The 288,358-nt window shown below is 45.2% G+C and overlaps 5 protein-coding genes, 1 non-coding gene and 1 pseudogene across 7 annotated transcripts in view; 6 read left to right on the top strand and 1 right to left on the bottom strand.

The window, feature by feature from the left end:
• The window catches only part of XPR1 (xenotropic and polytropic retrovirus receptor 1), a 249,464-nt gene extending 186,221 nt beyond the window's left edge, over positions 1–63,243 (top strand). The window contains exons 8-15 of one of the 2 annotated variants that reach the window (XM_021682766.2): positions 1,138–1,328; positions 1,538–1,717; positions 7,706–7,877; positions 9,006–9,200; positions 45,188–45,354; positions 50,104–50,243; positions 55,684–55,905; positions 59,258–63,243. In XM_021682766.2, coding sequence (XP_021538441.1) covers positions 1,138–1,328; positions 1,538–1,717; positions 7,706–7,877; positions 9,006–9,200; positions 45,188–45,354; positions 50,104–50,243; positions 55,684–55,905; positions 59,258–59,318 — 1,328 coding nt within the window. In that variant the 3' untranslated portion in view covers positions 59,319–63,243. The remainder of the gene's footprint in view (positions 1–1,137; positions 1,329–1,537; positions 1,718–7,705; positions 7,878–9,005; positions 9,201–45,187; positions 45,355–50,103; positions 50,244–55,683; positions 55,906–59,257) is intronic. The other variant, XM_021682767.1, reaches the window with a different exon arrangement.
• Positions 63,244–71,243: 8,000 nt separating this feature from the next.
• On the top strand, positions 71,244–71,350 carry LOC123325149. The gene has a single exon (XR_006540257.1). It is a non-coding gene; the product is annotated as a U6 spliceosomal RNA (small nuclear RNA).
• Positions 71,351–87,789: 16,439 nt separating this feature from the next.
• KIAA1614 (KIAA1614 ortholog) lies at positions 87,790–126,882 on the top strand. The gene is made up of 10 exons (XM_044916096.1): positions 87,790–87,919; positions 89,608–90,551; positions 91,268–91,331; positions 100,627–100,770; positions 106,434–107,992; positions 109,782–109,938; positions 111,510–111,765; positions 121,312–121,439; positions 122,139–122,503; positions 126,689–126,882. Exons 1-10 carry the CDS (start codon positions 87,867–87,869, stop codon positions 126,880–126,882), a joined length of 3,864 nt encoding a protein of 1,287 aa, XP_044772031.1. The 5' UTR covers positions 87,790–87,866.
• A 12,567-nt stretch (positions 126,883–139,449) lies between these two features.
• On the bottom strand, positions 139,450–185,830 carry STX6 (syntaxin 6). Its single transcript, XM_021682564.1, has 8 exons — positions 185,734–185,830; positions 164,589–164,758; positions 161,939–162,033; positions 154,680–154,742; positions 150,832–150,957; positions 149,494–149,600; positions 145,667–145,761; positions 139,450–141,080 (listed from the first exon to the last, which is right to left on the bottom strand). Exons 1-8 carry the CDS (start codon positions 185,766–185,768, stop codon positions 141,004–141,006), a joined length of 768 nt encoding a protein of 255 aa, XP_021538239.1. The 5' UTR covers positions 185,769–185,830; the 3' UTR covers positions 139,450–141,003.
• On the top strand, positions 178,938–179,340 carry LOC123325109 (annotated as a pseudogene).
• Positions 185,831–202,615: 16,785 nt separating the features above from the next.
• LOC110574193 (major histocompatibility complex class I-related gene protein) lies at positions 202,616–208,289 on the top strand. Its single transcript, XM_044916097.1, is given in 8 exon segments — positions 202,616–202,634; positions 203,394–203,481; positions 203,483–203,613; positions 204,244–204,508; positions 204,510–204,549; positions 206,973–206,980; positions 208,117–208,209; positions 208,211–208,289. Coding segments are annotated over 8 exon segments (723 nt in total).
• Positions 208,290–235,850: 27,561 nt separating this feature from the next.
• IER5 (immediate early response 5) lies at positions 235,851–237,998 on the top strand. The gene has a single exon (XM_021682566.1). The coding sequence runs from the start codon at positions 236,054–236,056 to the stop codon at positions 237,020–237,022; it is 969 nt and encodes a 322-aa protein (XP_021538241.1). The 5' UTR covers positions 235,851–236,053; the 3' UTR covers positions 237,023–237,998.
• Positions 237,999–288,358: the final 50,360 nt, after the last annotated feature.

A 288,358-nucleotide genomic window follows, 5' to 3' on the forward strand; every position in this document is an offset into this window, starting at 1 on the left:
AATTTTATAGTTATTTAGAAAACTGAGAAATCTTTAGCCAAATTGAAATATTTGGCACATAGTAGGCTCAAAATGAAACACTGATTCAATAAATTTATGAATAGGTAAGGATTGGCTTTTCAATATTAAGTAGAGTTTGAATTGGTGGAAAGAAAGTGCAAGGCCATTTTAGGTATAGGGGACAACATAAGCAAATGTGAGAAGCAAACTTGTGAAAAGACTAATAAAATTCATCAGGAGATAAGAATTAATGTTTAGGAGCACTGTAAGTTAAGGTTGGGAAAAGTGAATTGGAGATCAGATTGTGATGAATAATTTGAATTACAAGGCTAAGGTGTTTTAATGTTACAGTTATTAGAGAACCAGAGAGTAATAGTGGTACTGATCATTTGTATGGGCATATGGACAATAGAATGTAATGGGTAAGACTGTGGGCTTTGGAGCAAAACTGTCTGAGTTAAAACCCTGGTACTGCCCTCTACCAGCTTTGTAATCCTGAGCAAATTACTCAGCCTCTCTGTGCTCTAATTTCCCCACTAATCAAAGGGAAATAATAGTTTTTAACTCATAGAACCATTGTGAGGATTAAATGAGTTATTATATGTAAAAATAGAGAACAATCCTTAGCAAATAGTAAGCATTCTGTAAATATTAACTGTTATCATTTATATGACATTACAGTGTTCATTTGCTTTTATTTTCAATTGTCTTCATGTGTACTATGTCTTTTAATTTTCACAGCAACTCTGTGAGGTAGATATTACTATAACCAGTTTAATAACAGAGAGAGCAAAGCTAAGGAAGTTATATCATGCTAGAAATCCTTAGCTGACAAAATTGATCTTTTAGTTCTAAACAATTTCACTGTGATTCTCTGTCATCTAAGAAACTAATGGAACAATGGAATAAGTTGCCAAAGTCAAGTTTTGGGAAAATTATTCTGGTGAAATTTTGCAGAGTGAAATGAAGAAGGGAAAGAACCTGGATGCAAGTTTGTTATGCTCTTGAGATGACCTAGGCTTAGGTTTTATTTATAAAAACTTTTTATGTCAAGGAGTGTGTCATTGAGAATTAAGAAAAAAGACAATTATAGGAGACATTATGAATTTTCTAACTAAGCAATTGATATTTTTTCAGCTGTATTTAAACTTGAAACAGATAGAAGTATATGGCCCTTGATAAGAATATATCGGGGTGGCTTTCTTCTGATTGAATTCCTTTTTCTACTGGGCATCAACACATATGGTTGGAGACAGGCTGGAGTGAATCATGTGCTCATCTTCGAACTTAATCCAAGAAGCAATTTGTCTCATCAGCATCTTTTTGAGGTAATCAAAGCAAGACATAAAGTCCCATGAATTTATTTCACATTAGCTATATAGCTGGTTTCGTGGATACTGAAATCCATCTTCTACTTGAAGAAGGTTATTGACATTATATCTAAACATGTATCCTCCCTTTGTTTTATTAAAGATATTTCTGAGTAATGGAAAAATAAAAATAACAGTTTTCTCTTTGTCTTTCCATCCTTTATCAGATTGCTGGATTCCTTGGGATATTGTGGTGCCTGAGCCTTCTGGCATGCTTCTTTGCTCCAGTTAGTGTCATCCCTACATATGTGTATCCACTTGTCCTTTATGGATTTATGGTTTTCTTTCTTATCAATCCCACCAAAACTTTCTATTATAAGTCACGGTTTTGGCTGCTTAAACTGCTGGTAAGTCCAGAAATTTGTCTACCATTTTTAGAGTGGTATATTGGTCATTAGTTTCCTCCAGGAGGAAACCCAGTGTGCTGTATTGCACAACTCCAGAAAGCGTGGTTCACTTTGTAGTCTGTGTGAGTGGTGCTCTAGAGCCAGGGGTGTAGAATGTAGTGTAATTGGTCTACCTTTTATTGTACAGTGAAGTGGCCCTGGGAAAAACACTCATGCATTTTTTTTCCTCTTAAAAAAGAGTATAACGTGCCCAGCAATTGAAATGAATTTGCAAATTAATAATAATTAATTCATGATCAATTTAAGTACTTTTAAATACAAATCATTTAACCAGCTGTGATAACACGTAGAACTCTTCGAATTTCTTTTTTTTTTTTTAGAAGTGGTGAAACTGTTATTTTCCTCTAAATTGATAGTAGTAGTGAAACATTTTTATTTTACAAAAGATTAGTTCTCTAAAAGCATTTAAGAATATCTTACCAGATTGACAGCTTTAATTTGAGAAACTGATTCTTGTTGATAATAAATTCCATTTCTTCTTCCGCTTTACCTAGTTCTTTAATGATCTCAAAATCCTACAGTCACAGCAATAGGATATAGAATTTCTTGAAAAATAGCTACTGTATTTTTTGTGATAGTTTAAAGATAGCTTGGGGAAGGGACTTCTGCTTACTCCTGAGTTAAACCAGCTCTATTTTCAAAATTAATCGGGAATACTCTCCTGTAATTATTTCTTAGGTTGTGAATGACAACTAACAGTAAAGTGAAAATTAATGATTAAATTGACTGGACTCTACACATACTTTTAGAATTCTTGTAATTATTGTCTTACTTTTTTTTTCTACCTTAGAAAGTATACTACTGCCTTGACAATTGTAATTTTGACTTCTCTTTCCTTTGATATGACCCTAAGGTTAGCGGAATTTTTTTTTGTTCTTAGCAATACATTCCCTATATCTAGCATTACTTAAATTTTTTATTTTTTTATTTTTTATTTTTTTATTTTTTTATTTTTTTAAAGATTTTATTTATTTATTTGACAGAGAGAGACACAGTGAGAGAGGGAACACAAGCAGGGGGAGCAGGAGAGGGAGAAGCAGGCTCCCCGCAGAGCAGGGAGCCCGATGCGGGACTCGATCCCAGGACCCCGGGACCATGACCTGAGCCGAAGGCAGTCGCTCAACCAACTGAGCCACCCAGGCGCCCCTACTTAAATTTTTTAAATCTGAAGATATAAAATATGGCTTTCCTATTAAAAAACATAGTAAGCACACAGGTAAAAAGCCACTTATGTTCTAGAACAGGTTAAGTATGTATAGCAATCAGGAAAAGAAAATGGCCCAGATCTCCTTGATTTTTTTTCCCCCCCAAAGTTGGTTATTATTTATTTGTATTTATTTCTTTCAGTAGGATCTTTATCACAAATTGAGGAATATCCCTCTTTTTCTCCAATTTCATAAAGTATTAATAAATAAAAGAGCAAATCACTCCCATTAAATATATCACCCGTAGGCCTAACTTTGGGTCTACGTGTGGAACTTAGATCTACAGGAGTATTTTGAAAAGTTTGCAATCACCTTTCATACATTTTGTTATCATTTAGAAAACATGCTTTTTAAAGGATTATTTTATGATGAAAATTTGAACCAGTTTTTTTGAAATTTATACCAAAAATAAATCATATCCAGTTAGTACAACAATATTAGATTACCTTTTTATTTTGAGAGTCTTTGTCATTTTATTGCTAGATTTTATGGAATTGTAAAACTTATTTGCATAAAAATGTATTCTTATGGTTATAAGGAAATAACTTTAAGATTATAAATATCTGTTATCTCTCAACTATTGTGAAATCTCTATATTATTTTGAAATGAGGTTCGAAAGACTCAGAACTCAGATGTTAATATGTTTTGCATCATTGCAATAACAGAATAATATCATTGTGTACATTGTGTGTAAAGTGAGCATTTCCCCAGTGCATCCTTCTCTGCTTAAATAGTAAGCTATGATTCATGCATGACCAGTTAGTCTTATTAGCAGAATGATTCCCCATTGAGTAGACATTTATCAATATATCTGCTGTGTGCTAATAAATAGGACTTATTGATGGAATAGGTTGGCAATGATGATATAATAAGGAATAAAAGAATAGTAAAATGCACCATCAGAAGCAATAAAATGCACAAGGAAGCACTGTGGTTTGTTATATTTGTAATAATAATTGTATACAGGAAAAATGTTATTTATAGAGCATCTTAATATTAATTGACCTATTCACTTATTTTAATTCAAGTCTTACTGAGAAAACTTAACCTGAGACTTATTTCTAGTGAATTAACAAAAATATTTCCACCGTAGTTATGTTTCTCTTTTTTAAAAGCCTCATCATAAAGTAAAAGTACATTTCCTTCTTTTTTTTTTTCCTTTAATTTTTAGTGGAAAAGAATATATGTCACTTAGCTATGGTGGTAGGCACTGGATGCCATTTATATCCATATTCAAATTTGAATCTATGGAATTTATATGCTATACATCTCCCCCAAAAAGCTAAAAAAAATTTTTATTAGAAATTTATGTTGATACTTACATGTCAAATTAGTACAGTTTTTTGTATTAATTAGGTCATAAATCTCTGCATATCTGTATTTGCCCTAATTAGAAATCCAATTGGGAAATATAAGCAATGGCTCAGATTTTCTAAACAAAAATATGAATTTATTCTTCTAAAAGGCTACTTAAAGTATTTTTTTAAAGATCTGTTGATTTATTTTAGAGAGAGAGAGAAAGAGAGTTGGAGGGGAAGGGGCAGAGGGAGAGAGTCCTAAGCAGAAACTATGCTGAGCACAGAGCGCCCAACATGGGGCTCCATCCCAGGACCCTAAGATCATGACCTGACCTGAAACCAAGAGTTGGACACTTAACCAACTGAGCCACCCAGGTGCCTCAAAGCTACTTAAAGTTTTTAAATTAAAGTCCTTTCCTATATAATTTGGAAATTGATTTTTCAAATAATTTCTTTTGTTTTATAGTAAAATGTTTATGCATGTCTCTACTGTGAGAATAGAGATGTATTTTCATATAATGCACTGTTCTGGACATTTTTATGTGCTAATTTATTTTACCGTTTTAATAACCCTGAGGTTGGAGCTGCTATCAATCCACATTTTATAAATGAGGAAACCTAATTTCAGAGGAGTTTAATGCATAGCCAGTAAGTAATGGAGATGGAACATCAGCCCAGGCAGTCTGGTTTCATAATCCTTACTCTTAACCACTGCAGTTGAACAGTGAGACCTGGTAGTGACCTTACCTAAGGTGTTTAACTTTGATATAGTGGTTCAAATTAATTGATTATTCACAAGCCTCTAAAAGTAAAAATTAACACAGACCTGTACCCCTGAAACAAATAATACATTATATGTTAATAAATAAAAACGTAAATTTAAAAAAAATAAAAATAAAAGTAGAAATTAAACTTCATCTCCTTAACTGTTTATCTGCATTAACTTAGAAAATGTTGTTAGCATATATCCTTTGTAATAACTTATTAGTGGCCTTTTTGTGTATGTGGGTAAAATACCAGATATTTTGAATTGTCTCTAGCTTTCTTAACACTGTCACTCAGTGAATCATTATCATTTTAATCAAAATCACAATGTAGAAGTTGGAAGACCTTAGCCAGAATAAGAAAGGAAGAAGGAGAATTCTCACTCAAAAGGGGAATTCAGATAAATTTAAGAAGAATTTGACTATGTGTAAATGTCAGGGAGTTCAGTATGATCTGTTAATTTCCTACCCCCCTCACCCCTTAACCTGTCTCTAATTGAGCCAACTTGCTCTCCTTCTTTGTATTTCTAGGATATTTTGTATATTTATCTGTAATAGCACTTATTACACAGTGCTATCATTATATCTTTAGGTATATATTTGCCCAACCAGACTGTGGGACTTTGAGAGTAGAAACTATGTTTTATTTATCTCTCTACTTCCACAGTGACTGACATATAGTAATACTTAATTAATCTTTGTTAAATGCTGAATGACTATAATTATATTGATTCCTTCCTTAGTTGTATTATACCAACATTTACTGTTTCCTCCTTTTTTCATCTTTTCTCTTCTGTAAATTTTCCCTTCCAGTTTCTATTTTCATGCCACTCCCTTCCTTTTGTAGTCTCATTTCCCTATCTCTTTTCTTTCTTAGTCCATTCTCCTCCTCTTATGCTCTTATGGAGGTTTTCCGTATTAGCTGGCTTTTGAGCTGGATTTGGCAGATTATGAGTGTGATGGTAGTCTCTCTCATGTCAGTGAGAAATTTGCCCTAGGCTATCGTTTTCACAGAAGACCTTGACTAGAGATTGAGTTAGATTTCCTGATCCTTTTGATGTTATATCTTAAGTTATCCTCTTGTTCTGTTTCTTTGAATCTTTCAAGTCCACCCTACACCTCAGTTTCTTAAAATACTATATAAACTGGTAACCTCTTCATGCATAAATGACTAACATCCCAACCATTAAGCCCTCAGCCCTCCCCCCGCCCCTCCCCCGAAAACTTTATGGTTGCAGACGATATACCTTATCTCTCTGGCTTATTGCACAACTTATTGAAAGAGCAAGAGAATGATTTAAGGAATAAGAGAATAGTAAAATGCACCATCAGAAGCAGTGAAATGCACAAAGAAGCTATGGACTCAAAATATATTAGCTCCAGAAAATATTGCAATGCCCTGCAGATATCTGGTCTAATTTCCAAAACCCTAACCCAGTACCTTTCATAGATAGTTGATGCCCAGGATGGATTCATAATATAGCCATTTATCTCCATCAAATAATAAAGAGAAATGTTTACAGAACAAATAGAAAGAACCAGCCAAGTCTGAGGGAAAAGAGCCATTAGTCTCCCATGCTGAATATGTCTACTAAATGAATATAGCTAGATGGCAAGAGAGCTGTTCATTTAGACTTATTTTCTCAAAACTGCTGCTTTGTGAGAATTCCTTGTTTTAGGAGTTCATTTTTACCTGTTTAAGATAGAAAGGATCTGACAGGGTGAGGATAAAAGCTGCCTTCATTCCATCTTCACTTTCCTCAGGGCCTCTCAAGGCATTCTGCACAATTGGAGCCTGTTTCTGATGATTACCTTAGTATCTAAGTCTTCCTCTCTCTGCAGTGCCAGATTTCCCTTTGCAGTGCTAAACAGTCTTCCACAGAATAGGTCAGGATGAGTTTGTTCTAGGTCATCTGTAAAAGGGGGATATGAATAGTATCACGCTCATAGAATTGTTACAGTTAATGGATTATGAAAAATACATCATGAGAAAAATATATAGCATGGATTAGTACTCAGGACATTTAATCTGAATTCATTTAATATTGTTTTTATAACAGTGGGGATATGGGTTGATGATTTTTGTGGCATAATTTCAAGATAAATACCATTATTACCATGGCATTAGTGAAATGAAAGTGACTTTGGTTAGAGAATAGGCAGGCATGCTTCAGGTGATGTACCATTCTTCCCTTCCTCTCCCTATAGGCAAAGAAGAGCTTTGTATTCAGTTACCTAAGCTCTCATCCCAGCTAAGATGGGAGGATATTCCAGAAATTATCATAGCACATGGGTCCCTAGCAGAATTTACCCTAGAGCCTAACACTAGACATCCTCTCTGTGCTTCTGTCTTCTGCCACCCTCTGCTTTCAGCTTCAACTCTTCCCACCCTCTCTGCTTTCTATTTTCTAACTATAGCTATGCCTGCCTTCTCTACCTCACTTTAGTTTCCTTTCTTGGTTATCTATTCAACTTATTCCCTTCACTACTAATGCTCAACCTAGCCACTGTTGACAGGTCCCTCCTGGTGTTTGTGATTGGCTCATGGGTTTCCATTTTATCAACCAAAGTAATCGTACTGCCTGGTCAGACACGAGTTAGAGAATTTTAATATGAATTTTCTTGTCTCTGTGTTTTTTGATTTTTTTTCTTTCTCCCAGTTTCGAGTATTTACAGCCCCCTTCCATAAGGTAGGCTTTGCTGATTTCTGGCTGGCCGATCAGCTGAACAGCCTGTCAGTGATATTGATGGACCTGGAATATATGATCTGCTTCTACAGTTTTGAGCTCAAATGGGATGAAAGTGGGGGCCTGTTGCCAAATAATTCAGAAGGTAGGGTATGAATGTGCGTCCATACCTCTAAACTGCCAATGTAAACCAAGAAATATTGGGAATGAGAAATTTAAGATCATGGTGAAAACTCATCCAGTAATATTACAAACTTAATTAAATGTACTTGGCACTCTTTTAGCAGTCTCTTTATCTGATATAATTTGGCTCTTAAATTATATGTTATGATTTTAGCCATCCATTTGCCAAGAGATTTGCAACTTACGCTTAAGAGAATTCTAAAACTAAAAAAAAGAAAAAAATTCTAGTACATTGGTAGTTATATCACAAATGCTTTAGTGCCAACAGTTTCCATCACAGTATCGCTTTATAATGAGCAAAAATACTGATTATTTAGTTAGATCACATGATTTGAGAAAGTCATTTTAGATTGTTTTTTAATTCTTATTGGGGATCTTGTTTTTTCTTCTGGCTCTTTTTCCCACTCTTAGTGTATGCCAGGAGTTCAAGTTATTAAGGAATTTTGCCTTAATGACAAAGACCAAATTTAGGCAGATTATGTAACAACTGACTAATAAAGTTAATCAAGCCAGCGGCAACACATTTTCATTGATTTGCCAGCAGACCACAACTCTATTGTAGCTTGATCGCACTATAATGCATTCTCAGAATTTGAAGAAAAATTAATTTACCAACTCCATTCTTCTCATTTAAAAATATAAACTCTGCTCTTCATTAAAAAAGGGTGGAGTAGAGCATGTATAACCCATTGCCATATATTAAGGCAGTTTGGAGTTCATGAAGTTGGCTAGAGTCATCAGTGATATTTGTATGTTTCCCATATGTATTAAATTACGGAACTTTTTTTTCCTTTGATTAGTGTCCTCATCTTCTAATTTTCCTATAGTTCTATCACATTCCAAAGAAAGTGATTCAGAACAGGTAGTCTGAAATGTGAGAGGGCAGATTTTCCCTGTAGGTTCACCGTGTGTATTTACCTTCTTTCCTTGGCTTATCTATCACTAAAAAGTTTGAGAATATAATTGTTACAAAGAAGAAAGTGATTCTGAAACATACGCTTCTTGCTTTTATGGACTTTTGATATAACGAAATGATGTGAACAGGCTATTTTTTTAAATTACAATTTTTTCTTCTTTGAAATCTTCACAGAACCAGAAATTTGCCACAAATATTCATATGGTGTACGGGCCATTGTTCAGTGCATTCCTGCTTGGCTTCGCTTCATCCAGTGCCTGCGCCGATACCGAGACACAAAAAGGGCCTTTCCTCATTTAGTTAATGCTGGGAAATACTCCACAACTTTCTTCACGGTGACGTTTGCAGCCCTTTACAGCACTCACAAAGGTATTCTGTGATTGACTGTGAAGACATTTTTAAAACCCAAAGATTTTTCACTACTTAAATCTGTTTCTTACTCTGGTTACTTTTCCATTTGTCATGCTCTTTTTTTCCATTGGAGTTCCAGTCCCCTTAGTTATACTAGTTTGTTCTTGAACACAATTTTAGTCTCATTCCAGTATTTACTAACAAGTACCACTAAAAAGAGTCAAGGTCATCCAGAATTAGAGGATTTGTGATAATGTGTGAAATCCTGAATTATGTTTAATATGCTCTATCTTAGACACCTTGGGCTTTCATTTGTTTTTTTAGACTTCTTGTTCATTAATGAGGTTGGGAAATGCTAGGTGAAAAAGATTCCCTCTGGCAGTCACATATATTTTTAATCGCTTTCCTTCACCAAGTAGTAAGGATTGTTTCCAGCCCATTTAACTGCAAATTGAGTTCTCTGATCTCTCTAGTTTCTTATCTCCATAGCAACCAGTTATTACTTGAGACTGCTCTTCTGTTGGGAGGAGAAAAAAGCTTTTAGGTTCTGAGCCACATGCAGTCAGTCCTTTTGAATTTTTAACCTTTTTCCAAGAACTGTCAATCAAAGATCTTGCTTTCTTTTACTTTAAAATGCATTCTATCTTTGTCTATTTAAATCAATATCAGCCCACAACTTAGAGGCTGCACCCTCATCTGTGAGTGGTAAAGAAATGTTACTTATTGAAATTATTATAATTATTTTTTAATTGTTAAGTAAATTTTTTTTCAGTGACTTTCTTTAATTGAAACACTGTATTTTAGGAGCCTTAGCTAGTAGCTCCTAGCTACTTATCTAAAGTATGTCTGATGGTCTTGAAAGACTGGGACAGTGGATTTTTGTGAGGCTTGCAATTTGGTCCAGTAGAACACTTTGTAACATACTTCCACTTTTTACAGTAGATTCTGCAGTTACAATAATATTGATAATGCAGCCAATAATTTCATCACTATGTAGGCACTCTTATTAAATGATATAATTTAACTAAGTGCTTCAGTGAAAGAAACACATCCTGAAAGCTCCCGTAACTTTAACTTTTGCTAAGGATTGCTATTCTTTAGTCTGGGCATGCATCATGATTCACAAGGTTGTTACTAGAGAATTTATAAGTCAGGCAACTGATTTGATAATGGTACCTTATGCCTTAACAACCCTTTAGTTTTCTCCCATGGGGCGTAACATGTTTTTTTGGTGGAATATTTAGGATATAACTTATCTTTAACTATACTGATACCATTCAGGATGAAGCTGAAAATCTGAATTCCTCAAATCTGCACTGGTTTCACAGTGGCTCAGTTGTTAAGCGTCTGCTGAAGCTCACGTCATGATCCCAGGGTCCTGGGATCGAGCCCCCTATCGGGCTCCCTGCTCCACGGGAGGCCTGCTTCTCCCTCTCCCTCTGCGCCTGCTTGTGTTCCTTCTCTCGCTGTGTCTCTCTCTCTCAAATAAATAAAATCATAAAAAATAAAAAAATAAACTGAAGAAAGTAAAGAATTAAACATAAACTAAATGAAAAAAGGATTTGTTAGTCACTAGAATCATTCACCTTCTTTGTTTACAGTGAGTATACCAAAAAGCTTGAGTAGAGTAGGACTATAGGATGTTTAATTTCAGATGTTCCTTGTTTAGTTCAGCATGCTCGAGAAACAATTAGGAAAATCAAGATATTGTTAATTTCATTACACATTTGCCAGTGCAGTATTTTTTGTTAAAATGCTTTATCTTATGATATTAAGTGTTTTTCTTTTTCTTTTAAATCTTGGAACTACAGATTACACTCCTCCAGTTTATAGAGAATATCTGCCATATCCCCTAACTGGAGAACTAGTCAGCCAAATTAAAAGAAGTTTTGACTTAAATTAACATACTTATATACACCCTTTGTAAACATCTCAATTCTGAGTTAGGTAGGTAGATGAATGGGTAGGCAGGTGCATAGATAGGCAGATAGAATAAGCACGCATTCAGTAAATATTACTGTGAATATTCTGTGTATCAGTTGTGCTAGCACTAAAAGCAACAAACAGCATATCATTCTTGCTCTTAAAAATTTACGATCTAGTAAGGGAGTAGGTAAAAAGGCAGTAATTAGTTGCACAACAATTGCAATTGTGAATATGCATAAAACTTCTGAACTGTATGCTTAGAAGTGGTTAAGATGATAAATTTTATGCTATGTGTTTTTGACCACAATAAAAAAAAAAAAGACATTAAAATAGTGGGTAGAGAAATAAGCAGGGTACCGTAATAGCCTACAGATAGCACAAGTCCCTAACCCAACCCCCAGTAGAGACTTCCCAGAGGTGAGCTATCTTATTGCCTGTGTTAAGGAGAATTCCAGTTATCCATTATGTGTTTTGCCCTAGGCTGTGTAATTGTGAGTGGTGGGAGTGTTTCTGTTTCTCACTTCTGTTGATCTTCAGCCTGGGGCTTCCAACCCCCGCCCCCCAGACAGAACCGCCCCTTTAAAGTGGAGATTATAGTATATATTCTGTTTACTTCACAAATTTCTTATTAAGGATTAAATAAGGTATAGAGTACATGGAATCACCTTGTAAACTCTAACTTGCTACACAAATGGAATTTATCATTAAATAGAATTTTCTTTGCTGTCTAGAGCTGGTATATGTGTGACTTCCTTTATGGAAAATCTTTTTAAGAGAAGCCCTTATGATCCCTTGGGTGGGGGCGTTGTACTGGACAAGTATCAGTTAGGAATGTGTTTGGCTTTTTGTTCATGTAACACAGATGTTTACTCACTAAACTTGATTCATGTCCCACAGTCAAATTTTTTTTTTAAAGATTTTATTTATTTATTTGACAGAGAGAGACACAGCGAGAGAGGGAACACAAGCAGGGGGAGTGGGAGAGGGAGAAGTAGGCTTCCCGAGGAGCAGGGAGCCCAATGTGGGGCTTGATCCCAGGACCCTGGGATCATGACCTGAGTCTAAGGCAGATGCTTAACGGCTGAGCCACCCAGGTGCCCCCACAGTCAAATTTTTAAAAAGCAAGCATTTTTTAGAGGGACCATTGGTTATATATCTTAATCATATCTGTAAAATTAAAAAAAAACACACACTTTGTATTGTTGATATAGTAAATATTTATATCACAATTTTTTTTTTCTTTCCAAAAACCCTAAAACGGGAAAAAATTAAAAAGACAACTCAGGGACAGTTGAGTGATGGTCAAAAGTAGAATTTGATTTCTCTTGTTTTGTTGGACAGTGTTCCAAGAGAAAAGGTATCAGAAAACATACACTTTAGAAATAATTCTTGAGGGCACCTGGGTGGCTCAGTCATTAAGCGTCTGCCTTCAGCTCAGGTCATGATCTCAGGGTCCTGGGATCGAGCCCCGCATTGGGCTCCCTGCTCCACGGGAAGCCTGCTTCTCCCTCTCCCACTCACCCTGCTTGTGTTCCCGCTCTCGCTGTGTCTCTCTCTGTCAAATAAATAAAATCTTAAAAAAAAAAAAGTTTATAAAAAAAAATCTGCCTTCATTACCTTAAAAAAAAAAAATCCTTGATCCGAAAAAATAGGGTTTGTATGGTTAATGGGGTAGATATTTTTCTATTGGATTTGTAAGTGTTATGATAAAGGATAAATTTTATGAGAAGGGGAAAGTGTAGAAGATGGTGAGGTAACCTTGTTCAGATTCAGGAATCTGAGTCTTTTCAGAGAACTAGCCTATAAGAGTTACCATAGTAACTGCATTATTGGGGGCATTTTCGAGGTTGTTTCAAAGGTTATGTCTATGCTGCATGATTTGTAAAAATGGAAGCACAAGGGTTACCTCTGTACCTAGAATCATTTTTTTAATGGCAAGGAAGGGGTTTAGACCCATTTTAGCGAGACTAATTATAGTATTTCAGCTAGCCCTTGTTACAGTAAGGAGACACATTTTAAATATTTCAGTATATTTTACTTTCCATCATTAATTTTAGGCACAAAAGAATTTAGCAGCCAATCTCCATATTTTAAGAATTCACATTTCATTACAAGCCTAAATTTGAAGCCAACTCCTACAAGTTTTTTGTTGGAATTAGGATTGGAGGAGACAGGAAAGTGTTTTGAATGTTTTTTGTGTGTCCTTGAGGTTTCTTGGCTTTGGCAAGAAAAAGCCTGTGGGAGGTACAATAATAAAAAAAGCCATTGTGTTATTTCTGACCCGTTGATGGGGAAAGAGAGCACTTTGTTAGATTTTCTGTTTTTCATTTATAGTTTCCAACATTCTAAAATATTCATAAATTCTCAGTGGGTTTTGCTCTTTGCTGTTCTCTAAATCTATAGAAAAAAGCTTATTTTAAAAATACTTAAATGTTTTACTTTAAACTTTTTTATTAGCATTTGCTAACAAGCATTTGCTATTAGACTTTTTAAAATACTTAGAAAATAAGAGATATTCTCTGCTCATTTAAAAGCTGAGTTCATTTATGTTTGTTTGCTTTGTTGTTTTCCAGTGCCCTGAGCCCTTCTAGATCCCTTCTTGTTTAACATTCTGTAAGGGGTGTTGTGCCCCCTAATGAGGATTCCTCAGCAGTAGTGCAGTGCCTTCAGTGCAAATAGTCATTCCATTGTTTTGAGTGAGCACACATAGTCCTGAAGAGCTTCCTCTCTGGGGTATGGCCAGTATGTAACTCTGTTTCTACCCTGAATAATAGGCTGCTGTGCCAGAATTTCCAAATTTTAGCCTTGTTATATTATAATAGAAACACTAATAATTTTTAATTCTCTAGGGAAACTTTTGTTTCATTAACTTTTTTTTAAACACATACACAAAAATTTTAAAAACAACTCATTTGGATAAATGCTTTCACTTTTGGCATACTATTAAAAGTAGCTCAAATCTTTAACCCTTTTGAAATTTGATATATTCTACTGTAATTTCTCTAGCCTAACTAATGCAGACAAGAAATAGATTTAAAAAAAAAATTCATTATTTGTCAATATTGGTTTAAATTCTGCTGATGCTAAAATCAAATGTGAGATATTGTTTGCTTCTGATTATTAATTTGACTTTTACAAATATTTCTCAAGAAGCTTTTATCTACTTGGTATTATACTAATTTTAAATGGTTTAATAAATATAAACCAACAATCCCATTTATATTTCATCTTAAATTGCTTTAAAAATATTAATTATAGTTTTGAATAAATTAAATTTCCTTTGTATCTTCTTTGTCATCTTAAAAAAAAACAAAACGCATATCCTTATACCCAGATACCATTTTTGTTGTCTTTTCTGTAGTCACCTTTGTTTTTCTTAATTGCTCATACAACTGATCCATGTAGTTTGTTAGCATTTCTATATAAATTATATTGCTTTGAAGCACTCATGTACAAAGTTTAAAGTTTAAAAATAATCTGTATATTGCTCAGAAACTGGGAAGGAGGCCCTGTGATGTTTAAAATAAGAAGTTGAACATTATGAATTCAACTTACGGAACAATTTTATCTAGTTGGAAAGGAATTTAAAGACAGTTGCTTGCAAACAGAATTTTTAACTTTCATATCAATTTATTATGTGTAATTTTACATGAGAACATTGGTGGAAAGTATAAACATCAATGAAAATTGTGTCTAGGTATTCTCAGCAGAAAAAGAAAAAATGAGCAGGCAAATGTATTATTGGATATGAATTCTAGCTTTTTTCTTGATTAGTAGATTATATATGAATCTATTTCCTTCAGAGTTTTATAGTATAATACAGTAAGTTTATTAACCAGCAATTGCTACATAATAAGTCACCCCAAAACTCAGTAACTTAAAACAGCAGTAATTTATTCTCAATTATGCATCTGTGGGTCAGCTGGGAATTGGAGGAACTAGGCTGGACTCAGGCGGACAGCACTGTTTTAGGTCACTGTTCTGCTGGGCTTTTGGCTCTTCCATGCGGGTTTGGTTTGAGTCTTCTGTTCTATGTGTTTCATCTTGGGGCCCCAACCAAAGAGGGAGTAGTTACCCCCAAGGAAAACTCTTCACATGGTACTAGCAGAAACAATTCCTATTGCATATACACATTGTAAGCCTCTGCTTGCTTCGTATCTGCTAACCTCCTCTTAAACAGAAAGTCCTATGTCCAGGCCCAAAGGAAGTCTGCTCATTCTGAAGCCAAAGCAAATTATTAAGCACAACATCAATGGAGTAAGAATCATGAGAGAAGGGTATTGGTGGTGGGGAGGTGGTGAATATTTTTAAACTGTAATCTACCACAACACAAATCAATTTTAAGTGATTTTTTAATTGGAAAAGGATATAAACAAATAATTTTACAGAGTAATTAAACATGGCTAATAAACATATGGAAAATGTTCTACTTCACTGATACCAAAATAAATGCAAGGTGAAATATTTAATCAAAGAAGTGATGATGCTTATTGTTATCAAGGATGTAGAGATGAATACTCATTCTGTTCCTAGAGTATAAATTGGTAAGTAATTTGGTAATTCTACCAAGAGTCTTAAAATCATTCATACCTTTTGACCTAGTAACACCCTTTCCATAACTTTTTCCTAAGAAAGTAATAAGAGAGGTGGTTAGAAATGAACTTACATTTACAGTATTATGTAGTAAAAAACTGAAATGATATAATGTCCATGGGAAAATAACATGGTACATGGAATAGTATATAGTGGCTTGTCAAAAGTAATGCAAAGCACCTGCAAATAGTAGATGAAGAATAATCATATTATCAAAAGCTAGTATTTATTGAACATTTCTATGGGTCAAACATTCTTTTAAGCATTTAACATGTATTGACTCATTTAATCTTCACAGCAGCCCTATGAGAATTAGAATCAGAGCTGGACAGTAATTAAAGTGGCAAAAGCACATTTTATTTAGGAACTACTGAAGTAGAGGAAAAGAGATCTCAGTAGAGAACTAGGCTCAATTCTGAGTATAGGAACAAACAAATGAGGATTTATAGCCAAGGAGAAGGGTAGGGGTCGGTGGATGAAAAATTACTAAAAGGCAACATCAGGGGTGAGGGAGGATTCTGGTTAAACTGACTGGACAGGATTCTTGCTAAAGGAAGACCAAAATGATTAGATGAAGAGTGGAGGATAAAGAATTTGGTATCTAGAGTGACTTAGTAAGATTCTTGCTACAGCTGGGTGACGTAGACTTGACAAGGATAGACACCAAGTTTGAGGCCTAGAGAGCACTGGAGTTAGGTTAAGGAGAGAGTCTTTGTCAGAGGTGAGCACTTGATCATCATTTTACTGGTGAGGAAATTGAAAACAGAGAGGTTAAGTTACTTGCCAAAGTCATACGTGATGAATATGAATACAAACAGTGTAGCTCCAAAACCAAGTAGCTATTAGGTGGCAAAGCTAGGATTCATACCCAGGTCTTGTGGTTATTTTTTATTCTACCATACTGCCTTCTAAGATTACAGAATGCTCTGAGCTCTTCCCAAAGGTTAAATGTTAAAACTCGTGGTAAACAAAGGCAGAAAGATCAGATAGAGCAGTGTGCTATTCCTACATGTGCCAAATAAATTTATGTTTGAGAACGCACAAAGGTACTTTGAGGGAGAATAATGCAAACAGTTTTGTTAAGAGGGTAGGCTCATTTTTGATCCTTTGGTCCAAATGACCACACTCATGGAAAGCCAAAGATGTTGCCAGGAACTGGCTAATTCACATTAACAGCCACAGGCTTTTATTAGTAGGAGCAATGTGGAGTCAGCCCAAATATGTAAATAATTTCTCTAGAAAATTGAAAGTCATTCTTAAATTAGAGGGAAGCAAGCACTAACATATTAGTTGTTTTGAGTGAGGGAAAATGGTTTGACATGAATAATTTACTTAGAGTTGTATTCTTTGTTAGGGTCTTAAAATTCACTTCTTAAGCAATACCTGAGGTAATTAGGTATTTGTTAAAGCTCACTGACTATTTTCTTAATATATATGGTTAATAAACAAGGAATGTCGCCATCATGCTTCTTAGAATGTAGTGAACAAAATATGAAAATAAAGACTAGTGAGCTAATACTTCGTTTCATTGGTACTTTGAATGGAGTATTAAGATAGGGTTTTCTTGGAAATTTTTAAAGGAATTTTTCTTACATTAAAAGCAGTATTTTCTTCACATATTAAAAAAAATAGTGCTGCTACTTTTTAGTAGCAGGGAAAATAAAGCATCTACCTACTATTTAAATATCACATGGATGTGTTGCATTTCTTTGTTTCCTATCGTGGGATTCTCAGGGGCTGCCTGTAAATATTTTCTGGTTGCTTCTGAATAATAACCTTGGGCATAATTTCTTTTAAAGGCAGAATTGTACTGCTTGCAACTATTTTATCCCTACTCTCCTTAAAGAAAATGAGCATTCACCAAAGTGGAATACTAAAGCCTACCCAATTTCATAGCTGGTGTAGAAAAGACTGAATTCCTGAGGAAAGATGAACTGAAAGTCTAGGATCTGTTGTATTATCTTCCTCTTCCTTCTCAGTTATGAATACACGAACAGTCCATGACTTACCGTGGTTCAACTTAATGATGTGAAAAGCGATCCTCATTCATAGAAACCATACTTCACGTTCTGAATTTTGATCTTTTCCCAGGCTAGCGATCTGCAGTAAGATACTCTGATGATGCTGGGCAGTAGCAGCAGCTACAGCTCCGACTGATCACGCAATCACAAGGGTAAATTGGCCAACACACTTAGAATCGTTCTGGTTGTCACTTTCAGTGTAGTGTTCAGTTACATGAGATATCCAGCATTGTGTTATAAAATAGGCTTTGTGTTAGATGATTTTGCCCAACTGTAGGCTAATGTAAATGTTCTGAGCACAGTAGACTAGGTGTATTGAATTCATTTTCGACTCATGATGTTTTCAGCTTACCATGGGTTTATTGGGTTGTAACCCCATCATACATCGAGGAAGATCTGTATGACTAAGTATATTTCCTTCCTCAAGAATGAAAAAAAATGATTTCAACTGATATTTGAAATCAGTTTTTAAAAATCTTTCCTTAAACTTTCTGTTGCAGAAAGTGGAGAAAGTTAAACCACCTTGAGAGATACATCCAACTCTGTTCAATTTAATCAAGTCCTCTGCCAGTAAGGATTTCAAAAGTACCATCTTAGTGAAAGGCACTGTTTTGTCTGAGAGAACATGGGCTTTGGAGCTAGATACACTAAGACTAGGTTAACTTAGCCCCTTACTAATTATGTCACCCTGAGAAAGTAACTCAACTTCTTTGAGTTAGAGGTTAGTAAAATTGAGATAATAATTCCTACCTCATAAATTTATTATGAGAATTAAATTGTGTAAGTATATTATAACTGATGGTAATTGGTTATTGGTATCCTTTCCGTGATCTGTAATGAAAGTGTGAAAAACCTCTCCAGCAAAATATTAGGAAAGGGGTTTTAACTACAGACATGGAAGAATTCAAAATAATTATGAGTAGGTATCTTGATAAAATGGGCAATTTATTTTTATGAAATTGTAAATTAGCAAAATAAATGCAGGAAAACATATAAAATCTAAATTATAAATTAAGGACAGTTTTCCTTATTCTTTTGGTTCTCATTGAAGTGTCAGGGCAAAATGTTTTCACAAGTGAAACCTTCAAACCTTCAAGGAACAGATAGTTTGTGCCATTTAAAACTGTTTCAGAACTTAAAGAAAGTATCTTTTTTCTCTTTTAAAAACCAGCATAGGGGCGCATGGGTGGTTCAATCATTAAGTGTCTGCCTTCGGCTCAGGTCATGATCCCAGGGTCCTGGGATCGAGCCCCGCATCGGGATCCCTGCTCAGCAGGGAGCCTGCTTCTCCCTCTCCCTCTGTCTGCTGTTCCCCCTGCTTGTGCTCTCTCTCTCTTTCTGTCAAATAAATAAATAAATAAAATCTTTTAAAAAACAGCATAATTCAGAGAAAGATATTCCTCAGTAAAACTATGACCCAGTTTTACATATGAACATACCAGAAAAATTCCTAATAAAACATTAGGACCTAGAACCCACCAGAATGTTAAAAGTGTAATATACTATGACTAAGATATTTTAGGGATATTTTACCATATCACTGTACTGGAGGAGAAAAGCCATGTGATCATCTCACTAAATGCCAGAGACATTGACTAATTAAAAAAAATATATATATATATGTAAGGTTACATCTTAAATACAGCAAGTACTATATTTTTATACACACACACACACCTATCATGACTAAAGGTGAAATATTAGAGACATTCTCATTAAAATCTGGACTAACATAGGGTATCTGCCATCATCACTATTATTTAAGATTCTTCAGACCATTACTGTTATGTAAGAAAATGAAAAGAAAGTAAGAATATTAAAAATTTTAAAAGCATGAATAAAAGTATATCAGCATTTATAAATAATATGATTGTCCAGTGCTCTCACTTTATTTGCCTTTTTATGAAATTCTTATGGTGAATGTGCAATATTTTATGAACAGGAAAACAGTTATTTTCATTTAAAAAATTAAAAAGGTGTTGGCCTTGACTATGTTTCTAAAGCTCTTTTTTGGCCTCTTATATTCTGTTACTCTAACAGAGCTATTTGCCAGTATGTAGCTTCTTGGCACTCATGATTTCATTTAGAATCTGATATCAACCTTGTAAGAAAGTAAACTGATTGATTGATTTTTAAGTCAGGAAGGTTAAATTGCCTGCCCCAGGTCACATGGCAGTAGGTAGCAAAACAAGAATTCTCAGTCTCTGAATCCATTCCTTTTTACACTCTAAAAAGTTATATTTTCCAACAAGGTGCAAGATGTGATGCTATGATTCTCAAGCTTTGGTATGTATATGAATCACCATGGATTATTACTTAAAAACACTTAATTCTTGGGCCCACCTTCAGTCTGATTCAGTAGCAATAGGGTGATGACCCAGAAGTTTGCCTTTTTACATGTGCCTCATGATGCTCCTACTGACCACACGTAAGTAAATTGTGGAATGTAAAGAATAGAGATTTCAAATGGATGTGGTGTTGAGCAAATATGGAAACTACTGAGTTTGGGTACTGCTTCCTCCTACTGTACTATTTGTAAGATCTTGGACAGCCAAGCAATGAATGGTAGGGAAGCATAGAACATTTTGAATGAGAGCATGGGCTTTAAATTATAGCACCTTGAACATGTTACCTGATAATAACAGTCCCCACTTCATAAGAAGGTTCTAAGGAAATAGGTGTAAAGTGCCTTAGGGAGAAATGAGAATGCAGGGCAGAGACAGACTAAAAGTGTTACTCTAATGGTAGTCTGAACAACAAAAAAACACTCAAGAAAGAAGTACCAAGAGTTCTTTACTGACAAAAAGATTTTATGTTTTCCCCATCCGCTTTTATTCTGCTTCAAGTCATTAGAGACTATTTAAACTTTTTGTCTTTAATTAAATCTCAAAGTGTATTGATGACTCCGATTGATGAGATGGTTCCTAAATTAAATATTTGAATAGATGTTTCAGAAGTACTGGTAAAGTTTGAAATAATACAGATTTTACTCCTAACATCTAATTTGAAAAAGGTATCAAATGAAGGTTTCTATAAAAAGGCATTACAGTCTTGGACTGTTTCACTCTGAGACTAAGAATTGTTTCAGATGGCATTTTTAGATCTGATATGTTAAACTAGTATAGAATGTTGGCAAGTTGTGTGAAAAATGTTGGAAAAGATTTTGGCATTCCCTCTCTATGCATTGCCTCCTATTATATATATCCTTACTTCTTTTTAGATCTGTTAATTAGTCATAATGTGGAATATATATTGTTATTATTTTTTTACATTTCTAGATTACATTTTTGTGATCCATATTTATTTTTTTGTTCAGCTCTAATTATTGTACCCATCTATTATGGCTGCTGAAATCTTATCCAATCTTATTTCCATTTTTAATTGACTATAATTTTAGCTTGTGTTTATGACTTAATTTTTTTTTTCAGTTCAATTAAGAAAAAAGTTCCTACCCATATGAATGTACTACCTTAAGCTTTCTTACAACTTCAGAAAATAAGCACCTGAGATATTGTCAAAAGTTTATAGGATCCTTCTATTTCTTTGTAAAGTGATTATGGTAGATAGCATTCCATTTAGTTAAATGAAACTGTGTCTCTTTGCAGGAGAAAAGGCAGAAACACATAACTAAAAATTTTTTTAAAATTCAATTTAATTAATATTTACTGTATTATTAGTTTCAGAGGTAGAATTTAGTGATTCATCAGTTGCATACAATACCCAGTGCTCATTACTCCAAGAGCCCTCTTTAATGCCCATCACCCAGTTACCCCATCCCCCCCCACCTCCCCTGTAGCAACCTTCAGTTTGTTTCCTGTAGTTAAGAGTCTCTTATAAGGGTTTGTCTCCCTTTCTGTTTTCATCTTCTTTTATTTTTCCTTCCCTTCCCCTATGTTCATCTGTTTTGTTTCTTAAATTCCACATCTGAGTAAAATAATATGGTATTTGTCTTTCTCTGACTGACTTATTTTGCTTAGCATAATACCCTCTAGTTCTATCCATGTCATTGCAAATGGCAAGATTTTGTTCTTTTTGATGGCTGAGTAATACTCCATGAAACACATACTTTTATCCACCCCAAATTATTGTTATCTGGTGGTATTACTAAAGGAGTTGGGAAAGGCAGCAAGCAATCTTTAATAATCACTGAAGAGATAATTTTATTATTGATGAGCTTGTAAATAAGAATTTTACAGGGGCGCCTGGGTGGCTCAGTCGGGTAAGCATCTGCCTTCAGCTCAGATCATGATTGCAGGGTCCTGGGATCGAGCCCTACATCAGGCTCCCTGCTCAACGGGGACCCTGCTTCTCCCTCTCCTCTGCTGCTCCCCCTACTTGTGTTTGCTCTCTCTCAAATAAATAAATAAAATCCTTTTTAAAAAAACTTTACGAATAGTAAATTGAATATGAATACAATTTAGTAATTGAGTTGCCTTCTTGATTACTTCTGTCACATCTGTTTTATTCAATAAACATTTACAAAACACCTAGAGAGTGTTAGTGTGTGTTTGATGCTAGGAATGTATAGATGAACACAACATATCTTGCCTTTAAGACATTCTCTTGGAGCTCCCAGTTTAATAAGGGAGAACAAAATAGAACATAAAAATGTAGTAATACTGTATTATCAGTACTGAGTAACATGCTGAGGTGGTTCAGAAAAGGGATTGGTTAACTCAGGGTTTTGAGGAACAGCCAAGTTTTATTTTTTTTAATTAAACTTTTTATTTTGAGATAATTGTAGATTCTCATGTAGTTGTTAGAAATAATGGAGATCCCATATACCCTTCAAAGGTTCTCTAATGGTAACATATTACACAAGTATAGTACAATATCACAGCCAGGATATTGCCGTTGGTACAGTCTAGTACAGAAGGTTTCCATCACCATAAGGATCCCTCATGTTACCTTTTTATATCATACTGTCTTCCTTCCTGCCCACACTTTCTCCCTAGCCCCTGCCAATCATTAATATGTTCTCCATTTAATAATATTCTTATTTCAAGAATGTTATATAAATGCGATCATATAATTCTGTAACCTTTTGAGATCTACTTTTTTCATTTAGCATTAATTCTCTGGAGATTGATCCAGGTTGTTGCATGAATCAAATTTGTCCCTTTTTATTGCTAAGTAGTATTCCAAGTTCAGACTGTTACGAAGGTAGCTGCTATAAACATTCATATACAGGTTTTTGATGAACATAAATTGTCATATCTCTGCGATAAATCCCCAAGAGTGCAATTGCTGGTTAGTGTGGTAGCTGCATGTTTAGTTTTTTTAATAAAAACTGCCGAACTATTTTCACAGTGGTTGTACCATTTTACATTCTTATCAGCAATGTATGAGTGGTCTGGTTTCTCCGTATCCTTGCCAGCCTTTGATGATGTCACTTTTTAAAATTTTAGCCATTCTGATACGTATGTAGTGATATCTAACTGTGGTTTTAATTCTGTCGAACATCTTTTCATATGCTTATTTGCCTTCTGTATATCCTCTTCAGTAAGATGTCTTTCATGTCTTTTGCTCATTTGGATTGTTTGGTTCTTTATTGAATTGTTAGAGTTTTTAAAATATATTTTAGATACTAGCACTTTGTTGGATAATATTTACAAGTATTTTCTCCCAGTCTTCAGCTTGTCTTTTTTTTTATTTTTAGTGATTAATGAACTTGAGTTTTTAGTATAGTTTTAGATTTGCAGAATAATTGAGTAGATAATACCTGGAGTTCCCTATACCCGCCCCACTCCATCCCACCTCACTCTCATAGTTTCCCCTATTATTAACGTTTTGCATTAGTGTGGTATATTTGTTACAATTAATGAACGAATATTGTAAGTTATTATTGACAGTAGTCTGTAGCTTACATTAAGATTCATTTTTTGTGTGTTTTAGAGTTCTGCGGGTTTTGACAAATGCATAATACCACATACCCACTATAACATATGGGATAGTTTCAGTATCCTAAACATTTCCTGTGCTTCACCTATTCATCCCTCTCTTTCCTCTTTCCTCCCCTGGAGCAACCACTGATCTTTTTACTATCTCTGTAGATGTGCCTTTTCCAAAATGTCATGTAGTTGGAACCATACAGTGTGTAGCCTTTTTTTTAAAATTTAAATTCAATTAGCCAACATATAGTACATCATTAGTTTCAGAGTTAGAGTTCAGTAATTCATCAGTTGCATATAACACCCAGTGCTCATCACACCCCATACCCTTCTTAACGCCCATCACCCAATTACCCCATCCCCCTATCTACGTCCCTTCCAGCAACCCTCAGTTTGTTTCCTATAGTTAAGAGTCTCTCATAGTTTGCCTCCCTCTCTGATTTCTTTCCATTCTGTTTTCCCTCCCTTCCCCTATGATCCCCTGCGCTGTTTCTTTTATGTGTTTAGCCTTTTCAGACTGATTCCTCTCACTTAGCAATAGGCCTTTTAAGGGTCTTATATTTAAGATTCTATTTAAGGTTCTTTTCATGTTTTGATAGCTCATTTCTTTTTATTGCTAAGTAATGTTCCATTGTATGAATGTACCACTTTTGTTCATCCATTTACCTCCTGAAGGGATTCTTGGTTGCTTCCAGTTTTTCATAATTATGAATAAATCTGCTGTAAACCTGTGCTGGTTTTTGTGTGGTCATAACTTTTCAACTTGATGTAGGAGTACAATTATGGTAAGACTATATTTAGCTTTGTAAGAAACTGCCAAACTGTCTCCCAAACTGGCTGTACCATATCGCATTCTTACCAGCAGTGAATGAGAATTCTTGTTGCTCCACATCCTTCTCAATATTTGGGGGGTTTTAGCCACTCTAGGTGCATAGTGATATCTCATTGCTATTCTACTTTGTAATTTTCTAGTGACAGTATGATTGTTGAGCATCTTTTCAGATACTTATTTGCCATCTGTGTATCTTCTTTGGTAAGGTGTATTCAGACCTCTCAACTATTTTTTAATTGGGTTATTGTTGAATTTCAAGAGTTCTTTGTATATTTTGAGTACAAGTCACTGGATAATATTTGCAGATATTTTCTGCCAGTCTGCAGCTTGTTTTTTCATCCTCTTAACACAGTCTTACACAAATCTAAAGTTTTTTAATTTTTATGGAAATTAAGTTTATCAGTTTTTCCTTTTATGGATCATGCCTTCGGTTTTAAGTCCAAGAACTCTTTGCCCAGCCTTAGATCCTGTAGGTTTTCTGTGTTGTTGTTTTTTTTTTCCTAAGAGTTTTATGTCTTATATTCAAATTCAGGATCCATTTTGAGTAAATTTTTATATAAGGTGTGTGACAGATTGAGGTTCATATTTTTGCCTATGGATGTCTAACTGCACCAGCACCTTTTGCTCAGAAGGCTATCTTTCCTGTATTAAATTGCTTGTGTGCCTTTGTCAAAAATTAGTTGGGCATATTTCTGTGGGTCTATTCATGAGCTTTCTATTCTGTTCTTTTGATCTATGTATTTATCCCTCACCATACAGTCTTTTTTTTTTTTTAAACTTGATTGCTTTTTTATTGGATAAATTTGATGTATGACATTGTGTAAGTTTAAGGCATACACCGTGTTACTTTGATACATTTATGTATTGTAATATGATTGCTGATGTAGTATTTATCACATTACATAATTATAGCATGATATTACTGTCTGTTGTCACTTCCTTGCTTAAATTTATCAGTATTTTATTGTTTTGATGCTATCATGAATGGGTTGGTTTTCTTTGTTTCTTTTTCAGATTCTTTATCATTAGTGTAAAAGAATGCAATTGATTTCTGTATATTGATTTTGTATACTGCTTCTTTACTGAAATTGTTGATGAATTCCAACAGTTTTTTGACTGATTCTTTGGGATTTTCTGTATATCATCAGCAAATAATGACTTCTTCCTTTCTGATTTGGATGCCTTTTATTTCTTTGTCTTGCTAATTGCTCTAGCTAAGACTTGGAGTACTATATTGAATAGGAGTGGTCTGAGTGGGCATCTTTGCCTTGTTCCTGATCTTAGGGGAAACACTTTCAGTTTTTCTCCATTGATAGCTGTAGGTTTAGTGTATATGGCCCTTATTATGTTGAAGTATGTTACCTTCCATACCCAGTCTGTTAAGAGTTTTTGTCATGAGGGACGCCTGGGTGGCTCAGTCACTTAAACGTCTGCCTTCAGCTCAGGTCATAATCCCAGGGATCAAGTCCCACATCAGGCTCCTTGCTAAGCAGGGAGTCTGCTTCTCCCTCTCCCACTTCTCCCCCTGCTTGTGCGTTTCCCCCCTCCCCCCAACAAATAAATAAATAAAACATTAAAAAAATGTTTTGTCATGAAAGGATGTTGTATTTTGCTTTTTCTCCCATCTGTTGAGATGATCGTGTGATTTTTATCTTTCATTTGTTGATGTGTGTATTACATTAATGATTTGTGTATATGGAACCATCCTTTCATCCCAGGAATAAATCCCACTTAGTCATGGTGTATAATCCTGTTAATGTGTTTGTGAATTCAGTTTGCTAATATTTTGTTGAGAATTTTTATATCTATTTTTCATCAAGGACATTGGTCTATAGTTTTCTTGTGGTGTCCTTATCTGGTTTTGGTAGCACTGGCTTCATAGAATTAGTGTGGAAGTGTTTCCTCCTCCTGGATATATTGGAAGTTTGAGGAGCATTGGTGTTAACTCTTTGAATGTTTGGTAGAATTCTCCAGTGAAGCTATCTTGTCCTGGAGTTGTCTGTGTTGGGAGTTTTTTGATTACTCATTCAATCTGTTTACCTGTTATTGGTCTATTCAGATTTTCTATTTCTTCCTGATTCAGTCTTAGCAAGTTATATGTTTCTAGACATGTATCCATTTCTTCTGGGTTATGTAATTTGTTGGCATAAAAATTGTTCATAGATTCATAAGATTCCGTGTTTTTATAGTACCAGTTGTAATGTCTCCTCTTTCATTTCTGATTTACTTATCTAAGTCCTCTCTTTTTTTTCTTAGTAAAGCTAAAGGTTTGTCAATTTTGTTTTGTTTATTTTTTGAAGAACCATGTTCTAGTTTTATTGATCCTTTCTATTGTTTTTCTGGTTTTTATTTCATTTATTTCTCTTCTTAGTATTCCCTTCCTTTGAACTAACTTTGGGCTTAATTTGCTCTTCTTCTTCTAGTTCCTTGAGGTGTTAATTTCAGATTGTTTATTTGAGTTCTTTTTAATTTCTTAAAATATGCATTTATTGTTATAAATTTTCCTCCCCAAACTGCTTTTTGCTTTATCCTACAATATCTGATAGGTTGTTTTCATTTTCATTTAAGATAAGTTTTTATTTCCCTTTTGATTTGTTTTTTGACCCAATGGTTGTTTAAAGTGTGTTACTTAGTTTCCACATATTTGTAGATCTTCCCACTAACTTCTTGTTGATTTCTAGTTTCATACCATTGGGGTCAGAGAAGAAAATTGGCATGATATCAGTCTTCTTAAATTTGCTATGATTTGGAAAAAAAATTTTTTTGCTGTGATTTGTTTTGTTGCCTATCATGATTTGTCCTGGAGTCTATGTGTACTTAACGAAGAATGTGTATTTTGCTGTTGGTTGCATGTTCTGTATATGTCTGTTAAGTCCATTTGTTCTGAAGTGTGGTTTAATTTCAGTTAAACCAATCTATTTATTGCTGATAGCAGGGTATTGAAGTCCCCTACAGTTACTGTACTGTTGTCAGTTTCTCCCTTAATATGTAAAGATTTCCTTTGCCATTTTATCTTTGCCTTCTGGTTATTTTGTTTCCATGGTGATTTGCTCAGTCCACTCCTTGTTTCCTGTTTCTGCTCTAAAGTTTTGCTTTGAGGTTTGCATATAACGTCTCATAGATAAAATAGTCCTCTCTGCTGATAGCAATTTATCTTCATTTACCTTTAAAGGTTTCTTCCTTTTACTCTTCCCCTTTGATATTTTTAATATCACAAGTTAACTCTTTTTATGTTGTGATTTTGTTACCAAGTTATAGTAGTTATTATGCTATAGTTAAGAGCTTAATATACTGTTCTAAAAAAGAGTTACAGTATTATAATTTTGACTGTCACCTTAATTTTGTGTACTTTCCTTTCAGCTTCAAGAGTTCCTTTCAACATTTCTTATAAGGCAGGTCTAGTGGTGGTGAACAACCTCAGCTTTTGTTTATCTGAGTGAGCCTTTATTTCTCCTTCATATCTGAAGGATAACTTTGCCACATAGAGTAGTGTTCCTGGCTGGCAATTTTTATCTTTCAATATTTTGAATATGTCATTACATGATCTCCTGGCCCATAGTTTCTGCTGGGAAATCTGCTGATAACCAGGTGGAGATAACTTTGTAATTACTGTCTTTTTCTCCCTGGCTATCTTTAAAATTCTTTATCACTGACTTTTGACAGTTTTAATGTAATAGGCTTGGAGAAAGTCTTTTTGTGTTGAGATGATAAGTGTTGTATTAGCTTCAAGGACTTCTATATCCAGTTCCTTCTCTGGGTTTAGGAGGTCCTCAGCTATTATTTTTTGGTTTTTATTTTAATTTTTTAATCTTTCCAAGTTTTTATTTTATTGATTGGTTGCTGGAATATAAAAATAAAATTGGTTTTGGATATTGACCTATCCAGTAACCTTGATAAATTCATATATCAATTCTGATAGATAATGTATAGATTTTACATTTTGTATATATACAGTCATGTTGCCAGCAAAGACCGTTTTATGTCTTCTCATATCTTCAGATATTTTATTTTTCTTATTTATTGCACCAAGTATGACTTCCAGTAAAATGTTGCTTAAAAAATAAAAATATTACGGGGCGCCTGGGTGGCTCAGTCGTTAAGCGTCTGCCTTCGGCTCAGGTCATTATCCCAGGGTCCTGGGATCGAGCCCCATGTCGGGCTCCCTGCTCTGCGGGGAGCCTGCTTCTCCCTCTCCCTCTCCCTCTGCTTGTGTTCCCTCTCTCGCTGTGTCTCTCTCTGTCAAATAAATAAAACCTTTAAAAAAAAATAATGAAAATAAAAATATTAGGCATCCTTGTTTCATTTACAGTCTCAAGGGGAAAATCTTTAATAGGTCACCAATACTATAAAGTTTACTAGAGATTTTTTGGTACCCTCATCAGAATAATGGTGTTCCCTTCTATTTTTCCCTTTGAAAAGAGATTTTTTTTTTTTAAGATTTTATTTATTTATTTGACAGGGAGAGAGATAGCAAGAGCAGGAACACAAGCAGGGGGAGTGGGAGAGGGAGAAGCAGGTTTCCCACCGAGCAGGGAGCCCGATGTGGGACTCGATCCCAGTACCATGGAATCATGACCTGAGCCGATGGCAGATGCTTAACGACTGAGCCACCCAGGTGCCCCTGAAAAGAGGTTTTTAATCACAAACTGTCATTGAGTTTTATCAACTACTTTTTTTTGCATCCATTGATAGAGATTTTTCTCCTTTATTCTTTAAATGAGGAATATTATGTTGGTTTTTTATTATTAACAGCTATTATTTTTTAAATGTATTCTCTGCTCCCTTCTCCCTCTTTTCTCCTTCTGGGATACCCATTATTCTTATGTTAGCTTTTCTGGTGGATTCAGATAGTTGTCATACAGTTTCTTCACTTTTAAAAAATTTTTGTTTTCTTTCCTCTTCCACCTGAGTTATTTCTATATTTCTGTTGTCAGGCTTGCTAATTCTCTTTTCCCATATGATCTATTTCCAGTGAATTCTTCATTTCATTTATTGTGCTCTTCAGATCCAGAATTTGTTTAGTTCTCTTTTTAGAATTTTAGTCTTTTTGGTAAAGTACTCCTTCTGTTCATTAATTTTATTCCTGAGATCATTGTATTATCTTTCTGAGTTTTTTTTTTTTAAGAATACTTTATTCTTTTTTTTTTTTTTTTAAGGTGTTTTTTATTTATTTATTTGACGGGGAGAGAGCACAAGCAGGGGGGCAGCAGAGGGAGAGGAAGAAGCAGGCTCCCCGCTGAGCAGGGAGCCCGATGCAGTGGCTCCATCCCAGGACCCTGGGATCATGACCTGATCCGAAGGCAGAAGGCAGACGCTTAACCGACCGAGCCACCCAGGCGCCCCTCTTTCTGAGTTTTCTTAAAGCTCATTGAATTTCTTCATTACAGCTATTTTAAGTTACAGTTAGATTGCACTATTCCGTATCTTTGGGTTCAGCTGCTGCAAAATTGACGTTTTCTGTGATACCATTTTACCATGATTTTTCATGGTGTTTGATGAAAAGTGCTTCTGCTGCCACATTTGAAGTAGCAAACACCTCTCTTTATTTCTTACTTAAGGAAGGTTTTGTTTACTTTATTTACTTTGATTTTAACAGTTCAACAGGTTGGTAATTAGGACCCTAACAGAAATTTTTGTTTTTCCTAATGGAGCTGACTTGCAGCTAAGGTTGGGCTCATGCACATTAAAAACAACAAGCGTAGGGGGAGAGGTATATATAGCAGTTGAGTCTTAGGGTGTGCCCATGACCTGGTAAGAGTATCCTCAGGTGGGCGGCGGGTGTGGGGGGGGCGGGGATGGAGTGCTGTCACAGTGTTTTGTGGGTAGTCCTCTTGCCTTCTGGGGCATGGAGAAGAAACTTTCCTTCTGTTCTCTTCATCTGTCTACTTTTCTTTCTTTCTATTCCCTCTCTCCCCACACACAGCCACTGCTGTCTTTTATCAGAGAGAGCGGCTGGTTCCTCTAGCTGCAACATGAGTGACCAGGTAGACCCCTCCTCATTGCCTTTACCTTCCACCTCCTCTGCCAAAAAGGTTGTGCTAGCCCACTGCCGGAACAACCAGTGCCTTCTCTGCTGCTGTCTGCTCCACTGCCATTTCCCTATTCCACTGCCTTCTCCATGGTGTAATAAGCCCAATTTCAGATACACTGATGGATGGATCTCTCAGGTGTGCTGGTATCCTGTGCAGAGGTGCCTTTTTTCAGTTATGGATGTCCACTTAGTTTTAAGTCAAAGGGGAGAGAAAAAGGCAATCACTGCCATGATGCTGATGTACCTCCACACAGTTTTGATTAGTGTAGCTATATAATAGTCTTGAAATTGGGTAGACTGATTCCTCCTACTTTATTTTTCTTTTTCAAAATTGTTTTAGCTGTTCTAATTCTTTTGTCTTTCTCTATAAATTTTAGAATAGCATGGTCTGTATCTGCAAAAAGTCTTGCCTACAGTGTTATAAGAATTATGTTAAACCTATATATCAGTTTATGGAGAAATGATATCTTTACTCTGTTCAGTCTTCTAGTGTTTGAATATCTCTCTACGTTTATTTAAATCTTCTTTCATTTCTTTCATCATTATTTTGTATTTTTCAGTGTACAAGTCTTTGATATATGTATTTTTTGAGTGATTGTAAAGGATGAGATTCTACTGTTAAATTTTGGTGTCCATGTATTCATTGCTAGTGCATAGAAGTATAGTTGATTTTTGTATAATTATCTTATATCCTGTGATCATGTTGAACTCACTCATTCTAAAAGGGTTTTTTTGTTTGTTTGTTTCTTGTGATTATCTACATAGACAATCATGTCATCTACAAATAGGGACAGTTTTATCTCTTCCTTTCTAATTTCTATGCCTTTTACTTCCTTTTGTTTTCTTTTTTCACCTTAATGCTCTGGCTTCAGCTTCTATAGTACTATGTTGAGTAAGAATGGTGAGACCAGATATTCTTGCCTTGTTTCCCGTCTTAGGAGGAAAGCATTCAGTTTTTCACCATAATAAACAAAAGTTCCTCAGCTAATGCTATAGTGTTTTTGTTGAAGCTCTATTAAGTTGAAGAAGTTTCCCCTCTATTTCTATTTCTCTAGATCTTTTGATATGACCCTGTGATTTTTCTTCTAAGCTATAGCCCATTAATATGGTGAATTCCATTATTGACTTTTGAATACTGAATCAGCCTTGTGTCTGTGGAATAAACCCCCCTGGTGTTCATTCCTCTTCTGTATTGCAGAATTCTATTTGCTATTATATTGTTAAGGATTTTTATGTCTGTATTTATGAGGGATATTTGCCTGTACTTTTTTTTGGGGGGGGGGCTGTTTTTTGTTTTGGTATAGGTATAAAGCTAATTTCCTAAAATGAATTGGGAAGTTTTCTCTTTTTTGATTTGTGGAAGATTTTTTCTTTGAAAAGTTGGTAGGATTTTCCATCTGGGCCTAGAGACTTATTTTGGGGTAGTTGTTAAATTACAAATTCAATTTTCTTAATAGTTATAGAGTATTCAGATTATCATTTTATATTGGGTGAGTTATAATAGTCTGTGTTTCTTTTTTAGGAATTTATTCCATTTCATCTAAGTTGTCAAAATTTATGAGTGTAGAGTTATCATATTCCCTTATTATCCTTCTGATGTCTTCAGAGTTGGTGGTGATAGCCCCTGTTTCATTCCTAATATTGGTAATTTGTGTCTTCCTTTTCTTCTCAGTTGTACTAGAGTTTTGTCAATGCTGTTAATCTTTTCAAAGAACCAGCTCCTTGTTTCATTGATTTTTCTTTATTTTCCTTTTCAATTTCACTGATTTCTGTTCTTTATTATTCCTTCTGTTTGCTTTGGATTTTTTCTTTTTCTAGGTTCTTGAGGTAGGAGTTTAGATTATTGATTTGAGATTTTTTGTCTTTTCTAATGTATGCATTTGTATGTCTAATATACAGATAAGGGTACGCATTTCCCTCTCAGCACTGCTTTAGCTGTGTCTCACAAATTTCGATATGTTGTATTTTCATTTCTGTTTAGTTCAGTGTATTTTTAAATTTTCCTCGAGACTTCCTCTTTGATCCATGAATTGTCTAGTAGTGTGTCATTTAGTTTCCCTGTGTTTAGAGGTTTTTCTGTTACTGATTTTTATAGCCTATCTATGTATATGTTCAGTGGACACTTGAAAACAATGTGTATTGTTGGGTAGAGTGTTTATTAGATCCTGTTGGTCAGTGATGTTGAATTCTCTATCCTTACTTATTTTCTATCTCTTTCTCTTCTCTTTTTGTTGTATCAGTTGTTGAGAAGGAGAGTTAACATCTCTAACTATAATTTTGGATTTATCTATTTTTTCTTTCAGTTCTATCCATTTCTGCTACTCTTGTTGTTTGATGTAGATACAATTAGAATTGTTACATCTTCTTGGTGGATTGACTGTTACCATTATATAATACCCCTCTCTGTCTCCAGGAATCTTCTTTGCTCTGAAATCTATTTGATAATAATATAGCCACCATGCTTTCCTTTGATTGTTTATAATATATATATATATTTTCCACCTTTTTACTTTCAACTTACCTATATCATTATATTTGAGGTGAGTTTCTTGTAGACAGAATATAATTGGGTCATAGTTTTTAATCCACTCAGCCAGTCTCTTTTAATTGGTATATTTACACCATTGACATCCAGTTTAATTTTAGAACTTAAAATACGGCATTTTCTTTTTTGGTTTTCTGCTGTCTCTGCTTTTTATTTCTCTGTTTTTACTTGAACAGTTTTAAAGTTATATTTTGATTTATCTGTAGGATTTTTTTAGTGTATCTCTTTGTATAGTTTTTTTAATGGTTGTTCTAAGTATTACATTGTATGTACATAAGTTATTGCAGTGTCCCAGTGTTGTCGTTTAACCAGTTTGAGGGACTTATGGAATCTTTACCTCCCTTTATATCTCTTTACCCTCCCCCATTTATAATGTATGGGTCTTAAATATTTCTTCTACATACAGTTAGAACCATATCTGTCAGTATTATAATTTTTGCTTTAGCTGTCAAGCATAATTTGGAAAACTCAAGAGGAAAAGCAAAGCCTATTTTATTCATCTATATTTTTGCTTATTGATTGGGTTCTTTCTTGAAGTTCTAAGGTTTTTTTCCTGTATTATTTTCTTTCTGTTTACAGAATTCAGCAACTCTTTTAGAGTAGATCTTCTAACAAATCCTTGGCTTCCATTTATCTGAGAATGTCTTGATTTCCCCTTCATTTCTTGAGGGATATTTTCATTGAGTATAAGATTCTAGGTATATAGTTCATTTTTTAGCTCTCAATAAATTTTGTGTTTTTTCCTTTTAGCCTCTAAAAGATTTCTGATGAGAAATCTGCTATTACTCATACTGTTTTAACCCTGATAGTTAACCTGTCAGGTTTTTCTTGGCTACTTTGAAGATGGTTATCTTTGTCTTTAGTTTTCAGAAGTTTAATTATCATGTGTTTGGCGTGGTTTCTTTACGTTTATTCTAATTGAGCTTTGCTCAACTTCTTGAATCTGTAGGTTTATGTCTGTTACCAAATTTGGGGAGTTTTCCACTATTGTTTCTTCAGGTACTTTTTCCACCTCACCCCTCTTCTCTCCTTCTGGACTCTGATGACACAAATGTTAGATCATTTAGGCCTTTTATTTCTTTGCTGAGGTTTTCTATTTTTTGTTAGAAGCATTTTATAATTGCTCATTAAAGCATTTTTATCATGGCTGATTTAAAATCTTTGTCAAATAATTCCACTATCTCTGTCATCTCAGTTTTGGCATCTTTTTCATTCAGTTTGAGATCTTCCTGTTTCCTGATATGACTAGTGATTTTCAATTGAAATCTGGACATTTTGGGTATTATGTTATGAAACTTCGGAGACACACACACACACACACACACACCCCACCCTTAATTATCCTTTGGATTCAGAACAATTCCTGCTTTTACATGGTAGCACTAGCTGCCAACTAGCAGCCTTGGCAGCATCATTTTCTTAGTCACAGATACCAGTGCATTTGTGTGGTTATTTAAGTATTTTATTATATTCTGTCTATTCTTATCAAAATAAGTGGGAATTTTGGTAGTACATATCATTATCATGAAGAAATTTTAATATAATTAAAACAAAGATGGAAATCATTAGGCATACAGAAAGCAGCAATTTTTAAGCATCAGTGCCATCACTCATTCAGTTTGAAGACATTACCTGTGTTCTGTTGTAAACAGTAAAAACAAAGAATATTTGTAAGATATTAGGAATATTATCATTAAAGATTATGTCTACATGAAAAAATGTTCAACATCACTAGCCATCAGGGAAATACAAATCAAAACCACAATGAGATACCACATTACACCAGTTAGAATGGCAAAAATTAACAAGGCAGGAAACAGCAAGTGTTGGCGAGGATGTGGAGAAAGGGGAACCCTCTTACACTGTTGGTGGGAATGCAAGCTGGTGCGGCCACTCTGGAAAACAGTATGGAGGTTCCTCAAGATGTTAAAAATAGAGCTACTCTACAATTCAGCAATTGCCCTATTAGGTATTTACCCCAAAGATACAGACGTAGTGGAAAGAAGGGGCACATGCACCCCAGTGTTCATAGCAGCAATGTCCACCATAGCCAAACTGTGGAAGGAGCCAAGATGTCCTTCAACAGATGAATGGATAAAGAAGATGTGGTTCATATATTCAATGGAATATTACTCAGCCATCAGAAAGGATGAATACCCACCATTTGCATCAACATGGTGGAGCTGGAGAGGATTATGCTAAGGGAAATAAGTCAAGCAGAGAAAGACAGTTATCATATGGTTTCACTCATATGTGGAACATAAGGAATAGCACAGAGGACCACAGGGGATGAGAGGGAAATCAGAGAGGGAGACAAACTATGAGAGACTCTGGACTCCGGGAACCAAACTGAGGGTTACAGAAGAGAGGGTGGTGGGGGAATGGGGTAACCAGGTGATGGGTATTAAGGAGGGTACGTGTGGTGATGAGCACTGGGTGTTATAGGCAACTAATGAATCGTTGAACACTACATCAAAAACTAATGATGGGGGCGGCTGGGTGGCTCATTCGTTAAGCATCTGCCTTCGCCTCAGGTCATGATCCCAGGGTCCTGGGATCAAGCCCCGTGTTGGGCTCTCTGCTCGACGGGAGGCCTGCTTCTCCCTCTCACATTCCCCCTGCTTGTGTTCCCTCTCTCACTGTCTCTGTCAAATAAATAAATAAAATCTTTAGAACAAAAACAACAACAACAAAAAACTAATGGTGTATTATATGCTGGCTAATTGAACATAATAAAAAAAAAACTCATAGCAAAAAAAAAAAAATAAAGATTGTGTCTAGGGGTGTCTGGGTGGTTCAGTTAGTTGAGTGTCCAACTCTTGGTTTTGGCTCAGGTCATGATCTCAGGGTCGTGAAATTAAGCCCCGTACGGGGCTCCCTGCTCAGCGGGGAGTCTGCTTGAGATTCTCTTCCTTTCCCTTTCCCTTTACCCCACTCCTTGCTCACTCACACTCTCTCATCTCAGATAAATAAATAAATCTAAAAAAAAAAAAAAAGATTGTGTTTAAAGGACAAGGAAGACATAAGGAGTTTTATTTTCTTTATTTTTTAGCTCTTAGGAAACAAATTCCTTAGAAACATGTATGTCTGTTATTTGACTTTTTCATGTTCAGCATTTCTTTTCTTTTTTAGCGGGGCAGGAGCAGAGGGAAAAGGAGAGAGAGAATCCTAAGCGGGCTCCACACCCAGTGTGGAGCCTGTCACCAGGCTTAATCCCACAACCCCGAGATCATGACCTGAGCTGAAATTGAGTCAGATGCCTAATGGACTGAGCCACCTAGGTGCCCCATATTCATCTTTTTACAAGTTGTTTTCAGGGACTCATTGTATATGAAGTATGCCCAGAAATCATGTTACCTTCCCCAAATCTGTTGGAAGGTAAGGTGTTGTGCAGAAAATAAAAAAATGAGTAAAACACAGCCATTGCCCTCAGTTTAATTTGGCAGATATTGATTGTTCTTATCACATGGAGTGTAGTGCGTAGGCCCTGGAAAAATGCTGACATGATACATTTCCTAAAAGACATTAATTATAGTTTAATGGAAAAGACAAATAGGTGCGTGCACATACACACGATTCACTCTAGTGTAAAGTTAAATTCCTTTTTAAATGCCAGCTAGGGTACAGTCTTCCAGGAAAGAGAAAAGAGATGTGTACATAATAATAAAAATACAAGCACAAACAAAAAGTTTTATGAAAAGAATACCATAGGAAGGGGAGATTGCCTTTTCTATACTTACAAGTGTTTTGTCCTTTGCTTTTATTATTATTTATCTCAGAAATGTTAACTTTGAAAAAAAGGTTTATGATAACTCTTACTGCTTTTCTCAAGCCTTCAATTCAGTTTTACCCTTTTTACCTTTATAGACCACCATGTTTCCTACTAACTTGAGAAAATTGAGCCTATCAGGAGTCATTTCCCTTCACCCACCTTCTCCCTACATACTTATTTAATCCAAATCCATTCTCACTACATATTTTTCCCAGTCTTAGGTAACTTTTCCCTCCTAAGGGCTCTGAACTCATTTCTTTCTGTCTCTTTCAGGATCTTGCTTTAGCAGTCATTCTTTTTCTTTTCTAGGTCTTCAGTCTCTTCATTATTACTAACTCCTTTCCTTCAGCCTGTGTACATACACTCAAGAGTCTCTTACCCTAAAAAGACTTCCCTGGAATAGTCTCTTTTCTTTTCTCCTTTTTTTTTTTTTAAATTTTATTTATTTATTTGACAGAGGGAGACACAGCAAGAGAGGGAACACAAGTGAAAGAGAGGGAGAAACAGGGTTCCTGCTGAGCAAGGAGCCCAGTGTGGGGCTCGATCCCAGGACCCCGGGATCATGACCTGAGCCGAAGGCAGACTCAATGACTGAGCCACCCAGGCGCCCCTTCTTTTCTCACTCTTACATCTCAAAACAGTAGTCTGCCTGTCCTCACTGTCTCTATTCCTATAGCCACAATAACTTTGTATAATAATGTAAACCTTGTATATATTTTAAAACCTTGAAGTCTATACAAACATTAGAATTTATATTTTGAAAGCGATAAGGAGAAACGGTAACATTTGAGAGAGCTCTCATTTCTTTGGATCTTTGGTGTAAAGAAAAACAGGATAAATTCAACAAAATTTAGTCAAATGCAGTGTAAATGGAAGACTTCTATTTCTGATTGTCTCCTTACCCTTTTCATAGAAGGCACTTGTATTATTTTGGTGGTTCCAAAATGGGCTCAACCCGTCTTACATATATGTGACTCCCAAATCCGTATCTTAAGCTTCTTATTTCTATGTCTGTTTCCTGAGCATTTTCCATCTCAGTGTCTCCTAGGTACCTTAAAGTCAGCATATTCAAATTTAAACTCTTTTTTTTTTTTTTTCCCCTTAGCCTTCTTCAGGCGCATGTTGTTTTCTTTCTTACTGGTTCATGGCCCTGTGCTGCCCAGTCACCCAGGTTAAACTATGAGTTGTCCTTGACTCTACCCTTTATCTCATCTCACAATTCACCAATTCCTGCCAGTATTAGTTTCTATTTTTCTTTTTTTGCCTGACCTCCCTGTACCTTGTACTTCCACTCAATTTTAGTCCTCATCATTTCTCACTAGGCTACTACAACAGCCTCCTGATTAGTACACCACTTACAGTCTTTTTTTTTTTTAAAGATTTTATTTATTTATTTGACAGAGACAGAGACAGTGAGAGCAGGAACACAAGCAGGGGGAGTGGGAGAGGGAGAAGCAGGCTTCCCACTGAGCCGGGAGCCCAATGTGGGACTCGATCCCAGGACCCTGGGATCATGACCTGAGCCGAAGGCAGTCGCTTAACCAACTGAGCCACCCAGGCGCCCACCACTTAAGTCTTTACCCCTCCATCTCATCCCCCTTCCTAGCACTGTACTATTTAATAAGGTAGTTACTAGGAGCTACTAGATACATACAACTGTTGAGCACTTGACATGTTCCTAGGCAAAACTGAGATGTACTGTAAAATACAAAATGGATTTTGAAGACATGAAAAAAAATATAAAAGCTCCCAATAATTTTATATTATTAAAATAACATTTTAGATATATTAGATTAAATAAAATATTAAATTAATTTTAGGGGCTTCTGGTGGCTCAGTTGGTTAAGCATCCAACTTGATTTCAGCTCAGATCATGATCTTGGGGTCATGAGATTGAGCTCCACATTGGGCTCCATGCTGGGCGTGGAGCCTGCTTAGGATTCTCTCTCTCCCTCTCCCTCTGCCCCTCCCACCGGCCCTTGTGTGTGTGTGTGTGTGTGTGTGCTCTCTCTCTCTCTCTTTAAAAAAAATTTAATTTTACCTGTGTCCTTTTACCTTTTTTTTTAAGATTTTATTTATTTATTTGAGAGAGAGAGAGAGAACACGAGCAGAGGGGAGGGGCAGAGGGAGAGGGAGAAGCAGACTCCCTGCTGAGCAGGGAGCCCAATTTGGGATTTGATCCCAGGACCCTGGGATCATGACAGAAACCAAAGGCAGACACTTAACCAACTGAGCCATCCAGGCACCCCTCACTTTACCTTTAAAAATATGGTTACTAGAAACTGTAATTAATATCACATATGGAACTCTTCCTCCAGTTTTTCATCTGATTGGCTCCTTCTCATCACTCAGGTATCAACTTACAGACCTTCTCTGTCTGAACACTATCTAAAGGAATTCTGTCAGGGGCGCCTGGGTGGCTCAGTCATTAAGCGTCTGCGTTCAGCTCAGGTCATGATCCCAGGGTCCTGGGATCGAGCCCTGCATCGGGCTCCCGGCTCCGCTGGGAAGCCTGCTTCTCCCTCTCCCACTCCCCCTGCTTGTGTTCCCTCTCTCGCTGTGTCTCTCTCTGTCAAATAAATAAAATCTTTAAAAAAAAAAAAAAAGGAATTCTGTCAGTCTCAGCCCTATTACCATGTTCTTTTTTCTTCATGTCACTTTTCACTGTGCGGAATTATCTTGTTTATTTGTATATCTGATCATTGTCTACCCCCACTAAGTAGTAAACTTCACAGGGGCAGAAAGTTGCTCATTAGTGAATAAGATTTATTACTATGTGCTTAGTACCTAGAACATCTGACATATGGTAGGTGCTAATTCATTGGACGGATGGGTAGTTTCTACACTGTATGACATGGCTCAAGACTCAGCTTAAGTAGTGCCTCCTTCAGGAAGCCTTTCCTGGCTATTAAACCTCCTGAAAGCCTGGTTTATTGATTCCTCTGTTATGCACAGTTCTACAGTTGTACTTATACACTGTCTTTTTGTTTACTTCCTATCTCTTCTTTTATCCTTAGCCCTTAGTAGTTCTTCAGTATATCCATCCCCATTCTCTAAAATGTGCCTGGTTACCCAATAGGCATTCACCATGTTTATTGAATATAGAAATAAAATTTTTCTTTTTAATTAACCTTAAGTATTATAACTATATGGTAATTAACGCAGCTTATAGTAGACAGTAAACATCTGTTGCATGAATAAATGAATTCCTGTGTAGTATTTTTTTATTATAGAAACAATATAGCAGGGCTGCCTCGGTGGCTCAGTTGGTTAAGCATGTGCCTTTGGGTCCTGGGAAAATATCACTACCCTAATAGCAATTATTTTCCTTAGCCCACTTTTTCCTTTTATTTTTAATCATACAAGTAACATATGGATGTGTATATATCACTATAAAATTAAATTTCAAATAATACAGAAATACCTAAAGTTAAAAGTGAGCCCCTTTAATAATCTTCCTTCATAGGAATAGATACCTCTGTCTTTTTCTATAAACATAAATTTTATATACAGTATGAAGTAATATATGTATAGTATTTAAATTCTGTTTTTCACATACCTTAGAAATGTTTTTAATGTTACTTCATAGTTTTATGGAACTGTCTTTTCATTTTATTTTATTTATTCTATTTATTTTTTTTAAGATTTTTTTTATTTACTTATTTGACAGAGAGAGAGACAGCGAGAGAGGGAACAAAGCGGGGGCAGTGGGAGAGGGAGAAGCAGGCTCCCCACAGAGCAGGGAGCCTGATGCGGGGCTCGATCCCAGGCCCCTGGGATCATGACCTGAGCCGAAGGCAGACACTTAACAACTGAGCCACCCAGGCGCCCCTATCTTTTCATTTTAGAATTGAGATGGATGTAGAGCAACAAAGTTGTCTAGTACAAAAAAGTTCCTTGGATAAAGATTCCCATTTCTAGTTTCTTCATTTATCCTTAGGCCTAATGATTTCCATTTTTGTCTCAATCATTTTAAGATTATGAATTTTCTATAATCACTAAGTTGGAAAGAGGCAGAGTCTGGATTCAGACCCAGATCTTCTTACTTCAAATCCAGTTATCTTTCCACTTATTGACGGTCTCTCTGAACTTAAGTTTTCTTAACTATAAATGGGAATAATAATGTCTTTCTTGCCTGCTCTTAGGATAAATATGATAATCACCTGAGGAGGCTACATGTGACCTTACATTTTAACTAAAACACACTAATGGTCAGGGAAGTATCTAATCCATTTTTAGAGAACCATATTAATCTTGTAATTCAGTGTTTTGATGTTTTTTAGGTTATGGGAATAGAACTAAGATTTGCTAGATGCCACACTAATTCATAACTTAGCTTATTACCTGCATAGGTTTGGGCTTTGAAAACAGTGTGCAGTCTATTTTATTTGTTTTTTAATTTCAGATTAGAAACTAGTAAACTGTTACCAGAATAGAAAGGTTTTGGTTGAAAAGAAAACCATACACTTTCTCGTTACACAATGCCACTCTTTTCATTTTTAAAATACCTTCCTGAAACATGGTTCAAGGATGATTTTCATATATAATTTTTCTGGTTTCTCTCTTAGCACTTTTCCTGATATATTATTTTGCTTTATCCCTCCTATGATAACCATGGGTACAAAACTCTAAGAAGCTTATTTTTGTTTGTTTTACATTCAGTAGATAACATTACCATAAATATTTCCAGTATGAATTATGCATCTAATATGACAGGTGTGTAATAGAAGCTTAGGTTAGAATAGCAATGACTTGATTTTCTGTGATTCTGAACATCACTAAAGTGGGCTACCAGAAGTAGCCAAGAGAGAATTAGATGTAATTGCTTGCCTAAAGTGATAATATCTTTCCAGTACGTCCCCTGAATACCAATAAAGGCAGATGATTTCAGGGAGAAGCACTCCACATTTGGGAGATGGGAAAGATCAAATAAGGGTAATAATTAAAAAGAGACCAAAATGTAACACATGTAGACTAGGTGCACACTAATTATTGTTTGAAAAAGTAAGATAAAGCATTACTTATTCCAAAATATTCTGTTGAAATACTTGCTTTTTGAAAAGTCAGTAAGGGCTTGTATGGGTTTCATAGAAATTTTATGGAAATAATATGAGCTTAGAAAGGAGGGAGGTACTTGACCCACTGTACCATTTTAAGAATTATCCTCTAAGAATAGGACTTGTATTAAAATCTAGAACACATTAAAGAAAAGTAGCATATTGATTTTTGTTTCCTTATTAATTCCTTTCTTTTGAACTTTCCCCCCACAATCTCCTTTTATATAATAATTTGAACTTGATGATTTCTTTAGTAATTAGAAAAGAAATTCGGCTTTCAGTAATAACACTTGATGTTACTTGTACTTACTTGAGAAATATTCATTTTTTTAACTTCTTGCTCAATGTATCTATTACTTTCTTCTCATTTCATTACTTTTACTTAGCAAACAAAATGATGGTTTGTTGTTGTAAAAACTAAATGAGATAATATATATGAAGGGCCTGGCTTATAGTAAGCATTCAATTTTTTAAAAAAGCGTTGCAAATATAATTTACAATTAAGTTGCTGTCTTTGTCTCTTTGTGTTGATCTTGTTTTGAAAATATGAGAACAGTGTGAATTTTATTAAGGTGCTATATTTGCTTTGCAATTTTCTTTGCAAACCTTAGTAGGTAAGTTACAAGATTTTTAAATGCAATCATGATGCTAATTATTGAATAATACTTCTCAGTTAGACTGTGTCTATCTATAGAATGAAGTAAACGGAACACATCCAACTAAACTAGATAATAAGTATTTTTTTAGGACTTTTAAACTGATAATTTATGTCTACAGTGTTATAGTATAAATAGTCAACCCAATTTACTTTTGGTGAAGAAGAGTTTTTATGAAAATAGTTTAAACCTGAAAATGTGTTTTTTTTTTTTTTTTAAAGATTTTATTTATTGGGCGCCTGGGTGGCTCAGTTGGTTAAGCGACTGCCTTCGGCTCACGTCATGATCCCGGAGTCCTGGGATCGAGTCCCACATCGGGCTCCCAGCTCAGCGGGGAGTCTGCTTCTCCCTCTGACCTTCTCCCATCTCATGCTGTTTCTCTCTCTCTTGCTCTCTAATAAATAAATAAAATCTTAAAAAAAAAGATTTTATTTATTTATTTGAGAGAGAGAGTGAGAGAGAGAGGCCACGAGCAGGGGGAGGGGCAGAGGGAGAAGCAGGCTCCCTGTTGAGCAAGGAGCCCAATATGGGACTCTACCCCAGGACCCTGGGATCATGACCTGAGCCGAAGGCAGACGCTTACCCGACTGAGCCACCCAGGCATCCCTGAAAATGTGTTTATATCTAAGCTTGACTGTTCACTAGTATCACTTGTGGACCATTGAAAAAATACTGGTTTTTATTTCCAACTGCTGACTTTCCAGAAGAAGCTGAACAGTGATGTGCTGTTATATGTTTAACAAACCAGCTCTTAGGTATGAGTAGGGACAGGAGGTACTGATTTGCAGTGTTTGTTGATTTCCGTGGTATAAATACTTCCACCATAGCCAGTTTAAGCTACTAAGATAATATTGAATGTTGGGAAAAGATGTATAGTAGCACAGCATTATATAATGTTTCCATCATACAGATACAATAAACATATATAACCTAAAAAAAAAGGTTAATAGCAAAATGTAGTAAAATAATTAGGAAATAATGAATTCTGCTTTTTTATTACCTTTGTTTTTAATATAACTAATTGTAAGTTTATATAATTCAATTTTTAATAATTGTGTTTAACAGTTTAGTTTTGAAAATGTAACAGTTCTTTTGAGCTGGTACGAACTGATTAATACTGGAACTATAACATACCCATATTTTTTAAATTGGCTAAGTAATTCTGATGCAAGCATCCTGCCAGCTTAATTATTTTTCTAAAATAGATAAGATCCTAAGTACCAAGAGGTCATTCCATAGTCAGACCCAAAATGTCTTCTCCAGGCTCATTTCAGATCATACTCATTCTCTTACGTCCTCCATATTTCAGCCACACTAGATTTAGATTATTTGCAGCTCCTCAAACACACCTTGTACTTTCCCACCCTCCTGGCTTTTCATTATCTTCCTTCAGCTTTGAATATCCTTGCATCATTTGCCTGACTTTTGCAACACTGTTTATTTATCCTTCTACAAATAACTCAAATGCTACTTCCTCTTTTTTCCTACTGTTGGAAACATTCCCATTCCCCTTGATGTTCTCATAGTGCTTTGTTTATACTTCATTTTGAACTCAGATTTATCATTAATAACAAATGACTATTTCCACTTACTATATTATAAATTTCTAAAGGGTGCCTTTGAATTATACTGTACTTAATACTTTCAATGCCTAAAAATGATTAATGAACACTTGTTTTAATAGGAAGGACTTTATTTTAATAGGAAGGATTGTGGATAAGGCATGATACATCCTTTATTTTCTTTGCCTTTGGGAAACTAACCAAAATTTAAACTTTTTTGAATTAGATGTTTCATAACTTTTTCCCTGATAATTCCTGATTTCCTGATAATTCCTGATTCCTGTTTTTTCCTGATAATTCAGGACCATATTAATACCTATATCCTGGGAACACAAATAATATCATGATGACTGAAACTTACCAAAGAAGAATTTCATTAGAGAATATATGAAGCACTTAAGGTGAAAAATACTAAATTATATAACAACATATGCAAATTATTTTTATTATTCTGCTTGAGTGTACTTTGTAGTGTTCCCAGCATTTGTATCTATAAACAACGTCTAAAAAAGGCAAAAATATCATGCTTTGCTTTGTGATTTGAGAGAAATTTGCTTTCGTATATGTCCTCAAGGATAATCAATCTGTTGCTTTCTGGCTTTTTATCTGGAATTAAAAGTATCTGATTGTATTCACAATAAGTATAGACAAAATCTAAGTATATGAAGGAAATGTTCTAAGGTTAAAACAATCCAAGAATTTCTTGAAGCAAATGTAGCACATTTCTTATTAGTGGTGTTTCTCAATTTTTTTTTTCATCTTTGGCCCTAATCTGCCACCTGATGGTAAAAATTAAAATGACATCTTTTGTACTATTCAAAACCTCCATTGCAATTATTTGGATTTTTATATATTCAGCATAGAGCCTCCAAAACTCAAATGCACATTTGTACAAATTTTATGTATTTGGTAAATGTTTGATGATTACTCTGTACTTCAGGAGAATCAGAGTTACTATTTAACTTCTATTAGACAGCGTTCATACTAGGGAGATTTGTTTAAAATCTTACTTCCTTTATGGTGCTGTATAAAGAATCTTTTTAAAATTAGTTTTATTTAATGAGGAATTTTACTTAAATCTCCAACTGTCTCTTTTACCTTTCCCTTTTCTTTCTTCAGAACGAGGTCACTCAGACACCATGGTATTCTTTTATCTTTGGATCGTGTTTTGTATCATCAGTTCCTGTTATACCCTCATCTGGGATCTGAAGATGGACTGGGGTCTCTTTGATAAGAATGCTGGAGAAAACACCTTTCTTCGGGAAGAGATTGTATACCCCCAAAAAGTATGTACAAAGAATGCTTGTATTTGTTTTAAAAACAACAACAAGAGCTCTGGTGTATCATCAGCTAAATCCTATTATGATGCATACCTAATCCCAACCTAATATATTGAGAAAAAACAACTAATTACCAAAAAATACTAATTCATTCTGTCAGCAAAAATGTCAGTTTTTTACTATCTGCTGGGCACTATAGAAAATAAAAAAGTTCTCGTTCTCAAAGAGGCCATAAACTATATTTAACAGGTAAGTAAACAAATTGCAATACAATGTGATAAAGTCTAGAATAGAGGAATAAATCACTTACTATAATTTATGACTTAATTTTGAACATGCAGTTTACTCTGTCTCACATGCCCTCTTCTCCCCCCTTTGTCTGCCTTGCAAACTCCTGTTTCTCCTTTTTTTATTTTAATTTTTTATTTATTTTCAATTGAAGTATAGTTGACACACAAATGTTACATTAGTTTCAGGTGTACAAGATAGTGATTCAACACTCTATGTTAGGCTACGCTCACAAGTGTAGCTACCATCTGTCACCATACAGCACTGTTTCAATACCATTGACTATATATTCCATGTGCTGTACTTTTCATCCTAGTGACTTATTTCATAACTGGAAGCCTATATCCTTCCACACTCCTTCACCCATTTTGCCCATTCCTTTACCCCCCACCCCTCTGGCAACCATCAGTTTGTTCTGTGTATTTATAGGTCTGTTTCTACTTTTTGTTTATTAATTTGTTTTTTAGATTCCACATATAAGTGAAATCATATGGTATTTGTCTTTCTCTTCTGACTTATTTCACTTAGCATTGTGCCTTGTAGGTCCATCCATGCTGTTGCACATGACAACATCTCATCCTTTTTTATAGCTGAGTTATAGTCCATTGTATGTATGTGTGTGTGTGTATATATATATATGTATATACATGCATCTTCTTTATCCATTCATCTATCGATGGACACTTGGATGGCTTCCATATCTTGGCTGTTGTAAATAATTCTACAGTAAAACAAAGGAGGGCAGATATATTTTCAAATTACTGTTTTTGTTTTCTTTGGGTAAATACCCAGGTGGAATTACTGGATCATATGTTGTTCTATTTCTTTTTCTTCATACTGTTTTCCACAGTTGACTATACCAGTTACATTCCCAACAACAGTGCATGAGGGTTCCTTTTTCTCTACATCGTCTCCGGTTCCTCCTTTTAAAAAGTCAGTTCAAGGGTTACTTTCTCTAAAAAGCCTTTATTTTTCTAAGCATATTTAACTATTTGTCCTAATCCCATTTTACCTTCTACAAACTTCTCTTAAAGCAGTTATCACATTGTATTATAATTATCTGCTTAGGTATCCATATCCCTCACTGCCCAGCATAGTTCCTAGCATATAGTAGACTTAATATTTGTGGAATGCCTCAATAAATACTTGGCTGAGTAAGTAGTGCTGTGAAAGCACAAAGGAAAGGAAGTGCCTGACTCTCCTTTGGTGCATCAAGAAGGCTTCTCTTTTCATTTATTTCAACCAATATTTGTTAAAGTAAAGTACCAATTTAGTCTGAAAACACATGGATATTTCCTTAGGAATTATTTATATATGAATAAAAGGATAAGAGAGCCTAAATTAAAAAAAGACCAAGAGTATCATTACTCAGATAATGAAAGAAATTAAACAATGAACTAGGAATCCTAGTAAGTGAATTCTGATCTCAGGTGTCTCACTAACTAGCTACATAACTTTAAGCAACTGTACTATAGTATATTCTCTTCTACTAGATTATCTCTTGATCCTTTCCCAGTTCTAACGTTCTGTGATGAGGAAGGATGTATATAGATTGGGTCACTCATACTTCGTACTATGTCAGAATGTCACCAGTACCTCAAAACTGAACTTTGAAAAGTGTGTGAATATGTAATATTCAGTTGGTGAATAGGGAAAGCTGTTTTATTAAAGTGTGAGCACTAAAGATAGATGGTAGGAGAGTGGATACAAAGAATGATATGTAGGGTAACTTCAGATAAGTAAATGAAACAGAAAGGAGGATATTAATTTACAGTGATCTTTTTTTTTTATGTAAGCTATAGCAAGAATCCCAATGTGCAAATTTGGAATATATGACCAAGGCACTAGACATATCTTTATAATAATCTCATTTGAAAAGAAAATTAGGGAGCACCTCAGTTGTTAGGGCACTCTTGATCTCAGGGTTGTAGGTTCAAGCCTCACATTAGATGTAGAAATTACTTTAAAAAATGTTTTTTTAAAAGAAAGAAAGAAAATCAGTAATGTTAAGTACAAGTCAGAGAGCAGACATGAGCTCAGGTAAATGATGGTCCTTTTGTGCTTACCAAAAGGTAAGCTATTGCCTCCTCATATTGTTCTTGCCTTACTGAGCACTATAATACATTTACTTCTCAAGCTGATTCTCAGATGAATTGTTGATATTTTTATATAAATGTTAATCCATGCCTCCTTTTAAATAGTTCTAACTTATTGGCTTCTTTATAATGAAATTAGTGAATAGAGTTTTTCATTCAGTTTCATTATTGCATATTTTCATAACCCTAGGAAATACAGTATATGGTTTCCTACATTATAATTTGCAAATTTATAAGAAAAATGTTCTGCTAGATCGCCACATCCCTTTTCATCTTAAAAAGACAAATATTGGGGGCGCCTGGGTGGCTCAGTCGTTAAGCGTCTGCCTTCGGCTCAGGTCATGATCCCAGGGTCCTGGGATCGAGTCCCACATCGGGCTCCCTGCTCTGCGGGAAGCCTGCTTCTCCCTCTCCCACTCCCCCTGCTTGTGTTCCTGCTCTCGCTATGTCTCTCTCTGTCAAAAAAATAAATAAAATCTAAAAAAAAAAAAAAAGACAAATATTGGAATAAAATTCATTCTACTTGAAAAAGAAAGAAGAGCTATTGGTGGAGTCCAGTGGAGGAGCTTCATTTAAAAATTAAGAACACAGTTAAATGAATCTTAAAATCAGTTCTTAGGGATTAACAGATCATATTGCTGAGCACCACATCCGGATCCAGGAAGCATTTTTGTTATCTCCATTTTAAAAGTTAATTTTGCTCTGTCTCTTGACCTCATGTTAAGTGTATTCCTCCCAAGACTTTCACATTTTTGGTAACATCAAGCTCCCACATAGTCAACTGTGGATCATTTTAAGACTGACTCTTAAAGTAACATGAAATTGCAGTTCTTCACTGAGGCCTAATAATGAGTTCACTGGATGTGGATTTATCCAAAAACTGCATTATCGCTGTATTGAATGGATGGGGGAAGGAACAGGGAGGTATGTAAATATGTTAAAATCTTCATAGAATTGGGGCGCCTGGGTGGCTCAGTCATTAAGCGTCTGCCTTCGGCTCAGGTCATGATCCCAGGGTCCTGGGATTGAGCCCCGCATCGGGCTCCCTGCTCGGCAGGAAACCTGCTTCTCCCTTTCCCATTCCCCCTGCTTGTGTTCCCTCTCTCACTGTGTCTCTCTCTGTCAAATAAATAAATAAAATCTTTAAAAAAAAAAAAACTTCATAAATTTATTCTAATCAGCAGTGGATAACCTCTCCAGTTGATTAATCAAGATATGGCAATATACACACAGTATTTAGAAATATGAAGGATAAATACTAGGAGAGATAGCTACAAATTCTGAAATTGTTGGTCTCTAAAGAACGAGACGAGAAGGTGGCAAGGAGACTGCTCTTTTTTTGTTAATAACCTTTTAACATGACTAGTATTCCTTTGTTAAATTTTGTAAAAGAAAAAAAAACATAAATGTGATGCTGTAAATACGTGGCTATTCTAGTTCCCATAAGATGTCACAGCCTTTAAATACATGTATTTAAAGAGCTGATTATCCAGAGATTAATAACAAACAAATCCATGGATTACAGTTCTAGTCTATTGGCACTTTGTGTACTTAAAACTTTTGTGTAGCTAAAATTGGACTCCAAAATAGTGGGTACTAGTACCTGAAAGAATTTAATGCTGTCTTTCCCATGTAAAAATAGAACATTCCTTAAATTCAATCCATGTTTGTGATATCCAAGCTTCATTTTATTTAATGACCTCAAAAAACAAGGTAAAACTCCTTCAAATGCAGAGTAAGGCAATTTGAGAGTGAAAGTGCAAATAACACAGTTCATTAATCTGCTAGTCTTTTTTCTCTTGAGTCTTTATTAGCATATGATGTACACATTAATATATAATCTCAATCAGGGGCGCCTGGGTGGCTCAGTCGTTAAGCGTCTGCCTTCGGCTCAGGTCATGATCCCAGGGTCCTGGGATCGAGCCCCGCATCGGGCTCCCTGCTCCGCAGGAAGCCTGCTTCTCCCTCTCACACTCCCCTTGCTTGTGTTCTCTCTCTCTCTGTGTCTCTCTCTGTCAAATAAATAAATAAAAAATCTTAAAAAAAATATATATATATATAATCTCAATCAGATCAAGGATCTCATCTGGTTTATATTTCTGGGGTTTAGAAGAGAGCCTGGCATACAGAATAAAATATATTTGTTAAGTGATTAATGAAATTCAATAAAACTTCATTTTGATATTGCACTATTTAAGAAAAAAACTAAATTGGTGAGATCTTTCTAAAATAGAAAATAAAAATAAAACCATTTTTCCTCTTTAGCCTGTGCTTGTTGATGGGACATATGTGAGTCTCGTTGCTGTGATAAAAATGCTTATTTGTGAGAAACATAATGGTAAGTGCACTCAATTTGCTTATTATTCCTTAGGCCTATTACTACTGTGCCATCATAGAGGATGTGATTCTGCGCTTTGCTTGGACTGTCCAAATCTCAATTACCTCCATGACATTGTCGCCTCATTCTGGGGACATCGTTGCTACTGTCTTTGCTCCCCTTGAGGTTTTCCGGTAAGCAAACTACCAAAAAGGCCATCGAAGTTTTTTTCCCTTAGAAGACACCCAATACTTACAAGTTAGAATTTATTAAAACTTATACTTGAAAGGCTTAAATTTCCCAACTTTTCTCAAACTTCTCATGGCATCAGAGTTGGAAAATCCTCCTTGAAGGTCTAAGAGGTTAATTCTTACAAAGTTAAAAATACTACTAATGATGGCTTATAAGCTTTTTCTAGAATTGGGCTCCATTAGAAGGGTCATGAATGGAAATTGGGAGGTAAGAAGTCTTAATAGAAATTAAAATAAAAATCTTTTGAGAATCATTATTTGCAATTTGACATTCTGGGTTATTCAGGCAGCCTTTTCACTGGAAACAAAGGAAATGCCAGAGGAATTGTCTTTTAAATCTTCCTAAAGACATCAGTGATCTAACAAGATAGCCTAAAATCTGAGTAAAAGCAGATACCCCAAGGTAAGCGAAGCATTAAAGCTAATTTTGCTCTAAAGAAATTTGCTAAACCTAGAGACTTTTGAGATTCATTTGTGATAACAAGTTCAAATTTGTTTGACCTAATAACATAGCTTGAAAATATGTAAAACAAAAGCTGATGTTGCTAAAAAGTAGTAGGTAAATTTACAATTTTAGAGGAAGATTATAACATACTTTTCTCAGTAATAAACAAATAGTCCCATTAACCAACTTGACCTAATTGACATATACAGAGCACTGCATTCAACAACTAAATACACATTCTTTTATTTGCATGTAGAACATTTACCAAAATTAACCACGTGCTGGACCATAAAGTAAGTTTCAACAAATTTCATAGGATTAAAATCACAAAAAGATAACTGAGAATCCCCAAATGTTTAGAAATCAAGCAATACATGTCTAAATAACCCATGGATCAAAGTTGAAATTGTAATGGAAATTTTAAAATATTTTGAGCATAATGAAACTGATAATGTGACAGAACAAAATGCAAGTTAAAGCCATGCCAAGAGGGCAATATGTAGCTTTAAATGTGTACATTGGAAAAATAAACAGCTTCAAGAAAATTTTAAAACAGCAAATCAAACCCAAACGAAAGTAGAAAGAAGGAAATACAAAGAACAGAGATTAATGGAATAGAAAATATAAAGTAGAGAAAATTAGGCCAAAGTTCTTTAAAAAGATGAATAAAATTGGTAAAATGTCTAAGTGTGACTGATGGAGCAAAAAAGGAAAAAATGCACAAATTACAAATAAAAATCCTCAAGATATTTTTTTTTAATTGTTTTAAGGAGGATGTTTATTTACATTTATCCACATATTTGCCACATTCTCCTCAAGATATTTTTTTAAAAGAGTAAGATGAGGGGTGCCTGGGTGGCTCAGTCAGTTAAGTGTCTGACTCTTGATTTCAGCTCTGGTCATGATCTTAGGGTTGTGAGATCGAGCCCTGTGTCTGGCTCCATGCTGGTCATGGAGCTTGTTTAAGATTCTCTCTGTCTCCCTCACTCTCTACCCCTTCCCCGCTCCCCTTCTCTTAAAAAAAAAAAAAAAAGAGTAAGATGATTATTATGAGCAACTTTATGCCAATAAAGTACAAAATTTAGATGGAATGGACAAATTCCTTGAAAAGCACTGTTTATTAAAACCAATAAAGAGATGGATATTAAGGAGGGCACGTGATGTAATGAGCACTGGGTATTATATAAGACTGGTGAATCACTGAACTCTACCTCTGAATCTGATAATACACTATATGTTAATTAATTGAATTTAAATTAAAGAAATAAAACAGTAAAGAAATATAAAATCTGATAGGTTTAGATCTATTAAAGAAATCATATTCATATTTAAATCCTTCTCACAAGGGGGGTGCCTGGGTGGCTCAGTAAGTTAAGCATCCAACTTGATTTCGGCTCAGGGTCATAATCTCAGGATCATGTGATGGGGCCCACATCAGCTCTGTGCTCAGCAGGGACTCTGCTTGAGAGTCACTCCCTCTCCCTCTGCCCCCCCCCCATGTGCATGCACACACGATCTTTCTCTCTCTCTCAAATAAATAAATCTTTTTAAAAAAATCCTTCTCACAAGGAAAACTGTAGGTCCAGGGAATTCCTCCAAATATATGAGGAGGAATTATCAGTTGTACATAAAACTCTTCCAGAGGAAAGAGGCAATAAAAGGAACACTTCCCAGTTTATTTTGTGCAACCAGCGTGGCTTTGATATCTAAACCTACGAGGACATTCCAGGAAAGACCAACCAGTCTATCTCATGTAGAGTAATGCAAAACTTCTGAAGAAAATATTAGCTAATGAATCCAATAACATATAAAAAGCATAATACATCACAACCAAGTTAGTTTCATTCTAGGAATGTGAGATTTAATATTCAAAATCATTTAACATTTAAAAATTAATCTGTGTTAACTCACCACATTAATAGAATAAAGGGGGAACATCCTTCATGTGTGTAGAAGATACCATTGAGAAAAAGTCAGTACATGTTCATGAATAATTCAAAGATTATCTACAAAAAACATAAATAAGATCATATTTAATGGTAAAACACTGTAAGCTCTCCCTTGAGATCAGGAATGAGATTATTATGCATGTTGTCACTTTGTTTTAACATCATACTGCAAGTATAGGTAGTGTAGTGGAGGGTGGGGAGGAGACAGTGTAAGAATGAGAAAGGAGGAGCACCTGGGTGGCACAGTCTGCTAAGCGTCCAACTCTTGGTTTGAGTTCAGGTTGTGATCTCAGAGTCGTGAGATCAAGCCCTGCGCTGGACTCCACTCACAATCTGCTTGAAATTCTTTCTCCCTCTCCTTCTGCCCCTCCCCCCAGCTTCCTTGCATGCATGCTCTTTCAAATAAATAACTCTTTTTTGAAAAAAAAGAATTAGAAAGGAAAAAAATAAAACTATTCATCCATGACATGATTGCATATGCAGAAAATCCAAAAGAATTTACAAATAAGCTGTTATTTTAATTGTAGCTGTGTCCTTGAATACAAGGTCAATATAAATAAAAATTTAATGTTCTAAAAAACAATCCCAAATAACTAGAAAATGAAATTTTAAAAACCACACCATTTTGAATAGCATCAGAATATATCATATACCTAGGAATAAATTTAATGAATGATTATGTGTACAAAAATTGACAAGCCAGTTCTATAATTCATATGGAAATAGGACGAAGAATAGCTAAGACTAGGGGTGCCTGGGTGGCACAGTCAATTGAGCGTCCAACTCTTGGTTTTGGCTCAGGTCTGATCTTATGATTGTGAGATCGAGCCCCGCCTTGGGCTTTATGCTCAGTGTGGAGTCTGCTTGGGTTTTTCTCTCCCTCTGTCCCCCCCTCCCCCGCTCGCTTGCTCTCTCTCTAAAAATAAATGAATAAAATCTTAAAAAAAAAAAAAAAAAAAAGGATAGAACAGCCAAGACTATGCTGGAAAGAAAAAAGTTAAAGGACTTATACTCTCCAATATCAAGACTTACTATATAGCTACAGTAATTAAGACAGTGTCTGATATTAGTGAAAGAATAGACAAATAGTCCACTGGAACAGAATAAGGAGTCCAGAAACAGATTCACACATACATTGACACTACCTGATTTATGACAATGGGAAATGAATCTTGACTCTTATTGTATACTGTATACAGTATACAAAATCAGTTCCAGGTGGATTGGGGAACTAAATATGAAAGGTAATCAATAACCACTCTAGAACACAGGAGGGCGCCATAAAGGCAGCTTTGGGTGTGTGATAATATATTTTTTATTTCTGAGTGGTAATTACACAGTGTGATCACTTTATAATAAGTTGCCCACTTAATGATTTGCACAATTTTGTATATCTATGTAATACTTTAATTTAAATGCTTATTTTAAAGAAAGCAGCCTAAAAAAAGGATTATCATCAAAGAAGTGAGTTAGGTTGACTGCTGACTTCTCAACAGTAACAATGAAAATCAGAAGTCAATAAAATGATATTTTCAGAGTGCTGAAAGAAAATAATGGTCTACCTAGAACTCCTTCTCCATGGAAAATATCTTTCACAAATGAAAATGAAATAAAGATATTTTCAGACATGTTTATAGCATTCCTCTGAGTCAGGATGGGCACATCTATCACAAAGTCTGATAAAATAAGATAAAACCCAGAAACATTAAGATAAACCTGAAAGATAAAGGTTGAATCTGGAAACAGTGTACTTGTTGCTGTTAGTGCTCTTTCCCAATCATGTGTCACCCTCTTCGTTTTCACTTTCCCAGATGTCTAGGTCTAGGACCTGAGACTCTCCATCACTACAAGACCTACGGCCCTCCCACTTCTTTCTCTTCCACATATGATGCTGCTTTATGAATTTAAAAAAAAATTTTTTTCTAGTAAAGAAAAAAAACTCACTTTTTAAATTCTTGATTATTTCATTTCTCCTTTAAAAATTATTTGCTTAATAGTAGAAGCAGGTGTTCTGTCGCCCATGAAAAACAAAAGCAAAAAGCCTTCCTTTGAATCTACTTTCCTCCTCCAACTCTTGCCCATTTCTGTCTCCTTTACAGCAGAATTCTTCAAAAGATGTCTGTACTTGGTATCTCCACTGTCTCACTCCTCCCCATTCTTCCTTTAATTCAACTCAAATCTTTTTTCCCAATACTCAAACTCAATTGCTTTTGTTAATAATCTACAATAACAACAGTAATAATAACAGTAATAGCAGCAAACATTCATGTATTGCCCACTGTGTGCCTGGCACCGTTCTAAACACTTTACGTGTATTAACTTAGGAATCCTCATAACAGTCTTATGAGGTAGATACTGTTACTGTCCCATTTTGCTAATGACACTGAAGCATAGGTTAAGTAACTAATCCAAGGTCGTTATGCCTAGTAAATGGTGGAGTCATGATTTGAATCTAGACAGTCTTTCAGAATCTGTATTCTTGTATCATACTGCCTCTCTGTTTTGCTAAATCCAGCAGTCAGTTCTCTGTACCTACCTTACTTTACCTCTCAGCAAAGCCCTTTTTTCACTTCATTTCTCAGAAGCTATACCCTTACATCTTCCTAGCTGTTCCTTCTCAACTCCTTTACTGGTTCTTCCTCTTCCCAAATTGTAAATGTTGGACTGTTCCAGGGCTTAATCCTATGCCCACTTCTTGCCTCCACTTATATTCTTCCTAATCCCATGGCTTGTGCAGTTCTCCAGCCCTGGACTCTCCCTTGAACTGCAGACACATACCCATCTAGCCACGGGAATTTCCCCCTTTGCCTAGGCCATTCTGGTTCCCTCCCCACCCACCACCACACATCTTTTCCTGTTGTAATATTCTAACCCTTCATTCCTTGTTTTTATTTCATGAGTGGAAACTTGATATACGGGGAGGGTTACAGGTTACAATAGTAAGTTCAGATTTTATAAATAATTTGCCTACTTACCCCATTTTGCTAAGGCGATTTGTGTGGAACTTCTTCCGCCTGGAGAATGAGCATCTGAATAACTGTGGTGAATTCCGTGCCGTGCGGGACATCTCTGTGGCCCCTCTGAATGCGGATGATCAGACACTCCTAGAACAGATGATGGACCAGGATGACGGGGTACGAAACCGCCAGAAGAACCGGCCATGGAAGTACAGCCAGAGCATATCCCTGCGCCGGCCTCGCCTCGCTTCTCAGTATGTATGCCTTCTGCTTCTCAGAGACGAATTTCCTTCAGGTTTTGGCCCTGGCTAACATTTAAACTAAGATGGTATGAGGTTGACCCACGTGAAATTGCTGGCATTCAGCCATTTTTCACCTACAAGAAAGCAATAGCAGCAATTTCATATAATCCAACCTATAGAATGTCTGAACACATAGAGTAAAATGTCATTTATACATTAATTAATGCATTAAAGCTACAAATTAGACATTAAAAGTACACTGGGGAAAATTTGTTGGAGAATAATTTACTTGACACTTCAGTATGTTTTGTATACAAATAATTTTCAAGGGGCGCCTGGGTGGCTCAGTTGGTTAAGCGACTGCTTTCGGCTCAGGTCATGATCCTGGAGTCCCAGGATCGAGTCCCGCATCGGGCTCCCTGCTCAGCTGGGAGTCTGCTTCTCCCTCTGACCCTCCCCCCTCTCATGTGCTCTCTCTCTCTCTCATTCTCTCTCTCAAATAAATAAATAAAATCTTTAAAAAAAAAAAAAATAATAATTTTCAAGTTATAAACTTTAGGAATCCTGGCTCTGCCACTTGGCCTCTATGTAACCTTGACCAAATTACCTAATTTCTCTATATTGCCCTTCATCTGAAAATTGGAATTAATATGATCCCTGCTTATAGAGTGGTTATGACATGGGATTTAGACCAGTTTCCTCACAGAAAGAGTTCTTATATATAAATAGCTTATATAAATATAAGTTATTATTATTTTTATTTTTTTACTGAAATAGCCACAACAGTATTTTTATAAGTCATTAACTTTGTGTGATCCTAAAAGGAACAATAAGTGTAGAATATATTGTGGCTGCATTTGGAACTTAGAGACAGTATTCACAGTGGATTGGAATGACGGGGAAGACTTAAGTTGAGCATGGGCAGTTGTCTAAAGGATAAGAGAGTGCTTGACTAGGACAGAGGCACAGTAAAGACATAGGGGTAGAAGGAAAGCCATGTGACTAGAACTATAGTAAAAAAAAATTTAGCTGAATGGATGAAGTATGATTGTAAAAGGCTGGAAAATACAAGCTTAATCATACATACAGGCAGGAAGGATTCAAAGACTTTTTCTTTTTTTTTTCGGAGAATGTTTTTCATGGAAGAATGACATGAAAGTAGTATTTTCATAAGTTTTAATGGCACTGTGCAAGATACTTTCGGAAATGGAACACTGAAGGGCAGAAGACCAACTGGAAGGCCACCGCAGTATTCTGAAATATCAGACATCAAGGACTTGGGTTAGGATGCTTTACAATAGGACTAAAAATAATGTAAGGAGATGGTAAAGGAAGTAAAAAATAGGAGGTGGTAATAGTAACCCATAGATATAGGAGAGCAGAGTAGAAATTGCCCAAGCTTCAAATAGAATTTGGAAGTTCTCTGAAGAGGACAAGGTAGAGAAAAGAAAAGCAGGGAGCTAAGCCTGAGGAAACACAGGCAAGAGAAAAAGAATAAACAAAAGGAGCAGGAAAGGAATGGCCAGGGAGGTCATTGGCAAGAACATCAAAACAAGCATGAGACTGTTGTAGTAAGGAAGCAGAGTTTGAAGAAGCAGGAGGAGGGGGGTGCGAGGGATGGTGGGGTCAGCAAGGTAAGTGCCACAAAGGACTGGAGGACCGGAGGTCTCATTGAGCTACTAAATGTGAATGTCTTATCCTTGTTAGTCACCAGCAGAGGGCAATCTAAACATATACTATTTCAGCTTCAGAACCAGGGAAGCTCTTTGGAACTAGATTATTATGTTCAGTTTCAGGTGTTAAGTGGAAAAACACTGAGATACTAGATTGCAACCAGAGGAAGGTGTTTAGAACAATGGAACAGGTTATGTGCAATGGAGAGAGCAGGAAATCTAAAATAAGAAGTTCTGAATTTGAGTACTGACTTTGGGACTCCTGCAGCCTTTAGCACATCCTTTACCTTTTTGAATGTCGGTTTCTACCTCTGTCAAGGGGGAATAATGATACCTAATTCACGAAGTACCACTTGTACCTCATAGGGCTTATGAATTGCAGATTATTTTAACATTATCAAATCCCATTTTTCATCTAGTACAGGAATCTCTTCTACTGATTAGTTCATCTTAGGCTGACAGTTGTCAGTGATAATGAAGTTTATAACTAGATGGGGCACCTAGTTTTATTGTTGGATGGTTATTGTGGTGGATAGCTTATGTTAGGCTGAAATAGGCTTCACTGTAACTTTTACCAGTTGATCCTAGCTGGGCTCTCATAACTTAGTCTCCTCTTCTACATCATACCCTGTCAACTTTTTGAAGACCACTGTCATGCCTCTCCTTAGGTCTTATCTTCTGCTGGTTTACTCACCTAGTTCCGTGTGTACCTCAAATGGCAGTATTTCTATCAATGCTCATCATAATTCCTTTACTGATGCTTTTTGCATCCATTTTCTCACTTGATATTGACACTGTCTCCATGAAGTAGGAGTATTATTATGTGAAATGGGTATTATTATTCCTGCTTTATAGAGATGAAGATTAACACTCAAAAAGGTACATCAGGGCGCCTGGGTGGCTCAGATGGTTAAGCGTCTGCCTTCGGCTCAGGTCATGATCTCAGGGTCCTGGGATCGAGTCCCGCATCGGGCTCCCTGCTCCTTGGGAGCCTGCTTCTCCCTCTGCCTCTCTCTCTCTGTCTCTAATGAATAAATAAATAAAATCTTTAAAAAAAAAAAAAAAGGTACATCATACAAAGTCAGTACTCAAAACTCAGATCTTCTTTTTTTACTCAAGTAAATTAACATGCAGTGTTTTATTAGTTTCAGGTATACAATATGATTCAACATTTCTATGTATTACTCAGCATTCATCACAATAAGTGTACTCTTATTTCCCCCCATCCTCCCACCCACGTCCCCTCTGGCAATCAGCAGTTTGTTCTCTGCATGTAAGAGTCTGGTTTTTTTGTCTTTTTTTTTTTTTTCCCCTTGGTTTGTTCACTTGTTTTGTTTCTTAAATTCGACATGTGAGTGAAATCATATGGTATTTGTCTTTCTCTGACTTATTTCACTTAGCATTATACTCTCTAAGTCCATCCATGTTGTTGCAAATGGCAAGATTTCATTATGTTTTATGGCTGATTTTTCTTATTACCTTCCTCTGGTTGCAGTCTAGTTTCTTAATGTTTTTCTAGTAATACCCACAATTGAGTATGAAACTCTGGGAATCGTCCATCGGGTGCAGTATATAATGACCATTTACGATGTATTTTTAATGGTGATAAGATGGGAAATGTACCTAATACCGTGAACATGTTTGTATTTTAATAATGGACTCAATGCTTTTTTTCCCCCTTATTCCACTAGATCCAAGGCTCGTGACACTAAGGTATTGATAGAAGACACAGATGATGAAGCTAACACTTGAATCCTCTGAAGTCTAGATTAACATCTTTGGTTTTCCTACTCTACAATTCTTTCCTCGACCAACGCAACCTCTAGTACCTTTCCAGCCGAAAACAGGAGAAGACACATAACACATTTTCCGAGCTCTTCCAGATCGGATCCTATGGACTCCAAACAAGCTCACTGTGTTTCTTTTCTTTTCTTCTGGTTTAATTTTCATTTTCTATTTTTAAAACAAATATTTACTTCATTTTGCCAATCAGAGGACATTTTAAGGAACAAAAACATAGTATCTTATGGATTGTTTACAATCACAAGGACACAGATACCTATCAGGATGAAGAACAGGCATTGCAAGGACCCTCTGATGGGACGGTACCGAGATACCTCGGATTCCGCTGGGCCCGGTTTTGACTGGTTGAAACCGGACATTGATTTTTAAATTTTTTGTCAGTTTATGTGGAGATTTTTTCCTTTCCTTCATACCCAGCGCAAAAGCACTGGCCGCACTTGCAGGGAAAGTGCAACTTAGAGCAGTACCTTCATTCACGAAGCTACTTTTTAATTTGATGTAACTTTTCTTATTTTGGGGAGGGTTGCTGGGTGGGTGGGAAATATGATGTATTTGTTGCATATAGTTTTCTCATTATTTATGAAACTTAACCATAAAAGAATGCTATAACTCCTGTGCAGTGAAGGTGGTAACAGGAAAAGAAGACGGGAAGCTAATGTCGGACAGCATTTGAGGGTTAGTCCACAGTACCTCTTTCATGAGACAACTTGCACCAGTTTGACTTTTTCTTTTCTTTCTTTTCTTTTCTTTTTTTTTTTTAATTTTTAAGCCAAAGTTTTATTACTGATTTTTTAAGTTGCTGCTGCTTTACAATCCTGAGCATGTCTTTCATAACAAAGCATCTGTATACTTCCACATAACCGGCTGAAATTTCTTAAGGGCCAGATGCTTTTTTTTTCTTTTTCAAGGAACAAAAATGTGGAATGTATTTGCCCATACTCCCAACCATAACAACTGAAGTTATGCCTTATTGAGCTTCATTATTTAGGGTAATTGAAGTATAAGCTTTACTGACTCTGAAGGAGAAGATAAAGCTATTTCGGAAACTCCCTATACCCTATTGGATAGTTTTCCTTTTGAAGTCACTTGCTTTAGCCAGAATTTGATCAAATTAAAAGTCTGTCTTGGGCAAACCATATTTGTGAGAGCAAAGAACAAACTATCCTTCTTCTGTCACATTACATGAATAAAACAGACCTTGGCAGCCATTTCTCCCCCAGTTTTAAAGGATGAACATTGGATTTCATGCCCTCCTATGACAGAAAACCTTTTAAGATTTTTTTCGGTCTAAACTTGGTCATAAACAAAAGGTATATTTCTTATAGACATTTCAGACTTTCATGGTCTATGCACAATGCCCATTTTTACTTGGTCTAATTTCTTTCCTATGTTCCTAAGTCATCCATATAAGCCCCAAAACCCTAAAGGATTTTGCTTCCTTGAATGTAGTTGGCATTAAATTGAGCATTTCATTATCTAGCAAAATTAATATAATACCAGGAAAAAGTGAAGTATGTTTTAATCCTCCCATCCCCCCAGATCCAGATGAAGATTCTAACATCAACATCAGTGGATTCATGAAAGTAAATCACTTCTGTCATTTTCAGCTTAATCTTAGGCAAAGAGACAAATGAGTGGAAGGGCAGCTATTATTATCACTTAACTTAGTCTTGAAAATATATGGCTACTGCCCCTTATAATACCCCTTTGGTCAGCAGCTCTTCTGCCTTGTATTGCAAGTCTTCACTCATACCTGTAAAGTTACTGTTACTACCAAAATTCTATCAATTAACTGACAAATAGTTCATTTTTCAAGGCGTTTATTCCATTTTTATTCTGACAAGCTTCCAAAGTTTTTTCCCTTTCCAAATTGAGATTTTTTCTGAAAAATCATACAAATTTTTGGCTTTTGTTGTTTTTTTATGTTTTGCCAAGCATGTTCCTTGGCCCAAAACTGAAGAGGAAAAGTTTAATTACTTTTTTTTAGTTTAAATAAATTAAATAATTTATAATAATCAGTGGTAACAATTTAGTGACCCTTAATAGATTAAAGGTTGCATTATTTATACTTGGGATTTTTTTTCTAACTATTTTGTTTTTGTACTTTAAAACTATGGGGGAAATATCACTGGTCTGTCAAGAAATAACAGTAATTATTACTGAGTTGGATAAGTCCAGTGGACCAGTCATTTCTTGTACAAATAAAACTGGTGGTACTAATGTGTATCCAGAGCAATTTGAATTGTCAACTTCATTTTCTGTTAGTAACACTATATAATGACACACATAAAATCTTATAGTTGACTTCTAGTATTTGAACTCCCCACTGTTTTTCTTTCAGTGTATCCTATGGCCAATTTGATATTTCTTCAACTGTTACGATTCTAGGCCCTAATCAGTATTATTTTTTCATAGATAATACAGTGTTAGAATTTGTTCCTTTTCTTATGTGTTTGTCCTGTTGGCATAGTCTATTTAAGAATGATAAGACTTATGTAACTTTCAGCTTACCATGACAGATGCTCAAATAAGTATTTAAATACACAGCTTTATGTGCCTGGTAAAGCTGTAAAGAGAAAAGAGGATTTTTCCTCATCAAAAGCAGTTTGGGAGACAGAGTAAACATTTAAATTTTCTTCCTTGAAAAAAAGGCAATGTGCATTTTTCTCATCTAAGTTTTAAATGCTCTAGCAGTTGCCAATGCTGTGTCCTACCTAATATTTTATTGGAGATATCTGTATACTGAAACTCTCAGAACTCTTAGGAAATTAATATCAGAGTCATTTTAAAGAAGCAGCAATCTAACCAAAGGTAAAACTTTATCTGATTTTAAGTTGAGAAATTCTAGTTTTATTTGAGAATCAGTTTATATCATCACTTTAAATACCCACCAAAGGAATAAAAAGGAAGTATTAAATGAAAGAATAAAGTCATTGGTGTGTAGAGAAATCAGAAGACAAAGAAAAGTGGCTTATTTTCTACTCACAAATATGCACCTCTACTTACAGCTGCCTATGCAATTAAAATGGAATCCTTGATGAGTTCATACCATATAGAGAGACAATAGAATGATCAAATTTAAGTCATTAATTAGGTTATATTGGTAATTTTTAAGATTGGAAAGAAGTTGAAAACCCATATACAACTTTCTTTTCCAGTGTCTTTCATTTTTCTCCTTAAGAAAGCTGCTTAACTTCAGAGTCAGAAGCAATGATGTGAGAGAAGGCCAGTCAGTAACAGTAACCTATATGGACCCTTAAAGAAGGAAAATGGGGCCTGGCCCCCAGGATCTGCAACTCCCCAAAATTTTCAACATGGAGAGTTTTAAGATTTTAATAGATTTTACTAGAAGTAAGTTGTTGATCTATGGTATCCTTCCACCATGTTTTGACCAAAGTACATTCATGATAACTATAGAAAGCAGTTCATCCTTTAAGAGGTGAACTAAGGCAAGTTAAGAATAAAAAACAAGTAACCTATTACTGAGTTGTACAGGCATCAGATGAACAGACATTTAGGTAAAGAAAAATAAAATGATTGTGGAGATAGCAGAGAAGAGCGGGAAGGTGTTGGATTGTGGCAGCAAGAAGCAGGGCAGTTAAAAAGTGTGTGAAATCAGTGGCATTGGTCATGCCTCGCTGCCTCTCCTTTAGTGGTTATGTTGTTGGTAGAGACCTGCCTTTATTTTCCCATCATTTTTTTCTCCCATCATTTTGCATTATTCAGGAAGTAATGCCCAAATGCAATTTCCTAAGCAATGACTAGGAAAACTTCTTAACTTAAGGAAACTAATTTAGAAAATAACCTTATCCATGGCATTATTTTATTCAAAAACTTAAAATTCTTTGAAGTGATTGCACTGTTTGGTAAACAAATTTCAGAATACAGTTCTCCTTAATTTGCATGAAATTTGCCTGTCTCAGAAAATAAGTACTTCTTGTTATATAACATATTTAAATTTTTTAAATTAAGATTCCTTCTCAGATTTAAAAAAAAAAAATCATGTTGAATCTATGGCTTTTTCAACTACAAAATTGCCACACTTTTCTCAGATCTAATAAATAAGCCAGGATCATTACATGTAAGATCTAGTCACTAGGTTAAGACAATACAAGTTACGGTAGACTTCAGAAAAAGGTGAAGAAGAATAAGTCAGATTTATCAGCCTTGTTCATTTTATGATGCATAAATTTTATTTTTATTTCTTGCTTATGATTATTAGGAGAGTTAAAATGAGATTTTACAAATACAAACATTTCTACATTTCAAATATCAGTCTTGATAGTAAATCTTAAAAGCTAACTTTCTGCATTACATTTTCAATCTGTACAGTGTCAGAGCACATGTGGGATATAATTGATTATATTAGAGCGTAAGAAATTTGTAATGGTCAGTGCTACAGACCAGTGATTTAACCAGCATTAAACCACATTCTACTCACCACACATGAAAAAGTAAAATCATCTCATTAGATTGGAAAGAGCTTAATTTAAGCAATATGAGAAGTTTGGGAATGGAGATGAGCCTCCTGACTGGTACACTTAATAATGGCCTTTCTTGTATGAAATTGACAAAACTCTGATACTGAGTTACCCCTTAAAAACAACCTTCCAGAATGTATTTGCTTACTTACAGTGGAAGAGGAAGTGAGAGGGACAAAACTGAAGTGAAAATCATTATACTAATTTTCATCTAAAATACGTTTCCTTGTAGCAGACCTTTGGTTTATTTTATTAGTATATCAAAGCCACCTTCAGTTTTTTTATGGTGCCATCAACCTGAGGAGGACAATCAAATAACCAATTGTTTGCCTTGGATTCAGTGTGTCTGCTAATTACAGTCTCATCTTGTATACCTTCAAAACCAGTTACTTGACTCTACTTCCACCATATTACCTTAGTTCTTCTATGCCACCACAAATCAGAGAGAAGACTTACTACCAGAAAGGTGTGGATTTATAAGAAAGAGCAAGGATTCCATCTCACTAACCAAACTTCCTGATGTTCCTACCCAGACTTCCCTGATTGTCCTGTAACACCAGCATGGTGGGAATAGGGAGAAAGATTGTGGGGAATCCTGAAAGAATCCTGTAATTGATCATGACATTGTTATTCTTTTGAAGTGTAAAGTAAAATTGTGAGCCACTCACATTTGCAAAAAGAGCATAATTGAAGCTTTATCACATTAAGATTAATTTCTTGCTATATTCTGGATTAGCACAGAAGCTTGTATCAATGAAGACTATTTAGGAGGGGAATAGGGTGTAAAATGTATCTGTCTTTTCAAACCCTCTCCCTCTACTCATGTTTCCTTCACCCCCTACCACATTGTGTTGGTCAAATGATACTATTCTATGAAACCCTGAGCTATAGTTGTCAAAAGTAACTATGGAATGTGATTAGTCCTCTGTGGGTGCTTCTTTCCCTTTTTTCTCCCTTGCTTTCTTTCTTACTCTCTCCACTCTGGTAAATGGAAAAGGTGACGTCAAAGAATTGATGCTTGCTTGGACTCATGTTGTATCTGTGACTATGCTATTAGCTGTCTCCTTTTTCCTTCTTATATGGGTAGAATTCTTAAAATGTGTGGAGTTCCCTTCTTGATAAGTAGGTTAAATGCACAATGTGGTACTGTTTTATAGTTTCTAGATGGTTGTATAAAGCAAAAAGTTAATGTGGTTATGTGTTTTTAAAAGAAAATAAGTGATTGATTACAAACTCTGTCCTTTTTTCATTATTACAAGCTCTGTTTTCCAACAGTTTGCTGACTCCTTTGTCATTGGCGAATGGCTCGTGTGATTGCATGTTTTTCTCTCTGGGTTTCTTGGATTCCTGAACATGATTCTTCTTAAGACTAACGTATATAGGAGTTTAGGGCAAACATATTTCAAGGATGAAACATTTTCTAACTCACTAAATTAAAAAATAATCTTAAATGGCCTTTTGTCTTTAGGTAGTATTAGGCATCTAATGGATTGATAGAACAGCTCATTTTTTTCTACTCACACAGAATCGTAAGTATTATGTGAATAGTATGTTTAGTTGTGTTTTGGAGAGCTGGACTCCTGCTATCACTACATATCCATGTAGAGAGGGGACAGTAGCTATAGGATGATGAGATTGGATGGCTTTTCTAAGTGTCACTGATGCCTACAGAAGGATAATGAACAGCTGAGGGCAAGTATCAGGCAACTGAAAGCCAGATATGGAAACAGAGGGCCTCTTTAGTTGCATACAGTGTTCTCATTTCCGACAGTAGGAGACAATGGGAAAGAAGAGAAAATGAAGACCAATCAGGACTTTAAATAGAGTAGCAGAATTTCAAAGACAGACAACCAAGGCAGGTCTGTTATGCAAGGTCAGGGTCCTCATTGGGAAAATCGTACACATCAGATGCAACATCTAGTTGGATCCCCTCCCCGCGAAAGATTTTAACTCCACAAGCCCCTGGGCAAAGTCTGAGTCTATAGACCTATTTCCCCATAATCCTCAGTAGCACTCCCCATCCCTACTCCAAAATGGGAAATATTAAAGATGCTTCTCTTGTGCAAGACAACACATGGCACCACTCAGGATCCTCATAACTCAGCTGGGGACATGCTGGGCCAGCTAAGGGAAGATAGGGACTATACACTAAAAGAACCATAAGATAGTATACAGGTACTGATAGGAGTTGGAGGAGATCCTAAGAATGAAGAAAGGAGCCAGAATATAAGATTGAGTAGAGAAGAATTTTTGACTTGGAAGTGCTCTGCAAGATACAGAATTTAATTCTCTAGCAAAGATTCCAGGAGTTGGTGCAAACTGTTACTAGCATGGCTCCTAGAAACATGGAAAAAGTGATGGCCAATGTTGAGCAGAGTTAAAATTCCAGAATTGCCTTGGCAGACAGTGAAGGGTGGAGCTAAAAGTCTCAGGGAAGCGGGCATGGTGGATATACTGTGGCTGGAAGGCCAACAGGACACACCATGGACAAAGGTCCTGAAGCATACACTGTTCAGAGGTGCACTCCCATCACTAAAAATTCAAAGATGACCCTTCTATAAAGACATCACTACAGAACAATGTTGGCTGATAGCAACGGGGATGATAGGACTCTGAAACAACAGAGCCAGGTGGCGACATAAAACCACCCAAAGCCAGGAAGTCACAATCACTCTCCTGACTGCAAGGTCACAGTGGCAGCTGAGAGGATCAGAACCACAGAGAGTTACGAGAATAATTCCGACAACAGAGTCCCTAGAGACAAAATAGATGGGCAGTTACCCAGCTTGTACTACTGAGCTTATACTAGCAGAAGTCAATGATGGACAATTTCAAAGCTGAGGCCATTGCCCTAATAAAAAGTCACAATCCCTTGCCCAATTTCTGAAGCTGACCACGCCAGTTTTCAGACCCAGAACTGCTGACAGAAGAGATGGCTGGGTCCACAGGAGGGAAAACACTGCGATATCATGGCAAGTATACACAATAATGATTAGGAAACTACACATTAGGGTAAAGGGAATACCCAGATATTTGAGGATGGTTGAACATAGGGCATGAGTTGTCACTGATGGCCCAAGACCTGAATTATCATGGCCCCCATGTTAGAGTGGGTCCTATGGGGGCCAGATAACAAATGTAGTCCTGACCAATGTCCAGTTTACAGAGATCCTCAGCTCCCATGGACCCACTCAGTGGTCAGTTACTCAGTCTGCTAATATATAACTGGAATGACCTGTTTGGCAGTTGGCCCAACCCCACTTTGCATCCTTGGTCTGCAAAATAAGAGCTATCATACTGGAAAAGGCCAAGTGCAAGTCTCTCAAATTAACCTTCCCTCCCACCCAGGCATAAATAAATGTAAAGTCATATTGTGGGGAGAAGATAATAGAGATGTATTACCACATTCTATTCATCTCCTCTCAATTCTTATTAGTTTGACCAGTCTGGTCCCTGAAGAAACCACATGGAGTAGGAAGGGTCACTAAACTATCACAATCTCAAGTATAATAACCCCAGTTGCAAGCAGAGTGCCGGGTGTGGTATCTTCGTTAGACCGGATCAATACCACCTCAAGTGTATAGTATACAGCCATTGACTGGGTGAAGGCATTCTTTTTTCTTTCAGTCAAAACAAAAGATCAGAAACAATTCACATTTCCATGGAAATAATAGACATTAACAGTTTTGCTCCAAGGCCATATTGAGTTCAATATTTGTACCAGTTGGACATCCACAGAATAACACCTTTATTTCATCAATGATATTATATTGATAGGGTCAGATGAGCAAGAGGTGGCTAGTTTGCTGGAGACCTTTATAAGACGTGTGTTCCAGAGGGTCAGCACTAACCCCTGCAATAATTCAGGAGCCTACCACAACTCTAACCTTTTCAGAAGGCCAGGAATCAGGTCCAGTAACGAGGACATCTGCAAAACAAAAGACAAATTATTGCATCTTGTACCTCACTATGAAGAAGGAAACATGCCTGGTAAGCCTCTTCAAGTTCTTGAGTCAGCATATTCAATACCTAGAGAAACTATTCTGACTCCTGCATCTTGTGACATAGAAGGCAGCCAACTTTGAGTCCCAGAGCAGAAAAGACCTCTGCAGCCAGCCCAGGCTACCATGCAGACAATCCAGATCCATATGCTCTGACAGACCTCATGAGATTAGAGGTACGGTGGTGAGGAAGGACACCACGTGGAGTTTGTGGCAAGCTCCAGTGAGAGAAAATCACAATGCAAGCCCCCAGGGCTCTGCAGCAAGGCCATGCCGTCTGCACTGAAGAATTGTATGCCTTTGGAAAACAACTCCTAACCTGTGAGTAGGCCCTGGTAGAGAGAAAGTCACCAAGTAACTTTGTGGCTAAAACTGCCCATCAAATGCAGGGTCCTCTAAGACCCAATGAGACTAGCTCAGCCACAGTCCATCATAAAGTGGAAGTGGTACCTCCAGGATTGAGTACCAACAGGATGAGAGGGTACAAGCAGGCTGCCTGAGCAGGTAATCCAGACCCCCTCTCATCTACCATGATTGCCCAGGAGGTCCTCTTCCTGGGCACATCTCTGGCAGGACGAGGCATCCTGTAAGACCAACTGAAAGAGGAGGAAAAACCCCGGGTTGTTTCATGGATGGGTCAACTCTGTATGTGAGTGCAAGCTGAAATTGGATAGAGTTACCCTACAACCTCACACAGGGAGGGGGTGGGGGGCGGGGTGCTTAAAAGACAGTAATAAGAGAAAATCCTCCCAATATTCAGAGCTGTGAGTAGTGCACTGGGTCACCCACTTAGTGTAGAAAAAAGAAGTGTCCCAAGGTTAGAATATATAGTGGCAAATGGCCTGGCTAGCTGATGAGGAAAAACAGGAAAATTAGGGATAAGGGGTCTGGGATGGAGGTATGTGGATGAACTTAAAGAAGTGGACCTGAAGGAGGAAAATCTTTGTATCCTATGTTCAAATCCCCAGAGAGCATCCACCATTGATGAAGAACTAAATCAAGTAGACAGATGACTCAGCCCACTGGCCTTAGCCAGCCTCTATCATGGGCCACTCCAGTGTCAGCACAATGGAAACATGAACAAAATGTGGGAGCAGAGATGAAGGTTATTCATGGGCCAACAGCACAGACTCTCACTCACCAAAGATAATTTGGCTCTGCTGCCATTAAAGTTGTCCTGCCTACAGCAGCAACCAACAGAGTCCCCAATAGAGCACCATATTGATTGGTCTTCTCAAGAGACAAACCAGCCACTTGGTAGCAGTTTGACTACATTGGGCCCTTTCCATCCTGGAAAGTTCAGAAATCTATTCTTTGTTCTCAGAAGAATAGGTACATATTCAAGTCATGGGTTGGCCTTGCCTTTCCTGACCACAGTCTCAACCAGCACCACCATATGAAGGTTTATAGAATGTTCCATCCACTGACATGGGAAGATTATGTTTGGCACCCAGGTGTAGAAAAAATGTGTTTCAGTGGACACTATGCATCATTTATAACATACCTTTCCAGATTATCAGATTCTGGTCGTGTTCCTCATCTTCAAGTTATTTTTCAACATTTTGATAAATTGTAGGTAATTATATGTAAATTCTGTCTTGTCTTGTGGTGATTTTAATTGACTTATTTCCCACTGCAGAAAAAAATTTTATCTCTACTTGCAATTCATCCCAATATCCCTTAATGCCAAATATGCTTGTGCTCTTTTGACTTTCTTAAATTTTGTATATATACACATATCTCATCCATCTTTGTGTCTGAGAGTCCTAATTTTTTTTTCTGAAAAAAAAATTACCTTTTAACACAGGTGACTTGGGCACCTTTGGTGCTCTCTTGCCCAACAGTGACAGTAAATGGAGAGCTATAGAAACCTCAGCTTGCAGAGGGGCTCAGGTCCCCTAGAGATGAGGTCTGGGTCGCATCAGACTAGCCTGTGAAGCCAGGAGAAACGGTAACCGATGAGGAGAGGCTTCTAGAACGGATGAACGTCAACTGCGACCGAGAATCCAACTGCACCATTCTGGGCTGGCTCATCCTACTAACTCCCCCCTTCTGAGTTTCTTGGGAAGAAATGACCTGAGCCATTCGGGAAGAACTGCTGCCAGAACATGTAGGGAAAACAAACTGAGTGGAGCAAGGAGTGAACTATAGTGCTCACAGAAACACACCGCCCACACCCCTTTCCAAGGAAGGACTTGTTTCATAGACATGGGGTATGGCTGTGGGGGCCCCGTAAGCAGGGTCGGACAGCTCCTTCAGGGTCTGCCTCGGTGGTGGAGAGCTGCTGCACCCAAAACCATGCACATTCCGTGACTAGACAAATCCACATAGAGGCGCGGCCATCTCGTCCCCACACACAACGCTCAGAGGTACGATGTTCGCTGCAGAGTTCCATGCTGGGTCGGCCAAGGTTTTGTCAGCGTTGCGCTGCAGTTCAACTTCTCCCTGCCTCACCCTGCTTCTCTCCCTTACTTCCACAGCTCGTCCACCCCAAACTCCCTCTCACTGCCTTCTTTTGGAAAACCTACCCTGAAGTGCTCGTCCCCTTGCTTCTAATCCTTCTTCCCGCTACAGTCTGGAACGTTGTTTGGTTTTGTTTTTTTTTGAACACCCATCCGACCATGTCATTTCACCAGTGACTCAAAATCATCAACGACTTATTGGACCAGGTTATTTATTCTCCTGCGTATGTCAGGAGATCTGAGAAGTCAAAAACTGTACTCTCGGGGCACCTGGGTGGCTCAGTGGGTAAGCCTCTGCCTTCGGCTCAGGTCATGATCCCAGGGGCCTGGGATCGAGCCCCGCATCGGGCTCCCTGCTCGGCGGGGAGCCTGCTTCTCCCTCACCCTCTACTGTTCCCCCAGCTTGTGCTCTCTTGCTCTCTCTGTCAAATAAATAAATAAAATCTTTCAAAATAAATAAATAAAATTGTACTCTTTTCTGTAATTTTAAACGTTACGTACAGTCAGTTCTGTACATTGTAGGACACGAGGCCCTTTGGAATCTGACCCATCTGCTGGTCCACCCTCATCCCTCTCTGTCTTCAAAATGGAAGCTCCAGGAAGGCATGTGTCTCCGCCTCTGTGCCGGAGGCTGATTCTGCAGAGAATGCTCCCCTCTTGTTCTTCACCTGCTCAGGCAGTGCCAGGGAGCTCTACTTCACTCCTTCAAGAAGACTACCACACCCCTATATTTATCCCACTAGTACCCCCCCCATTAGAGTGCTCCTTGCCTTTTTTTAACTTTTTAAGTTGAAGCATAGTCAACACACAATGTTACATTAGTTTCAAGTGTGTAACATAGTGATCGGACAACTCTACACATTACGCTGTGCTCTCCCCAAGTGTAGCTGCGCTCTGTCACCACAAACACTATTACATTATCATTGGCCAGTGCCCGCTTCAGCAGCACATATACTAAAATTGGAACGATACAGAGAAGATTAGCATGGCCCCTGCGCAAGGATGACACACATTATCATTGGCCATATGCCTTATTTGTACCTTTCATCCCTATGACTTCTTTATGCCATAACTGGAAGCCCATACCTCCCACTGTCCTTCACCCATTTTGCCCGCCGGCTCACCCCCTCTTCTCTGGCAACCATCAGTTTGTTCTCTGTATTTAGGGGTCTCTTTCTGCTTTTTTCATTTGTTCTCTTGTTTCTTAGATTCCACACAGAAGTAAAGTCATGGTATTTTTCTTCCTCTGACTTACTGCACTTAGTATAATACCTTCTACGTCCATCTGTGTTGTTGCAAATGGCAAGATCTCATCCTTTTTTAAATTGCTGAGTAATAGAGCACTCCTTATCTTTACTAAATCTGGTCACTTGTCAGTCTACCTACCACTTCACATTCCCCATACTAGACTGTTCTCTAGGGCTAGGATGCTATCTATTTTTCTATCTTGGGTGTCCAACCATAATGCCTAGTTTACATTAGGAAATATTAGTTGAATAAATAAGTTGAATAAATTCATCAAAAGATAATTTTTTGTGTATGAATGTTAATAGCAGCTTTACTCATAACTGTCAAAAACTGAAAACAAGAAAATATCCATCAATAGATAAATGGATGAACAAATTGGGGATATAGTCTTAGTCTGGTAAGGCTACCATAAGAAAATAGTATGCACTGTGTAACTTAAACCACAGAAATTTATTTTTTCTTGTTCTGGAGGCTGGAAGATCAAGGCATCAGCAGATTTGGTTACTCCAGAGGCCTCTCTCCTTGCTTGCTGATGACTACTTTCCCGCTGTGTCCTCACATGGCCCTTTCTCAATGGATATGTCAAAAGATAATTTTTAAAGGAGGGCATAATCATACCTCTCATATAGCTATAAAATGAACACATGGCAGAGATTTTATTTAAGTCATTAATGAAGGAGAGAACCAGTAACATATTACAACCTATTCAAAAGAGAATCCAAAACACAAATATATAGACATCTGGAATCCTGAAATTTACAAATAAATGCAATGTCTTTCACGTTTTCCCCTACAGTTTAATTAACGGCTGCAACTCCTCCACCCCAAATTATGCATTTATTTATCAAGTCATTTGACATAATTTTTTAAAATCCACACAACAAAATGCTTTGTTCTCAAATACCCCAGAGAAAAATCCTTTTCAGCTTTAGTCATTTAGTTAAAGCCAGCAGTCTGATTTAGGTCCTGGGGCAGATGGAATCCCCCTGTCAGTTGTCCTCTTGTTTCCTCTAAATTTTCACAGATATGGCCCAATTCTTAGCAAGAGATATTATTAACAATATCAATATTAACAAGGGAAAGACTTTGTTATCTTAGGGGCTCTGAAGAGTTAGAAAAAGCTAACCACCTTTGGGTGATGCGTAAGGCTCTACCAACCCTGATTTTCACCGCTGCTTTCCTGGGGGAGAGAGAAGTCTTGTGGGCCCAGCTCCCAAGGCTGGTACCAAAATGGAGCTGGATGTTGGGGGAGAAATGTTGGGCAATGGGGCCCAAGGGGAGAAAGGAGAACAGGAAACTAGTGAGGCAATTCTGAGTGAACAGCATCTTGGAGGGAAGAGTAAAGAGCCCTGAACCGCACACACTACCTCTAGATGTGGCAGCTTGTGAAGAGGTGACGCGGGGCTCAAGGGGTCAGGGCTCTGCACATATAAAATCAGAACGTCCAAGTGTTTGAAAGCCCTCAGACATTGGCACTGCCAAAAGGCTAAGAAGTTGCACAGAATCCACGTTGGCTGGATCCCTGAGCCCGCTTGAATGGGCTCTGCTCGGCTCAGCTCAGTAAAAGTGGTGATCCTTCCCTGTCTCGTGCCCTGTCTCGGCCTGCGGAGATCCTTCCCCAGTGTGCTCTGAAAGGCCAAGCCGTGTGTCACAACCACGTCACACGCTCCCATACACAACCCCGGGTCTCCCCCAGGAACCCCTCGGGGACACCCTTACTTCCCCCGGGTCCCCTCCACCCCTTTGCTCTCCACCACAGCACTTTTAAACTGCTCTGGGGCCCAAGCTCTTGAGTCAGGAGCTCTTTACCTTTTCATTACCAGCTGATCTTTTTATTACTTTCACAGACACTAAGTTTGTAAAAAAAAAAAAAAAAAAATTGTCTAAGAAACCAACCATATCTATTGCATAATAATCCTTGTCCGCACGACAACCAGTATTGCCATACTGAGTTGATACGATACCAGTCAAAAGCAAAGACACTTCTCATGGTAAATGCATAATTTCCATTAGACTTCTTTAAATATTGGAAACAGCTTATGCCTTTCTCCCCATTTGGTGTATGGGGACCCCAGGTTGGGGACTTCTGAGGGCTAACATTGAGTGGGTGCCAGTGAAGCTTCCCTAGTCCCTTTTCACAGATGGGCAAACCAAGGCTGTTAGTCTTAAGGTGAACCGACGTCATCAAATTGACAAAGAATCAGAGTAAAAAAATGAGATTTTTTTTTTTTTTAAAGTCTCCCCCTCTTGGTCTCTAATTCCTAGCAGTAGATTTTCTAAAAAAAAAAATAAAATAGAGCTGGGAGGGACTGCCACTTGCCCCTGAGGGAGCCTTTTCTACGTGCAGTGTGGACCTTTCTGTGGGATCTTGGAATTTGCTGTAGAGCCGCTCGCTGCCTGCTCCCGGCCCCGGGGTGGAGAGGCCTCGCCTATCCTGGCAACGAGAAACCCAAGAGGTTATCTGGTCAGGTTGTCCCAAGGGGGTGTCCCAGGATTTTGACTGCTATTTTGAGGAAAAGGGCTTCTATGGTGAATTACTTGTGAGAAAGGCAGGGTTAAACAAAGGTAAACTGGTTTAGTTTAGTTTTGTTTTGTTTTCACTGCAGGACTTCCCTGAGCCTTTGAAATGCCTTTGGGCCTAATGACCTGCCAGGAGGATGAGATAGCATATATTATCACCCAAACTTATGGGACCCGAATTCTCTTTTTCATAGGAGACCTATTAATGCCTCATGGAACCCTGGGGTTCTGGGGAACGTTAGTTTGGGACTTGTGAGTCCGGTCCACCATTTCCAGATGAAGAAACTGAACTCCAGGGAGTGACCAGGCCAGAGCTGATTCCAGGTTGCTAGAGTCTAATCCCGGACTTTGCAAACTTGGGTCTTTCCCTCCATACCTCACCCACCATGTACCTTAATTTAACCCTGGAAAAAACTTAGCAGGGGACCACAGACCATGGAGGGAATTCTGCTCTGAGAGAAGCTGCTTCTGAGGTTCATGTGTGTCTCAGCAAAATCTCCCAGGCTGGTGGCGGCAGGAGGGACCCGGGAGGCAGGAACCCCACAGGACCACAGGGTGAGGAATGGCACAGCCGGGGTGCTAGAAAGGGCTTCGCTCTGGAGGCCCCAGGTCATCCTCGCTCTAAGGCACCCATCCGCAGCAGAGAGGCTGCAAAGACACCTTGCACTCAGGAAGAGCCGGGCAGACTGGCCCCTGCAAGCCGGCATCCCGGGCCAGAGAGACCTGGGCCAGCGACTCCCAGGGGTCTTCGGGGAAGGTGTGCCCAGGAAGAAGAGAGCACCCACTGTGCTCCAGAGCTGGAGAAGCGGCATCTGCAGCCAGGAGCGAGGGCTTGGCGGGGCTCCAGGCTGATGTGCCCGCTAGCCTGGGGCGTGTTCTAGGGGCTGCAGGCGGCAAGATAAACAGGCACTGGGCCCCCTTTTCAGAGCAGCCTCAGACACTCACTCCAGAGACCGGATGCCAAAAAGAACAATGAAGAGCTGGGCCTTTCCTGGGCAATGGTCCTGCTGCAGCTGGGATGTAGGGTCTTTCTCCTCTGCCCAAAGCAGCTTCCGAGCTTCTGGGGAGACCCCTCCCACCCAACACTGAGCCACTCTGCTTGGCCAGGTTAGACCTCCCCTGGCCAAACCAGATCCTCCCCCCTCCCTGCCTGCACCTCGGAGTGTGGGAGGCGCACGGTGAGTCGCTGTCCTCTTGCCTTAGGTGACCACACCCGACTCAAGCCTTGTTTCCCTTTGAGCATTGGTGATGTGGCTCCGAGCGGAGAGGGAAGCATTCTTGCGGGGGGGTGCCTATCTGAGAGTAGCAGTCTCAGTGGTGGGGCCGTGCATGGGACTCTCCCTGTTAGGCAGACACAGCCAGGTGTGTGGTTTCCAAGCCTGGAGTGGGGCTGGGGACTGGGTCGCTCACCAGCCTTATTAACTGTGGGCAAATTTCTAGGCCTCCTTGGGTCTTGGCATCTTCCTCTAAAATCTGACTTGGGAGGCTTGTCGGGGGCTGACTTACAGGCTACGCAGTGCCGCCCCGGTGGACTTGCTGGCATCCGCCTTCCACAAGAGGAGGATGGAGGCGGGTGACAGTGTTGAACTCACACCCCTGTGGACGTGGGAGGGGCGATGTGGGGAGCGGTGCCCCCAGTCCAGGACCCCAGCACATCAGCCCCGAGTGAAAACCTCCTCAGGGTCTCTTCAACAAGTACATGCATTTCCACCATCCTCATTACCCTCGTCTCATTCGATCAAGCTTATTCCCAGACCTGAGCTTGACCCTCTACCAAATTAGTTCCCAGACAATCTGTGATGTCTTGGGACCACCACTTACCAGCTACCAAGGGGAACCTTGGGCAAAGTAGTTAGTCTCTTTGAGCCTCAGTGTACTCCTCTATAAAATGGGAAGGATAATATCAATTCCTAGGTTTGTCTTGTGAATTAGACTGACAAATGCAAAGTGGGCTGATTCCAAAGCTCAGGACTTAACCTCTGCTTAGAGTTTAAGGACTCACAGAGGTGACAAAGAAATGAACTCACCCAAAAGGCCCCGTAATGAATGGTGTTAGGACACAAGGAAGGGGTATTACTCTGGCTGGGGGTTGATCATGAGGGTCTCCCAGGTAGAGAAGGAAGGACCTTCCAGGTGGGGCAGGAAGGACCCTCCAGGTAGGGAGTATGCAGATGTGTTCATGGAACGTGAACTCCAGGGTGATGTGAATGGAGTGTGGGGTGCGTACAGGAATTGGGAGGCTATGAGACAAAGTTGGAGAAGGTGGGTTGAGGAGCTCTCAGCACTGTGAGCCAGTTGGGGACCACATTTCACTGCTCACGAGGACTATGCTCACAAGGTTTTAGAAAGATCACCAGGTGGGTGTAGGGAGAGACAGGATTGGAGCAGGGAGACCAGGCTGGAGGTGGGTTCAGTTCTGCAGTGGAGATCCCACTACTCCAGACTGGGATAGAGGCAGGGGAGATGGGAGAGGAGATTCCTCTAAGAGAAGGGAAAGGGGCAGCATTCTTGTCTTGGAAGGTGAAGGAGAGAAAATTTCTCAAGTTGCTGGCTTGGGTGATTGATGATGCCATTCTCTGGGAGAAGATTCAGAGAAGGGGAAGATGATCCATTTGGATCCTACCAGGTCAAATGTAAAGTATCTGAACAGGTGGGGGTGTCCTCCACCCAGTTACGTAGCACATAGTAGGAACTTGATACGTATCTGCTGCGCACCTCATGAGGGTGGAGAATGGGGGTCTTCAGCATGCAGAAGGGGACAGCTTGGATGTCTTGGATTTAGATTTTGTCCCTCTGGAAGCCCACACAATGTAAGAGCGGGGGGAAGAGCTCCAGGGGACAGACCAGGGGCAGGAAGAAGAGTTAAGAAGGAGCAATTGGAAATGAGTGAGGGTAACCAGGAAAGAGAGAGGTCATGGAAGCTGAAGGAAGAGACCGCTCCAAAAGGGGCGGAGTCACAAACAGTCTCTTAAATCCTGCAACCCTGGGCCCTGGCACTTGGGGGCAGGGCACAATCACTATGCACTTGCAAAGATTATAGCTGTTTTCACATAAAGGGAAGACTCATTCGGAGCTAGAATGAGCAACGTTGCTTCCTTTGAACATTTTTCTTGAATAAACCTCCACAGAATTAACATAGTTTTTAACTGCATGACTGCACGTGCAAGGCTCTTGGAGTTGTCGGAGACTTCGTGGAGATTCAGGAACTCAGTAGAGAAGAGTGGCTAAAGGGTGCGGTCTTTGGAGGCAGACAGTGGTTCAGCTTGGTCTCCTCCACTTACTCATGTTAGGTCTGAGTCCTGACTCCACCACCTACTATCCTGCAGGTTACTTGACCCTTCTACTCCTCATTGCTCCACCTAGAAGTATGAGTTCTTACTGATGAGCGTTGTTGAGAATATTCTGTAAAATGAAGCATATGGAGCACTTAGCATAGTTTTCGCATATTGGCATTCAAGAAATGTTAGCTCTGGGGCGCCCGGGTGGCTCAGTCGGTTAAGCGTCTACCTTCCGCTCAGGTCATGATCTCAGGGTCCTGGGATCGAGTTCACATCGAGTCCCACATTGGGCTCCTTGCTTAGCAGGGAGCCTGCTTCTTCCTCTGTCTCTGCCTCTCTTACCCCCCTCCCCACTTGTGCTCTGTGCTCTCGCTCTCTCTCAAAATAGAATCTTTAAAAAAAAAAAAAGAAAAAGAAACGTTAGCTACAACAATAATATGAGACTAATTATTGTTAATCTAGTCAACAAATATTAACTGAGTGCCTACCATGTGCCAGGCAATATTCTAGGGCAGGTCTGTCCAGTAGAAGTCCAATGCAAGCCATAAACACAAGCCCTGTATGTAATTTCAAAATACATATAATAGCCATACTCTAAAAATGCATAAATTACATGTATTTACATATAGCATTAGATATAATATACTTTATTTAACTTAATACATCCAAAATACTATCACTGCAACATGTAATCTATATGAAAAGTTATTAGCGAGATTTTTACATTCTTTTCTTATGTGACCACTTTGAAACGCACTGTGTGGCCACCATATTGCACAGTGTTTTCTAGGGGCTAAAGACACAATGATAAGTTGGGACAGAGTCTGCCCTCATAAAGCTTACGTTTTCGAAGGAGAGATGGACAATAAGAAAGAAAGAGAGTTATCGAATAAAATAATGATTGACTGTAGTATCTAACCCCTACCCCGCCTAGGAATAGGATCTGACCCAGAGGGCTGAGGTATATTTCACTGACTGCTTATCTCTGCTCCACTGGGGAGTACTGTTTACCCAGTCCTATCTCCCTGATGCCCAGGAGACTTTAATCCTGTTCCCTGCAAGGGACAACACCACAAATCAGGGAGGATGCTTACTGAGCTGGTAAACTTAAAACAATTGTAAGTAAAAATAAAAATAACCATATTATTGGCATGGATTTCATTAAATGAGATCCATTTTGAAGAACCACTTCCTTTATTTGAGGGCTGCAGAAAGAAGATGGTGCTAAGTTGTCCCCTAAAGTTAAATGGCAGAGGGAATATTGATACTCTTAAAAAGAAAAGTTATTTCTCTAAATTCATTTTATGATTTATTATAATGACTTCTTTTCTGCTTATGAAAATGGAACATTGTAAAAAGCCTGAAAATATCAAAAAGTATAAAGAAAGAATTTACCCAGACCCCAAAATGCAGAGATGAATATTTTGATGTATTTTCTGTCTTATTTTATATATAGATATGTAAGTATAAATGTAGCTATTTACTGATTTCACATGCATGTTTTATATACTTAAAATCAAACTGTAATATTCTGTTTCATATTCTGCTTTTTTGCCTAACACTGTTGCATGAGCATATTCCTATTTCACATTTCAAATAGAGTTTACTTCTAAGGGCTACATAATGCTCTACCTTATAGAGATAGCATAACTTCTATTCTAGTTGGACATTTGGGTTGTTTCAATATTTTGCTACTATAAATAATGCTGAATGAGCTTCCTTTTACTCAAATCTTGGTCGTCATTTTTTATTTCCTTCTCATAGATTCTAAGAAAGACTTTGCTTTGTCCAGAGCTATGGCATACTTCAGACTTCTGTTTCACCACGATGAATTAATTGCCTTAAAAAATGTTACATCCCCCACAAGCAACGTATGCGAAAGCTCATCTACTCATATTCTCCCCCAAGTCTGGTATTACCATCGAAACATTTTTTGCTATTTTAAAGGGTTAAAACGGTGACTTTAGGATTGTTTTAATTTTCATTTCTCTGTTTCCTAATGATTTTGAACATACCCTTTTATGGTTATTAGCTGTTTGTTTCTCTTCTACTGTTCCTCTTCTACTGTAAACTGTTTATGTGCTTTGCTCATGTTTCCTCTGTTCTTTAATGTAGTGGTATCATATTGTGACTTAAATTTGTACTTGTCTAATGACAACAGTTTTGAGCACCTATTCACATGTTTGTAGATCATTTGGATATCTTTCTTGGGAAATGCCTATTCAAGTCTTTTGTCCATTTTTAAACTTAGTTTCTGTCTTTTCTTGATTTTAAGAAGTTCAGGTATATATTGGCAGTATATAGATATTGCAAACATCTTCTCCGAGCCTTTTCACTATCTTAAAGATGTTTTCTGATAAACAGAGATTCTTAATTCTAATGAAGTCCAATTTATCATGTCTGTCTTTTAAAGTTAGTATTTTTGTGCCTCTTTAGGAAAGATTTTCCTAGCTCAACATCATAAAGATATTCTCCTGTTTTCTCCTAGAAGCTTGATTGCTTTGGCTTTCATATTTTGTTCTATAATCAATCTCACATTAGTTTTTGTGAATGGTATGAGGTAAGGGTCAAGGAATCAAGATTTATTTCCTTTCCAATATGGATATACAATTGACCTAGCACTGATTATTGAAAAGATTATCCTCTCTTGCTCTGCACTGCATGGAGCTTTGGTTATAAGTCAAGAGATTGTACATGTCTAAGTCTGTTTCTGGACACTCTAGTCTATTCTATTTGTCTATACTTTTAACAATGCCACATTGTCTGAATTAGAGTCATTTTATTGTAAGTTTTGATATTCACTAGCATAAGTTCTCCAGCACTGTTCTTATTGAAAATTGTCTTAACTATATCCTTTACATGTCCATATAAACTTTAGAATCAGCTTGTCAATTGCTACCAGAAAGAAAACCTGTTGTAATATAGATCAGAATGCATTGAATACTGTTATGGGTTGAGCTAGTCCCCCCAAACTCCTTAGTCCTAACCCTCAATACCTCAGAATGTGACCTTGTTTGGAAATGGGATTTTAAGATGAGGTCATACTAGAGTAGGGTGAGTCCCTAATCCAATATGACCCATGTCCTTGTAAGAGGAGGAAATTTAAATTTAAATTTGGACACAGACACCCACACAGTGAGAACACCACGTGAAGACTGAAGTTGTATTGTCACAAGCCAACTACCAGAAGCTGGAAGAGAGGCCTGAAACACATCCTTCCTTAGAGCCTTCAGATGGAGCACAGCCCTGCTGAGACCTTGATTTTGGACTTCTGGCCTCCAGAACTGTGAAATAACACATTTTTTGTTGTGTAAGCCACCCAGTTTGTGGTACTTCATTACCACAGCCCTTTTGAACTAAAACAAATACATAGGTCAATTCTGGAGGAATTGACATCTTAACGATAGTAAGTTTTCTGATCTATGAACATGGTATATTCCTCCACTTATTCACATGTCTTCAATTTCAGTAATGTTTTGTAGTTTTCTTTCCTTTTTAAAGATTTATTTATTTATTTATTTTAGAGAAGAGAGAGTGTGTGAGCAAGGGGAGGGCCAGAGGGAGAGAGAGACCAGCAGACTCCCCACTGAGTGGGGAGCCTGACATGGGCCTCGATCTCACGACCCTGAGATCATGACCTGAGGGGAAATCAAGAGTCGGACACTTAACCAACTGTTCTGTAGTTTTCAGTGCAAAAGTCTTGCTAATGATCTTTGTCAGATTTTATTCCTAGGCACTTGATGTTTATTGATGCTTTTATTCTGGTACTTTTTATAAATCTCACTTTCGACTTGTTTGTTGCTAAGTATATAGAAATGCGATAGATTTTTATATACTGATTTTGTAACCAGAAGCCTTGCTAAATTTACTTCTTTTTAAAGAGCTTGTAGTTTGTTTTGGATTTTTCTATAATCATGTAATCAGCAAATAATTTTATTTGTTTCATTATTTATGCTTTTTTTTCTTTTTCTAGCTGTATTGCACTAGATAGGGCTTCCATTACAACACTGAATAGAAGTGGTGGTACTGGATAGCCTTTCCTTGTTCCCAAACTCAGGAAAAGTGTTCCATACACCACTACTATCATATTAGTTATATATATATATATTTTGTAAATTCCCTTTATGAGATGAAGAAAATGTAGGATCTGTTTTTATACTATGTGCATAAATATACTATGTATACTATGTACATATACTATATACATACTATATATATATACTATATTCATTATGTTACCTTGCTCTGATTATTTGTTTTGGCATCAGTTCCTCTCTATTTTAATTATTATAAAATTATAATACAACTTTGTATTTTGTAGAATAAGCCTCCTCCCCTTTTTCTTTTTTTTTCTTTCCTTTCTTTCATAAAATCTTTTTAAAATATTCTTTCCTATATATGGAATCTTGACTGAAGTCACATTTAAATCTTTAAATTCAATGAAAATTTTCATCTTCATAATATACAATAAGTGTTGTGAGCACTGAGTAAGTATTTCTCCATTCACCCAGGTCTTCTTTCACATATAAAGTGGGGTTTTTTTCATATAGTTTCCATATTTTTAAAAATTATGTAATATGTTTATGTACATTATATATATACTATATACTACACACATTCTACATATGATATGTTATGTGTATACATATAATGTACATTGTAAAGACTAATAAAGTAAACATCCATATATGTGCCGCCCGATTCAATAAAGCATTACCTCTGCCTCTGGAAACCTTCTCCCAGGTTTCATCTGCCATTCTCTTCCCACACTGAGGAGACCACAATATAATTATCTGTGCTAATAATTCTCTTGCTTTCCATTAGTTTGACCCCATACGCATGGTATGTGTCTCTAAAGAATGTACTGTTTAGTTTCATCTGTTTCTTTTTTCTTGCTCTGTTTGCTCAGCAGCCTGTAAGAATCAGCCACGTTGTTCTGTGTAGTTACCATTTGTTCATCTTTCGTTGATCTCTAGTGTTCCATTTTACAAATATACCAAAATTATCCCTTCTACTATTGATAAACATTTGGATTGTTTCCAGTTATTTTGTATTGTGAACAACGTTGCCATTAATTTTCTTGTAAATGTCTTTGGTATACAGGTTATTTCTAAATGAGCTATTACTTTTCTGGATTATACTCATATTTCTTCATAGTCTTTCCTATGTCTTACGCAAATGACTGATATATTTTGGGGCACTTTTCTGTCTTTTCTCAAGATGAAAAACTGTCACAAACATGACTTCCGGTCTCAGTCATGCTCCAGTATCGTTCTCCCTGAATCTGCTTTCATTTTGTAGATGAGAAAAGTGATTCGACCAAGATGATAGTGATTGCCGACAGGCAGGTTAAAGCCAAGTGTCCTCCCCTCATATTGATGCCGCCACCCACAGAGCAGGCCTGGTAGATTAGGAGGGAGAGTATTAAAATGTTTTCCTAATCACAGTCATTTCCCTGTGATTAGGATTATGAAATGGAAAGCTGTGGTTTGGGCTTGGACATGGGAACAGATGCCTAGCAGAGTGAGGGCAGATGTGGGGCATCAAAGGCAGTGAAGTCTGAAGTCCTTTTCTCCAGGGAAGGTCCCTGTCCCATCCTGGGGGACGCCCTGCCCAGCAGCCTGGGGAAGTGGTTCAGGCTAACCCCGGCCAGGTAAGAACCATGCTTCTGTTCTCCTTGGGACTAGGGCAATTCAGGCAGGTGGGGCATAGGAGAGCATGTATGTGTTCTTGTGTGTGTGTGTGTGTGTGTGCGCGCGCGTGTGCGCGCGCGGGTGGTGGAGTGTGCAGAGACGCGTAACAAGGTGGTTGGTCTCTGGAGGTGCCCAGTTGTCGTGTTGCCTCAGTGTATGTATTTCTGGGATCCTCTCCCACCCTGTTTGTGCTTCTCTCTCATTATCTCCTCCTCTCTCCTCCCCCATCCATTTCTTCTTCTGATAGCTCTGTTATCTCCTGATTTCCAGGCTCACTCAGAATTGAAGCCTAAAGCCCCTATCCCTGTCTGTGATCAGTGAGCACTGGGGGAAGCGGGAGGAAGGGCGAGGGCAAGCAGGCCTGGGCATCAGGTGAAAATGAGAGGCAGTGGGGAAACCTGGGTGCTGGTCCTGGCCCTGCCAGGGACCGACTTTCTCACAGACCCTGAGGCAGGACTGGCCATGTCGAGCAAATGAACCAAATCCTTTGAAAATGACCTTGATCCTTTTAGCAAGCAGTGCTGTCAGGCAGCCCTACATGGTAGGGATTTTTTTCTCTCTTTCTTTTAGCTGCCTGGCATTTAGTCACTACCTTTTATGTGGCAGGCACGTGGTGGGGGCCGGGGACACAGATCCAGATCAGGAATGCTCAGTGACGTGGCAGCGTGATAAACGGTCCGGCAGCAGCGGGCCCCCGGGGCTTTAACCCAGGGTAGGAGGCCCGTGGAAGGTACTGGGAAGACTGCCCTGAGGAGGGGCCATTTGAGCTGTGCGGAAGGTCTAGTAGGAGACAGCCAAATTGACACGTATGTGGAGGGAAGCAGGGTGTTTCAGGCTGAAGGAGAGCCTGGGCAAGGCCGGTCAGGGGAGCTGGAAGCGGGTCCGTGTGGCTGGCATGCGGGATAGGCTGTGGGGCCGTGAGCTGAAGCCGGAGGCCCCCAGGCCTTACGAAGGGTTTGAGTCTGAACACAGGACATGTGCTTCTCCAGGCTGACTGGGCCTGAAAAGCCCTTGGGAAGCCCATTAGGAGGCAGACTCCCGGGCCTTACTCAGCCTACAGAGTCAGGATCTCCACGAGCAGACCTTGGAATCAGCCTCTCACCAGTGTCCCAGGCGTGTCCACACAGGCCCAGGTCACACCAGCCCTTGGCAAGTGGCGGAAGAGTTCTAAGCCGGGGGGAGACAGGTCCCAGTGCTCTCTTGGGCCTCTGCTGGAAAGAAAAGGGAAGAGACTGAGGGGAGACCCTGGAGCCGTGAGTAGCATCCCCAAGAGCCACTGACAGGACCAGTTGGCTCTGTGTGCTCCTCAGACCATGTGCCCCACGTCCAAGACAGGGGTGACCAGCTCCTCAGGCAATACAGTGGAGCGATGGCAGAGGTGTCCCTCCCACCCCAGTCCCACTCCACCCACCTCTAATGGTGTGACCTTGAAGGACCATCTCTCACCCATCCCTTTATCCTAAGTGAAACCCGATTTCCACATCCAACATGGCTCCTTGTTCAAAGCTGCGTGTTCAGAGCCTGTTGAGGGAAGGCGGGGAGGAGGAGTGAGAGGTGGTGTTTTCATCCAGGCTAAGTGGAGGGAGGCTCCTTGGGATGCTGGGTCTCCCTCGCTGTTCAAATGGAGGAAGAAGGCTATGTGATTGCTACATCCCATGTATTTGTGTTCCTCCTAGATTTCTCTCCAAAACACAGCAATGAAGGATTCTGATACACAGGACATAAGGTAGTTCTCCAGTCCAGAAAGGTGCCATGCTCAAGGTAGCCCACCTTCCAAGGACTCCCACTTCACAGGACAGTGTCCAAGCTCCTCATCCGGACACCAGATGCTCTCCAGCGGGCCACACCACCCCTGCCTTGCAGCTTCAGCCCGGCTCTTGCTTTTCCAGTGTGACTTTTACTCATAGTAACAATGGAACCAGGCAGTTTCACACCTGGATGCCTGTGTTTATGCTAATCTGTCTGACAGAAATGGTTCTCCCACCCCTCCCCCTCTGTCTGGCTAGCTCCTGCTCTTTCTCCATGACCCGGCGCTCCGCGATACCCCTCCCACCCAACACACACCTCAGTCACACACCTCAGCTGTTCCTGTGAGCCGACCATACCACCACCCTGTGCTAGCCTGACTGGGGAGCACGTATATGGAAAGTTTCTGTTTCCCTCCCCGGCCCAACTTGACCAGAAATTCCTCAAGGACAGGGCCTGTGGTGTGACATTTTGTCTTTCCAGTGTCTGGTGCATAGTAGAAACTCAATGGATATTTGCTGAACCAAACAGAATCCAGATGAATGAAAAATGCCTTCTGATGCGTGAATGTTGTGATAAATTAATAGCTTCTGAGGATATGCTTGTTGGTATTTGTAGATGGCTTTTCAAGCCTCTGTAGAGATGTGACACCCATCCCCCTATATTAAGTGTAAAGCAACAAATTTAATGAGTAAACTGAAGGTGATTATTTGCATCTCAAAAGGTGGGGGGGGGGCAGGTTTCCTTTAAACATTAAGCTTTTGCTGGAACTTTCAGAAACTTGCCTTACAGATCATTAACTTCTGGGGGTGGGGAACAGGAGTCATGAAGTTACCTCCAAGAGTCTGGGTTCTGAGATGCCTCTGAAAGGAGAAAGCAAGGCAGAAGATCTTGGAGCCCCGCAGGACTGGATTCGGGTTCTGACTAGACTAGCCGTGTGGCCTCAGGCAAGTCCCTCAGCTCTCTATACCCCGATTTCCTTATCCCTAAAGTGGAGATACACTACACTCACTCGGTGGGATTGCTGTAAAGATCTAAAGGATCCTATATGGAGTCTCTTAGCTCGTAGAAGTTTCCCAGTAATGGTAAGAGTAATGTTGTTGGGTTTGACATTGCACGTGGACGAGAGGAAGGGGTCTTACCAGGTTTCCAGAACTTTACCTTGGATTGCCAGAGTAAGGAAGGCAGAAAGTATCCACACCGGAAGGGCCAGACCGCTGCTGCAGCGTATTTTTTGTCTCACAGCACTTGACAATGTTTTGATTTTTTAGACTAACTCTTTCCATGCCGAACATGCGCATGCAGAGTGCTGCTCCCTCCCCCCGTGCGGTGTGGTGGAGGTGAGGGTCTTGAACTCTAGAAAGCATACCACTTACGAGCTCCGTAATCTTGGGAAGATCACCTAACTCAGTTTCCTAATCTGTAGAAAGGAGACAATAAACAGTACCCATCTTTTAGGGTTGCCATATGAGATAAGGAATGTAAAGTGCTTAGCCCAATGCCAGGTGCATGGTACCTCCATAAATCCCCGTATATGGTACAGTATTGTATTATGAAGGGATCTGTACTAAGAAACGGCAGTAAGTGCCCTGTTGGAGGAACAGCTTGCTCTGGGAATATGGAAGGAGGTAGGGATTCACTTGCCAGAGCACTGACCCCAGACTTCGGAGACCGGAAAGCTGTGTGACCTTGGGCCTGTTCTGTAACACACAGGGTGTGCCCTAGATAATCTCTCAGGTTCCTAAATTAGCCCAAGGCCAGTCCAGCACAGCTCCCCAGACAGCTGCCCTCAGGCCTGGGGGGGCTTGAGCCTTGCCCAGATGCCCCCACTTACAGGGTAAGTCCTCCTCACTCAAGAGCCAGGCCTCCCACGGAAACCATCCCTCGCCTCCACCCCTGCGCAGGCACTTAGCAAGCACACTGGGTGGTCCTGTTGCTGTGCCTGTCATCTAGATGGTGACAGTAGCACGCAAGTACAAATAGGAGAGCAACCCATACTTGAGTGAGAAGCTTGTCGGGCTGAAGGAACAATGAATGAGCACTTTTCCCTTTGCAGAGATTTCTGGAATCTCCTGGGTCCTAACTCTCTTATTGCTTCCCATCCTTTGTTGACAACTGTTTGCAAAGAGGTGAGATTCCTTTATCTCCCTCTGGGTGGAAAGAGAAAGAAAGCTCCGTTGGTTTGCGCCACAGGCTGCAGGGAAAAACCTTTGCTGCTACTTCCTCCCAGGTGTGGAAAAAGTGACAAGGTCTCTTCAGGAGGCCCCAGGGCTCTGAGAACCGGTCCCTATCCCAGGGGCTGGCAATGCAGGTACCAGGCTCTCCCGCTGGCAGGGCAGGATGAGGGAACCCGCCTGCACTCCGGGTACCCTTGCGCCTCTGGAAAGCAGAAACGAATGACCTTGACCTCTGAGGCGAGGGCCCCTCGGAGAGGGCGGCCCGAGTTCTCTGGAAAAGTTGTCTAAACAAAGGTCATTTCTTAGCTTCCACCCGGAGGGCCGAGCCTCCCCGCAAGCCGCGGGTGTGGAGTTACACGCATTCCCGCGGAGCCGGGGAGGAACGCGGTGTCTTCCTAGCCTTGGCTCGCGTGGAGCCGGGTCCCACGCTGCGCGCGCCCCGAAGCCTCGCCAGGGCCCGCGCGAAGGGGTCGGTCCCGCGGCGTCCTCCGAGCGCCCCGAGCCCCCTCGGTCCCCGCGCCCGGGCCCCGGCCCCGCTCGTCCTCCCTTGCCCGGGACGTGGGAGCCCGCGGCCGGCCGCGCCGGCAGCAGGAGGCGAGCGGAGGGCGGCGGGGGCCGCGGTGGGGGCACGGGCCCGCTCCTCCAGCCCCTTCCGCCGCCCCGCCTTTCTGCCCTCCGCGCTCCCTCTCTCGGCTCCCGGCCTGGGGCGCGCCAGGCTTGGCCTCTCCCCGGGGCTGGCAGAGCCGGGAACGAGCAGCCCATGCCGCTGCCTCCCCGCCCGGGCCGCGCCCGCTTCCCCCCGCGGACCCGCAGGCAGGCGGCGGCCCGCACCCCACCGCGCGGCCGGAACGGAGGGCAGAGGGCCGGAGGAGGGCCGCGCCGCTCCGCGGGATGGAGGGGGTGCCGGAGGCGGCGGCGGCCCGGCCCGCGGGAGGCGGCCCCCAGTGAGTACGCGGGAGCGAGGCGCCGGGCCGGCGGGGGCGGCGGGGGGAGCGGAGGGGATAGGGTGGGGTGGGGGTGCCGGCCGCCCGCGGCCTCGGAGCGGACCGGGGCGCGGGGAGGCCGCCCTGCGCGTCCTTCCCGCTTCGGCCTGCGGGAGTCAGAGCCGACCCCGGGGCTCGGCCCGGCCCGGCCCGACAGGCGGGCGGCTCCCCGGAAGGCTGCCCGTACCCCGGGGATCCCCGTGCAAGGCTCGCGTGCTCGAAGGGCTCCAGGCCCGGGTGCCCCGGGAATGCGGTTCCAGAGCCTACCCGTCAGAAAGTTCTTTTCGTCTGGCTGGCCTTGCCCCAATCCCCTGCTTTCTGAGCTGAACTTTAGAAGAGAGGATTCGGTAGCTGGGCTGCAAAGAGAAAGTTGGTAAATTCCAGATCAGCTGGTGGAGGAAATGATCTCGCCCTCCTGAAGATACTCCTCATACTTCACAGGCTTAAGGCTGATGTGACATTTGCACTATGTATGTATTTTGCTTTATGAACTATGTACATTCCTGAAACATGTATAAATCGAATTGTAATAAACGACAATAGAGGGACTTGCCATTTCAGAGAATCCTGTGGTGAACTTTAGTTCATAGATGAAGTGAAAAATTAACTCCTAATTTGTAATTTACGTAAATATGCATTTTTATACATGCAGTTTACTTCTAGTGAGACATATCTAAATGTATGGTGTTCAGGGAGCTTTTTCTCAGAGAGTGGGGTAAATACTAGTGCACTGAACCACTTGGTGAATAAAATCCCATGCTCACTTTCATTCTCTGTGGAGACATTGACATCAACTCCGCCACCAAGGAGCTGTGTGATTCTGGCAAGTCACTTAACCTCTCCAGACTGGATATTCTCACCTACAGAATAAGGGGAGTGGGGGGTAAGTGATCACCTGATCACTGAGTGCTTTGAAAGAGCCACCGGCCTTGGAAGGAGATTTGCATTCCAAATCCAGCCTTCTTTCAGCCCCTGTGTGACCAGATCTCTGTGTGCCTCAGTTTCTCCATCTGTGAAAATGAGGAAGATAATCCCCTCCTGGCAGAGTGTGTGAGGATCACTAGAGAGAGTGTGTTTGAAAGCTCTTGCAGGCCCCCCTGCCACCGAGCAGACGGGGATAGGAGCCGGTGACTCGTCATGGCCACCCTTTGCGCCCAGCCCCATGCTGCTGACCTGTGGCCTGTACACAGGAAGGCACCTTCAACCCTGGTTGTGTTGAAGATACCCTGTGTGGTATCTTCCCGAAGTCCCTCATCCCCTTTGGCTCCCCTTAAAAAAGGAGGAGCTTGTTAGCTCTTAACAGATGTTGACATCCTCCCCTGAGACCTCCTATCAGCAAAGACAGAGGCCAGGGCCTGGGAAATCTGGCCCCTGTTGTCACTCTGGTCCACATTAGGCAGTTGTTTGAAGCTTCATTGTGCCCCATCTGTAAAATGGGGCTAGAAAAACTAGAACACTGCTCAGACTTGGAAGAAAAAACTCAATAACTTATTTGTGCCATCCAGTGATTTATACTTTTCAAAGTTCTGTCCCCAGGTTGTTCTCATCTGTACAGGCTTCAATACCAAGGCACTTTGGGGACCCAGGAGGTTGTTGGAGCTACTAGCCACATGCTGGGTCTCAGGAGCTCTGTCTGTTTTCTCCTCCAGAGGGACCCAAATAGGGAGCAGAACAACCCGCGCCATGGAGATGACCTTGGCTGTGGAGAGAAGTGGCTCTGAGCCACAGCTGGATAGTGGACACCTCCCAAGACCCTGTTCCTGCTCTCTGGAAGACAGAACACCCAGCCTGATGGCCCCCCAAGACCCCAGGGCATGGGGGCTACAACTCCCAGGTCCCTCTGTGTTGGAGTCCAAAGTGAGGGCCTTGAAGGAAAAAATGACGGCAGGCAAACAGGTGGTGAGCCCTGGCCTCACTTCTCACGAGCGGCCATCCAAGAAACCCAAATGCAGGCGAGTCAAGGTGGGCGGAGCTGGGCCTCTGTCGGAGGGGTCTTCCTTGCCGGATGCTGAGGGGGTGATCCCTGCTCAGAATTTGCCTGATGGGCAGCTGGACAGCGATATCAGCAAGGAGGAACCTGCCCGGAACGGGGGTCCCAGACCTCCCAGGCCGCCTTCTCCTGGGCTGGAGTGCTGGAACGGGAGGAGCCTGCGGCCTCCAGAAGCAGTACAGGCCTTGCCCGACAATGAGAGGAGTCTGCTGCCAGGGCCTGGCTCTTTGCAAGAGAACCCTGTTCACAGAGTCACTCCAGGCCGGCCTGGGGGCCCTGGTCCTTGTAACAAAATCGCCCACATGCCCAACCTGAGGAAAGGAAGGTCATACGCCCTTCAGGATGACCTAGTTACAGGGGGAGACCTGGACAGCTTGTCTCTGACCTGCGAGGAGGACTTTGTTCCCAGGCCAGCCTTGCTAGGGGGGCTCTGGCAAGCTGCAGAGCTGGGGGCTCTGGGCACTGGGGGCAGTGCCTTATCCTTGTCTGATCGGGTGGAGAGGAACCGCCTTCTGCTGCAGGAGATGCTAAATGTTGGGGGCCAAGAACCCCCCAGGGTGGGAATCCCAGCCTGGACTCCACCCTGGGACAGAGGACTACCAGGTGAGGCTCACTCTGTAGGTCTGGGTAGTGGGGGCCAAAGGAGGGAGTCCAGGAGGAGACGAGGGGCAAGAGGGTACCCGTGGCGGGGTGTGGCAGGAAAGGGAGAAGGGCACAGCTGCCGGCCATCTAATTCCTCAAGATGTCCTCTTATTCTGGGCTTTGACATAGATTCTTTACCACCTCACAGCTAGCCTGTCTGCTGAAGACCCCCATGGCCCCCCAGACCAACTGGAGGCTACCGTCAGAGCTTGGGGTGGTTTCTCCCCTGTGGCTTACAGCCCGCTCTGGAGTGGCTCTCGGCACCTTCCTCCGGTGACCTGCCCCCAGCCCCGGGGGGAGCTCAGTGCCTCCTGGCGGAAGCCCCACCTGCAGGGGGCAGGGTCCTGTCAGGCGGCAGCTCCGCTGGGACGCGTAAGTGTTCGGGCCTGAGGGAGCCTTCTTTCCGTGCTTCCCCCTGCTCCGAAAGTCCATTCCTCACCCCACACCCGAGAGGACCCATGCGGTCCCCTTGGCCCACGGTTGCGCCCCCCAGCTGTAACCATGACACGCTGTGCCTCCACTTCTTGGGCTGAGACACAGAGCGGGGTTGAGTGTGTCTCGGGAACAAGCCGCTCCTGGAGACAACTTTCTTCCTTTCTTCCCGGTGTTCGTTAAGTCGCAGCTGAGAGCCCCGTTTCTGACTCTGCCCTGAGCTCCGCTTCTGTTCTGTGTCCTAGAGCGACCAGCAGGGGACGTGGACTGGGACTCAGGCATCTCCCTGCAGGACTCGAACCAGAACAGGTGAGAGCCCACGGTGCACATGTCCTCTCCTGCCCTCCTCTTCCTGCAGCTGCTCCTGCCCCCCACCTCTCACACCCCACCCCACCCCTCGTTTGCCCGGCACCAGGAGAGTGGGAGTCCTCAAGAAAGCAAGAGGCAGGCAGGACCCCCTCCCCACCCCGTGCATCCACCCCCCAGCCCCCGCCCCGCCACCGCACCAGCAGACCAGTGGACAGCGGGCCACTGTGGGTCCTCATATCTGAGGCCCCATGGAAGGTGTCAGCCCCCCCAGTGCTCACAGGTGCCTGGCCACTGGGAGAAAACCACTGGGCACAGGACACAGGGCCAAAAGCACTGCAAACCACCTGCTCTGCGTCCCTGGGCATCCTTTCCCCAGCCCTGGGCTCAGTCTCTTGATCTCTAAGGTGGCCCAAATAGTGTCTGTCTGGTTTCCTTCCCAGGACTGTGGTGAGGCTAACAGGAGAGAATGTGTGAAAATCCTTAGGGAAAATCCACAGATTGCAAAGCGCTTCCCCCACAGTGCCTTCCCCACCCAGGGGGTCTGCTGGCTCCTGCAAAGGAGTTCACCTCCGACATCGCACGGTCACAGACCAGTATCTCTGGGTAGTTGGCGCAATGGCGTGCTCGGGGCCGTGGGGCCACTCTCTGGAGTGGGCAGGGTCCTGGCAGGATGTGCGCTCCGTGGGGCTGAGGGCCACCCCAAGTGCCTGCTCAGAGGTTGGCCTCCGTCTTTAACAAGCTCCTGGCCCCGGGGCGCACCGGGTTCTGTGTACCCAGCTGTGCAGTGACGTCACTTGGTGAGGGTCTCCTGGCGCCTGTGGGGGGCAGAGGTCAGAGTTGTTGCTTCTTCATTCCCAGGCCATTCCCTGCAGAAATTCCACTTCAGTTGACCTGCCTTCCAGAAAACGTGGATGAGGCCCCCCTGGTCCTGCTTTCACAAATTGAGGGCTGCCCCGATTCAGGCGATCCAGCTTCTGCTTGGCTACTGGCCTTTGCCGTGGCCTTGGCCAAGGGCCTGGTGGAGTGGAGGCTTTCTGGCTCCTTCATCCCTATTATTTATGACTTGGAATCATAGTGGGCTCCCCTCTGCCAGGTCCCTACATAGCCCGGCCACCATATGGAGGAGTGTGACTGCAGAAAGGACTGGTCCTCAGTGACACGCTTTTGTCCTCCCCGTCCCCTCCTCTTTGCCTGGGGAGCCCATGGAGGAGGCAGCTGGGGCAGATGTACCGCGTGTCCTGTGACATGGTGCCTCCTCTTCCTGCAGCTGCTCCTGCCCCCCACCTCTCACACCCCACCCCACCCCTGTCCCGGGCCAGAGAGAGGCTCCGCCCCAGCATGTTGCCCCTCGGGGCTTTGTCCAGAGCTCACTGTTGAAAGGAGAAACCAAAGCTCCTGACTGGCTTATTGGATAATAAGTAATAAAAATATCCAGTTTAGAGGAGGAGAACCTCAACTGTGGTGGAGGAAGGGACTCCCCCCACCCCCAAGCCCTGTGAGGAGATGGTGTTTGTGTAGAATCCTCGGGATGGGGATTTCTGGACTATTGTTTAAACTGCCAGGGCACCTGCAGCATTTTAGGGTTCAAGTGGGGTATATGTGTGCAGGTGTAGGATGTGTAGGTGTGTGCATATATGTGTGATGGGCAAGCGTGTGTCTGTGTGTGTGTGTGTGTGTGTGTGTTGAGGAAGAAGTTGTCTTAGTGAGCTTTAGGACTGTGGCCAGCAGATATCTGGGCATAGAGTTGGCATGGGGAAAACTTTGTCCTCCGGAGTGCCCCATTGACCTGCAATCTACAGTCAGGCCCCTCCCGAACAGACACCCAGGCTGAAGGGCCAGGGAACATACCCTAGTTCAAGGATGAGAGAAACATCGGCCATGTCTTGAGGCCACCTTGGGCAGAGCGCCTCATTTGGTTCTATTCTTGAGTCTCCTGGGCAGAAATTAAAGTAGTCCCTAAAACACTGCAGGCTCCATCTGTCCCCTAAGGGGGATGGATTTATTGATGCCATTTCCTTCTAGCTGAACTTCCCAAGAGACCTCTGAAATAAGGCCTGCTTCTCTCAGTTCTGTAATCCAGGAGTGCCAATGGGACCAGCATCCTGGGGATTTAGTGTCTGTACGGAGGGGCCTAGGGCCCTGGGCAGTGGCGTGTTCTGACGCGGTGGCCGTGCATCTTGGTGGCCGTCCTTCATGGGATCAGGACATGCTCTGACAGTGAGTCCTCTGATCTTCTCTGAGAGTGTGACGAAGAGAAGGTCCTGCCTCACACTCAGGTCCAGCATCAGTGCCTTTCAGGATTGCCATCAAATATCCGTTTGACCACATTAATCCTTGTCTGCAGTTGTTACAGCTTTGCATGGTGATCGGACAAGAAGCTCATGAAATCATGGTCACTGCAGAGCCCGAGACAGTCGTCACTGTGTGACGGGGGGTGGGAGGGAGGCGCAGGCCAACCTGTTGGGGGGTAGTCAGCGGGAGAGTCGGCCTTGCAGGTGGGACACCTGAGATGCTACAGGAACACCAGAGGTGCCCTGGGACCCTAGATGCTAAGGGCCGAATGCAGAGGAGACCTCCGTCCCCTGACCCTGGGGTGGTCCCCTCCACTGGGGGGCAAGGGAAGGTTGAGTCCTAGAGAGCTGGAACATGCCGGTGGCCAGTCCTTCCCTCCGGAAGACCATGCCAGCCCTGCCCTTTTCCAGCCCCTGTTGTGTGCCAGGGCCTGTGCAAAGTCTCTGCCCACCTTCTCACTTTATCCTAATAACTAACTGTAGGGCTTGTTCTGTTTCCCTGACAAAGAGACCCCTCTGGGGAGAGGTTAAGTGACCTGCCCACGGTCATACAGCTAGTAAGTGTGGGAGCCAGGATTTGCAGGCACCGGGGTCTGTGCTCTAACCCTTACACCACACTTCCACAGCTGTCCTCTCTGTGCCCCCCAGGCTGCTCCTCGAGTTAGGGATCTGGGGTCTTCTGCCTCCCCCAGTGCCGGCGAGGTGTTCTTGAGGATGGACAAAGAAGGGGAGGTGACAGTCTCCAAGGGCTAATCTTGTTTCTCTCCCAAGCCACCGTTGAGATGATTTGGGGCGTAGGCTCTGGTTTGGGGACAGGAGGGGTGGGAGGTAAGCACTTCAGAGAGGGCAGATGGGGGCCAGTGCTGTCGGCCACCTGTTCACAGGCGGACTGGGAACTGGTCCCGTCAGAGACAGGAGCGGGAAGGAGAGTGCAGCGGGCGCTCTGCTCAGGGCTGGCTCTGCCCTCTTCCATCCTTAGCAGCCCGTGGGCATCCCACCCCAACTCCATGAAATGGCCAGGACCAGCTCGGCCTCTTCCCTCTCTTGAGGCTCTGCGAGAGCAGATCAGGATTACAGGTCGCCCTAGGACCCCAAGTTAACCCAGCTTGTGCAAAACATATGTGAAGCCAGAGGTGCAGCGGCAGTCAAGGCAGTCCTCACCCCACGCCCTGCACCGAACGGGAGTCGGGAGCTGAAAGCACCCAGCTCCGGGCGGCTGCGGGTGCAAGCGCGCCCCCTTGAGGCCGGCTCGAATCAGGACGTCCGTGTGGGAGCAGTGCTCCGGATCAAGTGTGTCTGCAGGGCTTTAATGATTGCTCCGCTGTGCGCAAAGTGGAGAGAAGAGGGTCTCTGGGGTTGTGTTTTATTTGTGCTCTGCTGATGAAGGAAACTCGGAGGATTCCCTAGGTTGTTGACCGCCACCACCCCACCCCCCGCCCCGCATCCCTGTGGCAGAATCGTGCCCATTTCGGAAGCTGAGGCTGGAGGGAAGCTCAGTCCCGTACACGCACCTCTTCATGAGAAGAGAAGGCAGAGTGCCAGCCCACAGCCGCTCACACCCTGGTGGGTCGCAGTTTTCCGGCCCCTGCTGGGATTGCTACAGGTCAAAACTCCCTGCCCCAAAGCAGTTCATAGACTGTAAAGGGAGGCAGGGAGGGAGCCCCCAAGAATTTCCGAGGCCTGGCCTGTGGCTCAAGGGTTCAGGCCCACAGCTGCGAGAAAATCTCCGGCTTGTTAAAAATTAACATATTAACTCGCATTTCTGGAGAGCATCCTGTGAACCAACCACTGTGTCTGATTTCAGAGGGAATTGCCCGTTTGTGCGCTCACTGCCGTCTTTGTCTGTACCAGCTTTAGCCAAAGTTGTTGTTGCTGGGTCTCCTCCTCGCGCTCCTTGGGGACAAAAACTATGCCGGTCTTCTCTCTGGGGCCCCGTGCCTGCCAAGTAGCTGCAGGGAACAGGCCCTCAGGAAACGTTTGGCAGAGGCTCACAGGCAGGAGTGTAGGTGGGCTCGATAGAAGCGGGATGGACGCAGGAGAGGACACCCCCGGGTGGGTGGGACCCGCGGGAATGCTTTCGAGAAGGCTGAAGCGGCCTGTGTGGATACTACAGGATACAAGATGGGAAGGCTGGCTCTCCATTTGTGGAGAGCTTTGGAATTGAGATTTTAAGTAGGGCATTAAGAAGTGGAGAGACTTTCACCATCTTCAAGTAAACCGCTCGCCCGTGTTCCCATACCGTGCTCCCGGTTATAGGCTTCTAAGTCCTGGGTGGAGAAGGAAGGACGCTAACGCTGGAAGCCTTGACGCACAGCTCGTGCCCCCTGGAGCTTTCACGCCACGCCATTTCCACACTCCCGTACACGCCACACATGGAAATCCCCCGGTGGCCCCAGCCTCTGCGAATACAGAGGCTGTAGAAAGCTACTTTCCCCTCGACCACCCGTGGGGGGTCGGGCTGACATTCAAGAAGAGGAAGCCCTCCTTTCTGGCCTCTGGAGTTGAGCCGGCCACTCTCCCTCCAGTTGGGGGTGTCTCGGGCACCTGCCTGCGCACACTGAGGCCAGGCAGTGCTGCCCAGAGGGGCCGCCGCCAAGGAGTTTTTTAGCCTTCAAGAAGGCAAGAACAGAGCCAGCTGCTGTACTGTCTCCAAGAAGCTGGCGTCTTGACGCCGCTCGCCTGCACCAGGTCCTTTTCAAGTTGTTAAATGAGACAGGCGCCCCCTGCAGCAACCATTCTTGAGGACGCCCACTCTTCCTTCTCTGTAGAGAAGTTACCTGTTTATTCTCTGGGCAGCAGCTTTCGTCAGCCACCAGACAGTCTCCTCTGGCTCCCCATTCGTCGGATATTGCCTTCTCTGTGAAGCCCTGTCAAGAGCTGTCTAGAGCAAAACCCCCGAGCCTTCTGGAGCTTCAAAACGGTTTCCCTTCCAAACGTACCTTCCCCTTGCAGATGACGGCAAGGTGATCTCTTCGGCAGGGATTTCAGTTCGAGGTTAGGGATTCCATCCTTTGTTCATAAGGGGGAGAGTTACCTAAAAAAAATAGCACCCTTAATAACAGCAATCGTAACAGTGAATGCTAACACTGATCGAATCTCACCCAGTACCCAGCTCTGCGATCAGCTCCTTTAAAAGGAGCTCAATCTCACTTATCGAGTGAGCCCTTAGCTAGCAGATGAGGAAACTGAGGCTTAACCCCAAAGTAACCTACCAGGGTGACCCACTTATAAGGGGCAGCCCCGAATTAGGACCTGGTTAGGCTGCCCCAGAACCACGCTTGGAACCCGCACTCTGGCCCCAGCCTGTCCGTGTCCTGTGATAATGTCCCCAGGATAGCATCCCGCCCTCAGGCCACACGCAGTCAGGACTCAGTTTCAGGCCTGCCTTTCTCTTCCCCTCCCTCAGGGAAACTGCACACAGTGTAACAGCAGGAGAGCGCGACCCTTGCTCATCTAGAAAGATGGAACAAGTGCGGAGCAAGAAGGTTTATGTATGTTCTGTATGCCATACATTTCCCTCTACCCACTGCATCCTGGAATCTGGGAAATGTCAGATCTCTTTATATTCTAAATTATTTCCCTGATTCGTGTTCCTGGGATGAAAGGGTGAGACCCAGACTTGCTGGAGCTTATTATTTTAATCCAGGATTATGATGGCTGCAGAAAGAGGCCACTCTGTCCTGCTGACCTCCCTCCTTGGCTAGGAAATGAGTGGTGGCTCTCCTGACTCGAGATCTCGACCTGTCTGGCCATCAGGGGAGCTGAGGTCGAGCTAAGCCTGTCTCTCCACCAGGAAACTGGCTTAGAGGGACAGGCCAGATGGGGGCACATGCTACCTTTGTCCTTGAAATCAGCTTGGGACACTGGTGGTTGGAGGGGCAGAGAGAAGGGCTAGAATACCCCTGTGGTGCTCCGGTTGTTCCCAGCAATTAGTTCCTTAAAAAAAATTTATCTATTTATTTATTTATTTATTTGAGAGAGAGAGAATGAGCAGTGGGGAGGGCAGAGGGAGAGAGAAGCAGGCTCCCCGCTGAGCAGGGAGCCCATTGTGGTGCTCAATCCCAGGACCCTGAGATCATGACCTGAGCCGAAGGCAGACGCTTCACCACCTGAGCCACCCAGGTGCCCCCAACAATTAGTTCCTTGTAGGTATTGCTGCTCCTTGGTGACTAAACCTCTGTGATGTGAACTCCCCGGGGAGAGGACCTCAAAATCCCCCACCCAACCCTGTGGTCCACCAGACTACCTGGCCAAAACCTGGACTCACAGGGTAGCAGTGCGAGTCTACACGCCTATCCAACTCCCACTGTTCACAGATGGGAGACTCAGGCCCAGGGAGGAAGAGCGCTCAGCCATGTTATCTCCGTGCCCTACCCGCTGAGCTAATGAGGCCCAGACATGCAGGTTTTCGAGAGAGTAGCGACGGTGTCTGTTCTGAGATGGAATTGCCTCAGCCTCGCCATGCGCCAACGGCCCCAGCCCTTCCAGGAAATTTCCACAAATGTGGGAGCTGAGATGGTGGGGTGTAGTCCGTGATGGGAGGGAGTTGGCTCTAGGGCTGTGTGCCCTGGGCAGAGGCCAGGGCCAGGCGAGACAGGAAAGCCTCGCTTGGATGGAAGAGTCTGAACCTGTCAGGCTGGCAGGGCCGGCACCCCGCCAACAGACCAGCACGATGCAGCGATGGTTCTGGGGTGGGCAGTCACGCTGGGAGAGGCTTGACATCCCCCAGCACTGCAGCCGCTTGCCCCCCACCTCCCGGGAGGAAGAGCCCTTTCCCCTGCAAGGGGCTGGTCAGGGCCAGGACTGCCTGCCCTGCTGACCTTGACTGCCATCTGTGAAGGTGGCTGCCACGCCCCTCCCGGCTCAGCTTGCTACTGCACGGACACCTTCAGGAGCCTAAAAAGCCTTACTTTTGTAATCAGTGGAGAAAGCAGCTTTGTCTGCCAGGAACCAAAGCAGGGCAGCTGATGAAAACAAAAAAAAAAAAGGAAAAAAAAAAAAGAATTAATAGCTCCAAGTAGAAGGAGCAGAAAGGAAGCAGCAAAGCTGGAAAATGGCTTAAAAACCTGGGGGCAAGGCCAGTCCTGGCAGCATCTGGCCAGCTGCCTGGGGGCGCTCCTGCTTGCCCACCAGGTCTTGTGACAAATGCCCTCCGACAGCCGGGGAACCACACTGTCACCGGAAGTCTCCGAGTGTGGGGGCCGGCGGCCGGCGGCTGCAGGGTGTCTCTAGGGCTGGTAACCTCATTATCTGTGCTGTGGGAGCAGGAGCCCCAGGAGGCACAGCTGCTCTCAGCAGAGGGTCGGAGAAGCTGCCTGCTTGGGAAGCTGTGCAAAGTGAGGCCTCTCCTGCCAAAGGAGGCTTCACAGGGCCACAGGCCTGGAAAGTCACTTTCACGTCACTGCAGTAAACCTTCCTGGTTCCAAAACTGTGCCTGGGCCTTGCCAGGGTTCATATGCACAGATGGTGCCTTTATTCTAGCAGTTCTTTTTTTTTCCCTTGAGCTCCAAAGCAAGGTTAGGTGCAAAAGCATGAGCAACAAAGAAAGAAAGACAAAAGCAAATAAGAAGGGAAGAGAATAGGAAAGAAAAGAGAAAAAGAAAGAACCACAGACTGCCTGAGCTTGTCCAAGGATGTCCCAAGGAGGTCTCAGAATTATGCCATTTCCCACTCACATCTGTCATCTGTCATCCAGGAAACTGTTTGGTACCTTCCCCCAGTCAGGCCCCTTTCTTGGGGTCACCCATGCGGCGGGCGAGACAAGGGATTTGGGGGGCTACCGCCTGAGATCTAAGCCTGGCTGAGCCTCTACCTGCCTGGGTTCTCTTTTGGTGGATCCTCCCTGGTGAGGACAGCCCAGCGTATATGACAGTGAGGACAGGGGCAGCCGGTGGGGGATGCTGAAGTCACGTCAAAGAGTGTGACTTCAGCCACAAACACTCTCAGCCTGCCCTGGGATCCAGGGACAGGAGGAAGGAGGAGACAGAGGGTATGGGAAGGAGACAGGAGGCAGTGGGGCTGGCGATCGTCTGCTTTGCTCTCCACTGCTGTTCGACCTTGAGCAGTGCGCCAAATGTTCCTGTCTGCTGCGGAATGCCCTCATCCGTCAGGCGGAGAGCACACCTGCCCTGGGTCAGCCTGGCTGGGGAGAGGGAGCTCGGTGGAGAGAAATGACTTGTCAGTGGGGGGTTGGAGGCTGCTGTTATTCTGTACCCTGGCGCGGGCTGTATGTCACCGTCTGCCAGACAGCTTTGAAAAAGGGCCTCGGCTCTGGACTGCGGCTCTGGACCGGCCCGGGAGGCCGCACATCTGGTAGGTGGGGAGGGCTGGTAGAGGACCCTTATTTTTACAAAAATCGAGCCATTGGCTGACTTGGTGTGGGTCCAGCTTAACTTCTCTGAGCCCTGAGCCGGTGCCTGATGGGTTTGGATTGGGACTGAGGCAAGCAAGCACCAGGATTTATAGAAATGTCATTCCCCCCAAGGAGCAGAATGTGACGGGCTGAGGCCTGATTCCTCGTGTCTGCGGTGGGGGCTTGCATGGGTACGTGTGGGTGCAAAGAGAGGCAGAAGGAGAGAGGGAGGTGATGTGTGTAAAGACCATCTGGCTGGGCACAGGCCCAGTCCAACAACGCCAGGCCCTTCCCCCGTCCTCCCGGATAACTCCCATTGCCTGCCCAGGGAAGGAACAATAGAATAATCTGGAGATTCCCCTGCCCTTCTTAGATCCTCCTGGGATCTCTGCCTCCAGTCCCTGAGCGGATGTCCAAGGTGAGCCAGCTCTCTGGACGTGTCCAGAGATGCTCAGGACCATTGCTCAGACTCCAGGCCCCAGGTCCCCGGCCCCGGGCTGGAGCCCTCTGTGTGGGAGCTGGACAAGGAAGGCTGCACATGCAGGGCCTTTTCCGGCACAGCCGAGCTCAATGCTGTTAAAGCCCTTCTAATCCATGTTATTTTCTTCTAATCCCTCCCCCCGCCTGCTCTGGCCTGTGGGCCACCCTGCAGGACCTTTGGTCCCAAGCCAGAGTCTGTGCTGAGCCCCAGGCCTGAGGAAGCCAAGCATCTGCTGCAGCGTGCCCGCATGAAGGCCAGGACCCGGCCCCTCCGTGCCAGCCATGAGATCGTGCCCGCCGTCGCCCAGGGCAGCCGGTGAGTGGGGCCCTGGCCAGGCTGGCCTAGGAGGGCTGTGGCAGGGAGAAGAGGTAGGATCTAGCCAAACTGCCGCTGCTCGCTCCTCCCTCTGTCTATGTGTGTGGTTCCCACACCAGGCACTTGATTTAACTCATTTAGTTGCTCAACACACCTTGACTGAGTGTCGAGTGTCAAACATTGAGTCGTCAAAGATGAACGACACATAATCCAAGCTCCCTGGAGGGACAGATGTCATGGTCTCCAGGGAGAAAAACAGGCACACAGATCAATACAATTCTGTGGACTGTGGTGTAGGAGAGGTGAGACAGGCATGCAGGGCAGGAAACCTGAACCTCCACCTGGAAAGGACAGCAGAGGCTCTAGAGGCCGTGGCTGCTAAGTCGGGGCTTGAAAGAGGTGTAGATCTTCACTGGGCACATGCTGGAGGCCGGGGGGAGCATCCCAGGGCAGAAACCCTGAGCAGAAACACTGCACTCATGTGGGAGGGAGGGAGTGGCTCGAAGGCCAGAGAGCTCAGTGGAGGCCCGTCAGGGAGGCCTCCAGGCCTACTGAACAATTTGGATGTCTCCAGGAATAGCTAGGAGGCACTGAAGGATTTTAAGCGGGTACATAGCATGATCACACACACATCTCAGTAAAGCTGTTCTGGCCGCCGGGTAGTGTTGGATCTGGGGGCCTGGGGCAGTGAGGGGGCTGAACTGTGGTCCTGGTGAGATGTGACAGGGACAAGGCTGTGGAGACAAGGGATTGCCAAGAGCCAGAAGCAGGCAGGTTTACTGAGGCAGCAGAGCAGTTAGGCTGGTTAAGACTCCGGAACCAGACCACCGGGTTTGAATTCAGGCTCTGCCACTTACTGGCTATACGCCTTTAGGGAAGCTTCTGTGCCTCAGTCTCACACAGCAGAGCTGGCGCTCCTGGGTGGGCCTGACTCGGAGCTGTCAGCCCATGCCACAGTGGGCCCGCCCCAAAGCGGGACATCTGTGCTGTTGAGAAAGCCTCTGCTTTGGTCACCATGATGGGTACGCTGGCTCTGCTGTTTCCATAGCCATGTGACACTAGAGGGAGTGAGGATTCTCAGTGGAACTGGACCGAATGCTCTTGGATGGGAACGCTGAGCCCGCTCACTGAAGGCTGAGAACTGTCATGGCGCCACTGAGGTGACTCCAGCATTCGCAGAGGGCTGAGGCCTGCCTCTGGGTTCAGGGTCATTGCGACCCCTAGGAGAGGGGCTCAGGAAATCCTAAATCCTGGCAAGCGGTGCCCAACAGGCTATCCTTTTATTTCTACATCTGTGCCTTGTCTCCCTCCGCTTGGAGGGCGCTAGTTAGGAATGGGCATGGCTTCTTTGGAGCATCCGAACTATTATTGTCTGCATGTATATGGCCCCCAGAGCCTTAGAGTTACACAGAGCCCTCTGTTCCACTTTCGACAGATCCTTAGGCTGGGTTTTGTAGCCGCAAAATAGTCAAGAGGACGATTTGTGAAACAGACGTGACTGCGTAAAGGTCCTCCTGGACACCTCCTGTGCCCCAGATTCCACGAGCAGCTCATAACAACCCCAGTCACTGACCTTAAAGTACGTTCCCTTTTGTCAGGCTGTCCTCTGGCCATCGAAATGCTATAGAAAGGCAAGGTGACCCACTTTAGCAGCTGCTGTGTCCAGAAAGAATTACTTCGACTTGGCAGCACTGGTGAATCCTCAGAGGGTGTAGCTGAAAAATCAACACCAGATGGCTTGCTGCAGATGCTTCTAAAGGTTATGCTTGTTAGAGCACCCTGGAGAGCCATGCTGAGTTCACAGGGAGATGCCGCACGGGCCCTAGGCCTGAATTGGATGCAGGAGCGCCCCTGCACCCTCCCCTGCCCTCAGCCCAGAGGCATTCCTCCTTCCAAAGAGCAGCTCGGTAGAAGATGGATGGAAGAGTGGGGGCAGGCAGAGCAGTCTCCAGAAGGCCTTCTCTAGCCTCAGTCTGGCTGGAGGTGGCTGGGGCAGGCCCAGACAGACAGGCTTTTCTAGGAGGGGAAGAGGTAGACGGAGCTGCATTTTCTGGCAGCAAACCAATGTAGAAATCCAGCAGCTCCTGGAAACACAGGCTCTTGCCGTTTGGGGGACAGGCACACCGAGGTTGGTGTTCCTAATACCGGGAGGGCAGAACATGACAGCAAGAGGCCTGGGGTCCAAGGTTTGAGCTGGTAGTCTGTCTGCCGTGCCATGGGGGAGGGAGGGCCTTAAGCTGTCAGCCATAGCTGGTTCCCGTGGGGGTGGCAGAGAATCAGTCCTGAAGAATTTCATTCTGACCTCTCAGACCACCCCCTGATTCCAAAGACTAGCTTTATACATCATATTCCACACCCTCAGCAATCCAGACCGTTCCGATCCATCAGGACTGTGAGGCTAGTCAGTGGCTTTGCTGTCAAGGCCCAGAGGCAGGGGATGGTTAGGGATGGCCAGTGACTCCCCCAGGGCACAGGTCGTGTTCACCTGAGCCAGATAGGCAATGCCTTTTACTTATACAGAAAGTAGAGCTGGGAAGGGCAGCCTGCCCGGTCCAGTAAATGCTATGTCTCTGTATAGGCCGCTCCCCCCGCTGGCTGGCATGCTTGAATAGTAATTGTGAAGCATGTATGGTTTCTTCCCGCTGTTATCTGAACTCCTTTCCTTTCAACCGTATACCATATTTGTCCTTCAGTTGGGTAGCTTGGTGAAGGAGCGGGTGAAGGAGGAACTCGCATGAGGGCAGCCTTTTTGAAAGCATTGGCATCCTTCTTCCAGAATCACTGAAGCATCCAGTTAGAGAAAGGATTAGTAAACCCACTAATCACCAACATGCATTTCATTATAAGCTGGTGTGTCCAGGCCCCTGAGCAAACTGTGCTCTGTACAGTATGCTGTCGGAGAAGAGTTTACTTCTCCGTTTGGGGAGATGGGGGGCGGTGGGGAGGGAGAAGGTAAGGTTAGGGAAGGCTTCGAAGACACTTTGAGGACACATGAAGTATGCCAGTATAGATCCTTGCGTATATGGGCGCACTTCTGGGCAACTGGAAAGAAGCCACAGGTCTCCAAAATCCGGGCTCCTGTCTCCAGGTAGGACTAGACCACCAGCATGATCAGTGTCTAGTTCTATTTTTGTGGTTCCATCTGAGGGAGAAAAAATATCCACAGCTTGCTTGTGCAGCTGCTCAGGTGCCGGTCAGCCCGGGAGCTGGGCTTTTGTGGCCTCTCCTTTCGAGGGAGGAGGAGGGACCATGTGGTCATGGCCGTGCCTTCCAGCACTAACATCCTGTGAGTCTGTGCTGACAAATGAGAGGTACAGGTGTTCAGAGGAGGAGATATTGTCATGATGCATTAGTCAGGTTTCTTCAGAGGAAGAACCAACAGGATGTGTGTGTGTGTGTGTGTGTGTGTGCATGTGCGCGCGTGCATACATATATATGGAGAGAGAGAGAGAGATTTATTTTAGGGACTTGACTCATGTGATCATGGCATGGTAAGCCCAAAATCTGCAGGGTAGGCTGGCAGGCTTCAGACTCAGGAAAGAGGAGCAACTCAAATCTAAAGGCGGTCTATTGGCAGAATTCCTTCTTGCTCAGGGAAGAGCTGTATTTGTGCCGTTAGGGCCTTCACGGATTGGATGAGGTCGACCACATCATGGAGGGTAATCAGCCTTATTCAAAGTCCACCCATCTAAATGTTAACCTTACCCAAAAGATGTCTTCACAAAAACATCCAGAAGAATGTTTCACCAAGTAGCTGGGCATAGGCCCAGCTGTCAAGGCCCAGAGGCAGGGGATGGTTAGGGATGGCATCCTCGACTGGTACCAGTCGAGCTGACACACAAAATTAGCCATCACACATGGGATGTCTATACAACAGGTAACATTTTAACAGATAGGATTCAAATGCAGGCAGGTTGCCGGAGTCCAGCTCCAGCCGGGGTGGGTCTCTCGTAGGAAAGGACGGCGTCGGCGAATGAGGAGACACAGACACAGGATCAGGTTGCAAGCATCTCCTCCTGACAGTCTCGGAGGAACTTTATTTATATGTTAGGATATTTTTGTTTTTCCAAATCTTAGATCATTTTCTGGATTACAGCCATAGCCTTCTTTCATTTTTCCTTTGTAATGATTAACATGACCTTTATTGATTTCTGCTTATTGGCTTTCGCTAAAATTAAAAAACAATATGCAAAGAGAAAGGTGCTAGACAGAGCATGACCGTTTTGTTATTTTGTTCTATAGAAACTAATTCTTTGTGGAATTAGTTTCATTATGATTGCTTAGATAAGCGTAACTAAGGTGAGTAGTCACTTTATCATGAAACCCCAGAAATATTCCCACAATTATAAAGATTGCCATAAATAAAATGAAAGAGAATAGCAGGAGCCAGCTGTGGAGTCTCCTGTTTTCAGGATCGTCCCCCATACTTGGACTTTGTTAAACAGCATGAGTAGCTTGGCTCGCGCCAGCAGGTTAAGAAAAAAAGACTCCAGGAAATGGGGCAAGAGGGCTGCATGAGGTGGATGAGGTGTAGGAAGCCTGGGGGTCCTATAAAGTGGGTGGTGGGGGGCAGAGCTGGGAAGGAAAACAGTGAGGAAGGTGGAAGGCCTGTGTTTTTACCACAAAGACTGTGAGCTGGATCCTGTGCCCCCTTCGGGGACAGTGTGACAAGGCTGTGCTCCAGGAGGACCAGCAGACAGGAGGCAGGGAGGCTGGGTAAGAGGCGGGAGTCCAGTGTGAGTGACAGAAAAGGGATAAATGAGAAGAATGGTGTGAATGCCAAACACTGAGCAGTAGATTGATGGGGATGCTGTTGCAGGGAAAAGGAAGGGAACGTACAGTCCTTCCTTAGGTAGCCTATGATGGGAAATGCCTGGAAACTCAGGTTCCTGGCTCCAGGGGGCCCTGGTGTGAGATTTATGTAGATGTTTTCTTGAGCTGAGCAGGACTTGACCACCAGCAGCGTCTCCCAGGGCAAAGGCCGGTGACAGGATGGCTCTTCCTAGCGCAGTCCTTGTCCTCACAGCTTTTCAGAGTGCGAGTGAGGGGCTGAGGAGGGCAGGTAAGTGGGTGCTGGAACAGACAAGATGCAGAGTCCAAGGAGAAACATGGGTGGCATTCTGTCTAAATTTTGTCTGAGCAAGAGGATTAGGAACCCTGAGTGGACACTTTTGGGAGCAAGAATGCTTAGAAACCCTGACTTCAGGTCCCGCACAGTCTCTGTAGAGACTTATAATTCATTCTTCCCATTAAACCTTCATAGCAAATACATCATTGGAACAATTCATCCCTACCAGATGCCCATGAATGCCAGGCTCACTTCCTCTTAAGTGCGCGCACACTTACACATACACATACACACACGCACACACCCCACTATGAGGATTTTGCTCTTATCCATCAGTGCATCCTCTGTTCAATATAATGTTTCATCTTGAATCAGGCAACAGAAGGAAACACAAAATAGGAAGCTCCTACTGATTTCGTTTAGAGCTGGGTTTCAGGATCAAGATGGGCTTGGAAGCTACTCGGGTTTGCTGCCTGACTCCCCAGGAACCTGATGTCGGGTAACTTTGGAGTTGTAGTCATCACGGAGCTGTACCCCATGGTACCCTCCTCCCCATCTTCTGTCTGTGACCTGTCTCCCCCTGTCTCCCCCTTAGAGACGGCCGGAGAAGCCCAGCCCCGGACTCGAGGATGCCCTTTGCCAGCAGAGACACCCCGCAGAACGGGAACACGAGTGACTCGTCCAGCGGGGAGTCCAGCAGCGGGCAGTGGCCCAAGCGGGGCGCCTCCCCATCCCGCGTGCGCTTCGAGGACGAGTCGGCCCGCGACGCCGAGTCCCGCTACCTGGAGCGGCTGCAGCAGCGCCAGCGCCAGACGCGGAGCTGCGCGCTGCCGACGGCGGCTCAGGGCCCGCTGCGCTCCAAGCCCGAGCTGGCCCACTACATCAACGCGGGCTTCGCACGCACCGACGCCGGCCAAGGGCCGCTCTACCGCCTGGTGGGCCGGCCGGAGCGGAGGGGCGGCCCGGCGCCGCCGCCCGCACGGGGCGGCGCCAGGAAGTGCCAAGCCTGCGGCAGCTGCATCCACGACCGACGCCCCGCCCCGGGGAAGGCCGGCCCGGACGCCAGGGCCCTCCCGGAGCGCGAAGCTGCCTGCGGGGTGCCGGCGGAGCCCCCCAGCTCTCGGGGCCCGAGCCCCCCCTTCGGGCTCCTCCCTGCCGAGCCGGGGTGCCTCACGGAATGGATCCGGGAAACGCACATCGGAGACTCGGCGCGCCTCGAGGAGGCGGATTCCGCGCTGGACAGCACGGACACCTCGGACAGCTGCAGGACCGACAGTGAGGAGGCTGGGACCTCGCAGCCCAGTAGGGCTCGGGGCCCAGCCCGAGGCAACAGCCCCCGTCCGCGGGGCTCCAGGCCTCGAGGAGGCCCCAGGTGGTTCTGGAAGGCGGAGCTGCCCCGGAGCCCTCAGGCCCCGCACTACCTGCTGGAGGTTGACCACGTGGAGGGTGCAGCCGAGGTGAAAGAAGGCAGGGGACACCTGCCTGAGGGGACTCTGGTTCCCAGAGAAGAGGCTTTCGCTAAGCCTTCCGTCCTGGAATGTAAAAGGGCTTCCCTGGGCTCCCAGTGGCAGCCTGGCCCAGGGCTGGGAAATCACTGCGTCCACCCGGTGGATTCCCGGGCTCTGAGCAGGACAGCCTATCCCCTGGCCTCTTCCATGATGCTGGGGTCCTCGGCGCCAGGCAGACAGGCCCAGGATGGAGGAAGCCATGAGTCTCTGGAGACTGTCTCTGCTTCCTCCCTGCAACAGAGTCACGCAGAGCCCTCTGCCCTGCACCAGGCCCAGCAGCTGACCTCTTCCCTCTTCCCGGAAGGCTGGGTGCCAACCCCTCCATCTTCAAGGAAAACCACCTCACCTGTGTCTCACAGGAAGGCAGCCCTGGCTGCACCCCGCAGGCTGGGTGAGCAGGGAGAGCCTGTGGACCCACCTCCGCCTCCTTCAAGAAGTGTAGTTCCCAGGACCTGTGAGCTCTCCCCGGCCCAGACCCAGCCCTACGGCCCTGCAGGCAGGCATCCCCAGCTGGGCCTGTCCACCAATAACTGCAGCAATAGCCTGCCTCTGGGGCTGCAGGAGCCCTGGGGAGGGGCCGGCCTCGAGGCCAAGGTGGAGGATGGCCCCTGCAGCCAGGAGCTGCCCCCGGAGAACTGCGGCCACGGTAAGCAGAGACCCCAGGCCAGGCGCTCTGAGTCCTTCCTTACCTTTGATCTGAATCGATGACATAGCTGTGCGCACTCCTGGCAGCTTCTTGGGGCCCTTCAGAGCAGCGGCAGGTGTTCTGGAAGCTATGGGGTCTGTGGGTTGGGTGTAAGACTCAACGTCAGCCTGGATACAGATTAGCCACCTCCTGCGAGGGGAGGCAGAAGGCAGGGAGGCAGGGGGTGTCGCCCTCTGACTGCGGGGGACCCTGAGGTGTGTACAGAAGCACCATACTCTGGCTGCTGGAGGCCTGGACTTTAACGGGGTTTCACTACCAACAGAGCAGGAAGGAGGCCACAGCTGTAGATTTACAATTTGCTTAGAGCAGTCAGTGCCTATAATCACATGGTTGAGACCCTTTCCTTCAACATCTTCATTTCATTCATTCCCTAATTCATTCGTTCAACACTGATTGAGCACCTGTTACATGCCAGGCATGATACCAGGCACTGTGGGGAATGCATAAGTGAATGAATTCAGCGGGAGTCCTGCCCTTGAGACCTTCTGTGGCCAGGCAGACGTGCTATCTGGAGAACACGGTGACCAGCAGGCAGAGCCCTCCCAGACCCCCAGCCCTCCTGGGCAGGCTCCTAGGTTTCAGCAGGAAGGGCTGCAAACGGGTGTAAGGCATCACCTCTGCCGTTGGAAGAGATCCTTATATTGTGGGCCGATCCCGGGCATCAACGGTCATAGGCTCTGATTCCTGGTGCTGTGATCTGGGGTGAGCAACTCAGCCGTTCACTCTTAGGCAGAGATAACAGGTCTGCCCCCCATAGCCTTGCCTTAGTGTGTCCACGACTGTGACAGTGCTGGGGTTGGGGTGGCTTGGGAGAGATCCAGGGCTTGGAAACACAGTGGAGGAGGGCAGAGAGCTGGTAGACCAGGCTGACCTTCCTGAAGATGTGGATGCCAAGCACCCTCCCCTGGTGTGTTGGCCGCCCCCTCTGCTCCACACGGGGACACAGACATTTCCCCTCTCCCTCCCTTGCTGACAGGAGCCTTAAGAAAGCAGGCATTACCCTGAGCTGCCTGCTGCCTGCCCGGTTCTAAGGTGTGGTTTCTTCCGTGGGGTGGGCTCTAGGCCGGCTGCTGGCTGCCCCTAGCCACTTCCTGAGGAGCTTCTATTCTACCAGCTGCTGGCCTTTCTGGGCAGCCTGGCCTTCACCTCCTCAGACTCCTCCTCTCATTAGCCAGGAGGTCCTGGCCACACCATGTCAGCCCTCTGTGCTCCAGGTTCCTCCTCTGTAACCTGGGGAAATAGGAGAGCCTATAGCCTATCTCCTAGGAACCCACGACGTCATCTCTATAGAGGGTTTAATTCCTTGCCTAGCACCGCATACGTGCTCCCGAAATGGTGCCTGTCATTAACGCTTAGACATCACAACCAACGAGACTGTGGTTTGCATCCCAGGAATGCAAAAGTTCCCCTTTCCCAACTATGTCTCTTGTTATAGGAGGCACATGACTTATCACCAGCAGCCCCTTCATCGTACAGATATTTATTAATCACCGACTGTGTACCAGTTGTGGTGCTGGGGGTGGTGGGTCACAGCAGTAAACAAGACCCCTCATTCCCGTCCTGCTGTATGGGGACTCCCCATCATCATCTGCCTTCACTGCTCTCCTGGGGCTCCCGCCTCTCTCCAGCTTCCTCTGGTTCTCCTGCCTCTGTTGTTGGGCATGTCCCCTCCCCTGACCATGACCTGCGGGGATGGCTCAGTGACACGGGAGGGCTGTGGCTGTTGCAGGAGGAGTCCAGGGCTTTCTTAGCCCAGCAGCTGTTGGCGCAGTCAGCTCCATGAGCATCACCCTCTCCCTGGCCTTAGAGGAGTCGGAGTCCAGCCAGGAACCAGTGGGAGGCCTGCAGAGGCCAGGGTTGAGTTCCGGAGGGCAGGTGTCATCCCGGTGAGTGATGAGGGCAAGAGCCCTGACTGCCAGAGGTGGGGGGCTGGGAGGCTGGGCGGAGAAAGAGACCCCCTCCCTGGCATGACTAGCCTCACTACTCCCAAACCCTTAGAGGGTTCCTAGACCTATTCTGGGCATGGCACCTTAATACTCCTTTCCCAGCCACTTTTCGTGTGATGCGCATGCTGGCTCATTCCCCAAGCCTCAGGCTCCAGGTGCTGTTCCGGGCACAGCTGGCCAGACAGTCCCGACCCTCAGGGCGCTCCCAGGATGGGGCTGCCTGAGAGTGCTTGTTTCTGACTCAGGGCTTGGGAACAAGCAGACGCTGAGGAAACAAGCCTGGCATTCACCTTTCCATTCATTCTCTCCTTCCGCGCCGAGGGTCTGAGTCTTCGCCGAGTCCCCAAAGCCTTGGTGAGCCAGGGCTGTGGCCATGACGTTCTTTCCTGCACCACACCCCACTCCTGGTGACACTGGGAGCCAAATCTCCATCTCTGGTGCTGTGTGCTCCCCAGAACCCCAGACCCATACACCCTGTTTCCCCTGACTTCTCCACTAGGGTGGCTGAGAGGCCCCTGACCCAACGGCTTCCCCAGGTCCTCTTCCCGGCACCATCCACCATCCACACAGTGCTCACGCCCACTTTCTTCCTTCCGGCCTCTCTGACCCCCTGGCATGTCCCCTCCAGCTGCTGCACCCCCCTCTCTCGCCTTTCTCCTGGTCTGAGCTGCATGACATCTTTCTGACAACCCCAACAGCCCCGGCGACTCTCTGCCTTCACTCTCGCTCCTACACTTCCTTCTCGGCACAGCGACCGAAGGTACATTCTTGAAAATGCCATTAAATAATGTCATGTCTCCTGCTGAAAACCCCCAATGGCTTTCTTCTCCCACTTGGGATAGAATCCGAGCCCCTTACCTTGGCTTCTGTGCTCCGTGGAATCCGGCCCACCTGCCTGGCCTCTCTGCCCGCCTTGCTGGCTCCGTCCCAGGGCTGGTGGCCAGGCCCCCTCGTGCTCTGGAACACATGGAGCCTCTTCCTGCCCTGGAGCTGTGGCCCCACCGCTGCCTCCGCCTGGGGTTCTCACCTCTGACCTCGCAGGATGGCTCCTCCTCACCATTCAGCTCCCAGCCTGGGTGCCATCTTCTCGGAGGGAGCTGATCTCCCTCTCCCTCTGCTTGACATTTCTCAATACTTGCTGTTGGTTTTTCTCCTTCGTTTACTAGTCTGAGAGTAAGGACCTTGTCTGTCTTGTGTACCACAGACCCCTGTTGTTTCTAGAAGGCACAGAGGCCCGGAAGAAATCCTGAATGAATGAATGGAACGAATGGGTGGGTGAGCCCACAGTTGGGTGTGAGGCCTGGGGTCTCGTCTGAGCGCGTCTCCCGAAAAGCTGCCCAAGTAGAGCATCCTGCAGATGTCCTCTCAGCCTTTCTGTAGCCGGCCGTCACGTCCTCCACAAGGAATGGGTGCTGGCTCTCCTGGGGCCCCCAGGGCCCTGAGGAGCAGTCCGCCCAGGCCCCTGCCCTCCAGCTGTCTCCTGCCCGCTCACGTACCCCCTTGCATTTCAGGGCATTCCCGGGGGTCGGCGCAGGACCTGGCCCGCCCTCCGCTGCCCCTTCTGACAGGAGCAAGAAAAGCAGCAGCCTGGCCTCCACCCTGGGGCTGAAAAAGCTCTTGCTGGCGCTGGGCCACAGCGCCAGGCCCAAGCTGGGCAAGGCCCGCAGCTACAGCGTGGAGCAGCTTCAGTCCCCTGCGCCTGGCCCGGTGTCACATGCCAGCACCCCCAGAGTGAAGAAAGCCCCGTCTGTACAGTCCCTGCAACTGGTGAGTCTGAAGGGCCCCGGCCAAGGGGTGAGTGGCACCAGTGCCACTGGAATGGAAGGTGACAGGAGATGGGAAGCGCTGAGGATGCCACCTGAGGAGCCCAGGTGGGGAAAGGGAAGCCACTGGTCTCCCCGCAGTTGATCCACGAGACCGGGCTCCCCACAGGGGTAGGCAGCACCCCACAGTTCTCTTCTTCCACCCAGCTACCCCATCATGGGCTCTTCCTAAGCTCCTCCTCCTCCTTCTGTCTCTCCCTCAACTCTGCCACCTCTGCCAAGTCCTAGAGGCTACTGCCTGATCATTCTGGAACCTTCTGCATGGCCACAGTGACTCTGTTAGTCTAGCACAGATCACTTCACACCCAGACTAACATGGCAGCCTCCTGACTGGCATCCCTGCCGTGTCTTTCTCCACCTGGCTTCCACGGAGGTCCTTCTGATACGCAGATCTGGTTATCTACCCCCTTGCTGAACATCCGCCGTTGGCCCCTTATCACCTGCAGGGTAAAGTTCAGATCACCTGACGTGGCCAGAAGCTTCTGTGATCTGCCTTCATCTCTCATCACTCTCCTTCCAACACCCTATCCATTATCCTTGACCTTGCTGTTCTGTCATCAGGCCACACACTGACTTTGAACCTTCACCTGAAATGTTTCTCGCACCTTCTCTCCCTGCTAACATCTGCTCATCCTTCAACTTTTCAGGAATTGCCTCCTCCATGGAGCCGTTTCTGGTCCTTTCTTGGGCTGAGCTGGGGGGCCTCTGCTCTGTGTTCCCATCCTGTCCAGTGCTTCCATCCTTTGGGGAACCTGCCACATAGTATTTTAATGGATTTTTGTCTGCCTGCACTCACTGGAGTGTGAATTCTTTGAGGGAACACCCCTTGATCTTTATATTCCCAGTACAGTTTCCCCTGCTGTCCAAATTAGAGAGTTTCTACGAAAACTTCCATCAGCCAAAATGGCATAAACTGAAGAAGCAGTCACCATTAGTTAATATGGGAAATTTTTTGAACACTCCCAGACCCCCTATTTTGGGCTCTTCTCTCGGGTTTTTCTGATCCCCCAGGACACCTCTTGCCGACAGATGCACACATAAATCGAGATAGAGCACGGATGCTCACAGATGCAGTTCAAAGCTGTAGTGGCTTGATGTGAAAATGCTGAGCGTCTTCCTGGGGAAGGAGCTTGGTGGGGCCACGCTCACTGCCCGGGGTCCGCTGCTCCGTGACGGCAAAACTAATGCTGAATGCTAGTTTTGCTTTTCACCTTTTTTCCTAAAAGTGAAAATCCTCCAAATTTCTTCCGGTTAGTGAAAACAGGTCTTTCATAAAGGCAAACGTTTGAAAAGTGGGGGATACCCGTACTGAGTACAATGGCTAGTATATAATACATATTTAAGACACAGCAAATGAACAAATGAGTGAGGGAGGGAGCGAATGAAAGCAGGGCAGCTAGCGGGCCATCTCCCTCCCCGTGTGCCAGCTCATAAACCAACAGCAAACCCACGGTGCGCTCTCAACTAGGTTTCTGAAAACCCTGCTCTGTCCCAGGTGTGTCCAGGGCTCCAGTTTTTCTTTTGTTCCCTGCCCCCTGCCCCTGGGCAGAACAAAGCAGGTGATGTGGTTGGGGCCAACAGAGGCTTCCACTGGTCAGGCTGAAGTAGGGGAGAGAGGGCTGGCTGACTGAAGATGGCCAGTGGTTGTCCTGTACCAGGAGCAGTGCCTTGTATGCAGTCGGTGCTCAATACCTATTTGCTGGATGCATGAATGGAAGGCAAGGAAACAGAAGTCAAGTGATCATAAGCTGGGGAGAAAAGCCTAGGGCGATGCTGTGCTCCGGGAAGTCACCTTTCCCCGGAAGTGAGGTTTGGGCCCTGGGTGTCGGAGCCGGGCGTCCGGGTGGGTCACCATCAGAACTCCAAGCTCTGTAAGCCCCAAGGGCAAGGACGCCGCTAGCCTGGCATAGAGATTGTCGGCGACGCAAGCCGAGTAAGTGGGCAAAGAGAGAGAGCAAGCTGGCCAACCAAGGGTGGGACCACGTGCGGGGAGGACGGAGCAGCAGAGAGAACGGCTCAAGGACTGACGAAAGACTATGCAATGAGAATCCGTCTCCCCCGGAATGTGACACCTCGGATGGGGGCTCCCTCCTTTAGACCAGCTCCCCTTGCCTTAGACTCTCCCACCGCCACGTGTGGGCAGGGGCCGCCCCGGTTTCCTTTTCATTTTGCCCTCCTGCGTGGGCCCTGTTCCCACACCCGACCACACTGGGCTCCTGCGTCCCCGGGCGGCTGTGGCTTTTTGACATTTGACCCCACATCTGGAACGCTCTCCTCTCTCTCTTCTCCCTGGGGAACGCCCCCTGGTCTTTCAGGTATGAGGTAAGCATGACTTCTCCCAGGAAGCCTTCCTGAACTTGGACACGAGGTTAGGGCCCCCTCTAAACCTCTTGATAATATACCTTATTTCTTTTTCTTTTTTTTTTTTATATTTTATTTATTTATTTGAGAGAGAGAAAGAGAGAGTACAAGCAGGGGTGAGAGGGGCAGAGAGAGCGGGAGAAGCAGGCTCCCTGCTGAGCAGCGAGCCCAATATGGGGGCTCGATCCCAGGATCCTGGGATCATGACCTGAGCCGAAGGCAGACGCTTACCCGACTGAGCCCCCCAGGCGCCCAGATAATGTACCTTTCTTCTTGAGAGCATGGATTCCAAATGTGGTAAATAATGTGTGCCATGTTTGTTTAAAAGCCTGTCTCCTTCTCCACCGCCCCCACCCTCACAATAGCCCCCTCACTGGGTCAGTTTCTAGAACACAGATCTATTCTTGTCTCTCTTCTGATTAACATCATTCCAGTAGCTCCTTAGCAGGCCATATAAGGTCCTTCCAGGTCTGTCCCCTGGCTCCAGCCCATCTCCTGTCTGCAGCCTAACCACCCAAACCCTGTTCCGGAACATATGCTTTCTGTCATCTCTCCATGTCCTTGCACCTGCTGTTTCTTCTACCTGGAGCACCCTTACTGGTCTTCACCTGGAAAGTTCATGCTTCAAGCCTCGCTCAGGTGTCATTTTCTGCAGTGTCCCCAGACCTCCTAAACTGGAGTCTCTCTCTGCTTCCCTGCACGTCCATCTTTTAGCCTGGCACTTACAGCAAGTATTTAGGGCTGTTAACTCATCTGTGCTCAACCCCACCCCCAGTGGTGGGTGAACTCCTTAAGGGATTTTTGTCTTGTCTACCTTTTTATGCACAATGTTTTAAGGTGCATACTGAGATAATTCTTTTAAATTCCAGTATAGTTAACATACAGAGTTATATTAGTTTCAGGTGCACAATATAGTAATTCAACAATTCTATACATTACTCAGTGCTCATCAAGATAAGTGTGCTCTTAATCCCCTTCACCTACTTCATCCATCCCCCCACCCCCTTCCCTCTGGAAACCATCAGTTTGTTCTCTATAATGTAGAGTCTGTTTTTTGGTTTGTTTTTTTGTCCATTTGTTTGGTTTCTTAAATTCCACATGTGAATGAAATGATATGGTATTTGTCTTTCTCTGACTGATTTGACTTAGCATTATACTCTCTAGATCCATCGATGTTGTTGCAAATAACAAGATTTCATTCTTTTTTATAGCTGAGTAATATTCTATTGTGTATATGTCACATCTAATTTATCCATTTGTCTGTCAATGGACACGGGGACTGCTTCCATAATTTGGCTATTGTAAATAATGCTACAGTGAACATAGGGGTGTGTGTTTCTTTTTGAATTAGTGTTTTCATTTCCTCTGGGTAAATATCTAGCAGTGGAATTGCTGGGTAATTCTATTTTTCCTCTTCTATTTTTTGGATTAGTTTGAGAAGAATAGGCATTAATTCTTCTTTAAATGTTTGGTAGGATTCACCTGTAAAGCTGTCTGGTCCGGACTTTTATTGGGAGTCTTTTGATTACTGATTCAATTTAATTGCTGGTAATCAGTCTGTTCGAGTTTTCTATTTCTCCCTGATTCCGTTTTGGAAGGTTATATGTTTTAGGAATTTATCTATTTCTTCTAGGTTGTCCAGTTTGTTGTCATATAGTTTTCCATACTATTCTCTTATAATCCTTTGTATTTCTGTGGGGTCAGTTATTTCTCCTCTTTCATTTCTGATTTTATTTGAATCCCCCCCTTTTTTTCTTGGTGAGTCTGGCTTAAAGGTTTATTGGTTTTGTTGATCTTCTCAAAGAACCAGCTCCTGGTTTCATTGATCTGTTTTATTGGTTTTTTAGTTTCTATTTCATTTATTTCTGCTCTAATATTAATTATTTCCTTCCTTCTACTGGTTTTGGGTTTTGTTTGTTCTTTTTTCTAGCTCCTGTAGATACAAGGTTAGGTCATTTATTTGAGATTTTTCTGGCTTCTTGAGGTAGGCCTGTCTTCCTATAAATTTCTCCCTTAGAACAGCTTTTGCTGCATCCCAAAGATTTTGGACCATTGTGTTTTCATTTTCATTTGTCTCCATGTATTTTTCAATTTCCTCTTTGATTTCTTTTTTTAAAATTTTTTAAAAGGTTTTTTTTTTTTTTAAGATTTTACCTATTTATTTGTCAGAGAGAGAGAAAGAGCACAAGCAGGGGGAGCGGCAGGCAGAGGGAGAAGCAGGCTCCCTTCTGAGCAGGGAGCCCAATGCGGGACTCAATCCCAAGACTCTGGGATCATGACCTGAGCCAAAGGCAGATGCTTAACCAACTGAGCTACCCAGGTGTCCCTGATTTCTTTCCTTTTTTTTTTTTTTTAAGATTATTTGTTTATTTTAGAGAGAGAGAGGGGAGAGGGCAGAGGGAGAGGGAGAGAGAGAATCTCAAATAGACGTCTCACTGATCACAGAGCCCATGTGGGCTTCAATCCCAGGACCCTGAGATCATGACCTGAGCTGAAATCAAGAGTCGGTTGCTTAACTGACTGAGCCACCCAGGTGCCCCTCCTCTTTGATTTCTTGGTTGACCCATTCATTGTTTAGTAGCACGTTATTTAACCTCATGTATTTGTGCTATTTCCAGATTTTTTCTTGTGATTGATTTCTAGTTTCACAGCATTGTGGTCAGAAAAGATACATGGTATGACTTCAGTCTTTTTGAATTTGTTGAGACTTGGTTTGTGACCTAATATGTGATCTCTTCTGGATAATGTTCCATGTGCACTTGAAAAGAATGTATATTCTGCTGTTTTAGGGTGGGATGTTCTGAATATATCTGTTAGATCCATCTGGTCCAGTGTGTCATTCAGAGCCACTGTTTCTTTGTCGATTTCCTGTTTGGATGACCTGTCCATTGATGTTAGTGGGGTGTTAAAGACCCTTCCTATTATTGTATTACTAGTGATTACTTCCTTTATGTTTGTTATTAACTGCTTTAAGAATGTGGGTGCTCCCATGTTGGGTGCATAAATATTTACAATTGCTATATCTTCTTATTGGATTGTCCCCTTAATGATTATATATAGTGTCCTTCTTTGTCTCTTGTTACAGTTTTTGTTTTAAAGTATATTTTGTCCAGGGGTGCCTGGGTGGCTCGGTTGGTTAAGCAGCTGCCTTTGGCTCAGGTCACGATCCCAGGGTCCTGGGATCCAGCCCTGTATTGGGCTCCTTCCTCAGTGGAGAATCTGCTTCTCCTTCTCCCTCTGCCTGCCACTCCCCCTGCTTGTGCTCTCTATCTCTCTCTGTCTGTCAAATAAATAAAATCTTAAAAAAAATAATAAAGTATATTTTGTCCAATATAAGTATTGCTCCCCCGGCTTTCTTTTCACATCTTTTTGTATGATAAATGTTTCTCCATACCCTCACTTTCAACCTCATGTGTCCTCAGGTCTGAAATGAGTCTCTTGTTGGCAGCAGGTCTTGCTTTTTTCTCCATTCCACCAACCTGTGTCTTTCGTTTGGAGCATTTAGTCCACTTACATTCAGAGTAATTATTGATACACATGTACTTCTTGCCATTTTGCTACTTGTTTTATGGTTGTTTTTGTAGTTCTTTTCTGTTCCTTTCTTCTCTTGCTCTTTTCTCTCGTGGTTTGCTGGCTTTCTTTAGTGATATACTTGGATTCCTTTCTCTTTGTTTTTTGCATATCTATTACTGGCTCTTGATTTGTGGTTACTGTTAGGTTTATAAATAACATCTTCTGCATATAGCAGTCTGTATTAAGTTGATGGTCACTTCAGTTTGAACCCATTCTTTACTCCTCTCCTCCCTACTCCACATTTTAAGTATATGGTGTCCTACTTTACATCTTTTTACTTTGTGAATCCCTTGACTCATTTTTATAGATATACTTAATTTTACTGCCTCTGGGCTTCCTACTTTTCTTACTCCTACTTAAGGCCTTTCCTTTCCACTCAAAAAGTTCCCTTCAACATTTTTTGTAGGGCTGGCTTACTGATCACGAATTCCTCTAACTTTTGTCTGGGAAACTCTTTATCTCACCTTCTATTCTGAATGATATCCTTGCTGGATAGAGTACTCTTGGCTGCAGGTTTTTTCCTTTCAGCACTTTGAATGTATCATGCCCCTCTCTTCTGGCCTGCAAAGTTTCTGCTGAAAAATCAGCTGATAGCCTTAGGGGGTTTCCCTTGTATGTAACCGTTTTCTCTTGCTGCTTTTAAAATTCTCTTTATCACTACTTTTTACCTTTTTAGTTACTATGTATCTTAGTGTGGACTTCTTTGGGTTGATTTTGTTGCGGGTTCTCTGTGCCTCCTGGCTCTGAATCTCTGTTTCTTTCTTCTTTTTTTTTTTTTAAAGATTTTATTAATTTGAGACAGAGAGAAAGAGAGAGAGCACATGAGAGGGGGGAGGGTCAGAGGCAGAAGCAGGCTCCCTGCTCGGCAGGGAGCCCGATGCGGGACTCGATCCAGGGACTCCAGGATCATGACCTGAGCCGAAGGCAGTCGCTTAACCAACTGAGCCACCCAGGCGCCCTGAATCTCTGTTTCTTTCCCCAGATTCGGAAAGTTTTCTGCCTCCTTTTCTCTCTCTTCTCTGTCAGGGATCCCTATAATGAGAATTATATTATGCTTGATGGTGTCACTGAGTTCCCTAAGTCTATTTTCATTTATTATTATTATTTTTCTCTCTGCTGTTCAGCTTGATTACTGTCCATTACTCTATCCTCCAACTCACAGACCCATTCTTCTGATTCCTCTAGTCTTATTTATTCCATTTAGTGTATTTTTAATTTCAGTTATTGAATTCTTTATCTCTGAGTAGTTCTTTTTTATGTTTTCTATCTCTTTGGTAAGGGTCTCATTCAGGTCCTCCACTCTTTTCTCAAGTCCAGTGAATATCTTTATGACCATTACTTTATTTATTACTATTTTTATTATTATTATTATTGGAGAGGGAGAGAGAAAGGGGACAGGAGAGACAGAGGGAGAGGGAGAGAGAGAATTATAAGCAGGCTCCATGCCCAGTGTGAAGCCTGATGCGGGGCTCGATTTCACAACCTGGAGATCATGACCTGAGCTGAAATCAAGAGTCAGACACTTAACCATCTGAGCCACCCAGGCATCCCTGACCATTACTTTAAATTCTCTGTCAGGCATATTACTTATCTCTGTTTCATTTAGCTCTCTTGCTGTGATTTTGTTCTGTTCTTTCATTTGAGACTTATTTCTCTGTCTCCTCATTTTGACTAACTTTGTGTCTGTTTCTTTGTGTTAGGAAAGTCAGCTATGTCTCCTGCTCTTGAAAGTGGTGGCCTTATGAACAAGAGGTCCTGTAGTGCCCTGCAGTGCTGTGTCCCCTGTTCATCAGAACCTGGTGCTTCAGGGGGGTCTCCTCTGTGTGTTGCGTGTGCCCTGCTCTTGTGGCTGAGCTGCTTTTGCCTTCAGTCCAGTCGTCTGCAGTGGCTCTCTTTGCCTGTTGTGGGCGGTGTTTGGTCCCTGCAGTGTTAGTGGGCCACTGTTGGGCTGCCTTAGACTTGAGTTGAGTCAGACCAGGCATTTGCCAGAGACGCAATAGTATTGAACTACAGGGTGCTTTCTCTGTGTTGCCCCGTGAGAAGCTTTTGTTGGTGGGACTGCTGGGGCCACAGTCTCAGGCTGGTATATATGGTTATCTTCCCCTCTCCCCAGGGCAGGAGTCACTGTCGTGGCTGCTTTGCACACTGCCAGACTTACGGCACCACTTTGAATGGGCTCTGGCCAAGGGCATATCGGAGGGGGCATGTGCACAAGAGAACAAGGGGATATGCTGCGCTGTTAGCAAGTTAGGTGCAGAGTGTTGGTGCTGTGCTGGTTCTCCCAGCTGTCCATGTGTCTAGGCTGGGGGGCAGGGGAGGGAAATGGTGCCTGCCTGCTCCTTTGTTCCTAGAGAAGTCTCCCAAAGATCCCTGCCCTTCCAGCACAGACTCTGAGATTAGTAAAAAATCTCCCTCCCATATACCCCAGGTGTTTTTCAAACTGCTGCTTCTCCATGCTGTATCTCAGTGGGGCTCTTTGCTGTGCAGTCTCTTTAAGGGCAGGGACTCAGTTTCTTATCATCTTCCCAGGTCTCCCAGAGCCAAGCCCACTGATTTTTAAAGTTCCATTGTTAAGCGCCACTGATTTTAGGAACTCCTGAAATTAGGCCTCTCTGGTTTTCAAAGCCAAATGTTATGAGGATTCATCTTCCCTGTGCAGGTTCCTCATGCCTGGTATGCCTGGTGTGAGGGTCTGGTCCTCTCCTCTCCGCCTCTCTCTGCACCCAGTGTCCCTCCCTCCCTCTGATGGTCCTGCAGATTCATTTAGCTCCTGAGTGAATCTCCACCCCTCCTACCCTCTTCGAGGTGGACTCTTCTCTACATTCAGCTGTAAAGAGTCTGTTCTGCCAGTCTTTGGATTGTTTTATGGCTTATTTACACTGATATGCATGTTATCTAATTGTATCCATGGGGTGAAGTGAGCTTGGGATTGTTGTACTCAGCCATCTTTCCTGGAAGTCCTCAGATAAAAATTTTTAATATAAACAATCATAAAAGGGATACTAAAGAATCACGAAGTTTTAATATTTTAACTCTAAAATCGTATTTATTACTCTGTAATTAATTTGCTTTCACCTTTTTCTTAATGAGAACATTAGATTTTCTTAATCAATGAAATTATTAGTATTCTAGTGCTAAGTTATTTTAGCCAAAAACGAACCTTCAGATCACCTCTATAGGACTGTCTACTTGAGTAAATTATGGTGATTCCTGATGGGCACTTTGAAGTAGTGACAAAAGCTTGTATCATTACTTTCTTAAAAATCCCTCAGGCTTGGGGCACCTGGGTGGCTCAGTCGGTTGAGTGTCTGCCTTCAGCCCTGGTCATGGTCCCAAGGTCCTGGGATGGAGCCCCACGTCAGGCTTTCTGCTCTGCGGGGAGCCTGCTTCTCCCACTGTCTGCCTCTCTGCCTACTTGTGCTCTCTCTCTCTGTCAAATAAATAAATAAAATCTTAAAAAAAAAAAAAAAAGCCCTCAGGCTCATGGTTAGGGTCAGGTCTCAACCCCCAGATGCTGTGGCTTTTCTCACCTGCAATATTGAACCCTCACCACCAGGTATCACCATCTCACCAACATCGGAAAGCTGCCTCCTTTCAGAACCTCCATTCTTTGCTGAGTGGCAAGGGGGACCGGTCCAGCCTCTACATGGTAGGGGAGCCGGGACACCACAGTGCAGTTGGCCGGTAAGAGTTGGCAAGTGGTGTGGGGGGTAAACTCAGCATGGGCGGTGGAGCTGTAAGCCTAACTCCATCCTGCCTCAGGTGCCACAGGAGTCTTGGAGCCCACATCTCAGTGCCTTGCCCCGTGCACCTGAGCTCTGAGAAGGTGTGGAGTTGGTGGAATGGGTAGAGTTGGAAGGTTTGATTTTTCCATCCTTCTGCTGTCTGATGACATCCTAAAATTGGGATGTTCAGAGAGCTTCCTTAGCCCACCTGAAGATCTGATTAGAGATCCAGAGATGGGGCCCCCAAAGAGGCACTTGACCTGTGACCCTGTCTAGAGAACTCCCACCCCCTGACGAGACCCTCTAGGCTAGCTGCTCTTATCTGGGGCTCCATGGAGGCACCTCAAGTGGCCTGTTCACTCCTGGAAATGTTATATAATATCATAGCTTTGGTTAGATTCTCAGAGCGGTCTCTGCACCCACAAAGATTTAAAATTGTGTTTCTGTGTTGGGGGGTTGGGTAGCAGGGGGCTTCTGGTCCTGCACCAGGCTTTGTGGAGCCTCAGACCGCTGTGACAACCCTCCAGTCTTGTTCCTAGCATGTTGTTTTTGCTGGTTGGAGCCAGTCAAGAGGCATCCGTCATCTTTAAGGCAGGGAGTGATTGGGCCCCGGTGCCCAGCCCTCTTTGCACTCACTCTGTCTCCGGTCCCCTGGCAGACCAACCAAGGCCTCACCCCGACGTGCCCTCAGTGTGGAGGACGTGAGCACCCCCAGCCAGGTGCGCACGGTGGGCCGCGTGGTGGAGGTGTTCCCAGATGGCACAACCCAGCTGCAGCTACAACGCTCCCCGGAGGGCTCTTTCGGCTTCTGCGTGGCCTCCGGGAATGGGCGCCGGGACTCAGGTATGCCCCCTCCCCTTTTCTGGACTCCATATCCCTGGGGCCTTAGCAGACCACTTTTGGCTGTGGGCATTTCCAGTCTGTGGCTGAGACGCGGAGCTCCAGACTCAGACAGCCTCGTAGCGAAAGGACTGGAATTCTCCCTTCAAGGGCTCTTTGGGAAGTGTCAGGTGTGGGGCTGGAGTGGGTAGGGATGGCGAGCCTGACTCCACTGCCCCTCTGTTGTCTGCTGACATCCTGAAATCGGAATCGGGCCGCCTTTTTGCTGGAGCGCCCAGAGGAGGCTGTGCTTGCTGGTTCTCAGGAGCCCTTTGATGCGGCTGGTGCGTGTAATGGTTCCCTTCCTCTGGCTGCTGTCTGGCCACATGCAGTGAGCCGCCTGGCTATGCGTCCGGCTCCCTCCCGCAGCGCTGGCTCCAGGGGATGATGTTCTGGGGATCCTGCCCTGGCTGCCCTCTGCTGAGCAGGGTTCAGTCCTGGGCGGTGATCTCCTAGGTCAAAGTCATGTAACCTGGAAAAAAAAATCTGCCTGTTGCCAGGTTTGCAGACTGCAGCAAGTTCTTACCTCTGTTCCGTCTTTCATTGTTTCAGTGAGTTTGCACGGAGCACCTACTAGGTGTTTTAGATACCGGCTATAGGGCAGGAAATGGAACAGGAAAAGATCCTGTCCTCAGGAGCCCACAGTCCAGGGAGGGAGATAGGCTGTACCTATAAAAAGGTATACATTTTTATATATTATCCAAATAAGCTGCCAGATAGCAGAGGGTATGAAGACACGAATCCAAGCGAAGCAGGGTGAGGGCCTGAGAGTGGGAGGACAGGAGTGCGGGTGGGGCAGCTCTTCTGAGTGGAGGTGTCTGGAGAAAGAGCAGTCCAGGCCCAGGCTGGAGGGTGGGAATGAGCTTGGCTGTCAGAAGAGCTGCAGGGTTGATCTGCACAGAGCTGCAGTGGGGAGAGAGGGCACTGAGCTCAGGAGGGCGGTGCCTTCCCCACCCCCTGAGCTGGGAGGCGGCAGGGGCTTGGAGCAGGGACCAATGTGCTCTGATTTGCACTTGGAATGGGTGTCGCTGCCCGGCTGGCCGCCCGACTGTGAACAGACGCTAGCGGGTCGAAGGTGGACCAGGGAGACCCCTTGTAAAGCTATTTCGGTGGAAAGACTTGCCGGCGGTGGCTCGGGCTGGGGAACCAGTGGGGATGTGAGAAGTGCTTGCAGTCAGCTTGACTTGAAGGCAGTTTGACGCAGTTTGCTGATGGTTTTACTTGAGCGTGAGAGGAAGAGGCCGAGTTTCTCCCCACTCTGGACCTCAGGGGGGTACAGTGTCTGTCCTCACAGGGAGATGGCGTTTGTGAACTTATACTGATCATCATAAAGGGCTAGTGGGCTGTTAGCTACTCCACCCTTTCCTTTAGCCTCCCCGTTCCTCAGATGAGGGGCGGCAGGCCTCCCAGAGGGGCAGAGGGTTAGGTGACATGGCACGGTTTGTACTCCAGAGCCTCTGCTGGCTGTGTGACCTGAGCAGGTCACTTACCCTCTCTGAGCCTCAGTTCTCTCATCTCTAAACTGAAGATACTCAAACCTGCCTGGAAGAGTCAAAAGGAACGTCCAGTGAGGTACATGGGAAAGTGCCTGGCACTTTTCTTCCCTTCCCTCTTCACAAAGAGAATTTGTATTTGGGGAACAGAACTCCGACAGGGAGCCCATGATCTGCACCATCTGTCCACGTGAGGTCACACACAACCAGGCGTTGTGCTCTGCCCTTCATCTTCCCCCCAAGTCCCGCTAGGGCGCTTTGCAGACAGTCGTGGAGTTGATGTCTGGTGGGCAGCGGTCTCTAATGACCAAGAGCTCCTTGGGCTCTGCCCTGCCCCGCCCCCCCCATGGCACCCCGCACCTGGGTCGGTACGAGCTCTTCCCTGTCCTGCCCAGGTGGTGCCCTGCTCCTGCCGCCGTTGGCCATCGGCTATCCCGCAGAGATCCCCAGGCCCACGGAACATGGCTGGTGCTAGTTCCTCCTGGCCGCAGAGCCTCCTCCAGCAGCCACAGGTCACTCCTGCTGGGCCTCAGGGGGGCCGTGAGCTGGGGCTAGTCTGCATTCCTGGCTAAAACGTCCAGGCGCTGGGGCTAACTTGCTGGCTGTCACATCTGATGCTGTGCGAGCATATGGGAACAGCAAGCTTGGCCTCTGGCTTCTGAGCACCACACAGCGATGATCCATGCTGAACAGAGGCCATTTCCAGCAGACAGTAAATACCAACAACAGCAGTCTGGTCTGTCATATTTTTGTCACAACGTTCTGTTGTGAAGCCTACCCCAGGGTCTCCCCCAGAATGACTGGCACGACATCAGTGTCTGTCCGGCTCTGGCTCCATGCTTTTGGGGTTTCTCATGGCTCCCCACATGCATGTCCTGCTTGCAGCAGCCATTTCTGTAGGCACCACCCTCCCCTCCTTACCTGCCCTCTGTCCATGGCAGCAACATGCAGGGGGGCAGGCAAGTGGTTAGAACACCCGGACAGAAGGGGTCGGAAATAGGGCAGGGGCTGCAAGAAAGGCCTCACTCGAGCAGCCGAGATGGCCGGCATATTGCTTCAGGGGAGGCAGCCTGGCGGCAAAGGCTCGGCTTGGCCAAGAAGCCCCGCACACCGAGAGAGTTCCACAGTCAGACCCGGGAGAGGGAGTGTGTCAGGAGGATGGTTTTGCTAGACTCAGAGCTACCAACCTTCAGGTGCCTTGAAGGAGATTTCAGTGCTTTCAAGCCCCCATCAGAGGGTTGCTCTGGAAGGCGTGCCACAAGCTGGGCTGAACAAAGCTCCTATGGGTGGGGGGGGCAGCAGAGGCAGGATGTCCCACTATAGTCCAAGTGTGTTAAATGCCTTCAGGCTCGAGACCGTGATGGGGGAGGAGAGGCCCTCTCAGGCCCCTTCCAAGGAAGCTGATTCTAGGACGCAGAAGTAAAGAGGAAGGAGTGTGCGGCCTGGGCTGGGGAGCTGTGAGGGCGTTTAAGGTGGCGCTGAGGGCGCCTGGGTGGCTCAGTTGGTTAAGCGACTGCCTTCGGCTCAGGTCATCATCCTGGAGTCCCGGGATCGAGTCCCGCGTCGGGCTCCCTGCTCAGCGGGGGGTCTGCTTCTCCCTCTGACCCTCCTCCCTCTCATGCTCTCTGTCTCTCATTCTCTCTCTCAAATAAATAAATAAAATCTTTAAAAAAAAAAATAAGGTGGCGCTGAGCGGCCCCCCTAAATTCTGCAGGTGTTGTCAGCTGCACACCGTCCACACCTTGGCCTTGTGCTCTCAGATCACCTGTGTTCGCTCAGTTGGGGGTGGGGCAGGCGCGGGGTGGTGCCCAGCTTTCCTTGTAAGACCCTTTATTCTCTTAACTGAAGGGGAGTCTGGAAGGTTTTCAGAAGAAGTTGAGGTGAAGGGGTCCCTCAGCAGGACTCGCCTGCGCTGTGCAGCCGGGAGAGTCCCGGGGAACTCAGGCTAGCCAGCCCCCAGGGCCCACAGAGCCTGCTCCACTGATGTGGGTTCCCCAAGTCGGACCCAGGGAAAGGGGAAGAATCAGGCTCTGCCCAGGCTCACGCTGCACCTGAGAGACCCAGGAGATGGTCACACTGGCCAGGCAGGGCCTTCCTAGGGGCAGTGTGGGGGACAGGATGTGTGTGAATAAGGGACAAGTGAGCCACCATGGCTTTAAATAGGGGGTGGAATTTTCACATTTCCTGGGCTTTTGCCCAGATGCCTCCAAATCCCAGTGAGGAACCACCTCTGAGGAAGATTGAGACCGGAGCTGGTCCTAACAGTAATATGAAGCAAACCAGGTTTGGATTTGACCTCGGCCATGTTCATTACTCCAATGATACCTTCCCACCCCTCCAGCTTCTTGAAGGCAGTAACTGGATCATATTTGTGAATCCCACCCAGTGGCAGGCGTGAAGTAGGGGTTTTTTTCTTAATTTTTAAGCATCAGTTTCCTTCCTATTCTACAATCAAAGCTCATCTCAGAAAAAGATAAGATCACCTCATTCACACAGGGGTATACACGAATAATAACAATAAAAAACAAACATTATTTGCTTAAAACATTATTTTATTAAAGCATTATTTGCACAGCTTTTTAAAAGAGACAGAAATGAAAGGATACCATGAGGGCGGGCACACTGTATCTATATAGAAAGCCAGTTGTGGTTGTGAGGTAGGATAATGAGGGTGTGCGCGTGCGAGTGTGTGTGTGTGCATGCGTGTGCGTGCTCATGAAGCAGTGCCCTATATGAGCACCCGCTCCCCAACCCCCGCCCGAAACACCACCTGGTCAGCATTCCACAGAGCTGCATCTGGATTTCATGTGTTCACTTGTTCTGTTTTCCCTTGCAGGGTTCTACGTGCAGGAGATGGCTGATGCGAGCATGGCCAAGCTGTACTCAGGGCTGCTGGGGGTAGGGGATGAGATCCTTGAGGTGAATGGGGCCAAGGTTGCCGGGCTGGGCTTGGCTCACATTAAAGAGCTCCTGGCCCACGCAGAGAGCTTGTCAGTCCGTGTGCTGAGGCAGAGGCCTGTCCCTCAGTGACCCAGGGCTGTTTTGCCCTCACTGTCACCCCCTCGGAAGCCCTGACCTGCCCCAGGAGGGACGGCTGGAAAGGCACTGCACGAAGCTGCTTTATGGATGAAAACAGATCACAGTGGCGTGTAACCGCTTAGGCTGTGGCAGGGGCTTCTGGGATTGACGACCGTAGGGTGAGGGCAGAATGGTGTGTTTTGTTTAGGGATGTTAATTTATGCCGAACTGGGGAAAGCAAACATGGATCTCCTTCCATGCCGGAAGTGGTGTCAACATCTTTCTGTACCTTTGTCGGCAGGAGGAGGAGAGAGATTCAGAGGTACTTGGGTGAGCCCCTGATTGTCTCCTCACCCCAAGTCTCATCCCACTCTCGATCAGGGCTCCCCCAGCCTCCACACTCCAGAACCAAAGAAAGTGCTTGGCCATATTGGCCTTGAGTCTGCCTTTAAAGTCTCATGTCTTCCATGTCCCATTTGACACCTTTGCTCTTTTTCCGGAAATGGGCAAAGTGTCCTAGTGTAACAGCCAAAGCCATGGGCCATATATTCCAAACCCAAAATTGGAATATGTGGTCTGGTGTGAGAACATCTGGGAGATGTTATCTGGCAGCCAGAATATTAAGAATCTCTGGGAAATTTTTGTGATATATAAAGTTGGAGGGGGAAAAACAATGAACCCGAGACCAATGTCAGGGAAGTGCAGCTGTGGCCAGTGGGTCTGGCCGGCTCCACCCCCAGCCCCCTGCCCTCTGCCTCTGCCCAGGGTGAGGCTGGCGCTGGTGGGGAGGGCCTGCCTGCCTTCTCCGGTGGAGTGTGGGCACAGGCTGCAGCCAGTGCCAGGCTGTCCCCAGCCACAGGCTCTCTGCCCAGGCTCCCTGATGGCTGCTGGGGGTGGGCCGGCAGGGAGTGCAATGACGCGTACAGGCAGGGGGATGGGCTCTCCACCCGGCTGTCTCCCAGCTCTAGGCCCAAAGGGTTGGGACTCTGGGAGTGGATGGCCGTGTGTCAGTCTTAAATTATTAAAAAGCAAAGCTGAAGCTTCTCTCGCTTTGAGTCGCTAAATTCTGCGCTGGATGCTCACTTGACCTTGAATGGCCAAGAGTGGGGTTCTGGGGTGGGGGAAGAGGGAGGGAGGATACAGGCCCAGCAGTGAGCTGTGTTGGGCCTGCCAGAGGGAAGGCCTGGGCGGTCCCCTGGGGTTGGGGTGACAGCCAGGGTAGATGCAGAAGCCTCCAGAGACAGTCCTTCCGCTGGGAGAGGAGCCTTGGGCAAGGTGCATTTCTGAACAGAAGACAGAATGGAGCTAGGGGCTTTGGGTAGGTGATACTGGGGGGCGGGGAGTGCAGAGGGCAGCTTCAGGGCTGTTGTAGAACTTGGGAAAACACACAGCCTTCGCTAAAACGAGTGTCCTAGCAGCTTTCCGTGGGCAAGATCACTGAAAGGCACATGTGGGCTGAGGGAAAGATGATGGGGGAGGAGGCAGGCAATCCTGTGGAGTGTGCAGTGAGTGTTTCAGGCCCTACCTGCAGGAACCAATTAAAACCCCTCTTTACTGGCCCCTGGAGGCTAAGGGTTGAGGGGTGCTCCCAGAGCCCCTCCGCATTGTAGGACTGGGAGACTGAGCCACCTGGGGTGGGGGGGAATGTGGGAGGAATGGGGAGCTGCCAGCAGGGGAGCAGGGAGGCCGGTGGAAAAAGTGTTTGGGCCTGCAGGGTGTGAAGAGGGTGCTGGGACATCTCAGAGAGCATCCTGGCCCCCCAAACTTGGGAATGGCCCGATGTCAGAAAGTATAGTCATGGGGGAACACTGGCAGCTCCTGCACCCCAATTCCTGGTCTTGAGGTCATGAAGTTTCATGTTGAATGAAAGCTTCTAGGGACAAAGGCACCTCTCTTCTCTGTATGGCGATCATGGACAACATGCCCTTCTGGCTCCAACTGGGAAGAAAGGGAAGAAAGGGAAGAAGGGGGCTCCGGCTGGGACAAGGCCGGGGAAGGTCTCTAAGGAATCCTGCACATCTGCTTCTGTTACCTGCCAGGGTCAGAGCCAGGCTCTCAACACATCCTATTCAGTCCTTAAAAAATAGATCTGCCAGGTAAGCTCTGTGTAGCATCTTCCTTTACACAGATGGAGATCCTTTACACAATGACAGGTGTCTGACGCAGGGCCCACTCCTCCTGCTGCGACCCCTCCCACAGCCCCCGAAAAAGGCTTGACAGAGGGGAGCGGACACTCTGGACCGTGTGGAAAGTAGACCTGCGCTTCTTGAGTAAAGTGGTGCCAGGGGGCCCGACTTGTGTGGGTGGGAGGGGACTTGGATTCCTCCAGACACCTGACAGTCCCCATCTGCTCTGCCTGGGGAGCTGCTCACCAGGTCAGCCCTGCGTCCCCCACACAGCCATCAGAATGTTCCCACTTAGAACGTCGTGTATTAACTGGGAGCCAGGCCCTGTGACAGGCAGGAGCTCCGGCAGGTGAGAAAGACGGGCTCCAGGGGCCACAGTCTAGGGGAGACGCAGACATTAGGCCTGGTGCAGGCAGCCGAGCAGGAGAGGGGGCTGGAGATGCCGCCTGCGCCAGATCCGCCCTCGGTGGGGGACGGAGGCTTACCTCCGTCCAAGGGGCACCCACGCGGGGCTTTGTAACATGAGTAGGAGCTGACAGGAAGGATGAGGGAAAGAACACAGAAAATAAGCAGCACGTGCAAAGCTGTCTAACCCATGGGCCCACCCCCAGCGCCTGCCCATTATTGGTATTCTGGGTCCGGGGCTCGCTCCACAGAAGGCCGCAGACGTTGGGACTACACAGAACAGAAAGGGGCTCCCACTTGGGCCTCAGACATGACAATATCCTTAGGGTGACAGGTGGGGGTGGGGAGCAAGGTGAGACGCAGAGGGCGCGGGGCGCGCAGGCCTGGGAGGGAAGGGAGGGAAGGGAGGGAAGGGCGGTCATGGCCCGGCCGCGCTCCCACCGTCGCCCGTTGCAACTTCTCCTCAGGGCGCCTCTTCTCGGTGGCGGAGGGGCCGGCGAGAGGCGAGAGCACATGTCCGCGCCCGGCGCGCCGGGAGCCAGGGGCCCTGGGGTGGGGGGGGGAGCGAACTCGGGCGCGCGCGAGCGACCGGGACCGCCGGGGTTCTCTGCCCGGACGCGCGTGTCGCCGGCAAGTCCCGCGGGTCCCGGCGGTTCGCAGGCGGCTGGCTTTCCGCCCGTGCGTCCTCCCGCCGCCGTCCCCGCGCCGTCCTTCCTGGCCTCGGCGGGGGCCCGGGCCGGAGACGCGGCTTGGCGCGCACTGTCCCGCCTGGCGCGGCCTCGGTTAGAGCCGCCGGACGGCTGCCGCCGGAAGTTTGCCAGAGGCTGGAGGCGTGTGTGTATGGGGGGGGGGGTTACACACCCCCAGCCCCTAACACGCACACGCGCACACACACAGGACAGCTTACTGGGCGCCGGGGGCCGGGAAGAGGCTGGCCCCCACTTTGCCTTCGAGGGACGCACGGCTGGGGGCGGGGGCGGGGAGCGGACAGCCCGGAGGACTGCGTGGTGACCGCGGCGGGCTGGAGCCGGTGAGCGGGATGGGACGGGAAGTGAGGTGACTCAGGACCCGCAGGCGGGGGTGGGAGTGGGGAGGTGGGGTGAGGGTGGCGCAGGAATGGGGACGCGGTGCGCGCAGTGTCCCCAGTCTCAGGATGGAGAAACCGCAGGCACGGCTCGATTTTTGGAAATCAAGGTTAATTCAAGGGCGTGCAGTCGCTGTGCCTGCTCCGTCTGCTCTTCAAATACTCCAGAGCTCTGTTGGGGACATCAAGGATTCAATTCTGAATCCTTCCAGCAACTCTGCGAGGAAGGGAATACTTATCTCGGGGTTACAAACTAGGGGGCCCGAGATTCAGGTTAAATTACTTATCCAAGGTTACACTGCAAACAACTAGCGGAGGTTGGATTTGAACCGGGCCCTGTGCGATTCCCAGCCTTCATGCGTCCTCCCTCCTGGGACCCTGTGGGGCTCACCTCATCCGGAGGCCCTCGAGCACCCCTCCTGGCCCTCACGGATGGCGGGGCGCAGCGCTGGCCCGGGACACCCAGCTGGGCCCACCCGCCGCTGACCTTCACCAGGGTGGGCGTGAGCGGTTCCCTTCTGTTTTTCTTGGGGTGGGGGAAATGGCATTGGCCCTCCCACTTCCCTGCGGGGGGGTGGGGCGGGGGTGGGGGACAAATCATTTTCCAGTACAGTGTTTCCGGAATGCAGGTGTAACCCACTCACGGGTCACAAAATCGGTCGAGACCAACATTTAAAAGAATATCAGTGCTTCGCACAAGCAAGTGTAGGTTTTGTTTGAGAACCGCCTCTTCCAGGGCTGGGGGTGTCCTGAGTTGTAATTTAAAGGGTCATTAAGACCCTGCTCCAGGGGCACCTGGGTGGCTCAGTCGTTAAGCGTCTGCCTTCAGCTCAGGTCATGATCCCAGGGTCCTGGGATTAAGCCCTACATCGGGCTCCCTGCTCCATGGAAAGCCTGCTTCTCCCATTCCCACTCCCCCTACCTGTGTTCCCTCTTTTGCTGTCTCTCTCTGTCAAATAAAATCTTAAAAAAAAAAAAAAAAAAGACCCTGCTCCAGAAGGCACAAAAAAAACACCCTTGGGGCTAAGGCCCAGGGAGGGGGCCTCCGGCATCCGATACCCCACACTCCACGTGCGGACTTCTTCGGGTGGCGCCTTGCCTCAGGAGGCTGCGGAAACCTTCCTGGACTGAGTGTGCCTGGCCTGGGGCGGGGGGTGGGGTGGGGGGTGGGGGGGTGGGGGAGAGGCATCCTCCATCCTCCATCCTTGTCCCAGGGGCAGGGTATAATGATGTGACTGGACTTGCTGCTCCTTCAAACTAGCTTCAGTGCAGTGGGATTCCCCCGAGGGTATGTATAGCCAGGAGCTTGGGCTGTTGGTTCCCTGATCTGGCCACGCTGCAGATCCACGCCCTCACCCCTTTTGTGCGCTTATTCCTGTGCCCTTGCTGGAACATCCTTCCCCTTGTCCGCCATGGACTCCTTGGCGGCCTTCAGAAATGTCAGAGGTGCCTGTCCTGGGAAGCATTCCAGGACACCTGCATGCTGACTTTGGCCCCTTTTCCTTAGCTCCCATATAATCAGGTACAAGCGCTCTTTATTGTGGCTCTTTTCAAATAGCATTTCTTGCTTATCCTCCACCAAACTCACCTGGCAACAACTGGACTTCCCTTGTCCATCTGCGCAACCCATTTCCCGCCCCAAATCCCCAGGCTGGTCCTGGAGCTATTCAAAAGGTCCTGCTGTCACCGGATCCCCTTCCTTCCCTCCCTCTCTCCCTCCCCGCCATCCTCTCTGAAGTTTCCCTTCTTCCCACAGAGCCAGAGCACCTGCTTAGAAATGGCAGCAGCCTTCCTTGGCACGAAGCTCTGCGCAGCTTTCTCAGGCTGTGGGCTTGGCCAGGTCGGAGTCCTGGGCCCCGAGGAAGGGGCTGCTGGCATTGGCTCTGAATCTCTGCCCACACAGCCCAGCTTTAACAGCTGCCCTGCCAGGCCTGGAGGACATCCGGAGCTCTCCTGTGGCTGCCCGGCTGCCCCGCTGGGGCTGCCTTTGTCTCGTCCTTCTGCAATCTGGGCTCAGGCCCCGACTCGCAGTGTGGGGCTGTCCTTAGGGGTCTGGCCAGGTGCCAGGTACTGGGGAGAGGCCTGCCCTGCCCTTGGGATGCCCGTGTCCCCAGGGTGGAGACAGCTACAGCTGTGAAAAGAGACAAACCAGTGTGCCAAGGCCTACAATGGAAGCCCCAGGCAGGAGGCCCCACTCCACCTGGTGAGCAGAAAGCTTCCCAGAAGAGCCAGCCGTGGGCTCACCAGCCTCCATCCCTCAGGAGCAAGGAATGCTGGGTGCTGTGGGGGCCATTCAGATGCCACAATGTTGCTTCTCACCCTGGGCTCCGCAGGCTGAGGCTCCAGGCTTTTCTGAGTTCATACAATGAGTTGGGCTAACTTACTTTTTGCACATTTCCAGCCAAATAAAAGCTCCGAAACATTTTTATCAGCAAGGCTAACCTGCTTGAGGTTCTTTTTTTTTTTTTTTTAAAGATTTTTTATTTATTTATTTGAGAGAGAGAGAATGAGAGATAGAGAGCACGAGAGGGAAGAGGGTCAGAGGGAGAAGCAGACTCCCCGCCGAGCAGGGAGCCCGACGCGGGACTCGATCCCGGGACTCCAGGATCATGACCTGAGCTGAAGGCAGTCGCCTAACCAACTGAGCCACCCAGGCGCCCCCTGCTTGAGGTTCTTGACAAGTAGACTTCTTGAAGCCTACAGCGGGCATATAGGGTTAGAGATGTGGTCAAGTCCAAGGCACCTGGTATCCGGGTTTTATCTTCAGCACTTCCAGCTCAGCGCTTTAACCCACCGCTGACTCATACTACAGCTCTTTTCATTCCTTGTTCTCGCCTCAGCTTTTACTGCTTCTCGGGTTAGAAAGACGGCTTCCCGAAATGCTTGCCACCCCTCAAATCTGAACGGCGCCTTTTTTGTCTGAAGGGAGGCTGGCTTCATGAGGGTCCAGTCAGACCTGGGTTCTCATCCTGCCTCTACCACTTCCTCATGGAACTCTGGAGCAAATTCTTAATTGCTCCATGCCTGTTTTCAGGTATAAAGTGGGCTTCGACAGGATTTCCCTCATGGGGTTGTGGGAATTAAATGGGAGACAGAAATTTCACTCATGTCCCGGACACCTCGGTCAAAGACCTGCCAGCCCATCAGATTCTCATCAAATGTTGGCTGAAAGTTTCAGCTGCTAATTAGATATAACATTTGAGAAATTTTTTCCTATGAGTTGATGGCCGCCTCCCAAAGGCTGGCCAATCCTAGTGTGAACTTTTGTGAAAGCAGACAGGATGCATCTAATGGTGTGGTGAGGAAAGGGAATACCATTACAGAGGTCAGAAAGGTTGGATTTGGATTTCTCACATCCAAGCTTCTGGAACACATCACCCGCGGAGGGGTTTATTGGTGGGGATGTTTGTGCTCAGACTCTGCCTGCATCTGCACCAAATGGAGACTCCACTAATGTTCCAGTTATCAGTGTCACCTGGGTAGAAGGTGTTTCCAGACACGTGAGACCCCAGAGGTGCCAAGGATCAAGGTTTATAGATCTGAACTGTGTCCTCAGGTCTTGTATTTTCAGGGAGTTTTATGTAAGGTTTATAGCCAGTGGGGACCTTTTGAAAGATAGCAAATCACTCTTTTGCTGCAAAGCGGAGCCTCCAGTGGAGTCAAGTGCTGGTCAGTCCAGAACCCTCAGCCTTGTAGACGCCTGCCTTTTCCCCCGTCCACACGACACAGTCCGCGCTTCCTCGGGCTGGGGTGGGGGGCTGATTTGCTTTTATCAGCGAGCACACGTAACCACTTCTTCCTCCTAAATCCCTTCCTCCTCAGATATTAACTAGAACTCTCAAAATAAGCACTCACTCCTCCAGCAAGGCTGGTTATAGGTTGGTTTGCGTTAACCCTCCTTGCTGTTACATTTGGGGGGGAAGTCAAACTGGGGACTCACAAAGCACTGATGTCCCAATTTCTGTGCTCAGCGCCGGGGGCATAGTAAGTAGCTCTGCTTCTCATCAGCTGTGTGATCTTGAGAAATAACTTGTGTCCCAGGTTCCTCATCTGCACATTTGAGATAGTATTAGATGAGGAAACTTCACTATTTCATACAGCCATTTTAAGTATCATCTGCATTAGTACAGACGAAGTACCTAGAACAGTGCCAGGCACACAGAAGGTGTTCGGTTAATAGGAGTGAGGAGGATGATGACAAATGGAATGATGAAGGTCCGTGCCCTCAAGGAGCTTATGTAGCCTCATCACCTTGTCCCACACAGAACTGAAGGCAGGTTCTTTCAACTGCCAACCGGGATGGCCGATATTCTTGTTGGCCAACACTTCGGTGAGTGGGGAATAAGACTCAGGTCGGGTTTCTCTGCTCCCCACACACTCCTTGTCCCAACTGAAACTGTGCTGTATGGTATTTTGAATACATAGTGTGGTTATTTTGGGGTTTAATAATTCATGTGACTTGCCCAGCCAAAGAAAGCCCAATTTATAATTCAGATCTTCTAACAGCCACACACTTTCCTCACCCCAGGCGTACGCGTATGTCCGTGTTTATTAGTAGGGGCAGAAGGAGGGCGTGTGTGTAGGTATGAAAGGAAACAAAAACAAAGACAAAAACCAACAGAACTTAAACACAACAAAACAACAGCCCAAGACAAAGGTCATGGTTTCTCCATTTCTCTTTTAATACTGAACAGTATTCTTTGTACAGCTATAACATGATTTCAAGAGCAGAAGTAAGAAACATTACTAATAGACTTCAGGGTGTAAAAATACCACTTTGAAAGACGGCTAGTTGAGATTTTTCTTACACAAGTATTTTTAAAAAGTTTTCAAGTTTATAGTGTCATCAGTTTGTTTAATGTCAGGATTACACACAAAGCTGTGGAAGAGGTTTTATTATGCAGGGATGGTTTACTGTAGCCTAAATTCCACGATGCAGTAGCAGTGATTCTGAAACTAAACTGGGTGTCAGAAGGCCCTTGGAGGGCTTGGGAACACCCCAGAGTTTGTGATTCAGCAGAGCCGAGGGGAGCGCCGAGAACCTGCATTTCTAGCAAGCTCCGGGGCGATGCCGCCGAGGCTGGGCCCACACCACACTTGGAAACCCGGCCTGTAGAAAAAGAATGCATCTACCTGTGGCGAGGGGCGTAAACTGGCGTAAACTGGCACCAGGACCACCGGGCTCTTCTCATGAGGACTGGGGAGTGGGGGGGCCATCTGGAAATCACCCAGGCATTTGCAACTCTAATCTTTGATCTCACTTCTTTAGTTTGTACCTTCTAGTTATTTAAAAATGAAACGCTGTAGGTTATTTATCCTTCGAAGAAAAATACAATGGTTTAATCTTGCTGAGGGCTGCCAGGTATTACACATTTGACTTTTCCATTACACTGATTTCTGATTACAAATGAGCCAGTGAAAGCGTATTTTTCCACTTACAAAAAAATGAATCCACAATCATTTACAGCTTGCTGTCTTTGGCCCTTTCCTGGTTTCCAGGCCACCCTTACCCAGGGCGTTCTCCCAGCCTGGGTCGAGCTAGGACGGAACCACATCCAGCTTACAAACAAGTTCCAGTCACTCATTCTAGCGGGGGACACCTGGCTGGCCTCTCCCCGCCCTGCACAGATACTTTCTTTTCCTGAGGACTAGGACATCTGCCTCTCCCAGAGCACACTTTACCCACAGGGCTGCGATTCCCGTTCGGGAGCAGGGTCTCAGCTAAAGCCCACTTTGTGCAGAGCAGAAAGAACAATGGTGAACGTGGTCTTGGCCCAGGGCTGGCAGAAAGCCCGGCTCGTGCAGAGCGCCCGGCTGACACGCGGCTACACCACAAGGCCCGAGAGCTTTGCTCAGCGAACAGTGAGGCCGGGGGGGTCTTATTTCTATCACCCCCTGGATAATCGAGTGGCTTCTGGGTTCAAGAACTCGTAACCTTAAAAAAAAAAAAGGGATAAAATATACTTTCTCACAGGTCCACGCCAAGCAGCTGGGCAGGTGACTGGGACAAATCACCCTCTCAGCACAGTTCCCGTCACACAGCCTTGGGGAAGGGCATTTCTGGACAAAGGTCACATGGGAAGGAAAACAGCACCAACACATTAGCTTATGTTGCAGGGAAACCAAGTTCTTTTTCTTCCTTCCCCGCCTCGCCACACACCTGTTTTCTGCACAGACCAGAACATCATGAAGAAGTGCCACCTAAAGGTAGATGGCAGCACCATGGCAAGACCCCCCGGGAGCTTTCAGAGCTTCAGTGTTCGTCCAAAAGCAAAAAACACCAAATGGCTGGGGTGAGGGGTGCACACGACAGGTTACTACCAGCCTACCTTGTTACGTCGCCGAGGTCGCTTGTCCCTGGGGCCAAGTCCAGCATGCAGCGCCGCAAATGCCCCCCATGTCTGTTGGAGGAGCTGAGCTGGGGCCTCCAAGGCCTTCTGAGGGCACCGTTGGGGCTGCTGACCCCAGGGGCCAGCGAGCCTGGGGTTTCAGCCCTGCCATGAGTGACCGGAACTGGGCCTCAAGAGCCGGAGACTCGGAGGTTCTCTGCACTGCTCTTTTCATCTGACGGCTGTTCTACTTGGAATTCTCTTGATTTTCTGGCCCCGACAGCCGACAGCAGCTTCGCAGTGAGCGTCACAGCAAGGGGCCCACGGCGAGGCCAGTGTCCGCGCCTCCATAACGGCCTGGCACGGGCCTTGCAAGAGTAAGACCTCCTCACTGGAAGCGCAAGCATGTCTGTGAGGGCCGGGAGCCAGGTAAGGACAGCTGGACAGGCCAGCCCGGGGCCGCAGCTGCCCTCCGCTCAGCAGCAGAGGCCCCGGGAGAAGCCCGCCGCTGCGCCCACGCCGGCCGCCTGGGGCCGTTCACTGGGCGCCATCCTCCTGCAGGGACTGGACGGGACGGCGCCGTGGGCCGCAGGGGCTGGAAGTCTGCGAGCCCTCTGGTTTCCCCTCTCTGCTCTTGATGGAGAAAGAACGTGCTTTTCAAAAGCGTTCTTCTGAAAAAATAGGAAAGACATGGCAGCGAGAGGAACACAAAGGGAGGTAGTGCATGCCGTGTTTTACAACTTGCGCTTCTCGGCCGGCCCACCGCTGTTCTGCTTCCAAGTTCATCCTGCAGCATGAGGCGAAGCCAAGCAGTCCGAGCCCACTGAGCTGAAAAGCAGCTCCTCTATGTAATTCAGTTCCTAGATCTTCAAATGCTGTGAATTCTCTAGAAAGGTAACGGTCTCACTTTATAGCCAGGGAAATTACCAAAAGAAAGATCTTGGCTCTGCCACCTTCACTTACAGAAGGTAAAACACTTCACAGAGACAGATTTCTGTTGGAGTTAGACTAGATTTCTCTTCACAGCCCTGAATCTCACGAGGTGAGAAGGAGTGGGAGTTGCCAAGTGGTTGGCTACCAGACCCATCAGTCTGTTTAACTCTGGCTAAAAGCAGAGAATAATGGGCAAGCCACCAAGTTTCTCCCCCTTCGGCTCTGGCGTGAAGATCCTCGTGTAACACACGCTGCGACTTCCAATTGCCACCCAGCAGCGGGCACCCACAGAGCGCTGGGAGCGCGCAGTCCGCACAAAGGCAAGATGAAAAATTAGGACTAAAAACTAAAGGTATTTCAGTTTTCCAGCTGGATCCCCACTCTGGCAAACTCTCTCAATGGTTCATTCCCCCCAACCTATCCCCCAATCAGCTGATTAGAAAAACGTTTTTCCAATAAACCGATAAACGTAAGCTGAGCTCTCTTGTATCCATCGTATTATGCCAGTTCCTTAGAAATGATATGTGTCGAGGAGCGGAGGCTGCAGGAAAAAGCCCACACGCTACAGGATGTGCCTCTAAGCAGTGCAGAGGGTCACCAGGGTCTGCTTCTCTCCCCATTCTACGGGCAGGGGGGCCACGCAGGTGCCCCCGAAAGCCCGGCAGTGTTAGGATCGCTGATGAGGAAACACTTATCCTCAAAAATCAACCTAAGCCCCTGGCTTGTTCCCTCGGACTGCCCTGGTTTGCACTCTGAGCGGAGACGTCTACAGTGATGCCCAGTTCGGGCACAACAGGGTCAGACCAGGATCAGGCTGGCGGGGCCCAAGCTCTGCTTGGGGCAGAGCTGGCGCGGACAATTACCGGACAATTACAGTAAGAGGCTGCCCTGTTAAAGAGCAGTTCCTTTGAGGTGCAGAGACAGGGGCGCCCGCGGAGAGAATGTGGGCAGTGCTTGTATTTTAAAGTAAACTTTCTCCTCCTAAATAATTCCCTAGTCAGCCTCAGCGGGAGTCTGGTCTACAATAGCCACTATTTAGCAAACACTTGAAATTAAGTGAGGTCATCATGCCGATTCTAAATCTATCCAGACATTTAGTAATTAAGTCTCCGGGTCACAACACTTGGCCCGCCCCTCCCCCCCCCACCCCCCCCCATCCCCCCCCCCCCCCCCCCCCCCCCGACCTCAGGGAAGCAGCTTACTCATTAATGACCAGGCATGTTCCCAACAAGCCCCACGGACACACATGACAGTTAGTTGTGTGGGGCACAGTAAACCTGGTCATAGCAGGAGAAGAGCATGGCTTTTAAATGGCATGATCATATAGGTCATTAGGCTGCCTCTGCTAATGCGGATTGTGGATTACAGTACTGAGACAAGGTCCCCACTTATGGTGAACAAAGACCTATACGTTTTAATGCAAATCTAAGGACCATCCCTATTCTAAGTTTAGAGAAGACTATTTGAATGAGTCTCAAAACTTGTAAAACAAATAATCTAGTACCCTACGTCTGAAGCCCTTTGTAGTTATCTTTTTTTTTTGCTAATTTGAAAAAAATAACTTATTTATATATCAAATAGAGTTGAATGTAAACATGGATGTCAACCACCCTTTTAGTTTTATAAATCTGCTTTTAGCTTTCATTAAGAGGCAGATTTCCTTACCTACCATGATCCTAACCATGAGAAAATACCCTTCTTTAAAAAATTGTTACAAGTATTTATTAAAAAGTGCAATTCATAAGTCAGCTGGGCAAGTACATCATTGTAAATCACAAAAAAGGGGGGGAGGAAGCCCAAAGCAAATAAACAAACAAAAAACCCCAACAAATACAGACAAAACATGAAAAAAAGGAAAAAAAAAAAAGAGTGCGCTGTGGAATGGGCCCCAACAGATGAGGAAACAGGAAGTCAAAGCTAGAGCTCTATGCAGACGTTGCTGTGCTTTCCAAGTGCAGAAGGTGGAGGGGGAGAGCGTGGCCCCTGCCGCAGGGCTCCGGGTCAGCTGCTGCTTCCATATCGGTGACGGCATCGGGGAGGTTATAAAAATATCCTACAGACGCCGGGACGCTGGAGGCGTTTAAAAAATCATCGGAAGCTTGAAGTTTAGCATCTCAGCAGTTTCAGCTACTAAAACTCAATTAAAGCATCCGTTCTTTAAATTTGGATTGGCTCAGTTATTTGGCTGGATGATAAAAAAACTGAGTTGTCATCTTAGGGGAAAAAAAAAAAACCCCACCCAAGTTCACCTACCCATTCTTGCCATTACTCACAGGGTAAGAAAAGTCCGGTCCAGAACTAGCCTTTTTGGTCATTATGGTTTCTGAGTGTCGCCGTACTCCCAATGTACTAACCACCCCCCCCACCTCCAATGCAGAGTGCCACGGGAATGACCTAACCGGCCATGAGACTGGCCCCGGATCCAGACCATCCAAGTGTGCAGCTGAGCTGCGCCATATGGGTAAGGGGCGTCCTCAAAATACAGGGTGCACCAGGACAGCAACATGAATTTGGCAAGGCTCTGACCTCCGGCAACCTCACCCACCCTTCCCTCAGCTGTGCAAACCCTGGGTCCTGCTGCCCTCTCCTCCCCTCGGTTCAAGCCACCAGCTGTTAGCACCCCCAAAGTCTAGTGCTTTCCGTTATTTTCCATTAGTTATTTCTACCACAGAATAACGAGCCTGGAAAAGCAATTTTATCCCAGCACTTATCCCTGAAAAATGGATCACTGCGTTTTTTGTCACAAACTGCTTCTGGGCCTAGCGTCCCCATTAGCAGCCAGCTCTCGGGGGGCCAAGGGCCGCTGCCGCAATGGGAAATGAGACCTGCCCGGGAGCCTGCACTCCCGATGGTGCTCTCGGGGATGCGACAGCGGTGTGCTGTCCGAGCTGGGGGGGAGGCGGGGGGAGCTGCCAAAGATGGATGGAATGAGCAAAAGCAAGCGCTAGTGGAGTCTGCAAACTTTTCCGGATTCCTCAGAGGCTGTCCTGGGGGCCCAAGGCCCCGGAGGCAAAGCAGTGCCGAGCCGTCCTCGGAACAGGACAGGCGGCCCCGGGAGCGCACAGTCGTCGCTTCCTCTTCCCAGCGGCCCTGCCAGTGCCGGGTCAGAGCAGCTGTCTCAGTGGTGGGGTCACAAGGAGGGAAGTCAGTGCAGGCTGTGTTTTCCAGAGAGGAGTGTAAAGAGACGGCAACGCTGGGGTGCTGCTTCCCGCCTCCCCTGGGGTTCGTGAGCAGGAGGAGCCATGCCGGGCCGCCGTCACAGCACTAAGAAGAAGACCAGCACGACCAGCAGGACCACAAAGAGGATGGCGATGGCACACCACTGGCGCCGATCTGCAAGGCAGGACACAAGCATCAGCGCTCATGACTCCACGCTCCCCAAGGGACGACAGTCACATGCACGCCCTGAAGCAGAGAGGGGACAGGATGTGCACACGACGGGCACACACAGGCTCTGGAGCCTGCCCGGGGGTCGCGTATCCTGGCCTGCTCCGCGTGTGCATCCACAGCTCTGCCAGTCGCCTGAAAATGGGCCTCTAGTAAGTACGTGCTTTGTGTCGCAAGCCTTTAATTACAATCTGCGGTGCTCAGCTTGCTGCTGGTGGGCACCATGTCCCTGGGAAGGTGTTGGCATCGGCGTTACGGATCAAAGCCCGTTTGCTTTCATCTCCTACCGAAGTCAAATCATTTCATTCAACAACACTCAGCACTATGGGAGGATGGAAAGAGGATAAAAGCGCCTGCTGGTCACTTCAGGAACCGAGGAGCTGAAAAAGCAAGCTCTGGGGATCAAGAGCATGATCAACATTACCCCACACCTGTCAGGAAAGAAGTGAGATCACTTAACCAGTAACTTACACAGCTTACCCATAAAGGAAAGTGGAATGTTTTCTCTGAAACCTTCTGCCCTACTGACACTTGAGGACAACCACCAGAAGCAAAGTGGTTAGAGTCCATCTAAACGGCCGAGAGCAAGGGGGCTCGAGGGGCAGGAGGGCACACACAGGCCCCAGGGGAGCCCCCGCTGCACCCACAACCCTGACTGCGGGTTCATCACGCTGCACAGAGGCTGCCTGGCAGGGCTTTGTGAGCGTGAACACGAATACCCTCGCACACTCTGGGCTGGGCCAGGCTGGGCATGGGGCCTAGGATGCCTCTTTAACTTGTGCAGGTGTAGAAAGAACACGCGGTCTTTCTGTAGACGAGTCCTGCATTTTCCACATAGGGTCACACTGATAGAACAGAATTTCACTGGCCTATGAAAACGTAGTTCAATGGCTAGAAATGATCACTCCGTTTAAACAGAAATATAAAGGTTTACTGATTCATCAAAAGTTTATTGGAAAGGGGCACCTGGGTGGCTCAGTCGGTTAAGCGTCTGCCTTCGGCTCAGGTCATGATCCCAGGGTCCTGGGATCGAGCCCCACATCGGGCTCCTGGCTCAGCGAGGAGCCTGCTTCTCCCTCTCCCTCTGCCTCTGCCTCTCTCCCTGCTCATGCTTTCTCTCTCTCTCTCTCTCTGTATCTCTGTGTCTCAAATGAATAAATAAAATCTTAAAAAAAAAAAGTTTATTGGAAAGCCTGCAGATTGTGGCACACCACAGCGATCGAGACTCACACTACATAAAGGTTTGAATCTAGGAAAAGAGACTGCCAAACTGTCTACAAAGCAATGCTAAGTCCACGAACCAAGGACTTAAATTATTTAAATGCCATGGAGAGCACAATCTTAGAACCGGGCAACAGACAGCCACCAACCGACAGTACACAAAGCAAGTACCTTCTTAGTGGTGATCACCTTGTTCTACTTCTGATGTGCTAGAAACTCACTTAGTGTGATTAGGGCAAAGACCCCAAATCTGTCGGTTCCTTATCTGAACAGGAACTAGTCCAATGGGCATGGGAGGCAGAAATCAACCTATCAGATAATAGTCTGTTTATCGCTTCACTGGCCAAGAAAACTTGAGTATCCAGCATTTTTCATCTATTTAAAAATGTTTATGATAATTTAAAAACACTCTCATTAAAATGATTAATCAATATTCTTCCAGGACAAAACAGTCAAGGTAATTGCTTCCTAACCACCCCCACCCCCCAACCTCATACAGATCCCTGCCCCTCCCCCCATCCTGCCTTTCTCAAACCCGGATTCCCAATATTGAACCGGTTTTCTACTTTTTGGCTTTCCACCAGCCTCTACCCAATCCCCTCCCACCTCCAATCACTTCCTCTTCCCCAACTGCATTAAACAGGGGGTTTTCATCGAGAAGTTGGGTCACACAAGCCAGCACAACCCAGGACCGCTCTTTGAAAGCCATCTTCCTCTGCAGGGCTAAGCTGCTGCTTCGAAGCAGGACCCAGGTAAGCTCTGGGAGCTGTTACCCCAGCTGACTTCTCCCCAGAAGGGGGGAGTACTAACCACGAAGGCTTCTGTGCTCTCAAGTGAAAAGCCTAACCAGCTCGGCAAGGTCAAGACCTGTTTCAAAAAGTCAGATAGGAACAAAGAGAACTCCAGGGGCAAGTTTTTTTCCCCCTTCCAGTATGTTTTTCTTCCCTAAAGAGAAAAGAACGACGACAGAATTTTGGAAAGTGAGGGGAAGAAAACCTCTGTATCTACTCAAAAGAATATACTTTCCTTGGGTCGCTCGAAAAGGCAGGTATGGCATCCTGGCTGATCTCTGTGGAGCAGCCAGCCGCGTGGAGGGCAGGTGTCCTGTGCCTGCTCACTGACCGCCTCATCGAACTTCAGTGGGTCTTGATATACTTTAGGTAGGGACTGAAAGGTAGTGAATTTGCCCAAAAGTTAGGGAGGTGAACAGAGACAAATACGAACTGCCCTGTTGTCAAACCGAAGCCGGCACTTTGCGGGAGGCTCTGAGTGAGCTTTCTTCTGGGAGCAAGCAAAGATTAAAATGAAAACCCCAGGCAAGCTGTCCAAACTGAAGGGCCTTTCAGGCTGAATGCTCTGTTTCCTGGCTCTTTTTCTTAGACAAACATAATTGAAGTCCCCACTTTGCTCCCCAAACTTTTCTTTCAGGATAAAGTAGAATAAAGCATAAGCAAGGCTCAGTGCTATTTATACACACTGAACGGCTTATCACAATGCAAGTACTTTTCTAAATTATTCATACCCGGAATGCTGAGAAACAAAGACACAGTGCATCTTTGTTCTTTGCTCTTCCCCAAACAAAACTGGTGCTGAAGTAGCTACTTGACTTTGTGACTAATACATACACTAGTGAGAGGCCTGGTGTTTCAACTTGTTATATAATACTTCATTAATTTTTTTTTTTTTTAAAGTAGAGGGGTGAAGGTGGGAGAGGAGAGAACACAGAGGAATAAGGAAGGCGGCTTTGCAAACCTTTCTCTGAAGTGTGTGAAAGATGAACTAAGCTGGTGCGTGCTTTCGGCAATGACTTGCTAAAAGCATAAAGGTATTTGTCCCTGGAGAGAAAGAAGGAAGGAAGTCTGGCTATGAGCTTCCCTCTGTCTTGGATCTAACAAAGACAAATACGAACTGCCCTGTTGTCAAACTGAAGCCGGCACTTTGCGGGAGGCCCTGAGCGAGCTTTCTTCTGGGAGCGAGCAAAGATTAAAATGAAAACCCCAGGCAAGCTGTCCAAACTGAAGGGCCATATTCTGCCTGTCCTACTATTTTTTTAAAACACAAACAGTTTTACAAACTTACAAACAGTAAGTACTAATATATGGGAGACACTGTTAAACACTTGTACATTAATTACTATTATTTCATTTAATCTTCACAATGATCTTGAGAGGAAGGCATCAACCTATTTTTTTACAGATAAGAAGCTGAGCCCCAGACAACTGTTCTATAACTTGACTATGAGTTGAAGTGCTGGAAAGTAAATATACATTTGTATTTAAGTCTCAGCTCAAAAGTCCGAACTATTAGACCCCGTAACACAGACCTGATGGGAGGAAACCCAAAGAACGACGTGTCAAGAAAGAGGGGAAGTTCCAGTGGGGGAGCTGGGTGCTCTGGTTCAAGAACATCTACATCACCTCAAGGAGCAGCTCAGGCCCTCCCTTCACCAAGCCATCCCCACCAACTAAAGAAAAAAGGAGATACTGGATTTTCTTTGATTTAAAAAATACTATTTCTGGGATGCCTGGGTGGCTCAGTTGGTTTAGCATCTGCCTTTGGCTTAGGTCATGATCTCAGGGTCCTGGGATCGAGCCCCACGTCGGGCTTCCTGCTCAGCGGGGAGTCTGCTTCTCCCTCTGCCTCTCCTCCCGCTCATGCTTTCTCCCTCACTCTCTCTCTCAAATAAATAAAATCTTTAAAAAAAGAATAAAATATTATTTCTAATGTACCAGGGGAGGTGGGCTGTTGCAATAAGAAAAAATAGAGTCATTGGAACATACCTTCCTATACAGTGAGTGATTTGAAAACTGTTAGTTCTTCATCCCCATCCTGATGCAAACCTGCTGGAGTATTTCACTATGGATTTAAATGAAAGCCATTTAAATTAGACCTGTAAGGCCATCTTATTCTGAAATGGTAGGAGTTTCTCAATAAAACAAAGTCAGTCCAGGAGAAACAGTAACTGGCTTCTTAATTACTGTTTTATAATAAGTTCCCTATTTTGGCAAGGAAATAGAAAAAATAAAATTAGGTAAGAAAGGATTTTCTAATTGCAAAGAGAGTTGATCCGCCAGGAGATAAGCCACCCAACACCACCAGCCTCGTGTGGTGGGGGAACACAAATACCACTTCTCAAGTGAAGGCCACAAACGACAGACAAGGCCTGTGCATACTAGTCTTCCTTCTCCAACCGGAAAGCAGGACCAAAAATGTGCCACAGGAAAGATCTGAAGGGGCACGCCTATGAGAACCCTATAGACCGTGTTTCTAGAATTAAGTAGGAATTCTTAAGCTTTAAATACCATACATACCACTGGTCATGTGAGATACTTTTGCAAGTTTCTTCATCACATTGTCTAGCCGAGACTGAGTGCTCTCCAACTCATGAGAAAAATCATCCAACATACTAGAAAGAGAAGCAGACACAGAAGGGTAGCTGGTCAGCACAAAGGCTTGGCAATACACTGGCCATGGAATTAAAACAGGATCTACACCTCCGTTTTAGCAAACCTAAAACCCGTAACTTTGCGATTCAAGTCCCCAGTCTGTTATCCAAATCGTTAGCACAAGATAGGTTTTTGATTTCAGAATTTCGGGGAATTTTTAAAAAGTACTAAGTTACATGTGCTATATGTTAGCCAACACCCTCAAGCAGGGTCCGGGGCAGACCTCATAGTCAAACATGGTACTATTTCTGCAGAGAAAACGATGAGGAATCATTGCTGCAGTCAGGTCAGGTCAGGTTTTTTGTAGTAGGAACTTGCTGGAAACTTTTTTTAAAAGATTATTTTAGCACTTTCTAGACTTTAGAATTGTAGACCTGACTATATAGTAACACAAACTCAGGGGCAGTGCAGCACACGAGGAGGCGGCTAAGCAAAGCCCGACAACCAGGCTTTGCCACTTGTTTCCCTTGTCACCTTGACAAGGCACCCCACTTTGGCACTGTTTCCACGTCTGTAAAACGGGGTAGCTTCCCTGCCAGGGTCTTGTGAGCACCAGGTCATAACACAAAGCGCTTTATGGCCAATAGGAGTTAAACACGCCTTAATCGCATAATCATCTCCTTTAACGCGCTCTGTGCTTTGTCAGAGCTGGGAGGCCCTGGGACTGACACTCCTGACCGTGTGCACTCCTACCCACAGAGAACTCAGTGTTTGCCCGCTAAGAGAAGCGGCTCCAGAAAGTGAATAGTATTTGCTGTCCACGCTGCAGCTGGGAAAGAAAACACCAAAATGCTCTTATTCCAGCACTGTTTATTTCATAAATGACTAACCATTCCAGACTTTTCAACTTGGGGTTAACATATGATTATCCCGAGAGTGGAACCTAACATACAGCATCAATGGAAGCTAGAAACCACTGGGCTTGGTCTGTGCCCCCATGAGGCACCTGACTGCCTGCAGGACTCCGGGCAACCAACTCCTCATTAAGTCAATTATTAAATAAACTCCATGTTGACAACTAAATAAACAGATCTTTGTCCCTTACCTGAAATTCCAAATTAACACACTATTAGCTCATCTAAGATCCTGCTAGCATCTCGGCCTGCAGCTGCAGACCTATCCAGGCAGGGCCAAATACTGAAAAACAAGAGCCACCTTTGTATTCTGGGCATGACTTTTCCTACTGAGGACAGAAAGGCCAGGCACCCAACCTCCAGCCCAAGGACACCCACTAAACTAGGTTTCTAGCCCAGATCTATCTGACTCAGCGCTGTCCAAAAGAAACAGACTGAGAGTCTGATACGCTACTTAATATTTGCTAGTAACCACATTTAAAACAAAAAGATGAAATTAATTTTAATAATCTGTTTTATTTGGCCTAATATATCCCAAATATTATCATTCCAACATGTAACTAATATTAAAAAAAAATCACTCACAAGCTACTTTGCATTTTTTTTTCATAGGAAGTCTTCAAAATCTGGTGTGCATTTATGCCGAGGGCGCATCTCTGTGCAGACTGGCCACATTTTACGTATTCACTGGCCACAGCTGCCAGTGGCCACCAATGCTGGAGAACACAGGCCAAAGTCCAAGCCCCAGGTGCTTTCCTTTTAATTTACTTATTATTTTTACCAAAGTGAGACACAGTTTTAAGAGCTAAATAGCACGTTCAGGCTCTTTATAAAAAACCACGGCTGTTTCCTGTCCCCTTGGACAAGTGCTGCCAACCCCTCCCACTAGTCCCTGGGTGCTTTTCCGTGTGTTCAAGGAGCATGCTCACACCAGAATCCTGTCCTACTGACTCGACTCTAAAAAGGCTAGGGCTTAGCTCTGCTCCCACCTCCTTCCCCATCCCGGCATCCATCCCACTACTCATCCCCCTTCCTTCCACTATGACTGTGTCACAACGTGATGAGCGCGCCCTTCAGGGCTCACACTATCACGAGTGAATGCTCTCCCCTGCTGGTAGCTCGCGGCGGGAACTGTGTTTGCTCTGTGGCGCCCCCTGCGGCTGGCAGAGGATTCAGCTTTCTCTGGTCTGTTGAGTCAGTCGCCATTCATTTTCCTACTTTCCAGGACCTATAATGTTATGGTTACTGTTTCTTATTTCATGTTCTATGTCCCCATAGGTCCTATGGTATACAAAGTTTTATAAAAAGATCCCTCTGCTGGTGCCCTAGTGGACTCTAGGGAAGGAGTGACATAAAGGGTATGTTTGGTGTGTTCAAGTTACCATCTTTAACTGAAGTCTGCCAGGCTTCTCTATCATCTACTGAACCCCAAGGAGTCAGGCAATTAGTCCTTTTCCATCCGCAAATTGAAATTTTAGGGGAAGAATGCATTTTAGACAGAAATTCAACACGCATGCCTAGATTCCTGCTCTTCCAGCTTCCCCCTGGTCTCCTTGCCTTCAATCTGACTCCATTATTGTTTGTCATCTAAACCACAGCTAGATGGGTCTGCCCCAAATGTAAACCTGTCCATGGCATTACTCCCGACACAATCTTCATGGTTCCCCATCACCCTCAGGAGAGAAAGTCCTAACCCCTTAATGGGGCGTCAAAGGCCTCCCCGCTCTGTTCTTGGCCTCCGTCTTGACTTCTGCAACCCCCCCTCTCTACCCCCATGCTCTACACAAACCAGACCTTTCTGTCCCATGCACTCTCTCACACTCTCTCTAACCCCCAGTCGACCCTCCCCTCACCCTCACCCCTCCGCTGGGCCACCTTCCACGCATCCTTCAGGTTCCAGTTCCACACATCTTCTCAGGGACCTGGGCTAAGTCAGGTCTGCAGCTTGAGTGGAGCGAGGGCTCTCAAGGCACCACACTCTTCCCCCTTATGTCTCTGCACCTCTTAGTGACTTGCACCATTTGTAGAACGTCTGTTCTAGGCAGTAACTGGTAAACTCTCTGACGGCAGAGATGCAGTCTGTTTGCTCCTCTATGGGTACCTGGGACCTCCCAGCAGAACAGATACCCAGTTTGAATTTCTGAAGAATGAATGTATAAGGCTGAACTCAAGACTGAGATAGGAGAGGTTCTGAAATATCCTAGTGGATGGTCTTATTTTTTCAGAAAGAAATTTGTGAAATGAAAGCATTTAAGAATGATGCTTTTGGTGTCCTACTTCTGAGCACAAAAGGAGACTGTGCTGAAGGAAAAAATAAACAAACCCAGTTATGTTTTCGTTTGCTTTGTTTTTACTTTGTATTTCTGAGAGGGAAGATTTTTGATTAATTGAAGTCAGATTTATAAACTTTTCTTCATTAAGTTAAAGTTTAAGATGCAGAGCAAGAAGTTCTGTTTGATGGAGCAGGAGAGTCAGGGGATGACAGAGGGAAGTCAGCTCATGTCCTATCCTCTCCGGGACCCAGATCCCCAGGGAGGTTACACAGCCATGTCTGCCTCATGTTCCCATTCGTCACAACACTCTGAGAATTCGCTCGGAGGAATCTGTATCTGTTTTTGCAGGGTGCAAAAACAATCATGATAATAACTTTGCCCAAACCCTGTTCAAATTTTATCTGATCAATGTGCTTCTTTGGGGGAGGCAGAATAAAGATGCAGCTATAGAAGTAAAACGGCTTTTGGGTTTACTAGCCATGTAACTGTCAGGCTTTTCAGGGGTCTCATAAGATGGCTCTGCCCCTCAATTTCACTGCAGCGAGAGGGGCGTGTCAGTACTCACACCGCCTGTTCCTCTAGCTCCCCTCCGATGCGCTGGGACATGTTCTTCAGCACCCCGATGCTGCCAGAGACCAGCTCCAACTGCTCATCCTGCTGCTCCACGATCAACTGGTGCCAGAGAAATGGGAAAGAAGCAATTAAACTCCATCTTACCTGGTTCCAAGCCCAGTACTCTAGCAGCTGCTAGCTTCTTTGCCAACTTGGGACCATTCTCATTCAGAAGCAAAGCCCAGAAATCGAAGGACCAGACCATCGCCTCTGAGAACACACTGCTCAAAAGGCTGGGATGACAAGCTACTGATACTTCCTGCCGATCCAACTTGTGAACAGTCAGCAGGCCTGGAAACCACCAAGAGTGATTTACTCTGGTTGGCTCAAGTCCAGTGAGAGAACAAGCCAGGGTCAAAAGCACCTGTGTGGTGACCACTGAGACATGGGATGTTGGGGAAGAGGAAGCCCACCGCCAGGGTCAAGGTCTCAATCCACAAAAGACTGCCTCGGCCTGACTCCAAGAGAGAGGCCGGCAAATCTGTGAATGTGGGAAAACTGCATAGAGTCCTTTCCTTCCTCTCAAGGACAAACTAGAGGAGGCCCTGTGGCTGTAAGCTGCTTCAAGGACAGCTACTGAGTGATAAATAATTACTTTTAATTGTGGTGTAGCCTCATTTTTTATTAAGAAAAAAACTTGCTTGATTAATAGCAATTTAAGTAGACAACTGGTTAAACAGACAGGCTAATGAAAAAGAACAAACCTACGTGTATACGTAAAACATAATATTTAAGAACCAATAGTTTCAATGGATAGATAATCCTCAAATCCCCAGATACATTATTAGCTTCCTTTTTAAAATACAACACATATCAAAAGCCACGATGTAATCATAATCAACCTCACTTTCCTTCTACCCTAGAACCTCCACCAAAGCAATCATTTTTACATATAATGGAACCAGCAATAATTTGCAAAGAAGAAACAAGGACTCAGTTTTTCTGAAAGTGCCTTTGTTGAGATGAACAAAAAACTGAGCATACAAGTGGAGGCGGGGGAAGAGGCTGCTGGGGTGGTTTTTTTTTTTTGTAAATCAATGGCCTTGTCTGTCAGTTTTGGATGTCTGGTCTGCTTTTCCTAAGAGACCTAATCAAGCTTGGTTCTCCCGAAAAGGTCGTGCTCTGAAGGAGGTTTTAAAAACCCTTCATCTACACAATGGTTGCACACACAGACAGGCAGCTGCGGGGTGAGCTCCGGTCCCCCGGGGCTGTCACTGGTCACAGCGCCCCCTGGCGGCAGAGGAACGCAAGGAGGTGCCCTGCCTCCCTCCCTCGGTGGCTTCTCCCGTACCTGTTGCTGAGCCTGCTGCTCCTCGATGAAATGGGAGTTGGCCAGCTGGAGCTCGTGGTCCAGGCGCCCGGATTTGTCCGTCGTTCCCGCACTCCAGTTCTGGCCGCCACTGTCCCCTAGAAGTGCCTGCGAGAGCGGGGCGGGGGGAACCAGCCGTTACCATCTGAGCAAACGCTCCAGCACAGGGACAGAGAGTCCACAGACTGCTCGCAGTGCATTTCCCGCCGGCTCAGCCTTTTGCGTAGCGGTGTAGGTTGGTGCCCATATGGCACAATTTCAGGAATGCCAGGAAGGGCACCCACTGCCTCCAAGCTCTCCCAACGGGACTCAGAAATGGGCTCTGTCCCATTAAAATACAGATAAAGGTCAACTTTAAATCAACAAATGCCCATCTGTACACTGCTTTACAATCTAGAAGCACTTGGTCTTCAGGCCAGCTCTTCCTAGCACCCTCGGAAGTTCATCAGAGACCCATAGGCTCCAATCTGATTCCACAAACCTAGGGTCCCTTTTTTTTCAAGTATGAGTCAAGAAAGTTTCTGGGTTTCTTCGGAAGGAGGCGGGGAGAGCTCCCTGAAATGACAACGAGCCAAGTCACAGCCCTTCATGTACAGAAGGCACCAGACCCACCAAAGTCTGTTCAACTGAACCCATGAGTAAATCCCAGTGCCCTTCGGTTGAACTAAAAGGCTACGGGCATCCCAAATAGGAACCGGGGGTTGCTTCCGAGGCAGGCATGGTCACAAGTGAGCGCCTGACCCTCATAACCCAGGCAAGTGCTGGTCCCAAAGTCAGAGCTCTTCCCCAGGGTCAGGTTTCCCAATATGAATTCAAGGAAGTTTGCAGTCAGAACAGGATAAGTCTCCCTTCCGTGAAGAGGCTGGCCAGGAATGTGAGAGCTCATTCTCGGTAGTGGGCTCTGACTAGGAGCCCCACGAGCCCAACTGACTAGTTGGTCAGAGTTACTGCTCACACCAGCCCTGCACAAAGAACCAGAAGATGCTGCTGACTAAGATTCTTCTTCCTTGTGGAAGTGCCAGATCTTACTAGGTACTTTTTGTCTCCGGAACGGTTAAAAGCCTCATGGGTTACTTGGTTTTCTGTCTGCAAAACCCTTTAATAGCCCCTTGATACTGACATGGACCTCCTGGCCTGACGTTCGAAGGTGACTTCAGTCCAATGGCCACACTTCAGGGACAGGGCTCGGAGAAGCTCAGGATGCAGAGCCTAAGTTCTGAGGGAGTTAGGAGAGCTGCTGGCAGCCCAGGGCCTCAGTCCAGCCAAGAAGCCGGATGGGGACTGTCTCCGGCATAAAGCAGACCCAAGGCCTTCTGTAGATGGCTCTGCCTAACCTGATCTTAGGGCTGTCAAGTTTAGAAGATCCTGCTCATTCCGAGGCAGAGACTCTAAGAATCTCTATGGAGGACACTGAGGCCTAGTGACAATGTTTTCAAGGTCAGAAAGAGTCTATATAGAGTACATCATTAGGCTACCGACAGAGAAGTGGGGGCTCCACCAGCCTTGTGCACTCCTGGGATCATAGTCGGGGCTATTTTTTCTAGTCTATTCATGGTCTGCACTTAGGTGGACATATGTCACGCCGTTAAGAGTTGTCTATGCTTCATTGTGAAGCAGATTAGATGTCATTAGTCTGACTTCCAGGAATCTATCTGCACGGGAACTAAGATGGAGAGGGCCCAGAGCATGGGAAGACCAGCCTGGGCGCAGGTGCTGGAGCGGGGAGGTCTTGGCTAAGCAGGCTGGAGCACAGCACCTGGTCCTGGCACGAAGCAGTGAGGCAGACTGGGCCTGCTCGAGTATGAGAGAAAACTGGTCCTGCCATTCCCTGAGAATTTGTGACTCTATGACATTTCACTCCATGCCAAAAACAAAATCCCAAGCCATACTTGGAGAGGCAATGTGTAAGTACACGTTTTATTTATGGTGGTTCAACTTTTACTCTCTAGAGAATAAAGCAATTCAAGTTTGCCGGAACGGAGGCCCAGTGTTCCCCATCTCACTGTCACAACTGCTTCGGGTACGGTTCCTCAACTTCTGTAAGTTCAAGTGTAGACAAAAAGGGAACTCTCAAGCTGCGAGCCTTGGCCATGCCCTAGAGCTCCTTTCAAGAGTTAGTGCCAGATGGGCTGGGTTAGCGCCTGGCGGTTCCCCGCTGCACTATTAAGAGGAAGGGAGGGAGACAGGAAGAAAAAGCCACAACAGTGATTTGAAGAACGAAATGCAGGGAAAGGCAACAGGAAAATTAGGCAGGTGATACCTGGAGAGCCCCTCCCTTTCTTTGAACTCTTGTTTTCAAATGTCATGGGTCAACAAATACCCACAGGTCTAAAGTAAGGATGTACCGATTCCTAGTTAATAATGATGAGCTGTTTCTTACCAGTCTACTAAATGGACTATCAGTAACTTGATGGAGTCTGAACAGAATTGAAGTTAAATCTAAATTTTAGGCGACTGTTGTAAATTTTTTAAAAGGATTTTATCAGTCAGAAGGGAATTTCTATCCAAAGTGTTTAATTTTAAAAAGATACTTAAGTCTGGGTGGCTCAGTCCGTTGAGCACCTGACTCTTGGTTTTGGCTCAGGTCATGATCTCAGGTTGTGAGATGGAGCCCTGCTCAGCAGGGAGTCTGCTTAAGATTCTCTCCCTCTACGCCTCCCCCTACTTGCACATACATGTGCTCGCTCTCTCTTTCTCCAATAAATAAATAAATCTTTAAAAAAAAAAAAAAAAGACACAGGGCACCTGGGTGGCTCAGTTGGTTAAGCCGCTGCCTTCGGCTCAGGTCATGATCTCAGGGTCCTGGGATTGAGCCTCATGTCAGGCTCCCTACTCAGCAGGGTATCTGCTTCTCCCTTTCCCTCTGCCCCTCCCCCCTGCTCATGCTCTCTCTCTCTCTCTCTCTCTTAAATAAATAAAATCTTTTAAAAAAATTTAAAAATTGGGCACCTGGGTGGCTCAGTCGTTAAGCGTCTGCCTTCAGCTCAGGTCATGATCCCAGGGTCCTGGGATCAAGCCCCGCATCGGGCTCCCTGCTCTGCAGGAAGCCTGCTTCTCCCTCTCCCACTCCCTCTGCTGTGTTCCCTCTCTCACTGTGTCTCTCTCTGTCAAATAAATAAATAAAATCTTAAAAAAAAATAAAAAATAAAAAAATTTAAAAATTAAAAAAAAAGATACTTAAATTCAAGGACTGGTCTCCTGTAGATTTTATTTTTGATATGTCATTATCTGCAGTGGCGTTTTTGAAATCAGGTTTCATAATTTATCTGTAATAACTAATAAAAACTGGACCTCATATCAAAAAAATACTTAAAACGATGAAAGATTTAATTTAACGCACATTTAAGGTTCCTCCAATGTCTTTACATAAAATTTCACTCATTAGATGTCTAGTAAGTTCTATGGGCAATAGAATAGCAGCTAGAGATTTAAAAACAGCTCATGACATAATTGCTCTTCACTTTCAAGGTCCAGCAGAGAAAGCAGAGAAAAAGACAGGAGACAAAGCAATTACAGCACTTCCCAGAGTACGTGGGCAGCACGGGCAGAGTGAATGGCTGTGTGTAAGGCCTACAGGGATAAGCAGAGGGAGCTACAGGGGCCCAGAGGAGAGAAGCAGAGGGTGTGAGGGAGGGAGGGACAGAGGACCGTGGCACTGGGGCAAGCTGACCAGACTTTCACAACACCTGCCAGCCTCACACCAGGCTCAGCATGTACAAGTCTTCTGCGTGAACACACGATACACAGACGTCAGCAGTTTTTAATTCCAAATATCTAACCATGCTATTTGATTGATATTTGATTGATATTGTGTTCAGATGTTTACTCACCTGTCTATTTTTTCGTTCTGCTAATGCCTGCACAGATGAAGCTGACATCTGATCCTTCATGTCCTAATGAGATGAGTAGAAGACCAGAAAATGAATGAAAACAAAATCACGGCTAACATTTCACAGGCTAACAAAATACACACAGATTATTATGAATTTTTTTAAACAAAAAGACAGCATTCTTTAGCTTGTAAGTCTCAAAAACAAAGGAAATAAAATAGACTCATATTCCCTCAAAAGGGAGTAACCTGGACACTGAATTCAAACAGGAAGAAAGAGGAAGGGAACTCGTATTTCCTGGGTACCTACCAGAGGCTGCAACACCGTGGTACGCTTACACAAGATACCACGGAATTTTCACAACGACCCTGTGAAGCTGCTATTATTTCCATTTTGCAGGTAAGAAGACTGAGATTTAAAAAGGCTAAGATACTTTCTTAAGGTCACACAGTCAGTAAATGGCAATCCTGCGGCGCAAACACAGAAGTCTGTGCTCAAGGGCTAGCATCTTCAAACAGAATGCATGTGAAAAACCACACACTTTAGGATCAAGTCTGTTTACCACTAAATACCAGAGAACACTTTCTAGTATTCTTATTTTATTTATTTCTGAGTTGGATTCATGTGTAGAATAGACTCCCTTCCCTCCTTCCCTTTCTTCCTTCCTTCCTCCCATAATCTCTACACCCAAAGTGGAGCTCAAACTTGCAACCCCAAGATCAAAAGTCACATGCTCTACCGACTGAGCCAGCCAGGCGCCCCCAGTATAGACTATTTCTAACACAAGAGTGAATTTCTAGAGCAATATCAAAAATAATTTTGTATGGAAAGAAAAATGAATGGACCCATTACTTAACCCAAAGCAAAACACTATTAAATATGAACGCTTTTTCTTATATTTAACCACAACCCAATATACTTTAAAATGATTTGAACTGAATACATAATTACTGTAATACAAATTATCTTTGGGGGGAAAAAAAAGGCTGCCACAATACATTACAATTTTCTGTTGGCAAGTAGGCTATTTTATAGATGCAAACATTGAGGTATTAGGCTCTTAGAAACTTCTTCCAAGACCCGTGACAGGTGAACAGCAGATCGGACAGTGCCACAGTTTTTGTCATTCCTACTGTGGTGAGTCTTAGTAATAACCACCTTGCTCCAACTTTCCAAGTGCCCATTTTACGTTTGGCAAATGCTCCCTAAAGCCTAATACGTGCCCACATAGAGCAGTGAGCAATACAGGCAAGGCCCCTGCCCGCGTGGAGAGGGTACCATGGTGAGGAAGGGGCAAACAGTAATCCCACAGACACATCAATAAGCTGATGACTGTGTTGGGAAGGAAGGGAACAAACAGGGCTGGGATTGAGTGGGTGAAGGACACCACTTTGGAAGGATGGGGGTAACACTGGAACTGAGATCGGAAGGGCAAGAATGAGCCAACCACAGAAAGAGCCAGAGGCTGAGAATTCCAGGCAAAGGGAACAGCAAGTACAAAAGCCTGGAGGCAGGAAAAAGCTCAGCGCCTTTAGCTGTGGAGAAGGCAGGCCAGGGAGGCTGGAGGAGCCAACTGTGTGTTCAGGGGTGGGGGAAAGAAGAGTAGGCAGGCCAAAAACACGGGGCTTAGATTTTATCCTGCGGCAGGGGTTGGCAAACTCTGTTTGATAAGGAGTAGATATTAAGTATTCAGTCCCTGTCATATACTCTTTGTTGTGTGTTTTCTAATTATCCTTTAAAAAAATGTAAAACTGTTCTTATATAGCTCGCAGGCCCCTGTGCAAAGGCAATGGGAAGGCCTTAAGGTATTTTAAGCAGGGCCATGGAGTATTCTGGTTCATGTTTTAGAAGCTCACTTTGGTTTTTCTGCAGAAAAAAATGTTAAGCAGAGCAAAAGTAAAGAGATCATTTTACTATAACCTGTCACAAAGTACCAGTGCTGCCCCAGATAAGAAATGGCGCATCCAGAAGGAGCAAGCTCCCTGCTGTTGGGGGCCTTTAACAAGAGGATACATGAGCCCTTGGAAATGACACTGGGTAGGCAGTGCATCTGAGGGGTGCTCCGTCCAGGGTCCAGCTGACCCAGAAATTCTAGGATTCTCTACCTATTTCATCCATTCGCAAACCTCAAAGACAAAAAAAAAAAAAAGGCCACCCATAGAAACTGAGAAAAATATACTTAGTAAAAGAAAGTATTTGCCACAAAATACAAAGGGAATTCAGTGATATAAGTCATATTTCTTAAATGTGTGAGATTTGCTTAAGTCAGTCACCTGAGGTGAAATGCAGGTCCCTTGGGCACCTGGTGGCTCAGCTGGTTAAGTGTCTGACTCTTGGTTTCGGCTCAGGTCATGATTTCAGGGTCGTGAGACTGAGCCCCTGAGGGCTCCGCGCTCAGCGTGGAGTCCGCTTGAGATTCTCTCGTTCCCGCTCCCTCTACCCGCCCCTGCCTGCATCTGCACTCTCTCTCAAAATAAATAAAATCTTAAAAAAAAAAAAAAAAAGAAAAAAAAATGCAGGTCCCTGGACCCCACCCAGACCTACTCAGGCAGACTCTAAGGTACAGCTAACAAGTCCCTGGGTGAGTTTTATGAATACTGAAGTCTGAGCTGCTCTTTTTTAGATTCTAGAAGCCTTAAAGTGAGCCTGTTACCAATTACCAATTAGAGTTTAAGATGACATTTGGATATTCAATCAAACAATAATAATAGTGCAATCCTATATATATTATTAACTATGCAGAGAAATATCTGAAATGTTCATTGGTATGGATAATATATGCTTTAAAAATGCATTTAATACATTTTATAATAGTATTTTTCAAAACAATAAACATTACTTGCATAATGAAAATATCAACACACGGCTATGGAAAAAGTAACTGAAGTTCGATTAAACTTTGAACTTCAGCTATAGAATGTGTTTTTGCTGTTAGAAGTCAGGACAATGAGCAGGGAATTAAAGACTGTAAAAGGGACACAAAGAAGCTTCTAGGGGGTGCTGGGAATGCTCTGGAATGCTTCTGGTTGCCGTTTCCATGGTTGTGAATCAGTTTATAAACTCTTCATGCTGTATACTTGGGATATATGTACTTTTCTCTATTGCTATACTTCAATAAAAATGTAAAAAAAAAAACACAAAACCCTACTGTTCTGGAACAATGGCTGGAAGGTAAACTGGACTCTGAAAAAACCTGACATTTTGTATCAAGAGCTGTGATATTTGTATCAAATATTCACGGCCTTGACCTAGCAACTCCACTAACAGGATTTATTTTAAGAAAACAATATAAAAGTGGTGCTCGGCTGGCTGAGTTGGTAGAGCATGCAACTCCTGATCTCAGGGTTGTGAGTTAGAGCCCCACACTGGGTGTGAAGATTACTTAAAAATAAAACCTTAAAAAGAAAAAAAGTAAAATATATATACCCCCCCCCCAAAAAAGCAAAGATGTACACTGCAGTGTTATTTATAATATGAAAGAAAAACAGAAATAAGCAGCAGGTCCAAACCAGAGAACAGTAACTTAGAGTAAATCCAGAATAATATGTCATTTCTCTTAAGAGTCTATTTCAGGGTCATATAATGGCTAGAAATAATATGTAAAATTGTTAATAGTGATTATTTCTAGGGAGTGGAATTACAGAGTGGGCGGGAAGCATTTTCACCTTTCTCATACAGCAAAATTATTTGCATTTTAAAAACAGTAAGTATGGATAACCTTTAATTTAAAAAAAATAAAAAATGCTTATGATTGCTTAACAGTATGATCAACTATGTAAAAATACAACTGTCATGCATTAACAAAATGAGAAAATGTAACAAAGTTTGGTGTTTATTATTTTGAGCTTAGGTTTCTTTTTCTAGCTTTTCCTCTTATTAACATTTTTCTAATTTTCTTTAATGAACATGCATTACTTTAATGAAATAGATATTTTAAAAGTTCCAGTTTTTAAAGTTTCTGCTTAATAAATGTGTGTGGGGGAGGGACGGTTAGCCCTGATGGCCATGACTTCCCCAACAGCTGTGTGCTGTGCATCCTGTGTGTGGTGTGCGTCCTGTGTGTGGCCATGGCAGTAGGTAAAGCACCAGGCTTTCACTTCCAGGATGGCATTTTTTCTATGGACGTTAAAAGCTGTAAGATACCATGCAACAGACTACCTTCTTATTAGGATTTGGAATTTTAAGCTAAGTCACTACACAGTTTTAAGCATTCTATAATAACCCATCAGGCCAAAAACATAATCAATCATCTTTCTAACACATGAAGTTTAGAACCAGCAGTCAAGAAGCAGTACCAATACAATTTGGTTTGTCTGCCAAAAGAGCAATAAATGTCCTGGTTATCTACGCTCCTGTTCCCATTTCATGGTGTCTTCCGAACTGAGTGAATGGGACACTATACATCCCCCAGTACTTCGCACTAAGAGGTCTCACACCCTATACACCTCATCCTTTTTGGTTAACCATGTCTGTCTTGACTTAGAATGATATGTGAACAATTCCTGGGTTGGAACAAGATGGGGTTTTTTTTTCCCCCCCACAGGGATGTATAGTTCTCATTCCTTTGAAAGTTAAAGTTAGAAAATGTCTGTGAGGACCATTTAATTGATAAAGAAAACACAGAGTGAAAGAAGCTAATTGACCTGCCATGATGAAAATTTATTAAGGTCACGGATGAGCCTAGAACTCAGGTCTCCTAACAGCTCACCCCCCGTATTCCTCTGCCACACACTGCAAAGCCTTTTGCTACTAAATTAAAATGAGGTCACTCCTGGAACATATTTCCACAACAGAAAAATTCCACATGCAAAATCGCTATTGTGTAGATAACTCCATAAATGTAAAAATGATTACTTCAAAATTATCAAAGGCTATTTACACACACAAAAGAATATTTTGCTTTCTTCAGTAAAAACCGCCAGCAAAACTTACTAAACTGTACAACCTTAAAAGACACTTGGGAAAACAGACTCTTAAAACAAGGAAGGCTTCTAAAAGCAAAACCAATGGACATTAATTGAAAAGAAAAACAAGAGAAAGATGTAATTCTTCAGAGACAGCAACCACAGACACACAAATGCACAATGTATCACTGATTCTCCTGCCTATGAAGGAGAAAGCACCCCTGGCATCAGCTGTGGATCCAAATGTATTCTGTTTAGAGCAACTAAATGAAAACCTATTGATAATGGTTAACAGAGGAGTTTACGTGAGCTTGTGAAAGACAAATCCCAAATCAGAGTGTAGTCTTAGGTCTCATTTCCCAAATTGGCTAACTCTCTGATCCTACTCTATCTCCTCCAACTAGAACCCAGAGATCTCTGTATACAAATGCTGCTTAACTAAATGCAATAATAGTCAATCAACACAGGGTGCTTTTAAAAAAAAAATCAAGTTGGCATCATTACTACCTCCTTCTCTTCTTACAGGACTTCAATTAGAATTTATCAAAATGAGATCAGCAAAAGCTCAGTTACGTACTGCTAACCTACAACTAGCAAACAATAACAGCTTCCGAAAAAGGGGTCATAATTAAAACAAGAATGATTAAAAACTCTACAATACTCAGTTGGATTATACAGTTGAGTATGCTTTAGACTTCAACTCTAGAAGTACTGCAACACTATATATGAAATATGGACTTGATTTAGAATACTTCTTTCAGGTGCGCCTGGGTGGCTCAGTCGGTTAAGCATCTGCGTTGGGCTCAGGTCATGATCCCACAGTCCCAAGATCGAGCCCTGCATCGGGCTCCCCCACTCAGTGGGGCGTCTGCTTCTCCTTCTGACCCTCCTCTTGTGCTCTCTCTCTCTCACTCTCTCTCAAATAAATAAAATCTAAAAAAAAAAAAAAAAGAATACTTCCTTCAAAGAATGTACTTTAAAAACCTCTTCAAGTATTAGAAAATGAACTTTGGTTTCTACTTGAAATTATACCAACTAACTTAACTTTCAATGTATTTACCTCTGAATTTCAATTTGCAAAATTTACAAGTACTATCTTGCAAAAAGAACAAACACAGTGATTGAGTTCAGGAATTTATGCTTCACTGCCAGCGCTATTTAAATACCAGCCTCTACAGCAGTGTCTTTCAGAAAATCTATTACAAAAAATAAAAAAGCAAACTATATTTATAAAATAAATAATTGGGGACTTACCTTCTTGGAATAAGGGGCTTTCTTGTCAGAATAACATTCTGAACTGGCTAGAAATTAGGAGTGTCTAATACAAATGCTCAGTGCATATAGATGGTGTACTTAGGTCCCAAAAGGTTACTGGCCCATTAAAGTATGGGCTTACTTAACAATAATTTATACACACACACATAGAAAGGCAACTAATGAATAAAAGACGACACAAGAATTAAAGTTCAGTGATAACCTACGATTTGAAATAATTTCAAAAGGAAATCACATGACATAAAGTCTTTGGCAAACACATACCAAGGTTCCTGCCTGAGATGACTCCTAAAAAGCCATATGTTAGCGCTGGTATGATCCCAAGTTTCTTTATTCAAGGAAGCTGCTTTCTAGTACATATGTTAAAGACAGCTGGTTCTCTTACATCTAGTTATGCTAATCAAATGGCTTAGCCATATAGTTTCAAAATACAAACATATCTCAAGGAGACAAGATTTGACTTAAATGATATTTTCTCCTAGTTTTTTTTTTTTTTAAACAATAGGTTATTAGCTATATAATTTGAGACTAGAGATTTGTTCACTTGGATTGGTGTTTTGCACTCTGATGGATGCTGCTCTGGACAGCTCCCGAAAGGCTGTCAAGCAGTTGTATATGGAAATGTCAGTAACATGGGTTGCAAAGGTTCCAGAAGCAATTCAGATGGTGGAAGAGGCCGCTATCCAAACCTGGTAAGAGTCACTCTTCACAATGCAAAGTGATTACCAATCAATCAAGAAACCAAATGGTTTCTACAATAGTAATTCTTCCTTTTGTCCAAAAATACAGTATACCGAGAAATAAAGAGGCAAAAAGATAACTGGTTTGGAGAAACAAAAGCTATGGACAAGTAACCTCCCCAAAGCCGGTCATCTACTCTCATTTTTGCTCCAAGAAATAAGCTAGACAATACTACAAACAGATTTCTTTATTTGAATCAGAGAAATTAGGAAGAAAACTGGCACTTAATTCATACTAAAAAGTGGTTTCAGAGTTGACCTATTAGTTTACAATTAAAAAAAAAAGTTCTAAGAAGTGTGGCTATTTTTTGCACAAATAACACAAGACCATATTCCTTACCCTGACAACTTGCCGAGTACTTGTGATGAAGGTTTTTCTTATACTCAATTCAGTTGCATCAAGGTTGAATTTTCTAGGGTTTGCTTCAACTATGCGTGGGTCAAAAAGTCAAGGGAAAGCAATTTCATCATTAAAAACCTAACAAACATCATCATGTTAAACCACAAAATCTCTCACAGGTAAGCAGTAAGATCTGGCTCGATGTTTCTTAAAACACTGTCAACTTGACACACATCATTCTCAAACTTTCTCTTCCCACAGCTATGAGGATCTCTGTGCCTCTGAGTGGAGAAGACCCACTAGGTTAAGAAACACAGCCCCTGCTGACTGGGTTCACTACAAGTCCATGCATGGCAGGCTGACCACGGCTGAGCTGGGCTCTTCCAGATGCCTGCCAGCACTCTTTGTTTACTCTTTTCTGACTTCAGATCATCTTTCCCATGACAGCTTTACAAGCCTTTTTCATCTGCTGTTCCAAACCATTCCATTTATGTCAAGAAGCTAATCCTGCTTATTAATCTAGAGGTTGAGGCTTCTTTGAAGTTTCCCCTAATCTCCTTATTCCCAGCCTGGTCCTGCTGCCCCATGTCAGACACTCGCATGGCTCTCTGGTCTTTTCTCTCACAGTCTGCAAATACATAGTGTTATTTGATTAATGTCTGTTCCCCTGTCCCCTGAGCCCCTCACTACTCCCCACCATAAATTCCATGAGGGCTGGTATACTGTTTTGCTTTATCAATCCAATCTCAGTAACTAACAAAATATCCAGCACATGGTACACTCAATGATTATTTGCTGAATGAATGATGAATACAAAGCCATACCTCGTTTTATTGTGCTTTGTTTTACTGCATTTAGCAGACATTGTGTTTTACAAGTTGAAGGCTTCTGACAACCCTGTGTCGAGCAAGTCTATGGGCACCATTTTTCCAATAGCATCTGCTCACTTCATGTCTCTGTCACATTTTGGTAATTCTTAAAATATTTCAAGCTTTTTCATTATTATATTTGTTATGGTGATCTATGATTGTCACTCGCTGGAAGCTGAGATGATGACTAGACTTTTTTAGGAATAAAGTATTTTTTTAGGGGCGCCTGGGTGGCTCAGACGTTAAGCGTCTGCCTTCAGCTCAGGTCATGGTCCCAGGGTCCTGGGATTGAGCCCCGCATCGGGCTCCCTGCTCAGCAGGAAGCCTGCTTCTCCCTCTCCCACTCCCCCTGCTTGTGTTCCTGCTCTTCCTGTCTCTCTCTCTGTCAAATAAATAAAATCTTTAAAAAATAATAAAATAAAGTATTTTTTTAAAGATTTTATTTTTAAGTAATCTCTACACCCAACGTGGGGCTTGAACTTGCAACCCTGAGATCAAGAGTAACACGCTCTACTGACTGAGCCAGCCAGGTGTCCCAGCAATAAAGTATTTTTAAATTAAGGTATATACATTGTTTTTAGACAAAACACTACTGCACACTTAACAGACTACTGTATAGTGTAGATATAACTTTTATATGCACCAGGATACCCTAAAAATTCACTTGAGTTGCTTTACTGAGACCACGATACTCCCCTTACTGTGGTGGTCTGGAACCGAACCACAGTATCTCCAAGGTGTGTGTGTATCTGTTAACACTTCTGTCCTCCTTCTCTCACAATTTCTGTCTCCCCACTCTTCTTCTCTTCCCTCTATCTCAAGGTATCTCCCTGTACCTGTGTTTTTGATCCCACCTTCTCACACATTTTGTTCCACTAATTTTTAACAATATACTTTTTAAAATAATTTAAAAGGTACCCAGGGTCATATGATGAATAGAAATATTATAAATAGATTATGCCCTCCACTTATTAACTGCATATGAACCTGAAAAGCTGGTTTCCTAGATCACACTTACAGAGAGAACGAGAGAGAACTGAGAACATGCAACTGGCATATCTTCAAAATTTTTGATTAACTGGAATTTTTCCAGCTGAAAAAAGGCCATCATTCTCTGGTTCGCCAGTCAGGTCAGTGTACCTCCCCTCAACAGCATGACTTAACAGAACAGATCTGCTTTTACTAAATGCAGTTTCATGGTACAAAATGCTCTCTGATGGACACTGGCGTTGTAACACATCACTTCTTGAACAGAAAAAAGACAGTCCACAAAAGGATTTTCTTTTGATTTCTAATTAACAATGTAGGACACTGGTCTGTATACACCTCTACGGAATAGTGACTAACACTCACAGCAGCTCACTGCGTGTCAGGCCCCACACTTACCTGTTCAACTTTCCACAACCCTATGAGACAGTAACTACTGTTATCCTAACTTTCTACAGAAGAGGAAACTGAAGCAGAGAGCAAGGTGCCCAAAGTCACAAAGTTAGTAACTGGTGTAGCCAGGACTTGAACACACAGTCTGCCTCCAGGGTCCGAGCTTATAACCACTGCACCACATTGTCTCCGTGTTGCCGGATTTATCATGCACCGTAGAAGAAGGTGGCCCCTGCCCCTTGGCTTACTGGGCAAGTATTTCAAGTGTATCATGGTACAAATATAAGCAGTATCAATCATTATAAAAGGAAATATCTTATCGACGAACTTGAGAAATGAGGATAAAAACGTGTTCACTTTTCTGTCGACCCCAAAGGCATAGGCACCATAGAAAAGGATATTGATGGTCTCGTCAAGGTCCTCGAGATCCCACTCTATGCTCCGGAGGTTGTTTCTCAGCTCGTTGGTGGTCCAGTCGATTTCTTCCCTCGTTGCTGTGGAAGGGTCCTGGAGGAGCTCTGTCCATCTCTGAAATAATCCCTGGGCAGTGTTGACTGCTTTCTGTACCTCTCTGTAATCAAGGTAAGGGGAAAGGACTGAAATCACAGACAACATGTTCCAGGAACAAGTCAACTACTGCCTAAGTTAACACCTGTGATCACATACCATCTTCAGCAAACTACCACTCCCAAAAGTGTTTTTAGATCTTTTTTTTTTTTTTAAAGATTTTATTTATTTATTTGAGAGAGAGAGAATGAGAGAGAGCAAGCACATGAGAGGGAAGAGGGTCAGAGGGAGAAGCAGACCCCCCGCTGAGCAGGGAGCCCGATGCGGGACTCGATCCCGGGACTCCAGGATCATGACCTGAGCCGAAGGCAGTCGCTTAACCAACTGAGCGACCCAGGCGCCCGTGTTTTTAGATCTTTACAGAAGGCTCTTTGTGAACAAATATCAAAGTTTAAACCTTTAAAAATAACAGTATTATGTTCTCAGCTGATTTCGGAATAAAATAGTCACTATTTAAATAGCTATATCAGGTTTATCTGAGGACAAAATTTAATCTTTCTCTGAACAGCCTATACTTAAAAGTCATATAAGCAGCAATCCTACAAATTAACTAAAGTGCCATTAACATTCACACATGCTGCCATTTGGTGTGATAGTAATTTATACTCACATGTACAAGTCCTAACACAGCTTTCCTTTTCTTGGGGTGGGGGGAGGGGTGGTGAGGGTAAAAAGGGTTGAGGAAGGGTTACTCATGCAGCTAGTCTTTCAGAAGGGAGGTATTTTAATCTGAGACTTTAAAAATTTTTTTTAAATTCCAGTATAGTTAACATACAGTGTTACATGAGTTTCAGGTGAACAATATAGTGGTTCAACAATTTCATACATTACTCAGTGCTCATCATGATAAGTGTACTCTTAATTCCCTTCACCTATTTCCCCCATCCCCCCACCCCTCTCCCCTCCGGTAACCATCAGTTTGTTCTCTATAGTTAAGAGTCTGTTCCTTGGTTTGTCTTTTTCTTTTTTTTTTTAACTTTGCTCATTTGTTTTGTTTCTTAAATTCCATATATGAGTGAAATATATTTGTCTTTCTCCGACTGACTTATTTCATTTAGCATTATACCCTCTAGCTCGTTCCATGTTGTTCCCAAAGGCAAGATTTCATTTCTTTTTATGGCTACATAATATTCCATTGTATATATATACACCACTTCTTTATCCATTTATCTATCAATGGACACTCAGGCTGCTCTCATATTTGGCTTTCATTCACTGGCTGCTTACAATTTTCATATTGTAAATAATGCTGCAATAAACATAGAGGTGCATGTATCTCTTTAAATTAATGTATTTGTATTTTTTGAGTAAATACCCAGTAGTGCGATTCCTGGATCGTAGGGCAGTTCTATTTTTAACTTTCTGAGGAACCGCTATACTGTTTTCCACAGTGGCTGCATCAATTTGCACTCCCACCAACAATGCACGAGGGTTCTTATTTCTCTGCATTCTCGCCAATACCCCCGTCGTTTCTTGCATTTTTGGTTTTAGCTATTCTGACAGGTGTGAGGTGCTATCTCATTGTAGTTTTGATTTGAATGACGATGAGTGATGTTGAACATCTCTTCATGTGTCTGCTGGCCATCCATATGTCTTCTTTGGAGAAATGCCTGCTCATGTCTTCTGCCCATTTTTTAATTGGATTATTTGTTTTTTGGGTGTTGAGCTGTATCAGTTCCTTATATATTTTGGATACTAACCCTTTATCAGAGATGTCATTTGCAAATACTTCTCCCATTGAGTAGCTTGTCTTTAATCTGAGACATTTTTAAATCCAAAATCTCATTAGAAGATTTCCTAATATTATTAGTTTAAATATAAATATGTATAATATATACATATAGCAGGTGAGTGTGTTTCTTGTTTAGAGAGTGAAACTAGGCCATTAAGTGCTATGATTTAGAATGCTTTCAAATTAGATATAGTCACAAAGTTCTAAAAATTTTCCCCACTTCCACTCTCATGGATTGGAAGAACAAATACTGTTAAAATGTCTATACTACCCAAAGCAATCTACACATTTAATGGTATCTATCAAAATACCAACAGCATTTTTCAGAGCTAGAACAATCCTAAAATGTATGGAAACACAAAAGACCCCATATAGCCCAAGCAATCTTGAAAATGATAAGCAAAGCTGGAGGCCTCACAATTCTGGACTTCAAGCTCTATTACAAAGCTGTAATCATCAAAACAGTATGGTACTAGCACAAAAATAGACACATAGATCAATGAAACAGAATAGAAAACCCAAAATGGACCCACAACCATATGGCCAACTAATCTTCAACAAAGCAGGAAAGAATATCCAATGGAAAAAAAGACAGTCTCTTCAACAAATGGTGCTGGGAAAACTGGAAAGCCACATGCAGAAGAATGAAACCAGACCACTTTCTTACATTATACACAAAAATAAATCCAAAATGGATGAAAGACCTAAATTTGAGACAGGAAACCATCAAAATCCCAGAGGAGAACACAGGCAGCAACCTCGTTGACACTGGCCAGAGCAACTTTTTACTAGATATGTCTCCTGAGGCAACAGAAGCAAAAGCAAAAATAAACTATTGGGACTTTATAAAAATAAAAAGCTTCTGCACAGCAAAGGAAACAATCAACAAAACTAAAAGGTAGCCTCCTCCATGGGAGGAGATATTTGCAAGTGATGTATCTGATATAGGGTTAGTATCCAAAACCTATAAAGAACTTATCAGGGGCACCTGGGTGGCTCAGTCAGTTACGTGTCTGCCTTCAGCTCAGGTCATGATCTCAGTCCTGTGATCGAGCCCTACATCGGCCTCCCTGCTCAGTGGGGAGTCTGCTTCTTCCTCTGCCTCTGCCCCCAATTCATGTATGTGCTCTCGTGCACTCTCTCTCAAGTAAATAAATAAAATCTTAAAAAAAAAAAAACTTATCCAACTCAACACCCCCAAAAACAAATAATCCAGTTAAGAAATAGGCAGAAGACACGAATAAACATTTTTCTAGAGAAGACATACAGATGGCTAACAGACACATGAAAAGATGCTTAACATCACTCATCATCAGGAAAACATATCAAAACTACAATGAGGTATCACCTCACACCAGTCAGAATGGCTAAAATTAATACCACAGGAAACAAATGTTGGCGAGGATGCGGAGAAAGGGGAACCCTCTTACACTGTTGGTGGGAATGCAAGCTGGTGCAGCCACTCTGGAAACAGTATGGAGGTTCCTCAAAAAAAGTTAAAAATAGAACTACCCTATGTACACACACACACACACACACACACACACACACACACACACACGTATAGAGGAATATTACACAGCCATAAAAAAGAATGAAGTCTTGCCATTTGACATGGGTGGAGCTAGAGAATGCTAAGCAAAGTCAGTCAGTCAGAGAAAGACAAATACTGTATGATTTCACTCACGTGGAATTTAAGAAACAAAGGAACATGGGCACGGGGTGTGGGGGGAGAGAGGAAAACCAAGAAACAGACTCTTAACTGCTCAGAACAAATGGATGGTTACCAGAGGGGAGATGTGGGAGGAGGGGATTTGGGTTGAATAGGTGATGGGGATGACGGAGGGCACTTGTTGTGATGAGCACTGGGTGTGATATGGAAGTGCTGACTCACTAAATTCTACAACTGAAACTCATATTACATTGTATGTTAACCAACTGAAATTTAAATTAAAACTTGGAAAAACAGGGGCGCCTGGGTGGCTCAGTCGTTAAGCGTCTGCCTTCGGCTCAGGTCATGATCTCAGGGTCCTGGGATCGAGTCCCGCATCGGGCTCCCCGCTCGGCGGGAAGCCTGCTTCTCCCTCTCCCACTCCCCCTGCTTGTGTTCCCTGTCTCACTTCACTGTGTCTCTCTGTCAAATAAATAAATAAAATCTTTAAATAAATAAATGAATAAAACTTGGAAAAATAAATAAATAAATAAAAGTGATACACATTAAAAAAAAGACCAACCACTTCTGAGGTAGCATTCTATACTGGTGTAGTGAGAATGACACTTGCTTTTCAGAAGTGCAAATAAAGATAGACACAGAAGAGAAAAAACGAAAAACAAAAAAAATTGGCCGCCTAACAATGGGCCAATATCCACAATTTAAATGTTATAATTGAGTATTACTGCATATAAAAGCCAAAAGGGAATCATTTTATAATTATACGGTCTCTAGTATACAAAGATTATAATCTTCATGCACCTAAACGAAGAGATCTGTTTTGATCCTTCAATGACTTCTTAACCAGTTCTTCTGGGTATTCACTCAGGGTGTTTGCTGCCTATGACTTTAAAACAGAAATTGCATGCATCCTATTCCCTCTGACAGTTTTTTGGTTTTTTTTTAAAGATCTTATTTATTTGACAGAGAGAGAGACAGCAAGAGAGAGAGAAGCAGGCTTCCCTCTGAGTAGGGAGCCCGATGTGGGGCTCGATCCCAGAACCCTGGGATCATGACCAGTGCCGAAGGCAGATGCTTAACAACTGAGCCACCCAGGCGCCCCTCCCTCTGACAGTTTAAATACCAGAAGATAAAGCACTAGCAAAATGAAGAAAGGTGACTTACAATAATTTCGGTTAGAAAATACCCATGAGAGCTAAAAAGTAAGTGTCAAAACAGAGAATACAGCTATGGGGCCAGGCTGAATATATCATTGACCTATATGGCCAACAGGACATCTCCCCAGGTCTGTTTAACACCCAGTTTATGGGTTAGCAGAGTCCTCTCATTGTTCCTCCCATACCAGCCATATACTTTCAGTGTTAATGAGAAACTCTATTTAACATAAAAAGGGGAGGGACTAAGTACATGTTTTTACTTTCTCGTAAGGTTTCTGGCTGATTTGGTGAAGAAAGAGGTACACATCTTCCCATAATACCAGGTACTTGGTTTACTTCTAAGTATTGAATATCACCTATGATAATAGAAGACAGGATTAACGAGGTATCTATAATATCTCATTTTAAAGAAGATAAAAATTAGGGGTGCCTGGGTGGCTCAGTCGGTTAGGCCTCTGCCTTTGGCTCGGGTCATGACCCTGGGGTCCTGGGATCAAGTACTGCATCGGGCTCCTTGTTCAGTGGGGGGCCTGCTTCTCCCTCTGCCTGCTGTTTCCCCTGCTTGTGCATGCTCTCTCTTGCTGACAAATAAATAAATATTTTTAAAAAATAAAAATAAAGAATATAAAAGTTAGCAATTCTGTAAAGTACATTTAAATTCCTTTTTGAGAACGAGAAGCCTTAAACCAAAGGCGACTCAGGGCATACCACATTCTCCACCCCCAGAACACAACCATATGCTCAAATTAAATTCTCTTAAGTAGCAATCCATACACTTTTTTTGATCTCAGAGCTTCTTTGCACTCTTCAGAATTACTGAAGACCCCAAAGAACTTAGATTGATGTGGACTATTTATCTTTTCCCATTTACCATATTAGAATTTCAAACAGATGTTTAAAAAGTATTTATCAAGTAATCAAGTATAGCGAACTTGCTACATGTTAATATTTTTGCAAAATAAAACTTCTAAAACAAAAAAAAACTATCCTGTTTCACATGCTTACAGATCTCTTTAATATCTGGTTTAACAGAAGACAGCTGGATTCTCATATCTCCTTCTACATTCAGTCTCTTGACATGTTTTGTTGAAGTATATGAGGAAAATCCAGCCTCATACAGATAGACAGATGGAAAAGGGAAGAGTATTTTAATAGCCTGTTTAGATAATTGTGCATATTCTTTTTTTTTTATTAAAGATTTTAGTTATTTATTTGACAGAGTGCAAAGAGCGAGAGAGGGAACACAAGCAGGAGGCAGTAGGAGAGGGAGAAGCAGGCTTCCCGTGGAGCAGGGAGCCTGATGTGGAGCTCGATCCCAGGACCCTGGGATCATGACCTGAGCCGAAGGCAGAAGCTTAACGACCGAGTCACCAGGCACCCCTAGATAATTGTGCATATTCTTTTTTGACCCTATACCAAAACTCAACAAAGTGGCAGTTTCTTAAAGGTTAGTTGCAACCTGGAACCTGAAACTGTATCAAAGGCTTTTTGAACTCTTCATGTTACAATCCATTGCTATACCTTGTATTTTGAATGGATCTTTTACCTACCCATGTTTGATTTTATCACATATACTGGTCATCTGGAAAGTATTAGTTTACTGAGTACTACAGGTCTTGCAAATGCTGACTCTTTTCACTACCCAACATTCCAAATCATATAATATCACCACCAGTCTCATCAGAGAGATTTAACTATTAGGAACCTGTAAGATGATAGGAATTTAAAAAATTCTATTTTTTAAAAAAGGCTCTAATTTTATCATCAGCAGAAAAACTATCAATTGTTTTCTAGTGACAGGTTCACTTTCTTCATTTTTGAGAAAATATCTCAAGTACTTTTTAGATAATTTTGAAATTTGAGAACATGTGCAAGTCTCAATAGTCAGTTTGCCAGGCATTCTTTCAAGGAAAAATGAGAGTCTGTGGAGGAACAAAAATGAGCTATTTCAGCTAGTAACTCAATCACAAATTGCTTTTCCTGGAGACAGCCATCTTATTTCACAATATAGCAAAAGTGCTTTCGCATACTCAGTTTGTCACATAGAATAGTAAATTGTGTACTAAGGTTGGAGAAAACATATATGAATTACATAATTGATCAATGTCTTTTATCTAGAATATAATTTTTTAAAACCTCTCAAAACTTAGCAAGAAAACAAACCCAATTAAGAAATGGGGGGGTGGGGTGGGTGGGTAAGGGAAACAGGCAAAAGATGTGAATAGTCACTTCACCAAAGATGACATACAGATGATAGCTAAGCACACAAGATGTCCAGTACCATTAGTTATTAGAAAAAATGCAAATTAAATCCACAATGAGATACCAGTACAAACTGAGAATGGCTTAACACAAATGACTGACAATGCTGAAGGGCTGACCAGGTGGTAGAGTAACTGGAACTCCCATGCATTTCTAGTGGGAATGCAAAATGGTACAACCACTTTGGAAAATAATGTGCCTCTTTCTTAAACATGTTTACCATATGACCCAACAATCTCACTTCTGGGTGACATGAAAACTTATGTTCACATAACCACCTGCAAATTCTTACAGTAGCTTTAGTCATAAGTGCCAAAAATTGAAAACCACAACCCCTCAGGCAACAGTGATTAACCTGACAAGACCTCCAGCCAACCCAGACCACCCAGACCAGCTTGAGTGTAAGCCCCAACTCAAGCCTGCGCAGATGGACCATAGAGTGACTTCTAGAATGACCAACAACTACCTTTGCCTCATTATATTATTAAATTCTCCGCCCAAGGAGGAGAACAAGCCTCATTTACATAACATAAAATGTACGCATAGGCATGTTTCCTGAAGGCACATGTGCGACCTTCCACCCACCTCTACATATGACAAGGCTCTCCTTTTTAAATATTCACACTAACCCTAAATAAAAGGAGCCCACCCACACTTGCTCAGGGAGTCACAGCTTTGGAAGTTATTCCCCGTGATCTCCTTATTTGCTGCAAATAGTTTCCTTTGTGCAACAACTCACCTGGCGTAGTATTTTTTTAATTTAATTTTATTTAAATTCAATTAATTAACATATAGTGTATTATTAGTTTCAGAGGTAGAGGTCAGTGATTCATCAGTTGCATATAACACCGAGTGCTCATCACATCACCTGGTGTAGTTTTTACCTGTGACTCACCAAGGAGCAAAGTAAGATTAGTTCGGCTACAAAGGGACACAGAGAAACAAACCTTTAGGGGGGATGGATCTGTCCTATATCTTATTTGTGGAGGTGGTGGTTACAAACAACTGTATCCATTTGTCAAATTTTTAAGAACTGTACACAAAAAATTAGGATCAATTTTTTTTTTATTTTTAAAGATTTCATTCATTTATTCATGAGAGACAGAGAGAGAGAGAGAGAGAGAGAAGCAGGCTCCTTGTGGGACTCGATCCCAGGACCCTGGGATCATGACCTGAGCCGAAGGCAGATGCCCAACCATCTGAGCCACCCAGGCGCCCAAAAAATTAGGATCAATTTTACTGTAGGTAAATTATAACCCTAAAAATAAAGTGTCTTTGAGCATCAAGATTTGATACAATTAATTTTTACTGTTTCATTGAAGAACATTTTTAAGGGAGTATGACTTTTTTTTCTTCTTCACCGTGAGGGAGGAACACAGTGACTACTAGTACAGTTTGGTGCCACTGCCTTGACCTAAGCTAAGGCACCGGCACTTTTACCTGCCACAGCTTTTTGCATCATCGTGTAAATGTCAGCACCACGGAAAAAGCAAACGACATCTGAGTTATTATGAATAGCATTTTAGGTTAAGGGACTCTTCTGTGAAAGGGACAAGAACCCCTTGAGATCCAAGGACCACACTTTCATAACCACAACTCCTAAGAGTTGACAGTCAGACTTGAGGGGGAGGAGGGGCACGTGGATGGATTCAATTCTAGTAGCACAGAGTGAAACCAAGGAGGCCTTAAGCACGTTCTGAAGAAGACATCAAAGAAATGGCAGGAATCAGAAAAATGCGGCAAAGCAATCCCAGGATAACATTCAACACCCCACAGGCCCGGCCAGTGACCTGGCTTATTCCACTCTCAATCTCTTATTTTTTAAGAGGTTTTCAGTTAGTGGCACAGACATAAGAAAGGCAAAGTCGTCATTATTTTGCAGTTCTGAGACAAACGTTTCAAGGAATTACAAAAGTGGAACATGGTTCAAATCTCAAAAAGCCAGAGCCTGCAGTGTGTCAAGGAATCCTATTTTAACAGCAGCTTGTGGGGTCCCTCAAAGCTTAAAACACTTCCCAATTTCATTTCAGCTTAGTGCTAGCCTGAAAAAGAAGGCATGAAAGCAGAGTAGAAAACATCATGTGTCACAAACAAATCCCTTTTTAAGCCAAATATTAATGGTAACCAGAATTTTCAAGAGAACTTGGGGGTTTCTGGTCAGTTTCAAGAGCCACAAGCCACACCTAATTAACGCGTGAGACTCTAGCGAGACAACTCATTCAATTAGGAACCATTTGTAAATATCTGGAACTAAGTATTTACAATCACTAGGCATTCCAAGTAAATCAATTAACAGGACAGAGAACAACAACAAAAAGACAGGGGAGTATATAATAGTGTCATCTGTTTGAGATTTGTGAGGGTTTTTTTTTTTATAAAGATTTTATTTATTTATTTGAGACAGAGAGAATGAGAGACAGAGCATGAGAGGGAGGAGGGTCAGAGGGAGGAGCAGACTCCCTGCCGAGCAGGGAGCCCGATGCGGGACTCGATCCCGGGACTCCAGGATCATGACCTGAGCCGAAGGCAGTCGCTTAACCAACTGAGCCACCCAGGTGCCCCAAGAGATTTGTGAGGGTTTTAACAAGAGAAGGAGAAGAGCCCACTGAGTTTTCTTCACACCACTCACTCAGGAAGGGCAACGAGTTGCTTCTGTAACAAGTGGCTAGTTACGCACTTCCCACACAAACACAAGCCCAGCACTGCCGGCTCCGCACAGCCCATGTGAGCGCAGCACCCGGACCACACAGCAGCAGCTGCTGACTCCTTAGGCAACAGAGATCCACGTTTGTGTATAGTCTCCAGAAAGGTTAAAATCACAAAACACTGCTTTCCTTTTCCTGTGAAGTCTGATTTACTTATTTGAGGTTTTTCTTTCAACTATGTGAAGGGAATGACTGAAGTCTGACGCCCAGAACTTTCCACGAGGGGCCAGGTATACCTTGAATTTTTGGAGCTCTTCGGCTTAGCAAACTTCTTGGTTAACCATCTGCTCACCAACAGCTCTGGGAATCCTGTCTGACACCATTTCACCAAAAACTTGCTAATTACTTTCCTAGGAAGTACAGGTTTAGCTCCAGAGAAGGTCCCTACAACAGTCAAACAGATTTTCTGCTGCCACATCTGTTACAGATGTTTCCAAAGTCAGTTCTGTCTTACACAGCTCATGGGCAACAAGAGTCAGTGTTGGAAAATGCTAGGGACGAAGATCTTCTGCCTTGCTGTCTACCAAATGGTCTATCAAAATCAAGGAACCTGTCATATCCTCATGGGTTAAACTGCACGAACACCAGAATGAAGGTCCCTCACTGCAATCCGCCTCAATGCCCAGGGAACTCCTGGTAGGCAACTGTCAAAAATGAAAACACAGTCCACATCTTTGAAGAATGTATCTTTTGGGAAAAACGAAGTCATCAAAGCTTTCAAAACCAGATTATTCCATTCATTATAAATAAAAAGTTGACACTGTCAGAACTAACCTAGTTTGTTTCTGAAGCCAGCCAAACACTAACCCTCTGTCATTTGCTAGCTGAGCCTCTACCGTCCAACAGTCTAGTCTGTTCCACCATGGGGAAGGGCCCACCATCCCAACAACCAACCTCTAGGGCTAAAGGCAACACATCTAGATGTCCATAAAAATCCCCAAGTTTTCTTATCTAGATCTTGCCAAGTTTCTCAGTAAAGCTAGAGGAAGGATTATCTCGGCCATGAGGGAGCTTTGGTTTTGCAGAATCTGCCATTCGGCTATGCCAACAAGTTGCAGAATAAGTGTAGCTGCAACTCTGTCAGCCTTCTGATTCCTCATTTCTTCTTTGATCATGCTGACAGACTCTGAATTGGCATCTGTTCCAGTTACTGTGGTTGTGTAACAACCACCCCAAAACAGAGTGGAGTAAAACAAGCATTTATTATGCCCATGGACTGTGCGGGTCAGGAGATTGTGCCGAACACAGAAGAGATGGCTGGTCCCTGCTCCACAGTGTCTGAGGCTGCAAAAACATAGGCTCCTCAGTAGTGTCTCTGGGTCTGTGTCTCTCCACATGATCTCCCTAGCAGAGCAGCTTGGGTGGAGCTGGATTTATTCCTTGTTCGCTCCGGACACCCCAGCCTTGCGTCCCGAGTCAGGAAGATGCAGGTGCAAGCTATATGGGCAGTCTTTTAGGACTCAAACTTCGGGAGTCAAGCAGTGTCATTTCTGCATTGTCAGGTGAGGCAATTATAAAGGTCTGCCCAGGTCCCAGGGAAAGGAACTAGGAGCCCAGCTTGATAGAAGAACGCCAGCTTCACAATTTAAGAAAAGCAAACAGGGCAGGATATACACTGGGGTGGCCACCTTTGGAAAAAGACAGTCGGCCCCAAGACCAGTATCTGGGGCAGGCAGCGCTCATTCTGCATGACTCTTTACAGAGAGGTTCCTGTTTCATCAATATACTGAGAGGCTAGGAAAGGCAGATGGTTTCCATTCTCGTAATGAAACCTGAAAAACCCAGGCTGTGCGAGCCTCTGCAACCATATCCCCCTCCCGCCCCCTATCCTACCAACCTCATTCTACCACCAATCCCTCGTGCTTGGTAAGGGGGGAGCTCTTGTTACTGCCTGACTTCGATACTCACATCTTCTGTATTTAAGGGGAAAACCACACACACTCCTTTCACTTGACCTCACCGTCATCTCCAAATTCAACTGTACTGTGATACCTTTTGCAATTACTCTTGTGGGGGAAAGAGTGACTCTATTTAGTTACCTACAGTTACATACAATTTTGACTTCAACTTGCTGCTGCTTCCACAGCCCCCTGGGATAGTACTACTGCTACCAATGCCACCGCAGGTCAAAGTCATGATGGGCTTGAACTCATCTTCACTTTCAATACACTTGCCACCACAGCCTTCATAGCTGTTTTCTTGAAACTCTCACTTCCTTTGTTTTTGTGTCATTGTGCTCTTCTGGTTTCTACCAGTTTTCTCGTTCCTTTTCCTCCGCTTGGTCTTAGTGTTTCTCAACACTTTGTATAGCTTCTAGGTGCTCATCAATACCCACAGGTTCAAAAGATCCCTTTCAGCTGATGACTCCACAACTGCATTACCAACCCTAGTCACTCACCCAGGATTAATTCCTATATTTTTAGCTGCCTATAGGACCACTCCATTTGCCTAAAACCAAACTGATCTTATCCTGCCTACAAATAAAGAAAGAAAATTTTTAAAAAAGCAAGTATTCAAACAAAAAGATAAAGCAGAAAAGAAGTCTGCTTCCTTCTCTAACTTCCCCTTTTCAGTCAATAGTGCCTCTAGCTTCCAAGGTTTCAAATTTGTCTAGACACTCTGCCTCTTAAACTTCTCACCTTGCACAACTTCTACTTAAGCTCAATCACTGGATTTTAGATCTGGGAGAAACTTTCAAGATATCTAGTCCACACTCGTGAACAAACAGGAGAACTGGGGCTCAGGCATCTTGGCTGTTTGCTTCAAATGCTTCTGACCCTGACTGTGAGGTGCCTTCTAGTACCAAGACCTATTCAATCCCATCTTTGCTAAGCCTTCAGACAAATCTATTTGCTTTGTGGAATCAGAAGACCTGGGTTTGAACGCTTAACAACTGTTTGCCCATAGGCGAGTAAACAGTACCTGCTAGTTAAAACTGCCTCCTGATTAAGAATTTACAATAGGAGGGCGCCTGGGTGGCTCAGTTGGTTAAGCGATTGCCTTCGGCTCAGGACATGATCCTGGAGTCCCGGGATCGAGTCCCGCATCGGGGTCCCTGCTCGGCAGGGAGTCTGCTTCTCCCTCTCCCACTCCCCGTTTGTGTTCCCTCTCTCGCTGTGTCTTTCTCTGTCAAATAAATAAAATCTTTAAAAAAAAAAATTTACAATAGGAAACAGATTAAATTTAAACTCCTCAGCTGGGTATTCCATATCTTCCTCCCCCAAACTGACCAACTTTAATATCCAACCTTATTTCTTCACTAAAACAAAATCTGTGTCAATTGGCAGGTCTCCTTCCCATCCTCCCCTTTCTCATTCCTGGCTCTAGACTTCTGCTCGCTGCTTCCCCAGCCAAGAGTCCCTACATCTCTGCAAATGAAAAGCAGACATTTCCTTTAAGGGTCAGAATGAGACCCTATTACTTGCTTCACTAAAATGCCCTTGACCAACATTCCCCCTGGGGTCTTTCCTTTTTTCAGTCTCCATAACATCTCAACTCTACTCTGAAATCTTACACACAATGCACTTGTCTTTCGCCTACGTATCTATATACTGTTGTCCAACTAGACTACTATTTCAGCCAAATATAGTATTAGGCATTCAATAAATTTATAACAAATGTTTGCAAAGTCTTTATGGTGAAACATCTGATTCTGATTTTAAAAAGTAGAATGTGAGATTTGACTTACATTCATTTTATTAGACTAAAATTACCTTGCAAGCAAATGATTTCTTTTTCAGTGATTATACCAATAAACAGTTCTCTCAATAATGTGAATAAAATGCACAATGCCTGCCTTCAAGGAACTCATAATCTAGAGTTAAGGCGGCTGCACATATAAATGCTGGTTAAAGAATACAACACAACATATACCATATTGCTCATCTGCTTAGTTAGGCCATTATTTCAACATTGATCCACAGCCAAGAACCTGGAAATTATCCTTACTCAGGCACACAAAGCCTCCAAAACAACAAAATATTAAAGAGCCACAACATTCATGCCTTTTACCTACAGGAGAGGCTCGCTTGGTACCAACAGACTCTCATACTCCAATGCTCAATTTTGTGGTTTTCTTGGTCAGTTCAATTAGAAGTTGCAAATTCTAAAAGGTTGCCAACAAGACAGGGAAAAATACAGAACCCAAAACTCAAAATGGACGCACTCATCAAACAAGCACCGCATGAGTCCCTACGAAATACAAAGATGAAAACAACAGGATTCAAATATGGCATTTTTTTTCACCTCACAAATTAGTAAAGATTTCTTAAAATGAGAATCCCAGGACTGTTATGAGATCAGGGGAAATGGGTGGGGGTGGGGGATAGAGGTGTATTCTGGAGGGCAATCTGGTAATATGCATCAGAAGCTTTGAAAATGTGCTTACTCTCTGATTTTGCAATTTTGCCACAGGAATGCAGGCTATGGAAATAAAGAGAAGCAGCAATAAAGACCTGTCAGGCATTCATCCTCCTTGTCACTACTTTATTGGTACTGGTGAAAATTCAGAAATACGCTGTCATCCTAGGTAATCATTTATATTACATTTATATGGCAAAATTTAATGCAGTCATTAAAAGCCCTCCCCACTGAAGACATTTTAAGGATATAAAAAAATACAGACGGCCCTCCCGTCCTCCTTCCATGTCACCATAATGATGCACACGAATGTCCTGGCAGATGCTCTCAAGAGCATGAACAACGCTGAAAAGAGGCAAACGCCAGGTTCTTATTAGGCCGTGCTCCAAAGTCATCATCCGGTTTCTAACTGTGATGATGAAGCATGGTTACACTGGTGAATTTGAAGTCACTGATGATCACAGAGCAAGGAAAATTGCTGTGAACCTCATGGGCAGGTTAAACAAGTGTGGAGCGATCAGCCCCAGGTCTGATGTACAACTCGAAGATCTAGAAAAATGGCAGAAGAATCTGCTCCCGTCCCACTAGTTTGGTTTCATTGTACTAACAATCTCTGGCATCAGTCAACCTCTCACAACCCATGAAGAAGCAAGACGAAAACACACAGGAGGGAAAATTTTTCTGGGATCATTTTTCTAGGGATGTAATACATCCGTGTAAATAAAAATGCCTCAATGGAAAAAAAATACGGATGAAAAGATTATAATACAGTATGATCCCAATTTCTAAAACAGTTAATCAATAATAATAATACACACATATATAAATCCTGGCCTTTCCACTTATAAGCTTATAAGCCTGAAGTTTTTGGGTTTTGTTTTTTTTACTAAGTTTCATTTTCTTAATTTGTAAAATGATAATAATAGTACCAGTACTGGGCGCCTGGGTGGCTCAGTCGTTGGGCGTCTGCCTTCGGCTCGGGTCATGATCCCAGGGTCCTGGGATCGAGTCCCACATCGGGCTTCCTGCTCGGCGGGAAGCCTGCTTCTCCCTCTCCCACTCCCCCTGCTTGTGTTCCTGCTCTCACTGTCTCTCTCTCTGTCAAATAAATAAATAAAATATTTAAAAAAAAAAAAAAATAGTACCAGTACTTACTTCATAAGTACTAAAAAGAAAATTACTGTTAGGTTCTTAGCACAGTGCCTGATATATAGTAAAAGATCAAAACCTGATGAAAAGTATTGCCTAAAACCAGTAATAGAAATAAAGATCAAAAAGACGTCAAAATTTTAACAAATTATTTCTGGATGGTGGCATTTCAATAAATTTTTATTCTCCTTTATATATATATATATATATTTTTTTTTTAAAGATTTTATTTATTTATTTGACAGAGAGAGGCACAGCGAGAAAGGGAACACAAGCAGGGGGAGTGGGAGAGGGAGAAGCAGGCTTCCCGCTGAGCAGGGAGCCCGATGCGGGGCTCGATCCCAGGACCCTGTGATCATGACCTGAGCTGAAGGCAGATGCTTAACGACTGAGCCACCCAGGCGCCCCTCCTTTTTATATTTTTGTTTCCTAGATTTTCTAAAATAAGCATATATTAGTTTAACATTAGCTTAAATGTTACTCAAAAACCAGTAAGACATGGTCTTTCCTCTCAGAGACAGCAGCTTATGTGGCCGGAAACATAGAAACAGACATTTAAAAGAGAATGTTTATTGGGCATTTAATATGTGCCTCCAACTGCTAGGCAATTTACATGCATTAACACATTTAATCCTTATAACCAATAAAGCAGGTATTGTTAAGCCAATTTTGTACATTGCTAAGCTATTTTGTACAAACAGGTTCAAAGAGATGAATTAACTTGCCAAAAGTTACTCCAAGTAACTGAAAGGTAAGATCCCAACGTTGGGTCAGCCTGATTACCAAAAAACAGGTCCCCAAACTTCACTGCCTCCTGAAGTCAGATAAAAAGAAAATTTTCCCCCAGAATCCACTTTTCCTTTCTCTTTATCCACCTTTATTCTTATAGAACTTATCACCACCTGACATACCACGTTATTTGTCTGTTTCCTGTCCCTAGAATGTAAGCTCCATAAGGATGGGATTTTGTTTGTTCACGGCTATACTCTCAGCTCCCAGCACACAAAAACAGACAATAAGGATGTTAGAATAAAGGACTCTGAATAGAGAAATGACCTGATCGTGTCTCTGTGGACACATCTGGTAGCAGTGTGAAGCTTGCTGAAGAAGTTGCTTACAGGAGTCCAGGTGGGAGAGAACAAGTACATGCACTAGGGAAGACGAACCATCACTAGAGAGGGAGAGAAGATTCCAGAAATATCCAAGGGATGGCACTGATAGGACACGATGATCAAGTGGGAGCGGGACTGAAGGAAGGTCTGGTCAGGCATTTGTAGGGAGGGGAGAGAGTGGGGCCAGAGTGACCAGGATGTGCTCAGATACACACGGAGTACCTGACACAATGGGAATAATCCAGCTCACCCAGTGAGAGCACACGGAGAGGATCTGCCAGAGAGGCTACACGTTAAGGGCAGGCCAGAGGTGATTCAGGAGGGCCTGGAGTTTCAGGGACCAAGTTCTGGTGCTGTAAATACCACTGTGAACGTCTAGGCCAGGTAGGGGTCACATGCACTCCGAGAGCTCAGCTGCCCCACTGTGGTAGTTTTCTCCTCTGTGTCCTGGGATTCTGCTCTGAACAGGCCATTGATAGTGTCAAACCCTCACAAAACTAGCCTCAAACATCCAGGCATTAAGAACTGCATATTTCGATTAACACAGCTTTCTAACTGGTCCCCTTTTAAATCTTTCCTCACACTGATGCATCCAACAGTACTACCAAATCAGTATTCCTAAAAACCCCAACTGCATGCCATTTCCCAGATTTAAAAATTTCCAATGGCTTCAAAATGAGACTCTCCTTGACCCTAATTCTACCTGTACTGTGAAGTTTTAATAGCGTGAGTGGAATCAGGAAGTTCAAATCTGAATCCTGGATCTACCACTTATTAGCTGTGTGACCCCAAAAATAACTTAACCCCTCTGGGCTTCCTCAGTTCCTCATCTCTAAAATGGGGCTAGTACCCACATCACAAAGCTGTTCCTATCAAGTGAAAATTTTTATAAAGTGCTTACTTAGCACAAAATGCTTGGATAGGAGCTGCGTCCTTTAAATGTTAGCTATTATTATTACTTCCCCTAAATAAACTTCCTACACCACCTGGGATGCTCTCCTTGATCATTTCTAATACACAATGCCCAACTCAGGGCATCTGCTGGCAAAGTTCCCACCCATGAATCACTACTCCTTAACCAGCTGCACCAGCACCACGAGTATTTAGTTAACATTTACGCTGTAGGGCGCCTGGGTGGCTCAGTTGGTTAGGCGACTGCCTTCGGCTCAGGTCGTGGTCCTGGAGTCCCGGGATCGAGTCCCGCATCGGGCTCCCTGCTCGGCAGGGAGTCTGCTTCTCCCTCTGGCCCTCCTCCCTCTCATGCTCTCTGTCTCTCATTCTCTCTCTCGCAAATAAATAAAATCTTAAAAAAAAAAAAATTAAAACATTTATGCTGTATATTCAAGGTGCTGGGCTGGAAATACAGGAAAAATAAACAGTCCCAACCCACAGAGCTCACAGTCTAATAATGAAAGACAGCCAGAGGAAGAGGTGCAATAACATGTTTTACAAGTGCCAAGGGTAGCTCTTCCTGGAGGCAACACAGATGCTTACACTGAATCTTCAAAGCTTAGTGGGTGAACCAGGCAGAGTGGGTGCACATGGAGTAACAACACCAGGACTGTGGTCACACACACTAGTTGGGCCTTGCTGGAGCTCTGCGCTGAGGGTAGGCAGAGTGGGCGGAGGGTAAAGGGCCGCGGGATCATGGGGGTCATGAAGTGTTTGGACTTTATTCCTGAGGCAACAGACAGCCACTAAATGATGCTACGCATGGAAGCCCTGCTTGGGTTCTAGAAGAGCTGCACCTCTGCGGCCCAACGTAGGCTCCAACGTGACTACGGAACACCTGCAATGCGCTGGGATGACGAAGGAACTAATTTTTCTATTTCAATTAAATTTAAAAACCGATATGCAATTCCGTTCCTGGGAAATTTTTAAGTATGTTTGGATATGTGAATCTACTTTCTCAACTGTAAATTTAATGAACTCTAAATATAGATCAAATATTCCTGATGAAAATTCAGTGTCCAAACTAAGATGTGCTCTATGTGTAAAATATACTCCAAATTTGAAAACTTAATACAAAAAAGTAAACTATTCCACTATAATCTTCATATTAACCACCTGCACATTTGAATATATTAAAGATGATATTAAAATTAATTTCACCAGTTTCTTTTTACCTTTTTTTTTTTTTTTTAAGTGAGCCCCTCGGGGCACCTGGGTGGCTCAGTCATTGGGCGTCTGCCTTCGGCTCAGGTCATGATCCCAGGGTCCTGGGATCGAGCCCCACATCGGGCTCCCTGCTCAGTGGGGAGCCTGCTTCTCCCTCTCCCACTCCCCCTGCTTGTGTTCCCGCTCTCGCTCTCTCTCTCTGTCAAATAAATAAGTAAAATATTTTTTAAAAATTAAAAAAAATAAAGTGAGCTCCTCGCCCAGTGTGGGGCTTGAACTCACGCCACAGAGATCAAGAGTCGCATGCTCCACCGACTAAGCCAGCCAGGTGCCCCTCTTTTTACTTTTTAACATGGCTACTAGGAAATGTAAAATGGCATATATGGCTCACATTATATTTTAGATAGCACTGACCCAACAGAACCAAAGGAAGATGACTAGAAGCAGGCAGACCAATTAAGAGACTCTTTAATAAGAGTCCAGATGAGACACAGGCCTGAATTATCTCAATTCTACCCATCTTCATAACCTAATTCAAGACCTACTACTACTTCTAAAAGCTTTTCCAATCATAACCACTTCTAATGAGTTGCTTTTCTCAGAACTACTGGGGCACTTAATCTTCTGTAACATTTGCTTTAGTGCTTAATTTATCACCTGTCATTTCTACTTAATTTTGGGGTGAGTTGTTTCTCAGAACCATCAGCTGCTAGGCTAGGGGCCACAACTTAGGCATCTAATTTTCCACATCGTTTGATGCATTTTCAATACTTTTAATAAACAGAGGTACACGGCTCCCCAGATACCCCTCACAGTCTGGATACACCCTTGTGGCTAACTTTACCTTCTACAGCAGAAGGTATTGCCAATCTCTTCCTTCAGACACCTTAGGACATGAGCTAAAATGATATAAAAGTCAACGAAGGGGCGCCTGGGTGGCTCAGTGGGTTAAGCGACTGCCTTCAGCTCAGGTCATGATCCTGGAGTCCCTGGATCGAGTCCCGCATCAGGCTCCCTGCTCGGCAGGGAGTCTGCTTCGTCCTCTGACCCTATCCCCTCTCATGTGTTCTCTCTCTCTCAAATAAATAAATAAAATCTTAAAAAAAAAAAAAAAAGTCAACGAAGAATCCAGGCCAATGTTCCAATACAGCAGTGATATCTAATCAGTGAGCAAGCACTGGTAGACTATACTGGGTCTATCAGGAAAAAAAGACCAAGATGGCAGAGCAATTTAGCATTTTCACAGATTCCATTAAAAATCAAGCAAACAAAAAATTTCTGATTATCCCTGGTTTCCACTGCCAGGGATAACCTTTGCAACCTAAGCATTAAGAACTTTCATTCAAGGGAAAGACACACAGCCTTAACATTTAAAAATTAACCCCTAAACTAATCCTTCTAACAAATAACACATTTTCCAGGTAGAAAGCCACATATTACTAGTCAATCTGCAACTCAGCATTTTCCCATCTACCTTTAAGTAGGATGAAGAAAAAAACCTTTTAAGAAAATGTTAAAAAGTATATAAATATATTTTACCGTATCATGGATAACAAAGTACTTCACCTAAAGTACCAAGTAAATTTTCTGAGGAGAATCCTTAAAAAACACAAACACTCAAGCAACTGGTCAGCAGAAATAGGAAGCTAGCAGCAACTAGTTGCAAGCAAAGGGACACTTCGTGGTTATCAGTACTGATCTGGGAACTTTGTAGTTCTCGGATTTTTTTATGTCTGTCATTTAAAACATAAAGCTGACAAGTTACAACAGCATGAGAATCGACCTTTTTTTGCATTTGTTTAATGGCTACAAACATAATATAACAAAGTGCAAATAAAGTTTCTATCTCCAAACAATCGAGCAATCAAAGATGGAGTCAGGACAGCTCATAGGGAAAAATAAGTTAAGGCAGTTCTGTTCTGAAAGGCTGGATAAGAAATGGGGGAAACCTGTCAAAGAGCCTGGATGAAATCAGGGAGTTAAAAAGAAAGCACTCACTTCCTTTAGCACTGTGGGAAAATCCCAGTTGCTAATAGAAAGCTGAGGAAAGTTTAGTTTGGCTGATTTCATTTTGTTTTCCTTCCAACATCATCGCCGAGTTCGAACGACTGCTTTCCTCCCCTCACATTACTCAGTAAAAACGCCCCCACTGAATTGAGTTGTCTTCCGGAGCCCTGCTCCCCCGCAGCCCAGCCTGCAAACGTGCTCAGACGCCTCTGGGCGTGTTGTGGTCTCACCACTCTGCGGGCCGGCGCTCCAAACTCAATGGACAATGGGAGCTCACCCCCATCAACGCCAACTACAAAGCTCAGGAGGGCCATTTCCCTTTTCCTGCCCAGATGCTGTTTTCCCTCCTTCGAAGTAAGGCCCCGTGTTCCACTAGAGCCCCAGTATGGGCTGGGACGCGTGTTTCCCTCCCCACCTGCAGAGCTGCTGATCCCCTCGAACCCCAAATAAGTTGTATCTCCGCGCACATCCCAAAAGGGATCCCCTTCCCCAGGGGCTTGGTCGGGGGCACGGTTTTCACAGTCCAGGTAGGACGCGGAGGGGATGTCTCTGGACGCTTGGTCATGGCCCTGCAAGCTAAGCCTTCCTCACTGTCCCCTCCCTAGCCTCCACTTGTCTCCCCTCCCCCTCTAGCGAGAAGAGCGGGGAGGTGCGGGCTGGCAGCACGGCCACGTCCTCCTCCAGTGGAGCCCACGGGGACACTCACCCTTTCACCACAAAGAAGGGGTCCTCCATGGACATGGCGTCCCGGCCCCCGGCTGCCTCACGCCTGCTCCGCGCACAGGGCGCCCTCCGAGCCCCCCTCTGCCCACCCTACTGGTCTGCCGCAGCCGCCGGCGCCTCGGCCTGGGGTACCCAGAGCTGCTGGCGCGCGCTGGCCGGGGCGCACGGGACCGCCACCGGTCCAGCACTCGATCGCCCCGCAGACCAAACCCCGGACTCTGACGCCTGCCCCCGCGCCTGCCTCCTCCCCCGGCTCCTCCCGGCGCGTCTGGCCGGCTTGACCCCGCCCCCGGGACCGCGGCCTCGGCCAACCACAGACGCCGCCCGTTGCACCACTTCCGCACCCGCGCTCACGTGACCAGGGCCGGCCCCGCCCCCCGTCGGCGGGGCTTGGGCGCCGCGTCACGCAACCCTGGAGGCGGGGCTCGGAGGCGGGTGGGCGAGAGCCGGAGTTCCTCCCACCCTTGCCCACTCAGGCTTCAGGGCAGGAGCTGCTTGTTTCCTCCTGGGGGGCAATTAGGTTTTCAAGCTATGCACCAGTACCTGATTTGTACAATCCTTTTACCTTTCCTGTACTTTTAACGCTTGATTTTGATAACATGATTTATAAATCCATCTTGTCCTTGCAATAAAGCACGCTCATATACATTATCTGACTGTGATAATGTTGTACAACTCCTTTACGTAGGTCCTACTGTGTGTTCCGCAATGCCCTAAAGGCTGCATGTGCGTTATCTCAGTTTTCCTGGGGGGAAGGTATTATTTCCAGTTTGTAAATGACAAAAGTTCAGAGATTTCAAGATTGCCTGTGGTCACACACCCTGGACAGTTTCTCTGTGCTCTCCGCTAGACTGGATGTATTTTCTATTGCTGTGCATCTGGATTGCAAGTGAGCAGTATGGTAATTTTTTTCATACCGCATACAGTGTTTCCCTGGAGAGAACTCCTTTGAGAGACTAAGAAGGGGCCGGGTGTGGCAATTTCTTCCCAGCTGTAGTTCAGGAGCCCTTCCAGATAGCATTTTGGCCATAACAATTAGCCAGCTCTCATGCTATGTATGCTATAGGCTTTGTGAACTTTAATTGCTAATTATCACTGAGCACTTACTGTGTGTCAGGCACTGTGCTGTTATCTCAGTTGCTCTCATGAGGTAATTACCACTATTATCCCCATTTTACGAATGAGAAATCTGAGAAATCTGAGATTCGTGAAGGTTAAGTGACTTGCTTAAGGTCACCAGTCCTTGTGCAGATGGAAGAGTCCTCAGAGCCGGACAAACCCTGTTTGAACCTGGAGTCTATTATTTGGTTTCTCATCTGCAAAACATGAATAATAATATTTAGCTTGTGGATTATCGTGAAGGTTAAATAATAATGCATGTAAACCCCAAGGCCCCCAAAGAGTGGGGCAGCATTTGCAAAGGTGCCACCAAACCAATGTGAGTTTGCTCCTTAGTGAGTCAGAAACTGAACCATGTTGAGTTGTCATACAAAGAAAACTTGTATTTGCAGCAAATAAGGAGATCACGGGGAATGGCTTCCAAAGCCTTGATTCCCCAAGAGAGGGTGAATGGGTTCCTTTTGCTTAGGGTTAGGATGAATATTTAGATAGGGAAGCCTTGTTCCTATGTAGAGATATGCATAAGGTTGCCCAAGTGCTTTAAGGAAACATGCTTATATGTGTGTTGTATGTTATGTAAATGAGTCTAAGTCTCCTCCTTGGGCAGATACTTTGGTATTATGATGAAGTAAAGGTAGTTGTAGGTCATTCCAGAGGTCCATCTGCGCAGTCATGAGTGGGGGTCGAGCTCAAAATGTCTAGGTGGTCTGGGCTGGTGGGAGGTCTTATCAGGGCCTTCAGCATCACCTGAGGGGTGGTTTTGAGTTTCGTGTGCTGAGTTAAGAAGTAAGCCAGAAAGAAGAGCTTAAGGGAAAATGTAAGACAAAGATTAGTGAGTACAAGCAGGTAGGCAGGTAGGCAGTAAATTAGGCTGGGGAGGAGATGCTGGGATGCCTGGGTGGCTCAGTCAGTTAAGCGTCTGCCTTCTGCTCAGGCCATGATCCCAGGGTCCTGGGATTGAGTCCCTCATCCGGCTCCTTGCTCACCCAGAGCCTGCTTCTCCCTCAGTCTGCCGCTCCTCCTACTTGTGCTCTCTCTCTCTGACAAATAAATAAATAAAATCTTTAAAAAGAAAAGAAAGTGTCCATGTTTCTCTGAGACCCAGGAGGAAGAGAGGTCAGATGTGGGGAAAAGAAGTTTTGGGGAGAGAACCATTTAATTTGGCTATGGACATATTGAGATGGGAAGGCGAAAAAGGATCATTGTTCATTCATTCAACAAACACATGTAATTGAGGGGCAGATGAGAATACTGATTAACAGCCGTACTTGGAGCCAGATTGCTCAAGTTCAAATTCCAATTCTGCTGCTTCCTGGCTATGGTGTCTTGGGCAAGCTGTTAAATCTCTCTCACTGTCCTCATCTGTGAAATGGACTGCATGATAAAACCTTCCTCATAGAGTATTATAAGGATTAAGTGAATTGATGTGTGAAAGGTGCTTAGAACAGTGCCCAGCACCTGTTGCGCTCTTACTGTGTGCTAGGCACTGAGGACACAGACGAATAGGCTTGGCCCTTGCCTTCAAGGGACCCTCAGATTGGTGGGACAGACAGGCCCCATGGAAAGGAAAGCTATAATTAAAATGAGGGAGAAACAAAGGAAGCGACTTCTTTTTTAAGTTTAACAGGCCCCAGGTCCTGGCATAAACAATCACTCAGGAAGAATACTCAGCAAAAAGCCATCTCCTCCCAACCCCCTGCCAAAAAAAAAAGAATTAAAAGTTCTCATGGAATAAAAAATCAAAGCAGTAGTTGCCTTGGGGTGGGAAAGGAAACTTTCTGAGGTGATGGAAATGTTCTCTATCCTGATAGGAGTGTGGCTTATACAGATATATGGCTTTGTTAGAACTCATCAAACTGTTAACACTTAGATTCTGTTCATTTTGCTGGAAGAGGCTACCACTCCACCTCTGAGTTTTCTGTACAGTCCCGAGAGGGCATCCAGGAGAACCTCCAGTCCCTGAGTGAGTCTGCAAAGTTAGGAGAGTGAGTGACGGAGGGAGCCTGCTGGGGGCCAGGCACAGGTCACTAGGCCACGGATTGGATGAGAATGAGGATCAGAAAGTATGGGATCACATCCTACCATTAAGGATTCCAGGGTAGGCAGGAGCCATCCCTTTCCCCTAAAGGCTGTGGGGGCGCCATGACATCCCTACAAGGGAATCTCTTCTACTCCAAAATGAGAATGAAAATACCAAACCTGCTCCCTTACAGGTTGTTTTAAGGATCAACTGGGATTTGTATGCGAAAGCATTTTAGAAAGTATGAAGTACTGTAAGTACCCTAAATCCTTTTTTAAAAGTAATTAAAAATGTTTTTCTTGTGGTAAAATACAAGTAACAAAATTTACCATCTTAACCATTTTTAAGTATACAGTTCAGTAGTGGTTAGTACACTCACAGTGTTGCTCAACCACTGTCCAGATCTCTTTTCATCTTTGCAAAAACGAAACTCTGTACCAATTAAACAACTCTCTATTCACCCCTTCACCCACCCCCGACAGCCACCATCCTACTTTCTGCATCTGTGAATCTGACTACTGTAGGAACCCCATAACTGAAAGCATACAGCATTTGTCTTTTTGTGATTGCCTTATTTCACTTAGCATAATGTCCCCAAGGTTCATTCATGTTGTAGCATGTGTCAGAATTTCCTTCCTTTTTAAGGCTGGATGATATTCAGTTGTGTGTACATACCACATTTTGTTTATCTATTCATCTATCCATGGTCACTTGGGTTCCTTCTACCTTTTGGCTACCGTGGAATCATGAAGCATGAACAAAGGTGCACAAATACTGCTTCAAGACCCTGCTTTCAATTCTTTTGGGTATATATCCAAACATGGAATTGCTGGATCATATGTTAATTCTATTTTTAATTTTTTGAGAAACCACCAGACCGTTTCCACAGTGGCTGCACCATTTTACAATCCCACTAACAGTGCACAAGGGTTTCAATTTCTCCACATCCTTTCCAACACTTGTTATTTTGTTTGTTTGTTTATTTTTAATAGTACCCATCCTAACAGGTGTGAAGCAATATCTTGTTGTGGTTTTGATTTACATTTCCCTGATGATTAGTGATGTTGATCATCTTTTTGTGTGCCTATTGACCATTTGTGTATCTTCTTTGGCAAAATGTTCAAATTCTTTTTCTTTTTTAAGATTTTATGTTTAAGTAATCTCTACACCCAATGTGAGGCTTGAACTCACAATCCCAAGATCAAGAGTCGCATGCTCTACCAACTGAGCCAGCCAGGCTCCTCTCAAGTTCTTTGCTCATTTCTTGAGTTGTTTTTTGTTGTTGAGTTCACCCTAAATCTTTTTTGAAACAGCACAGAGTAAGGAAGAAAAGTGTTACATACATGTTAGGTATTATACTCTTCATCATTTCCCCAATTGTTTAAGAACCCTGATACACATATGTATGTTCTAGAATACTCCAGGAAACAGTCACTTATGTTGGTTTCCATTGATCCAACTATGGCTGTCTATGTTTCCCAGCCCCAGCCACAGGAAATATCCACACAGTTGTTATGTTTTCTTTCCTCTCCTTGGATGTTACCAATATCTCCGCTTTTACTCTCTACACACTTGTTTAAAATAAATAAGGAGGAATTCTAGTCAACTTACATAGCCCAACACAAAGAAGTGATTAAGAATTTTTTTTAGGTAGGCTCCATGCCCAGCATGGAGCCGAAAGCAGGGCTTGAGCTCACAACCCTGAGATCAAGACCTGAGCTGAGATAAAGAGTTGGATGCTTAACTGACTGAGCCGCCCAGGTGCCCCAGTGATTAAGAATTTATGGAATGTACATTTGATGATTATCAGAAGTGTTTAAAAGTGTGTAATGACAGGTATGGAAAATAGCAAGACATAAAATTGTATATATGATATATATTTTTACATACACTGTTCATTTTTATGTATACATTTATGCACATATACACTCTGTTCATTTTATATACACATTTATGCATATATACAAACATTTTTATACATAGAAAATTTTTATATGTACAAAAAAGGAAATGTATTTAAAATTTGGTAATTTTTACTTGGATGATCAGAAATACAAAAAGTAAAAAAAAATTTTTTTTTTAAAAAGAGAAGTGAGAAAGCCAAGTGACCACATATTCAAAAACTACATCAAAAGTTAGCAGTCTTAAATCCTTTCGAGAATAAGGCAAGTTAAGCATGTATGAATGAATGGATATTGGTAAGTATTAAAAGTTAAAATATGTTATTGGAATTCAGTGACCTCTTTGACAAAACAGTGAATTTGAACCATTGTAGGAGGGCAGGTTGACCTCTACCATTTTCTACGAATTTGTCAGGGCACAGGGAATCTCTCCTGGTAAACGAGAGATTGTTCTTTTGATTGCTAACGTTTACTTACTATGATTGCTAACATTTACTTACTATGTACCAGACATTGTGCTAAGTGATATCCATGCATAATCTTCAGAAGCGGCTCCAGAATTTCTACATAGGGCAGCTTTTAGAATTTGTTTGTACATCAGGGCTAGGAGGCTTGAACTCAGGTTACAAGATAGACCCACTGTCTTTTCTTCTACTACTGGTTTATTTGGGACAGCTCAAGAGTGCCGATGGTGATTGTGTGTGTGATAATAGTGCTCTAAAGTCCGAACAAGTGACCGGTCACCTCTTGGTTCCACCACTGGGGATCTCATTGAATCCTCACAACAACTCTGTAGGGAGGATAGTGTTATTACCCTCCTTTCCACATGAGAAATCTGAGGCTTTGAGAGGTTGATAATTTGCCCGAGGTCTCATGTGTAGGAAATGGCAGAGCCCCATTTGAAAACAAGTTTGTCTGACTCCTAAACCCATGTTCTTTGCTACAGTATCCTACTGCCCATTTGCACAAGGGCTAGCCTTCTCCAAAAATTAGCAAGTGGATTTTACCTAAGCACAGAAAATGGCTCAGATTGGACTTCACACACATACCCATGCACTCACCCACAGGAACACCTGCTGGAGCACATGCACATCTATTGAATTTTTTAAAAGTAGCCAAGAGGAAACTATTTATTGACTGTGATAAACTAAATTGTATGGAAAATAGCATTATTTAACAAATAAGACCCTCCTGCTAACTTGATAATTTGTCTTTTGATTTTTGAGGATGACCCGTCCCATTGGGTCAGATTCTTCAGAAAGGCCTTGTGATACATAGGTATTAAAAAGCCAAGACACACACACACACACACACACACAGGGAGCCAAAATACAGTTAAAGGGATCCATAGTGAACAAGATAAGCACGGGACATTGAAAAGTGCAGCCTGAGATTTAAGGATAGACAATTGCTCAGAGGGAGATTTAAGGATAGACAGTTGCTCAGAGGGAGGGCTTGTTCTTCCCAGGGAGAATTCACAGGACTCTTCCCTACCCCAGTGATTCCCAGCTTAGTGGGTGGGTTAGGTTTCACTTGTCCTTTAGGATCTTGATTATCATCAAATCTATTTATTTAAGAATTTAAGGACTATTGAAACGATCCCACTTTTTGAAACGTACTGTTAAATGAAGAAGAGAGGGAAGAACAAAGGAGAGAAGAAAGAAGGAAAGGAAGAAAGAAATACAAAGATCTGAGAAGAGAAAGTGCTAGGAGGGGCTGAGAGGTTACCAAATATTAATTTCATTACCTGGCTTCTTTTTTCTTTGGAGAAATGAAAGACAAATAGTTTCCTATTGCCGCTGTAAAAATGACCATAAACTTAGTGACCTAAAACAACACAAATGTATTATTTTACAGTTCTGGAGGTCAGAAGTTTGAAAGTGGGTCTCATGAGCTAAAATCAAAGTGTTGGGAGGGTTGCATTCCTTCTTGAGGTCTTAAGGGAGAATCTGTTCCTTCTCTTTCCAGTTCTAGAGGCTGTCTGCTTTCCTTGGCTTAGGTCCCCTTTCAACAATGGCATCTCTTTGACCTTGCTTCCGTTGTCACATCTTCTCTGATTCTGACCCCTTTGCCTTCCTTTTATAAGGACCCTTGTGATTACATTGGGCCCACCAGATAATCCAGGATAGTCTCCTATCTCAAGATTCTTAACTTAATCCTATCTGCTAAATCCCATGTAAGGTAACATTTTCACATGTTCTAGAGATTCGGATGTGGATATCTTTAGAGTGATGGGGGTGGGGACATTATTCAGCCTACCACAGAAGGAAACCAAATGTTTATAGTTTTGGGGCCTACCAGGTGCATCATAAACAGAGTCTCATCTGATACCTCAACAACCTTGTGCAATATATGCCAGGATTTGCTTCTTTTTTTTTTTTTTAAAGATTTATTTATTTATTTTGAGAGAGCGAGAATGAGAGAGAGTACATGAGAGGGGGCAGGGTCAGAGGGAGAAGCAGGCTCCTCGCTGAGCAGGGAGCCCGATGCGGGACTCGATCCCAGGACTCCAGGATCATGACCTGAGCCGAAGGCAGTTGCTTAACCAACTGAGCCACCCAGGCGCCCAGGATTTGCTTTTAAAGCTGAAGAGACTGAGCCTTGGTGCAATCTGGGATTCTGCCCAAGGCCAAGGATGAAGACCCAGATCCCTGAACCCCAGCACAAGCCAGCCTGCCTCATGGCCCTGCCTCCACTCATCTCTCCCATTCACGTCTACTTCCTCTTTCCCATCTGGGCTGGTCCCCCAGCTCCCTGGACAGGCTCAAGCTGCTGTTTCCCAATGTGGCATGCTCTCCTGATGACAATTGTGTAGTCACAGCTTGATCCTGGGGATTTCTAATCAAGCAAGCCATGTAGCTGCCCCTCCAGATCTTCTTTTAGGACTTTTTCTTGCCCTCCTTTATTCAACAAGCATTTTGAGCTTATTGTGCTGGGTGCTAGTGCAGCAAGGAAGATAGACCTAAGCTAAAAAGAACTGGACAGTGATACATACTGTATCAGACAAAAGGGGGTCTAAGATTGTAGGAAGCCAGAGGAGGGAGTTCCAAGTCCTAGGAGCTTTGTGTGAATCTTTTACATTGACCCTGGGTGAAATCTAAGTTCCAGTGAAGAACCAAAGGCTCGTTTTCTTTTGAGCTCCTTAAGGGACCAGGTATCGTTAGTCTTTCTGTGCCTTGCACATAGCCATGCTCCATAAATAATTAAAAGTGGGGAATAGGGTCAAGACAGGCACACTAAAAGGAGGAAGCAGTGTGTGAGACCAATAAAGGGTTAAAAGTCACCTTGGAAGGCAGTCAGCACTGCCATTTTGTCTCTCTATTATACCTAGCAACTGGTGACACCAAGTATTTCTCCCTGTTTTTATAGGAGAGGGCCCTGGGTACTGCTAGGTTGTTGAGTCACTGAAGAGCAAGAGCTGATGGAGCTGGTGTAGACTTTTGATGTCATCTACCTTGTGAGGGGTAGAAGCCATTCTGGAAGTACCCTCTTGGTAACTTCCTCACTTTCCTTCTGAGCATTGCTACCCTTCTTTTCTGCTCATCTCCTTTCCTTTCCTTTTGTTTCTCTTTACTAGCTTAGTGAATCTCAGGGGTTGGGGATGTGGTCAGAATTTCAGGGGCACTGAATAGTGGAGGAGATCCACTGCTCAGGTTTATTTCTGTTTTTTTTTTTTTTTTCTCCTCAACATAAGCCCTACCTGTCACAAAAGATCCCAGAAAGATAAAACCATGGTTCTGGACTTGTTTACTGGGTATAAAGATATATCAACTGAGTAGGAGGAATTTTTTATTTTTTACAGTATCCATGTCATTGGAAAAGCAGATGCCTTCTGTTGTCCAAAATACATAAGAAGGCCCACGGGCTGGAAGCGCCAGGCTTCTCTGTCTTAAGCAACTGCTCACCCAGCAAGGGGCTGGTACTCCTGAGTGGTTTGGCAGGCAAAGTCTAGAACTCAGTCTGGGCCACCACCATAGGTGGTGACTCATGTACTTGACAGTCAAGAGCTCTTTCAAATCATCTGTGTATTAATTCCGCAAATGTTGGTTGATGAGCTACTATATGCAAAGCACTTTTGGAGATACTACAGTAAGACAGACATAGTTCCTGCTTCTACAAAAATTTAATCCAGAAAAGTCCCACCATTCAAGTCAGAAATGGGAAAGACTAGGGGTGAAGATAAGAGACAGATGATGGAAAGAGGAAAGGAGGAAGGAGGAAACAGATGATATTTCTAGAAGCTCAAAGCTTATATATCATCTACATTTGATTGTCAAAGAACTCTCCAGTAATATGACCATAATATCTACCCTACACATAATCTTTCATGTGATAGTCTCACTAACCCTTTGTGGTAGGCTAAGAAAATATCCCCATTTCAAGATAAGGAAATGCAGGCCTAGAGTAGGGACGCTGACTCAGCTCACATAATGAACAGAGTCCAAAGTAGACACAGGTCCTCGAGCCTGTAGTCCCAGGCTTTACCACAATGTCATAGCACCTTCGGATGTGGATATTTGGCGCGTTGATCATTAGTAGAATTTGAAATAAAACCAGTCAGCTATAAAGGACAGGAAAGGTCGCTTTGTGCTGGTTATTCTCCTTTTGACTCCTTAGACTCCAAATGTTGTGCCCTGGGAAGCTGACTGCCACAGACTGCATCACCTAGCTGCTCTTGCAGGCTGATATCTGGTTGGGTTCCCCCCATGGGAGGCACTGAGAGGAGAGAGATCAGAGAGCAGAGAGGAAAGAGAGGTTGGAGTATGTCCTTCTTCCTCCTTGCCCTCATTCTGCAATGCGTCTGGTAGTAGCTGTGTCCCTCTGCTGTAGAGTTTTCCCTGAATCGTCCTTTCTTCATGGTTCTAGGTCCCGCTGAGCCTCAGTAACGCTATTTGCTACTCTTATCTCCGCAAATCTAGGGGCAGTCACAGGCTTTCCATGATTGCTAACTTCTGCATGCCCCATCATCCCTCATTTATTCCCTTAACCTTGCACATACATATGCAAAGAGTACCTTCCTTCAGGTCTCTTCACGTGACTCACCTGGAGTGAAGGCTGTTTCCTGCCAGAACCCTGACTGAGCATTCTTGAGCATTGAGGGATGCTGACAAAGAAGGGAGGCAGGGTTATGAAAAAGACTTGGTCTGCTTGTTATTTGTGTCTAATGCAGGCCCTGAGTAGGGGCTTCTAGATGGGGAAATACAGAGAGGAGATACCAGAGTGTTTGGGGTCAGGAAATGTCAAGATAACTCCAATGTCACTTCCAGTGTATTGCTTTCACTGACTCCACAGCCTGCGGTAGACTGCTCTTCCTCTGTAGTCCTATGGTGCCTGTCCACAGTTCTACAGTTTCTATTTGCAAAACTCTTCCCTTAAAGGCAGGGAGAGATCTCCTCACTTTCCTCTTCTTTATTTCCCAGGCACTACCTAGGGACCAACAGGTACTTAATAAATGCTTCCTGAGTGAATTTTTGTTCAAAGGTAGTGTCCCTAAGAAACTGAAGTTATCCAACTATGATGAGCCATATAGAATCTGGGCACAATAATGACTACAAAATTGCACCTGTGGCTTACTGTAGTGGTAGAATTTGTCTGAAAAAAAAAAAATATATATATGTTTCACACTTTATAACTCATCTTGTTCTTCACTTCAGCCTATGTGAACTTGTGACCTGGTGTGAGGGGGACATATATGAGATCTCTCTTGCACAGCCATGTGTGGTTTGTGTGTTTAATCTTGAAATAACCAAGGTCAGTCTCTCGTTATTACAATTCTATGGTTGTATCAATCTGCTTCACAAATGGTTGAATCCTTCACAGACAAGGACTGATGACGGATAAGCCCCCTAAGTTGCCAACCAGGCTAGTGTTAAAAGGCAGACTTGGAGATTATCTGCTTAGAAATGGCCTAGAGTTCAAAGAGTTAACATGAGAAAATGTGGGCCTTTGCTATAGACTTTATTAGACTTTAGTCTGTTTCCATGGAGCTGTTGCCAAGGTACGTGCAACCGAAATTTCTCTAAGACAATATTCCACGCCCCTAAGGCCCTCTTCTTCTTGGTTGACATTGAATCTATCTAAATCTGAGAAATTCAACTCATTTGTAGCTTTTTCTTCTGACTAGTTGGAATATCTGCCTATTCTTTCTTAAAGCCCATTGACCTCAATCCTCTTACCCCAGGGGTTACCAAGAACTGGAGAGAGGAGGCCTAAGGTAAAGATGAAGCATGTGGCTCTTTATACACTAGTTTTGTGAAACCCAAATTGAGACAGATGACAAAGGACATTCTTTCTGATGTCCGAATTTATATTTATTCTGGAAAACCTTTCAAGAGTATGCATATCAAATCACATTTTGTTACAACTTCAATGAGTCATGTAAAAAGAATAAAATTCCTAAATTAGAATTCTCCTGGGAAATATGAGACATCATTGTATATAGAGAATACTAAGAAAAAAACCTACCAGAGCTCATTCATTCATTCTCTAAAACTCTACATGGCCGTACTGTGTTCTCCTTCTTATTCCTCAAACTCATGGAGTGTGCACCCTCCCCGAAGACTTGGGCTTGCTGTTCTCTCTGGAAGGTTCCTCTTCCATGGCTCACTTCTGCCCTGTATCCAAATTTCTTCTCAAACGACACCTGCTCAGAGAGGCCTTTCCTGGTCCCTCTATCTAAAAGATCAGCTCTCTTCACACTGTTTACTTTCTCTGCTTTACTTTCCTTCACAAACTTTGTCACTACTTAATCTTGTTTAAGATATATTTATCTATTGCCAGTCGTCCTCATAGAAATTAGCTCAGAGAAAGGGACTTTGATGTGTTCGTTGCTGTGTCCCACAGCAGCTAGGACTGTGTCTACTGGAAATTCAGAAGAGAATAAAATTTATAGGGGCGCCTGGGTGGCTCAGTCAGTTAAGCGTCTGCCTTCAGCTCAGGTCATGATCCCAGGGTCCTGGGATCGAGTCCCACATTGAGTCCCACATCGGGCTCCTTGCTTAGCAGGGAGCCTGCTTCTTCCTCTCCCTCGGCCTGCTGCTTCCCCTGCTTGTGCTCACTCTCTCTCTCTTTCAAATAAATAAATAAAATCTTAAAAAAAAGAATAAAATTTATATGAAATAAGACCTCGGTAACCTCCAAAAAAGGTAGCCTCAAAAGAGTAGCTAAAAAATTCAAATTGTCGCATTCAGCACACACAGGACTATAAGTTCCTGTAGTTAGATGAGTGGTTAGGAGAGAGACTAGCAGTTCTTGTTGGGGATAGAAGCATCCACATGACTGCATGGTTTGAGAAGCGTCCAAAGATCCTTATAACTAAAAATATCACCATCCCCTTCTCCTCCTCATTCCCACAATGCCTGAAATTCCAAAGAGTAGTTCCCAGAAGTCATAATCATTTTGATTGTATTAAGGCATTGGGCCATTTGGGAGAACCAATGAATAATAATCAGAATTGTGATGACCTGGTTATCTAATTAGGATGCACAGCCACTTGGAAGATCTGGAGCCTGGGCCCTCAGGGACTGGGAAATCAGGGACAATGAGTCATTGTGACACAAGGGGGCGGGAGAGAGCAGGAACGACTGGGCGAGAAGACTGGAACAGAATCTGGGTTGGGGAAGTGCCCTTACGTTAGGGCCAGTTGGGTCACGTAAGGTGGAGAGACTTCACATACGAGAGATCAAGAGTGTGATTCCTGGCTCCTCCACTTACGGATTCTAGGGATGATCTTAGGCAATTTTCTTCACCTCTCGGCACCTATTTTTGTCTGCAAGATGGGAATTATAAGACCTACCTCAAAGGGGTGCTGTGAGGAATAAATGAGACTCCTATTTATTGAGGACTTAGCATGGTACCCAACACAGGGCACATACTCAATAAATAAATTGCCGTTCTGATGGTTATCTTTCAGATCCTGCTGCCCTTCATTGCTCATTGGAGGCCCAACTTCACGGAACGTTTGCCACCTCCTTCTTGGAGCGTTTCTGGATTCCTTCATATGAGAACAGGGTCTCTCTCTGCTGAGCTGGGGGAGCACTCCGTCGATCCTTCCTTCATAGCACTTACTGCCTGCTGCCATGGGTTTACTTATGCATTGTATTTATTTATGTTACATGCTTTAGTTCTCCAATAATACTATCACTTCCTGGACGACAGAACTAGTATCTGATTTATTTTACTGTTCCTGACATTGCCTCACAACTCCTTGTACATCACAGATACCCAATAAATATAAATTGCCCCATGGATGAATATCTGTAAACACTTTGTCAATTATTTTATGATCCAGTGATTTTTTTCTTTTTTTTTTAAAGATTTTATTTATTTATTTGACAGAGACAGAGACATCGAGAGCAGGAACATAAGCAGGGGGAGTGGGAGAGGGAGAAGCAGACTCCCCACAGAGCCGGGACTCCGATGTGGGACTCGATCCCAGGACTCTGGGATCATGACCTGAGCCGAAGGCAGACGCTTAATGACTGAGCCATCCAGGTGCCCTATGATCCAGTGATTTTTCACAGTCTTTTGTAAAAATGGCCTAACCAGGTCATCTACAGGTTAAAGGGGACATAATTTAAAATGTGCAGTAACCACTGCCTCTGGTCTGGGGCTATTTGGTTATGTTGTTCAGGCTTTCCAGCAATGTCTATCAGAGGCTGCTGGGAAAGGGCAGCAAATGTCCTTTAAGAGGCAGTTGGACCGGCCTGGACAGAAGACTATATTCTAAATTGCAGATTACTGTTCAATAAGTGAGTTGATGCTGATAATTTGTTCATGAAAAGGGAGAGAAAAATCTAATTTCATAATTACTGGAGCAAGAAGAGAGAATCAAAAGCTTAAACTGAATTTATGAAATAAAAAATGGTCAGAGATAGGTTTCTTCAAATGATTCAACCTGCATAATTATACTAGAAATCTGATCATCTGGGCTACATATTGATAGGATAGAAAGCATCCTAAGGACTGATGTACCAGGAGAGAAAGGGTACCGTGGACTTTCCCCTCTCTTCTCTGTTCTAAGTTACTGACTTCACATCTGTCAACCAACTTCCCATCACGGCTGAGGTAGCATTTTGGAAGCCCAACTCAGGAGCGAGGGTGACTTGTACTTGTGGACACAGCAGATGGGTAAGTGGGCCCATGGCGAACCAAGGGGACGGGACCGTGATGCCCCTGGAGCAGAGCCACGCTGCAGCTGCGCAAGGGGAGACGAGCAGACGACCGGCAGATGGAGGCCAGCCTTCAGGGGCAGAGCAGCCTTTGAAGTCAGGGCTGGCTGGTGCAGACAGACGGCTCTGAAATCAGGAACTGGATTGAGATCGAGGTTGGCAAAAAGGACATTACACTGTACTTGGACAGTATTGTCAACAGACCATGTTTCTATTTCCCTCTTATAAACTCCAGACAATGCAGATTTTTATGAGGTTATATTTTGGTAAGAAAGTGACATTAGGGATGCCTGGGTGGCTCAGTCCATTAAGCGCCTGCCTTTGGCTCAGGTCACGATCCCAGGGTCCTGGGATCGAGTCCCGCATCAGGCTCCCTGCTCCGTGGGGAGTCTGCTTCTCCCTCTGCCTGCCACTCTCCTTGCTTGTGCTCGCTGGTGCTCACTCTCTCTCTCTCTCTCTGACAAATAAATAAATAAAATCTTTTTAGAAAAATAAAAAAAAAGAAAGTGAAATTATAGGAATTGTAAATAATATGTGTGGAGATGATGTGGGACATAGACAAAATCCTCCCATTGAGCAGTAATGCCCCAACTTGTTAATACTTTGGGGGTTTGATTTTTTTTTTTTTTTGCTTGTTGGCATGTCCTAGGCATGGAGACCCCAGATGTCATAAGAAGAACCCCACCCAGATTCCAAGGGAAATTCTATACCAATCCAGCATCGCTGAGAAACACAGTCTCTTTTTAAATCCCTTCTTCCTTCTCCTCTCCCATTCTTTGCCTGGAATTTTATTTCTGTGAGGTTTTTTTCCTATGAATAAGTGTGGAAGCAATTCCTACCTATTTCTTTCCCCCTCATTCCCTCAGCTCCAGTCAGGGGTCTTCTTGCTGCTCCTGGACCATGCCAGGTTCGTCCTTTCCTCCAGGTCTTTGTACAGTCCCCCTGCCTGGACTGCTGTCCCCAGATATCTGGCTGGCTCCCTCATTCCCAGCAGGCACTTGCCCTGAAGTCTCCTTCTTGGGGAGGCCTTTCTTAAGCATTGCTGTTTTAAACTGCATTGCTTCATCCTTTTTGCAGCTTTATTTTTCTCCATTGCACTTTCCAAAAGACATGATGTATATTTCCTGTATTTTGTGTTGTCTGTCTTGCTCCCCTCCATCTACTAGGGTGTAGGCTCCACAAGGGCAGACATTTGTATCTGTTTGGTCTGCTGTGTGCTCAGGGCCTAGAACAGTGCCTGGCACGGAGGAAGCACTCGTATGTTTGTTGAATACACAGATGGATACTAAGAAGGTGAGAACTAATGTTCATGACTTGTTCTTCTGCCTCCCTCTCCGAACAGTTGGGTATCTGCAGAGTCGCCACAAAACCTTTCCAGATGTGGAGCAATGGAAGAGTTTCAAAATTGGTTGCAGATTCAAGCATATACACCTTTTGCAGATTCCAGACTAGGTGTAAATGAGATTTCAGCTCTGCTCCCCATTCGCCAGCCTGCACTTTCTGAAAAGTATTTTGAAAAGTATACATTCCAGGTTAAACAGATTCATATTCATTTCAGCATCTTTCAAAACAGAGAAATCAAAAGCTTCGCCAACAACTTAATTCACAAATATTTACGAAGCTCCTACCATGTGCCAAGCTCCCTGCGGCAGGCCTTGGCAGGAAGCACAAAGGAAAGAAGCAAAGTCCCAGTCCTCAAGTGCCTTAGGATTGAGAATGGAGTAGAAGGTAAACAAAGATAAAGAGAATAGAAGGCAGAATATGATAACTACTGATTTGGGGGTAGTATTTGTACTGCTGCTTCAATCTCTGGCTCTTAGTTATAGAAGAACCAACACTTCCATGATGAGAGACTCTTATGCTCAACTGGAGAGCCTTCCACTGGGTTGCTTCCTCATCCCAACGCTTATCTCCCCAACCCCCCAGCCCCAGGAAGGAAAAAGGGGAAGAAAAAGCTGAAAGCAATGAAAAGGGGCCTTGAAGCCTTATGTTCTGCCCAGGCCTGGGGAAGACCAGACTCCTCCATCTTGCTCAGTGCTGCAGCTGATATGCAGAACCCATTCCATGTGGAGGGGCCCACAGGGCTGGGTGCCTACTCTGAACCTGGCCAAGCTGCCCCCACCCCAGCTAGAGGAGCAGGGAGAAAGGAGAGGACAGTTCTGCTTTTATAGAACCTGGCGCAATCAGGCGGAAGGGGCCCTGGCTGGACCTGGTTCAGTCTCAGGGCCTCCTGTCTTCCTTCGAGGTTAAGGTAATGGTAGCCTGGCCTTGCGGTGGCCCGTTCTCAAAGACAGTCTCCATGTAATGAATGCTTTCAGAAACAGTTTTAGAGAAAAGGGAAGTATAGACAGACTTGCATGCACCAAAGCCGACCCAACTGTTTTGTGAATGATTTTTTTTAATTTGATTTTTTTTTCTTAAATATATATTTATAAATAAAGGGGAAGGAGTCAACATCATTAAGTAGTATTCAGCCTGGGGAATGGGAGCCTGACGCAGTCCAAGGTTCCCTGCTGCGGCAAGGGCCACATGGGAAAAAAAGATCTGAGTGCTAGGGGAGTTCCCAAAGGGACAAGAGCATTTGGCTGGGCGATCTGGAAACACTGTGGAGAGGTGGCATCTAGTATAGTCCTTAGGCCAGAGAAGTCCCCGGACATGGATGTGACCCCACATGGTAGATGACCCCACTCACCCACAGCCTTCCCTATGGAGCAAGGAAAAGCACCATGCTTTTAAAACACTTTTTTTTTTTTTAAAGATTTTATTTATTTATTTGAGACAGAGAGAATGAGAGACAGAGAGCATGAGAGGGAGGAGGGTCAGAGGGAGAAGCAGACTCCCTGCCGAGCAGGGAGCCCGATGCGGGACTCGATCCCGGGACTCCAGGGTCATGACCTGAGCTGAAGGCAGTCGCTTAACCAACTGAGCCACCCAGGCGCCCTAAAACACTTTTTTTTTAGGAGGCTGTGTCCTTAAGTGGGTTCTCTGATGGATCTGGTGTGTGTGTGTGTGTGTGCGCGCACCTGCACAGGGTTGGGTAGGAGCCCTCATTTTACCCACGTAGAGGCTTCATTCACAAAACAAGGGCGTGGGTTATCGGGGTTATCAAGCCTTCTGACAGCACCCTGGGGGACCAATGAGTGGTCCCGGGCACTTCCCCACCCCAAGTCCAGAGCAGGGCTCTCTACTTCACTTACAACTTGAGATTACCTGTAAAATTGTATCCTGAGGTTTCCAAACCAGGACAAAAAAGGCTCCAGGTCTTGGGCTGGAGCTCTTAGGTCCTTTCCAGGCTCCAGTTCCTGGGGTTCTGTGATTACATAAAATGAAGCAGCAGCTAGGTCCCCGGAGGAATGCAGCGGAACACGGACCACTGATGTGGGTTGCCATTGTCCGTGACTCTAAATATCTTCGCTCTCTGCCTCCCTTCCAGGGACTCACTTGCTGACGTATTTTCGCCTGGGCATTTCAGATCCCAGCCATAGGATCACTGAATCTCTTTCTCATCCCATCATTGCATATGAGTGTCTCTTGGCAGGAGGAGCCGTGGGCTCCGTGGACGGTGGAGAACCCCTTGCCTGGTCCCTGGGAGAGGTACACTCAGCTGCCGAGGGGCTGGGGCTGGCGCATCTGTAGTCACCGCGATCACTCAGGTGGGGAAGGCAGCAGAGATGAATGCTTGCCCTCACCAGCCCCTATTCCTGCAGAGAGGTCCTTGGGCTGACAGTGAACATGAGCAGTTGCTGAGTTACACTCTTTTGGCAAAGCCGGGACAATCTGGTCGATCGTGTTCAGTGTCTGCCATCTGCCCGAAGCGTCTTCCAAATCCTCTCTTCCTCGGGAGCCCTTTGTCCTTTGCCCCCCATATCCTGATGCCACCCCCATTCAGGCTTCTAACCTGTATCTTCTCCTTTCTCATTCTAAATTTGGCCATTCTGTGTCTCATTTCCTGGTGGCCAGGCTTAGTGAGCCACTTGCTTATGCACAATGGCTTACTACATTAACTTTCCCAGGATATTTCTGGCTCTTGCATATCTTCCTCTCCTTTACTGCATTATAAAATTTATAATTGATCGTTCCTATTATCGAATAATTCCCCAAGGCAAAAATTATCATGTTCCTACGGCGTGCAAATGTCTGTTGCTAGGTGGGTTATGTCATAGGAACCTCCCGGAGGCATGCCTGTGGGATGATGTATTCGGGGGCAGAGGATGCATACCCCCAGTCATCCACTGGATGCCCACCTTTATGTCTCTGTCTAACCCCCTTCCTGACCCACCTAGGTTTCACACCAGGGTTTCACACTTACCAGAGGATGACGGGCTAGGAGTTGCTAGAGGATAGAAGCACCACATTTGTCCAGCATGCCTATGATGGACAAGATTTCATTATCTTAAATAAAGATACCGTTTTCTGGATGGCTACAGATAATATGGCTCACATCACCAAGTGGGCATGGGAGGCCAATTGGCATGAGTTACAATATCAAAAGAACTAGCTGGAAGGAGAACGTATTACCTCATTAAAGAGATTCCTGGAGTATGGGGAAGCTACTTACAAGGACAGGTAAAGAAAAGGGAGAACATCAGGTCCCCAGAGCCCTTGGTTTTATATAGAACTTCCTCTAATCTAGGTTATAGTCACCCTATTCTGAAATCCATCTTGTGAGTTACACTATGGTGATCTGAAACTCCCCGTGAAAACTTCCCTTAGTTATTTTTTATCAGCATCTGGACGAGATTCAGCAATTCCACCTGTCTTGATGGTGGAGTACCTTCAGGGACACCTCTTTTTTGGGGTATCCATTGAGACCAGTCCTTCCATCTCCTGTCAGTGATAAGCTGGGAAATACTTTGGGAGGTGGAGCAATCCTCATTTACCAAGGGCTCACACAATACCAGTATGAGTGAAAATCTGGTCTTACAAAGAAGACAAATGGAGAGTCTGTGCTTTACTAAAGGATTTATGTTAAGATTTCTTTCAGGAAAAAGCTCATCAAAGATGAGACTCAGTCCACTTTTAGTTAATGCAGACTTTTCACTTATAATCTTATTATTTTAAAAAATTCTTATTATTTAAAATGCATTTATGTCTGTAGCATGCTCTGGGTAACTCCTGGACACAATGCGCTTCTTCCCACTGGAGTTATCTCTAATGGTGGGACTTTCCAGAGCTGCGGTGGGCCTTGGGAAGACATCTGGGTCAGTTACGAATGTAGACTCTCTGTCTAAGGGTATTGGCTTTGGAGGCAGATGACTAGAGCTGGAACTTCAACCCTTCCACTCATTGGCTGACTTAGCCATCTGAATTGCAATGGTTGCAGGTAATAGAAACCTACTCAGACTGGCTTAGACACAAAGAAGGAAGCTATTTGGAAGGCAGGAATCAGGGCAGTGTGAGGACCCAAGGAATTTAAACCAAGATTCAAATGAGGAGGGGATATTGCCGCCAGCATGAAGCTCAGAGATACCTTCAGCCCTTCACCATTCCAGAAGAATGAGCTTCCCTCTCCCCGCTCTGGTTACAAAACTTTTTTTTTTACATAGGAGAACTGTGGTTGGTCTGAACTGCATCACAGGCCACTCCTCGGACTCATTGCTGTGACCATCCGGAAGAGTGTCTAAGATCGGCTGTGGGTAACAGAGTCCTGGTAAGAAATAGGTGACGCACTCAACGTGATTTAGCCAAGGAGAATTCAATCACAGGATTATTCACAGAGAGACCATCAGGATTGAGGAAACCCAAAGTCAGGTACCCAGAGGCGTGCAGCAGAAGGAAGCCGTTACATCCCCAAAACTGAAGGGGCAGGCGAAGGCAGGGGACCTTGAAGAAGCGCCTTCTAGCAAGTCCTATGCCTTTGGAGAAACACAGCCACTGGCAGACCGCAGTGAGGTGCTTGGAGAACGGGTCCCTGAAAACCCCAACCTTTCTCCCCTCCGGCTTTCTGACGTTTGCTGAGGATGTTCCTCCTAGCAAGCGGCCAGACCTGGCCAGGCCAGGGAGCCCTGGAGGGGCAGTCTGAGGGCCACAACCTTCCAGGGCACAATACAGAGCAGAAGCTGGGTCTGGGGGCTAGCAATGAGAGAGTAACCAGTGCACGATGGGCTGTGTTTGGGTTCCAGGTTTAAGATGGGTGCTTCTCAACCAGAAGCACACATTGGAGTCAGGAGAACTGATTTTCCAATGTATGTTATGTGTTTGTCAGGAGCAGGGGTTCCTCTTATCAGAAAAAAGTGGAGCTCGTAGATGCTAAGGCGGCAAAGCAGTAATCTTGAGTAAAAGAAACAGTTGTGATAATGCCTACATCCCAGACATTGGTGTGAAAAATGTGCATGAAGGCACTTTGTACAGAGAGTTCTCTGCTTACACATTACATCTCATTATTGTTGCCAGGCTGAAGAAGTTCTGACAGCTTGGGATCTGGCTAAAATCTGTGGCCAGTTTGGGGTTGTACTGAGCCCTCAGTCACTGAGACATTGTAGGCCAAGGCTAGGTACAAAGAGGGGCCCTAGGAGTCTCCGCTCCCAGATCCTGATGAGTGGCATAGCCTTGGACTGCAAACAAAGAGAACCCTTAGTTGCCTGGCCTCCTGCTCTCAGGGAAGGGAGGGAAACTGGAACAGAGTTGCTCTCAGTTGGGATTTTAGGCTTAATACTAATCCTGTTGGTTCTCTCTGGGGCGAGGAGCTCTTTGGAAAGAAAGGGGAGAACCTGGACTCCGGGGTTGTGTGGGAAGAGTATGGGAAGAACGGTTTCAGTGTATCTGCTCGCCCTCCCATTAGGACCGTGAGTGTCGTAATAGGCTCTCAACCCTTGGGTCAAAATCCATTCCTAGAAAAATATCTGGGAACGATTTCTTCCGGGCACTGTCAAAAAGCAGTATCTCTCCTTGTGGCATTCATATTTTATTTTTCATGTTGGGAAGCCTTTTTCTCCTATGAAATTTCATGCCTCAGGAAAAATAGAAAGAAGGTGTTGTTGAGGTAAAGCTCTTCCCTGTATCCGAGGGCCAGATAGCAAGGTGTGTGTGTGTGTGGGGGTGTGTGTGTATGAAAAGGCGAGGCCTCCAGACGAGCAGGAGGCAGCCCTTCCAAGATGCTGTCAGGCTCTGTACAGCTCACATCTGGATGGGACCCAATTCAGAGGGAATATTAAGGACAGCACCATCTGGAAAATTAGCAGAAGAGTCAAGAGGAAGCAAGGCCCCCAAATAGACAGTTTTTTGTTGTCACTACTGGAGCCCCTTTGTGATATGAATTTCTGGAATTCCTTCGAGGGCATAACCACAACATGATCTATTGATTACATATGTTTGTTTCTGATGACAGTCACTGTTTTAGTCCATTTGGCTGTACAACAAAACACCATAGGCTGGGGAAACTTATCAACAATAGAAATGTATTTCTCACAGATCTGGAGACTGCAAGTCTGAGATGAGGGTGTCAGTGTGGTCGGATGGGGGCCCTGTTCTCAGTTGCAGACTGTGGGCTTCTGATGGCATCCTCACATGATAGAACTGGGCCAGGGATCTCTCAGAGCCTCTAAGCCCATTCATGAGGGTTCCACTGGCATGACTTTTTTTTTTAAGATTTTATTTTTATTTATTTGATACAGAGAGAGAGAGCACAAGTAGGCAGAGCGGCAGGCAGAGGGAGGGGGAGAAGCAGGCTTCCCACTGAGCAGGGACCCCGACACAGGGCTCGATCCCAGGACCCTGGGATCATGACCTGAGCCGAAGGCAGACGCTGAACGACTGAGCCACCCAGGCATCCCTCCACTGGCATGACTTAAGCACCTCCCAAAGTCCCCACCTACTAATATCATCACCCTTGCCGTTAGGGTTTCAACACGTGAACCTGGAGGGGACACAAACATTCAGACCATAGCAATCACGAAAGTGCCAGCCCCAGGACACCAGGCAGCTCAGAGCCAAAGCAGAGCCATGTTGGCTGTGATCTCTCTCTGCACTAGCACAGAATTGAGAGTAAGGAAGCCGAAGTTCTAATCTCCAGGCTTTTGCTGAATTACTCATCACAGTCACGCATGTAACTCAGTTTTCCTTTTCTGTGACTCATAAGAGTATTTCAAAGGTTAACAGTAAATGACCCCGACACACTTTCCAAACACTCAAAACTATGTGGCTTTTCCCCCACTTAGAGGACAGAACATGGCTCAACTCCACATTCGTCATGGAACCTATCAGACATGGGTATCAGTTGAGCTGCATCCTCAGAGCGGCGACCTCTACTCCTACCCAAGCAGACTGTGGCCTCTGCGTGGTTCTTCAAGTCCCCCAGGATAAGGACGGGTTGTGGCTGTCTGGGGAGTGAGAGGGAGGGAAAGGGCAGAGCAGGAAACACTGTGTGCTTTTTTAAATCAGTGGTTCTCTTGCTCTTTGGCCTTAGAGCGCCTTTATTCTTAATTATTGAGGACACCAAAGAGCTTTTGTTTCTGTGGGATATATCTATTGCTATTTACTGTATTATAAATTAAACATTAAAAAGATGTTTAAGTACAAGAAAACACAAGCTCATATCTATTGACCGTCAGAGAGATGATGTCATCATGTGTCATGTAGCCTCCAGAAAACTCCACTGGGCACATGTGAGAGATGGAGATTAAAAGAAACAGGGAAATCATGACTTAGACCTCACGGACTCCCTGAAAGGGCCTTGAGGCCCCTGGGGCATTCACATCACACTTTGAGAACTGCCGTTCCTCTGTTTTCATTTATCATCCTACCCGGAGCTGTGAAGTGAGAAGTGTCAGTAAGATAAGTAGGGCTGGGCTTCCTGCTGATCACAGGGACAAGTCCCTAAAAGTTGACAGAGAAGGGGAGGAGGGCTTGTGGAGTTTTCCTCACTTACTGGCTTTCAGAACCAGAAACTATCGGCTGAGGGTCCATTGTGGGAGGGGCTGGAGTTGGCGTGGGGGGGGGGGGGGGGGGGGGGGGGGCCGCAGAAGACCCCATGGCTGGGGGGGGGGGGGGGGGGGGGACTCAAGGGGCCACAGATTGTCTCTCCTGCAGCTCCACACAGTCTCATTTTCTGCACCAGCCACTCCAAGCTCCATTTACAAATGGGTTGGGCCTCACTTTGCGATCACAGGAGGACCAGGAACACCGCTCCCACGATAGAGGAAAGCACATCTTGGTTAGTGCTTGCAAGGAGAGGGGCGCCTGACAACGACAAAGCCCAACGCCTGTCCAGGTGAACCGCCCTCATAGAAGTTGAGTCAGAGAAGGTATGGTGATCTTGATTGGTCTTTTTCCAAACTCTATCTTTATTATTAGTTAATATCAACTTTTGAGGGAATTTTGTCCTTGGTTTCAAGACTTGAGTAAGTTTTCCCATTTTGACACTTTTTCCTCCCAATCATGTGAAAATCCTTTTCTTTCTAAAATAATCGTTCAACACATGAAATGCTGAAGAGTAGATACCTTTGGAAAATGGGATTCAGGGGAAGGAAGAGGGGAAGGAGAAATGGAAGATATATAGGCTCTTGATACTTTGGGGAAAAATTAATTCATTCAATAACTATGTATTTAATACCTACAGTCCTGGGCACTGTACTGGATTCTAGAATATAGCAGTGCAAAGGACAGACATGATTCCTGCTGTCAGAGAGTTTGCAGGCTAGTCTTATAACATCATTCCCTTGCCTCTGGCTTCTTTAGGTGCACAAACTGATCACAGCATAATATTGATGGGACCTGGATTATGGGTTTGAACCCACTGTGGGCTAGGAGTTTGGCTTTGCTTCATAACCACAGACTTCAATCTCAATTCAGGTGATACTGTGCAAAGCATGTTATTAGATCAAAGTAAAACCAGCCCCTTTCCTAGAAAATCAACTCAGGAGTTAGTGAGTCATTGATGTTTTCTTTCTAAAGTAGGCACTAATCCCAATCCAATAAGAAATAGCTGCTGAAGAAAAAAAAAATTAACAATGACATACCCCTTTCAAGACTGATACACACTGTGAGTTCCTTCTTATCTCGTGGAGTTTGTGAATTTGAGTTAAAATTTGTCAAATACTAAGAGAATCTTGACAAAGCAGGCTAAAAATGTCAATGCTGGGTTCTCAGATTTTGCTGAATATTGCATAATTTGTTTTTGAGCTATAAGGAAAATTGCATATATCTGACTAAAAACTTTTCCTTTCAAAGCAAAATGGAGTCATCAACCTTTTTACACCAGATCAATGATTGAAGATAGCTCTTTCCCGGTGGTTTTTCCTCTAGGAAGCATGGTCCCCTTGTCCCCCATAGACTCAAGTCCAGTGGTCAACATTCTTGGCCACATCTATGATAACCTATGGATATCATAGGTTTGAGCCTTTATGGCGGAAGGATAGGGAATCATGAAATTTTCGTGAGATCAGAAAATCTCAGAGCTGGAGGGAACCTTCTGATCCAGGACAGGAAATGTCCTCTACAGTACCTCTGACTTGAGCATCCAGCCTCCACTGGAATACCACCAGTTCGGGGCAGCTCACTACACTCTAACATGCTCTTCCTCTTCTTTCACGAGAATGTTTATTATGTAAGAGCTTTGAACATCACAGGTGCATTTGCGGTGACCCTACGGACAGGGTTAGATCAGCCCATGAGATTAGCCAGTGAGTTTCTACAATGGCCTATGAATGGCTGGATCATTTTACACAGTTCCTGGCCTGAGAGAAAGTGAAAGTGCCCTGTTCTTATGGCAAACCTGCCGGATAGCTTGGAATCTTGGAAGTATGCCTGGTCGGATCTGCGGAAATGATCTCATTCTTTCTGATGTTTGTGGGAAAGTAAGGACACTAATTATCAGACGTTTTATCACCTTTGGTAGCACCGCAGTGACCTGGACCCAACTGCAATCTTGAATGCAAAAATGAGAGTATGTCTCAGTCTCAGACGGGGGTTCAATTCTTTCTCTACCGGCTTCTCATAGATGGGCCTGACTCACCTTTATACATATGCTTATTCTCCATATGTATATGCACTGGGAATAAAGAAAAGCCTCACTAGGAGAATGAACATCCCCTCGATCCTCCTTTACTCCCCTAAAATCCTCACCAACATTTACCTCTTGTCCTGCTGAATTGTCCTAGGATGGACAGCAGTTACATTCATCTGTCCCACTCCTCTCTGTCTGACCACACACCTCAGCCCAGACACTTCCTTCGGTGGCCCCAACTTTGACAACTGGCTTTGAACATGTACCTTGGGCTTGACCTTTCCCCTCCCTTGACCATGACATTTGCCCTCTGGCTTTAATATCGCAACCACAGGTAAAGACAGGCCTTAAAGAACCCACCTGCCAAGCCTACTTCTTGCTTCACTGTCCCCACCTACTTCCATGGATGAAGATCCTACTGTACACCTCTCGCCTCTGGTGCCAACTGAGTCACAGAAAAACACAACTGTCCCTGCTTATCTTGTTTTCAGGGTTGCTACAGGCAATTTCTATGCCATCTGTTAAACAGTGTTGCACTGTGAAGAGGGCAGCTTTATGTGGGGAATGGTTTCTCACCATTAAAATAGTTAGGACTTAATATATTTCTGGATGGACACTGAGAGTCAAACAGGTGATACGTCTATGTAAATGTCTTGTCTCTCCAACTGTGTGGTACTCTCCTCAGAGGTATGAATGATCAAGGCCTCTTTGTGCTCCCAGGGCTTCACCCTATACTTCACACAAAGCGAAAATGTCCAAATGGATGAAGAGGAAGAGGCAGAGGCAAGGTCAAGGATGTGGTGAGAAGACCTTCTGTAATGAGCTTGCTGCATTTCTGCCTCTCCTGTGGGGATTTTATAATTTAAGAGCTATATACATGTAACATAAAGGGGTACTTTTAAATAATACCCAGCATGTTGTAACCTTCATTTTACCAGTGGTTCAAAATTTCGTTATTTCTTAATAATTATAGACCTGTCATGGCTTTATTAACTCATGTTTGCTGATGACAGATGCTCAGTAACTGGAATCTATGAAATAGCTGATAACATAGATATCAAACACAACAAACTGTGCTGTCACCAGAATTAGGTTTTGACTTTGGGCTGTCTTTACCTAATATGTGGGTTAAGAACACTGGACAAGAAATCTGTTCAGCTCTCCCCCTCCCTCCTCTTCCTCCTCCTCCTCCTCCTCCCTCTCCTCCTCCTCCCTACTTCTTCTTCTTCCACTCTGCTCCATTTATAATCTGTTTTCCTTTTAGGCACATACAGACCAAGATGTAGCTGGTCTCCAAGGCAGTGTAATGGGAAGGAAAGCAGTTTGGAAAGCAGTGTGAAGGTCAGGCAGGGTTTTCCCGGGGGCCGGACTGCTCTGCCCCAGGGGTCCTGAGCTGTCCCATCAGATGGCTGGCCTCTCTCCTCTCTCTGCCTCTCTCTTCTTGCTCCCACTATTTTTTAGTTCTTCTGAGCCTTCCTTATTTCTGAGGAGCTGCTTGGTTTTTCCTCTTCTATTTTTGGCCCGAGACTGTTTTGGCAGTTGCAGCCGTGAGGAATAGTCATCCACTAGAGAGGCCAGTGATCACTTTCTGGCAGGGTCCCTCAGCAGGGTCACCCCCGATTTGATTACGTCTGGGGTCTTTGTCTTCACATGTGCAGGTCAGGTGGCCCCACGCGCTGATCAGATGAGTGCATAAACTCCAAGGCCAATGGATTAATTTATGGTGAGAAACACGATTGCCAAGTGGGTCAGATGTGTGTCTCAGCTGGTCAGCAAATTTTCTGGCAGCAGAGTCTATGTGAGAACAGCTAATCAGGGTCAGAAGAGTGCTTGGTGGCCCCAGAATCGGTGCAAGGGGACACATTCTTGCTCTTTAGCTCCTCCTTTCACACACAATTTTGCAGAGTTTTCGCAGTTCGCAGAGTTTTCTCCAGCAAGAAGAGGGCCCTTGCCTGAAGACTCAGGCAGTGGGCGGCAGCTCTAGGAGGGAGCCCAGGTCTCCCAGCCCAGGCATTTTCCACTTGACTGAGGAAGAGTCCCTCATCACCCTTTCTGAATGCCTTCACTACCTCTCTTTCTTTGGACATTTGCCATCTTTGAGCCTTTTATCTCTCTGGGACATCTCTGCATCTCCCTTTCCCACTGGCTGCCTTTCTCCGATGTCCCTCTGGCTTCTGGTTGCCCCAAACCCTGCAGGTTGTGTAACAAATCCCAACTCTAGTGGCTTCAAACAACAACCATCATTTTTTTATCTTTTACAGTCTCGGTGAGTCAGGAGTTTAGGTAGGGCTGGGCTGGGTCTTTCTGGCTTGGGGTTGCAGTCAAATACTGGCTGGAATTTGCTCCAGGTAGACTCAGGACTCTCCATGTGGCCTCTCTGTGTAGGTTAGATTGGGCTTCCTCACAGCATGGTGGCCTCAGGGCAGCGAGATTGCTTCATGACAGCTAGTCTCTCTCAGTGAGTATCCCAAGAGACCAAGGCAGAGGCGCATAGTATTTCTATGACCTAGCCTGGGAAGTCACATAGTGTGACTTTTGCCATTCCCTAAGTCAAGAAAGTCACAAAATTTCTGCTCAGTTTCAAGGGGAGGGGACATAGACCCCAACATTCAATGGGAAGATTGTCAAAGTCACATCGGAAGAACATACGGAGAGGAGATACTGTGGTCAGCTTTGGCAAGATAAACATGCCCCAGTTGCCATGCCCCACCATCCTCTCCCCATTCCACCCTGTATTGGTTTCTTAGGGTTTCCATGACATTGTAAGGCAAACTGGGTGGCTTCTAAAACAACAGAAATTTGTTCAAAATCAAAGTGTTGACAAGGCCATGCTCCCTCTGAAGGCACCAGGGAAAGAATTGTTCCAGGCTTCTCTCTTAGCTTCTACTAATTCCTTGGCTTGTGACTGTATAACTTCAGTCTTCACATGGTGTTCTGTGTGTGTGTGTGTGTGTGTGCGTGTGTGTGTCTGAATTTCCCTTTGTTAAAAGGATACCAATCATACTGGATTAGGAATCCACTCTCCTCCAGTATGGCCTCATCTTCACTAATTTACATTTGCAACAACTCTATTTCCAAGTAAGGTCATATTCTTAGGTACTGGGGGTTAGGACTTAAACATGAATTTTAGAGACACAACTCAACGGGTAACACACCCCTATCAAACCTCTGCAGGATCTCATCAATCCATCAAAGCTGCTTTCACTCCAGCAGATCAGCCAGCAGTTAAGAAATCAAAGTTATTAAATGAATTCATCTTGTAGTGAGATTGACAAGTAGTGTATCTTACCTTAACTCTCCATGAAAAGAGTTAAGTCAAATGAATCTGGTGGAAGTTTGGATGGTTCTGGGGAAATTCGGGGAACAGCAATCCTTTCTTTAAATCATTCCACTCACTTTTCTTCTATTTATAATGCTTACCACCTAACCTTGCAGAACAAGGAAAGGTGTTCTTGGCCTCTTGATGGTGAAAGGAGTAGATTGGTCTACTCGCTCAACAGCTTCTCCTCTTGAGCCAGAGGCTTCTGATGCCTGCCATCTTTGATTCTCAGTAAGAAGGTCATGTTCTACCAGAGCGGGGGATGCTTATGTCTTTCAGTACGTTAAATATGAGTACAGACCCCAGGACTCTGGACTCCCCTGGACATAAGATTTCTGGAGATACTCAGAACATGGGGACCCCGTGCTGAGGAGGAACCTCCTACCCCCACACACACCACCAAACTGTGCCTCCAGGGGAACTCACCAAAGCTCTCACTGTGGCCTCCTTCTTCAACAAGCTTCCTTTTGCTTCCCCACAGTTGGCTTGGCTGAGTTAAAAAAAAAGACCCAGCAGACACAGCCACTTACAGGAGTGACTTACCACATAGCAATATAAATATCATTTACATCATCAAATGTATCTTTGTTGTATATCTTGTTTGATAAACTCTGTAAACTCAGCAAACCCTGCCCATGTATTCTATTTCTGGCTCATGAACCAACTGAGGACATGAGCAGGGCTACAGCTAACCCATATGGGACATTTGTGAAAATTAGAAAATTATTCTTTTTCTCTGGTAGACACTGACCCAGGCAGGGTCATGGCTTAGCCCAGCAGGACATTTCTACCCTGTTTGCCCTCTTGGTGGGGTATTTATTCTTATGCAGGGCTCAACCTTACATGGCAGCTCTGGTCATACCATTAGAAAACAGATGGAAATTAGCTGTAGACTAAGATGAATGAATTGATTTGGAAGGGAAGAGTGATGGTAGAAAAAAATAGGTCAGTTCATTCAAAACGGTAGAACTAGAAGCCTGTTTGTATATCCGAAGAGCTAAAATTATCTAAAAGGTTTTACATAATCCTATCATGGAGTTTATTTTTGGCGATCTATTTTTAAAATTTTATGTCATATCACACAGTCTGTTTGCACAATGCCTTGTGTGTATTAGCGACTCAGTAAATACTTCTAGAAGGAACCAGTACACTATTTTAATTAGCTAGTCCTCATGTGCTGGCGCAAAAGAACAGTGTCATCTTACAACTGAAGTCATAGAGGGGAAATATCCCACCCAAGATGGTGTGACATTCCAGGGGCCCAGAATGAACACTCCAAAGGCTTGCCCGAGTTCTTCAAAGGTTTTAGCAACATTAACATTCTTTATTTAATACTTCGTCTTGTTATTGCCTTGTCTGTGACATGAGCGATCCCAAACATTCTAACTACACTCCTCCTCCCCCACACATGTATCAGGGACAAAAACAGAATACAGAGGTTCTCACACAAGGCACGGTTTTTCTTGAAAGCTCTGACAAGAGGTGCCGAGAAATGAATTCCCAGCCATCCTGGGGGCCCAAATATCTGAAACCTAATATATCTCTTTTATTCTTAAGGCCAGTAGAGCTGTTACATAATCTGAATTTTCCTTTCTATTGTTATGCAGGTACTTAGTTAATGAAAGTTTTTGCAATACAAATTTCATCAATTCATATCAATGACCTGGGAAGTGTGTGAAACTGCTCCTTCTGAGCAGAACCAATCACGTATAATTTTCCCTCTCCCCTTTCCTCCCTTCAGAGTTAGCTGAACCCAGCAGGAACTTCTGCATTCGTCCTTGGCGGGGGTGGGGTGTGAGAGAATGTTTGAGACCAGAAGGTTCTGAGTCGGTTGGAGCTGGACGGTCGGAGCTGAATGGTGGCGGAGTGGTAGCTGGAGAGCTGGGCTGGCCCGGAGCCCTGGCAAGGCCAGACTGGGTCTGAGGCAAGTACCGTGGCGGCAGCCAGACCTCTGAAGGAGCAAAACAGGGGCCAGAGAGTGGGAACAACTGAGGAGAAAAACAGCTTCTGAGAAAACAGCTTCTCAAATGGAAAATACATTCAGGGAACAGGAGGCTGCAGACGAAATGGGAAGCCACCTGAACAGAAAGGAAGTGAAACCAAGAGAGAAATGAGACATTCACCCCAAGCTAAGGCAGTCTTTCCTTTTTCCCTTTTGAGGTATCAGTAGGGATTCTGAGGTGAATCTGTTATCTGAACTCAGTGAAAGCTCTATTTTTTTTTTTTTTTCTGAGCAACATGATGGTGGCGTAAATAGGGAATTCTGGGAACACACTGAGAAGATACAAACTCTGAAAGCTGACAATCCTGGGGAAATTTGAAAGGTTGAAGTAATAAAAAGTAAAACCTTTGGAGTCCCATCAGCTGCTAAAACACAACCCCTTGATGCACGTTAAAAGACCTAAAAGCATGTACTCTGCGTATTACTCACAAAACAGTGACAAATACGTGGTCTGTGCATTACACACAACAGGAAGTTGCCAAACCAGATGTAACCCCCAGAGGCTGAGTACTCGGGCTATCCTCCACCTTACTTCTAGAAGACTGAGTTAGTCATCGATCCCTGAGGATCAAGGAGGGTTGAAGACAAAAGGCAAGCTACTCTAACCCAATGTAGGCCCTTGCAACTGGAACTGAGATCAAATTTCAAAGATCTGTAAACTTGCCCAGCTTCACAGACTTGAAATCACTCCACAGGATGACTTGTTTATAGCCCCCATGATGAAATTTTCAAGGATTGTCCCCTGCCAAAAGGAATTAGCAGTTTATCTGTATGACACTGCATACGCTGTATTTTCATTAAAGCCACCAATTTTGTTAACTCCAATTTCTTACTAATAATCTGCCACAGATATTGACATTCAAATTAAATATTTATGGCCTTCGTAAGTTAATCAGCTATTCATAGAATGTATGTTCTATGAGGCCTCAGACTCCAGTGCCCAGCACATGGTGGGCACTCAATATGTAGGCATACTGATTAAATGAATTTCCGTAATGCCTACTCGGAGCCAGACTATAGAAGGCAATGGAGCCCAATGACATTCTGGAAAAGTAGCAAGTGCAGAAATGGCTCAGACATACCCTTATAAGAAAATCAAGCTCACATCAAAGAAAATGATTTTGGAGAAGGTAATCCAGAACATAATTTCTATAACATAGACCCCAGGTTTTATGTTAATAGAAGAAATACAACCCTGACAGTGACCTTTTGTGGTCATGCTGAAAAACACAACTTGGATAAAACTTCAGAGTGAACTAGGAGGGCCTGCATATCAATATTCCATTAACAAAAGGGAGGAGAGAGAGAGGGAATGGTTGGAAGTGCAGAGAGCTGTCTCCCTCCCTGAAGCAGCTGGGCTGGGCTTCCAGGGCCAACAAGCAGTTGTGAGGGTGACATCTAGGAACTCAGAGATGTCTGGTGACACAGAGTATGTTCTAATCCGCTAGTTTCCTTTTGCCTTTCCCATTTCCCAACTGGCCAAGCCTCAGAATTAACTCCCTCTCTAAACTCCTAAGCGCTTTTTGGCTCTGCCCCTTCACTGACACTTGCTATCCTGTGTTTCTACCCCGCCTGTCACCCCAGCTAGACCCTCTGGCTAGATTCTGGCTTAACCCCATAAGAACACAGTTTGCTTGTTTGGAGGGAAAAAAAAAAAAAGAACACAGTTTAAATGTCATCTCCTTCACTTAAAATCAGGGTGATTTTAAATTGTTTAACTTCTCGGAAGCGCCTGGGTGGCTCAGTCTTTAAGCGTCTGCCTTCGGCTCAGGTCATCGTCCCAGGGTCCTGGGATCGAGCCCCGCATCGGGCTCCCTGCTTGGCGGGAAGCCTGCTTCTCCCTCTCCCACTTACCCTGCTTGTGTTCCCTCTCTCGCTGTGTCTCTGTCAAATAAAATCTTAAAAAAAATAAAAATAAAAGTAAAATTAAAAAAAAAAAAATAAATAGTTTAACTTCTCTGAGCCTCACTTTTCTAAAAAACAGGGCTTGTCGAGGCACCTGCGTAGCTCTGTCAGTTGAGCAGCCGACTCTTGATTTCAGCTCAGGTCCCGATCTCAGGGTCGTGGGATCAAGGCCCGAGTTGGCTCGGCACTCAGCGTGGAGTCTGCTTGAGATTCTCTCTCTCCCTCTGACCCTCCCCCTGCTTATGCTCTCACTCTAAAATAAAATAAATAAAGTCTTTAAAAAACCCCAGGGCTTGTAAATGCTTGTCTCCCAGTGTTGCCGTGGGAACTGAACGAGCTGCCTGTGTGTGTGTGAAGGTGCAGAGCAGAGGGCGTGGCACGTGCTGCATCGCTCCTCATCCAGGGACACCCCCTCCCAGCCCACACAATTAGAGCGACCACTTACTGAGTGCTAACTGTGAACCGGCCGCTTTACGTATATGATCTCTGTGTTGTAGCGGCTTCGGCAGCAGGTGTTCTGTCCATTTTGCTGACGTTCAGATGAGTTATGTTTCTTTACGAGGTCACAGTTCCTAAGTGGCAAAGGCATGATCAAAACCAAGTCCTTCTCCACATAGGGCTTGTGCTTCTTCCCATACCCCACCCTAGCTGCATGCACTAGGCACTCAAGTAATGCGTGATGAAAATTGTAAGGTATCGTCTATTCCAAACCATGTTCTATAATGAACCCTGGGAACAAACCAAAAACAACTTTACAATGAATCAGAAAATTTATATAAAGTCCCTTATCAATTTGTGAAAATGTGAATCTTTTTGTTTAGCTTTTGATAATGTGACTTAAATGCTGAGTGAGGCCCGTAGGGCAAGATGAAGCGCATAGGGGGTTCTTAAACATTTCATGGAAATGTCAGTGAAGACCGTGGATAACAGCCATTACTTGTCAATGCATGGTGGATGGGAACAGCTGAGGCACAAAGGGAAAATTAAAAGCTCCTTACGTTGCAAACAAACTCAACCAAGGTAGATTCAGTGGTGCATAGAATTTTAGATTCGGAGAGTTACATAGTGAAATTCATTTTACAGATGAGAATGTTGAGGCTTGGAGGGAGTAAAATGATGTGCCAAAAGAAACTCTGAAACCAGTTATAAACTTCATGTGTTTACATAAATATGTTCAACATCATTAGTCTTTAGGGAAATGCAAATTAAAACCACAGTGAGATACCACCACACACCTACGAGAGCAGCTCAAATAAAAATTAGTGACAATACCAAATGCTGGAAAGGATGTGGAGAAACTGGGTCACTCACCCATTGTTGGTGGGCACATAAAACGGTACAGGTACTCTGGACAATAGTTTGGCTATTTCTTTAAAAACTAAAAATATACTTACCCGGCAACTGCACTCCTGGCAATTTACCCCAGAAGAATAACTTATGTCCACATAAAAATTTGTACACAATTGTTCATAGCAGCTTTATTGATAATAGCCTGAAATTGGAGACAACCAAAGCATCCTCTGTTAATGAATTGATAAACAAGGGTACATCCATGCTATGGAATACTAGTCAGCAATAAAAGGAATGAACTATATGTGCAACAATTTAGATGAATCTCAAAGGCATTATGCTGAGTGAAAAAAGCCAATCTCAAAAGGTCACATACTATATAAGTCAAACTACATAATTCCTAGAACATTCTCAAAAATGACAAAACTATAGAGATGGACAACAGGTTGGTGGTTACCAGGGTTAGGGATGGTTGCAGAGAGAGAGGAAGGTGTGACAATAAAGGTGTAGCATGACAGAGATTTCTGTTGTGATGGCAGTCCTGTATCTTGATTGTGGTGGTGGTTCCACAGATTTACCCACGTGGATAAAATAACATAGAACAATACACATATATTGTTTTGGTATCAGCTTCTTGGTTTTGGTAGCGCATCCTAAGGATGTAAGGTATAACCATGGAGAAAACTTGGTGAGGGTTCATGGGATCTCTGTACTATCTTTGCACTTTCCTGTGAATTTATAATTATTTCATAATACAATATTTTTTTAAATTGAAGGACAGTGCAGCAACTCAGTTCAGTTATGATACTTGTAATTATCTGGCTTACATGAAACTAGTTCCATGTAGAGTTTAGCCAAATAGTGGAACTGACAGTGTTAGCTTGTTAAAGCGATCTGTGCCTATTATTATAACTACCCAAATACTCTTATTTAGAAAAATCCCATTTAGTTTGCAATGGGTATACTGTAAATTAAGATAGTTAAGGGGACCCATTAACAGTGGAATAATCAGAAAAATCTGTATTTTTAGAATTAGGTAATCTCATAATAATTCGTTTGAGGAGTATTGGGGGCATTTCCACTGCTTTAAAACCCCATAGAAGAAAAAGTGCAAGGTATTTCATGCCTGGATCTTGCTGCTGTCTTTCATAATTCGAAAGATGCCCCCACCTAAGGTTAGCATCACCTGCCTATGTGACCGAAAATCTCATCACTCGGTGGTGAGCAGCTCAAGATGATTTGAACTTAAAGTCTCTTTGCACAGGCAGGAGAACCATCCCTTAAGACTAACTACCCTTCAACCGTTCTGATTGTTGGGTTCTCAAGCTGGTTTCCTTGCAGTAACTGTTTTCTAGAAGGTCAGAGCTGCGCCTGAATCTACAGGTAAATCACCCATTTTCTGGGGCTCTTAGTGACCGAAGAGGAATGACTAATGCTTCCCATTATGACAGTGCTGGCCAACCTAATGAATGAACTCCAGCTAACTGTTTATTTCTTAGGGGCAGTTCCTCATGGAATTTATCCACGTATTTGGTTGGGCAAGATGGCCACAATCTCAGCTCACTTGGCGTATATTCGTAAATCTAACCCTGATCAGTTTTGTCCACAACGGCTTTTCCAGACTCTCTTCACTCAGGCTCCCTGCTTGACCTCACCCCGTTTGCCTCCAAATTCACAGAGAAAGCCGAGGTTCTCAGAAGCTCCTTAGCTCCCAGCCACAAGCTATCTCCCCCTCACCTCCTTCCCTTCAGCCTCAGTGGAGTATTCTACTCTGTTCTGGGCTGGTCCCCCACCAAGGCTCTAGATCCCCTCCTTTACTGACCTTCCAAGACTTTCTCCACCAATTATCCCTCTCCCTGCTGCAACTTTAGCGTCACAGACTGGTGCAGATGCACAGAGAAAAGAGCAGAGATTTCACAACCTGCCAGACAAGGGTTTGAATACCACCTCCTCCATTTACTAGCTGTGCGAGCCTAAGCATTTTTTTTTTTAAAGATTTTATTTATTTATTTGAGAGAGAGAGAGAGCGTGAGAGAGAGAGCGCGCTCCAAGAAGCAGGGGGAGTGGCAGAGGGAGAGGGAGAAGCTGACTCCCCGCTGAGCAGGGAGCCTGTCAGTTTCCAGCTTGATCCTAGGACCTGGGAATCCTGACCTGAGTCGAAGGCAAATGCTTAACTGAATGAGCCACCCAGGTGCCCACTTTTTTTTTTTTAATTGTGGTAAAATATACGTAACATAAAGTTCACCAACTTAATCATTTTTAAATGTACAGTTCAGTCGTGTTAAGTAATTCAGATTGTTGTGCAAGTGATCTCCAGTGCTCTTTTTATCTTATAAAACTGAAGCTCTGTACCCACTAAACAACACCCTACTCACCCCTCCCCAGCCTCTGCTAATCACCTTCTGTTTTCTGTCTCTATGATTTGACACGTTAGGTACTTCATAGAAGGAGAATCATATGGTATTTGTCTTTGTAACAGGCTTACTTCACTTAGTAAAATGTCCTCAAGGTTTATCCATGTTGTAGCATGTCTTAAGCAAGTTTTAAGGCATTCTTTTTAAAAAAATGTATTTGTTTATTTGAGAGAGAGAGAGCATGAGCAGGGAGAGGGGCAGAGGGAGAGGGAGAAGCAGACTCCCTGCTGAGTGCAGAGTGATCCCAGGGCCCCCTGAGATCACGACCTGAGCCCAAGTTGGACGCTCAACCGACTGAGCCACCCAGGTGCCCTTTAAGCAAGTTTAAAAAAAAACAACTCCAAACTCCAGTTTCCTCACATACAAAGCACCATACCTTACCCAGGGTTGTTGGGAGGGTTACATACTATGGGAACTCAACATTGGTTGGGTCCTTTTCCTCTTACTTTCTGTGATCTTTCCCTGGATTCAGAAACCCTCACAAGTTCCTGGATGTCTCTCTCTACTTAAGACCTTCCCTTATCTTCACAATCAGAGTTCTTATGAGCAAGCTATCTGCAAGCTGTCTCCACTCCTCACTTCCTTGTCACTCTTCCTGCTCTGCAGAAGGACTTGTATATGTCACTACCCCTCCAGTCATGCTGTTGCTGGGGAAGTCACTGGAAACTCCCAACTGTCCAATCTACTTCTCTTTCTAATTTCACTTGTCCTTTCTGAAATATCTGACATGAATTAAACATCACCCAATGTACTTTCATTGTTGAAAGCTCCTCCCTCGGCTTCTGTGATGGTACTGTGTAGCATTCTGAACTGGTCAAAAAGGTACTTAGGAATAACATGAACAGAGGCTTTATTTGAATGTATTGTTTTATTATTATTATTATTATTATTATGTGAACTCTATGCCCAACAGGAGGCTCGAACTCATGACCCCGAGATCAAGAGTTGCATGCTCTACCGACTGAGCCAGCCTAATGTATTCCTTTTATTCATTCAACATCTATTTTGTGAGCACCCTATGTGCCACCTACTATCCTAGGTTCTAGAGATACCTCAGTGAACCACACAGACAAATGTGGTGCCCTGGCATGCTTCAGGGGCAGATACTAGTTCATTAAGGATTGGATGGTGGCTGGAGCTCCCCCTACCCACCCCCATTTTTCTATACATTATTCACTTCTGCACTAGAAGAAAAGGTAGCTCAAGCCTCTTTCTCTGACACCATGAGCCTTGGCCCCCAGCTCCCACCTTGCCTCCATGACCTGCATCACAGGAGGGTTCCCTGTGCCCTCTTTGACCCCACCCTTGTCCTTGCACAGAGTCCTATTGTAGGACTGATCCCGGTAACACTCTATTATTGATGATGATGACTCTGATGATTATTTCTGTTTTGGATGACTTTCTATTCTCATCCACCTGTCTCCCCTATAAGGAGGTGAGCTGCATGAAGGCACTGCTGGGTGGGGCCATACTCATCCTGCTGTTCCCAGGGCCTGATACAGTGCCTGGCACATGTAGACGATCAGTGAATGTTCACTGGATGAAGTTGAGTGATTTTATTTTTTTTAAATGTTAATTAATGAGAATATTGCAATGGCCCTCCTGTCCTCTTATATTTTGTTGCTTTAGAACCTGAACTGCAGGGATTTTAATAAACCCAGAAACATTTAGGAAACATCCCAAATCCTTTTTCCTTTAAATAGTCCCCCACTGCCACTAATTTGGCAAATAAGTTTGGGCTGCTCAAAGTCTTTTTTATTCTTCTTTTTAAAGAGCGTTGGAACTGGAAGGGACCTTAGATGAGCCTCATCATTTCATAGATTAGGATCCCGAGGACCGTGAAGTGCCGTGGCTGACACAGGGTCACCCAGCTGGCTAGCAGCCAGGAGAGAGGCGGTCTCCTTTGGGAGAGCGGTCATGGGTGTGTGGAGATGGGGGTCATCGAATCCTTCACGGGGCCCAGAGACCACTTCCAGCCCAGCTGCTCACCTCGCGCTGTGTGCTTGCTTTTCTGAGCAGAGAAGAAAGAACCAGGCTCAGTATTTCAGGCACATATTTACAACCTTATCTTTTCTTACTCTAAAATGTTCCTGAATACGAGCTTTTGAGCCAAGAGTCTTAGTTTGCAATTCTAGTCAATACAACTTGATTTTGTAAGACAACCTCCAGAAATGCCTAGGATATTAAGTGATACAGGACTGCAGAGAATAGTCAGAATTAATGTGCTAATGAGGTAGTAACACAGCTTCGCTCAGGATTAACACATTCAGGAGCCAACCAATTAACTACCCTTTCTACTACCTCCCAGGCATATTCTGTGTCCAGAATTTGGTAAAGCTCCTGGCCTCTGTAAATCTCAGCTCTCCTGTGCTTTTTGGGGGGGGGGGTGGCTGGAGAGCTTGGGGAGTGGGGGAGGAGTTGGATAAATGAATGGCCTAAAGCTAGCTGATGGCCAAATCCCAGAATGAGCCATCTTGTATGCTAAATATTGGTTATGTACCTGCATCATCACGGATTTGCTTAGCATTATCCCAGCCCTTCCAGCACCCCAGTTTGGGCCAGAGCAGAAGCTGTGCTCTCTGGGCTGCAAGTATCCTATTTTGCCTACCTCGTAGGTGTTGACCCTGCTCCCTCTATCATGCAGAGTCCTTGCCAAAGTAAAAAGAATGTAAGCGTCTCTGGATCCAAATGTTTAACATTTGAGTCAGCCACAAATACCTTTGAAGGAGGGTCCTTTGGAAATATCACACCACATATATACTCCCAGTCCTCTTTCTTTACTTTAGAAGCCCTTCGATAGTCTCCAAAATATCCCCCTCTCATCATGAGGTTGTTTCTTACGATATTTCACAGAGCTGAGGTTGGGAAGCTATGCCTCAAATGCTTTATATTTGAATCACTCTCTACTGCTCCTCCATTCTCTTTCCTGGAAACCTCTTCCTCCAGGGAGAAGAGCTATTTTTCTCCTCTCTTAATCATTAATTCAACAAACGTGTGCTGAGTGTAACCCTGTGCATGCCATGTACCGTGTTAGGTGCTGAAGAGGATATTTGTGGAGCAAGTCTTGTCAGAACAAAGTCAATCCCATTGCTTCTCTATCTTGTCTATCTGTCAGAAGAAAGTTTGCCAATCATATGTTGCCTTTTCTGGAATATCAGGAGAAAAAGAGAAAATGTATGAGTATTCCAGGTGTCCTGCTCTACTATCTATTCTCCTCTCCATCCATCCATCCACTCACCCCAACACTCCGAGAGAGTCCTTCCAACACGGGAGTGCTTCCTCTAGACCAAGGGCTGTGCTAAACACTGAGGATCCACGCAGGAGAAGGAAGCGCCAGTTCAGAGGGACATAGTCCCATGATCAGACCATGAGCTAGAATGTCACTATTAGAGTGGAAGCATGTCTAGAATGCAAAAGGAACCAAGCCCATGGTTTCTAGCAGCTGAGGTTGATGGGAGTTAATTCATGAACAGGTTTCTGGTTTTGATAGCGGCTTTAATTCCCGTTGGGTGTATTTTCAAGGAAATTTTAAAACAGCAAAATTTAGAATCCAATTTGATAGGTATAATCTTTTAATTCTTTGAGGGCATATTTGGTCCTTCTCTTTCTCTGCCTTCCTCCTTGATCTTCAAGCTCCCGACCTTCTGGAAGGCGTGTTGCTGGTCTGTTCCCTTTGTTTAGTGTGTCGTGTGCTTTCCCTTCCCATCCACATCCCCATTCATGACAGGAGACATTTCAGGACCCCAGAGAGCCTGGGCTGGCAGAGCAAATTGACATGTGGGAGTGTGAGAGGCAGTCTTTCAGAGAAAAGGAAGAGGAAGAGGTAAAAATGGCAGGCTGAGAGAGCAGAAAAAGGGGAAAAAGAAATAAGAACGTAAGAGGACAAAACAGAGAAGGAAGAAGGAAGAAAACGGGGAAAAAGGCAACACAACCCTAATCAGATCTCCCCAGACCTGGCATTGAGCAATTTCTGCAACAGGGAGTCAGGTTTAGAGAAGGGCTGGCTGGAACGGTCCTTCCAAATATGGGGGGCGAGGTGGAGCAGAATTGCAGGAATACCAGAAGACCTGACTCATTCACTGAACTGCATCTTAAAGGGCGATTTTGCTTTAATTATTGAACTGGGGGAAATTATGAAATTGTGAACTGGGGCGGGGGGGGCGGTTAGAAAAACTTCTCAGTATCCATCATGTGTTGCTTTTGAAAATTATTATTTTGGAGCACAAGCTGTTTCCTGTCTTAAAAGCCTATTATCTATCTCCCTTCCAGGTGGAGCCTGGGCTGCCTGCTAATTTAATCCCCTGGGTTTCCCCCTCTGCCTTCAAGATCTCATAGAGATGCAGGCTTTAAAAAGAGGGCACCTTTGTGTCTTCCTCCCCTTAAGGGCCTCCATCTACCCTGGCAGCTAAGAAGATGCTATTTTGGGAAACAGCAGCTGAGTGGGGAGGATTGTTAATTGTTTGTCAAACCCTTCTAGTCTAGTTAGATCTCACCACAAAAAAAAAAAAAAGAGAGAGAGAGAGAAAGTCATACCCTTTCCCTTCATTCTATTTTCCTCTCACATCTGTGAGAAGAGAGGGGGCTAAGGAGCTCCTTTTCCTCTCAAGCACAGGCACATAAACTAATATTTTAAAAAATAAACCGAATTCTTCTACCCAATTGGAAACACATAAACATAATATTGGCCCGAGAACCAATCAAAATAGTTTAAAAATCATTTATAAGCCTCAAAACAAACCAACCAACCCCAAACCCAAACAAACAACAAATTCCTATCTTAACCGAAAAGACTTCAGGGGCTCTGCCATCCCTCCGGGACCGGACCTGCCCTACCCGGAGCATTTATTCAAACCACTGCGGCCAAATTGACTGAGTCGATCCCCCTCTCCCCCGTAAAACCCACTGACATACTGGAAAACAATCCCACCCAGGCACACTAATCGGAACATCCACTGTCACACGCACTCATTCCATCACGGCGTGGACAAATTCAAAATCAAACAGAAAAAGACCCAGACGGCGAAAAGGGTCCTTGGGACTCTGACCTCAGGAGCCCCCACGTGATTCTAAACTTCCTAAGCATTACGTCAGCCTGCGAGGAAAATGGGATGAAAAGACTGGGAACCGAATGCTTACGCTTCTTAAAAGGGCAATGCCACAAAACATTTTATAACTAGTTTTTCTCCTCTGACCAGTTCTCATAATGGAAGGATCCTAGTCCTACTTGACTTTTAAAGGACACCTTTTCCCAACCCTCACAATGATCTTTTGATATTTTCAAAGAATGGCAAAAGGAATGAGCTTTTTTAAGAGAGGAGTTGGACTCAGAGAACTTTCTAAGTGATAACGATGCAGGGAAGGATATGAGCGTGCTGCCTATTTCAAAATCATTTTTCCTCAGAAGAGCTCAGACTGCTTTATAAACATAAATCTGCTAATCCACACACCAGCTCCTGGTTAGACAGCAGATCTGAAACTTCCTTTTACACTGCAGGATGTGTCTGTATAAATACTTACTCAGAATTTGCTTAGTCAAAATGAACATGAGATGGGTTAGTGATTTGGGGTTTTCAAAATGAATGCGCATTCATGTTAGCATTTAGATCAGCTGTGTTGATCTAAAATGGACTTGACTGATGAATTAGAATTCGCGCTATTAGTTTCAGCGATTAGAACGGGAGTGGGGAGAAGAGGCGAGATTTTCGTACTGGCTGAAGATATATAGATTGCCCTTAAAGGAGGTGCTGATACCCAGCGGGGTTTTCAGTACATCATTAATCCATCATAAATGTTTAATCAGAACAGAGTAGGCAAGCAATTACTTTCTCAGTAATAAAATCACACATTGGTAAATAGCATGGCAGAAAAAGCAAACTATCAAAAATCAACTTATTTCATGTGAAAAAAATAGCTTTTATAGGGAAAAGGTGGAGGTTAGGGTCATGAATAATAATGAGCTTGGATAAGATAAAATGTATTTGGTGTGATATTTTGGTTAATATGCCACTAAAGTAATGTATGTGGAGTACTCTTTTTTTACCCTCTGGTTGTCTGTGTTTAAAGAGTTTAGCACCAGATTTGCGGACCCCATTAAAAACTTGTTTATCAACTAGTTATTGATCCCTCAATATGTACATAGCAATATTCAAGCTTCTGTGTATAGAGGAGGCAGGATGCAAAGAAAGTATAATGTAGCATTTCCCAGCACTTGAATGTTATTGGGAAATGAGAAATATATCCACACAAAGTTAAATAGGTACTATGCAAGTAAATAAAACACAAAAATACAAAGGTTATAGATAACAAGTGGTATTGTGGTTTTCAGTAACAAGTAACAGAGTATGTGTGCATACTCTGAGAACAAGTGAGAACACTGTAAATACCAGTGGGCATGGACGGCTTCCTGGAGGAAGTGATGGTGCAGAATTTGGGCAGGAAGGGAGAGGGCATTCTGTTAAGGAAATAGAAGATAGACATATACTTTTGATTAGACCTGTCTAGCTGGGAAAGAGATGGGTCTTTTATGTTGTTCAGGGTCCTAGAAAGGTTGAAAATGTTTGCCTGGATTCACAGAATCTTGGAATTCTAGACCTGAAGTGATCCTAAAACAATCATATCTAGTCTGCTGGTTCTCAAACGTGACTGCACATTGTAATCACCTATGGAGTTTTAAAAAATTCTAATACCTGGGTCTCACTCCAGAGTTTCTGATTTAAGTCATCTGCAGTGAGGTCTGGGCAGCTCCTGTATTTAAAGGCTCCCCAGGTGATTCTACTGTGCAGCCAGAGTTTGAGGGCCACTGATTTAGTCCAACTCCCCAATTTTATAAGATAAAGAGCACGCACAGCTGGTGAGAAGCCAGGCTCTATTCACCACGCCAGGCTGTTTGTCTTTGACAGTGTATTGTGTAGTACTCCAGAGACCAGGCCAGAGGGTTGGATTTTTGCCATAAAGGTCATGGGGAGCCACTGAAGGTTTTTGTGCAGGGAAAATGGCACGTTGGAAACAAATGGTCCTGCAGCTTCCAGGTGGACATCAGAATTTGAAAAGGATAAATGCGCTCTAACAACGCACGAGAATGGTGCTGTCCAAGTGAGTTTCTGAAATTTGTTTGCGTGTTTATATTTTGAATTTTAAAATAATATTGTGAAAACTGCTGTGTTCTCACAATCGGATACGTAGAATTGTGCTTCAATTGTGACAACCAGAGGGTAAAAAAAGAGTACTCCACATACATTACTTTAGTGGCATATTAACCAAAATATCACACCAAATACATTTTATCTTATCCAAGCTCATTATTATTCATGACCCTAACCTCCACCTGTGTGGCTACTTCTCAATTCTAGAAAGAACTTTCGTCTGGCTGATTGGCTCTGTTTTTTTTGCCTTTTTCTTAGATTTTCTAAGAAGCTAAGTGTTTTAACAACCATCTAAGTGTTTTATGGTTTACTTCCTTTTTACTTTATCTTCCCTCACAATATGCTCATGCATGTTTATATGTCCACACCACCCTATCCTTTTAATACCATTAGGGCACTGTTGTCCAATACAAATATAATTTGAGGGGTGCCTGGGTGACTCAGTCAGTTGGGCATCTGCCTTCTTGGGTCATGATCTGGCTCCCTGCTCGGCGGGGAGCCTGCTTCTCTTCCCTCTCCCTCTGCTGCTCCCCCTCCTTATGCTCTCTCCCTCTCTCTCTGTCAAGTAAATAAATAAAATCTTTAAAAAAGAAGAACTGTAACTTGAGCCACATATGTAAAAAGAAACAGGTTACATTAATTTTAATAATATATTTTATTTAAGTCAGTATATCCAAAGTTTTATCATTTCAGCATGTAACCATTCTAAAAATATGAATGAGACATTTTATGTTCTCTTTTTGATACTAAGCCTTTGAACTCTGCTCTGTATTTTATAATTGCAGCATTGATTCAGATGCTAAATTTTCAATCTTCAAAAATGTTACATGATAAAGTTGGGTTTCAAAAAAAGGATTTTACCCTGTCTCAGTTTTTAGATTTGAAGTAAATAAAATTCAAAATTCAGTTCCTCAATCATCCTAGCCCCATTGGCCCTGTGGCTACTATATTGAACAGTGCAGGCCTAGGGTTTTATATGGTAGTGGTTTCTTATTCTGTGGCTTGAGAAGGTGGTAGGCTCATTTTAATGAGTTTGAGTACTCTATTTATGGAGGAATCTGTTCTCTAAGACTACTAAAGGAGGCAAGGTATGACAAGGATGATTATAAAAATAACCTAAGTTTCTCTGAACCAAAATATAAAATTTAGGACAAGAAGGAGGGCTAATTTAGGAAAGGAAATGCGGAGGAGGAAAAAAAAGGCAAGTTTTGGTGCCCACTCCTGGTCAAATGTTATTTGAAAATAAAGAAATTCTATAGTAGTCAAGCAGCCAAAAGGAAATTAAAAAAAGATATAAAATATGACAAGAGTGAGAGAGAAAAAGTTGAATTAAAAAGTGGCTTGGGGGGGGCGCCTGGGTGGCTCAGTCGGTTAGGCATCCGACTCTTGATTTCAGCTAAGGTCATGATTCTCAGGGTTGTGAGATTGAGCCCCCTCTCCCCTGTCGGGCTCCACACTCAGCTTAAGATTCTCTCTCTCGGGGCGCCTGGGTGGCTCAGTCGTTAAGCGTCTGCCTTCAGCTCAGGTCATGATCCCAGGGTCCTGGGATCGAGCCCCACATGGGGCTCCCTGCTCAGCGGGAAGCCTGCTTCTCCCTCTCCCACTCCCCCTGCTTGTTGTCCCCTCTCTCGCTGTGTCTCTCTCTGTCAAATAAATAAATAAAATCTTAAAAAAAAAAGATTCTCTCTCTCCCCACCCCCCCACCTGCTTGCGAGCTATCTCTCTGAAATAAATAAATAAATAAATAAATAAATAAATAAATAAATAAATAAATAAATAAATAAATAAATAAATAAATTAGCTTTATCTGTCCTCAGAAGAGCAAGAGGAGTATGGCCTACATAAAGGGCTAATAATATATTTTTGTAGTGCTTTTCCCCTAAAGAACTCAGGATTTCATACAAATGATTATTCACTTACATAAGCAACTTTGACCCCCCAACAATTTCCAACTGGCCTAACATTGCAAGGTAGGCTTGGTGCAGGGAACTTACCGCACCCACTCCTCTCACTCGTTACTTCTCACAGCGCGGGCTATGGAGTGTATCATCCGTGGTGTGTTTGCATTGTTCTTATACAGACTAGACTTAATTTAAGGCAATAAAAGCTCTGTAATCATCTGATCATAATCCTTAGCCTTCAAGTTGTCATGCAAGAAAAAGAACAACAAGAAATAAAGTCAGTAGCAGTGGGCATGCAGGCCCTGCTCTTAGAGGAATCCTCCAGTCAGAAGCCAGAGAGCACCTGAGTGGGAACAGGTGTGGCCAACTGTCAGCATGCTAACCTGCTCGCGTGTGTCCAGGGGAGGGGATGGGGTGGAGGGATGGACCAGACTCCATGGACATGCTCTGGCCATTTCGTCCAGAGCAGTTGCTTCCTGGGTCCTTCTCACACTGCTAGTGTTTCTCATCCTCTACCACTTCTTTTTTTTTTTAACTGAAAAAGTCTCAACGATTGATAATGGCAAATTCGAACTCAGTCACCTGCTTTCTAAAGCTTAGGAAAAGTTGTTCTGGATCTCTCTTTTGGTAGGGGGAGGTAAAGTTTGCTGAGCATAAGAGATGAGTTCTCAAGGTTCCATTCTGTTGTCTTAGGATTAGAAGAAGTCCTGATAATAGGAGTGATCAGTGGACATTTCCTGAGCAGCTATTCTGTGGTATTGTAGAAAAACCATGTACAATTCAACAAGCACTAACTATGTGCCTGGGACTCATATGGGCACTGGTATAATAAGAACAATATCAGGGGGCGCCTGGGTGGCTCAGTCGTTAAGCATCTGCCTTCGGCTCGGGTCATGGTCCCGGGGTCCTGGGATCGAGCCCCTCATGGGGCTCCCTGCTCCGTGGGAAGCCTGCTTCTCCCTCTCCCTCACTTGTGTTCCCTCTCTCACTGTGTCTCTCTCTGTCAAATAAATAAATAAAATCTTTAAAAAAAAAAAGAAAAGAACAATATCAGGAAATAGACTTAGTAAGTGCTTATATGATGCTGGGAGCTGTACTCAGCCCCCTAGGTATTGTTATTTCTTTTTTTTTTTTTAAGAGTTTATCTATCTATCTATCTATCAGAGAGAGAGACACACACACAGTGAGAGAGGGAACACAAGCAGGGGGAGTGGGAGAGGGAGAAGCAGGCTTTCTGCTGAGCAGGGAGCCCGATGCAGGGCTCGATCCCAGGACCCTGGGATCATGACCTGAGCCAAAGGCAGATGCTTAACCGACTGAACCACCCAGGTGTCCCAGTATCGTTATTTCCTATTTACACAATAGGCGACCGAGGCACAGAAAGGTTGAATAACTTGGGCATGACTTTCTCATTTCACTTAGATGTGAAATAACTTTCCAAAGGTCACACAGCTAGTAAGAGGTAAAACAAGGTAACCTGGTCCCAGAACTCTGCACTCAAGCTTTAGAGCTCCATAGGTTTGGAGTTCAATCCCACCCTCTCCACGCATAGCTGCGTGACTTGGGGGAAATTACTTGACCTTTCAGAGTCCTAGTTTCCTGAGCTACTTTCAGAACTTTTTAAGGATGATAAATAATGGCTGGAAAGTGACTAGCACAGTGCCGGATAGACAATATCACTATTCGATATTCAGTAAGCCAAGTTCATAATCGAATATACAGTATATATTGTATACACTGGTGTGGCCACCCCAGTTGTTAAAATATTGTAATGGTTCCATGCCAGTTGGCAGAACGTTTGCCCCAGCCCCCCCGAGTGCACCCTTTCCTGGCCACTCAGCCGCTCCTGCAGGAATCCGCCGTAAACCCTGGTACCATAAGGGCCTCCAGGATTCTGTTCTGGTGGTTACTGCCTGTGCCATACATTTGTTAAATATGCTTGCTATCTTCTGGCTACAAATATGAGATGGGCTCCTGCCTTCGATGACAGCACAATTTGAGAGGGGCCCTGAACATGACAGGTGCAAGTGAGGAGAGCAGTGCTGAGGGACCATGAATGCAGGGGCAGATGGTGAAACTCCCAGCTCATGTGGGTCAGCTTCACCTAATGCTTGCTCTATCAGTGACCTGTTTGAGTGGGTGGGGACATCCCAGATCATCACTACAGTTCCTTGTGTTTCTTGTTGTTTTTTTTTTTTTTTAATTCTTCCTACCTCCACTTAGTTCAGGCTTTCACGACCCTTTGCCTAAACTCTCACAAGAGCTTTATGATTAAGTGATCCTCTTTGTAGTTCAGTTGTAAATTAAGTGTACTGACTGTTCTAGAATCTGTTCTGTGGTTCCCTTACTCAACAACCTTAGGTAGCTCCCTGTGGCCCGATCTCCTCATTGAGGCATGCATGACCCACTGTCATATGGCTCCAGCCCCTGTTTCTAGCCTCTGGCACACCTGCCAAATGATACGCCCTATACCAAACTTTGTTGCTCCAGCTGCTCAGAACTTGTGGATCCTACCTCAGCGTTTTTCAACACCCTCTTCAAGCATAGCTTCTTTCTCCTGTCTGTTTCTTCCCTCCTCAGCCTCTTCTCCCACCCCTGGGTCTTGCGTGGGGTGATATTTTCTAACTAACATACACTGATAGCTTCTTATATGCCAGGCTGTTCTAAGAGCTTCACATGTGTTACCTTGTTTTATCCTCACAAAACTCTAAGAGGTGGGGACTATTATTATCTCTATTTTAAGATGGAAAAGATGAAGGCACAGAGAGGTAAAATAACTTTCCAAAGGTCACACAGCAAGTAAAAAGTGGAGCTGGGATTCCAACTCAGGAAGCTTCCCTTCAAAGCCTGCATTCTTAATCAGTGTTTTATGGTGACTAATAACTATCAAAAAAAGAGAAAATAGAAGAAAAATTTTCATGTTATTACTCAAAATATGTGGCTTGCTTCTGAATTATTCATGTTACTATTTTATCTCCTTTATGCAAGCTGAAAATTCCTAGAGGGGAGGAACTCTGGGTCTCATGCCCTGGTGTCTTGATTACAATTAATAAGTTGTGGCATAAGTAATGTTACTGAGCCATCACATCCGTTGGAGTCCTTTTGACTGTGAATTACCCATTATCAAGCCCACGTATCACTATTTTTCCTAACCAGATATCCCACTTGGCCAAACTCTGGTGCAGGATTAGGCCAACTATTCCATGTGGATTCCAAGAAAGTTATGCTTAGTTTTATGATTCAGATGTGGCTGAGAGTTGTCATTTAAAAAAAAAATTTAATTCCGGTATAGTTAACATACAGTGTTATATTGGTTTCAGGTGTACAGTGTAGGGATTCAACACTTCCATACATCACTCAGTGCTCATCACAACAAATGCCCTCCTTTTTTTTTTTTAAGATTTTATTTATTTGAGAGAGTGGGAGAGAGAGAATGAGAGAGAGAGGGAGAGCAGAAGGGGGAGGGGCAGAGGGAGAGAGAAGCGGACTACCCGCTGAGCAGGGAGCCTAATGATACGGGCTCAATCCCAGGACCTTGAGAACATGACCCCAGGATCATGACCTGAGCCAAAGGCAGACCCTTAACTGAGCCACCCAGGAGTCACAAGTGCCCTCCTTAATCCCCATCACCTATTTCACCCATTCCCCCTCCCACCAACCATCAGTTCGTTCTCTAGTTAAGAGTCTTGTTTCTTGGTTTGTCTCTCTTTTTCCTTTGCTTGTTTGTTTCGTTTCTTAAATTCCACATATGAGTGAAATCATATGGTATTTGTTTTTCTCTGACTGACTTATTTCACTTAGCATTACTCTCTCTAGCTCCATCCATGTCATTGCAAATGTCAAGATTTCATTCTTTTTTATGGCTGAATAATATTCCATTGTGTGTGTGTACCACATCTTTTTCCATTTATCTATGGATGGTGAAAGTTGTCATTTCTCTTCTGCATAATAGAGTAGATGTGTATGTGATTTCTCCCTTTTAGAGTTGGAGAAACTAAGGTATCCTGAGGTTCTTTACCCAGAATCACCAGGCAGGTCTGTGGTGGAGCTTAGGTGGACTAACCCAAACTGACCCTCCAGGAACCCAGTCCAGGACTCTGGACAACCCTGTGGTGATTCCGCCTTAATGCCATGTACTAAGGATCACTAGATAGACTAAGTTGTTGACTGACCAGAAAAGTCTGGAACAGTCTTCCCCTATATTTTTACCTTGACACAAAATAAAATTATGACATCATGATGGGAACCCAGGACTTCTCTATTTGTATTTTTAGAACTTCTTCCAAGGGTGAACTTATCAGTCCTTGTGTTGAAGAAAAATAACCGGGAAGAACTTGTACCACCTTTCATTGTAACCCAAGTGACACGTGTGTTTATTCTAGAATCTAGAGAACAAAGTGATAGATGATGGCTTTAGTAGAGAACCAATAATTTCGTACCTAATCACAATTCCTTAATAAGCAGCCAAAAACCTTAGGAACTTTTAGAACCCCCTTTTTCTTTCTTGGGGGTTAGAACTGACAGATGTTACGAGTGTGTGTGACTCTAGGAAGGCAAGGCACTCATCCAAAATCGGTATCTGCTATATACCTTGTGGTGATACTATTTATTATCCAGGGGTATACTCAGATGAAAGTTCGAGTGGTTTAGTTCCCTCTGGTTCTGGCAAGCCGGCGCACAAGCCAGAATCCTTAACTACAAACCACATTCTGGCTACGCCTCCGCCCCGTCACCCGCCCGCGGCGCACAAGCCCGGACCCGTCCGGCCAGCGCGTCGTCGCCCCCTTTAAGAGCCTGCTCCGCGGGACTAACGTTCGAATAGCCCAGGCGCCCCTCCTCGGCCTCCGATTGGCCGCGCGCGGCGCACGAGGGCGCGCCGGCCAGCCCCGGAACGGTTGGCGGCCCGTCGCGATTGGCGGTCGAGGGGCGTATATAAGGCGCCGGGCGTCCGGGCTGCCCTCAGTCAGCGACTGGACCTGGGGCTGAGCTGAGTTATGTGGTGACTAGGACGCGGGGGTCGGTGAGCGCGTCACCGGAGTCGTTTCTTTTCAGCCTTCAGGTATCGAGGGTCCAGCCCCGGACCGGACTTGTCGACGCCTCTCGTTCCCTCTCAGCTTCCGAACGTGAGCCGGGGGTTCACCCCTCACCTCGGCGCCAGCCCCGCGAAGGGGAGGCAGGATGGAGTTCAAGCTGGAGGCTCACCGCATCGTCAGCATCTCCCTGGGCAAGATCTACAACTCGCGGGTCCAGCGCGGCGGCATCAAACTGCACAAGAACCTGCTGGTCTCCCTGGTGCTGCGCAGCGCCCGCCAGGTCTACCTGAGTGACCCGTGCCCGGGCCTCTACCTGGCCGGTCCCTCGGGGAGCCCGGCGGTGCCTCCGCCGCAGCCCGGGGAGCCGGCGGCCGAGCCGCCCGCGGGCTGGGGGGAGCCGCCCCCGCCGGCCGCCGGTGCTGCCTGGCCCGAGATCGAGCCGCAGCCGGAGCGCCCCGCTGACCCGGCCGCGCCGCGGGCGGGCGACGCGGAGCCCGGGGCCCCGATGACGGGCGCAGGGGAAACTCTTCGGGGCGGAGAGGTGGAGGCGGCGGAAGCTGCCTGGCGCCGCGTGGAGGGACCGCGCGAGGCGGCGGAGGGAGGAGCCGGGGGCCCCGCCGGAGGCGCAGACGGCTTCCCCGAGGGGCTCCGTGGGGCGCGCCACCACTGCAGCTGCCCCCCAGGAGCGGAGGGCCGGCCGGGGCCGCTGGGCCCGTGCCCCCGCGTTGACTGCTGCTGCTGCGCGCCGCGGCCCGCCGAGGACGAGCCCCCGGCACCGCCGGCCGTCGGCCCCCGGAAGCGTGGCGCGGCGGGCGTGGGTGGCGGCCCGGCGCCCGGCTCCAGCCCGCTGAAGAAGCCCCGCCGGAACTCAGAGGAGCAGTCGGGCGGGGCGGCGGAGGAGGAGGAGGAGATGGAGACCGGTAACGTGGCTAACCTCATTAGCATCTTCGGTTCCAGCTTCTCGGGACTCTTGCGGAAAAGCCCCGGGGGCGGCCGGGAGGAAGCCGAGGGAGAGGAGAGCGGGGCGGAAGCCGCGGAGCCCGGGCAGATCTGCTGCGATAAGCCGGTGCTGAGAGACATTAACCCTTGGAGCACAGCCATCGTGGCCTTCTGAGCCCCCGGGTCCCCGTCGGAAGGAGGTTGAGCGGCGGGGTGGCCCCGACGTGAGGCCGCGAGGACGGCCCAGGGACCGTAGGCGCTGGGCGCGTGGCGGAGCCCGCGGGTGCTGCCGGGCCGCACGGACTGCCCTTGGCTCGGCGGCCCTGCCGCGCCGAGCCTCCCTGCGGTCTCCTCTGGAGACTTGGGGGGTGGGGGGGTGAGGCTTGTCGGAAGAGGACGATCGTTCGCTTTTCTGTAGTGTTGTTATGTCTGTGTACGTATGTTCGTCTTGTTGAATTAAGACTATTTTGTCCTTCTGGAATGCATCACCCCTTTCCCAGGGCTTAGGAGCTTGGGGGCAGACAGGGACTTTCCTCTGCCGGCAGCCCGGAGAAGGAAGCGGCTGAGAGGGCCGGGGAGTTCCCCTTTCGTACTCGGGGGAGGAAGGGACTTTACACACACCCCTCACTTGAAAGCTAGCCCCGCACCAGTGCCAGGGGTGGCATTTCCTCACAGGATTTCCTAAGACTAGAGGGATTTAGTCTGGGGGTAGAGGCTTGTATTATTTCTCTCTCCCCCCACCCTTCTATCACACTGAAAAACGTTTATACCCTGTGATTACTCTGGGAAAAGGGAATATGAGCGGCCCTTGTCTTCCCCACAGGGAAAAAAAATAAAAGCTTGATGAACTTCACAGAAGAGTTCAAGCTTGGAAATACGGAGTTTATAGAGAATAGATATATTTTTAAAAGCTCTAGATCAGAACTACTACACAGTGCTTTTAAAAAGTGTTTAATGAAACAAAGTTTACAGACAGAAGCCCTAAGTGGAAAGACCTTATGGTTTTGTAGATACGGTGACTCCAGTCTTTGTTGTATAAAGGTTGGGGGAGCTGACAAGGTTTTTGTACAGTATTTTCTCCTTCGTTGTATTGATTTTTGTATAAAAATGTAACTTTACGTGTCTAACACGTATTAAATATTTTGAAGCAACTTAATTGCCTCCTTGTCTGTAATCACCTGTCTGGGTTGGGAGAGAAGTGGGAGGAGGGAAACTATGGTCCTGGCTGGAAAAGTGTGGTTCTTAATATCGGTCATGCACAGACTGGGGACATTGCTGACTTCACTGAGTATGGAGAGACGTGTTTAAGGTTTCTCCCCTAGATCAGAGGATAGCTATTAGATACTAATATCAGTGGCCAGCCAGTTTCTTGAAACCTGTCACTACAGCTGCCTTTTTAAAAGTCAGCTTAGCCCAATTTGATCTTCTTCAGGCCAATCTGATGGTGTCTGATATTAAATAACTTTAGTGCCAACTTTTGAAGCCCTTCCCATAAGCAAAAATGTTTTCACAAAAACTTCCTTTTAGTATCCTGTTAAACTATATTAACATGGGTCATCTTTCAGCTTTGTTATTGAAAAAAACTGACACATAAGGGAAGCTGATGAGACTGACTTGCCCAGTTGGTCAGATCCACCCTGCAGTCCAGTGGATGTCAGGATGGAATTTTCAATGCTTTTTTTTTTTTTCCTTTTATTGTTTTATCTGTAGAAAGTAAATGCATCAGTGAAAGGAAATTGCTTGTGTCAAATTAGATAAGGAAGGAGGACTAGGCAAATTCAACTTAGCAAAACTTCCTGGTTTGCTCCGGTTTTTGGGTCATGGTAAACACGTGATGACAGCCAAATCATCGGTTGATTTTACTATAATCACTGCATTTAAGAGAGCTTTTTGTCTAAGGCAAATATTCAGTGTTTGAAAGGTATTCACTAATCTTTTTCAAAAGCAAATCAATTAGAAGCATATCTTAAAATATTGTTGCTAGTGCTTTGAACACTGGTATTGGTCTATAACAGCTTATAAATAAACAGTGTTTAAGAGATGGGACAAATTGAGGTTAGACAAAGTTTTAAGTAAGGGTTATGACCTTTGTACAGAAGGAGCAAATGAATGGTGCTTTGGTGTTCCAAAAGTTTTGATTATGTGAACTGTCATAGCTGAGTAGGCCAGTGCTTTGATTTTTTGCAAATCCATTAGTGATTCATTAAGCATAAGGAACTTTCTGCTTTATGCTCTATCACCTTAATAATGTATTCATAGAATTAAACTTTGTCTAATCAGGGTCTTATTAAAATTGACGTGTTTTTCAGAGATTAGCTACTAGAGTTCTGTTCTAGCCACAAGAGATCCATTGAGTGCTGACTGCTTAAACTGAAGAGGGGGTCCAGGGCCTGAATTTTGCAAACATTTCCTGTTGCTAGAAAGTAATTATGCTTGAACAGCTATCTCAGTGCATTTTTATATTTGGAAGGAGGTAACATTTGGTGTGTTTAAGAGGGTTGATATATTTTGGATAAGACCAAAGTTCCTGTTGATTGTTTTCACATTAAGATGAACCATGGGACCATGTTTCTGTTTAGAGCATGTAAATGGACATTTTTGGTAGGGAGACATAGCTTTGTAGGAAATCTGAAAACATCATGGTTTTTGTTGCAGGATTGTTGCAGAAGCAATGTAGTGTAATGGTTAGAGCATGGGCTCTGGATCCAGACTTCCTGGGTTTTTATCTCGGCTCTGCTACTTATTAGCTGAGGAACTTTAGAATTCCTTTTTCTCTGCCTCTGTTTTCCCAAATGTGAAATTGAGATAATTGTATCTACCTCACAGGGTTGTGAAAATTAATGAGTTAATGCCCCTAAAGTTCTTTAGAAAAGGGAACATAGTGAGCACGCAGTTATCATTGTTAACTTAGAAGTGAATTTTGTGTATAAATCAGATATCTTACTGTCAAAGAATTGTGTATATTTGTAAAGAAAGGTGAGTAAGGGAGAATCTATTTTAAACTTAGCCTATCTGAATGCTGGGTTCTTTTCTTCTTCTCTGAACACTTGGCAGTTACAAAGCTTAGTTGCATCAGCATGGTTTTGCTGTTCTGTATGTCTCACACCAACTCTGACTTTCCTGATTGTATCAAACAACTCTATTTTCAGGGAGGAGTAAGCAGGAGTGAAAACACTCAAGGAGCAAAGATCTTGTTGACTTACAAATGCTTTCTGTGGATGAGTAAAGAAAAAAATAGTCTACAGAGTTATTTTTAGCCTGAATTGCTTGGGCATAGAATGTTTCTTAAGCCATGTTAATTGATAGGTCCTGGAAAAGAGCCTTCCTAGTGCCAGGATGGGGTTATCACACACAAACTAAGTCAGATTCACTGTGACTAGAAGCTACAGTTTTAGGACCTAACCACTTCTTGACCACTCTGAGAGGGACCTCTTCTCTTGATCAAATTAACCTTAGTTGTGGTCTAGGAAAAAAAAAACTTTTTTTGACTGCCACGTAAAAACTCGTTTAAAGTGCTTTAAAAATATTTATTTGAGAGAGAGCACAAGCAGGGGAAGGGGCAGAGGGAGAGGGGGAAGCTGACTACTGGCCAAGCAGGGAGGGCGATATGGGGCTGGATCCCAGGACCCTGGGATCATGACCTGAGCCAAAGGCAAACACCCAACTGACTGAGCCACCCAAGCATCCGTTTAAAGTGCTTTTTGATGAATACTCCAAGAAGAATAGTGAATAAAGGTGATAAGTTTTAGTATAATGCTTCTTAATCATGTCACTTTAAACCTATCTTCCCTCTCAGAAATCACTGATTGTATTTGGGGAAAGGAACTAATGATGGAAAGCTTGAACTGCCCCTCCTCGGCAACTGGATTTTCTCTAAGGCAACTAGTAGAGTAATAATAACCTTTCTAATCCCTATCATTCATCACTGATTGGATTTGGGGATGAGAAGTGGAAAGGAATGGGCTATTTAGTAACATTGGTAGAATTCTTCTCAGACTAAAGATAAAGTAAATATTGGGAACGGAATTAATAATGACAAAACTGCTCTGTTTTATCACTGGATTAGTCTGAGTCTCTTACCTCCACTTGCTAGGCATGACAACTCAGCTTAGAGCCTGTGAGATGGGGTTGAAAGGCTAATACCCATTGTGACATGGAGTTTGATGGACATTTATTTCCTTATACTTTTTTTAAAAGTAGAGTTAGTTCAGTTCACTGAATAACCAAAGAACTTCTGATCTCCTGCCCTAAATATTCTTGTCCTGTTTGTGAATTTTTTATTCTTGTAGGCTTGCTTTTATCCCAGCAGTTACTGAAAGAAGACGAGAATGAAAAGAAACAGTGATCCAACCCTCCCGTGACTATGAAAGAAGCCATTACTATTAGATGCAGAACTCCGGTGGGAGTGAGGTCTGCTTCCCAGGATTCCTGGCACTCTTTCCAGTAATGAGCAGTTTGTTTCTCAGCCTTTGAACCATTACTCACATTTAAAATTCTACCCAGTGGAAAGCCTTGGGAGGGAAAATATAGTAGAAGTAGAATCGATGTTAGGTATCATTGTGATCTTAACTCCTGTCCTTGGAGTTTTTTAGTTACAATTCTTGAGGGTATAGAGAAGAGAATATGTGAGAGCAGAAAGTATAAAAGGATACCCACATCTAGTAGAATGCCTTCTTCCCGATCCAAACACAGTTTTTCCCAATGCCTGCCACCACCCCCTCCCTCGGCAGGAACGAGGGTTTTAAAAATAAAACTCTTCTCTAGCTCTCAGAGGAATATAGCCCAAAGCGTCTTTGCTGGACCATATCCTAGGGTTTATCTCAGACATTTGGAATCTTACAAGCAGGGAGGGAGAAGCCTCCTGGGACTGCATTCCTAAAAGGGCCTCTCCCTCTTCCCTACTCTCCTGATCAGCATCTTCCACCACTGAATACTGACCGCTTATGGGCAGGTGAGCGAGTTCTGGCTATCAGCTTTTGAAAACTGCAGGAAGAAGGGCTGATCCCTGTCACTACCGCTGAGCATCTTCAGCAGGTGATTCTCTTAAGGGTCTAACATAAAGTAGGCCCACGATATTTCTTGATAAATCTACTTATTTTATAAAATAAAGTTTTCTGGGACCTGGTCACAAGAAGCCGCCATGCCTGTGTGATAAGCCACAACCCTGACTTACAGAATGAAGATCAGACCCAGCTTTCCCCTTTCTACCCATTTAGCACCAAGTCAGCCCTGGTCGCCCTCTGCTTTCTCCCTATGAACTTGAGCCTCTCTCTGCCAGGCTGCCCTAGCCCCTCATTCTACTAGATGCCAAGGCAAGGCTCCTTTTGGTTTTTCTAGAACTCAGGGATGTGCCAAACGCCATGTGTCCCCACCTGCTCGTTTTTCATTCCGTTCATTCTCTCAAGTCTTGGGGCAGGGCAGGCTGCTGGAAACTTGCTTTCTCTGAGGTAAAAGAAAACCATTCTGTTCCCTCTGCTCGAAGCACTGAAGTTGTCTCTGAGGGGCAGGATTTCCTTTGGCTACTCTCCGTACTTGATCCCTTTCCTGGATCCCATTTGAGTTTTTCTCTGGGTTGATCCACCTCTGCATGGCTCTTTCCCACCAGTCACAGCATCACCCTGCCCTTTGTGGCATAGATACTTCCTTCAGTGCTGTAGCTGTCTTTCCTATCTGTCTATCTGGGTCCTAGTCCTCCCCCGACCCTCTCCTGAGGACCCTCACATTCATTGTTTACCTGGGGAAGAGTCTGAGTGCCCAGGGAAGAGCTGTGATGGGAAAAGATGTAGTGGAGTTGGATTTCTTGACCTTGAGACATGCAGAATCTCCAGAGATCAAGCACAGCTGTGGTAGCTGGTCGCCCAATCCCGGTGCCTTGGTGCCTCGCCAGACCCCCAATTCCATCATAATAGCAGGGGGTGGTTTGGGAGTATCCATCTAGAAACAGGAGCAGCTGCTGAAAAACAGCCTGGCTCGTGGCCAGCTGGAGGGAAGGAGAGGCAAAGCCAGGGGAGCCCAAACTTGGGCTACACAGCATTTCCGCTCCCCCTTTCCTGGAACTGCATGTGCCGCTTTTTAGAACAGATAATGAATCACAGAGCTGCTCTGATGAAGAAATCCAAAAGTGCCTTTTTGCCTTGTCTCCCCCATCTAGGCTTTGATTAATAGAAACTTTTTACAGTGGGTTACCAGAAATGAGAGTAGGGGAATAGTTATAACCCCGCTGGAATCCTGCAACAGAGGAGACTGGTAGGAAGTGAGTTAGACCGACCCTGTGAAGAGATCCTGCGGAGTGAGGGGCAGTCATTGGGAGGAATTGCCACTGAGTCAAGTTCTCCTGCTCTCCTGCGTCCAGCTAGGCTACTACTCTGGCATGCAAAGTAAAAGAGAACAGGGATGATAGCTAGAGAGGTCAGTTGAAAGGGCCTGTGCATGTCTTAAGACAGAACCAACCAGAAACAACCAAACTGAGGTGAATGGGGCTTGAATATATAAACTGCTTAAGTATGCATCTCTTTATCAGAAGGAATAAACACTTTCTTTTCCTTCTCCTTTCAATGAATCCAGGGCAGGAGCACCCCACCCACTTTTTTCTCCCCAGCTTTTCTCAAGCTGCACCCATTTTCTTTAGACCATTTCCAAGTTCTATTTTTGGTTTGGAAAAGGGTGAAAGTGCCTTGGCATCTGCATTTATCAGCTTGCTCTCTTTCTGTGTGACCTACTTTAGAGACTGGAGTTGCTTTTATTTTTATGGCAATGGGAGAAATCCCTGAAAGCAAAAATTCAGTTTCAGAAGCTGAACTTAAGGGACATGGGACACTATGTTGAGGTGGTTATTACTCTATGATTTCTGTGGTTTTCTCCCCGCCCCCCGCCAACTCTACCCCACCCCACTTCCTCTTCACAATGTCTTTTTAAGAGGTGCTTCTAAACAGCACCGGCTAAGTTGTAAAGATGCCATGTGGGGGCGATTCTGGCATGTGGGCTGGCCCAGCTGTGTGCTTCCCAACCTTTGAGTCACCTCAGCATCAGGCATCTGTCCTCCTAACATGAAGCTTACAGCTCCTTAAGGCTTCTGAACTTGCCTGTGAGAGGAGACAGAGAGGGGAGAGTCTCCTATTTACTAGTCAGGAAAGATTAAATGAGGTCCGGAAAGTGAGTAGGTCATCTTGAGCAGTCAGGTGAGAACCCAAACAGAGGCAGTGTTAGAATTCACCCTGGAGGGCGCCTGGGTGGCTCAGTTGTTAAGCGTCTGCCTTCGGCTCAGGTCATGATCCCGGGGTCCTTGGATCGAGTCCCACATTGGGCTCTCCGCTCAGTGGGAAGCCTGCTTCTCTCTCTCCCACTCCCCTTGCTTGTATTCCCTCTCTCACTGTCTCTCTCTCTGTTAAATAAATAAAATCTTAAAAAAAAAAAAAAGGAATTCACCCTAGACCAGTCCTTGGGATCCCTCTGAGGAACATGTGGACCAGAATCTGAAATGTGACTCACTATTTGGAATATCATTCATTTTTCTTGTTTTCTATTTATAGTCCAGAAAAAAAAAAAAAAGAAAGAAAAGGATCCACTTGCCTTGTGATTGTGATATGAAGATAAATTAGTGTTTGTAAAGCAAAGCTAGAAGATATAAACAACTCAGCCCTGGGTCCTATCAATTAAGTATTCATAGGAACACCCAGAAGGAATTCATCAATGGGGAACATGAAGATGCAAACAATAGCATCCTGGTTCTCAAGTCGGATTACATTCCAGACGAACTACAAAAACAACGCAGAAACCCCCCAGGAAACCTGACAGTAGTTAAGTGTGATCTAGCCCCTTGCTTCTCAAAGTACTGTCTATGGACCAGCAACGTGGGTATCATCTGGGAGTTTACCAGAAATACAGAATCTCAGGCCCTACCCCAGACCTACTGTATCTGCATTTTAACAAGGTCCCCAGGTGATTTGTCTGCGCATTAACGTCTAAAACGCAGATACTTCCACTAATCTCAGGGTCAAGTGGAAACTTCTCAGCCTGAGGTCACTCAAGGCCTACCTTCCCTCCTGATGCCTCCTGCCAGAGGGTATTGCCTGCAGGCTTGTGGGGGTGGGGCATGGGGCTTTTCATTTGCTGCTTCCTAGGGGGGCATGGCCAAGTTTAGAGATGAACCTTAGAGCTAAGAGTATAAAGAAACTCTCCAAGCTAGAGAGAAGGGCTAGAGAGAAGCAATAAAAGGGAAGCCTGGAGGTGGGTGCTGGAGTAGGAAGAGCGCACTGCTAGGAGAAACAGTTTGCGGAGAGGTGGGCTTAGAGCTAGGCTACTACCTAGGGAGATGTGCAACAGAACAGTCAAGGAAAGTGAGAACAAAGAAAAGGTCATTGAACCAAAGATGGTTACTGGTGAATTTTGAGAGCGGTTCTGGTAGGACACGGGAGGAAGAAATCCAATTATAAAGTTGTGGAGGGAAAGGTGTGGAGGCTCTGGCTTCCCCCAAGAACTTCGGCATGCAAGGCAAAGGAGAACTGGGATGAAAGCTAGAGAGGTCAGTTGAAAGGGCCTGTGCATGTCTTAAGACAGAACCAACCAGAAACAACCAAATTGAGGTGAATGGGGCTTGAATATACAAATGCTTAAGTATGCATCTCTTTATCAGAAGGAATAAACACTTTCTTTTCCTTCTCCTGTCAAATAAAAGGAGACTGAAGACACTAATAAATCACTCCAGGGACCTTGTTAGTGTCAGCAGCCTGCATTCTCTTCCTCGTTCTCAGCCCTCGAAGACTCTTGCAGCTTTAAACTCCAGCATACCAGTTGGCAAGGTAACAAACTGCGAGAGGGTCCTGGAGGATAAAGGATCACTCTCCCAAACCCTAGCGCTGCCAGCTACTAATCTAAAGATCTATATTTCTGATGCTTCATCCTCTTTACATATCAGGAGTTCAAAACATCTGAAGGCAGGCATGTGTTAGGAGGAAAGCAGAAGTTGGGGTTCTTGACAGCAGAAACACACACACACACACACACCTGGTAGTCTGTTATTTGGAAAGCCAGTTATGAATGAGCATGGTTTCCTGGGTCTCTTCCTTCCCTCCCAAGCAAGTCTGACCTCATCTGTCATTTTCAGTGTTATGGAGGATTAGCCTGAGGCTGAGAACAGGTTGAGACATGCCCCACAAAGAGGCTCCGGATACTGAGAGACCCGGGAGGGAAGCCGAGCAGTTTTAGGTCTCTTAAGGCAACGCTGAGAATCGGGAGTGGGAGCGGAGAGGGGTGGACGGATGGGGAAGGCAAGAGAGACAGATGTCTGTGGTGATTTCAAAAGAAACACCAGACTAAAATAAACTCCGAGTCAGAAAACAGGAAGAATGTGAGAAGACAAAAAGGTAATGGACTGAGAACTGCAGTGTGTTTGAGAAAACACAGCCCCATCCCCCAGCAAGGTCTTCTGGAAGGGGCGGGGGGATGCAGAAGAAGTAATAGCTCTACTTGGTACTGGGATCATTTGATGCGAAAGCTCTAAAAGTCACAAAGCAACATCGCTGTTGGGCCTCCATCCCAATTTCCTGAAAGGGTGACAGGAGGCCCTGGCTTGTGCGTCTTTGCCTGCCTAGATATTCAACCCAGAGCTCAAAATTCCTTCAGTCTGTTTGCTTTCTGTCCTCATTAGCTGAAGCTATTTCTAAAACCAAACAGATCATCTCCTCTCGCAGATTCCCTGGTGGCCCTTTCCCCACTACTACCCTCACCCAGGGCCTTCTCCTGACTTCTGTGTGCTGCTTTGACTCAAGTTCCCTCTCAGACGCCAGGGCTGCGGACCTTAGCTTCACCTCCCTCCTTTGCCAACACATCCCAACACTTGCTAAAGCTTATAGCATTACCTCCAAAGCCAAGCTCATTTCCATTCCTGCTTCTCACTGCCACCTTCTTCCTTCTTTACTTCAAGCCCTTTATGACTTCAGTCTCTTCTCCCCTTTTCCCCCAACACTTCCCCCCCTACAACCTGGTAACTAATAGATTACTCATCTACAACGTAGTTTTGGTGTTGTTATCAGTCTCTGACTCAGAAGCCTCTAATGACTTTCCATATTCTCTGCCTGCCTGCCATTCAGTTTTTCATTCAACCATCATTTATTGTCTACTCAGCACCAGGCACTGGATACAAAGTTAAGAAACTTGATGTCTAGTGGGGAGAGAGGTAGAAAACTCATTGCAGTTCAGGCTTGATACTACAGCATTGCAAGAATATTGATGAGGAGTACTTAACCCAGACAGAGAAGGTCAGGGAAGGAGTCCTGGGAAGAGGAAGTTACTTCTGTGCTGAGTTCCAAAAGGCTAGTTGGAGTTAGCCAAATGGGAAGAGGAAAAACATTCCAAACAGACCAAGCTGCATGTGCAAAGGCCCTGAGGCCAGAGAGCTGGTAGTATCTGGATATCACAAATACTTTATTCTGGCTGGAGCACGGAGTCCCAAGGATTAGGAGAGGTCAGATTACAAGAGGCTAGGCATGCCGTGGGAGGGGTTTGGTTTTATCTGGAAAGATAGGGGGAGCGGAGCGAAACTTTTGAGCAGATTTACGTGTAGATTCATCATTGGCTATAGTGCAGAGATGGGACTGGGAGTGGAGGAAGAGGAAAGACTGGAAGCAGGCTGAGGCAGGGGCCAGTTAGGGGGCTGTCCAGTGACCCACGCGGGGAATCACTGGGGCTAACAGGTGCAGTGGCAATTCTCCTGAGGCACCTAGTGTACACTGTTATGTACATGTTTGTTAATTTCCCGAAATTCCTTACCTCTCCCTTCCTCACTGGACTGTAAATTCTTGAAAGGTAAGTGCTGGACCTTACTGGATCCTAATCTTTTTTTTGTTTGTTTAAAGATTTTATTTATTTATTTGAGAGAGAGAGAGTGAGAGAGAGCATGAGCGGGGGGAGGGGCAGAGGGAGAGGGAGAAGCAGGCTCCCCGTTAGCAGGGAGCACAACGCAGGACTTGATCCCAGGACCCTGGGCAGATGCTTCACCGACTGAGCCACCAGGGCGCCCCACCGGATCTTAATCTTGTCCATGTAGAGGCCTTTCTGTGTCAGGATCTGCACTGGTATCAGTTGAACCAGGGAAAGTTAAGAAAAAGTGGGTGAGGGGAAACTAGCCTAGAGGCAATAGGCAGGAGAGAGCTCACAGCCAAAAGAGAGAAAGGAATGTAAGGTTTCTCTTGCTCCCACCCCACACTTTCTGCAGCTCAGCTGGGTTCCCACTCCAGTTTCTGAGAAGCAAATTCTGAATCACCTCTTTCTTCCCAAGTTCTCTTCTCCCAAAGGATTCTAAGGCTCTAGGGGTGTTGGAGAAGGGAGGGTAGAAGCACCATCTGATACTTTCCCCTTCTCACAACATGGACAAAGAGCAGTGATGTTGACAATGGCCAAGCTGGGAAGAAAGTAGCCAGAACAGAGCCTTCTGCCTCTCAGCCCTGGAACCTCGCTTCCAGCGAGCGTGGAATTTCACTTGGAAAGTAGGCTGAGGGCGATGAAATTAGTCTTGAGAAGCTGGCTGGGAGGGGGCCTTGAGGGAAGGCAGTGCCGTCTCAGGCAGTGAGTAGAGTCAAATCATTTAAGCCACTTCTCCAGTTACAGGCTGTCCTGTAGGGTAATTGCTTGTTTACTCCCTCCCAGTTCTTAGAGGCTGTTGGACTCCCGCTGCTCTGGGAGTTGTGGGCTTACCGACCCCCCCTTTACCCTCACCTTCTCCACTGCACTGAACCCACTGGGAAGGAACAAAGACCAGAGTTCAAGTTCTAATGAGGTCTCCAGTGAGGTAGAGGCGATCGTCATCATTTGGTCCCAGGCAGAGAGAGGTATTGAAATCCCAGAACTAGCCCTTAAATTGGCTGTTGGCCTGATGCTCAGAATGAGTACCCCAGGGAGGTGGGCAGGCCTGGTTACGGGCTTTCTGGGACAGGGACTTGAAGTGCAAGTAGTCCTACTGGGCTCATTTCTTCTCCCACCGACAGTCCCTCCCCCAGGGAGGGCATTTGAGTGCCGTGATTTAATAATTCCCTGAAAGACAGAGTGGATTAAAGATGTGATAAACACAAATATGCAACTAGTACTCCTAAAGAAACCAGTAGAAGATAAGTGACCCCTTGTATCTGGCCGTATATGTGCTGAGAATTTCCCAAAAGGGGACGGAGAGATGATAGTCTCTTCAATCACTAGGGCTGCTTTTTTTTTTTTTTTTTTTTAAGATTTTATTTATTTTTTGGCAGCGAGAGAGGGAACACAAGCAGGGGGAGTGGGAGAGGGAGGAGCAGGCTTCCCGCTGAGCGGGCAGCCCGAAGTGGGGCTCAATCCCAGGACCCTGAGATCATGACCTGAGCTGAAGGCAGACGCTTAACGACTGGGAGCCACCCAGGCGCCCCAATAACTAGGGGTCCTTATCTGCATTTCCATTGTGAGGAATGATCATGAACTGGTTTAAGTAAGACTCTGTGATTCTGTGAAATCCATTGACACCTTGCTAGGAAAAGCCATAGGTATTCGCTTCATATCTTCTCCTAATTAAAGGGCATTATCACTTATTTACAAATGGTTAGGGCTACAATAAACTAACCCTTAGGAGACCGAAGGTCAAACAAACACACAAAGATACAGGATGTCAATAGGAACCCAATTGACGAGTTAATCATTGCTTCTCTTTAGGGTTATTAGGTACTTAAGGACTCTTCCACATTGATCTCTGTTCCAGTTCGGTTCTCCCCTTGGGCCAGGGCCCGGGGGAGGCAATCAGAGTCCTTCGGTAGAAGGAAGAACAGTATCTCCAGTGGTATCTGGGGCATCTCTGCCCCTTCCTTCCCTCCACCCTACTTTGCTCTCAGCAATACTTGGGGGGCCCCCCCAACAGCTGGTGTTTTGCCAAGATTCCTCTGCCTGGACCACTTTCCCCATATATCTGCCAGGGCAAAGAATCTTTGCAGACCCTTCCCCTTGCTGTAATTACTGGTTCACATGTTTCTTTTCCCGACCGGACTGTGCCCTCCCCACCTCAAAATCGAGTTCATCTTTCTATTCCCATAAGCTAGATCAGAACCTAGCACGCGGTAAGTACTTCGCCAGAGCCGACCGGATGCTGGCTGGGGAGGCTCAAGTCTGGGTTGGGCCCTTCACATTCTGTATGACTTTCAGCAAGTCGTTTCATCGTTCTGAGTTTTAGCTTCTCCGTTTTAAAATAAATCCTGCCAATTCCAACTCACACGGTTACGAATTAAAAATGAGACAAGTGTGGAAGCGCTGAACAAAACGCCAGGTGGTGGAGGTGGTAGGAGGGGCGCTGGGCTCCAAGCGAACACATATTTGTCTTAGTCTGCTCAGGCTGCCATAACAAAATACCACAGACCCCGGGGCGGGGGGGCACTTAAACAAAAGAAATTTATTTTCTCACAGTTTTGGAGGATGGAAGTCTGAGATCAGGGTGCCAGGATGGTTGGGTTCTAGTGAGGGCTCCCTTCCTGGCTTGCAGATGGCTGCTTTGTCATTGTGTCCTCACGTGGCAGTGGTGGGGATAGACCTCTCATTTCCTTTTCTTCCAGGACCACAGTCCTGATGAACTCACTTCACCTTGAATTACCTCTCCTAAAGAGCCTCTCTCCAGATATAGTCACATTGGGAGTTAGGGCTTCAATGTCTGCGTGGGGTAAATGCCATAGGGGACACAATTCAGTCCGTAGTAATGTGAGAGGAGACTCAACAGCACACAGAACCCTTCAATCCTGCCTCCATGTCCCCCAGCTTGCAGATCTGGCACCCTCCTGAGTCTGGTCACCCTGTCTTGCTCTCTGGATGATAGATGGTCTCTTTAGTCCAGTATCAACATTTATTCTTTTATAATTCCCTGTCTCTTATTGGGACAGCTCTTCTGGGCTTGAGTTTTGCTTCCTACCCTTATATAGTATTTGAAACTGTCTTTTAGGCTAAGAAGTTAAAAGGAAGTCCTCTGGGGTTTGCCAAATTAAGTCAAGAATCCAGGAGTGGTCCTGAAAAAAACACCTGAGTTTCTCTCTGACTGAATTTCTTGCCCTATTCAGAGGAGACTGGACGGAGGTAGTCTATATCTTACTAGGATATTTGGAGAAATAACCAGCAAAATCTTGGGAAAGTACTTTGCAGCTACAGGATGTGAAGCAGTTTGTAGATGTCCCAGTGACTGAAGCATGTGTGTGGCATATCCTATGGCTTCTGAAGAATACCTCCTACATTATCTCATCCCATCTTCACAACAACCATTTCACAGATGAGGAGACTTAGGCCTAATAGGTGCTTAGGTCCTCGATTGTTCACCCCCAAACTCTTTCCACCATACAAAGGAACCCCCATCCCATTTCAAAGAAAACACAGGGCCCTTAGGAGGAACACAGTGTACCTCTTTAGCTCCTCTGCTAGGACCAGAGATAGTCCAGACTCTTGTTCGTTTCATATGAATCTTTCTTTCTTGTTCTGGAATTTTGCGGAGTTTGAAGTAGAATATATGGAATGAGGTGCCATTCTTAGAGGAAGAGACTTTACAAATGCAAAGTTATTATTTTATTCATGTTCATTTGATTTGAGACTAAATTTCAGGGGACCCTGACTACTTTCTTAGTGTGTTTCCTTGAGATGCCCTGCCCACTTAGAACAACGGAATGAAGGAGGCATTATCTGGTTTTAACCATATCCATTCATTAAACATTAATTTAGCTCAGAACCTTCTACGTGCCAGGGGCTCTACCCTGCAGGAGCTCACATTCCAAGTAAGCCAGGGAGAGACTACCCCTTAAGAGGGACAGTATAAATGGAACTCTTCTGGTCTGCCCCCTTTCCTGCCGCAGCTCTCTGGGCGCTCAGAACGTCTCAGTTCGGCCCCAATCACCCTGGAAGCTGGAGACACTCTTTTGGGGGATCTGCAACGCTCCCTTCTCACCACACCAACAAACAAAATGCGCCAGGGTCCTGCACAGTCGAAATCCTCGGGGCGGGGGTGGGGGGGGGGGCGTCAGTCATCCCAACATGGAGCAATGCGCAGTTTTTGTGTTGTTTTTTCCCCACGAGATGCGGTGCACTTGGGGAGGGGGCTGCCTGGAAAGCAGGACCCCGGCTCCTGACGGCGATTCCCGCTCCGGTCCTTCCCTCCAGGCCAGTGTCCCTTCGGCCCGCACATCCCTGTTTCTCCGATCCCGGCCCTCGGGCCAGAGAGGGCTTTATTTTCCGCCTCCCTCTTTCATCTGGCCGAGCGTGCCGAGGAACCTCAGCCAAGGTCTCCTTCCATTCCAGGAGGACGGGCGGGGAGATCTGGGGAGGTTTTCGAGGGGCCGGGAGGTCAGGCGGGGCCGGGGAGGCTCCGGGGAGACCGTGCAACCGGCCAGGGCGCTCCCGCTACGTCCACGGCCGCAGCGGAGCTTCCTCCCCTGCTCCCGCCTTTCCGGGCCGGGCCGGCCGAGCGGAGGGGAGGCTTCCTGCGTCGGCTGCCGCGGCGCCGAGCGAGTGCCAGCCGGGGCAGCGGCCGAGCGCCGGGCGCCGCGGGCGGGGAGGGCGGAGGCGGAGGCGGGGCCGGGCCGCGCTCGGGGTCCCCTCCCGCGCGCCGCGGCCGCCGTTGCCAGGGTTACCGGGGGGTTGCTCGGGTGGAGGGGAGGCCGCCGCGGCGGGGGCCGGCGGAGCTGCGCCGCGGGCGGGGCGGGCGAGCGGGCGGGGGCGGAGTCGCTGCCTCGTCGCCATGGGAACGGCGCAGCTATTTCCAACCCCGGGCGGTGCCAGTGGCGTCGTGCCAGGGTGCGAGGGTATTGCAGGACAGCGGCAATCTGCTGCGGCCGGGGACCTAACAATGCGCTCCTTCTGTAGCGCGGGGCCCGCCGGCAAGAGGCCGGGCTAATCGGAGGGGCCCGGGCCGCCCCCGCGCGTCGCGCCTCCTCCCTGGCGCTCCTCGGCGGGGAGCCCGGCTGCCTGGGGCGCTGCCGGCTGCACGTGCTGCCCCCGCCGCCGCCCTCGCCAGACAAAGCGGCCTCCCCCCCGACTCGATGGACCCTTTGATTTCTTCCCACTCTCGCCTTCATCTCTCACTCGTTCCACCCCGCTCAACGGCCTCCTGGAGAGCCGCCTCTTTTGTGCTCGCCACCTTCAATTTGGCCCTCGCTCCAAAGCTTTGTCCTAAAAAAACGACTCCGTTTGACCTTGCCCCTCTCCCACTCTGTCATCAACTTTGGTAGCTTAATACATTTGTTAAAAGGGCGACTGCCCCCGTCTCCTCATATTTTTCAGCTTCGCGTTACCTTTCCTTTTGTCCGCTCCCCTTCCTATCAGAACCGACTTTCTGGCCTCAGCCTTTTCAAGATTTCCAGAAACCCTCTTGCCTCTTTCCCAGCTTCCTTTTCACCTTTTTTTCTCGCAGCAGAAGAGAGATTGCAAATGGCTACCTCGGTTGAGCCCCCTTTGTATTTCGCTGACACCGCCTTTTTCTGCGACCCCGAAATCACATTGTTTGGGTCCCATGGGTGGGGCTGTAGTTGGGAGTTGGGGAGTTCTATTGCTACCGCCATTAGCAGTCGCTTTGATTGTAAGCCCAAGTGAGGGAAACTTCTGGGAACTGGCCAGAGACCCCTGAAATGCAACTTGAGGACTAATCGTCTCTCAGTCCATCCCCGCCCGGTCACTCTTTAGTTCATGCACCATCTGCCTCTTCCCACCTCTGGACTCCCTTCACCCCTGCCCCTGCCCCCCTCAACATCACATTGTTCATCCCTTTGGCACCAGCCCTAGAGAGGAAAGGGCAGGTCCTCCTCCCCAGGAAGGAAGGTGGGGCAGAGCAGCTCCTGCAGGAAGGGAAGGAAAAAGGAGGGAAGGAAGGAAGTGGCCAACAGAAGAAGTGGGATCCGGTGGGAGGGCTTTGCATTGTTTTAATTTCTTTCCTTTTTAGCAAGGCAAAGCCAAGTCCAAGGCCATCCCAAAGCCAAGGTTATGCTGCCATCTCTGAGAACCCCCCTGGGACTGCCTGCCTTAGCCTGGAGGGGACAGTCCAAGGTTTTTGGTGGACCTATTTAAGAGAGGTGGGCAGAGTTCAACGTGTGCTGCAGATTGTAAGCACTTACATATTTAATGCATCCATTTCCTTTTTTTTTTTTTTCTGTCCAACAAAGTCAGCTTTTATTTTATTAATGTATTTCCATAAAAAGCCCCAGGGTAGAACTATACCTCAGGTAAGGAAAATGTAACACTTCCCAAAGATCTTCTAAGTGTGAATCTGCTCTCATAGTCTATAATAGTTCATATTTAATTAGGGCTTTGTAGTTTGTAAAGATCTGCCCCTTAACACTACCTCATCTCAACCATTATTATTACCCCTACTTGGTCCTTTTTACCACCTTACTTTAAAACTCAGCCCCTCGGGGGGGAAAAAGTACTCATCTGTATTGCTCTCTGTTTCCTCCCCCCTTTTCCTGGGCTTGGCCCAAATTGTAGGTCCCAGGAACACAGGCGGGAAGTGCTTTGGTCCATGTGAGGCCTGTGAGTCTTACATCAGTTATAAGCTGCTTGGTGATAGACCAAAAGAGGTTTGTCGTGTGATTGTTATTTGCATAGTGTATCTTTGTATCTCTATTCACTTAATATCCAAATGCCTAGAAGACCGCCAGCCAGGTTTCTGGCTGTAGAGGCCTTGTCTTGTTCTTTGAAAGCCTCAGAATGAAAAAAAACCATTGATTTGTGCTTTGGAAGAGCTTGTCTGAAACATAGTCCAAAGTTAACCTGCTGTTTGTCTTCCCATCTTCTGGATCGGTTAACAGTGTCCTGAACACTGAGCAGGGGGCAGAGGGAGTGGGTGTTCGTTTTTCTCAGCTCAGGGAAGCTCATCCTTGCTCTCTCTGTGAGCCGTCCTTCTGGCGGGAAAGGGTTCTCAACAACACTCTGATGGCCCGAGATGGGGGGTGAGGGTCAGGAAGGGGGCCCAAGAACTAGGATCCTTTTGTGTTTCTTTGGATTTTAAGTTGCTGTCTCTTTGGTGGAAGAAGGTTTGAAGGGGTGGAGAACCTGGCCCTGTGGACTTGGGACAAGTGTGGGCAGAACTGTGGGGCTTGGCTTCTCTTCCTTCCATCTTACTCACCTGGTTCTCTAGAGGGAATATGCTACCACCATCCATTAGCAAACCAATCTGCAAGCCAATTTGCCCTGGGTGCTTACTTGGGGCACTGAGTTAGGGCCTCAGGGAACTGACCCTCTCCCAGAGAACAAGCCCTAGTCTTGTGGTCATTGTGTGGAGGGGAATGGGGTGCAGCGGTGGGGAGGGGAGATTTCTGGCAAAGAGTAGAAAGGCTCTTCTCCTAACCAGAGACCTCAACTGTGACAGGGGCTGGGCTTCCTTAGGCATTCGTGGTCGTGGAGATGGTCAGGGAGTCCAGGCTAGAGGTCCATCAGTCAGAAATCGTGCCGTACCAGCTTCTGTGCTGGGGTGGGGGGTGAACTGATGACCCCACGGTCCCTTCTAACCCCGAGAGCTTGCAATTTTGGGATATACTCATGATCTAGGCAGTGTTCAATAAATGACTCAAGCTTTATAGGGATTCTATTCATCTGTTATTTATCAAGCGTGTACTTGGATAAATACACTGGTGCTCTGCTAGATGCTGTGGGAGATTCAGAGATGTGAATGGTGGGGTTTAAGATCTTTGTGGAGACCACCAACACTCAAAGCAAACCGAGGCAGGAAGAGTTCCAGGCCAGAATGAGAGGTCCTGTCCCCCATTACGTCTCAGGTCAGCATCCTCTTACAACATTGCCCGGTGGTTTTGTTTCTTCTTGAGACACTAGATTGAAAGATTTCTGGGGCTTTGGTCTGCAGGAGAGGGGCAGAAAAGAGAAATCTTATTAATCCAGGGAGAAGTGCTGGAGGAGCAGGGCAGCGTCTGTAAAGGTGAAAGCTGAGAGTGAGGATGGAGCCCACCTGTCAGGATACGCTAGGCTGGGGACAGGAATGAGAACCGGGAGGAAGATGAGGTGGAAATGAATGGGCCTCTGTAGGAGGAGGTAATGAGGTGAATCAGAAAAATCTGTCACTGAGATCCAAGAAGAGCCTGGGAGGTTTAATCTCTCTTGGTCTTTTTAAAAGATGAGGCATGTCAGTTAGAGGTCCCAGCCTTGTAGAGACAGATTTGTTTGGTGGGCTCCGACCAGGAGCCTGGGGATGGAACAGGTGGGGGCTTGCCAGGGCTGTTGTGAATGATGCTATCCCAGCACTGGGCAGCCTGGAATCAGCTCACGGGCCCATCCTTCTTTCCCATCTTTGGCAGGGGGAGTCTGCTAAGTCCCAAGAACTTCTTCCCCAGCCTGGGCTCAGCAGCAACCCCCACCCCGTGCTGGCCCCCAGCAGAGTCTCTGTATCTGTAGGACTCTCGGAACCCCGAAGCCAGGGAGAGTGGCAGGGTGGGGTGGAGGTCACACTGCAGGATGGTGAATGGAGGAAGGGAGGGGTCACAAGGATTCTAATTTGCTTCTCTGTTCAGTGGAGCAACCCGGGAGTCCGTTTAATTAGAGTTCTTGGCATCCTTGGGGATGGAAACCTCTGCTTTGTTGGGTTTGTGTGTGTCCTGGAATAGCCTCCCCTTTCCACAACTGTGGACACTCAGAGAATCTTGTGCCCAGAATGTCACTCAGGGGGGCCGTGTCTTTTTTTTTTTTTTTTAAGATTTTATTTGACAGAGAGAGAGAGAACGAGAGAGGGAACACAAGCAGGGGCAGAGGGAGAGGGAGAAGCAGGCCTCCTGCCGAGCAGGGAGCCTGATGCGGGGCTCGATCCCAGGACCCTGGGATCATGACCTGAGCCGAAGGCAGACGCTTAACAACTGAGCCACCCAGGTGCCCCAGGGGGACCGTGTCTTGTAGGTCCGGAAGGACCTGACTGTGTGACTTGAGGGGCCTTGCAGGGAGGGGAGGGGAGGGACACCCTATTGCCCAGAAGCACGACTCCTTCTAGCCTGCAGCTTCTGTTGGGACAAATGCTGTCTGTGTGGGGATGAGGCAGCCGTGGGTCACCATCTGCTGTAAGGAGTAGACTGGCAGGCACGGGAAAGGGCCACCCAGTGCAGACCAGGGGCCTGAAGGAAGGGGATCAGGGACCAGGGAATTTTGCTGGGGGTAGGGACAAATCAGGGGAGAAGAATCCAAACACCAGGGCTAGGATTTGGAGCTGTTTTTTACTGTCTTCACGTCATCCCTGGGAGCTGAAGGAGGCTGAGGCTGAGGCCTGGGACATCAGAGCATCTCTGGGTGGGAGGGTGCTGAAATGGGATTTCATTTTCTCTGTTCTGAATTTGAGGACAGGAAGGCTGCTGCTGGGAGTTTTGCTCATGTCTGCATTCAGATCATCGCAGGGTTCTCTGCTTTGAAGAATGAACGGAAGCCAGGGGCTCAGTTTGACAAGGGTTCTGCAGGGGAATTGCGGGATGCCATTGTGGGCTGCAGGAAGCTCTTCTCCTGCCCAGATGATGGATGTGATGAGCCTCTGTGAGGGATGTGGCCAGATGCTGGTTGCTTTTCTGGTTTTAGCTGTCAGTGGTGGCATTCAGCTGGAAAGCTCTGGTAAGTATTTCATGGAAACCAAAGGAGGGCCAGAGGCACCTCACCTAAACTCAGGGTCCTCAATGTCACAGACCCCTGGAATTCTGCCTGCCAGAGGCGAGGCTGGGGCTGGGGCGGGGCTGAGCTGGAAGCGGAAAGAGCTCGGGTAGAGGGTGGCATCTGCAGCTTCAGAGGGACTGACTTCGAGGCTGGGGCACTGGGCAGAATGGTCAGGCGTGAGGCCACTGTGCCTCATCCAGCGTCGAGGGCTGAGCTGTTGCCATGTAAGCCAGGCAGCTCACAACCGGCCATTCTGAGACCCCAAGGCCATTCCACCTGTCTCTGTGTTGACGGTTTGGTTTTGTCTTCGGTATTGACTGAGACTTTCAAGAGCTAATCGGGCTTAGCGAACAAATAGAGGCTTGCCTTCCCTTTCAGAATTAAATCCAAATGCTTCAGTGTTAGGTACTCGGTCTTTGTGGTACGTTTCTTGCCTCATCTGTTGACACCACCCTGCGCAGACGGCACCCTCTAGTCGTACTGACGGATTCGTAGTTCTCCTGAGCGTGGGGCACTCTCATTCCTGTCTTCACCCTCTCCCTGGAGCACCTTTGCTTTCCCCCACTCCCGAGATGCCTTCAAAAGAGCCTGCGTCTCATCTTTTCCAGAGCACCTTTCCTGATGCCCTCCCCTCCCCAGTCTGGAGTAAAATGGCCTTTCTCTATGTTCTGCAGGAGAGTATGCGTACCTGAATCACAGCAGTTACCGGATTCGTATTCGGTTGTGCTACTTCGCTCCTGGGTCTCCCTGACAAGAAGAGCTTGCCTTCCGGGCTTTCCCGGGGCTCAGCACAGTACCTGATACACAGTCGGCCCTGGTTTATTTGTTTAGTGGCTATAACTATATTTCCTCCCCCCCACCCCCGCTTCAGAATTTAAGCCCCATAAGAGCAAGGATCTTGCCTTTCTTGTTCACTGCTAACCCCCAGTGTCTAGCACATAGGGGGCCTGTTAAAAGAATCTGTTGAATGAATGGTTGGAAGTGACGTGCTGTGGTCCACATGTTGGCCCTTCCCCCGAGTGCCCCAGTGACCGTGTGTAAGTTACTCATTATACCTGGGCCGTGGTGTGGGGCGGTGGTATGGGGCGGTGGTGTGGGGCCGTGTGTCCAGAGCACCGCCCGTAGGCACCACATCAAGTCTTTGCTGCCTGGATTCTGCTTCCAGTGTCTGCTGCCCTGGCCAGCTCTGGGCTGGTGTGGGCAAGTCAGCAATATGGAGGGGCTGGCGTGGGCAACCGTGACCAGCGCCTCAATGCTTTCTCCCTTTCTTCCTCATGAATGATCTTGTGATGTTTCTCTTTCTTTTTTTTTTTTTTTTAAAGATTTTATTTATTTATTTGAGATAGAGAGGGCAGAAGCCGGGGAGCAGAGGGAGAGGGAGAAGCAGGCTCCCCACTGAGCAGGGAGCCTGACGATCACGACGCAGGCCTGGATCCCAGGACCCGGGATCAGGACCTGAGCTGAAGGCAGCCGCTTAACCGTCTGAGCCCCCCAGGTGCCCCTGATCCTGCGATGTTTCAGAGTATCCTCAGATGGCCCCACAGGACCGGTCAACCAGCCGACCCTTATGGACAGCTTCATCGTTTCCCACTGTGTAGGCTCCCTCTCCTTCCCTGTTTCTGCCTTCCTGGGTCACATACCCAGGTGTGCTACTCACATATAAGCCTCTGTCTCAGGCTCTGCCATTTTCTTTTTTAAAAAAGAATGTTTTTTAAGTAAACTCTACCCCCAATGTGGGGCTCGAACTCCTGACCCCAAGATCAAGAGTCGCACGCTCTAGTGACTGAGCCAGCCAGGCGCTCCTCAGGCTCTGCTTTTTAGGGACCCCAGGTAAAGACGACCAGGTTCCACTCCTGGCTCCTGCTACTAACTAGCTTTTGTCTTTGGGTCAAACCATTTGACCTGTCTGCTTCTGTTGCCTCAGCTGGGAAATGGGTATCATAAAGCCACACGAGGTTTGTGACATTTGATAATGTGATATATGTGAGAGTGTCTGCTTCAGTCCTTCATATATTAGGGTCTCACTAATAGTTTCTTTCTCTTTCTACTGCCTGTCTTTGTAAAAAGGCAGGTCTAAGAAGCCTGCTGGGCCTCCTAGTTGGTGAGGCCTTGTGAAGAACTGTTGCGGAGTGTGACCCCCACTCCAGTGGGAAGGCCACACCAGAGGACCAAAGGGTGACTGCACCAGATGACTCAGGCATTTGGCAACCGGGTCATTCTTCTTTGGAGCATTATGTAGACATTGGTCAAGGCAGCTTTGCAACATGCCTGGCAGGTGGGAGGCGGGGAGAGGCGAGGGTGTGGAGGCGGGGAGGAGGCCAAACACATTGCTCACAGGGCCGGGGGCGCATGTCTGAGATGCTCTTCTGGCATGAGAATGAAGCCACATGTACAGGGCCTCCTTGTGGGGGGCAGGGTGGGGTGGGGACTCCTCAAGTTCTCTTTCTGTCCCCCACTTGTTTTCCTGTCCACCCCACATCTTCTCCCACATGGCATCCTTTTGCTGACAAGAAGAATCCCAGAGTTTTTATGTTTCTGGCCCCATCCCCCCCATGCCTCCCCTCCAAAACAGCTTAAGTCCCAAAGCAAAGAAAACGGATTTCTGGCTTATTGTTGGTGATGGGAGAGAGATCTGGGGGGAGGTCATCTGCCTGGCTCCTCCTTAAATTATATACTATATGCCTCCTCAGCCTACAGGTAAGGCAGGTTCTGGGCACAGTAAGCCCATTGGTGACTGGGAAGCTCTTTGGGAAATGACTCAGGAGGGCTAGGTCAGTCTTCTTGGCATCTAGTCATTACTTCTTTGAGCTGTAAGGCCCCTGCTTTCCACTGTCCCTGGCAGTCTTACACTCTGAGCACCCATGTTCACCCATTTGCAGAAGGACTGTTTTTCCTCTCTTCTCCCGGCCTCCTGGCCCCCAGAGACCAGGGGAGACAGGAAGTTGGGGCCAGGATCAAAGTCTGAAGCCCATTACAGACGGGCCCCTTCTCCCAGAGCGCCCCTGCCCGCCTCCACCTCCCAAGGGGGTAGATTCCTGCCCTCGTAGAAACATGGCAGACGTCTGGCCCGGGCTGGGCCTGCTAAAGGAGGCCAGGAGGGGAGGGGGCAGTTCTTAGTGGATGGCGCAGGGGCTGGGCTGGGCGCCCCTGCCTTCTCCCTGTCCCTATCAGGCACCTCCCTCTTCAGTGGTCCGTCTGGGTCCTGTTCCCATCTGGCCAGCAAGGCACCAGTCGCCGCTCTCTGAGCTCCTCCCTGTGCCCCACCCTGAGGTCTCTGTGCTGCCAAGACAGGTGCACTTAGAGACCCGTGGCTTTGCCCCCTTCCCCCCTCCCCCATACTGCCTGTGAGGCAGCAGCAGGCCAGAGCTCAGGGAACTTTCTCTGGAGGGCAGCAGCTGAGAGTGGAGGAGTGGGGGGGAGCAAAAACAGTGAGGGCATCATCCACTGAGTTGCCAGAGCCTTTCATCTCGGGCTCCCATCCCACACTGCTACATGCATCTGGGGATGAGCATCTGAATAGCCACACATGCGTACGCCACTTGCTCATGCTAAACTTCAGTGCCCGGGGCTGGTCTTCGGTCAGACTCCTTCCCAGCCCCAACCCTCCTTCCCACGCTCTTGGACCCTCCCCACACCCCAGCCCTGGACTGGTGACCACAGATTGCCTGAGCCGTGTCCTTTATCACAGTGGTTCTCAAAGTGTGACTTCTGGACCAGCAGCAGCAGCGGTACTTGGAAACTTGAAATGCAGATTCCCAGGCTCAGCCCAGCCTGCCGAATCAGAAACGCTCAGGAGCGGGCTCAGCAATCTGTGCTTATCCACCCCATCCTGAGGTGCGTTCTTTTTTTTTTTTTTTTAAGATTTTATTTATTTATTTGACAGAGAGAGACACAGCGAGAGAGGGAACAGAAGCAGCGGGAGTGGGAGAGGGAGAAGCAGGCTTCCTGCTGAGGAGGGAGCCCAATGCGGGACTCGATCCCAGGACCCTGGGATCATGACCTGAGCCGAAGGCAGACACTTAACGACTGAGCCACCCAGGCGCCCCCTGAGATGGCTTCTGAAGTTTGAACACCCCTGCCTTATCACCATGCCTGCAAGAGTCTGAGCAGAGAAATGCTTGTCCTGAGCAAGGAGGCCGAGGCAGGAGCAGGTAACTGCCCCAACAAGCTGGGCTTCCTGGCGAGCATGCCCCCAAGCTGGCAGAAGGTGCTGGAGGCCACCACCCACTGACAGCAGCCGCGGAGGTATCCAGGAGTGCTGAGTGGGCACTTCTCACCACCATTTCTCCACCTGGCCTGGGAATCAGAGCGGACGTGCTCTTCTCCCGAGGGCTTGGCTCAAAGAAGGGTGGGGAGGGGGAGAGGGGAAAAGGGCTTCTCCTCCAGGACGAAGTTCAGGGAACCAGTGACTTGCAGGAGGAAGCACTAACGTGCTTTCAGGTAAATGAAGTTGATAATGTTACTCTCATTGTATAGATGAGAGTATAGTTTGTATATAGTTTCCCAAAACTGAGGCCAGAAAGAGTTGCCCTGAGTCACAACAGGGATGTGTCAAAGTGGGCAGAAGAGTTCTTGTCTCCTGACTCTTTATCCAGTGCTCATTCCACCGTACTCCATGTGTCCGTAAATAAGGCACTGTCACCCAACTAATCAAAGTAACCAGATGAAACTGTCACAGGGGCCCCTTCCAGGGAAGACTGGCCACACAGCTAGAACCACCATAGCATTTTAATTCTGTGTTTTTAAAAAATCTATGTTTCTGGGTGCCGGGGTGGCTCAGTCAGTGAAGCATCTGTCTTCGGCTCAGGTCATGATCCCAGCGTCCTGGGATCGAGTCCCGCATCGGGCTCCCTGCTTAGCGGGGAGCCTGTGTCTCCCTCTCCTTCTGCCCCTCCGTCCTGCTCCTGCGCATGCGCTCTCTCTCAAAAAATAAGTAATATCTTTAAACTAGCTTTCTGAGATCTGAACCCCAAGTGCAAATAGAACTGAGGGGCGGGTTGGTGTGCTGGAAAGAACAATGGAGTAGAAGTCTGGAAGTCTGGACTCCAGCTTCAGTATGGCCACTCACCAGCAGTGTGTCCCTGTGTCAGCCACATTCCCTCCCTGGGTATCAGTTTCCTCATCTGTAAAATGGGAACATTAGGTTAGATTATATCTAATGTCATGCCAAAATTTAACAGTCTAAGATTCCAGGACTTTGATTTGTTGGTCCTTATCGTCTTCATTCCCAGGCAGCCTCCACGCTGTTCTGGCCTTTGCCTCGTGGAGGGAAAGAAACCAAAGGAAAGAGGTGGGACACATTAGGCTATGATCGCTACAGCCAGGATTGAGGACCAAGGGGATAGAGGATGCAGACAGAAGGCAGAGTTGGAAGGCTTTCTGGAACGGTGACAGATCATTCTCAGAAAATTTGCTGAAAGTCAGGGTGTTTTTTTCAACTGCGAAGCTTAGGTTGGCAGCTCATAAACAAGGGAGTGCCCAAGAGAGAGAAGCAAGTGGGCTGGCTTTATAGATTTCTGTCCTCCTTCCTCATTGGCATCACGACACTGGATGGAATTCGCTTTTACTCTTTCCCACCACAACTGTCAAAGCTGGAGGAGACACGGAGACAAGAAGGGGCAGGGGATGGGGGCTGGAGGGCGGGCTTAACATTCTCAACTCCACATCTCTTCCTCATCCTTAGCTAGCCTTGAGTGGGCCGCTCAGAAAGGAAGGCAGACAGCAGACCCCTGGCTTCAGGAAGGAAAAAGAGCCCAGCATTCCCTTAACAAGACCAGCCCCCCTGTATCCCAAACATCATCCCTGGTTCTCTTGGCTCTGGGTGCTCGCTGCCCCCACGCAGGTCAAGGGTGTGTGCCCAGAACCTCACTCACATCCTTCCTCCGGCTTCTTTGGGGGCCACTCACAGCTTTGGGGAGCAGCTTAAGTGGCAGAACTGGTGTCAGAACGCCCTGGGGCACTCTGAGGCTGTGGCTTCTACTCCTGGGAACAGCCTGAGGCTATTTCTACTCCCTTAGTCAGCACAGGGCGGGAAGGGTGAGGGCCTGGGAAAGGCCAGTCCTGTGAGCTTCTGTAGCAATTGCTCCTTGGTAAACACAGTAATAATAGCAGGTCTGGGATTATGGTTGTTACCCCTGATAATTATCAGCTGCAGCGCATCCCCTCCCCTAGGTGGGCCACACCGAGCTCATCACAGCACAGGGGGCCGTGGAGTAAGCTCCAGATTTCCCAGATCACCTCCTCCAGTTGCTAGGCAACTAGGAGTCTGTGCTGGAAGTGGGGTGGAGGGGGGGAATCCCATTTAGGAAAATCTCCAGGTCTCCCAAACCTCTGCAATCTCAATGGATTATTCTCCAAGTGAAAACCTTGGATCACTGATTGCTCACCTGGGGGGTCAGAGGCTGGTCCAAATGCAAGGATTAAGATGGGCTGAGTGAGATTGCCCAGCCAGCCTGGGGGGGTGGGGTGGGGAGAATCACAGGGAGGGGAGGCTGGTCTGGGAGCAACCCTTTTCCTGAAACACCAGAACTGCTGTTATGGGGCTGAGTTAGCATGTGTTATGGCCCTAGCTAGTTGGAGTGAGGAGCAGCCCATGGTTGTCTGCCCTGTACTAGCCAGAGAGGGTGCAGGGGTGACCCGGTGCAGAGAAGATGTAGGGGAGGAAGGCGGGTTTGTGTTCATTGGCTTGTTTTCCATGGCCAGCCCCCATGGGAGTATCAGGGAGCGGGCCCTAGTGTCTTGTGCTCTACTCCAATGCTCCACAGACCAGTGTTTGAGACCACGGGGGAGGAGAAAGTTCTTGGAGCTGCCTCAATTTCCTGCTCCAGGTGATGTAATTTGGGGGCAGGTGAACTGAAGGACCTAATGCATTGTCTCAGGCATGACTTGGGAATCTACTCCGGGGCCCCTCAGCAGGGGCAGAGTTGGGAAGGGGGAGGAGGAAACGGCAGGGACCGTTGGTTCTGGACCCTGTTGACCTTGACCGGGCACAAATGACATCTTTCTGTTGAGTTTTGAGGAGTGTGTCTAACAGCTTACCTCAGGCAGAAGACCCTGGCTCCAAAGCAGAAACCAAACAGAGGAATTAAAATTGAAGAAACCTGCCTTGACCATGTACCCAGATGCGCGTGGTTTTAGGCGCCAGGAGGAGATGGGGAACCGAGGGACCTGGGTTCCTACCTTCGGGGAGCTCACAGTCTAGCCAGGGAGGCGTCACAGGCTCTCCTGCAGCTGGAGGTCATTTCTCATCCTGGGAATGCGCCTCTCACAGCAGCCGGAGGTTGAGGCTTTGTCCTAAGGTGGAGGTCATAAAAACCTGTTTATCTTCCCAGAGCAAGACTTGCCTCAGGGCCTGCATGTCAGAAACCGGCACTCAATTTGCCTGAGTCAGGCTGGAGAGCACCTCCTTGTCTCTGGAATCCTGCTGGGGCAGGGAGGCTGGGGAGGAGGCCAGGCACAAGCCTGGCGTGGGAGCTGAGGAGGCGGACACGAAGAGCTCCCTCCTCAGTGGCTGGTCAGCTGGCAACCTTGACCACAGTCCTCTCCCCACTAGCCAAAAGTGCCCCGAAGAGACCATGACAAAAAGAACAAGCTGTCCACACACTCGAGGTGATGGTATTCCAACAAAGCAACATTGATGGTCATGATCACCTTCAGGTTCAATAAATACGGAATTCCCGCCATGTGCCAGCTACAGGGCTGGGGGCTTTCGCTGTCCTGTGTAGTGTATCATCTCTCCATGATTCTATGACGTAGGTGTCAGCCTCACTGGACAGAGGAGGAAGCAGAACCTTGAAAGCCAGGGAGTCCATTGGGACAACTCACCGGACTCAGCCCTGAGCTCTGGGCTGCTTGCAAGCACCACCAGACTCTTGGCGTCCTTCAGCTGTTTCAAAGTCAGTTTATCCAAAACCAAGTTCAGTAGGATTGACTCCTGGGTTCCCAGTCCAGGCCATTTGTCTAGCTGCCCCAAATGTGGAAGTTCTCTTCGATGCCTCCCTTTCGCTCACCCCTACTTTCTCCATCTGCTGGTCTTACCAAATCACACATCGCTTGGATCCATTTCCTCTTTCTGATCCTGGATCACGGTCTTAATGCAGTCTCTAATAATTTATCTGCCTGGTCATCACAGTGGCCTTGCCTGGAGACTTCACCTACTCGCACCCAACCTTCTGCTGGAGGGCGCCTCTCTCTGACCTCCGGGATAAACATAAGCCCGTTATTTTGAATAAAAGGCCCTTTTGGGTATTACTGATTATTGGTAGTAGGTCTCCTCCTCACTCTGCTCGCTTGCTGCTGGCTCCCAGCACAGGGCCTGTGTGTGGGTCCCTGGGGCGTCCCGTGCTTCCTGCCCGCCTCTCTCATTCAAGCCCGTCTTCCTTTCTGCATCGCCCTTCGCCTCAGCCACCTCCCTCCACTTCCCCGGCTCCCATTTATGTCTTCCTATCGAACCCAGGCTTCCCCTCTTTTTCTTAGCATTTCCAGACCCCAGGTGGAGGTTGTTGGCCTTGTGTCACCTGTCCCCAGAAAGGAGCCTGTGTGTCCACTGAGCAGAAGTGCTTGGCAACTGCAGTGATCACTGACAAATGGACAGCCTTGGACAATGGTTTTTTAAGTGGGGGAGACCCTGCAACATACCAGTTACAAAAAGACTTTTCTAAAGCTGTATGGAGACATCATATAGTTCATTATTCGAGGGGAGAGAGTCAGCATTTGTTGAAGCCGACGGAGGACCGTGCTGAGCCTTTGCCTGTGTTATGTCATGTCATTAGCAATGCTGAGACTGGGGCGCAGAGATTCTAGAAGGCACAGCCGTGGTCACTCGGCAGTTGCCTGCCACACTTGAGTTCACATCCAGGCAAATTCTCCGCTATTTCCCTGGCCTCCTGTGTCCCCTCCTTTTTGGAGGCAGGTTTTCCAGTGTGGGAATTCCCTTTTGGCCATTTTGGGGCCTATCACGACTTTACAAGGGAGGGGACAAGGGATAGGGGACCAGGGATGAGAGGATCAGTGATGCCCAAGGTACCACAACTCAACCTCCTGATCTTTCTTGTGTATTTTCATCACATGTCACCGTGTGTCTCCTGAAGAACAAGCCTGACGGTCGGATTGTCACAAGGTGGCCCGAAGGCTGACATCACTGTGACTCAGTATGCCAGCATCGGGCAGAGAGGGTCCATAATCAGCATGGTGAGAAGCAGAAAGAGCTGGGCCCGCGGAGGCCTCCTGGGAGCGCTGGCGGAGGACCTGCCCCCTCCCCTGCACCTGTGGCTCTGGGCTCCAGCAGAGTGTTTGCTTCTTTTGTTTTCTTCTGGAGGAGGCCTCTTGGAGGGTCATGTGAGCCCACACATCTCAGATCAAGCTCTGGGAGCCTCTTCCATTTTAGCCCACAGCATTTAGTTCTCTCCTTTCTCCAAGTTCCTCTATTTTCTAGAAGTTTCATGTTTGCTCATGTTGAGCTACTGCAGAAACCCCCTTGAGTGGCCTTAAAAAATCATAGCAACCAGCCTAAACCCAGCATTTCTATTCTTTCTTTACCTCCTAGTTTCCAAATAGTCCTCCTTCCTTGGCCAGACAATTGGCTGCCTTTATGTGATGTCTTTATGTCTTTAAGTTTCAGACTTGATGTACTTTCTCGCGTGGCTGCCTGGAGCCCTGTGGGGCCATTTCTCTGTTGCAGGGGAAACCGCCCCAGCTGCCCTGCCTGTCAGCCCAACATCTCCGAGGTCTCCTTAGCATTCATTTATTCACTTAACAGACGATCATGGAGTACCTCCTCTTGGTCAGGTGCCGTTCCAGGCATGAGGAATGCAGTTGGGTGCATGACCAGATGATCTTGTGAAGCTTACATTGTTGGAAGGGATTGCAGTGGAGACAGACAGAAAACTCCCCTCCCCCCAGAACAACAACAACAATAATAATCCCCCCAAAACAAACAAAAAACCCCCGCAAACCCCCAAGAAGTAGATAAGTAATATACTTTCAGGCAGTTATAAGAACTGCAATGCCAATAAAATAAGATGGTACATAGAGTGAAAAAGGGAGAGAAGGAACACGTGCATAGGCCTTGGGTGAGGAGAATCTCGAGTGGACAGGAGGCCAGCAAGGCTGGAACGTGGTGGCTGAGGGAAAGGGAGGTGCCAGGTGTGGGGAGAGAGGGAGGCGTGGGCCAGATCACCTTGCTTGACGGCGTCTGTGCCCTCGTAAGGAGGTAGGTTTTATTCTACACGCAGTAGGGGAGAAACATGATCGCTTCTTGAGAAGGACCACTCTGGCTGTTGTGGAAAACAGATTTTAGGCACCAAGAATGGGACCAAGGAAACCCACTGGGAGGCTAATGTAGTGACCCAGGTGAGCAGTGATGGCAGATCCACTGAGGGCAGTAAAGAGGGAGAGAGAGAGAAATACACTCAAGAAAGATCGTGGAGAGGTCACCAACGGTGGAGTGGAACATGCTCTGATCTGGGACTCAGAAGTCCCGGGGTTGAATCCTCAGCCCACCGCCCACCAGCTGTGGGAGATTGTGTGAATGGCCTCACTCCTCGTCTATAAAATGAGGATGATGGCACCGCCCGCACATTTCTCAGGTGGGGGAGAGGAAGAAGGTGAATGTGCTCAGCTTGGTGCCTCTGTGACAGAGCCTCCACCTGCGTTCTTATGATGTTGAATGTTGGGTGAGGACACTCTAGAGAGGACACAGTGTTCCAGGGATTTCCTGGAACGCACCTCTTCTCTATTACAAGGGTGAAAAGGCAAGACTCTCATCTAGGTTTCAGGCAAGTCAAAGCTCACTCATTGTTGACAGTGAAGGGCCATTTGTAAGTCATTGCTTTTCAAAGTGGGGAAGTGGGTTTTGGGCAGGGTTAGGAGATACCCAGGGCTGGTGGGAGAGAGTAGTAGCCTGAGGGGCTGACTGATGGTGCCGGGACAAGGCAGATGGGCTTGGACCTGGGGGCAAGCCTGTCACTGTCCAGAGGGGCAGCTGGTAAAGGTGGCTCTGGACACATGTCCTTTGATGGATGAAGGCAGGCAGGCTAAGGAACAGTTTGATGGACTGACAAGTTTCCAGAAAGTCTCAGCAAGGCTGGGTTTTGACCTTTCATGGGTGGAGGAGGTCAGTTTCGAGCCCTTTCCATGGAAGTTCTGAAAGCAGAGGTCCCACCCCTGGAAATCACCTATCCCAAGCGGGCTTGTTGTCAAGTCTGGCCTGTGGTGCTGTGGGAGCCAGCTGACCCCGGGGGCAGGGTGCTTGGACTTTTATTACGGCATGAATCAAAGGTCGGCATAACATGAGCAATATCCATGGGCTACGCCCCTTTCTCTTTAGCTTTCTGAAGTCTGGACTCTGGAACCTCAGTTTCTAAAGGAAAGTGGAAGGGAACTGGTAACCGTTCAGGTACGGCATGCCTGGGACCTCGCCAAGCACCTCACATCAATCACAGCACAGTGAAGTAAACATTATCATCTCCATTTTTTTATACTAGGGAACTGGGGCTCTGAGAGAGAAAAGCATCTTTTTCCAAAGTCTTGTGACTGGTAATGGGCGCCCGAGTCCACCTACTCCAAGCCCCAGCTCCCACGCAAGCGTCTCCTGGACAGGCTAGGTGTACATCAGAACCTTCCAGAGGAGGGGTCTTGGGATCTTGATTTTTCATTTTTATTTTTTTTTTAATTTTATTTATTTATTTGACAGAGAGAGAGACAGCGAGAGCAGGAACACAAGCAGGGGGAGTGGGAGAGGGAGAAGCAGGCTTCCCGCGGAGCAGGGAGCCCAACACGGAGCTGGATCCCAGGACCCTGGGATCATGACCAGAGCCGAAGGCAGACACTTAACGACTGAGCCACCCAGGCGCCCCGGGATCTTGATTTTTTAAAAAGTCCCTCAGGCTCCTGCGATGGCCAGGCAGGATTGGAAGCCTCTGCCTTGCACCGTGTGGCTCTCCTAAATGCCTTCATGGGACATTAGAAGCGGAAGGAGAGAGTAGGCACCCAGCCTACTTTGGAACATGACCGCAGCAGGACTTAAAGAATCTTACCTAGAACGAAGTTTAATCTGTGTTAAATGGCTTTCTGGCTGTGATGCAAGTCATTGAACTTCTCTAAGCCTCAGTTTCCTGGCCTGTAGAATGGGGATCCAAATACCCTGCAGGACCATTAAAGGGACATGAGAGTGAGTGACCTAGCGTACTGTCCGGCTCAGCTGGCCCTGAATGAATGGTTGCCATTAACAGGTTTCACTGCATCATCAAACCTTTTTTGGAGCGGGGAGTTGGGGGACAGTCAGCTTCTCTGTGGCCCACTTAGCCACTGCTGAGGCCCCTCCTTGGCACAGCCTATCCAGTAGAAAGAGCAGACTGCCAGGCACTCTTCCTCTGCGGAAAGCTAGTGTCCCCACAGGGCACTGGGTCCTGGTGGTCTGGAACGCGGGGACACTCTGCTTTTCAGCCGGTGAGCATGCCCCCCTCCCCGGACTGGCCCAGGGGCATGCTGGGCAGGGGGGCGGCTGGCAGGGAGAGCTGAGGAGGCTGGCCCTGCGCCCTGCTCCTCTGCCATCTGGGTGGCTGGGCCCGGCAGCAGCTTGGACTAGCTCGAAGGCCCAGCAGGGGCCTCTGTGGGGCGGCAGCCTCCCTGAGCCCCTCAGCTAGCACCAGGCCATCTGGTGCCTCTGTCCCCTTTTGTGTGCCACGGGGGAGGAGGGGCGAAGGGAGAGGGACAGATTTCTCTGGCCAGCTCTTTTCCGAAATGAGAAGGAGAAGCTGGAGGTAGAGGGCACGGAGCCTGGGGATGAGGTGGAGGGCGCTCTGGGCTCGGGACTTGGGAAGAAGGGACGGTAGGGACGGTGGTGGTGGGGTCTGAGGCGTGAAAGGGGGCAGGCTCACGAGGGAAGGAGGAAAGCTCAGGAGGAACAGGTGCCGTGTGCAAACTATAAGGGGAAGAGGTGAAAGAGAGAGAGAGACAGAGAGAGAGGGCACGAGCGAGCTGTGTGAAGAGGAAACCGTGGGGGCTGCGGAAGAGGGAATAAAAGTAGACAGAGAAGGATGAAGCCCAGGAGTAGGAAAAGGTGTACAAAATCTCTCCAGGTTGGATGCGTGAAGTCGCTGCCGTGTCTCTGCTCTAGGAAAGAGGAAGTGAGAGCGCGTGGGCTGTGGGCCCCGCCCTGGCCAGGGCCGTAGGTGAGGGGGTGCGGCTGACAGAGCAGCCTGGCTTTCTGGGCAGAGCAGCGGGGGTAGGGGGGTGGGGAGGGTGGGGCGGGAGCAGCCCAGCCCTGCCCAGCAGCTGCCAAGGTTGGGTCGAAGTCAGAACTGCCACCAGGCAGAGACTACTGGAAAGGAATGTGATGCTTGGTTTCTAGGGGTGGGGAGAAAACTGGTGTTGACAAATATGCTCTTTGATGTGGTTCATCTGGGGAGTAAAAGTGTGCACTTCTGAGGCCATTAGGGGGTGGACTTTAAAGGATTTCACATTCGGGAACTTACAGTGGCTTTGAGGGAGCGGGCGCCTGTCAGGTAGTGGAATATCCCTTCTCTTCCATGCAGGCCACCGGGCATGCATAAAGCAGACACAGAAATAACAGTGGTGAGCGTGCTGCTTTGGGCTTCTCTGCTTCTGCATTCGGGGAGCAGGAAGGACACAGAAGGTGGTCTGTTTTCTCTGCTGGGGACAGTACAAACTGGCCTCGGGTTGGAAGCCTCCTTCCGCCTGGCATTTCTCCCCTCAGACTCCACTCGTGGACCCCTCTCAGAATTAAGCTCGCTTCCCCTCCTGGGGTTCGTCTAGGGTTATCCCTCCCTGGCCCCTGGCCCTGAGATGTGTGTTCACCCTCTAGCTCTCCCAGAAATCTGCCCTGTCATCTGCATAAGGCCTTACCAGCGTCTGTCTTCTGGTCCCATCTGGAAAGAAGGACTAAGTCACCATTACCTTCTTGAAGCACGAAATCCACACAGAACTAATTCATGACTGAGACACGGAGAACACATACCGCGAATATGATTGATTTTAGTGCAAATTGGTCCATTTAGCACCAACCAACATGGGATTTCCCCCCGTTTTTTTGTTTTAAAGATTTTATTTATTTATTTGACAGAGATAGAGAGAGAGAGAGCACAAGCAGGGGGAGTGGCAGGCAGAGGGAGAGGGAGAAGCAGGCTTCCCGCTGAGCAGGGAGCCTGATGTGGGGCTCCGTCCCAGGACCCTGGGACCTGAGACACTTAACTGACTGAGCCACCCAGATCCCCCCCCACCGCCCGACCCCCCGTTAAAGTCACCTGAAGATCATAGGTTGGTTGGAGGCTCTGGGAAGCCCTTTGCAACTCTGGTGGCAGGGGGTACCCCAAAGTGGATGTGTGCGCCATGGCCCTGCCCTGCTGGGCCCTGAGGAGCCGAGTGAGTGATGGGGCAGTGCTCACTGCCAAAGAGGCCCCTGCGTTTTGAAGAAGGTCAGGCTGGAGCTCAGAAGCCCCCCTGCAAGGAGCCACGAGATGTAGCTGATGGGCAGCTAGAGGCAAGCAGGGCCTGACTGGAGAGGTCCGTTCCTGTGTGTCTGCCGGCGGGCTCACAGCGGGCTCAGCTGAGCTGCCTGCACAAGGGACAGAGGGGACTTTGTATCAGTGGTGATTTATTGAGCACTTAGGAAGTGCTGCCCAGTTAGTCCTCACAGCAAGCAGGAAGGTGAGGAAATCATGGCCCAGAGAGGCTAAGGGACTCTCCTACCACCCTTCGGCTAGTAAAGGGCAACGCTACTGCTCAAACCTTGGCCAGGCCCCATGGGAATGCTCTGGAAGGCGGCATCAGGAATGGCTTCATGGACGGCCTTAGAAATGGCCTTGACAAATGAGCAGGACGTCGACATCTGGAAGGGTGCTGCCTCTTCTGAATGGAGGAAATAGCAGGCACAGCCACCCAGGCCCACGCGGGGAGCCGGGCAGACCGCTGAACACCGGCAGGCGTTTGGAAGGAGACAGCCTGCGAGTCAGGGTCGCCATTTTGTGGCATCTTAAAGCCACTGTGGAGGTTTGCCTTCTTCCCTCGGTGGTGAGGTCTGATGAAAGTTTGGACACGGGGAATCACGTGGTCAGGGCTGTCGTGGCAGGGGTCGGAGGGGGAACTGAGGCCAAGATGGAAGGCCACGGGTGTGAGCAGTGGGGAAGGCAAGGATGGAGAGGAGTGCGAGCGGCCAGGAGGAATGAAACACACACTGTAGAGCTGGCTGGGAGTTTATAGAAATACCTATAGAAAGTTTATAGACTGCGTGGTTGTTTATAGAAATGGGGAAGTCACAGAGAGGAGGTGCTTTCGGGTGTGGGGGAGGGACAAAGGAGATTAGAATTTGAACCTGGTGAGGTCAGTTGTTAGCTGGACTTCCAGGTGGCCATAGGGAACAGGACGGGCTCCCTGATAATCAACCCTAAAACCTCATCTTGAATGTTCAGCTGCTTCATTCTCCCCCGAGGTGCTGAGTTACCGATTGGGATTCTTGGACTTACATTTTGTGTCTCCCAGTGGCATCAGAACCTTGGATATACTGGGAGCTGAGGGGCCCAGTTACCAGCTGGTGCTAAGGGACAAAGATAACAACTATACAGTCCCGGCCCCAGATATGGGGTCCTCAGACCTTCAGGGAAGTTACAGATGAAGAATTTCCCTAAAGGGCTCTTCCTGCAAGACCTACTCCTCTGGTTCTCTCAGGGAAGACGCCGTTCACCCTTCCACAGGGGCACGGAGACCAGCAGCGGGGCCGGGGTGGCATTTTGGCTCAAGGGTCATGACAATGGCCCTGCCTGACCAGGAGGAAAGAGACAGCTTCCTTCTCCTGGCTTTACTTCTGCACGAGAGGGGAAAGAGACAGTAACCCAGGCTGTTGACTACTTCTGGTCCCTCATCTTGCCAATTCTTGACGTCTTCTTGAACAGCTGAAAAACCTGAACCTGGATCTTGGCTTTGGGTGAATCCCCTTTCTTAGTGAGGAGGTAGAGCTCTAGGAAGAGGCAACTTATAAATAAGACCCACTCAGTCCCTTTTTTCTTTTCTTTCTTTCTTTCTAATATATATATTTTTAAAGATTTTATTTATTTATTCCACAGAAAGAGACATAGCACGAGAGGGAACACAAGCAGGGGGAGTGGGAGAGGGAGAAGCAGGCTTCCCACTGAGCAGGGAGCCCGATGCAGGGCTCCATCCCAGGACCCTGGGATGATGACCTGAGCCAAAGGCAGACACTTAACGACTGAGCCACCCAGGCGCTCCTCCCTTTTTTCATCCAATAAGTATGCATCTAGTGTCTACTGTGGGTCAGATAAAGGATAGATAAGCTGAAGTCTTGCCCCTGAGGAACTGAGAGTTGGGGGCACAGATGTACACACGGGCAAGGACAGCACAGAGCCGGGGGGAGTCGGATGTCCTCACAGAGGAAGCAGGCTTCAGCTCAGTCGGGGGGTACGTAGGGAACTGTCCAGTGAAGGGGGAGCAGAAACTGTTCGCAGAAATGAAAACAACAGGAGCACCCCCAGAAATTCTGATTTCATGGGTCTGGAGAGTGGCTCAGGCACTGGTATTTTAAAAGCTCCCTAGATGATTCTGACTTGTAGTCAGGGCCCCACTGGCCCACCCCTGGTTTGTGTGCAGAGTTCTGCTAATTGCATGCAGGTCTTATTCAAGGAAGCACGGAGTCACAGCTGCTGAGCATGGTGGGAAGACGGAGAAGAGCCGGTCTGTATCAATTCAGGCCGCTCTCCTTGCGAGGTCTGAGCCAGGGGCTTCTCTGCATCTCCCCTCTTGTCTCTTCCCGCTGCCACCCCCTTGCTCTGGCTCCTGCTCTCGGCCGACTTCTGCAGGGGTCTTCCAACCAGTCCCCTGCCCCCAGGATCCGGCCCCAGCGGGGGCCCATGGGGCTCCTGTTGTTCGTGGCCTGGCCAGGGTGCTCCCACCTGCAGGGACTCCGTGCGCCCCGGGCCCTCTGGCTTCACACCTTTTGTGCTCACTTCACAACTTCTCCCAGCAAGGGAAACCCTGCCTTTGTGGCTCCCTTCCCACCTCCCGTTCCCTTCCTGGAATGTCCTTCATCTTCTATGAAGGTGTCCCTCCCAGGAGGCCCCTCACCCGCTCTTCTGGAGTTAAGGGTCCTGCCCGTGCTCTCAGCTTGCCCTGTGTTCCTGGCCTGCTCCACGTGTGCAAACCCGCGGGAATGACCAACCTCTTCTCCCCCTCAGATGGACGCGTCTGCAGCCGCCACCAGCTTTGCTTTTGTAAGGGAGGAAAATTACTCTTTTTCCCTCTGCACACCTTAGGTGTCTTGACTGGGCCCCCTGCAAACTAGATCGACAAGGGACAGATTAACAAAAGAAAATGCAGAAGGTTACTACACATTGAACTTACACACGGGAGCACTCAGTGATGAGTAACTCAAAGGGGTGCACGGAGCTTGGACTTCTAGAACATCTTCAAAAAAGGACACTACACTTGGAGAAAAGTGACAAGACCAAGGAAAAGAGTTGTCGGCTTCCAAGGCTGGCGAGCTGTGGGAAAGCAAATATCGGGGGGAAATAATGGAAGATAAGGGCTTGGTGGCAACTTTGGTAGCTTCTTCTGGTGCCTTCTCTGGCCTGAGAAGGGTCTGGAGTTGTCTCTGGTGAGTAACTTCCGATCTTCCTGGTAGACGGGGGAGCAGGGATCTCTTTCCAAATTTATGCCCTGATTTTGGGCGAAGAGCAGGAGGGCAGAGGGCTGTTCTTGCATCTTCTCGGCTGCCTTCGGCTCCAAGTCCTTACACCAAAGCGGACTCTTCTGGGGTGGCGTATTCTGCTCCCCTTCACTCGCCAGGCCTGACAGCCACCAGCCCACAGCAAGTGCACAGGAAAGGCAAGGATGACCGTGCTGCGATGAGCAGAGTCAAGGTGAAGTTGATGGCAATGGCCTGACTGCAGAGGGACGTGCAGTCTGGGCTGCTCTCCTGGTTTTAAATGAGGAAATTGTGCTTCCCCAGAAGATGAAAGCCTTGTCAGAGGTCACTCTACAAGTGTCCGAGTTGTCATTTAAGGCAGTGCTGGCTCAAGCGTGTTCATGGCTTTGTGTTGACAGCGCTGGCCCTCAGTGGGGGGAAGAATCGAGGGAAGCTGCCGTGTTACCCCTCCCTTTCCTCTGCCTTCCACAGCCGCTGCCCCGTATACGCCCCGCTCTTCTCTCCCAGTTGCCTGATTTTATCGCAGGTGATTTATTCTGGGCTTTCACCATCAGCCCCTCTGGGCCTACTCACAAGTTCAGAGACTCTCAGGGAGGCCCATGGCTCATTCACCACCCCCGCCTGGAACGCAGCTTCTCCAGAGCTTTGGTCTCCGGGCCTGGGAGCCTGGGAGTGAGCGTGCCTTGCAGGAGGGGGCAGCGAGGGCCAGGGGGTGGCAGGATGGCCAGTGCCGTGTCCCTGGACCTCTGCATTTGTGTGTCAGCAGTCCGGCCCGAGGCCGAGAGGGAGGGAGACAAGCCCGGGCATGTCTGGTGGGGCAGGCTGGCCTCAAGACCGCAGAGATCCTCGGGAGTCGCTACTGGATTCTGAAGCATGCTACACAGGAGCTGGGCCTTTGTCGGGAGGAGAGCTGTGCTCTGGGGGAATGGGCGGGTATTGAGGATGATGATGGGAGGATGTGGGTAGTAGTGGTGGGTATCATTGAGTGAACGGCTCCTATTTGCTGGGCGCCGTGCTCTGGGCCTTTGTCGGCATTAGATCATTTTATCCTTAGTACGACATCTTGAGGTGAGACTTATCGCTACTTTCATATTTTACATTTCGCAGTTTACAGATGAGGAAATGAGGCTCATATGTCTGGTCATCAGTGGAGCATCACATGGCCGAGCTCCTGACCACTGTCCTTTCTGGAGACTTCACGAGTCCTCCTGAAGACACCTGGAGATACTGGGTGGGGTGTTTCAGTGGGGCCTGGAGCCGCTGTGGCTCAGAATTAGCCAGCGATGGGTTCCTATTGTTCTTGTTTCTCAGACGGGCCGGTCTGGGAAAAATCGTGGGTTACATTCATAGGTCTTTAAAAACAAAAAAGTTTTCATGCTTGACTCTAAAATAACATACTTTCTTTCTTTCTTTTTTTTTTTTTTAAGATTTTATTTATTTGACAGAGAGAGATACAGCGAGAGAGGGAACACAAGCAGGGGGAGTGGCAGAGGGAGAAGCAGGCTTTCCACTGAGCAGGGAGCCCGATGCGGGGCTCGATCCCAGGACCCTGGGATCATGACCTGAGCCGAAGGCAGACGCTTAACAACTGAGCCACCCAGGCGCCCTAAAAAAAAGTGCTTCCTGCTATGACTCCTCTGGGCCCTTCTACTATGAATTGGCACAAACCCTAACAGCTTAAACCCTTCTGGGCAACACTACAGAAGAAAATAAATCCTGGAGTGTCATAATTGGCCACAAGCTGAACATGAGTAAGCAGCAGAGATACTGATTTGTAGGAAAAAACGGATTTGTGGCAAGTGAAGTGTGATAAGGGAATTAGCCCCCCTCCCTCAGTGGGGCAAGGCAGAGGAACTTCCCCTACACGTGGTGCTCCGAGGGGTTATTTCTAGGTCACTTGTTGAGAACTTGGAACTCCTTCCTTCACAGAATCATTGTTGCTAATACAGGCAAAGTGCTGAAGCTAGCCTAGAAATGTGCACCTATCGCTCCGATCCTCAGAGCTACAATGAAACAATAGGAGAGAGCAATTTAGCTGCCTCGTGCATCATTCCCGGTTTCCCTTCCCGGGAAATGCCGCCTGGGATACTTGAGGAGGGGAGGGATGATGTCATGCAAGAGACACAGCTTCTTTCAATTTTCAGATTGTTAGTATTTGGCACACCTCTGCCTCTTCCTACCCCCTCCCCTACCTTCTTTCTAGAGGGCTTTCAGCTCTTCCCCACATCATCTGCATGTGTGTGCACATGTGCGTATGAGCGTGTGTGTACACACCCCCCCACACACACACCCACACACACACGGCAGGACAGGACACTTCTCCCAGTCCCCCCTCCTCACCTGTCGGTCTCCCTGACTCCCAGTGTGACATGCTCCTTCATGTACTTTCCTAAGGTCTGACAATGACAGTATGACAAAAGTCAGTCCTAGCTCTGAAATATATCTCCCTCTAAATTGTACCTCCGTCCTTCTGCTGCCTTCCATCTTCATTACCAACACCTTGGTCGTCATTTCTGGTGCAGACAAGGGCAATGGCCAGAACGGCTCTTTCCTTCCCACTCCCTCCCCTGCTCCAATCCTCAGTTCTATTTTCCACACAGTGGCCAGAGCGACTCTTGACCATTTTTATCAGTTCATGTCACCTCCCTGCGGGTAGCGTGAAATCCACTCTTACCCTGACCCTGCCAGGCCTGGGCGGTCTCCCCGCCTCCCAGCTCCCCCCTGGCATTGGGCTTTTGCTCTTGCCTACTCCTCCGTCTGGACCACCTTTCCTCCCTGCTGCCTTTCCTCGCCTGACAGATGTCAATTTAAATATTAGCTTCCTCCTCCGAGAAGTCTTTTTGGATCTCCCCCCCTTTTTTTTTTTTTTAAGATTTTATTTATTTGACAGAGAGAGACACAGCGAGAGAGGGAACACAAGCAGGGGGAGTGGGAGAGGGAGAAGCAGGCTTCCCGCGAGCAGGGAGCCCGATGCGGGGCTCGATCCCAGGACCCTGGGATCATGACCCGAGCCGAAGGCAGCCGCCCAACCGACTGAGCCACCCAGGCGCCCTGGATCTCCCTTTCTAAAAGAGCTCCTTCTGTGCTCTCTTACAAGATCCTATTTATTTCCTTCAAAGAATGCAATCACAACCTGCAGTGCTCATGTCTGTTTACTATGCCCTTGTGTATTGTGTGTCCTCTCCCCCAGAATGGAATTTTGAAAGCCTGGCTTTGTCCGGCCCGTTGATCGCTGTAGTGGCAGTGCCCAGAGCAGTGCCTGACGTGAAAGTGTTCATCAGTGTTTGCAGGATGAACGGATGAGTCTAAAATGCATCAGAGAGAGCAAGTGAAAAAATGTTTCTATGCTAGGGAAATTTTACAGAGTGTGAAGAGACTTTGGAAGGTGGGTGCTGCATAAGCCCCCAGAATCCTGCCAATTGAGGACTGGCTCGGAGTTGAGGTCAAGGCACAGTTGTCTGAGGCTTAGTGGTTGGAGGGCATCCGATGGGTTGGGTGAGAAAGAGGCTTAGAAGCACAGAGCCTGGAGTAAGTGCCTGACAGGAGTGGTGTAGGAGCTGATGTTTCCAGGAGGGTGATGGGGGCGGGGGGTCACCATTGGTTTAGACGTTATCGCATGTATGCTTATAATACATCAGGCTGTGTCGTTTAAACGTGAACCACAAGCCCCGCTTTCCAATCCATATTCAGCGGATTGAGAGTAGTATGGCTGGGGTGAAAACAATCACAGTTTAATTGGTTTTAAATATGCTAATGCCTGTGTTGAAAGCACAGTGATGTGAGCAGATGGGAGCACACCTTTGGAGGAGGTGAGCTTTATGTCACAAGGTGGGATGACTAATGAGTGAAACATATTCTTAAAAGATAACTAAGGGTTGTAGTTATGAAGAGTCAAGTAGAGATCTAGAAGAAACAGAATTCAGGATGCAGGAAGGATTTGGTGGTAAGGACAGAAGAATGTAATGAGAATGGGACGCAAAAGAGGTTAAGTTCTTTTGGATGTTTGTCTTGGGCTGTGAGAAAGAAACAAAATATTACTACTGATATGATAATAATGGATTTTCATTCTCAGGAATCAAAATGTTCCTACTCACTGGATCAATGGATTTGTGGTTTCAGAGGAGCACCATATATCCCAGAACAAAGAAGTCTTGCTTTAGGGCGCCTGGGTGGCTCAGCTGCTTAAGTGACTGCCTTCGGCTCGGGTCATGATCCTGGAGTCCTGTGATCAAGTTCCTCATCGGGCTCCCAGCTCAGCGGGGAGCCTACTTCTCCCTCTGACCCTCTCCCCTCTCATGCTGTTTCTCTCTCTCAAATAAATAAATAAATAAAATCTTAAAAAAAAAAAGAAGTCTTGCTCAGCTTCACATTTTAAACTAGATTTTAAAAAATCCATAGCAAGCTAATAATCAATAATCTTGAGAGCCTGGTTCTTGAGAGGGAGGAGGCTTTCTACTTTTCAAGAAGATTCCTTTTCTGTAGGTAGAGCAAAGCTTGGGGATCTGAGCAGAGAGCGATGTGTTACGCCATCATTCTGAGAAAGAATAAAGGGTTCGACACAAAGGAAGTACCTGCCTTGTAGAAACTCATCTGGGAGAAGGCTGGAGCAAGACTCAGAAGGGATGAGAAGGGTGGCGAGCCTCCGTGTGCCCCTGCCCCCCAGCCAGATAGGAGTGGGGGGCAAGGTGGCAGAAACAGCCCAGATGGGGTGACATGCAGTAGGAAGTAGATTTGGATCACTGGGAAGAAGATCCCTTGTATGGGGTGCCCATGCACAGTGGGAATGCTGGCAAACTGTGTTTCAGCAGAGGGGGGGCCTGACATCATGGCCCCTGCTTCGTCTCCAGAACTTCCCAGTGATGCCTGGGGGTGCATAAGGTGGCAGAGAATTAAGAGCCAGCATGCCTGTTGAGGGGTGACTGGGTCAGGGAGGCCGCTTGGCAGAGTCTTGGAGTAGACACCCAGCACTGGCACCAGAGGGAAGGTGTGGCTGAGTCCCGGTGGGTCAGTGGTGCCGGGGCACACGGAGGAGGGGGCCCACAAGGCAGGCGGCATGGCCAGAATGCCCAGGAGTACTTAGCAGGCACTGCCTACTCGAAGAGAACAGGTCATGAACGTCTCAGGCCCCGCTAGACAAGGGGCGGGAGAGCATGTGGCTTAGGGTCAGCACATGGGAAAGGCACTTAAGAGGTTTCATTCCTGACAAGATCAGAATGAGTGCCCAGCATATTAAGACCCATGAAATAAAATGAAGGGGCCATAGTCTGGTCCCATGCTTCTCTGGGCCGGTCAGCTCACTTTTGGAGCCCTCTAGTCATGCTGGGGTCTCACTATGAGCCTGGACTGACAAACCAGACTCCATTCAGAGAGTGGTGAGAAACTCCACATGAGAGTAAGGAGGAAGGAATCTAGAATGTGAATGTGTCATCTGGAGAGGGACAACTCAGGAGCGACACACTGCTCAGGTTCTCTATGTCCCTGAGGGCTGACTCCAGATGGGGACATTACAGGCAGAGAGAGAGATTTCAGTGCCAAACGCCTAAGAATTCTGAGCTGGTATGGGCTGAATCAGGACACAAGGCACTTCCTGGAGTTGGTGTCTCCAAATGGAAGCCAGGACATTATGTAGGAAATCCAGACATCTGCCTGGACAACCTTTAAAATGTCTTCCAACCTTAAGATTTTGTGAGTTGCTGAATGAAACTCTCATTTTATAATTTATAGACTCAGAGGCGGCTCTTACTTTGAGTCAGAGCATCTGAGTAGTAAGGCCCCAGCTTCTTGGAGTCACATCACCCTGGCTTCTGGGACTGGCTTTGTCACTCACTAGCTGCACGACCCTGGAGAATTTCCTCCCCTTTCTGAATCTCCGTTTTCTCGTCTATGAAATGGCAATACTTACCTGGCAGGGTTTTGTTGGCATTAAGTGAAAGAATATGATAAAAGACCAAAACAGCAGTTGTGTGTGTGTGTGTGTGTGTGGCATGAGAGAGAGAGAAGGGGGCCAAGAGGGAGCAGGAGGTGAGTACAGGACCTTCGCAGCGCTATAAAAATCTCATTACTGCCTATCGGTTAATTTTTGTCTTAAGACTCACTTACAGAGCATCAGGGTTAATGAAAAGACGAAACAGACTCTGATATGATGCGGACAGATTCTGGCTTGAATCCTCTTAGAAGGGAAGGGAAGGGAGGGGTCTGACGTGGGGAGGAAGGGAGGCCCCAAAACTATGCTCAGGAAGGGGCAAGAGAAAGTCGTCCCCTGAGGGCTACAAGTAGATGGCTCTGGTCCTCTTCCTGGTCCTCCCCTCTGGCCATGGGACAAGCCCCTCGCTTCCCCACGACTGTCTGAGGGACGGCACCGTATCTGGAGCAACCCTCAGAGGTGAGGTGGGCAAGGTTTTCTTTCAGCCTTCCCCACCTTGGCTCCAACACTTACTCCACCAGCCCCAACTCCCCCTTACCTTCTCCCTCCTAATTCCTCCTTCAGAACTTAGTTCCTTAGAAACAGCCCAGTTTGTTCGCAGGGAGGTATAAGGGACTGACAAAGCTGAAAGAGCGACCTCTCCCAGGGGCACTGACCCTCCAAGCCAGGAGCGACTCTCCACAGGGGGCCTCTCTCCTCAGCGGACCCCCTGGGCCCCCCGACGGGCTGGGTCCTGACCGCCTTGAGCACTGGTGGATGATGGTGAAAAACCAGGCCCAAAGCCTTGCCTGGGGGTGGGGGAGTGGCCCCTCCCGCTGGAGGAAGTGAGTGGGTCCTGCCTGGGGCCTTAGGCTGACTCAGTGATTGCTGGAAGGTGTGATGTCACGGTGACCTAGCAGTTCCCCACCCCAGCCAAAGTCAGTGGGAGAGTGAGCGACAAGTGTCTCTCATTGGCACAGAGCCTTGAGGCCTCTAGTTACCAAGTCCCCCAGATCTTGCAGGCCACTTAATGCTGCCTGCATTAACCAATTTCTTTGCCAAATTCCCACAGCTCAGATCATCTGTCCCTACAGTGATCCCATATTCTGGGCAGTCTTGGTTGATTTTAATAATTTTGTCCCTTTGTTTTGCCATGTAAATAAATTCACAGGGGCACCTGGGCGGCTCAAGTCGGTTGGGCATCCAACTCTTGATTTTGGCTCAGGTTGTGATCTGGGTGGGGGGGGAGGGGGGAAAGGGGGTCCTGGGACTGAGCCCTATATCCAGCTCCAAGATCAGTGGGGAGTCTGCTTGAGATTCTTTCTCCCTCTCCCTCTGCCCCTCCCCCTGCTCAGGCTTTCTCTCTCTCAAATAAATAAATAAATCTAAAAAATAAATAAATAAATTCACAAATCATAAAAATTCATCCCACGTCTGACCATGTGTCCTGAGGTTTGGGGAACACGGAGCCTCTGGCTGTGCTTGATTGGAAACGGAGCACGGGATGATGTGTATCCCTGTGACTTTCTCCAGTTTCACATCCGCGTGTCTTCAACAGTATTAATAGCTCCTAATTGTCGGGAGCTGTGTCCCTTTATTTCTTCTGTCCTCTCCAGGACTCCCAAATGGGGCTGAGGATGTGAGCAGCTGAAACCCTTGTGGGGGAGCTAGCTCCCCATCTTGTCCTGTCAGGCATTCTCTCCCATCACGTCATGGAGGAAGGGGCATCTGCAACAAGGGCCGGATGGCTGGGTAAGAAGAAGCCTTCTGCTCCTGGAGGATGGGTGCTATATTCAAGGGTAACAGTAGTCAGTCCCAGTGCGGGTTTGGGCAAAACCCGACTGGATTTCTTGGGACTAGGAGTGCTTGAAAAAACCCACTCCCTGCTCCCCTGTTCCCCCAAACCGGACTCCCTGGAAGGCTGAGTGTCAGACCCACGTGGCCTAACCCAGGTCTTCTGTCACCTGGAGTCTGAATTCAAGCCCCTCCTCCGAGATTCTTCCCAGCCCCGTTCCAGCGGTTTCCAGGGGCGCCCGGGCTGGCCTCACGCTGCCCGATGCTGCCCCCTGCAGGCGGTTCTGGGGCACAGCGCTCAGTCCCGGGGGCTTGCAGGCTGCGGGCCCCTGCCTCCCAAAGGGTGGCTTTTCATCACCTGAAGTTGTCAGAGCAGCTAATAGCCCATGAACATAGAGAGAATGAGGCATCTCCAAGTGAACCGGGTGCTGAAAGACACTGTGATAAATGGTGGAGGTAGTGAGGGTGACTGATGAAGATGCACGTCTGAAATGAGACGGTGGGTGTGGGGGGAGGTGGCACAAGAAGGAACCAGTGTTTACTGCTACCTTGTCATTTACAGCAAGGCTCACAACAATCGGAGAGGCAGGTGTTCTGAGCCTCTGCTTAATGAATGATGGACTCGAATCTTAGGTTAACTAACATGACCCAGGTTATACAACCAGTAAATGGTGGGGCCTGGACCCGAACTCAGTGACCCCAGAGCTCTGTGACATCTGGTGTCCCATCACCTTATGCTAAGAGAGCAGAATCCTGCCCAGGAGGAAAATCCCTTTTTCTTTGGTATGAATGGGGTTCTTTGGGATGAATATGAGATTTTAACAGCATTCTCTTCACTAAGAGTTTTAGCTATAGCCCCTATGATGTGATTTTAGGGATGCTGGGAAGATCTCCATGCCTGAAAACATGTCCCCAACTTGTCCATCATGTAGCTCAGAATTTCACTGGTGGAGAGTCATTCCCTTGATTAACATCAGCTACATGGTACTCTCTTGTTAACTGAACACGAGTCCTGGGGCGGGGTGGGGGGAGTCCATCTTAAACCCTTACATCTTCCCTCAGTGAGGATTAGCTTGTCACATTGCTTTGTCCCTGTGATAGAGAATTAAGGGTGTGGGGAAAGTGGAGGACAAGGCTCCCAACTACATGCTTCATCTTCTCCCCCGAGCCTGCTTTTTTCTTTGGTGTCACATGGGCCCAGAAATCTTCAAGGTGTCCATCCCTCCTCCATCTAATTGGTCAAGAAGTCGTACCTGGCCTACCTCATAAGTGGTGCTTGCCTCTTTCCTGTGCACACTCCCAGTCTCTGGTCAGCTTGTCCCTCGCTTGTTCCTGGCTCTGGGCCTTTAATCAACCCCTGGGGCAACAACAGTGGAAGAGAACTTTGTAGAATGTAAATTGGATAATGCTGTATTTCCTCTTAAGATCTTCCTCATTGCTCAAGGAGTGCAAACTCCTTAGTATTTTATACGTGCCCCTCAGGACCTCGTGGCTACCCCTCTCTCTAGCCCCAATTCTGCTTTGTCTCTGTCCATTCCTCCATCACCCCCTCCTCCATCCCATTTCCACCGCCTTCTCTGACATTTTCCCTTTGTTCCCTCAAATGTTCATTCACATCTTCGTGCCTTTGCCGGTGCTTTGTTTTTGTCAGGAAAGCCTCATTCCTTTCAGGTGGTCAGCTGACCACTCCTTGGTGAAGCCGTCCCTGATTCCCACCCCCAGGCCCCAGGAGGAGGGGTTTTGATGTCTCCGTCTCCCTCACTAAGCTGGATACAAAAACGAAGGAGTGAATGAGTAAATGAAGCCAGCTGATGAGCGGGCTATCCATTTCAAAGGACGTGCTACCGTTGTGGACATGAATACGAACCCCACGGTTGCTGCATGTGTGAGGACTGCTGCGAGGCACCAGATGTGCGTGTGCGTGCCTCGGTGGGCTACACTGGCTCTGTTATGATAAGTAATTTGATGGGCCTTGAACTTCCTCACACAAGCAGAATAGTTTCAGAACATTGCCATGGAGACGGATGAGGCCTCAAGCAGCAGGGTACCACTTAGGCAGTGACAGATTTTACAGAAAATGGGCTTAGTTACACCTTTCTTGTCAAAAAAAAAAAAAAAAGAATCCCCCAGCTAATGGGAAGAGTGCTTCCAGGCAGAATGAAACCTTGCACCCCCAGTGAACAAAAAGCCCCTGAAGTTCAGAAAACGGGGACATTAGCAGGGCAGGAAGAAGGTAAATGCTTAGCCATAGCCCGAAAGACAAAAAGAGAACGAGGATACCGAAGCCCTGGCACGATGTTGGAGCTCCAGATGTTGTCAGAAAATAAACAGAGGAAGAAGATGTTTCCAGTATATAATTATGTTCAGGAAAACGAGGAGGGAATCCTGTTGTGTGGAGTGATGAGATACCACACAGAATAGTCAGGCCTGGGGGAAACGTGTCCTGGGGGCTTTGGCAAGATATTCATCATTTATGACATAACTAGAACTACCATCTTCCAATTCTCCTTCATCTGCAGAGAATGACCTTCCCTGCCTGGTAGAAATGTGTTCTTTCTGGGACCAGCTCAAATGGCACGACTCCGTGGTTGAAGCCTTCCCCGAGTCTCCAGGCGGGGCTGATCATTTTCTCCGTGTGGCTCCTCTTGTCTCTTCATTGCATCGTTGGTGGCATTTATTCTCACGTCAGCATCAGCTAGACTGTGGCCCACATGAGGACATTGCCCTTGTCTAGCCACCTTGAACCCGCTGACACCCAGGGTGGTGTCTGGCATGGAGCGTGTAAGGAGATGAACTGTCTTCACCGATCCCTACACGGAAGTCCTAACCCAGGACCTCAGAGTGGGACCATAATTGCAGATAGGCCTTCGGAGAGGTGATTAAGGTAAAATGAGTCATTAGGATGGGCCCTAATCCAAGCTGCCTCCTCCTGTATAAGAGGAGGAGATCTGGGCATAGGGGGCATCAGGGGCCTGGGTGTGGAGGGAAGACCACGTGAGGACGCAGCGAGAGGGAGGGCCGAGAAGAGAGGCCTCGGAAGTGACCAGCCCGCCTGCACCTTGCTCTGGGACTTCTAGCTTCCAGGACCATGAGAACATGCGTTTCTGCGGTTTAAACTGGCCGGTCTGTGGTATTTGGTGACGGCAGCCCTGGCAACCTGATACAGAGAACTTCCTCAAAAAATGTTTGTCTTTTTTTTTTTGTCAAATGAAGACAGAAACACTGATTATGAGAAAAGGCAAAAGTAGCAGCTTTTGGTTGAAGATGTTAGGAATAGAACCTTCAGGAAGCCAGGATGGCTCACTGCTACAGAAAAAGCCATGTGTCTGAATTGGGAAGCTTAGCTATATATTTACATATGTATCTATATATCTATAACTTTTCATAATTTATTTTGAAATAATTTTAGACTTTCAGAAAAGTTGCAAGAACAGTATAATCAATTCCCATATCCTACACCCAAATTTCCCAACCCTTAACATTTCAGTGCATTTGCCCGGTTAACCGCCCTCTCTCCTTCTCTCTCTCTCTATGCACTTGCATGTGTGTATATGTATGTACTATGTGTGTACATTTATGTGTACAACCACTTGAGAGCAGGCTACAGATATGAAGCCCTATCACTTCTAAATACTCCAGTCCATATTCCCCGTAAACAAGGGTATTCTCTCCCAAACAAGGGTATTCTACCTACTCACCGTTTAACCATACAAATCAGGGAATAAACTTTGATACATCAACACTGTCTAATCCAGAGACTCCCCATTCAACATTTCCCAGCTGTCTCCCCAATATCTCTTCCATGATCATATCTAGAAACACCTGGGGCCTTGCTCTCATGTCTCGTTAGTCTTCTCCCATCTGGGACAGTTCCTTAGTCTTTCCTTGTCTTTCATGTCCTCAACTCTTTTAAAGAGCATAGGACTTTCACTCTGTGTCTTCTCATGACCAGGCGTGGGTCATGCTTTTTTGATAAGAATACCACAGAAATGGTGGTGGGATGGGGGAAACATGTGATGTCAGGCCATCCCACCACTGGTGATAGTTCTCTCTCTCTCTCTTTTTTTGTTTGTTTGTTTTTGTTTTGTACCTTTCAACCACCTTCACTCATTTGGTGATATTCATCCTGATTGTTAGTTATGTTGGTGTCTGTCAGGTTTCTCCCGTGTGGACTCACCATTTCCCCCTTCTACATTTTGTGGGGAGATATTCCTGCTCTTTATCAAACTTCCATCCCCCAGTCTTAGCCTCCATCCATATCCCTGCTGGAATCAACCATCACTCTGACAGTTGCCAAATGATTGTTTTCTATTTTCATCATTCCTTCTTTTATTTATTTATTTTTTTAAAGATTCCATTTATTTGACAGAGAGAGACACAGCGAGAGAGGGAACACAAGCGGGGGGAGCGGGAGAGGAAGAAGCAGGCTTCCCGCGGAGCAGGGAGCCCGATGTGGGGCTCGATCCCAGGACCCTGGGATCATGACCCGAGCCGAAGGCAGACGCTTAACGACTGAGCTACCCAGGCGCCCCCATTCCTTCTTTTATTAATTGGGAGGTTACCTTAAGAAGGAGCATTCCCATTTTCTGTGTTTGTTTATATATTTATTTCAGTAGGAGCTCTCATTTTATTCAGTAGGTTGTATTCCATTGCCATCCTTGTTTATTTTGCTATTCAGATTGTCCCAGACACAGCCTGTGGTCCTTTCAGGATGCTCCTGCATCCTTCTGGCATGTCCCCATCATTCTCAACACTTCTTTACTTTCTGATACAACAATATGTCCCAGGTTCATCTTGTGTTTTTCCTGCTCCAGCCTGGAATTAGCCCTTTCTCCAGGGAAACCTGCTTCCTTTCAGTGGAGGATGGTATTTAGAAATCAAGATCTGGGTACTTAGTGTATTTATTGTTATTGGGGTGTCATTGCTTCTAGACCCTTTTGGTGGAGAGAGCTAGGATATACATATATGTATATGTACACATGTGTGTGTGTACATATACTGAACTCAGTAACTATTTCTATATAAACCTGTATTTGTATATTAAAAACATAAGCTGATATTTGTGCCTCTAATTCCATTCCATCTTCATGGTTCTTTATAACTCTCTCCCTTTCTATATTTGCAACTCCCTTCTCAACCTGGCTCTCATTATCCTCAATATATGTACCTATTTGCTCAATAAGTTTACTTATTAGCTAAATAAAATCAATCTCCCAATCATATCAGCTGTATATTTTACCTCCACTCCCTGCCCCCACCCTCCAGCATCCTGTGTCCTTGGGCACCAGTAGGTACACCATCAAAGGAGTTCCACATTCCAGCCCTCTCTTCCTGTCAGTACTTGGTGGGGGCTTGATGCTGACTATTCCATGTCTGGAAGGGAAGAAGAAAGGAAGAAAAGGAAGGCTGTGCTGATTGCTTTAACTGGAAGCTAAAAAGGAAGAAAAAGGAAATGCCATTTCACCTAACTACAAGGGCTTTATCAAGTATTGATTAATAAGAAAGCATGGGGGTGCCTGGGTGGCTCAGTTGGTTGAAAG

The sequence above is a fragment of the Neomonachus schauinslandi genome, chromosome 6 (assembly GCF_002201575.2).
Source record: "Neomonachus schauinslandi chromosome 6, ASM220157v2, whole genome shotgun sequence".
In the NCBI taxonomy this organism is placed as follows: Eukaryota; Metazoa; Chordata; class Mammalia; order Carnivora; family Phocidae; genus Neomonachus; species Neomonachus schauinslandi.

Excerpts from the sequence above, each read along its gene's own strand:
- KIAA1614 (XM_044916096.1), top strand. The coding sequence starts at position 87,867 with ATGGAGGGGGTGCCGGAGGCGGCGGCGGCCCGGCCCGCGGGAGGCGGC. Across the intron at positions 107,993-109,781 it reads CCCGGAGAACTGCGGCCACG|GAGGAGTCCAGGGCTTTCTT; the intron begins GTAAGCAGAGAC and ends TGGCTGTTGCAG. Across the intron at positions 121,440-122,138 it reads CACCACAGTGCAGTTGGCCG|ACCAACCAAGGCCTCACCCC; the intron begins GTAAGAGTTGGC and ends GTCCCCTGGCAG.
- IER5 (XM_021682566.1), top strand. The coding sequence starts at position 236,054 with ATGGAGTTCAAGCTGGAGGCTCACCGCATCGTCAGCATCTCCCTGGGC.
- STX6 (XM_021682564.1), bottom strand. The coding sequence starts at position 185,768 with ATGTCCATGGAGGACCCCTTCTTTGTGGTGAAAGG. Across the intron at positions 162,034-164,588 it reads GGACCTTGACGAGACCATCA|GCATAGTTGAAGCAAACCCT; the intron begins ATATCCTTTTCT and ends TTTTTGACCCAC. Across the intron at positions 149,601-150,831 it reads AGCAGCAGGCTCAGCAACAG|TTGATCGTGGAGCAGCAGGA; the intron begins GTACGGGAGAAG and ends CTCTGGCACCAG.